The following is a 237,140-nucleotide window of genomic DNA, read 5'->3' on the forward strand; positions in this document are numbered from 1 at the left end:
GAAAGGCAGTGTGGTCCAGTTGAAATCAATAATTGATTTCAACCAAACCACACTGCCTTGATTTCTCTTATTCCTGCATACAATCATATGTTCAATTTGTGATTTGTTCCCTGTTTCTTTCTGTTTGTATTATTTTTGCATTTGATAGTGATAAGTGATAACATAAAGTTATAACAGCATCGTGTAACCTATTTATCATTCATTTTCCTTTTAAATTGCCTTGGCTTTTATAGGAAATAGTGTAGGTTAGGAGACATGGTCTGAACAAAACTAAACCCCTTGTAGTTGTGTTTAGTTTCTGTAATTTAATATATTACCAGTCAGTAACCAAGGTTACCCAAAACTAAATATTTGTTGTTCCCAAATCAAATTATGATGTTGCACTTTGCCTGATTTGGACTGGGTTATGATTTTAATATATTCAGTTGCCGTTAGATATTCTAGATGGCCTTTTTGATCATGTGATTACTGAATTTGGTAGTGGTTCTCAATCGAGCGAAAGGCTAAAATACTTAAAAAATGAGGACTTTCCCCTGTTTTGGTGAAAAAAACAATGTAAGAGATTGTTAAATAAGTTTATTTTTCTTGTAGATTCGAAATATGAGATCACAATTAGCAAATTGCTACCGGAAGTGTCTGTAATTTGATACTATTTAAGGTAGCCCCAAAACAGATTTTTTTTTAAATTTTTTCATCAAATTTTTAGTGTTCACAACGTAACACCACACTTGACCTTGATCTGACCTGTTCAATAATTTTGTCTCCAAAATTTTCAATGAAATCTATCTATGATAGTAAAAACGAGTGAAGGAAAAAACTCCTGAGGTTTTTCTTTGTAAAAATATGCACCTTGGTTTTGAAGTACATATAGATTGATAGATTTTACTGCACTGAAAGAAGAACTTCTTTTGTAGTTAGAAATCTTTGGTATTTTCAAATCGTAGCAGAGCCGCCCTCTAGCAAGAAAAAGTGAGCCTGTACGCAAGCTATTGATTTTTTAATTCTCTGTGTTCGCTGATGAATGCAGCCATCAAATTGGTTAAAAGTGATGGGCTTAGACAGGCTACGTAACATTGTTATGACAAAAAACAAGGAAACCGAGCATAAACATTCACACATTAAACTTACATTTAATGATAAACAGCGTCAGTAGGCCTTCTCTAATTTGGCCTCAAATGAAAATGCCACTTCGTCCAATTTATAGTTTTCTTTCTTTAAACTGTTAGATTGTTCTGGAGTATTCTTAAGTTAAACTAAGTAAATTCAGCCTATTTGTGTCACTGTCTAGCACTAAGTGGTCCTGAAGGTGGTCTGTTTCACAAAAACTCATGTTAAAAAGCCACCTGTTTCTAGCGGAAAGACAATGCTTTGGAGGGATTCTTGGAATGGAAAGGAAAGAACTTTATTTTAACACGATAAAAACATCAGCATTGCTGGTGTGGTCGTAGATACAAAAATTACATGAAAAATAAGGAGTACTGAAAGCAAATGTACACTTAAAAATTAAAAACTGTTAAAAATGTTTGTAACCTATATTAATTTTGATAGAGCAAAGGTTATTTTTTCTGCCATTTGTGGAGACGATGGTGGCCTGTTTCACGTTCATTGATTTCTGTTGCAGTTTAGCATAACATCTCCACATGCAATTTCCTGTTATTTTGTTTATGTTACGGGTCAAATTTGATTTCAGGTTAATTTTGATTGAACCTAGATTGATTCTCAATTTCCTTTGTTTCCTAGCCCTGATTCATGAATAATTAGGGCTCGGAGACAAAGGAAATTGAGAATCAACCTAGGTTAAATCAAAATTAACCTGGAAACAAATTTGACCTGTAACATTTACATTAGCTTTGCTCCCATTGGATAGTATCTTGACACCTCAAAAGGGGCGAAACTCAAAAATCAATAGCCCCTGGGCAGGCTCACTTTTCCTCGCTGGATGGTGGCTCTGCTACCAAATTTTTTCCCCAAATTCACACAATTGAGCCTGCTCGCAGGTTATTGCAGGAGTAGCATGTAGTCAGGCAAATCAAAATATTATTGTCTATTCCGAGCATGCATGTGTGAATCCAATATGGCGTCTCAAAATGGTGCCCCTATTGACAAGAAACCAACACATTACAGAGCCCCGTCCTTTGGAGATTTGTTAATCCCTGTCTAAGCTTTAAATTATCATAAAAAAAGCCAAGGTACATTTTGAGGTTTTAGCCTTTCGTACCACCTTAATAACATGCCTATGGCGTAACTTCATTTCTTTCTTTCTGGATTTTGATCCCCTCTAACTCAGTATGTCCATTATCCTTGTCCTTGAGGTTTGTAGGGATGCTACCACCTGGATTACAGTTATATGTTCATTACTGAAGCAGGAAGTTGTAATAATTATGACACCTGACAGTTTTTCTCATTTTGTTTAAATCACAGGGTCATAAATGTGGGGATTATTGATAATTAGACAAGGATGAATTTTTTGAAACATATCTCTCTGCCCAAACTAACCAAGCCAACACTGAAACCCGAAAGAACAGTAGGTATTCTGTCTTAACCTAGTATTAATAACAACTAAATCTGTAAACAGGACTGCATTCATTTATTCCCTTCTAATTATTGTTATAATATTATTTCAAGGTGTAATCAATCATCAAAAACATAGTTGATAATAATACTCATAGACAATAGTTGTTGATAATTTTGTTGATAAAAGTTGATAAGTGCAAGATTCTCATCTCCTGTGGTGGCAGCGTAGGTGTGTGATTATAGCACTGCTCTTGTAATCCGAGAGGGGGGGTTGGGGGGACCCGGGATTTCAAGTGACAGGGATGATCAAATGAGGGCAAAAAGCAAAACCCTAATAAATTCCTGGACCAAAAATTAACCCTCAAAAATCCCATGCCACATTTCACATTATTATTCACAGAACTACAGCTGTACGTGGCTGGAATACACGGGCATTACCACGAATCTTCAGATTGGTTTGAATACCCCAAATGGTCTCTACTTAAATCAAGTCACCCCCAAAAAACTACTCACCAAATTACAACCCCAAAAAATCCTTTGATCATTCCTGTCACTTGAGATCTGGAGTACCCATCTTGGGCTTGTAATCTGGTGGCCCCGAGTTCCAGTCCTGCCCTGGCCACTTGCTGGATTTATTCTTGGTAGTCTGATTATAAACCCTTGGCGATGTCTTGTAAAATAGCCAACTGGTTTACCTCCTATAAGTTGGGATTCTCTTATAAGCATGTTATGTTCCAGTTGGATTGTTGTTTCATTATCCTTGAAAAGCTCCATGACGAGTGAGAATAATAATATTATTGTGTATTTAATATTTTTAATATTAAATACAAAATAGTATTGTATTGTAATTTAATATTATATTTTGAGCTTAGACAATCAATCAATCAATCAATCAGTAATTTATTTACCCACGTTAACACCTAAGAGCACAAGTGCTCGTTCAAAATGCGCACGTGCATTAAAACTACAGTTATGACAAAAATCTAGTGTTGAAAAAAATAAAAAATAAAAAAATATATATACATACAATCTCTAATCTATGTACACATGAATATAAAAAATTATAAAAATTCCACAAAAAAAAATTAAAAATATAAAAATTACAGCTGAGTCGACGTTAGCTTAGACTTAAAAATATTAACATTATCGGCCAGCCTGACATCCGTCTTTTGGAAGTTTATTCGATAGTTGAGTGCAGTTGTATGTAAAAGAGTTCCTCATAAAATTAAGATTAAATTTGGGAATGCAAAGATTAACACCATTTCCTCTTAAGGTGATTCCCTGGTTTTGCACTGCGCATCTCTTACTGCGCATAGCAAGATGGCCTCTGTAAAAAAGAGCATGTGAAGTAGCATTATTAAAATGAAGTTGACCGAAGAGAAACGCTATTGCAATTTTTGGTTGCGGTTGTTTCTTGCCGAGGTGAGACTCAATTTGGTGGGAATGTGCATAAGGTAAGCAGTACGCGTGTTGCTGAGTTCGACTTCCTCACGGAGAGCCTCGATAGTCATGGATGTTTAATTTGTGCTTATTCACTTTGATTTTCATTTAAACGCTTTCTTTATCACATTGTGTCCTAAATGTGATATCTCGATTTAAATTGTGTAAAAACGTTTTTTTTAATACTTTCTTCCCCCTTTCGCATACATTCTATTTTGAAACTCGCCCCAGTCCTCTCTCAAAAATCAAGGAAAATGCATTTGGTGTACACTTTCTGCAACTCTACCGCAAAAACGAGTACGGTGACCCCCATTTTTTATTTCATGATTTTAATAAGGACTCTATGTTCAGTTTTTTGGCAATTTTACTAAATTGTACGGATATTTGAGCTATCATGTGTCGAATAGCGCGTGTCCAATTTAATTCTACTTTGGAGCGTAAAGAAAAAACAAGGGCATTAAAAAGCATTTTTCTGGTACGTAATTAGATAAACAATACATTAGAGTCAAATTCTGTGCGATACCACATGCATCATTGAAAAATTCTTTCCTTTTTGTCTAGTTTTGGGCTGCGCGTGGTTTTTGTCAAAGGGTCCAAAATAGCCGTATTTGTCAGCATTTTGACGTCAAAACAAGCACGGTGACCCCCACTTTTTATTACCTTTTTATCATCTTCTTGACTTGTTACATCAGTGTACCAAGTTTCATCTACAATCTATGTTAGGTTCTTTTACTATAGAATCACCATACATTGTAAGACGTCTCTCTTATGCTGAAAAATTTTCTAATGTATTTCGGCCCTATATTCCTAATGCATTTAAATAATAGGATCAGAGATTGCTGCTTTTTCCTACACTCTAAAGTGTCCAACTTACATATATTCAAGAGTTCTTGGTAGGACAATGATTTCCCGTGCCCTGTCAGAGTCCTTAATATATAATGATTGGCGTCTTCAAATTTCTTGGCCTGGACTTTCCCCACCCCTAACAGGAGGGAACTACAGTATTCTAGATGTGGTAAAATGAAAGACTTGTATAAATATATAATAGACTATAAATTATTTTTAGCTTATAATTTTTAAGATTATGATAACAGATTATATCTTTTTTAACTTTTAGCCATTAGTTTTTTATTTTATATAATCATCTTATTTTATCATTTTTGTTATCATAATTACTCATTATTATTATTATTGCTATTATTGTTTTTCTTTTCCCCTATGGCACATTTGAATATCAAGATAAATTTTATATAGACATTTGCACCTTATAAGTTTTGAAATTAATAAATATTCAAGTTAACTTTGAGAAATTGTTAACGCTGTTTTGTTCAGCTGAGCTAAAGTGCTCGATGACATTAGGTGTTTAACGTAAAACCAGTTCATAAGGGGTAACTAGAACTAATTTACAAGACAACGAAGAGGTCACCCTGTTAGGGTAACATTCTGACAAGTGATGTGTCTTTGAAACAGCAACATATTACAGGCTCAAAATTATGAGGCACTGTTAGCCAATGCAGCAAAAGATTGACTGCTGGCAACTACATTTAAGACCTGGTCACCAACTGGTGATTCACCTTATGTTTCAGTCAGATAACCCCTTGACTGACATCTCTTACGGTAAAATTATGGGTTTCCAAGCAGTAAAACAAAGTAGTCGCCAGCTGGTACCCGAGGAAAAAAGTTAATTTCAAGCGTTTTAAGACTGGATGAAATGGCAGCAAATGACATAAAGATGGGTTAAATACCAACACGGGCATGGCCTACTCCTCCAAACATTACACACTTGTATTTGAAGTTCAGACTGAAGACTTGCATAGCACCCCATATGGGCTGATTGCCTCGATGAAATGTTAAGGTAGTACCAGTAAGGGGGGGCAAGGGTGGCGCAGTGGTGAGAGCACTTGCCTCCCACCAATGTGGCCTGGATTTGAATCCTGGCATTGATCCCATATGTGGTTTGAATTTGTTGTTGGTTCTTTCTTTGCTTCGAGAAGTTCTTCTCCAGTGAATCTGGTTTTTCCCCCTTCATAAAAACTAACACTTCCAAATTCCGGTTCAATCTGGAATGCACAGACACGTTTCAATTAGTTCTTACAAGCCCTAGGATTTCAAATCCCATGGATAACAATTTTTCAGTTCCAAGCCTAGAGATCATGGGAAACTATCAGTAACAATTTTTTGGTTCTGCGAAAATTCATAGGAACTTTTTATTTCTTTTTATGTACAGTAACACTATCTGTTTTCTGGAAACATGTTAAACATCCTTTAAAATTAAAGAACATCATTGTGTACTAATTAATTGTAAAAAACTTCAATGTCTATTAAAATGACAGAAGATCAATTTAAGTGTTAAACATGTGCACACTTAAGTGTCAAAAACTCCAGACTCCTCTTAGATTCAACTAAAGAAGTTAAGTATACTCACTTGAAATGTTCACTACAGATCTTGTCCCTTCTTTAAGAGACCTGGGCCTCAACGTCAGTTTCAACAATGAAATTGTCACTAAAAGGCTTCATTCCTTTTTTTTTTGTAAACTTTTGGAGTCAGATATTCTTTTTCTTGGCACTGAAAGCCATAACAATCGCTGCTGCTAACTGTAAAACATCTTTCATGCGTGTGTCACCAGTAACACACAATGCACTTTGGGAACGATTCAAGATGGTGGACAATAGAAAAACCGTAGCGTTTTTAAAATTTCATTTATACACAAGCTGAGTCATAAAGAATTGCTGTACTAGTCAAGAATCTGAGTGGAAAAATACTATATTTGTGTATTTGATCCCGCAGTCTGAATATATTAGAACATGTCCCTGGGAAACTATTGTTCAGTGCCATCATTTTAAGATCACGGTAACGACACGTAAAGTACCGGAAACGATTGTTACCATGAAATCCTGGGGCTTTTTCTTAAGAGTCTGAAGTGCTTCGTGGGTAAACAAATTACAATCACAATTAAAAATAAAGCTTGAAGAATCAACAATTATTGTGATAATTTTGAAAATTTAGAAATTATAGATAGACAGTGTTATTAATTTGGTCTAAAAACTATATTATTTTGTACACCCAGCTTTCTGCATGAGTTGCAAAATCCCTTGCTAAGATCTGGACACTTAAGTACAACAGTGTGTTGATCATCATTGAGAATCTCAGTTTCTTAAACTTTTTTTGTGAAAAGCACAGGAGATAGTCGTTGATTTAAATAAATTTTTTCAATATCTCCTTTGTAGACTTCAGCTTCACATCTTCAAGATGATCTTAATGAACTTGACAAGATCTTTCTTCTTCTCGTGGAGAACAACCTCAAAGACTGTTTCAATGTTTTGTGTTATGACTTGCAAGTTCGAACAATTGCTGATTGGCAGAAGCTTGATGAAGGTGCGCTGAAAAGATTTCGACTTCTACCAAACTTTGCAAAGGATCAGCTAAGGACTTTGCCACAAAAAGTAGAGAAAACAGATTTTGTTGCTTTAGCATTGGTAAGTACGGTGTGAATGATCTTTTCATTGGTCTTTTATAGGGAGTTGTACTGGAATGCTTCTTTTTATTTATTGATATTACGTAATAATGATAATAATAATAATAATTTTTTAATAATAAAATAACTTTATTCATAGATTCAAAAAAATAAACTATTTACAGATTCAAGAATATGAATATTAAAATATATACCCTATGTACATTCTTTTTGTGTACGAAAGAGAATTGTCGTAAAATGACTATCTAAAAACTACTAATAACAATTATTATAATGAACCTTCATAATAATAATAATAATAATAATAATAATAATAATAATAGAAATAATTTACAATGGGAACAAAAGCCAGCATAGTGCTTGACTTGTTGTTTTAGGCTTTTTTTGCTTGGCTATGAATTTCTGCAAAAAACAAAAAAAGACTTTGGTCATAAATGTCTTGTAGAAACATGGAAAAGTACCATATAAAGCACAGTTACAGGCTTCTGGAGTGGCATTTATTTCCGTGGAGGATGTAAAAGTTGTGAAGAAAACAGCCACAGGTCCAATTTCAGGATCTGTTTTTGAAGCTATTTGGACAAAACCCAATGGAGAAAAGGTGAGGATTTAACAGGTAAATAAGCTGAGGTGCATAATCATAAATCAGCTGGGAGTGTTGTCAGTAGTTAGATGTATAGCACTCTGATTGGCTGAGAGGTGTGTTTCCATGAGAGTATGTAGACATGCATGATTGCATGTAATTTGCTTGTATTGGGCAATTTGAGAAAATATTCATACCATACCACAGAGAGCTTTTTGGAATTCTTAGAGCAAGGGAGTGCGAGAAGTGGGGGGTGGTCTTTGAACTAGAAATCCAAAGGCATGGGGGCATACTTAGGATTGGAATCCCGAAGGCATGAAGGGGGGAGGGGGTAGATCTTGAATTTCTACAGGAGACAGACAAGAGTGTACTTCTTAAAACATTTATTTTCTGGACTTAATCAATTCACATAAAGCACAAACTGGCAACACTGCTGACAACCGTGGATGCAGAATACAAGACAAGCATCAATCGCTGAGGTATGTTTTTGTGTTCATTTGTAGAAGAAAAGGGACAAAATATGGGTCATAAATAAAGCTCCAGGCAAAGGCCACAAAGTGTACAACCTATAAACAGCATTGTGGTTAGTTACGTTTTAGCTCTTTATAGCCAGACAGTGATCACAAAACGGCTCTACTAGCTTCTGCTCATCTCATGTTATTCCACTCAATGAAACAATCTCTATTATTTTGTCAGATAATATTAGTTATCTTGGCAACTGAGTTCGATACCTGGTTCATTAAGCTCATTATGTCCATGGAGCTCACTCCACAATCAACCTTGGGATCAAGATGGTGATCTCAAAGTACCCTTGTTTGACCTTTAGCTATGTCATGTTTAGATGCCAAAATCTCATTGGTTCCTAAGCATCAATTGTCCATAGTACCTCCAACCTTATTGGCCCATCACCCTTTAAAAAACGTACTAACAGAAAAGATACAAAAATACATATGCTAAGACCACTGACATATGAGCTATTTTTTTGTTTCCTGGTGGAGCACTGTAGCACTAATGCAGGTGGGGGCCATGGGTTCAAATTGTGTTGAAGTCCTGAATTTTTTTTTTGTTGGGGGAGGGGGTTATTTGTAATTGCTTAAATTTCGATGACCACTGCGCTGATCATATCTTCGTTTAAAATTTGTATTTCCGCAATTCACATCATCTTCATACCACTGCTATTGTTAAATGATGTCATAATGATGTCCAATTACATCATTAATAATAATTAAGTCAATCAAGTTATGTCTAGATGTTGGAAATGATCATTCTGTGTTATTTTAGTGGCTGTATCATGAGAGGTTTTGTAGTTAAAGAGGGGGGCCTCCAGTGCCTGCACCACCCAACCCCAACCCCCCCCCCCCCCCTCCTGGTCACAGAAAGCAAATCAAGCCCAGTGTAAATAGCGGATAATGTTCTGTACCAGGCTGGTGCATTGTAAAGCTAATGTAGGTTGCATCTATTAAACAGTGATAACAAGAAAACTTCCATTTGTTAATTTTTATTCCAGAATTTCTGGAGTCATATTAACTCCCATTATAACCAGCTGTGCTGAACAGATGTCGAGTCAGTAAGCCAAATTGGGGATTATTTTGTGAACCCTGCCAGTAATTCCAAAGGGTTTAACAAAAAAAGGAAAATGGAAAGTCCGAGCGGGAGGGGGGTTATCGATTATGGAATTTGCAGGGCATGGAGGATAGCGCATTTTGGAAATTCTGAAGGCAAGGGGGGTTAAAATATGGAAGCCATCTGTATGGTATGAATATTTTCCAGACTTATAGCCCTTTTATTGTCTGTGTCAGGCTATGTAAACACTGGAAAAGGTTTCTATTGCTTAAACATTACTCAGGGTGTGATATATGGAAACGAAACAACTTGATCCAGTTTTGAGACCACTTCTATACGTATAACTTACGAATCAACAATCAAGCTTTCACTTAATCTATTTAAAAACACAAGGCATTTAACTTCACATTAATTTTGGGTATTTTATTGTCTCAAACAATATTTCATTACCTAGTACTAAGCATATTCCATTTTATAGGAAAGTAATACCTAGTAATGCTGCATGAAATCAGTGCAAAATTCAAAAATTTTGTCAGTTAAAGTTTCCTTAATTTTTGTTAATGTTAATTCCTGAACCATTTATTAAGGGGAACATTAAATTTCCACAAGCTTAATATCCATTATTTTGGCTCACTCAGAAATTTGGCGCTCCTTAAATATTACTATAGTCCTTGAGTAATATGTAATGGTGAGCTATGCTGCATTTTACAGATGCGAGTATGTTTAAGATACGATCGATCACAGGGTCAGCGACATCATTTTCTTCATGAGGCTGAAATCTCTGCATCATTGACGCATGAGAGCATCCTTAATCTCCACGGAGTTATTCTACCAGGGCTGTACACAGATTCAGTGGCTCTAGTGAGTGCATTTTAGAGTGTTTTTATTCCTCTGTAGTATACATTAAAGCACAAAAATTAATGTAATTTTGGCAATAAATTTAATGTGAAAATCTTAATGTTCCACTACCCACTTGTATTTCAAGATCCTTGGGGTTTCCCTAGAAATTTAATCCACCAAAATGAAGCCAGCAAACCTCGTGAATGCCCAGCAAAAGGCATGGAGATTTTATTGTAAGAGATACAAACAGGTAGGAGAGAACACATTTTAAAGCTAAATGTCAAGTTGTTACCGTCATTTTTTAGTTGAAAACCTACCTTGAAAATTTGTTCTCTTCACATGCCTTAATATGTCGATACCACATGCCAACCTTAAAAAGTTTGTCCTTCAGTACAGAAATATTTATTGTTGCAAACGTTTTCTCCTTGGTTTTGTGTCATTTCTCGGAAATTACATAAAACAAGAATCGAATTTTAACTGGGCTGCTAAGGGCTATTTTTTGGGGGGCTGTACACACTCAAACCACCACATAACCTTGTCGCTAACCATTATGTGACTTAGCATCTCATGTGAAAGTTAAACATAAACATACAAGCGTCTGGAGAAATTTAAGCACTGTTACGGCCCCCAACATTTGCTAGTAGAATCCGGCCTTTTAAGCTTTAGTTTAAAATTCATACATTTTTTTTCCGAACAGCCGTTTTACGGAAATTATTAGGACTAGTGTATTCGACATTAGATTCTCATACAAACACTGAAATTTCTCATGCGATTGCCTACTCGTCAAATCGTGCAAGATGGCTTTCAAAACCATGACAGGTCTATTTCATGAAGAGTGATGAAGCTTTCTTTATGCGTTAAGTCATCAACAAAAATAGAGCACTTATCCAATTTAAGTGTTTGGGCAGCTAATAAAAAAAAAGAAAAAACTTTGTCATGAAATTTTTACATCACGAAATAGTTTGAGTTAATTTTATCTTCCACTGGCGCTTGACAAAAATTCCAGACACACACAGGGTTTTATGTTTTCTGGGCACCGAGAGTAACTGTAAAGAGGATCTGCGCAACATGAAATTTATGACTGAAGTTTCACTTCTTGGGTGAAGTCATCATCAAATTAGAGTTAAAAAAGTGATCTTCAGCGTTCGTTTCAGGCGTTCCACCGGTTTAAAATTACATCCATTCCAATCCACTGTGCCTTTCTTTCAAATGAAGATCTTATTCATTTATTCAAAATATGACTGCTTCGCCACTGAAAACAACAGGAAGTGTTCGAAAGCTATCATGTATTAGAAAAGGTTTTTTTTTTTTAAAGACCAATTTCTATTCTCCTTCAGGTAATTGTTTTATGTTCGCTTATAATATGCTAAAAAACAATTTCCATTGTCGATCTGAAAAGTTTTGCCAGATTAGTTATTTTAGTTGTGCATGTTGCCAGCTCTTTTTCAAAATAACAAATCAAAAAAAGATACTTTTGCTGGACTTTGACCCACAGGAAATACACATTCCTTTGTGGATTTTTTATAATCTTGTTGCGAGTGTGTCGACTTTTCCTTTCATCATATCTTAAGATCTTTAAACGTTAGTTGTTCACTAACTACTCGCAGTATGTAGTATCTTACGCATGAGTTAGCTTCTGTACATACTAGTTAAGATTTTTACCTCTTTGCTTAAAAGTTGTTGCTTACCGAGTATAATCCCAACACTTTTTTTAAGACTGTTTATTTTAAGCTTGAAAATCTACACAGCTTTTCACGTGAGTATATCACGTGAAAGAAGCTGACTAAAAAAGCCACCATTTAATGAAAGCTAGAGTTACCTATAAAGCAAAAAACTCTGCTAGATTGAATCAAAAGAAACAATTTTGATCCGAATTTTTCCCACAACAGATTTTTCTTACAACGGATACAAATCAAACCAAACATCCACTTGCTGCCTGTCATTAAGGTTTTTATAAGATCTCTGGCCTGAGAAATTTTTCTTCCTGTGAATGGCACTAAATTTTAAACATTTGGCTCCATCCGTCACATTTGTTATTGTTTCCAGTTTTGCTTAGGACGTGGATCCTGCCAAAAAAAAATGCACTGTTTCGATTGGGACGACGATCAGCCAACACGTCAGTAAACAAACATGTTTATCTTCGGAAAATGAAGAAAATTCTACTCAGGAGGTGACAAAAACCAATGTCTATCAGCGACTCATTTGAGGAGGTTTCTATTAGTTTAGTCTGAGAAAATAATAATAATGATAGTAATAATGATGATAAAAAGCGATACATGGTAAAGAATACCTGAAACTAGGTGAGCAAATGTGTGTTTTGCAACGCGTTTGAGCCATAAACTTGGAGGCAACCATTTCGCTTGGCAAAGTTTGTAGGTAAAAGGGAAGACGTTAAGTTGTATGACCAAGTTTTGTTGTTGTTGGAACAATGGTAGGAAAGATGCAAGCAAGTTGTTAGCAATGTACATAAGGGCAAACCAAATCGCACAGTTTTAGAAAAAAGGCAATCAGTCAGAGATTTATTTTGGTGATACATTGCTTATAAGGTGTGCCTAAAAAATAATTTAACAGAATAGCAGCAGTGAATTTAACAGCATTTCTGTAAGGAATACTGTGAATATAAATACATTTAGAATAAGCAGCAGTGAGTTACGATCCCTACCTCTAATAGAAGAAACCTTCAAAATTTCTTATACAGGCAGGCTGCCTGTTTCAGTAATAACAACAACAACAACATCTTTTATTTAAGCACGATAAGTTTACAGCGTAGCTGATGTGGTCAAACAGAATAAAAAGAAATAACGAGAAGTACAAAGGCGTAAATCCAAACTTCGACTTCTTTTCTTTTCGTTCAGCCTGTAAATACTATCGCGCACAACTGGAACTCTCAGTGAGTTATGATACAACTCATATCATTTGAACATTGTAGCCTTTTGAAGACTTTCGTAACAAGAAAAATGAGTAAGTCGGGGCTGTATGGTAACTTTTTAAATTCCACCATCATGAATATAAAAAAAGCAAGTTAGCCATTCTAAGCAGGAAACAATGAGCGTTATTTTCACGCACCCCTCCCCCAATCCCACTGCCCCGCAAACTATAGTGTGACAGTATAACGTGACTAATTTGACCTAACTGGAAATTCCAAAAATTATTGTCATTCTGAAGGTCATATAATGCTGTTAACAAGCAATACATTTCCCAATTCTGGTTCTTAAACTAACAAAGTGAATGAAATTTAAGCTTTGTTTTTGTCTGATATTGCGTTTAAAGCCTTTCTAACTGTCCTAGGGAATACAATATTATTATATACATATTTTTTTGACGTGGTGATTGTTCCCCGGGACATTTCTTTCCTGTAAAGAATGACTGTTCACACCAGTGATGCCAACTCTCCCCCTTTTGGGGGGAGACTTGCGCTTTTTTGCCTCGTCTCCCGCTTTTTACGTCCACTATAAATATTGAATACTTCGTAAAATATAAAACAGACTTAGTTTGTGATTTAGCCCATTTTTAGCTCAAAACCTGAATTTTTCTTATTTGCCGCACGGTTTCTGGGGCATTTTTGCACGTATTTAGTCATTGACAAAGATTATTTCTAGCATCAAAACAATGATTTCGAATTTTGATGGTATGTACATCATGTAAGACGTCATATAATGTCCTAAGTCATTCCCTTTGGGGGCTGGGTCAATTTTTCGGGGGGGGGGGGTGTAGGGGTCGTTGAAATTCCAGTGGGGGTAGTGAAAAAAAGACAGTCTCCCGATTTTAGGTCTCCAGAGGTTGGCATCTTTGTCACACGCATAGCAAGACTCACAATGAGATAAAAACAGACTTTGGCTATCACATTTTGAAGGGTTTAAACTTCAACATAAAGTGAAGAGAAACCTCGAAAACAACCCGTACACTTCCTTACATTTGCCTTATAGGCATTGATCTGAAATAAGTTCTAGAGTCAGGACTTGGAAAGCCAAACAACACAGCCACTACAAATTCCCAGGAATACGCACCCGGATTGATCAGTTCATAATATTTTTATTGATAGCATTCATTTTGTGAACCAAAACTCCCAGTGGGTACTTCCTTACATTTGCCCTATAGGTATTGGTCTGAAATAGAGTCTAGGGTAAGGATTTGCAAAGTCAGATGGCCGATCCCCAGTTTTATGTCAAATCTTGGACATTGCAAAGAATGTCACACATGACAAAACACATCAGTAAAGCTGATAAAGTTGACCCGGGTGACAGGGTAACCCTACCTGTGAAATTTGCTTGTAAACCAGAGCTAATGTTAACACGCTTGCTAAGGTAACCTTAGCACAAGGGTAACCCTTTCTCCTTGTAAACAGACCCTTAGGCCTCACCTCAGAAAGCTGTGTTTATTGTACAACATTGAATGAGCTGGGAGGGGAGGGATATATAACTGAGCAAGACATTACCGAGGATAGTGCAAAGAAAGGGATGTGTAACTTGGTAAAAATGACGTGGAGATCTGGGAACAATTAACCTCACTTCCAGTGAACTATTGTGTTGCGTGTGCACAGTAAGCAAGCACAAAGTCAAAGTAAAGATAACCCACAATTTATTCAAAGCCACGCTGCAAGAAAATTTAGTTTCCAACTTGCATGGGAAGAGAACTGAAGCAAAAGTCCACTGGTGGCAAGCTCTGATCAGCATGGTAGCCACAGATTTGACCATAAAGTGGTTCAAAAGTGTCATTGTTAGGTGCAAAAAGACACATTGTTTTGTTATACAAAACATTGGGTCACAAAAAACTGCCAGGAAAATGGATGTTTTTGAAGAAATGTTTGCCTCCAAGAGCGGTATTCTCCAACAAAAGTCACAATTAGGTAGATTTTCATGTTTTACGAATCTGATAACAGCGATCTCCCAGTTTTACAAGAATTGCATTTGCTTCCAATGTAACTCTCTCACTAACAACTTTCTATTGTCCCTTTCTTTTTAGTGGCATTCGATCTAGTTACACAAGCGTTGATTTAAGAAATACCACAGAGAGGTTCATGATTGGTTTGCTTAACCACTGGGTTAATCTCCAGACATGTTGCGGAAATTTCTGATAGATAAACAACTTAACGATATCATGCAAAATAATAACAACAGTTAATTATTCTCAAAATTATGCAAAATTTGCTGACATGTTTTTGCGAAGTTGTATTTTAATGAGAATTTGCTGATAGGGCAAGTAAAAAGTGTCTGTTGTCCACATTAATAGGTGTCTGTATTAAGCAGGTTGTATTTAGAGAAAATGTATTGGTTTTCCCCAGGGACAAAGAAAACTGTCAATAATAATGAGGTGTCCATATTAAGAGGGTGTTCGTAAAGCTGGGTTCAACTGTATCTTAAATTTTCTTTTTGAACGTGACTGTAAATCTTTTAGGCACCTAGCAGCTGTAACAAGGCCTCACAGTATTAGTTGGGAAAACAATAAATTCATGAATGAATTTAATAATGGAACCTATAGCCTGAAAACAATAGAGCTGCGACATAAAGGAGTTCACTAAAATTAGAGGTTTGGAAGAGGTGTGATGCTACTGAATTTTTCTGTTTTCAGGTGTTGGATTATGCTGAGTGTGGGAACATTCTAGAAGCTATGCCAAAACTTTCAGTTTTCAGTCTGATTCAGATGGTGACACAGTTTGCTTCTGCCTTGGAATATCTTGACAGTAAAAATCTTATCCACTTGAGAATTAACACTTCATCCATTTTTGTGACAAAACCAGGCAAGGTAAGAACAACTTGTATTGATCGGTCACATTAAAAACTAAAGAAAGTCGAGTGCTTGTGAATTCCGTGCTAAAATGTATAATGATGCATGTTTGCTGGGTAATATGCCCTGTACATAAGACTTGATGTGATGTGATTATGTATAAAATCCAAGGTAATGGGTTCATGATAACCGTCACGAATATAGAGACATTAAGTGACCACTAAGCCCACTATGAGAATGTTGATGTAATTGCTGTAGTTACTGTAGTTGTGTGTTGTAGCTGTACTTGGTGTAGTAGCAGTAGTTGGTGTTGTAGCTGTAGTTGGTGTAGTAACTGTAGTTGGTGTAGTAGCTGTAATTGGTGTAGTTAGTGTAGTTGGTGTAGTAGCTGTAGTTGGTGTAGTAGCTGTAGTTGGTGTAGTTAGTGTAGTTGGTGTAGTAGCTGTAGTTGCTGTAGTTGGTGTAGTAGCTATAGTTGGTGTAGTAGCTGTAGTTGATGTAGTAGCTGTAGTTGGTGTAGTTGGTGTAGTTGGTGTAGTTGGTGTAGTAGCTGTAGTTAGTGTAGTAGCTGTAGTTGGTGTAGTTAGTGTAGTTGGTGTAGTAACTGTAGTTGGTGTAGTAGCTGTAGTTGCTGTAGTTAATGTACTTGGTGTAGTTAGTGTAGTTGGTGTAGTAGCTGTAGTTGGTGTAGTAGCTGTAGTTGCTGTAGTTAGTGTAGTTCATGTAGTTGGTGTAGTAGCTGTAGTTAGTGTAGTAGCTGTAGTTGGTGTAGTTGGTGTAGTAGCTGTAGTTGGTGTAGCTGCTGTAGTTGCTGTAGTTGCTGTAGTTGCTGTAGTTGGTGTAGTTAATGTAGTTGGTGTAGTTGGTGTAGTTGGTGTAGTTGGTGTAGTAGCTGTAGTTAGTGTAGTAGCTGTAGTTGGTGTAGATGGTGTAGTAGCTGTAGTTGGTGTAAAAGCTGTAGTTGGTGTAGTTAGTGTAGTTGGTGTAGTAGCTGTAGTTGGTGTAGTAGCTGTAGTTGCTGTAGTTGGTGTAGTTGGTGTAGTTGGTGTAGTAGCTGTAGTTAGTGTAGTAGCTGTAGGTGGTGTCGTTAGTGTAGTTGGTGTAGTAGCTGTAGTTGGTGTAGTAGCTGTAGCTGGTGTAGTTGCTGTAGTTGCTGTAGTTGCTGTAGTTGCTGTAGTTGCTGTAGTTAGTGTAGTTGGTGTAGTTAATGTAGTTGGTGTAGTTGGTGTAGTTGGTGTAGTTAATGTAGTTGGTGTAGTTGGTGTAGTTGCTGTAGTTGCTGTAGTTGGTGTAGTAGATGTAGTTTCTGTAGTTGCTGTAGTTAGTGTAGTTGCTGTAGTTGGTGTAGTTGGTGTAGTTAATGTAGTTGATGTAGTTGGTGTAGTTGGTGTAGTAGCTGTAGTTAGTGTAGTAGCTGTAGTTGGTGTAGTTAGTGTAGTTGGTGTAGTAGCTGTAGTTGGTGTAGTTGCTGTAGTTGCTGTAGTTGGTGTAGTTGCTGTAGTTGCTGTAGTTGCTGTAGTTGCTGTAGTTAATGTAGTTGGTGTAGTAGCTGTAGTTAGTGTAGTAGCTGTAGTTGGTGTAGTTGGTGTAGTTGGTGTAGTAGCTGTAGTTAGTGTAGTAGCTCTAGTTGGTGTAGTTAGTGTAGTTGGTGTAGTAGCTGTAGTTGCTGTAGTTGGTATAGTTGCTGTAGTTGCTGTAGTTGCTATAGTTGGTGTAGTTGCTGTAGTTAATGTAGTTGGTGTAGTTGGTGTAGTGGCTGTAGTTAGTGTAGTAGCTGTAGTTGGTGTAGTTAGTGTAGTTGGTGTAGTAGCTGTAGTTGGTGTAGTTGCTGTAGTTGCTGTAGTTGGTGTAGTTGCTGTAGTTGCTGTACTTGCTGTAGTTGCTGTAGTTAATGTAGTTGGTGTAGTTGGTGTAGTAGCTGTAGTTGGTGTAGTTGCTGTAGTTGGTGTAGTTGCTGTAGTTGCTCTAGTTGCTGTAGTTGCTGTAGTTAATGTAGTTGGTGTAGTAGCTGTAGTTAGTGTAGTAGCTGTAGTTGGTGTAGTTGGTGTAGTTGGTCTAGTAGCTGTAGTTAGTGTAGTAGCTCTAGTTGGTGTAGTTAGTGTAGTTGGTGTAGTAGCTGTAGTTGCTGTAGTTGGTATAGTTGCTGTAGTTGCTGTAGTTGCTGTAGTTGCTGTAGTTGGTGTAGTTAATGTAGTTGGTGTAGTTGGTGTAGTTGGTGTAGTAGCTGTAGTTAGTGTAGTAGCTGTAGTTGGTGTAGTTAGTGTAGCTGGTGTAGTAGCTGTAGTTGGTGTAGTTGCTGTAGTTGCTGTAGTTGCTGTAGTTGCTGTACTTGCTGTAGTTGCTGTAGTTGCTGTAGTTAATGTAGTTGGTGTAGTTGGTGTAGTAGCTGTAGTTAGTGTAGGAGCTGTAGTTGCTGTAGTTAGTGTAGTTGGTGTAGTAGCTGTAGTTGGTGTAGTAGCTGTAGTTGCTGTAGTTTATGTAGTTGGTGTAGTTAGTGTAGTTGGTGTAGTTAGTTTAGTTAGTGTAGCTGGTGTAGTTAATGTAGTTGGTGTAGTAGCTGTAGTTGCTGTAGTTGGTGTAGTAGCTGTAGTTAGTGTAGTAGCTGTAGTTGGTGTAGTTAGTGTAGTTGGTGTAGTAGCTGTAGATGGTGTAGTAGCTGTAGCTGGTGTAGTTGCTGTAGTTGGTGTAGTTGCTGTAGTTGCTGTAGGTTGTGTAGTTAATGTAGTTGCTGTAGTTGCTGTAGTTGCTGTAGTAGCTGTAGTTTCTGTAGTTGCTGTAGTTAGTGTAGTTGCTGTAGTTAGTGTAGTTGGTGTAGGTAATGTAGTTGGTGTAGTAGCTGTAGTTGGTGTAGTAGCCGTTGTTGGTGTAGTTAGTGTAGTTGGTGTAGTAGCTGTAGTTGCTGTAGTTGGTGTAGTAGCTATAGTTGGTGTAGTAGCTGTAGTTGGTGTAGTTAGTGTAGTTGGTGTAGTAGCTGTAGTTGGTGTAGTAGCTGTAGTTGCTGTAGTTGGTGTAGTAGCTATAGTTGGTGTAGTAGCTGTAGTTGGTGTAGTTAGTGTAGTTGGTGTAGTAGCTGTAGTTGGTGTAGTAGCTGTAGTTGCTGTAGTTGGTGTAGTTGGTGTAGTAGCTGTAGTTGGTGTAGTTAGTGTAGTTGGTGTAGTAGCTGTAGTTGGTGTAGTAGCTGTAGCTGGTGTAGTTGCTGTAGTTTCTGTAGTTGCTGTAGTTAGTGTAGTTGCTGTAGTTAGTGTAGTTGGTGTAGTTAATGTAGTTGGTGTAGTAGCTGTAGTTGGTGTAGTAGCTGTTGTTGGTGTAGTTAGTGTAGTTGGTGTAGTAGCTGTAGTTGCTGTAGTTGGTGTAGTAGCTATAGTTGGTGTAGTAGCTGTAGCTGGTGTAGTTAGTGTAGTAGCTGTAGTTGGTGTAGTAGCTGTAGTTGGTGTAGTAGCTATAGTTGGTGTAGTAGCTATAGTTGGTGTAGTAGCTGTAGTTGGTGTAGTTAGTGTAGTTGGTGTAGTAGCTGTAGTTGGTGTAGTAGCTGTAGTTGCTGTAGTTGGTGTAGTTGGTGTAGTAGCTTTAGTTAGTGTAGTAGCTGTAGTTGGTGTAGTTAGTGTAGTTGGTGTAGTAGCTGTAGTTGGTGTAGTAGCTGTAGTTGGTGTAGTAGCTGTAGTTGGTGTAGTAGCTGTAGTTGCTGTAGTTGGTGTAGTTGGTGTAGTAGCTGTAGTTGGTGTAGTTAGTGTAGTTGGTGTAGTAGCTGTAGTTGGTGTAGTAGCTGTAGCTGGTGTAGTTGCTGTAGTTTCTGTAGTTGCTGTAGTTAGTGTAGTTGCTGTAGTTAGTGTAGTTGGTGTAGTTAATGTAGTTGGTGTAGTAGCTGTAGTTGGTGTAGTAGCTGTTGTTGGTGTAGTTAGTGTAGTTGGTGTAGTAGCTGTAGTTGCTGTAGTTGGTGTAGTAGCTATAGTTGGTGTAGTAGCTGTAGCTGGTGTAGTTAGTGTAGTTGGTGTAGTAGCTGTAGTTGGTGTAGTAGCTGTAGTTGCTGTAGTTGGTGTAGTAGCTATAGTTGGTGTAGTAGCTATAGTTGGTGTAGTAGCTGTAGTTGGTGTAGTTAGTGTAGTTGGTGTAGTAGCTGTAGTTGGTGTAGTAGCTGTAGTTGCTGTAGTTGGTGTAGTTGGTGTAGTAGCTTTAGTTAGTGTAGTAGCTGTAGTTGGTGTAGTTAGTGTAGTTGGTGTAGTAGCTGTAGTTGGTGTAGTAGCTGTAGTTGGTGTAGTAGCTGTAGTTGGTGTAGTTGCTGTAGTTGCTGTAGTTGGTGTAATTGCTGTAATTGCTGTAGTTGCTGTAGTTGCTGTAGTTGCTGTAGTTGGTGTAGTTAGTGTAGTTGATGTAGTTGGTGTAATTGCTGTAGTTGGTGTAGTAGCTGTAGTTGGTGTAGTAGCTTTAGTTGGTGTAGTTGGTGTAGTTCCTGTAGTTACTGTAGTTGGTTTAGTTTCTGTAGTTGGTTTAGTTGCTGTAGTTGCTGTAGTAGCTGTAGTTGGTGTAGTTAGTGTTGTTGGTGTAGTAGCTGTAGTTGGTGTAGTAGCTGTAGTTGGTGTAGTTGCTGTAGTTGAACAATTCAACAAACTTGGAATCAAAAATCAACAAAGTATTACCGAAATAGCACGAAATTTGCGACAATTAGTGGTTCAAGAATGGTTAAGTAGCAGCGAGCAATACCAACACTTTGTTCAACCGGGCCTTGACTATTATTCTGAAGCAAAACGATTCCTAGTGCCAGGTCATTTTGCAGCGAGTATTGGCGATGCTATGCCACTTGCCGCAGCCAATATCCTCCGCCTTCCCCTTGTCCTTGTAACGTCAGTAACAGATTGGCCTTTGACAATCGTTACGCCACAAGTTCAGGCTATTTCCAATGTGCCGCTGTATCTCGCATTTACACAAGCGGAAAGTTGTCATTATGATTCATTGATTGAACTTTCAAGACCCCAATTTGTAGGAAAATGCAGGACAATGCGGGAAATCCGAATAAAGTGCCGTTGTGGTGTCAACAACAAAAATGCAAATACTTTAAACTGTTGCCAGGTACCAAAACAAAGTATTGGGAGAAAAAGAAAGTACTCAAGTAGATGTAAATGTTTGAAAGCGGGAATAAAATGTGGGGATAAGTGCAAATGCAAAAGCTGTGGAAACGGAAGAAACTCACCTAAAGCAAAGCAAAGAAAGAACTACAAAAGCAATTTTATTAAAACATCTTTCACTAAAAGAATAACAGAAAAACCATTTTTATTACAAAGGGAAGGCGCGGATTACACACGTAGCAGTTTTTCTGTGTTGGAACTTATGATTTTGGAATTTTGCCTATTGTCGTTGGGAATCAAATCTTGTAAAAAGAAACCAGAAAAAGTCGCAAAGCTCTACAACTCATGTATTGATTTTTATAACCGCTCTACAGCACACAAATTAACTCGGAGGTCGATTATTGAAATAAAAAAGGAAATGAACAAACACAAAAGTAGCAAGAACAACAAAAAATAGTTTTATTTCAAATCTTTACTTACATGTAACAATAAAGTAACAAACAAGGGTTAATCGTGTAAGTCGCAATGGTCATTTAACATATGTGATCCAGGGGCTCTTTATTTATGCGGGCAAAAATAGACGAATACTAAATCGCACTCTCGATTCACCAAAACTTTCACATAATGACAATGCTTTAAAGTATTTACGGTGAGGTCACTATTTGAGGTTTAATGACCATAGATTTTAGGGAAATAGGGAAAACGGCGCTAAAATGAAGATAATACGTAAATTTCAAGTGCTAGATGCAGTCAGACATTGTGTAGCGTAATTACATAAATATTAAGAGAAAGGAAATAAAGGTCAAGACATCATATAATTTCAATGAAATTATATCAAATATCATCATTATATAAGATTAATTACCCGTTAGAGAGAATAAGTTTCAAGAATCACCAGAACGTTTTCGAGATCCTCCCAATTACTAAGTACATAAACAAGTGTCATTTTGGCGAGAAAACTAGTTGGCCGTCGTCAATCTACTACGTTCTTTAGCGAGAACGTAAAAAAAAACTTTAAAAAGGGGGAAAAAAGTGATTGAATGTACATTACAATCTCGTCATCGTATTCCTACAACTATACCAACTAAAAAAAAGTAACTACATCGAAACTACACCAAACTACATCGAACTATAGCAGAGATGCCAAACTCTGGAAATCTGAATTCTGGAGACTCTTTCGTTTGCATTACTCCCCGACTATCAATGATCAACCCCCCCACCCCCCCCCCCTCCCCATAAGCACAATTCCATCCAGTCCCTAATAGGCTTAGGACATTATATAAAGTCTTACACGAGGTACAGACCATCACGATTAGCTTTTATGATTGTTTGTGAGTGATGAAACATGTGCGAAAATACCGCAGAAAAAAAAATTACTAATTATACTACACCAACTACACTTACTACACCAACTACACTAACTACACCAACTACAGCAACTACACCAACTACAGCTACTAAACAAACTACAAAAACTACAGCTACTACACCAACTACACAAACTACACTAACTACACCAACTACAGCAACTACACTAACTACACCAACTACACTAACTACACCAACTACAGCTACTAAAGCAACTACAGCAACTACACCAACTACAGCAACTACACCAACTACACTAACTACACCAACTACACCAACTACACCAACTACAGCTACTACACCAACTACAGCTACTACACCAACTACAGCTACTACACCAACTACAGCAATTACAGAAACTACATCAACTACACCAACTACAGCAACTACAGCAACTACAGCAACTGCAGCAACTACACCAACTACAGCTACTACACCAACTACACTAACTACACCAACTACAGCTACTACATTAACTACAGCTATCACACCAACTACACCAACTAAACCAACTACAGCAACTATAGCTACTACACCAACTACAGCTACTATACCAACTACACTAACTACACCAACTACAGCTACTACACCAACTATAGCTACTACACCAACTACAGCAACTACAGCTACTAAACCAACTACACTAACTACACCTACTACAGCTACTACACCAACTACAGCTACTACACCAACTACAGCTACTACACCAACTACATTAACTACACAAACTTCACCAACTACAGCAACTACACTAACTACACCAACTACAGCTACTACACCAACTACACTAACTACACTAACTACAGCTGCTACACTAACTACAGCTACTACAGCAACTACAGCAACTACAGCAACTACATCAACTACACCAACTACACTAACTACACCAACTACAGCAACTACACTAACTACAGCAACTACAGCAACTACAGCTACTACAGCAACTACACCAACTACAGCAACTACAGCTACTACACCAACTACACTAACTACACCAACTACAGCTACTACATTAACTACAGCTATCACACCAACTACACCAACTAAACCAACTACAGCAACTATAGCTACTACACCAACTACAGCTACTACACCAACTACACTAACTACACCAACTACAGCTACTACACCAACTATAGCTACTGCACCAACTACAGCAACTACAGCTACTACACCAACTACACTAACTACACCAACTACAGCTACTACACCAACTATAGCTACTGCACCAACTACAGCAACTACAGCTACTACACCAACTACAGCAACTACAGCAACTACATCAACTACAGCAACTACACTAACTACACTAACTACAGCAACTACACTAACTACAGCAACTACAGCAACTACAGCTACTACAGCAACTACAGCAACTACAGCAACTACACCAACTACACTAACTACATCAACTACACCAACTACACCAACTACACCAACTACAGCTACTACACCAACTACAGCAATTACAGAAACTACATCAACTACACCAACTACACCAACTACAGCAACTACAGCAACTACACCAACTACACTAACTACACCAACTACAGCTACTACATTAACTACAGCTATCACACCAACTACACCAACTAAACCAACTACAGCAACTATAGCTACTACACTAACTACACCAACTACAGCTACTACACCAACTACAGCAATTACAGCAACTACATCAACTACACCAACTACACCAACTACACCAACTACAGCTACTACACCAACTACAGCTACTACACCATCTACACTAACTACACAAACTACAGCTACTACACTAACTACAGCTACTACACCAACTACACCAACTACACCAACTACAGCTACTACACCAACTACAGCTACTTCACCAACTACATTAACTACACCAACTACAGCTAATACACCAACTATAGCTACTACACCAACTACAGCAACTACAGCTACTACACCAACTACACTAACTACTCCAACTACAGCTACTACACCAACTGCAGCTACTACACCAACTACATTAACTACACCAACTACAGCAACTACACTAACTACAGCAACTACAGAAACTACAGCTACTACACCAACTACAGCAACTACAGCAACTACATCAACTACAGCAACTACAGCAACTACACCAACTACATTAACTACACCAACCACACCAACTACAGCAACTACCGCAACTACACCAACTACACCAACTACAGCAACTACAGCAACTACACCAGCTACACTAACTACACTAACTACACCAACTACACTAACTACACCAACTACATTAACTACAGCAACTACAGCTACTACACCAACTACAGCTACTACACCAACTACAGCTACTACACCAACTACACTAACTACACCAACTACAGCTACTACACTAACTACAGCTACTACACCAACTACACCAACTACATTAACTACAGCAACTACAGCAACTACAGCAACTACAGCAACTACAGCAACTACACCACCTACAGCTACTACACCAACTACAGCTACTACACCAACTACACCAACTACACCAACTACAGCTACTACACTAACTACAGCTACTACACTAACTACAGCTACTACACCAACTACAGCAACTACACCAACTACAGCAACTACACCAACTACACCAACTACATTAACTACACCAACTACACCAACTACACCAACTACATTAACTACACCAACTACAGCAACTACAGCAACTACAGCAACTACACCAGCTACAGCTACTACACCAACTACAGCTACTACACCAACTACACTAACTACAGCTGCTACAGCTACTACACTAACTACAGCTACTACACCAACTACACTAACTACACCAACTACAGCTACTACATTAACTACAGCTATCACACCAACTACACCAACTAAACCAACTACAGCAACTATAGCTACTACACCAACTACAGCTACTATACCAACTACACTAACTACACCAACTACAGCTACTACACCAACTATAGCTACTACACCAACTACAGCAACTACAGCTACTAAACCAACTACACTAACTACACCTACTACAGCTACTACACCAACTACAGCTACTACACCAACTACATTAACTACACAAACTTCACCAACTACAGCAACTACACTAACTACACCAACTACAGCTACTACACCAACTACACTAACTACACTAACTACAGCTGCTACACTAACTACAGCTACTACAGCAACTACAGCAACTACATCAACTACACCAACTACACTAACTACACCAACTACAGCAACTACACTAACTACAGCAACTACAGCAACTACAGCTACTACACCAACTACAGCAACTACACCAACTACAGCAACTACACCAACTACAGCTACTACACCAACTACACTAACTACACCAACTACAGCTACTACATTAACTACAGCTATCACACCAACTACACCAACTAAACCAACTACAGCAACTATAGCTACTACACCAACTACAGCTACTACACCAACTACACTAACTACACCAACTACAGCTACTACACCAACTATAGCTACTGCACCAACTACAGCAACTACAGCTACTACACCAACTACACTAACTACACCTACTACAGCTACTACACCAACTACAGCTACTACACCAACTACAGCAACTACAGCAACTACATCAACTACAGCAACTACACTAACTACACCAACTACAGCAACTACACTAACTACAGCAACTACAGCAACTACAGCTACTACAGCAACTACACCAACTACAGCAACTACACCAACTACACTAACTACATCAACTACACCAACTACACCAACTACACCAACTACAGCTACTACACCAACTACAGCAATTACAGAAACTACATCAACTACACCAACTACAGCAACTACAGCAACTACAGCAACTACACCAACTACACTAACTACACCAACTACAGCTACTACATTAACTACAGCTATCACACCAACTACACCAACTAAACCAACTACAGCAACTATAGCTACTACACTAACTACACCAACTACAGCTACTACACCAACTACAGCAATTACAGCAACTACATCAACTACACCAACTACACCAACTACACCAACTACAGCTACTACACTAACTACAGCTACTACACCATCTACACTAACTACACAAACTACAGCTACTACACTAACTACAGCTACTACACCGACTACACCAACTACACCAACTACAGCTACTACACCAACTACAGCTACTACACCAACTACACTAACTACACCAACTACAGCTAATACACCAACTATAGCTACTACACCAAGTACAGCAACTACATCTACTACACCAACTACACTAACTACTCCAACTATAGCTACTACACCAACTGCAGCTACTACACCAACTACATTAACTACACCAACTACAGCAACTACACTAACTACAGCAACTACAGAAACTACAGCTACTACACCAACTACAGCAACTACAGCAACTACAGCAACTACACCAACTACACCAACTACATTAACTACACCAACCACACCAACTACAGCAACTACCGCAACTACACCAACTACACCAACTACAGCAACTACAGCAACTACACCAGCTACACTAACTACACTAACTACCCAACTACACTAACTACACCAACTACATTAACTACAGCAACTACAGCTACTACACCAACTACAGCTACTACACCAACTACACTAACTACACCAACTACAGCTACTACACTAACTACAGCTACTACACCAACTACACCAACTACATTAACTACAGCAACTACAGCAACTACAGCAACTACACCACCTACAGCTACTACACCAACTACAGCTACTACACCAACTACACCAACTACACCAACTGCAGCTACTACACTAACTACAGCTACTACACCAACTACAGCAACTACACCAACTACAGCAACTACACCAACTACATTAACTACACCAACTACACCAACTACATTAACTACTCCAACTACAGCAACTACAGCAACTACAGCAACTACACCAGCTACTGCTACTACACCAACTACGGCTACTACACCAACTACACTAACTACAGCTGCTACAGCTACTACACTAACTACAGCTACTACACCAACTACACCAACTACAGCAACTACAGCTACTACACCAACCACACAGATACTACACCAACTACACTAACTACAGGTACTACAGCTACTACACCAACTATAGCTACTACACCAACTACAGCAACTACAGCTACTACACCAACTACACTAACTACACCAACTACAGCTACTACACCAACTACAGCTACTACACCAACTACACTAACTACACCAACTACAGCTACTACACCAACTACAGTTACTATACCAACTACAGCTACTACACCAACTACTGCTACTACACCAACTACAGCTACTACACCAACTACAGTAACTACAGCAATTACATCAACATTCTCATAGTGGGCTTAGTGGTAACTTAATGTCTCATAGTGGGCTTAGTGGTCACTTAATGTCTCTATATTTGTGACGGTTATCATGAACCCATTACCAAATCCAAACTAGTCTTTCCCATTGTACCTGACATGAATCTTAACCAACACTTTAAATGAACACACACAAGCAATCTTAGATGCAGAACTGAGTCTGAAAATGGAAGACTACCCACTACATAGGATATGTTCCTTGTAACAAGATTCCCTCAGAGATTAGAGACCTGCCCAAAAATTTTAAATGACTTTGAGACTTAATTGAATGGGCAAGATTATTTTAATACACCATGAATAAAGAGTATAACACCATCAACTGGCGTGATACAACTCAATTTGACTCTGAAGATGACTACCGCACAGGTTGTCGAAATGCCAGTCACTGTCAACAACAACAGTCCTGTTCAGGACTACGTTCACCCCGACGATCAAACTCAACCTACTTTTGAAATGACTCCTGGATTCAAACCTTTCACAGAATAAAGTTTTGTTTTCTATTTTATCATGGTAGGTTATAGATAAGTAGTGCTTCACTGTGTTATGCTTGTTTTTTGTTTTGATAGTTGCAGTTTCAGCTTACTTCTACCATTGCCACAATGACCTAAACAATTTTGTTTTTTGCATGTGCAGCTTAAACTGGGAGGATTTTGGGGATGTTATTGGCAGGACCAGTTGAAAGAAGAGTAAGTTATTTTTAATGTCTACATCATATTTCATATTTCTTTCACCACTCACTATTTCTGACTGGCTCCAATGCCCTGGCTAATCCTTTGTAACCAGCTCATGCTTACCATATTTTGAAGACAGGAGCAATATACATCTATGGTATTTTGCCTAGTAAACCATTGATCAACCTTGTTTTCAGGCGCAGCAGCCTAACTGTGTCATTTTCCCCTATATATTTTTATCACTATTTTAACAGGTCAGTAAAAAACAATGGATATAACATTTACACCAGAAGTGAGGTGGTTTTCTGGTTTGGGCAAATTGCCAAAGAGATGTTTCGTGACTTGGCATTTACACAAAGCAGTACGGCTTTTGTTAGCTCACATCTGAAGGTAAACGTTACGTGCAAACTGTTTTTGTAACAGTGATTAATTTTTAGTTTAGAGGTTTATGTTGACACACAGTTCAGCATTATTATTTTGTAAATGTGTCAACAAATGTTGTAGAGAATTTGTTTGATTGACCACAAATTTTTTAGGGATGTTACTTTACTGCGCTTTTCAAAAACACGCGAACTCTGAAGTTCAAAAGCCAACTGACATTTGCTTTTTTCGCTCTCATCAAATATCTTTGCAGACCTCTTAGGAAACAGAACTTTACTTAAATGAGTTCAAAAGGTCATTGTTTGTGATTTGTGATTGGTGGATTTCGATCCGTTTCATGTGTTTCTGTGTTTCAAGGTTCCTTGCTTGTGATCGTCGTTATGATTGACAGCAGCAAAAAACGCGATTGTGAAGGCGGCTTTTGAGCTTTAGAGTTCGCGTGTATGTGAAAAGCACAGTAATGTGTAAGCAACAAAAACATATCGGGAAAATTTTTGTTCCTTTGAACTTTTTTGTTGAGATTTAGTTTTAGCTTAATTTCCAATTTGCCTGTAACTGTTCATCACATTAGAAATTGGCAAAACTCTGACTTGTTTATTTAGTGCTTTGTCTTCCAAAAGCTACAAATATAGAACAATATTCAAATAAGTAAAAAACAAAAATTGCTTTGATCATCAAGGTTAAGCTTTTGAAAGCTGACTCGGATGCATGAAAAAATCAAAAGGAAATCAACAGGGCAAGTTTTTTTTTTTTAATTATTGTTGGTTTATTCAGGGTGCAAAGAAAGTCAGTTTTACAGCTTGCCATTTGGGCAAGCTGTAGCTAGCATGTACTAGCCCGAAAGTCATTTCAACTAGCCCGAAAAAAATTTGGTGAGCAGGATTGATTACAGTTCTTCTGTAATGTGAATTCCCCCCCAAAAAAATCACTTGCCCATCGGGCAAGTTAATGGCAGAATTCACTAGCCCGACAGCAAAATCCACTAGGTATCCCCAGGCTATCGGACACCACTTTCTTTGCATGCTGTTATTGAGATAGCTAGTTCAATAAGCTTAAATTTGATATAGGATGCACTACTTCATTTACCTGTCAGACACCTCTAAAGGTATCCAGTATAACTTTAAATGAGTGTAAAATATAATGATGGTCCCTCTGTTATGATGGGGTCCAGAACCATGGTGCAAAGAAAGTCAGTTTTACAGCTTGCCATTCAGGCGAGCGGTAACAAAAAACACTAGCCTGATAGCAAAATCCATTAGCCCCGGGCTATCGGACACAACTTTCTTTGAACACTGAGAACCTTAGACAAGCTCGTTTTCATTACAAAAGAGCCGGCTAGCTTATATACATTGCCCTCACTCAAGGACAACAGAAAAAGCACACAACAATCTGAATTTTCTTATGTCTGATCTTTTCTTGTTCTTCCAATAGATAACTAGAAATTTCCTCAGTCCTGATGCTTTGAAGCAACTGTTTGATCAATGCTGTGCAAAAAAACAGGCAAACAGGCCATCATTGTCTGCAGTTACAAAAACTCTTATGGTGAGTTCTAAAAGTGTCAGTCGTTACTAGCCGCGTACGATGCAAATTCCAACAGATTTATTAACCTCGCTTTCGCGAGGAATAAACTTGCTACGCGACGGCCTTAGGTGAGGAATTAACCAGTGCAAGTGCACAACAATCTAAAATTTTTTAATTACTAATAAAACTTAATCATCTTTTCATAACAGGATTTTTCACTTCCCAGACTTCTTGTCACTTCAGACTTCAAAGGCCAAGCACCGTATGAACTTACATGCAAAAAGGGTGAGATCATCTTCCTGATCTCCAAGACAATTCCAGGGTAGGTTAGTTTATTATTCAATGCAATATTATTCATACTGACTTGTAAACTGTTACGGTATTATGTGTGTACCACATACTTTTAATCTTGTGTTTAGTATGGTACAGAATTTATGGCTAGATTTTAGGTTTTATTCATTTCCAACTATTTTAATAACCTTCATGTTTTACTGTAATAAAAGTAGTGGTATGCTATAGGGATTTACTATGGGGTTTTATGTAATTTGAATTCGACCCACCTGATTTAAGAGTCAACTTGGGTGACTGAGACAATGTCAACCCCCCAAGCCTCTGTCCAATTTTATCAAAGTAAGATCTTTTAGGAGAATATTATAACAGCCATCAATTTGTTTTTGACCTTGAACACATTCCATGGCACAATGTTACTGCCCTTGATGTTGCAAGTGAAATGTTGGATCACAACTTCTTGCCCCTATCAAGAGAGTGAGTTTTAAAGGCAGCTTTTACACTGGGTGCCTGGGCATGGTGCCTGAGTACAGTTCTTCCTGGACACAAGAAATTGTTCAGCCATTTGCAAGTGCCTGTAACCCTGGGAGGGGGCGGGGGAGGGGTACTCCGGATTTCAAGTGGCGTCATTGACCGAAGGATTTTTTGGGGGTTTTAAATTCCGTAATTTTTTTGGGCAGGAGACTTTGGCAAGTATTTTTTGGGGTGGTTTGATTTAAGTAGAGGATTTTTAGGGTATTTAAAGCATTCTGAAGATTAGTGGTAGTGCCCGCGTATTCCCGCTGCGTAGTTCAGCGAATAAAGTACAACCAACCTTCTTTTGCTCTCTGGAAATTTTTAAGGCTCGGTAATTCGTAATGGGAAATTTTTGAGATTAATTTTTGGTCCAGGGATTTGTTTTGGTATTTCCAAATGCTCCTTTTATGGAGAAGGGTAAAACGTTGAAATACATCTGCATTCAAGAGCGGCAGAGAGACTGTTAGCCAACCAGTAATACCAGATTATTGAACATTCTGATACATAAGTGTACACTAGTGATAAGATGTGTTGTTACAGTTGTCGTTCTTTTTTATTATCATTGTGTAGGGAAAAGAGAGAAAATGGTGAAGTATGGATTGGCGAAAAGAAAAATGGTTGTCTTGGAATATTTGATTCTTCGAAGACTGAAAGTATTGTTGGTAAGAACTTGGGATATCTTCCATTTTTAAACTTATGAATACAGCCACACTAGTTAAACGAAAGGTGGAATATTTTGTGTCCTTGCACAAACCACCATAACCCAAAGCAACTCTTTCCTCCTGTCTTTGTATAGCTAAAAAGTGAGAAAGCTATTACCTTTCCCTCCCCACAAGAAACAATTGTGTTGAATATTACTTTTTAGAAAATTGTTGCTTAGTGTGCTTTACGCAAGCGTCTTTTGTACAACTGCTTCTTTGAACATAGTAATTCTCTGTGGTTTTTACAGAGGATATGTTCACTATCTTAACCGTGTGAAAATTTAGACTCCAAGCCGTTTAAACATTTGAATGCCAAAATCAAGGTCAAATTTTTAGCTGGCACGGTAGAAAATTCGACCGGTGCGGTGTGCACAATTTTTTGTATGGCAAAGGCGTGGTTCCATGGATGCGTAGCGACTCACCTGGGAGGCGGCATTTTGAATTTGCTAAATCAGCGCTCTGTACACGGGTAGATAATAAAACCACCGACAAAATTTAAAAAAATTAAAGGTTTAAAGGCTTGTTTAATTTATAGTGGAAAGTGCACTTAGCTTATCCAGCTAGTTTACATGCACTTCACTGAAATACTTAGAAACAAATAACTCAAATACAACATAACAGCATTAAAAACCCCAACTAGCAAGAGGAAACCGGTTGGCTATTTACAAGCGTCGCGGAGGATTTGAACTCAGGACGACCGACAACAAATCCAGCAAGTGGCCACAGCGGGATTCGAACCCGGGACCGCCGGATTGCGAGTCCGACGCGCTGACCACTCGGCCACGATGCCTGCTATTAAAATTATTGTGTCAGTTCCGTGTGAACAGAGCGAAAATATTGAGTGATTCCATATGAACGAAGTGTTCGGTCAAATTTTTTAGCCGGTCGGAAATTAGTCCAGTGCCGGGTGAACTTAGCCTGAGAGTGGAGGTCAAGAGAAAATTGTGGTGATCGTCGCCATCCAACTAAAAACTGTTGAAAGGTTCCACTCTCTCGTCATTTTGTCAACATTGAAAACATTACTATTGTGAACTTTGCCTTGGTGTTGTGCTTAGTGGTTATGTTGCACGAAATGGAAAACAAAGCTTTAAGCACTTAAACGAGTCAGTGACGCTGACTATAAAAGGACACAGATTTGTGAAAGGTTTCTATACAAATAAATACATAAACCGTGGAGCCTAATATGCCCAAGCTAACAGCCACACACAGTTCTCCTTGTTACACAAAAATGTGCTCTGTGTTATAATTTGCAATTTTCGTATGACCTTGAAATGAAAACGCGCGAACAAAACAGAAACAACAAGCGAACGGAAATAGAGCGATTTGATTGGTGTATCGAACGGATACAAACGCGCGTGGCTTTTGGTTGGTTAGGCGAACGTTCGGGTAAAAAAACTTCATGACCGAGAACTTTCTAGGAATCAACCGATACTTCGCCTTGACGTCATACTGCAACACGATTGGCCAATGGAACAATGCCTTCTCCATATGAGGGTTTTCTTTGGCAAGAAAACGAAGAGTCCATGTTTCAATCTTTTCATCCATTGGCTAATAACGCAAATAACTATTATCTTTTGTTTCGCTCAATTTGGTGGCGGTGTCCTTTGTTTAAATTTTGATAGATTTCTTGTCACAGCTCCTTTGAGGGACAACTGTTTTATGTCGGTTACACTTGTGATAGTTAGGGTGCGTCACTCTTATAAGACTTCCGCTATCTCTGTGTTTCTGTCATCCATCGAGAGTATCTTATATAGTATATAAAAGTATTCAGTGATTTTATTTGTTCTATGAAGGAGTGGAAGACATAAACTGGCATACAGCAAATACCGAGGCTGAGGAAGAATCTGCTTCTGTGCCCACAGAAGAAGAGCCACAAAAAGATTCAACAGGTAAAAATTCATTCTACTCGATTTTCTATCACTGATTTTAAGGGGAGCGCTGAGTAGGTGGTATTTGTGTTCAACATATCAATTTGAACAAAACAGAAATGATTCTATTATTTGAACTGATAAAGAAACGTGCCAATGAAAAGAGATTCAGCCCTTTTCAGCGCAAAACCTTTCATCATACAAAATGGCTTGCTTGTCTGAGCTGATTAGTCACACAATAATCACTACTGAAATATTTCAGGTGTTCATGGTTTTTCGAGTTTGTTTTTTATAATTTTTTCTGTTTTCTCAAATAGTTCCCCCAGAGATTCAAGCGCGTGGTATCGAGGCAGAGCATGCTTTTCAGCGAGCATTGAAAAAAGGCAAAGTCAGGGTGTATCGCGGGCGCGTTATGTTGATTGGACAAAACAGAGCGGGAAAAACGAGTTTAAAGAAGTCACTTCTAGGAATTTCCTTTGATCCTGGTGAGCCAAGCACCGACGGAATTGAAGTAGATCCATCGAGATTCGAGGTGGACGTGGACAGAGTCATGAACTGGCAGCTTGTTAAGAACGAGAAGTTTACTTCTGAGTTTGCCGATGATATTGCCAGGCTTGTTGTGGGAGAGTTACAAAAGCCTGAGGATCAAGAGGAAAAGCCAGCCTCGAGTACTGTAACAGAGACTATGCAATGTGATGTCACTCAAGGAGCGGCAGCTGCACCACAGGGAAACCAGGTACTAAATGTACCCCTTTGAAATCAAAAAGCTACTTTTTATTCTGTTCTAGATCTTATCCAGTGCCCATAATTTTTGCGGCTTACTCATCCGCTCATTCTTTCTGCCATTTTATCCTGCCTACCAAAACTTGTTGAAAAAAGAACATTACTTGTTGTAGTTCCTTTTTACTTCTTTTTTGACAAAATCCATTCTTTCCCACCATGATATATTTCTGGTTTCCAACTCCAGGTGGTTTCTGTACCCATACCAATGGATGAGCCTGCGGAGTCCTCGACGGATCTACTACCAGATGATATCCCTGATCTACTTCCTGATCCAGAGTTTCATTTAGAAATCGATACCTCAGGGGGTGTCCCAGAGGACGTCAAGGTCCTGGTGGCTAAATACCTACAGAGACAGCAGAGTGTACAAGAGACAAGCGACAGGGAGACTGTGGTGACAATGTGGGACTTCGCGGGCCAACATCTTTACTACGCCTCGCATCCCGTGTTTTTGTCACCCCGAGCAATTTACGTGTTAGTTTATAACATGAGCAAGGACCTAGGCGCTAAAATGGAGCCTTGTGTTCGTCAGGGGGTGCATGACTTTATTCCTTACGCGAGTGGGGACGAAACAAACTTGGACAGCATTCTGTCCTGGCTTGTTTCGGTTCACAATCTAAGCACTAATGGAGAAGTGAAAGATGAGGAAATGCCTTATTTGAGGCCCCCGGTGATCATCGTGGGTACTCATGCAGACAAACCATTTGAGGACCCCCAGCAAATGGAAAGCAAGATCAAAAAGAGTCTGTCTGGAAAAACATATGAACAGCACGTTCGACGACCATTTTACCGCGTGGACAACACCCACGCTGGAGAGGATGAAGGTGTCGCGAAGCTTCGTCAGGAAATAAGAGAGGTAAAGTCAGATTTTGTTATCTACTACTTTTCCTTCATCGGTCATACTCTGTTACAAAAGTTTTTCTCAAAACTTTGGCACTCCCTTATCAGAACTCTCTTGCAGTCCTACAGCGGAAGTAGCTTTGTGGCGCTACGTTCTTTGAGAAAGTATGAGAATTTATAGCTCTAAACTGGCGAACTTGACGACTGGTGTAATCATATGTTGATCTACCGAGCTAACAGAGCACTTGTTATACGAAGTTGTTCGCGTCTCTGGTATTTTGCTTAGTTGGCTTGTTAATACCAGAGGCGCGCAGACCTTCGTACATGCTAAGAACACGCTCTACTAGCAGGGCATAATGCTCACCGGCTGAACTTGTGAACATTGCCTCATGTATTGTGTAAATGTTTCTTACACAACACAATTCACAATGGTGAATGGTTTTTTAAATTTTATCATCTCAGGTTTTGCGACTGGAGCCATACATGGGAGAGGATGTACCCGTTCGCTGGTTCAACTTTGAGAAAGTAGTTGAAGCTCTCGTTCAACAGAAGATGTTCTACTTAAAAGTTTCCCAGCTGTACAACATCGTACGAAAGAAGTGTTACATTGAGGATGAGGCTGAGATGGTCGCCATGTTAGATTTTTATCATGACCTCGGTATAATCATCTGGCATGGTGATACTGTGGTGCTACAGACACAGTGGTTGATTCATTTGTTTAAGAAGCTTATCACTATACGACCTTTCGACGAACAGGTATTGCCTGTCTATACAACCGTGGTGCTGCCATGTTCCCACCAGAGCCTAAGGGTGCTTAGCAGTCGTCAGAACTCGTCCGCGGCCACACCAGGCCATTTGTGAAGAAAATACTTAAATAACAAATCCGAGACCACGTTTTCTGAGACCGCAAGACTGAGCATCCCCATCCAAACCTCTTGTTTTCACTAAAACCGCCGGACGCCAACCTGGTTGAGGTCATTGTTATTTAGGGTCTTCCATTCGTAAAGAGCATTCACTATTATTTAGATCTGTCAAACCAGGTTATTCAACTGCGGAATACTGTGCACAGCAGCGTTGGTTTTTTTTTTAGCAAAAACTGCCGAAAAAATCTAAAGATCACTTTACCAGCCCGTTCTGACTTTCGGTAGGCGTCAAAGTCTCCTACGCACCAGAGAAATTCAACAGCATGAATGGCGATTGAAAAATAAAGCAAATGGGAAGGGAGAAGAATACAGAGGCTGATAATCAAGTCCATATTTCGTATCGCACCCTTACTTACTTCTGTGATATTGCCTACCTGAAACCAAATTTGTAGGAGTAATTTTTTGACAACTTAGCTTAAGAAATGAACTAGTAGATCTCTTATGATATTTCAAGTTGTTCTTGTCAAGCAACGATTTTTAATTTGTATGTTGTTTCTTTTTTTAATTAGAATCCACGCCACGCAGCAGCCTGGAGCGCACTAGAGGAAACTGGCCTTTTGAGCATGCGTTTAGTGGACCACGTGTTTGCAGAGTTCCTGTGCGATGGCCAATCACAGACCGACATTTTATGCATGATGGAAATGTACGGATTGATCGCCAAATTTACCCCTGAAGACTCCAAGAAATCTCCAACGCCATCTGTTAAATACTTTGTGCCTGCACAACTTTGCTCGTGTCCGGTGACCGATCTCGACACCAGTCCCACTGACATCTGTCCCCTGTTCATCAACTTCTCCGATGGTTTTCTCCCTCACGGGCTGTTCCCTCAGCTTGTTTCTCGCTTCATCTCAGCCTGCCCCACACTCGGCTGCAGAGACGAACCAAACTTGTTTCAAAACTTAGTCAGGTTCATTTTGGGCGAGAGTGACTTGTTCTTGATTTGCAAGCAATCATACGTCAAGGTGATTCTTCAGAACAAAGAACAAGACGTCGGCTTGGCCTCGCAAGTCCGAGAGCTCCTGGAGTCAATTTTGCGCAGTTTGTCACGTGACTTTGTGTGCCTGCGTAACATGCGTTACGAGTTTTGCGTGGCATGCCCGTCGTGTTGTGACTCCAACAAAGTGTACACGAAACACAAAGTACAATCCTGCGCATTCATCGACTGCATCCACTTTCTGCCCATTTCAGACGACGGAAAACTGATTTGTAGGAAGACTTTTGGTTCTCGCTCGCGAGTGGAAGTTCATGGCTTGGAGGAGTGGCGTGGTTTTTCCAAAAAGGTAATTGAGCTTATTTTAACGAGTTATAGTCTTTTGTCTCTCCAACTTGGTTCTTTGTCAATGAAGTGCGAAACTTGCCAGTGTGTTTGTGTGTGTTATAACGTTTGGGGTGGTGGAAAAACAACAGTACTCAGTCATCCTTATTTATTGTTAGCCTGATGTATATTAGAAACCCGTCGCAAAATTGTATTTCTATTCCTATTTATAACATTGACTTTGTATTTACCAATGCCCGTCCTGATCGGGTTAAAATTGTTGAAAGAAACTGCATTAGTGAGCTCAAGATAAAGATCTTTTTCCTTGACATAACTGTCTACAAAGGGCTCAGTATTATAATTTCTTTGCGACGTCAAATGTTTCTTTAATGGTTTTTTTTCTGTTTTTTGTTTGTTTTGTCGTTGTTGTTTTTTCTTTCCCTTCAGTTTGCCCGTGATAGCTATTGCTCTTTTTAGGGATAGTTTGTTTTAAATTTTTTTAAAGTTTAAAGTTTTAAATATATTTATTTAAAGAGTGGACTTGATATTCTGTCATTTTTTTGACAAATTCAGGATTTACAGTGACTGCATGTGTGTTAAGTCCTTTTATCAGAGTCCCAACTTTTTAGAATAAAAAAAAACTTTGACTGACTGAACAGTACCTGGAAAGCCAACCGACTAAAAATTAGTTACTATCTTGTGTGATGTCTTTTTGTGACCTTTAAAAAGGAAATTGTTTTATTTGTCTCCCTTAGACCAACGATCTGGATCTTCTAGATGCAGCGAAACCCGAAATAAGTGGAGGTGAGTTTAGTATCAGGTTCACTGACGTTGGAGTTGTTAAAATAAATACACGACGCATAGCTTGAACCTCTACTGAATGGACATGGGGCATAGAGTTTTGTTGTTAATTGCCCTGTCCTCACCCCCCTCCCCCTTCCCTTCCTTTTCGTGTGGTTAATTGGTCCCCGTCTCCACCCTCCCCTGCCGCTGACAATATATGACAACCGCTACAGTTTTCAGTTTCTTAGTGTTGTGGTCTTGATTTTCGAAATCGTCGGTCTTAGTTTTTTGACAATCTTCAGTCCGTGATAACAGTGGATAAAAGTTAAAAGCGCGCCTCGGAACAAAAACTGTCGCAGGATGGGATGCTCATCCATCGCAAATGTGGAAGCTTGGTGGGTGAAGGCTTATCATGTAGTGCTTTGGCCTTGCCATCGCGTTGTTTCTTTCGTCGAGAAACTTTGTTTCTTTTTGTCTCTCTTCATTCAAGTGTATAAATGGGTGCTGCCGACATACTGCAGTTGGTAACCAGCTGTTTGACTAGCATCCCTTCCCTTCAATATTCCCAGCTGTTTTGTACGATTGAGACCGGGTATGCCTCTCCTGTGTGGGCCTCACTGGCTCGTGTCCGCTTGTTACCTTATCTTTTGCGTGGTAAACGACTTAAGCTTTGGTAAAACGGGCAACAAAAACGTGCAACTTGTTTTGCAAAATTGCTTCTGAACAAGTTGAAAAGCGATGTTGAGCGTTTTACCACCGACGTTCAAACCTGTTAACAACCTGATTTGTTGCAAGACAGGTTCGATGTGGGTGATAAAACGCGCAACATCGCTATTCAACTCGTTTTGCAGCGTTGTTTCATGACAAGTTGCACGATTTTTGTTGCCCGTTTTTCCGTACCTTTAGTCCTCTGCCATTGTATGAGAGTTACTCTAAGTGTTTAAATTTTGCGAGGCTACGAACGTTTCCAATCCAGTCAATGTGTGTTTTCTTATGGTTTTCGGCGGCAGGGGAGTAAGTGTGCTCCCCTTACGCAGGCGTTACACACAGCTGGACAAGACATTGCCTTTCCTAGTTCTGGAATAAACCTCTCTAAATAGTCTTTCTCTTTTCCAGAAAAAATGAACATCATATCTGAGCCCACAGTCCGTCCAGAGGTGTTCATCTCGTACCAGTGGGATCATCAGGACACGGTCAAGTTACTGAAGAACAAACTTGAGGAGGCTGGGTTCCATTGCTGGTTGGATATTGGTCGGATGGGTGGAGGGGACTCCATGTACGCGGAGATTGATGCTGGAATCAGAGCTTCAAAGGTAGGGAGTCACCTAGTGAAGAAGTGCACTGAGGTGGCAAGCTGTCTTTGCTACCAATATTTAAGCTGTTAATTGCCGGTGTGCACTTCTATTATTTTTTCATCTATTTACTATTTTAGTCCAATTAAATGCTGAATATTTAGGACGGGGTCGAAAGTCATATGTTATAAAGTCGAAATAAATATATTTCGAAATTAAGCTTCTTTTATGAAATGGAGTCACCCTTCCCATCGTTACCTGAATGGTGTGGATCAATAGGCTTGTTTTATGTAATTATCTTTTGCGATGTCTCATTTTTGCTAATTATAGTTCACACTGGGTCCATGTTTGTGGACCCCTAGGTTAGTCGAACAAGTTTGTAACATGATTTCTTGATTTAATCCATTTGCAGTCAAAAATCTGTACAAAATCGTTCTTTTAGCAGTTAAGTTTAGCTCAGTATACTTACCCACATAAACCACGAGGAGGAGAAGTGCTACTATTTATAACGTTAGAAAATATTTATTTTACAAGAGCACAGATTGTGGTAACATTAGAAACTGACTCAACTGGGTAAATTGCGCATATCTTTTACTACCTTATACTGTTACTATTGATGCTTTTTTACAGGTCGTAATTTGCTGTGTAACAAGACGCTATTGCAAATCTGAAATGTGCCAGAGGGAAGTGACATTGGCTGACAATTTAAAGAAGCCCATCATACCCTTGTTGTTCGAGTTCATCGACTGGCCGCCTGCAGGACAACTGGCGCTAATTTTTACCAAGCTGCTGTATATAGATATGTCCCTTACACCCGGTAACTTTCCAGACAACAAGTTACAAGAGCTGTTTCTTAAAGTTAGAGGTTACGTTGAACCTCGATGATACCAACGAACTGCTTCCTTTGTTACTTTCTGAAAGTTAAACTTCCTCAGTTTTCTCACCTCTTTTCGCCGATGGTATGGTAGTCCGGCTGACTTTAAGCAAGCCTGACTAAAATTGTTTCGGTATAAAAATTACATATAATGGCATGGAGCGAGAAATTGACTAGATTTTGTACTGAACAATGCAGGTTACAGATTCCAGGGCACGTTGTATTTCAGGGGCGGATCCAGGATTGTTTTTAGGAGGGGGTGCACTCGTCTCTTGCTCTACCTCAACACCAATAAACCACATAGTTTTTTTAGCAGAATACCAGTTGTGTTAGAAAACCGCAGGTCATCTCAGGGGGGGGGGGGGGGGGGGCGGGGGCGCACCCTCTGCACCCTCCCCCTACATCCGCCCCTGTATTTGGCCTGCGAGGAAGACCTGGTCAAATGGCAAAGCAGGATGTCGCAGGCTCGACTCCATGAACGTGTCGAGTGCATTGTCGAGAGACTGGTGCTTCTCTGACAGTCTTCGGAGTTAAAATTTCCAAGTGCTTATGTACTGACTCGGCAATGTACGGAGATCACGTTTTATACTTCTTTTCTAAAATAAACAAGTGTTTTTTTTTAACTGGTACTAATTTCTTTCTTTCTGTTTTCAAAAAACCAATATCAATCATTCCCCTTGTGGTTTTATTTGCGTTATTTTCTCCTTAATATATGAACAAGCCTTTCTCTACTACTGCTGTAACTGCTTATCCCATAGGCCGTCGCATCTTTGACCACACAGCGGAAACAGTTTCTATCAATTGCCAATCTTCCTAATTCTGTCAGTGACATCTCGAAAACATTCCGTATGTCCCTTCCCCACTTAAGGAGCGGCGTCTGAATCAATTTAGTGCGGCAGTTTCAGTCAGGTGCGGCAAAAGTTCGACAGAGTCTGTCGAAATTTTGTCGTACTTAACTTTGGCTCGACACACGGTGTGCCGACTGAGTCAGATGTTGCGCCAGTGTCGCTTAAAGTCGAACTTATTCACTTAGTCTGTGAAAGGTTTGAATCCAGGAGTCATGTCAAAAGTAGGTTGAGTTTGATCGTCCGGGTGAAAGTAGTCCTGAATAGGACTGTTGTTGTTGACAGTGACTGACGTTTCGACAACCTGTGCGGTAGTCATCTTCAGAGTCAAAGTGAGTTGTATCACGTCAGTTGGTGGTATTATACTCTGGTTATTGATCTGATTGGTCAATTATGTCGCGATGTTATTGGTCGTCTGTCAGTTAAGGCGTGATGTTGTTGGCTATGAAGACTCGTAATCAGTAATTGGTGCGTTATTCAGTTAGGTTCGGCACATGAAAATACGGCGTCTGAGCCAGGCCTTACTGCGGTCGATCGATTATCATATAGGATAGCGGATGTATCATAGAGAGGAAACAAATGATCCATCTACACGTTTTTGGAATCAATTTCAGATAGTTAGAAATCAAGTAAATCGGGAAATTAACAGCGCCGAACAGGCTTACTATAAAAATGCCTTCATCAATTAATCAGGAGAGCCACACAAATCATGAAAACGTTTAACGAACTGACCTTACGCTCGTCGAGTAAAGCCGTTGTCGATGAAATGGAATCTGACAATGGGCTAAATTCTAAAGACCATAAGCAGGTAAAGCAGAAATGCAAAATTCCGTTTTTTTACGGAAATTGAGTTAAACCCTCGTAGACATGTAATAGAAGTTGATAAATTCTTCGTAGAATGTCTTACTGGAACTGATAAATATTAGTCATGATAAGTCATATTTGAAAAAACAGCACCAGCACACGTTTTTACACTGCTATCAAAACTTTGTAAATCGAAGGCAATTGAATAAGTTGATATTTCAGCGACACGGAATTTTTTTAAACTGATTTTGGTTCTTAGTCAAGTTTAATTAACAATTCTGAACTTGTAAGATGTGTCTCCCAAAAAGTCTAATATTTGCCAGAAGAGCATTAAATAACTTGGCAGCAGAGTCTTGAAAGGTGCCCCTCTCCATTGGTATAATTAATATTGTTGCTGCTCCTGACCGCAAAGATCGCATATGTTTAACTGTATCTAGTGGTACGTAAGACGGCCAGCTGGAGGAGTGCAAAGCCTGGTGAACGAGTTTGAGAACGTGGAAATCTCTTCGCTGTCTTACTGGTAACCACCCTATCTTAACAATGTCGTTAATGTCATTTACATACCTACTAAGGACAAAGCTAGCAGCTACTAGCTGGACACGTTGTAAACGTTTTAGTTGAAATTCCGGCAAAGGGTAATAGACAGTGTCACAATAGTCAAGTTTTGACAGCACCAGTGACTCCACTAAGTGCTTTCTGAGTCTATATGTTCCATAAGAGCTCTTGCACGTTGCTTGCACATTAACGATGCTGGTGGAAATGGACACCAAGAAGCTTACTTACACTTACATATTCTAATGTACTTATCTGAGATTGTAATAGCTGGTCGGTTCCTATCTAAACTATGTACATGTGACATCTGGCTTGTGGATAGCAACATCGTCAAAAAGCTCCCGGTTAAGGTGGCTCGACTGGATTTTTTAGGGGGGATACCTCCCAAGTTTGAGCATTAACTACGTCGGCATAAGTAAAGATATGGGGAAAAGGTTAGCACACCTGTATTATATAAAGATGACAATTTCTTATTGCAATCTGAGTCACCATGGCAACGTAATGACGCCATTACGTTTTTTATTTATCTTAGTGTTTCTCTGATCTGTACTAGGATTTTTTATTTAAGAAATCGCTTAAGGAAGTATGTACCTGCCATAATTGCCTCAGTTAAGGCAAAGTTTGAACAAATTCTATGAGAGCGTTTTGGATTTGTTTTTTTGAAACAAAGTTTTAAGAATCATAAAAACAGTGAAACAGCGTGTTATCCACACAATTAGCTATTATTTTAAGAAAATGATAAGCTTTGTGAACGCGGCTTCATCTCGTAGTAGTTTGATTCCATTGAAAACTGCGTACAAAAAGAGAGGGGAATTGCTCTGGGCTATCGCGAGTTGGAAGAATTTTTTTAGCCTGCATTCAGCTGCTTTTGTTACTTAACAGTTTTTGCCCGTAATTTGGTCCATGCCTACAAATTTCGCATTATTCAAAAAACCGCTTGACAAATTTTTTTAAACAACTGAAAATTCCGAGATCAATCGTAAATAAATATATACCTGGTTTTTTTGAAAACCGGGCTACCAAAAAATGTCAGTCTCTCGCACTGATTGTTAATTTGATGGCCCTTGTTACTTGAAAAGGAAAATCTCACATTAAAAAGAAATTATTGAATACATGAGCTTCCATTTGATAGAATCGTCTGTCTAGAAAGTAACAAAAGTGAAGTTTTCCTCATTAATCTGGAAAATAAGGAATTTTAAGAAGCAATTTATAGTGTCGGTGTAACCGATTGCAAAGCCAATTCCCCAGTTCACCCCATTTTTAATTGAAGCTGGTCTCCCAAAAACAATCTAAGCCAACACTGCTCAACAAAACCAAGTCCTAAAACCAGCAGTTCAACTGCTTGCTGACTAGGAACATTATCAACAGAGTGGGTCATTGCTTGCATGCAGACAGCACAAACAAACTGCATAAGAGTGCAAAAACACATCAAACTTTACAACAACCCCACTCCCCTGGAATTTAACCAGGCTACCCCAAATGGATACCAGACGATAGCCCCGTGTCTGTGCAACAACATGGCACCCAGCCAGACACAACCCCCCCTTAATTTGAGGGAGACATTGAGCTTTGAAAGACAGGGGTAAGCCCAGGCACAAAAACCCGGCGAATCTGCACTCTAGCACAAAGCATAGTCTTTACAACAACCCCACCCCCCTGGAATTTAACCAGGCTACCCCAAATGCATACCAGATGATAGCCCCACGACTGTTTAACAACATGACACTTAGTTTGACGGAAGCCCCCCTCAAAAAATATTATCTGGGCCAACGGGGGCAACAGCCCGTCCCTACGGGACGGGCTGTTGCCCCCCTCGTGCAAATTTTCTGGAATTTGCACTGATTTCTGTCACTTCCAGGAAGTTATTTGGAGCCCATGGTTAAGAGGTGAGGGTGGTTAGTCGTGATGAGCGAGATTGTTATTTTTACACTAAAAGTATCAGGGCTTCAAGCAAATTAAGTTTTGAAAGATTGCCTGCAATGTGCTGGACTTGACTTAAGATTTCAGGCAACCCTGTTTTCAAAACTCCAGGTAGATATACCCTGCAAGTTTCAAGAACATTGGGAAGCCTTTTAATTAGGGCCTCAAGTCAAATATAACCAATTTCCTCCCCAAATTTTGTGTTTACAAGTGAGCGTCCTCATTATTCTCAAGTTTCAAATGCACGTGCACAACAAGCAAAAAAAATAAATTCGCAGAAAAAAGAACTGTCGATAACTTCGATAACTTCCTGAAGAAATATCCAAGAGGGTTTAGAGCGTCTGTGACGCGCTGGGACGCAGGCGTGCTGTTCCATGCATTCGCTGCTGATCTCTTTTCTTTAACAGGGTAGCGAAATGAACATTTTTTTGTCTTAAACAGGGTGACGTTTTGAAGTCTTCTGGCCCTTCTGTAACCTGCGAACAGCAGACGTATTTCAGAAGCGAAGACGAGAAATACGTCTGCGGATCGCAGGCTAGCCCTTCTGCCGCACACCTCTTACTTCCCTTGAGTGGCATGAGTGCCCCCCCGGGGGCCGTACATGGCCTGGTATCTACCCGAAAGTAGCGACCGCACGAAAGTAACAACAGGAAAAGGCTGTTAAGTCCGAAAGTATAAATAGTTAGCGCATAAAAGTTGGTTGTGTACCTTATGGTCCTTATGAGCGATTTTTACTCGTGATCGTTGTTTGTACAGAAAATTGATACTGTTATGCGTAGAGATACCCGTATGACTAAGTACGTGTGTTACCCGTAAGTTATTTTCGTGTAGTCGTGTAGTTTCCGTCCGTGGCTTCAGTCACAGTCCTGAAACCTTTTCTGGTTTCTGAGGCCTGGCCGCAGTGCGAAATGTGGCAGTCTAGCAAGAAAGAGTCGTTAGACAAGGTAAGCCCTCCCATTGTTGTTTGTTTATAAAACTTTGGAAAGGCCATGGCCTTTCTACCTATTTCTCTAGATTTCTCTCTCTCGTCTGAAAGGACTGCAGTTCATGCCAATAGACTCGATTTCACAGCAAATGGAAAGCAAATTACGGAAATGATTGGAACCGGGAAGCTGAAACAAAATATTAACATTGAGATTGATCTTCTAGCGCTTTGGGACCCTTTGGGTGTCTTGAAACCCAATATTATATCGGTAACCTGTGACTTTGGACTTTGAGGGACTGTTTTATTAGTTCATTACCAGGGCTTCAAGTGTCTGGAGTGTTCAGGGCTTCAATCACTTTTTTAAGTTAATTACTTGTGATCCTTCACTCTGTTTTAGGAAGCAAGTTTCTTAATTTCCTTTGGGCTGCCGCCCTCGTTTCACATGTCTGCCATCTTTTAAGATGTTAAAACCACTCAAGCACAATTACGAGCCCACCAACTTTGAAGAAAATCACTAAGAGACTTCTCACAGTCAAGATATAGTTTAACCATTGGATAAAAAAGAGGCCTGGGCCCCGTTGTTCAAAAGCGGGTTAAATCCTAACCTTGGGTTTTTATTGACTAATTAACCTGAGGATAAATTTTAATCACATCGCAGGTTTGTTGTGTTGTTCAAACACCAGTTAGCTCAAATGTCGGGTTAAACAGTGGGTTAAATTGAACCCTGCTAGCTAGGTGGATTAAATAACTAACCTTAGGTTAAAATTAATGATAAGAAAAGTAATGTCAAAACAAAATGACTGACTTGTTGTCACGGTTTACTGACTATAAAAACGACAAGAGAAAAGACTCACAGATAGTTCAGACAATAAAAAATAAAAATTTTACAAACAAAGAACTAAGAGCTGGCTACAGGTTTGGAAGCAGGTCAATCCTTCTCCACTTTTTCTTGTTTCTTTTCTTTTCTGAAAGGTTTGTGAATTCAATAAACATTACACAGGAAATGAAGATTATTCCACTCCCCTCAGACTTCGCCAATTATCTCTTCCTCACTCCTACAGCGTTGTGTCACTGTTGTTGGTGTCCAATGTCTTTGCCTTTGGTTTGTCACTCTGATTGTCAATTTACCTTGCGAAACGTGCAAGTTTTCTTCGATGTTCTCGGTTAAAATAGCAATTTCTGAGGCAGTGAAATTATTTTTCTGGGATCCTCCACAGACGCTGTTACAGGACGTAAACAAACCACGAGGTATTTAATCGGATGCTAACTGCGAGTTAGTCATGGTAAACCCAGGGTTAACTAACCGGTCCTCTAACCACGCTTCGAAAAAGCAATTTTAAAGCCAAGTTATTAGCAAACCTGTGGTTAAGAAATTTAACCTCCAGTTAGGCCTAACCTGAGGTTAATTTAACCCGCCTTTCAAACGCCCTGGTCCTGGAAAGTGGTAGACTTATCGGTTTTTCGTAGATATGTCACACAATTCGACAGGGATCACTGCCAGGTGACTTACCAGTGGCGAATCCAGACCTTCAGATAAAGGGGGGGGGCCCTGTCATCCAGACCCTGAGATAAGGGGGGGTGGTCTTAAAAAAAATTTCTGCCCTTTGGGACTCAGTTTAGTCCAAAAATAAGGGGGGGGGCTTGGGCCCTTCCCTGAATCCACCACTGCTTACTTAAATTTGCTACAAAAAAAAAAAAACAGCTCAAATGCAAGTCAATCCATGAAAAATGTAATCCAGTGCAATCAGAGGTTGAGAGAGGTTTGAAATTATAATGTATTGTTTTTGGAATTCAGGAAAGCGATGAATTAGTACAGGATGCAGGGTATGGGGAAAAAGGAGCGGTATCAGGACCCCCATTCCAGACCCTGTTGGTATAAAGATCTAAATATCTCTACAGTTGTATGCCGTACAAAAAAATAATACACTTGAACATTCCTGCATGTGCAACTACCACTCATAAGCGACCCTACTACTTATTACCACCAATCCAAAAAACCAAACTTTTCCCGGACGAAATGTTACAAATTGGACCCTTTTGTAACCAACTTCTTAAAGTGACCGCAACCATTTTTGGGGGCTTCAGAGGTTTCAATAATTTTCCTTTGGTTTTAACCTTTTGTGAGTGACCACTTGACAAATTGTCTGATCTTGTTGTTTACTGTTTATAGAATATGCTACTCAGAGCATACAAATTTTTTAGTGACAAAATGAAACTAAACATGCTGTAACTTAGAAATTGCATGCAGTTGATTATCCTCCATGGAGCAAAAAGTGTCTGGACCTCTTTTCGGAAGAGAGGTTCGGATGGTGCAGTGGTGAGAGCACTTGTCTCCCACCAATGTGGCCTGGGTTCAAATCCTGGTGGAGACGCCATTTGTGGGTTGAGTTTGTGGTTGGTTCTCTCCTTTGCTCCGAGAGGCTTTTCTCGGCATACTCCGGTTTTCCCCTCTCCTCAAAAACCAACATTTCCAAACTCCAATTTGATCAGGAATCAGGTAAATGAAGAACCACTTTGTGGATGTGCTACCTCCCAATCATTAATTATTTAGAGACCCAATGAGGTTTGATTCTTGTAAGTGGCAATTAACCTCCCAAAAGTGACCAAGTGCTAAGTCTTCACATTTTGGGTGGTCGCTTATGAGAGGTTCAATAATTATTGTATGATAATTGTCTTAATCATGTTTGTTGAAAAAAATCCAAATTTCTCAGATGTCATTCTAGTAAGAAGGACCATGTTCAGTCCTAAATTTAAAATGACTTAAAATTTTAATATCTACTTTTTAGACTTCTGGTTCACATCTTCAAGAAGATGAACTTACTGAACTTGACAAGATTTTTCTTCTTCTTGCGGAAAGCAACCTCAAAGACTGTTTCAATGTTCTGTGTTATGACCTGCAAGTTCGAACAATTGCTGATTGGCAGAAGCTTGATGAAGAGGCACTGAAAAGGTTCAGACTACTACCAAACTTTGCAAAGGAACAGCTAAGGACTTTGCCGCAACAATCAGAGAAAACAGATTTTGTTTCTTTGGCATTGGTAAGTACAGAGAATGATCTTTTCACAGTAAGTTGTACCCCGGGCCACTTGTTATTCGTATAAAATATTTTTGGCTTTTCCTGAAAGGTGAAGCCTAATAAATGCCCAGTAATTACAAGGGGATTACTATCGGAGAAGAAACGTAAGGAAGTAGGGAGATCAGAAGAGAAAGTGAAAGGTTGTAAAAGTCTAGGGGCAGTACTAGTGCATGTCCCTCTTTTGTCTAATCTCAAAAGTTTTCCTTTCTGCACATATATGCTTCAGTTAGTGTTAATGATGTTAATGGGTGGTTTAATTTACTTCTTTTTGTCAAGAAGGTGTGGCTAATTGTCCAGCTTCAGGTAGCATTTTTCAGCAAAATCTGAAAAAGGCAAAAGAGTGAAAGGGTTTTTCTTAAGCTTTTTGTGGTGATTTCAGGAGATTGAATTATGCATGATGATGTATTTCATAAGAAAAGAAAACTTTAAATACCTTAAAGGTATTTTTTTCCTTTGGCCTTAAATTGCTTGGAATTGTGCATGTAATCATCATTTCATGCAAAAAAAAAAATGTTTAATAACATTAAATGTTTTATGTATTGCAGAAACATGGAAAAGTACCATATAAAGCACGGTTACAGGCTTCTGGAGTGGCATTTATTTCCATGGAGGATGTTAAAGTTGTCAAGAAAACTGCCACAGGTCCCGTATCAGGATCTGTTTTTAAAGCTATTTGGACAAAACCCAATGGAGAAAAGGTGAGGTTTCAACCAAGGTACATAAGTTTCATTAAATCAGCTGGCGTGGATATTATTACATGGGGATGCTCCCATTTATCCTATGAATAGCGAATACAGCCAATCAGAATGCTAAAAGCCTGTTGCTTATTCTGCAGTATGTATAACTAACAGGTGGTATTTCAGCAAAAAATCTGGGCAATAGCAACTTTGTAAACAACACTTTAAAACCTGATTTTTAACCATCTATTTGGAGTTCTTAGAAGTCAAAGCTAACAAAGTATTAATACAAAAACAAATCAAATGAACAAAGAAGTTTAGGAATTTGCCAATAAACCAAGAGCAACAAAAACAAACCAGTTAACCAGTGTTTTGAAGACCAAGGTGACGTGGAACAGCCTGCCAAGAGTAAGTTTGATCTGCTCTTCTGTTGCGGTGAAATGAGTTGGCAGTTATTAACTTTGAGTGTTGTGGCACATTGTTTTTACAGATGCAGGTATGTTTAAGATATGATCGCTCAAAAGGTCAGCGAGATCATTTTATTCACGAGGCTGAAATCTCTGCGCCTTTGGCACACCAAAGCATCCTTAATCTCTATGGAGTTATTCTACCAGGGCTGTACACGGATTCTGTAGCTCTAGTGAGTGCAGTTACTTGTTTTATAGTATTTTTAATTCCCCTCTGGTGTAACTAAAAGAGAATTTGAATGGCAATCTTGCTCCCTATTGACCCACCTTTACTTTAAGTTTCAAGTGACCCTCCAGCTCTACCCAAAGCTTTTTTCGCAGAAAGAAATTGGGAAAGGAATGCAAAGAAGCTGGGAGTTGAGGAAGTATAGGGTAGAGCGTTCCTCTTTTTCAGGGCTGTGCTAAAGGAGTTCCCACCCAGTGGCTCCCAGCGCCTAACTTAAACTTGGCTAGCGTGCAATCATGATAATTATGCTGAGCACCCTGGATTTCACAGATTCCTTTAATTCTTCTAAGATCACTGCCTTGTTTTAGTTCAAACCTTCTATATCTTTAATAATGGAATAGGGGCCAAACTGTAAGCTTAAATAAATGGAGTTTCTAGAGTAAAGTTGTCTGAACAACGATGAAATGTCGACATTTATTAAAAATAGATAGAGCTGCATACAAACTTTATGATAAAGATACAACAGAGAAGATAAAAACAGACCTGAAGTTGTGTGATAGAGATGGTGATGACGAAAATCCGTGAAAGAAAAAAACACAAGGAACTGAACAGTCTTCACCTCAAGTTCTTTTAAAAAGTGTCAAGAAAACTCAACACTGTAGACATAACACTTCATTCTCTTTTTGTTAGTAAATAGTTTTTAACCTGGCAAAGATGAGGTTTCAAGTCTTTTGTTTACGAGTAGCTCTTTGAACCTCCTTGCATGAATTTGTAGAAGAGTCTTCTTCTTTCCATCACCATTTGCTCTGCTCAGTTTTCCTACTGGTAGTCTTTTACATAACCGATTACCATTAGAAGTCTCACAATTATTTGTCATTCCATCTCTGTTTTTCTTGCAAATGTTTGAAGCCTTGACGAAGACATTTAAATTTGGAAAAATCGATTTACCAAGTAAACTAGTTTGACAAGTTTTGATTTCTGACCAATCAGCAACAGTGTTGATGAAAGCGCGTGAAACTCGACTCATGTTAGCCTGTCATGCATTCTTGTCATAAGTAGGCTAGGCAAGCATGCACATTTACTGAATTCTATTTTGTACTTCTCGAGTTGAATGATATTACTGGATGGTCTAGGGTGTAGTATTGTGGGATATTTTTACTAGTCTGTTGTATTTTGACACGCCCTACGGGCTCACCAAAATACAGCGTGACTCATAAAAATATCTCATGATACTACACACTAAACCGTCCAATAAGATATATGTATTGTAAGTTTGTAAGTATTGTATTGTAATATGTGAAAGTATTGTTAAAGTAAATAAATAATAAAAAAAAGGAAATTTAAATAAATTAAAAAAACACAAAAACAATTGCATGCAGTCAGGTCCCCTCAAGAAGCCTTATAAAGACCAGTTCATGTAAGACTTACTCGCATAACGTAGGATGGCAGTCATTTTCGCAAAGTGACAAGCTTCCTGGATTTCGCCAAGCAAAACATAAACATCGTTTCATGAATCCAAACCAGCATACTCCACCCCTTCTAGATCTTACGAACATTTGAATATTTTAACTTTAGGTGGACTTTAAAACTCTTTTACCTATGTTTCTGCTTTAATTGTTTACTTTGATGATTAACGTATGCAAATTTTCACCGTCACACGTTTGAGAAAAAGAGTTTTCTTTCAAACTAGATGATTGTTAGGTAATGTTTGTAACCAGCAAGGTTTCAGCCAGAAGGAAAATTAACTTAATCTCTTATGATTTTATGGGAAAACGTGTCCTCTGGACGGCCAGTTTTCAATGTCTGGCTAAAAGCCTGTAACCAACCAATAGAGACGTTTATTTTTTTGGTGCAGTACATTATGACAAGTTTGCAGTTGATCAAAAAGCAAACATTTTTGTCAGCTGTTTTATAAATGAATAGGTTTATGCATGCTTTAAGCTGTGTGTATATTTAGTAATGGATGCTCTCAGTTATGCCTCGAGCAACTCTTATGCTTCTCTCAGTGCTCTCCATGAACCAGTGCTTAATTAATTGACATGACATATAACTGTAAACTCAGTCTTTATCTTCATGATCAGGTGTTGGATTATGCGGAGTGTGGGAACATTATGGAGGCTATGCCAAAACTTTCAGTGTTCAGTCTGATTCAGATGATAACACAGCTTGCTTCTGCCTTGGAATATCTAAACAGTAAAAATCTTATACACTGGAGGATAAGTACTCATTCCATTTATGTGGCAAAACCAGGCAAGGTAAAAATAACTTCAGCCATTTTAAAAACCAAAATTGAGAGTCGTGAAACATTATAGGAAAATAATTTACTGTTTTATTATCTAATAATATTATAGTGCATGCTGTGTGAATAACATGCTTTATAATCAAGGACTAGAGAGAGAGGGAGACCTGTATTGATTCATATCGGGGAAGCCCATTCAGATGCTTAGCCCTGATAATTATAGTTAACAATAAGTTAATGAAAAATTATGATTGCATGCAAGGCTTTTTACAGCTGATTATAATCTTTTTTATGCAAGAAATAGGAGGCAACATTTGATGATTCAATGCCTCTTTATTAAATCTTTTTAAATCTCAAAATTACAGTGACTTTTAAGCAACATACATGAGGTATCTTGGTACCAGAGATTTTTTTCTTGCATACAGCGGGGTATCCTGTATGTTGAAGGCCAAAGACCGAAGCTACGAGGATCAAATTAAAACCAAAAGCAGCTGCGGCAGTCACAATAATGTTATTATATCATCATTACTATTTTTATAACAATGAGTATATATATTTCATCTTCCATACTGGACAAAAATATTTGTTGACTTATTGTCCCGCTTACTTGAATAAAGGCAAGAGAACTAACTCCCTTAATGAGCAAATCTCTTAGCTCTTCACTGAGGCCTGTCAAACAGGTTAGTCAAACTCAAAATATATTTGGAAGCTGATGGGATCTGGACTCCCACAAATCATTGACATCAAAATGTTATCAAGGTGAGGAGTTAAAGCAGAGCTGGTCTGGGAAACAGTCCTTGTTTTGGCTCTTTCCTCCCTCTGTCTTTAAAGTACGACTTTTAAGCAGGGCATCTGAAGTTCGAGTTCCTTGTTAGGCTAGAGCTCCCAACAAGAGCTGGGGGATAACTCACCAAGGTCACTATCATCATCTACAGACAAGTAATTTTCTTAATGTCTGCTATTAGCATTGGGAGTGGATATTGACTTGCAGGAGATTAACTTGATTATATCCTCATCAATGACAATGACGTTGGTTAGGAGATGTGTTTTGCTGCTCTTACTTTGCCAGCCTACTGAGCACGGACTCTAAGGGAGATTGTTAAGCTTGCTGGCCCACAGGCACTCAATGGTGGATTTCTTAGCTCACAATTGCTCAATCACTCGGTCTGGCAAATCTTGCTCAATTTGAATTGCTTCACATAGGGCACTAAAAAGAAACAGGTCAGTAGCAAGAGCCTATTAACCACTGACTCTACAGGGGAGTGCCTGGTAACACTTACTTCAGCCTGCATTTTGGTTTTTTAAGTTCCCTGGTGGCATTGTCTATACATTCGCATTTGCAATTTTAAAGTCACCGTAATACTAGAATTATTTTGAGAAATAAAACGGTGAATAAAGAGGCATTAGTTTTGTTCATGATAGATCCAAACAATTAATATTGATTTGGTTTTTTCATTTGCAGCTCATTCTAGGAGGCTTTTGGGGTTGTCACCAGGACAAGTTGAAAGAAGTGTAGGTCATTCATGTTTCCAACCCATCAACATAACTGCATGTACATCATGCTTTATGTTTCTCCAACCAAAAAAATAAAAACTTGTTGTCATGCATGCACTCACATCCTTAATGCATTACAGCTGTATAGAGCACAATGTTAACTCATCCATTTTTGCTCCGCAAGGAAACACTTTTTAACTGCAAATATTGTCTTTGAGTTACGTACAGTCACAAGGTACTTCCAGTATGTCTTTATTTCTGGTGTGGTCAGTTTGCAAAACTCTAATATGTAACAGAGAAATATTCTTCAATATCAACAAATTTTCCGGCATTTAACCAGATGTGATGGTCACATCAGCAGAAGCAGCAAAGGAGATTAAACATACAGTGAAGAAAGGTACGTCCAGGCCACACTACTTTTTCTGCATGATAAAGATGCCAATTGCTGACTTCAACTGATTCTGTGAGCACCGCCAATGATGCAATTTTATGATGCCACTTGCCACGAGCAAATCAACTCTTGTATGGCCTAGCTCTTGTTCTTTAGAAAGTGTGCACAGAGCTGGTGTGAATCCAGCTCAATTAATACGCAGCAGTTTTAGGATTGAAGGTGAAGGCCCAACCACTTGCAAACGGCCATGATAGTTTGCAAATTAAACTTGTGTTGAGTTGGGAGGTCCTGTGATTATGAAGTCACTGAGATAGTGTATCAGATCTGGTAGATGATTTCTGTTCAGGGGGATCTAGTCCATCATTTCTACAAATGAAGTACAAATAAAGGAGGCAGATCGAATGACGAAAGGAAGGGCTAAATTGACAATATAATTACCTGCCATCTATAATGGCTGCAGGGTGCACTGCATTGCTGCGGTATGCTGCATCAACATCTTATTTAGCCATCAAACCCCCAGGCCCATACTTTGATACCATTCATATAATCTGATTAACAGTTATATACTGCATAGAATAGTCCTCTGCATTTATGAAGAAAGATGGAAAAAAGATGCCATTTTTGGACTGGCCTTTTTTTTAGAACACCAAAACTGCCAACATGAAGATCAGAAAAGGGGATGCAAAGGGACTTGCAACTCAGGGAAAAGCATTCTCCTTTAGCTAAATAATTGTTGATCACAATAGGCTGGTTGTTTACGAGTGGAAAGCCTATGAATATTCTTGAACACCAACCGAAAACTGTGCTGAAGCCTGTTAATAACATACAAGATTGTCTGTGGAATTAAATTGCCCAACAGACTCTGTGCAAATTCCACACCATTCAGGGGACTTTCCAACAAGACGGGATAGAAGGAGGGAGAAACTAAGGGAGAGTTAAGAAAGACAAATACCCAGGCCAGACCAAACAACAAAAGGTTGACTAGCCATGGCCAGAGAAGAAGGTTGAAGCACACTTGCCACCACAGTGCCACATACATTATGAGACGTTCTAGCAAGCGAACTGCCCGCGCTAGATGCGAGGGAAGGAACAGGCATTACAGGGGCAGTGAAGGTTTCAATAAATGATGGAACAGTTAATGGCAGATTCAAGAAGATGAAAACAGGCCTAACTGAAGATGGTTCAGGGCCACAACATAGCAGCCAGTGGAGTAAACAAAGATGGCAGCATCATTGGAATAGGCCCCAATGGCAATAATATTGGAGGTCATTGCAGGTGACAAAGTTTGGCTCATTCCGCTGCCAAGGCAGCTTGGACTGTGGAGAGATTGAAGAACCAGAGGATGGACCAGCCTGCACTAGAAGTAGTGATTCTGTAACAGAGGTCGATTTTTCACCTGACGAAATATGTGAGGTCTCAAACAGCTACGGCATTATCAACTGTTATTTTGTAGAACATGAAGTTGTAATGGGTTGAAAATGAAATTGTGCCTGCACAATGATGACAAAAAAAGTGTTTAGCCACAGCAAAACGGCTAAAATTACTGCTATGGCTCTAAAGATTGCCCCATGCAGGATTAATGATGGAAGTCGCTGGCCAGTATTGTCTCATGTTTAAACATGCCTAAAATTAAATTAGGCCATTTCTGAGTTTCCTCAAGCCCCTGTTTCAAAGCGAAGCTAAATGCGAAGTTTATTGATATAAAAATTGCTATTTTATTCTCATGCAAATAAAACTCATTTTCACAAAAAAGCTTTTGCACATAGCCTCGTTCTGAAAACATATCTTGTTCAACAGATTTTGAGTCTTCCTTGCCATGGACACTCCGTAACCTTTGGTTTTTTATTAGTAAGTAAATAAACCTTTCAGTTGCGTACAGGGATTTTTGTGTTTAATATTACTCATATTTTAAATGTCATTTTTGCAGGTCTGAGAAACCTAACACCAGAAGCAAGGTGGTTTTCTGGTTTGGGCAAATTGCCAAAAAGCTTTTTCATAATTTAGAGTTCACTCAAAAGAATCTAACTCTTGGTACACCTGAGAGGGTATGTACATTGTAACAATCATTAAAGCCTTGTTGCCACTTAAGTTATGCACATTTATTAGCATAAGCCCAAGCACAAGCATGAGGTTGCTTACAGCTTAAATGTATGCAATCCTAAGAAAACGCCAGGGATCAAGTTTTCCCTTGTTATGTACTTTTGTTCATGTTGTGCATGTGAAAACAAAATGCTGCTCAAGTGTATGCAGCGTGTTGGGCGATCTGTTATGCTTGGCCAATTAATATTAGGCCATTAACACCTGAACCACCAGTAACCACCCATGTAGATCCTCATCTGTTGACACACCACTTGTGAGGTAATTATTTTTAGTAGTATAGTAGGGATGAAATTAGCCTTTTTTGCACATGAATCTCATTAATTTGCACAGGGAAGCATTGACGCCAATGACGTCATAGCCTTTTGTGGATAGGTGTGTGAGGATAGGTGGTTTAACTCATTGAAAGAGTCTTCCAGTTATTTTCTTGCTTTTTCATTGGTTGACTAAAAAACAAGAAAAGTATCCATTTGTTATCACCTTGTTTTAGGAATAAGCAATAACTTGCCTGTGACTTAAAATCACTGAGTCGTAACGTAAATTAACGTTGCAAGCAATCCTTTATTAGTAATAATTTCAGTTTCCTAAGTATTGTAGTTCTTTATTGTTAAAACGTTTCTTTGTTCTCACTTTCAAGCAAGCAAGTTCTCTAGAGCTCCTAAGTAAGTGTTTTATCTATAAACAAGTCACCAAAAATTTACAATTGCATGGGTGTATTTAAGAGAGTCCAGACCCCTAAAATCTGTCACTGATTTTCCATATGATGAGGTTCTCCGGTTATTTTATGGCTACACACAACAATATATTCCATTCTGACATGAGATTTCGTAAGGAGTGTCTTTTGCCCATTCTTCGAACAGATAAATGGAAGTGTTCTCTGTCCCGATGCTTTGAAACATTTATTTGATAAATGCTGTGCAAAACTTGCGAAGAAAAGGCCTAAGTTGTCTGATGTTGCCAAAACTCTTGAGGTGAGTGTAGTTCACTTTGGATCATATATTTAGTGGCATTTACCCTTTTCTTTCCTGCCAATCCATTTATTAATTTTGATCAAAGATCGAACGGCTACATGTTTGGTCAGTCATAAAATTGGGCATTGTAATCTTTAAAATAACTCACGTGGTTGCCAATCAGAGACAAAAATGCTATTTGCAATAGACAAGAGAATCAATCGTGTTGCTCCTGATTATGTGATGATATCTCAAACACTGTGCAGGTCTATATGTGAGGTCAACTGGTACGTCTATAAAATAATATCCAATTAATGTGTCTTAAATTCAAAAGAGAAACTTAAGGAGGCAAAACCTTAAAGGTCACTAGTGCAAAATTGTGGAATTGTATTCCTGTAGAAGTAAGGGAATAGAAATTGTTAATTCTTTTAAGACTGTATTTTGCATTAGTTTTTGCACAATTATATGTAAGTGTATTCATCTACATGTAGTTTTCATATTGTTTGGTATTATTTAATATTTAAAGGGAAACCTTTGTAGTATTATGCTGTTTTGTAATGACCTGAGATGTTTGCTAATGAAATTTTAATTATTTTTCGGCAGGATTTTACACTTCCTAAACTTCTTGTTACTTCAGACTTCAAAGGGCAATCTCCATCTCAACTTACCTGCAAAAAGGGTGAAATCATCTTGCTGATCTCCAAGACAGTTCAAGGGTATGTCACTCATGCTAACTATCACTATCTAAATCAAGACTTTGGAGGGTACTCGTTAGTGAGCTATCAAGCCAGCTGGGAGCTGGTCACTTTGTGAGTTCGTGATGTAACCGTAGAAGATGAAGTACGAAAGTGAATAGTAATGTGAAATTTTATCTATTTGAACAGCGGGAAAAAGATTTAACCTGAGAAGGATCATTATAGTTTAGTCAAAAAGCATTTGTGGAAAGAAAGCCCGCAGTTCTACTTCATATAGATAAAATTTGAACTCTTACTGTCTCGTGCACAAGACAAAAGCGAAACATGCAATTGAAACTTAAAATTTAGACAAACACTACTTATTTGAAAGCAATAGTACCTGTTAGTAGGCTGTCTAATGCTGTATGATTTACATCTTTTCTTTTTTGTTGAGCAGGAAAAAGAGGGAAACTGGAAAACTATGGCTTGGAGAAACGAAAAATGGTTACTTTGGTTTATTTGATCCTTTAAATACTGAAAGTTTTGCCGGTGAGAACTTGGAATGTCTTGCGTTCTTTCACTTAGTACAGTAGACTGTAAAAAGTTTTAGGGCCCTCGGACCTTAAACCTCGGACCCGTTTCTCGGAAGGCCTGGTAACCTTTCGGACCCAAAGGCAAATTTCAACTTTTAAAATGAAAAACTCTTGAATAGTAGCACAGTTCCTAGCTCACAAACCAGCCAATTCAGGTTCGTTAATTCAAAATTTTGAATGTTTAATCTTGAATGCAAAATAGCAAACATAAAACAGCTTTCCGGGTCCGAAAAGTTATTGGGACTTTCGAGAAACGGGCCAAACAGGTTGATCCAGGCATGAGTTCGTGAGGTCTGTACTTAACACTAAGTGTCAGTACAAAGGCATCATTACAATGCTGGATTACTTTTACATTTAAATAACTTTAGCTCAGTCTACAGTTGCTTGACACACAAGAAAAATGCTAGCTTTCTTTAACAAAATTGATTGTTTTATTATTCTTTAAATCATGCATGCGTACCTCTATGCCCGGCCTCGATGAAAAGTTTCCGTCTTAAAACATCTGCCTTTTGCTTGACACTTTCAGGATATTCTTCATTTAGCAGTTGTTATCCGTCGAGTGATATTAATTGTCTTTTGTTACTATGATTTTGAGGCAGCAGTTCGGCTATTTCGTCTTCGCATAACATGTGAAATCTTCCGCCATTTTCTGTGTACTGCCAAAACAGCTCAGAGTTACCGGGCTGCTTTTTTGCGTGGTGACTGTGCTTCCCTTTTTCAGTTGATAGCCACGATTAACAGCACATTTCTTCCAACTTTGTCCAATGCTACTTGGTTACGAAGAATTAGCCGTCGAATGTAAGCCAATCAGAAGCGGAGATAAAACAAATGGTCTCACCATCAATCCATGCGCCTTGTACGTGTCATCTTTGTTAGGATTCACCCTTTTCTAATTATCGAAAACTACTGCTGCTGCCTAGTACTACTTCGCCTCCTTAAGACAGGACTTTTAATGCATACGTTCAACAGATTTGTCATTTATTGGTGCGGCTGACTCGCCTGAACGCTCTTCCTTTAGCAATGTTCTAATCATATTTAGCGCTGCCTCCCTCGTCCATCCCACGATTCACCATTTTCACATAGACCATAATGCATCTTGTTCCCACCCCCAAATTTTGCATAACCATTGTTTCCAATTTCTCCGGAGTGTAACAGTCGTCCCAAGAGAAATCGAAGACAATGGTTGTGGAATTTTTTTTTTTTTTTTTTTTGGGGGGGGGGGGGTAAACAAGATGCATTACGGCCTGTGTGAAAATGGTGAATAAGGGAGCTTGCAGAGTGACTAGATACGTTTGAAATAGGCTGCTCCCAACTAAAGACGCTAAAGCCAAATTCATCTTGGTGTATGTGTAGTTACCCTGTCATGGCCGTAACGAGTGTCATTCTTTTACACTCATAAAGTAGAACAGTCATTTCGCCCCTGTAATTAAGGAACTTCCGAGGTCAGTATGTTTGTCCTCCATTGACAGGATCGTGTGTATTTAAATATTCATATGTGATTTTGTTCTATGAAGCTGGAGTAGACGACAACAGCTGGGATACAGCAAATACAGATGAGGAGGAAGAAACTGCCTCTGTGTCAACAGAAACAGAATCAGAACAAGATTCAACAGGTATAAAATCAGCACTTAGACTTTTTACTTAGCAGTTCCTCCATCTTCTCAGGAAAGTGCTGAGTAGAAGGACTAGAAGGTGTTTGAAAATTGAATAATTATTAAGACATAAAAAGTCTGTTCTATCAACTGAACTGATAAAGTAGTTTTACCGTTATCAGGAGATTTGACCCTTTTCAGCGCTTGGCCTGCATCAAAGTTTCAAGCCACAGCTTGGGAATTTTTTATTCTGGTTAATTTGCTATATTCAGTCAGCTGATAAAGCGAAATTTTTGTGTTTTACTTCCCCACCGGTACAACCATGTCGAAACTTCCGCTCTATTGCAACACTAGTAGTATAGTGGGGACCGAATTATCCTTTGTTTTGCGCTGAAATCTCATTAACAAAAAACCCCGGATAGTTCAGGTCCCTAATATACTACTAACACCTTTCTCATTTAACAAATTAGCCATTAAAGACGTCAGTCTTACAAGCCGATCTACTTGATGATTAACGGTAGTACATTACTGGTTTCTGAGGGAATTCGTGGGTTATTGGTGGTTCTCGTCCTCGCTCCGGGAAGTTTCTGTCATGCTACAAAGGTTTTCTCCTCACCTTAGGGATATACTATACCATATATCTTCTGATCAGGTATATGGGAGAAAAAGAGCCACAAAGTGGATCTGCTGCCACTAAATCATTATTGAATTTTTATACTCAACTTTTGAATTAACGTGTCCCCTAAAATGTCCTTTGGATTTTCTCTATTAGTTCCCCCAGAGATTCAAGCTCGTGGTATCGAGGCTGAGCATGCTTTTCAGCGAGCATTGAAAAAAGGCAAAGTCAGGGTGTATCGCGGGCGCGTTATGCTGATTGGACAAAACAGAGCGGGTAAAACGAGTTTAAAGAAGTCACTTCTGGGAATTTCCTTTGATCCCGGTGAGCCAAGCACCGACGGAATAGAAGTAGATCCATCGAGATTCGAGGTGGACGTGGACAGAGTCATGAACTGGCAGCTTGTTAAGAACGAGAAGTTTACTTCTGAGTTTGCCGATGATATTGCCAGGCTTGTTGTGGGAGAATTACAAAAGCCTGAGGATCAAGAGGAAAAACCAGCCTCGAGTACTGTAACAGAGACTATGCAATGTGATGTCACTCAAGGAGCGGCAGCTGCACCACGGGGTAACCAGCAGGTATAGTGTAAGAAAATAGTTGTCGTAGGTTTGATATTAAAATTAAGGTTTGCAAAAGGATCAGATGGGGTATGACTTTCTTGTGGAGTAAGATCTTTTAAAAACATCGGTTTTCATTTGACTTTCCGCAATACCTGAATCCTGCAGTGTCGTGTTAGATAGTACTAAAAGCACGCCAAAACAGGCAACAAAAACGAGGATCTGTCTTAATGTGCAAAACAAGTAGAAAAGCGTTGTTGCGCGTTTCACCACCCAAGAATTAATACTGTCTTGCAGCAAATGAAATTGTTGTGGGTTGCAAAAAGTTGTTGCACAAAGGCTATTACATCCGCCATTTTATCTTGCCCACAGAAACTAGATTAAAAATGAACATTACTTCTCGTAGTTCCTTTTGAGGTCCTCTCTGCCAAAATCCATTCTTTCTCACTCTGATGTATTTTTCGTTTACAACTCCAGATGGTTACTGTACCCATACCAATGGATGAGCCCGCGGAGTCCTCGACGGATGTATTACCAGATGATATCCCTGATCTACTTCCTGATCCAGAGTTTCATTTAGAAATCGATACCTCAGGGGGAGTCCCAGAGGACGTCAAGGTCCTGGTGGCTAAATACCTACAGAGACAGCAGAGTGTACAAGAGACAAGCGACAGGGAGACTGTGGTCTCAATATGGGACTTCGCGGGCCAACATCTTTACTACGCTTCGCACCCGGTGTTTTTGTCACCTCGAGCAATTTACGTGTTAGTTTATAACATGAGTAAGGACCTCAGCGCTAAAATGGAGCCTTGTGTTCGTCAGGGGGTACATGAATTTATTCCTTACTCGAGTGGGGACGAAACAAACTTGGACAGCATTCTGTCCTGGCTTGTTTCGGTTCACAATCTAAGCCCCAATGGAGAAGCGAAAGATGAGGAAATGCCTTATTTGAGGCCCCCGGTGATCATCGTGGGTACACATGCAGACAAACCATTTGAGGACCCCCAGCAAATGGAGAGCAAGATCAAAAGGAGTCTGTCTGGAAAAACATATGAACAGCACGTCCGACGACCTTTTTACTGCGTAGACAACACGCACGCTGCAGAGGATGAAGGTGTTACAAAGCTTCGCCAGGAAATAAGAGAGGTGATCGGGACTTTTTTTATCTACTACTTCTCCTTCATCAGGCTTACTGTGTTACAAAAGAATTACAGAATTCTTTTTTGGCCCTTCAGTCAAAGCTTTGTGGTGCTGCGTTTTTTGAGAAAGTATGATGATTTATTTCTCTAAACTGGCGAACTTGACGACTGGTGTAGGCATATGTTGATCTACTGAGCTAGCGGGGCTTCTTTTTTACGAAGTTGTTCTCGCCCCTGGTATTTCGCTTAGCTGGCTTGTTGATACCAGAGGCACAAACATCCTCGTGCATGCTAAAAACCTAACCAGAAATAAACGCTCTGCTAGGAGGGTAATGTTGAACACGTGAACATTGCCCCAGATATTGTGTAAAGGTTTCCTGCACAACATCAGGCGTACTGATCAGGAAAAATCGAAATTTAAAGGGTTATACGATCACGTAACAGGTCTCGACGTGACAGTATTACTTTGTCACCTTTAGTGGTGGATGGTTTTTCAAATATTTCATTTTATCATCTCAGGTTTTGCGACTGGAGCCATACATGGGAGAGGATGTACCTGTTCGCTGGTTCAACTTTGAGAAAGTCGTTGAAGCTCTCGTTCAACAGAAGATATTTTACTTAAAAGTTTCCCAGCTGTACAACATTGTACGAAAGAAGTGTTACATCGACGATGAGGCTGAGATGGTTGCCATGTTGGATTTTTACCATGACCTTGGTATAATCATCTGGCACGGTGATACTGTGGTGCTACAGACACAGTGGTTGATTCATTTGTTCAAAAAGCTCATCACTATACGACCTTTTGACGAACAGGTATTGCCTGCGAGGTGACATTTGATATCGCTCGTTATTGGTGTCTGATATTGCCTTCACGAAACCAAGTTATTGGGCTTAATTTACTGATTCTTTTTTCTTTTGACTTCAGAAAAGAACTGGTAGCCCTCTTTTGAAGTTTCAAAACGTTCTTTCCAGGCAAAGGTTTTGGTGTCTCCACAACGATCAAGATTTTAATTTATGCATGTATATTGTTTGATGTTTGTTTGTTTTTTTTTGCTTTAGAATCCACGCCACGCAGCAGCCTGGAGCCGACTGGAGGAAACTGGCCTTTTGAGCATGCGTTTAGTAGACCATGTGTTTGCAGAGTTCCTGTGCGATGGCCAATCACAGACCGACATTTTATGCATGATGGAAATGTACGGATTGATCGCAAAATTTATGCCTGAAGACTCCAAGAAATCTCCTACGCCATCTGTGAAATACTTCGTACCAGCACAACTTTGCTCGTGTCCGGTGACCGACCTTGACACCAGTCCCACTGACATTTGTCCCCTGTTCATCAACTTCTCCGATGGTTTTCTCCCTCACGGGCTGTTCCCTCAGCTTGTTTCTCGCTTCATCTCAGTCTGCCCCACACTCGGCTGCAGAGACGAACCAAACTTGTTTCAAAACTTAGTCAGGTTCATTTTGGGCGAGAGTGACCTGTTCTTGATTTGCAAGCAATCATACGTCAAGGTGATTCTTCAGAACAAAGAACAAGATGTTGGTCTGGCCTCGCAGGTTCGAGAGCTTCTGGAATCGATTTTGTGCAGTTTGTCACGTGACTTTGCGTGCCTGCGTAACATGCGTTACGAATTTTGCGTGACATGCCCGTCGTGTTGTAACTTGAACAAAGTGTGCACAAAACACAAAGTACAATCTTGCGCATTCATGCACTGCATTCATTTTCTGCCAATTTCAGACGACGGAAAACTGATTTGTAAAAGGACGTTTGGTGCTCGTTCGCGTGTGACAGTTTCTGGCTTGGAGGAATGGCGTGGTTTTTCCGAAAAGGTAATTGTTTTAATGACATACCAAATAATCTTAGGGAATGCGTCGAAACTGGTGAAGGAAAAATGGAGAAGGGACTAGGGAGAGAGGAAAAGGTACATCTCCTCATTTTTTCATCTTCGCGTTCTTCGCCTCCTATCCTTTCTTATTTTCTTGGCCACGCAGGCAATAAGAAATTGAAATTCAGGGTCCCGTCCGGAAACTTAACAACTCCGTAACGCTATACTAAGACAAAAATAATATACAATATTCTTTTCTGTTCCTGACGAAAATTTGCGATAAGGGTAGGTATTTAAGTCCCTATTGTCTTTGACACCTATCAGTCAGAATTTCATTTCAGAGGTGGGTGACTTTAATAGGCTCCATTTTTTCTTCAGAATTCAAAGGCCTTTCGCGCAAATAGTTCCGGCTAGAATGGAACGCAAGAATTCTGTCTCGTGACCTTTGAAGAGACAATAATATATATTTTATCTGTCTCTCCTAGACAAACGATCTAGATATTCTAGATGCCGCGAAACACGAAAAAAGTGGAGGTGAGTTTAGTATCAGGTTAACTAATATTTCACTTTTTTTGCATCCGCAATGCATGAATCGTCGCTTGATTTTTGTGATAGGAGACCAAAGGGGGTTGCAGAAGTCGGAAACCAGTGATGGCGTCACAAAATGTCGGCTGTGTTCTCACGCTAAAACTTGGAGGTATATCCACCGAATCACATCAGGTTACATGGCTTCCAAAGGGTAAGAGTATGTGGATGTCTCGGATAATGGGTAAAAAATGATTTAGGTAAAAGGTAAAACCTTTTTCATTGTAGAGCTACTGACCGGCCGTCCCTCGTGAGTGTTCCAATGGAAACCCCTCATTAACACAGGTGTCTAGCTTTCCTGTGTACATCCAACGTGTAACCTTTACGATTCGCTTACTGCTCCATAGGAGGTTTTGTGCTCTCTCCTTCCGAGATAATCTTCTCAGCATATTTACATCCCTTCTACAGAAAAGATGAATATCACTTTAGAGCCCGCGGTCCCTCCAGAGGTGTTTATCTCGTACCAATGGGATCATCAGGACACGGTCAAGTTACTGAAGAACAAACTTGAGGAGGCTGGGTTCCATTGCTGGTTGGATATTGGTCGGATGGGTGGAGGGGACTCCTTGTACTCGGAGATTGATGCTGGAATCAGAGCTTCAAAGGTTAGCAGTTGCCTAGTAACTGAATTCGCTTCTTTAGAAAAGAGAAGGGGGCTGGACCGAGTTAACTGTAGCAAAGATTTCTGGGATGTTACTGCCGGTCAGCTATTGGCTAATTTTTTTGCTGCCCCCAGTCCAGCCATCGTTTTTAATTTTAAGCACGAAAGGTTCATCTCTGGGATGTACTTTGCTCTTGAAACTGAACTTGTTGAATTGAGGTAACGAAGATAATTTCACCCCTCCCGTAATTATCTCGATGATGTGGCTCGCTTTAAAATCGGTCATTTAATTCATATATTCATCATTTCATTTCTGGTTATGAGTTACGCTCCAGTATAATGACTAGCTTCCGGTTGGCTCGTTAGCTCAATTGGTTGGAGCGCTCTACCGATATCACCGAAGTCAGGGTTCGAATCCCGGAAAGCTTGAATTTTTTCAGGCTTTCCTTTAGCAACTAAAAAGTTGCATCTCCTTCTCTTCATTTATTTCTTCATCCCTCGGTTCAGTTGTATGAAATTCATTATTATTCGTCATTTCAGTTATATTCATGTCCTATTAATAGCAAAGCTCAGAGGGAATTTAGTTTACAAGGCCCTGATTTGCATATTTCCTGATTTTGCATGTTTACTACTACTTTTGAAATGTTTTTTTTAAACAGGTCGTAATTTGCTGTGTAACAAGACGCTATTGCAAATCTGAAATGTGCCAGAGGGAAGTGACATTAGCTGACAACTTAAGGAAGCCAATCATACCCTTGTTATTCGAGTTCATCGACTGGCCGCCTGCAGGACAACTGGCCCTAATTTTTACCAAGCTGCTGTATATAGATATGTCCCTTACACCCGGTAACTTTCCAGACAGTAAGTTACGAGAGCTGTTTCTTAAAGTTAGAAACTACGTTGAACCTCGATGATTCCAACGAACTGCTGCCTTCGTTACTTTCTAAAAGTGTAACTTTCTCAAAGGTCTCATCTCTTCGCATTTATAGCCCGACTTTGGGAACGCTGTCATAGAACTCTTTTAACTAATATAAAAAATGTATATAAGAATTTAAGAAAAAAATAGAACTAGCCAAACAGCTATTTTTCAGCCGGTATATCAAAGACAAGACAGAAAGAAATTGACAAGACGCGTGCAGCAGGTCAATATAAATTCGATGGGCCCGTTCAAAAGTCACGTTGAGTTTTCAAGCCTTAAGCAACGTTAGCCATACGCCTGGGCCTTCTCAATTTGATTATGTCAGTCATTTTGACTAAGTCAGTTTCTCAAAGAAATAGCCAATCAGTACTTCCTTTACACCACTCGCGTAATGGCCGAGTGGAAATATGCCGTCCATGTTTTCATTTTATATTTTTTGAAAGATGTAGAAATTGTGAAATAGTAAATTTCATACCCTTAAGTGAAAGTAATGCATTGGTGAGCAAATATCCGACAAGTATCCCACAGGTGTCAACTCGCTCGTGCCTGTGAGGCATGCTTGTAAATAAGCCCATAATGAAAAGGATCGGAAGCAAAACTATTCTGTGGTCTCTGTTCATTTTTTGTACCTTATTTGACCAGCCTCCAAATTGACGGACCTTTTTAGAGGGTCGTCTCTTAAGGTCTAGAGACGCGTTTGGTGTTTGCATTATATCCAGAAATGTAACATCACTAGCCCCGCCCTGTTTCAGGCTCTCAGAAAGTGCGAACGGATAAGTAAACAGGGAAAAAAAACGGGGTGTGCGGGGGAAAGACATTTCGCACCCCTCTCCACTATCTAAACGCCATCAACATACCATGTATCGCTGGTACTCATTTACTAGCTAAAGATAGAGAGACAGTGGAGAAGTGTCTTTTCTAAGGAAAAAGGCGCTGGCAAGGTTGCAACTAAGAGTAACAGACCTGAAATACTAGACCACCATGCCTCCGCCCTTGCGGTGAAATAGCAAGTCCATGGGGAAGAAGTGCTACCAGGTCAAGATCCGGCCGTATGGGCCTTATTGGCCCAAAAAGGCGCGCCTAAACTTTTCTCCCTCAATTTTTTGGACTCAGGATTGTTCTGGCCGGTTGTGGTAAAATCCAATCCGGTAATCTCAAAATGAAAAAAACAACAAGACCCTTTCGGATTGGAGAACAAATAAATAAATGGAAATGATACGGGTTTCTGTTGAGGAAATAAGAGGCCACTTACAGAGTGAAAATTATGAAATGAGCCAAAAGAAGACTCATGCCGTATCCCGGGGGGTACTCCCTTCTATAAGCCATATAGGTATGTGCTGCCCCAAAGGGTAGGGTTTTTGTGCCGTTTTGGTCTGAAAACGGGTATAGAATTTGCCCATTTTGGTCTGGAATCGGGTATGGTTTCCGAGGGAATTACGGGAGTTTATGAACATATTTGTCTTATCATTGGAAATGGATTTTAAGAAATCTTTTTATTAGCGTTTTAATCTAAGAAATGATGACTTAATTTCTGCCTATGCCAGGTCTGAAAACGGGTATGGGTTTTAGAGGCGTTGAGCCCGTTTCTCGAAAGGCCCGTAAACTTTTCTGGCCCCAAGGCAAATTTTGAAAGCAAAACCTGTTGAACACAGCGCCGAGCAAACAAACCGGTCAATCTTGCTTCCTTAACTTGTAGTTTTATTGGATCAGTTTACAGAGAAAAAAGCGCTGAACAAATAGCACGAAAAAGACCTCGTTAGATAAAATAAACTTTGCATGTTTCATTTACAATCATTACTCTGATTCTATTATTTATTAGGGACCTTAAGATCCGACGACGGCGACGGCTACGGGAACGCCACAAAAGCAAAAGGTTTAATTAGCAAAACAACAATTTTGCACGTGCACACGCTTCTTTGTACATTTCTTTGCCGTCACTGCACGACTACGACGCGAAAATACTTAATGAGGAAGTACACAAGTGACGACGAGATTTCCTCTCTCTTTCTGAATCTTTCTGAACTTGGATATGGTTCTTAGGAATTCACCTTTAGGAGGGGTCGCTTACATTTGACAAAGTTAGTGACTTGAAGTAATCGCGATGAAAATTGAAAGAACGCGAATTCACTTTTTCAGCGACGTTTTCACTGCCTTCACCGTCCGCGGATCTTAAGGTCCCTAATTATAATATTCCGTGTTGTTGACGGGAGTGAAAACTAGATCCTTATGTATCGGTCAAATCGAAGCTTCAACATCCCCACCCGGGTATACCAGCGGCATTTGACACCTTTGCCGTCCCGGGGAGGAGGGAATTTGATTATCAGAGTCCTCCAGGGGGTGGGGAATTTGATTCCCATGCGTTAGGGGTGGGGAATTTGAACTGCACCCTCGATTCCATGTGAAATCTCTGGCGTGGCGAGCTACCATGGGAGACGTGGTGTTAGAGGATTTTCGTGGAAAAGATTGTGCCTTTGTGGCCAATTGGTTACGAGAAAAGGGCATAAACAAACTTTGTGCCATATTTGAAGGTATTTAAATTTCAATATTTTTAATATTGAATTCGGGCTTTGAATGTATGAATGTATTAAGTTTTGTTTGTATAGGTAATAGCATGATTTGTAGTGATATTTGGCATAAATACCACGAGTGATATTTCAAAATTGTTATACGTAATTTCACGAGCCGTTAGGCGAGTGAAATTTGAGACAATTTTGACATATCACAAGTGGTATATATGGCAAATATCACGTACAAATCATGCTATTATTTGTTTATACTACTACCCACAAAAGATTTGTAATTTTCACATGTAGGTATTTCAAATTAAGCTGAAATACCACTGCTCTAAGCCAATCAAATCGCAGAAATTTCTCATGTAGTAGTATAAACAATGAAATACAATACCTATACCAGCGATTCAATACAACAATATAAAATGAAATAAAATAAAATAACAAGCTCAGGTCAACTACTTTCACCTGCCGCAAGTATGTTGATTAATAAGGTGAGCGATAATGCATGTCCGTGAAATGGTCATGATCAGGAGCCTATCAAATGGAGCCTCCATCTCCATTAATTTCTTGAGTCAACCCTTTCCCGAGTAGATTTATAAATAGAACGGCTTGTTTCCCGCGAAAAGTGTCATATTTCCGTGAGTCTCGTATGACCGTGAAAAAAAATGAAGTTGGATGAAGTCGAACTCATTAGCCCGTCCTTCGACCGTTTTCCTTTTTTACTATACGTCCATTTTTACAATTTTACAGCTGCTGGGATCTGGGTATCATGAAATAAAAGTTAATGAATTACCCGACTGAGACTGAGCATGAAGCGATGGGACAAAGACAGCGAACTGAGGGTCACGGAAAGGTTATCTTTGCGAGTGTTTTTTTGTTTTTTTTTGTTTTTTTTTGCCGCTTTACATCCCACATTTAAGCATGCACCTTGAAAAGAGTCGATGATTAAGCGTTCTGTGGACGATTTGGAACTTTTCAATAATCAGCGCCGCAAAAGTGCCAGGATCGTTTGATTTTTGTCATTACCGTGGAGTGGATTTCGCCAGTTAAGCACCGCATGCAAAAGCGATGACCTAAGTAGCAACTAACGAGGAATGCTTCAGTTCCGAAATTTGAGAAACTGCAGTCTTCCTTTACAACTGACTTGTATCACCATGAGAGTTGCCTGATAAAACTGGCACTTGAAAAGTTGAACAGAAGACAACAGTTGCTCGACCGTAAATAATTTGCTAACGGAGGAATTTGTGACATCGCGCTCCAGTCCAAAGACCCACTTATCTCAAGAAAAGCAAAATGGATTGTATCTGCGCCAAAAGAATTATGACTGACTAACAGGACAATTCTCAGCAGTTAATGCAAAAGTTTAGGCTTAATTCTTTCCTCCAAATTTGCATCTGTGGATCACTTTTTTGCGAGAAAACAATGGCTGGGCCCGGCGTTACAAAACATAGCAGGGAATCATCACACTAGCTGACGGACAAAAACAACCACAAGGACTACAAGTATTTATTCAGATAAACGCATTTCGGAAAAAAAAGCCTTGAAAAACTAGAAATTTGATTAATACTGAGTCATTTAGCCGAAATAAGAACCTTATCGCTCAAAAAAAGTGGCTAAAGAAAACGAATCCTGCCAGAACTACAGACTGCAGGTAGTAGTTAATCATTACGCATGTAACTGACCATCTTCATGGCCTCTAACTGTGAGACAAGCAACCAAAATGAAGATCAACATAGTCAGAGTGTAAAACTCTCCACAGTATAATCTACCCACTACAAAGAGAAGAAAGAAAATCTCTGACGGATGAAAACGCTAAAGTCAAGTTTCACTAGCTTATGATCGTGTTTGGCCTGTCAACACCGAATTTCCTGCTGTTCGATGAAGTACAATAGCAGTGTCATTTCGTTGTTGTGATTGGCTCTTCCTACCGTCGGCGCGCGAAGTCTCCCCTGGGAACAGTTCTAATTATAAATCTACTCGGGAAAGGGTTGACTCCAAGGGCTTGTATGGGAGATGGAGGCTCCATTTGATAGGCTCCTGTCATGATGTAGTTAGACTGCGAGCAGTCTCTCTTTTTCTTCAGATTTAGTGAGAGCAATGCACGCGCGCGGGAGCGGCGAAGCCGCGAGGCGCGCGAAACGAGGGCGGCAGCCCGAGAAGAAAAAAGAGCCTCGTGCCTCTCCCGTCTCGCGCCATCAGTCACGCGCGTGGCCATTTGCGTGTCTCGCGTTTTGCTCACAGAAAAAAGAGAGACTGCTCGAAGTCTATGATGTAGTAATCTCAATAGGTGGGATATTTTTTTTTATAGAACGCTTTGTATGTTGCATGACACACGAAGAAAAGCTGAGCATTCAGTGACCTTGTAGCAGCCATTTCCGCCGTTTTGCACGAGACTTTTGTTCGTAGTAAATACGCTAACAGTGTTTCTCAGTTTTTGTTCGAATTATTTGCTGTATTTATAAAGATTTTGGTCGACAACTTTCGGCGTTTGCGCCGTCCTTCTGTCATTTTTGTGCCTGTGAAATGTCCCCGGGGTGGGGGCATTTGATCACCTGAATGGACCCTAGTGTGGGGCATTTGAACGGCATTTTGGCCCGGGTAGGGGGGAATTTGAACAATAATTTTCAAAAGAGTCAAATGCCCGGGGGTTGCCCGGGGGGATGTTGAAGCTTCGATTTAACCGATACATTAGTCTAGAGTAAAAAAACCTTATTTATTAAGAAATTTTATTTTTTTTTATTTGGCCAAAAAGTGGGGGGCAGAGCCCCCCTTGTGGGATTAGCCCTTAATCCTCTTACTTAGCAACCGCGCTCGACTTATATATCCTGATATATGATTGTACAATAGTTCAGTTGACCTTAGGCCTTGCTCATGTAATCTCCTTTAACAATTAAATTGTATAACCTTGAATATATACTTGGCCTCCACTCTTCCTTTCGCCTCCGATAATCGCACACCCCTGGCCCCTCCCCCTCCGCGGACGTCAAGCTAAAACAGAAATGCGAAAGTTCGCAATGTTTACCACCGCTGTTTGTATTTCTAATTAAACAAGGATGGCCCAAGTGCAAAAGTCTTTAAGTTACCGGGACTTTCGAGAATCAGGCCCCTGGTCTGATAACGGGTGTGGAAAATGGCCGTTTTTTGTGGAGGGGTCAGGATTTTGAGAACCGGGCGGCACAACCCCACCAAAAATTCCCAGGAGTTCCCCGCTAACCCCTACCCGGTGCTGTATACATTTACCCCCTAACATGAGATCCCTGTGCACATTCTCGGCCCAGTTTTTTCTCGACCCAAGTGTAGCATGCGGGTCTTCTGCTTCAGATTGCATCAGCTGAAGTTCTTACCGACAGTCTTTAGGTTTCCAAGGTATTTCTCCGTCTCTCCTCTCAAAATGGTGCTTGATCTGGACTTATACAGGGCTGATAAAGGTGGTATCCCGGAAAAAATCCGAGAAAACCAGAGCAAACGCTACAAGGATACAACACTAGTCGACCAAATTGTTGAAGCAGATACGAAATGGAGAAAGTGTGAGTTAGGACTACAATGTAGAACTTATTTAGTTTGTCTGTGGATGTTAATTTACTTACTGAACCATATAATTTTGCCTTTCATCAGTGAGGTTCTCGGCGGATAACTGGAACAAATTAAAGAATTTATGCAGTAAACAGATTGGCGAAAAAATGAAGGTATTACTTCGCTCTCTTTTCTAGAACTCATTCTCCAAATGGGTTGTATGGGCTATCCACGTGTGAAGTTTAAACTGGTCAATCAAATAGCAGATAGTGATTTCTTCCATCTTTGACAGTTTAAAGCTTCAATGGCCTTATTTGAAACTTGCGTCATCTCACTATGAGGATCAGTGATTATTTGTTGGTAGAATTACATTCATCAGCTGTGGCAGCCACACAAAATAGTTGTTGTTTTTAATGAGTACAATCGTACATGAAGTAGTTTACTAAATGCATTTTTTTCCTTTACAGTGAGAATGCATTGTCTTAATTTTATCCGTTTTGCCTGTCTCTGATTATGTTCAGGTTAATTATTTAATCTTGTTCCAGAAACATCTCCTGACATTGCGTTTTTTGTTTCATGTAAAATGGTGAATTGTACTGATTGTAGGGTGCTAAATCTGGTAATAACTAAGTTTGAAAGGAGGTTATTATCCATTTTCTAAAAACGTATGGGTATTTCAGTCTTTCTTTCCCATTTCACAGATCTTGTAGACTATTTTTCTTCTAATAGCTTGGACTCTCTTGTTTAAAGATTGAACATGTTAGTTGTTTTGGGGTGAGGGGAGGTGTTTTAGCAGACAAGTAGTTATCATTTTCGTTGTTTATTATTGTTTGCAGCGTAAAGAACCAGTTGGTGACAGTGAAGAATTGCCTGAAAATGTGGTCAATGGCTTGGAGGAACTTACCCCAGATATATTACAGGTACAGCCCTCAAGGTGCATATTGCATGCTTCATGTACACTCACGTGAAAAACTGTCTGGACCAGCAGAAAGGGTGCTATAAAACTGATCCCTAGTCTCCCAAGAAAAACATGTCTTTGGCACTTACTGCATGTCTAGCAATTTAAATGTCAACAGTCATGACTGATACTTTACAGGATACCGTAAAATTCCGAAATAAGCCCTGGGGCTCATATTCTTCAAAGGCCCTTTTTGAGGGGCTTATATTTGGGGGGGCTTATCTTTGGAGGGAAATTACTATTTCAAAATCGATTGAGCTAGCCTTATAGTTGGAAGGAAATTTACCTTTTTTGCTTTGTTTTACTTTGTATTTGAGGGCAATTTCCAAGTACAAGCCCCAGTAGGGCTTATATTTGGAGGGGCAATTTAGCAGAGGGTTTTTTTTGTGTTATGAGTTTGGGGGCTTACATTTGGAGGGGCTTATTTTCGGAGTTTTATGGTAGATTCTGTCCTCTCAAATTCCATTGGTAACCTTGAGTTTTTATACTAATATTTGGCAAATTGCAGGCTTGAGGTTCTTAATCTGTGTTGTTTTTTTATACACAGTAGAACCCTAAACCCCATAACTCGAACTAGGTCCAATATCCCTTGGATTTCACCCCGCTTTTCAGACATTTTTTCTTGGTTAACTTGAACTCGGATAAGTCAAATTCCCCACTAACTTGAATGAAATCTCCTTTCCTTTCCCTTTCAGTAGTCAACACTACAGCAATTTGATTATAATTCGTGAAGCTAACAGATCACATTTTATCACTAAAACTGGTTAATCATTTTACCGTTTCTCATGAAATAAGTTATATTCGCTCTGCCCTATACACTGATGTGCTGAAAAATCAGTAACTATCAATTATTTTTACATGGCAAATTAAAGTTTGCAGTCAAACCCAATAACTCTGTATCTTTGTGCTTGATAAAAAGCTAGTCTGAAATGCCAGTTGTCTCCTCCCCCTAACCTGTGGAGGGCGCGGGGAAGAGAGACGTTTGAATTCCGGGCATTACAATGTTATCTTGTGAAAGGTATTTTCTGATTGGCCATTACATTTTCGAAATAGAAAACCTTTTAATTATTGGCTGAACCCACTGAGAAAAAAATCAGGTTTGAAATAGTATTAACAGACTTAACATGACTCATAATAAATTGCTCATGATAGTGTGAAATGTGACCTTAGAATTAGCCTCTCTTCACTAAGTAAAGACTTTACCATAGTAGCAACTGACGAGGAACACTTTCATTCCAATGCACTCCCAGTACAGTCATAGAGACTATTAAGCTAAAACAAAAGTAATTGCCAACAGAGGAACTGTAGGACATTGCTCTCCAGTCCAAAGACTCAGCTGAAAGACTCGCTTCTCTAAAGAAAAACAAAATAGACCGTATGAGTGCCTAAAGAATGATCTTGACAGGCTCACAGTACAATTCTCCTTAGTTAGTGTAGCTCCAGTTCATTTAGCTACAAAGATCTGAGGTTCACTTACCCGTAAGAATTAAACTTAAGAGCTTGGTCTAGCATCAGAACACTGTAGCAGAATATTATCATCACATTTATGAAAAAAAAACTACTTGCTTTCAGCTTTTCAGGTACTTTGGGGAAAACCAACTAAACTAAAATCTTATGTAGTTGCAATAAAAAGCTTAAGACTTCAACAGAGGTTAAAGAAAATCAGTACTAAACTACATCTGCGATCAAATCCTGTCAGAACCACAGGAAATATATGCATGAAACTGTGAGACCAGCTTTATAACCTCTAAATGTTAGACTCAAAGCAGCAAAAGTAAGATTTGTTCAGTTAGAGTTCGGAATACTCCATGTACTGTATAACCTAAGTGAAAGAAAGAAAAAGGGAAAACCTCTGAAGTTCAAGCAAACTCTAAGGTCACATTTGTAACTATCATGAGCTTATGAGTCGTGTTTATCCAGCTGTAAACACTTCATTTTAAACTTGAAAATTTAACCGCCTCTTTTCATTTATTCTGGAGGCAAGCATTATAATGCTTGCAAGTCAGGTATTCCCCCCCCCCCCCCCACGCCCCTCATGGGTTAGTTGGGGGAGACAACTGACATTTCAGACTAATAAAAAGCCAAAATTCTGCAAATTTCAAAATTCGCTTCAATATTCCAAAAATGTAACAAAAAACAACAAAATTTTGTTGTTCTAATTTACATAAATGATACCCTGATGCGGGGGGGACTGTGCACAGCTCCCCCAAAATAACTATAAGGATATGTGCTGCTCAAGGGGATCTTGATTTAGGGTCACCTTCTGATTTAGCTATTTTAGTTGATTAGTAGCCTTGTAACTGAAAAACCCTTAGCCTGTTCCAAGCGTTCAGATAATGGAGAGCGGTGCAGAGTAAAGAAAGCGATGAAAAGTAGAGGGGGACTGGGGAGAGAGGTGCCGGAACGCTTGTAAGAATTTTTAACAAAAGTGTGTTCCGGTATACCAGATCCTGGTATACCCTCTGATTGGTTGATTTTGCCAGTTTTTGTCAACAGTGGAGCGTCTTGGATCACAGCGAGAAATGCGATATGGCCGTTATGACGGACTCTACATGCCGTCACGCAGAATTCAAACTCGCAACAAACACAGCGCTGAGTGACTTTCCAAACGTGGAGGCTAAAAGCGAAGAGCAAAGAAACTGTTTAAAACACGTAGTCGGTAGGATAGATGTCTTAGCAATTTCTCATTGACTGGCTTTGGAAAAATTCTTATTTTCCAGCTTTTTACTCGAATAAAGCGTGCGTTGGAATGAAGGCAGGATAGAATGCCATTTACGATTGTTGTGGTAACTCCGTTGATTACCATCATGGAAGACCAAGTGGAATATTTGAACAAAATCGGAGTAGCGGCGGCAATGATGGGAGAAGATATGGGTGAAACCGTTAAAAGTGGAAGCTGTGAAATTGTTTACTGAAGTGCCAAATCGTGGTTGTCTAATGAATGGACAAAAGGACTTCAAAAAGGAAAGCTTGGAAAGCAAGTTGCAGCTATCGCTATTGACGAGGTCCACTCAATCAGCGAATAGTAAATTTTCCCTTCAATTGTTGTGTATTTTCGTTGCCTGAGTTAACGATCTGTATTGAAACGGCTTTCTATCGAAATGAGCGATATTTGTTTGTCACTTGATTCATAATTTTTTGTCACGTACACGCTGAAATCATGTTTTAAAGCCGTAAATAAATTCATTATACATGAATACTTCTCCCGTCTTCTATTGTCTGAAAGTCTTACATTGGGTTTTTAGTAAGATTATGTAGATATAATATTAATTTTTTGATCTGACAAACTTCGATTTATTCGCAAGAAAAATAATAAATGCATCGGGCTGTAACACCAGTCTTGATTGACAAGACCACCTACAGCTGATGCGGTCTGACTGGGCGGAAGAGTCTATTTAAAACAAATCTAACAGGCGTTCCCTCTCTCACCTCTCCTCCTCCCTCGCTTTTATTTTTTCTCGCTCCTTTTTACTTCGCACCGTTCCCCACTATCTGATAGCCTGGAACAGGCTAAAAAACCCTTTTAGGGAGTTGCAATAAAGTATGTATGTATTGAACACTTTTCCTAGATAAGGATATACAAAACCTTTAGAAGAGGAATTGCTGAGAACAGGTTAAAATTGGCCTTTTTCTTCAGTGGATTCTAAAGGTCATGACTGTAGGTTGGAACTGGTCGACCTATTTTGCTTGTTTTGCTTCATTGTAATAATTATGATTGATGGAAGGAAAAAAAGTAACCTTTCACTATAAACAACAAAATCAAGGCTTCATGACCAGCAGTTCAATTTCCAAGCATTTTAAGTTACAACCTCAGATTACATGGTCTAGTGATAAATTATGCTTTCTTGGAAACTTTTTTTTTTTTTAATTTTGTGCTTTGAGCAGCTTGTAGGTCTGCTAAAACCTGCTAATTGGCTCAGACAACATTCTGAGAAGGTATTGTTAGTTTCCTGTAATCCAGTTGGTTACTTTTGTTTACATGGCCCTCAGGTTACAATAATAATATTGTCACCTTGTAACAACCAAATATTGAATGAATTCTTATCAAACAGGGTCTCACTGTGACTCAAATCAAACATATCCGAACACTGATTGATGGAAATATAGCAAAGTGTAATGAGGAAGTCATACAAGTGGAACAGCTTAGAAATGAGAGGCTATTTGAGGTTGGAAACCTTCTTCATGAGTCTGTTCCTGTCAGCAATGATGAGGTATTTTAGGGCTATGCTAGGAAATGTATAATTGTGCATTAATTTTGTTTGTTTGGAAAGAAGGAAACAGTGTCACCTTGTGTCCTTAAATAAACTTGCAACCTGGGCTAAATAATGAAAGAATTAAGATAGAACAATCTTTATGAAAATACTTTGTTCAAATTTGTTTGGATTGATTTTACAGAGTTTTATTTAGGTAGATTTAGCATGATTTGTCATTCACTGGGTTAAAACTTGAAGAGTTTGAGGTTTTTTACTAATAGAACAAAAAAAAATTAAAAATTAAAAAATTAAAAAAAAATTAAAGGAAAGTAGGGTTTATGTGGCATGGCTAAAGTGGTTGTTGCAGGAGATTGCTCAATTTGCATGCATTGTTTGTACTCAACTCTTAGCAGATGACTGCAGATCTTTTTATGTAACTCCTTGTTTCTACCTTGCTGCACTCAGTCCCAATCTTTTTGGATCAACCTTTGCTTTATGCATGTTAATAATAAATTACATGTAGTTTGCTCACTAGTTTCCTTTGCAGCCGCTCAGGCTAGAGTCACACAATGCTCCCTGGTGCCACGTGGCTGCTTCCTTTCCCAGAATAGAGCCAATCAAACTGCGGCTTTCATTTTCCTGTGGATTCTCACACCAGAAATGCCCTCCAATCACTTTGATCCTTTTATTTGACCAGATGGTGGTGTCTTTAGCAGATTTCTACTCTTTTAGCATGGAAATTTGGTATACAGGCTTTTAATTCACATCAGAAATTAGCAATTGCATAATTAATTGAAAGAAAAAAAATGACATTTTCATTAATTTTGCCAACTGGCTCTGAAAATCTCTTATTTTCAAGCATTTCTGCAAATTATCAACCACACATCATATCGTATCCTGCAAACAACACTTGGAGCTGGACCTAGTGTCAAAACATAGCAGGCAATCTTTACATCCACGGATAAAAAAACTATACGTATGTAGGTATTCTGTTCTAAGCATTTCGGAGAAAACCTAAGAAACTAAAATCTTTAATGAAAGGCTATTTAGCCACAATAAGACTAAAAGCTCAAGGCTTTAAGACAGGTCAAAGAAAATCAGTGCTAAACTGCAACTGAGATCAAATCCTGTCAGAAAAAATCCACAGAAACATAAACCACAGGGACGAAACTGACCAGCTTCATGACCTCTATTAAAATGTCAGTGAGACTCAGAGTGACCAAGGTTAGATTTTCTCAGTCAAATTTTTATCATAAATCTCCATGCACTCCATTACCTACATGCTGGAAAGAAAACAATCAGAGAATGAAAACCCTCTGTTATTTTAATTAGCAAACCATCCAAGGTCATCTTTTACTCTATCTTGAGCTTAAGAGTCATGTTTAGCCTGTCAACATAACTAAACGAGGCGCTCATTGGTCTGAGTAGACTAAACTACAAAACAGTGGGAAAGGAAAGTACATTAGTTTGAAGCAGCCATGTGGGGGCGTGGAGCATTGCATGACTCTGGCCCAAGCAGCTGGGAAGGAAACTGTTTGCTCAGAAGTTAACTCAGAAATCTTATGACAAAACTTGGGCTTGTTGCCCATCTAGAATAGCTCCGTTAATTGTGGGTAACATAGACCTAACTCATTTGACAATTGAATAAACTGTTGCTGTTGCTGTTGCTGTTGATATTAGAGGATAGAAAATGGGATGATCGGTGGCAGATCAGTAGCCTGACTGCTCGCAGGGTAATCTTTAATGTGCCATGTCTTACTCCACTGGTGGAACTACCACTAGGCTAAAGCGTGGTAAGAACACTGGTTGTGATTAGCTAGATCATATCACAGTACTGAATAAAAAGGAAGTTCTTTATTTGTACTCATTGGCATTAAGAATCATTGTTAGAATTTTACTGACATTTTCATGTTTTCTTACGTAATCTTTTCATGACTCTCATAATATGACATTTTTGCTACAGGAGGATAACAGAGTAGAGAGAACTTGGGGTGACAGTTCAGTGAGAAAGAAGTATTCACATGTTGATCTGGCTTACATGGTGGACGGAGTTGATACAGAGCGTGGTGCCAATGTAGCTGGTAGCAGAGGATACTTTCTCAAAGTAAGTTTTACAATAATTATTCTTTTGCCATGAAACTTAATGTAAAAAAAAAAGAACAACATTTTGACCATCCAATGGTCATTGTCAAGTTCAGAAGTAGAAGTTTAGCTTGTGTAATTTGTGAAAGGGTTTATGAGATACTGACTAAAGAACTCTGAAATATTTACATAGAAGCAATGCAAGAAAATTACAGCGTGAATGATAATGGAACGCTAAAACGATGAAAGATATATAAAAGTGAAATAATTAAATAATAATTACTAATAATAAAATTATATTTAAATTTAATTATTGTTAAATATAATTATCATTAAATATTTAATAATTTAAATTTCCCTTTTAAATATCTTTTATCATTTTTATCATTTTAGAGCACTGGAATATTACTGATAAAGTCCAGGGTTCAGGGTTGACATATTCACTGATCAGAACACTGATAGTTTTTCACATTTGTCCTTTGCTGTGATTCTTTTGAATTTGTGATTTTATCAAAAGCAAATATTTGTTGTTTCTGTGATAGTGATAAAAAATTGCCAGCACAAACATGCATGCCTCATACCAGTGAGCATAGTCTTGGCAACTTAGCTAAGGGAATGATTTTCTTGGGGATCACAGGGTTTGATTCACAGTCTCATCATGTCCAATTATTGTCTTGTGGTGATACTTGTATCAGTGGTGGTTAAATAATCATTTAGTTGTGACTTTTCAAATAAAAGATATGGCAGTACATTTTAAAAGTCTGATTCATATTACAGACTGTGAATGAAATCCTGAAGTTTTCAAAGGAAGCTGATGTGAGCAGCACTTGTCTATGATCTGTTTGTGCTGTAGCTTGGGAACAAAATTCTTTGGTGTTGTTACTGGCTTTGTGGAACCTCTGTGTTACAGGGTTCGTACAGGTCATGGAAAGCCTGGAAAGTCACGAAATTTAAGAATTTCATTTTCGAGGCATTGAAAGTCGTGGAATGTAATTATCGGTCCTTGAAAGTCATGCAGATGGCAAAGCAAGGATAATGCAAGATAAAGAGGAGTAGTTAAACAGCATGAACAGCACACATTTTGGTGGATAGCAGAGTTTGTTTCTGTTGAACTGTTCAAGGTAAAAAATATATGCTAAAACAAGTAAAGTTTTGAAAATTTTCGAAAATGACATCTAAACCTAAGGTGGTGGAAAACTAAAAATGTCATGGAAAAAGTCATGGAAAGCTATGAAATTTGAAGAACTTAAAAGAGTAAAAACCATGTGTTACCTCAACACAAAATAATCAGTGTTATTGATTTTTTCCTTTAGGGGCCACTTGTCTTCCTTGAACATGCTCTGATCCAGTTGGCAACACGCATGTTGCACAAGAAAGGATTTGTTCCTCTTTATACGCCATTTTTCATGAGGAAGGAAGCCATGCAAGAAGTTGCTCAGCTTAGTCAGTTTGATGAGGAGTTGTACAAGGTCTGTATCAGATAACTAGAATAATCATTTTGTTTCTGTAGCTAGAGTCTGGCATGTAGGAATGTATGCACTGTCCCCATTACTTTCAAATTTTTGGAAAAAAAATTAGATGTATTCACTTAAGATGCAGTCAACACACTATGAATAAAAATACTGCATTAACCTGCACAGCTGGTCTATAAAACTGCAGTGTGGGTTTGAGACAGGCAAACAACACAGACATGTTTTGCACTTTTGAATGGTATGCATGTATGTTTTTTGTTTTTTTCTTGAAGAACACACTCAAAAGTCCTAGCAGATGTATTTTCTTTGTTACTTGGCCATTGTCATAATTTAAAGGTTTTTTTTTTATAATCAAAGAACATCACTGCCCATCACATATGATTAAATTTAAGGTTCTCAGTGATTAAATTAGAAGCCTATCAATAGTTTATTTTTCTTGTCTTGGATTAGGGTAATGTTTCTGGAACAACAAAAACAACAACAACAACAGGAAATTGGTCAAGTTGAACCAGTAGATTTACCAAAAAAACATGGTTACCTGCACTTACCTTTAGTTATTCCATGGTTAATTCAACTTAATCTTGAGTCCTTTTGTTAAGGGATCAGTACAATGTGCTTTCAGGTGATAGGCAAAGGTGCTGACGAGGCTGGTTATGAAGAAAGATATCTCATTGCTACTAGTGAACAACCAATTGCAGCATTTCATCGTGATGAGTGGTTAGCTGCTAATGAGCTGCCCAAGAAATATGCAGGCTTCTCAACATGTTTCAGACAGGAAGCAGGCTCACATGGACGAGACACTCGTGGTATTTTTAGGGTTCACCAGTTTGAAAAGGTTGGTCAGGTTTTGTGTAATACAGTAGAACCTCTCATAAGCGACCACCCAAAATGCCAAGGCTCAGCTAGCTTTAAAAGGTGGTTATTAGCAAAATGTCCGGGAGTAAATGGGTTTCAGCAGTAACCTACTCTTAGGCCTGGTTCAGACACGAAACTTTTCATGAGCTGAACAGCCTAATTCGAATAAAGGCCAACCCAAATTATAAAGACCGGCTGAATTGATTTAGACGCTGATCTTAATTGCAGCTGAACTAAGATCAAAAGGCGACAAATGCTCATTTTGGTCAAACTGCTTACAAAATACGTTATAATAATTTATGCATTAGGTTCAGTACATGAAAAGTTTGGTGCCTGAATCAAAGCCGTTCCAAAGTCACTCCAAGGGCGAAATTCCTAGCCGGACTAGGTGAAAAGAACGGCTGAGCAGTTCCAAATTGAAACAGGCATCCCTAATTGATTCAGACACCAAACTTTTCACGTTCCTAATTCAATGTATTAGGTTCGGCTCATGAAAAGTTTGGCGTCTAAACCGGGCCTTAGATTCATTTGTATTACTTCCAATGATAGACAATAAATACTAGATTGTTTTTTTAAATTGACACTTGCTGCCAGCTGGTTGCTGCACATTAATGTCTTTAATTCAGCTGCTCCATATTTAAGAGAAATATTTTGTAACTGTGGATTGTCTTCTTATAGATAGAGCAGTTTGTGATCTGTTCTCCTCATGACAACACTTCCTGGCAGCTTTTCCATGAGATGATTGCCAATGCTGAAGAGTTCAACCAAGCACTTGGGCTTCCATACAGAATAGTTAATATTGTGTCTGGTGAGTCACATCAAAGAAATCTTTTATGATCCAGCAAATTAATAAATAAATATATGTGCTCATAGTGATATGTATTTTGGGCAAATCACTTTGTCTTCATCATCCTGTTGTGGGGCTGGTAAGGGGACTAGTAAGCCCTGTTATGGTAAAATTTTGAACCAGTGACATGGCTTTTAAACATTGTCAAAAGACAGATGAAATGCCAGTAAGCGACATGGACATTCACAAATTCAATAGTAAAATACCAACAGGGACATACATACAGACATGGCCTCCTCCTCAATACCCGGGGAGGAGACTTCCATATGAAAGGGGCAGGGATGCTCGTCAGGAATTTTGAATTAAGCCCCTAAAGGAGACCAATTTATGTGTGGCCCAACCTTTTTTTTGACCCCTAAAAGAGATCATTTTAAACGAGTTGAAAATACATAACTTTTTTATATTTCTTCACATGCAACGCCAAAAGAGACCTTTACTGCTAAATATAATGGTGTTTTGAACAGAGCACCCTAAGTGAGACCAAAATCCTAAACTTACACCCCTAAGCCAATAGGGTGATCAAAGGGGGTTAAAGAATGCGGATTTATCAAATAAATGTTAGTCCCTGAAAACTGTAATTTGTTCTTGAAAAATCCTTGGAAAGTTCCTGAAACTTGTTTGTCTGAAGCTGTACCATGTACTAACCCGCATTTCATTACTGCTAATATGTATCCAAAGTGTGGAATTAAGTGTTAATTTTGCGACAATATCTTTAAGGATGATCTGGAATTCTTTATTGGTATAATCTTGGATAAGGGTTGTTATCATTATTGTTCCTGTACCCTCTTTTAAATCATGCTTTTACATCGTATAAGTGTCTATTGTTATTACACTGTTTTGTAGACATTATTAGGAAGTTGATTACATCTATAAATAATGGTGGTTACATTTGACTGACAGGTGAACTCAACAATGCAGCAGCAATGAAGTATGATCTGGAGGCGTGGTTTCCTGGAAGTGGGGCTTTCCGTGAGTTGGTGTCCTGTTCAAATTGCACAGATTACCAAGCGAGGAGACTAAAAGTTCGCTTTGGTCAGACAAAGAAGATGGGAGAGGGGGTATGGCATTAATTTCTTTTCTTTGCTTCCTTGACGATTCCTTCATAAAATAATTAGCATGTTTCTCTCAAATTCCATCTTCCCAGAAACCAATACTATTGTCACTTCAGCTTCAGTTTTTTTGTTTGGTACATTTGTTACCTTTTAGATAATGCTAAAACAGATATCTGTCTTAGTAGCGAAAGGTGTAAATGGCAGGTTGCAGTTTACAGGTTGGAGGTTGCAGGTCCGAATTTCAGACAAGATTACGCAAAAACCTGAAGTGGCTATAAAAGGGCTCACATACCTTTGTAATCCCAGACCACCCCCAAGCCCCTGAAATGATAGAAAAAAAGACTTAACCGTACTTTAAAGACCACCACAGATGAGGTCCCCTAGGTGTTGGCATGAAAAAAAAAACAACAACAACAAAACAAAACGGAAATGTCACGTACAAAAACTCCCAAAAAAACTCCCAGAAGTACCTTAAAAGAGCACCCCGTGAAATTTATATAAACCAACCCATCAATGCCGAGAAGACCGTCATCCGTTGTCTGCGATCGTATTTCGGGATGTGCCCTTTATAGTTCCATTTCAGGGGTTCAGGGAACGCCTAAGAACAAATTCTAGGGCTCGAGAAGGCATAAAAGCACTATTTTGGCCAACCGCGTTCCCAGGGTTCTCTCCTACCCGTCTCTCTCGCTCCGTAGGGACGAGTAGGAAAGAGAACCTGGGAACGAGGTTGTATTTTGGCCCACTTCAAGTTCTTATGGACACTTCCGGTCTCGGTGTGACCTTGTGAAACGCGGATATTGTGATCTGCAACCTGTAACCCACAACCTAAGCTGCGATCAGGTTTTTTTCCTTCTTCGTTTTACAAGAAAGAGAGTATAGGGAGAGCATGATCGCAGAGTACCCGTAACCTGCAAACTGCAATTTACACCCTCCGTCTAAGTAGCTTATGTCGAAAAAATCAGCAGTTTCTTATTTCGGAACAAGATTCATAGCGTTTTGGTTCACAGTGTCAAAAGGATTAGTCGCAGTTTTATTAGGAGTCATCTGTGTTGTTCCGGGCCAAAAACCAACTCAGTTACCCTTTCACTTCGATTTCTTTTCTTTTCCTTTCTTACAGACGGAATATGTTCACATGTTAAACGCTACAATGTGTGCTGTGTCAAGAACCATTTGTGCGCTCCTCGAGAATTACCAAACAGAAGAAGGAATAGCTCTTCCTTCTGTCCTTAAACCACTTCTTCCCGAGGGTTTGGATTTTCTTAAATTTGTCAAATCCGCACCGATTGAGGAAAAACCAGAAGCTAAGAAGCAAAAAAAGAAGACAAAGAACAAACAAGGCGCTCAAAGTGATACATGTTTAGAAGCTAAAATGGAAACTATGGATGTCAGCAAAGAATGAATCAAGACCAGACTCGTACTTGTTAATTGAATCTGTGATCGGTGTGATCCGATACGTTATGAGAATAAATTCGTTGTCGCTGTAGCTTTGATTATAAAAATAGTCGAAGTAAAAAGTTATAAATAGCACTCTATTAAGCCTCTTTAAGCTTTTGAGTAGGAGAAAGGAAACGCGTAATCTTCGTCGCCGAAGCTTGCGCCCTTCTAAAAGGAACTGTTCTCCGCGTTCGCGTGTTTTTCTTCTTTCAGAGCAAAATGACTTGACTGTTTTAGTTCTATAGACAACTGTATTTACCGTGATATGGTATAATTTTCGTGGCTATAAGTATATAGGTAAATATGAGGAGCTAAACGATGAAGTGAACCACGGTGAGAGAGGTAGGAGTCAATTAGAGAATGCGTGCGTACTTTTCGCTTACGTTTGGTGTTGCTTGGCCCGCAACACGGGGCATCGTATCTAGAAATTGTTGTCTTGATCTATCAACTTTCACCAGGACAAACGAATTGTCCCAAGTTTCCGTTTCTCATGAGTAGAAGTCTGAATAAAGTAGCACAGCACTCTCTCAAGTCTTGTTTGACTTTAAAACAAGAAACGCGCGAGACTTTTGTTCTCAGTTATGCGGTTTACTTTACGGTTTATCATATTAATGCATTGAGCAGACTAAACCATTAGTGGAGCCTTGACTTGGAAATCACTACATTAGAGGGTGATGTAGGGTGGCTGCTGAATAGAGGCTCGTCAGAAGTTAGCGGCATAACCTTTAGCCAAAACTTCACTTCACTTTATGGAGCTTCTCACAACTTTCGCACAAAAGATAGCGGCTCAACAAAATATCACGGATATCACTCAACAAAACTACTAGAGTATATCCTAACAAACAAGCAAATTCTCCTCAAAATGTCGTGGTGAGGTTTTGCCAACTTTGCCCAAACAATACTTCTGTTTATACTATGGCGTAAACTTGATAATGCATCGGACTAAGGCGGCGATGTCTGTAATAGCCTATGCCAGGCTCTCAGATAGTATAGTGCGGACGTATTAAAACGAGCAAAGCAAGCGCGACCTTGGAAAGGGGGCGGTGGCGGCGAGAAAAATGGGAGAGAGACGCCCTGTCCCCCCCCAGCTCCCGCGCGTTTTTCGCATTTCTTTTTACTGAACGACTTTTCACCACTATCTCGGAGCCTGGAACAGGCTATGTCTGTAACTGAAACGTCGTTACATTACAGGTCCACAATCTGTCATCACCCATTATGACTATTTTCCTTCAACGTATTTTCAACACAGAGCCAGACTACAGGTGTATCGTATATCGAACGTTAGGTGGCCGCTCTATAGAGGTGGTCAGGATGGCCAAAAGGTGGCCGCGGCCGCTTAATAGTAGCCTGCGAACTGAAGACTTTCTCCTCGCTCATCGCCGCTGAGGGGCGTTTCCCCCTCGCGAAACGTCCCTCTACGGCGATGAGCGAGGAGAAACGTCTGCCGTTCGCAGGCTAGCTTAATAGAGGTGATCGCTTCATGGAGGTTTAACTAACAATTCTATTCTCCTCTTCTCATAGTAGGGACCTGTGTATACCGCTTTCTTCTATTTCAGCATCATGTAACTAATCTTTTGTATGTGGACGTAATCCCAATAATTAGGCTCTAGAATCGATGCCTTTACAAAGGCTTCGCAACGATAGGAAGAGCTGATGTCAACCGTGAAGAAAAGTTATACCCGCGGATGCAATAGGCCACTTCCGAGTTCCTGAAACCGTCAATTTCAACATGAGGTCAAGTGCGCAACCTTTCTTGTGAAAATGAGTTTTATTTGCATGAGAATAAAAAAACATTTTCGTACCAAAAGCTGAGCTAGACTGCGTAACAAGCGTTTCCGTGCTGTTTCAAGAGTCAAAGAGCGCGCGAAAAATGGCTCTCGTTATTTCTCGCGTAGCCAAAACCGAGAATCCCGTTCCCCGGTCTTTCTTTGCTCTGAAACATCACGGAGACGCGTGCTACGCAGGCTAAGGCTGAGCACTTAACCTCGTTTTGATACAGAAGCCCAGGGAAACTCGGAAATAGCCTATTGATAAGTGGCCTGTTTTAACCAATTATTGATCTATTTATTTGTCAAGAAAGCGTTCGATTTTGTACACTTAGCTAACGAAATAACTTGCGATAAGAAATTGTTTGAAATGTGCTACTGAGGTCAGCAAAATCAATGGTTGAAGTCAGGCAAGAGCCCTCCAATTCTCTCTCAGGCCACTTCGTTTCCTATTTTAATCTGGCTCATCTAAATCCCTTCCATTGAAAATGTGCCTTTCGCTTTCCTTGGGAGTGGAATCCAGGAGTCCTCAGGCAGCCGCTGCTTTCATAAGTTTATGATACTAAAACAATTATTGGTTTCGCCTTGCATACGATCGGAGAATTATGCAGATCAAGGAGGTTGTTACTCGCCGAGCCGGATGTGTTCATACGTGCTCGCTCATGTTTTCGTGGGAGGTTTTACAATGAAGTCCCACCATGGTGCACTTGAAGATTCAAAGAATGACAACAGAGGGTAAGACTCAAAGACAGTTCAAAGAGTGTGCCTGATATCAGTACAGTTATTTCAATTAACGTAGCTTGCGAGCAGGCTAACTCGTGCAAGTTCGAGGAACATTTTTGGCGGCGGAGCCGCCATCACACGAGAAGAATGTGCCGAGGAAAAGTGATTTTCCTTGGCTGGCTTGATCCCCGAAGCCTGCTCACAGGCTACAATTAACGTTTCACCTCGTTACCAGGGTTCTCTCCTATTCGTCGCTCCATAGGGACGAGTAGGAGAAAACCCTGGGAACGACGTTGATAATGTTGTATTGACCACTACAGAAAATACTATAACACACCACAATGCTCTTTGTTTGTCATCCCAAAATTTTGCATAAACATTGTTTTCGTTTATCTTGTAGCCTGCGTAACTGGCGGTATTGTGTGGGTTCGAGATTAACGTTTTGGCGGCGGAGCCGTGTTCCAAAAAAAAGGGAGTAGGAACGAGGCGATTGACTATTACAACGATCGACTATATTACAACGTCTCCGCCGCCAAATCTCACTCGACTACTGCACAATACCGCCAGCTACGCAGGCTATTTCTCTTGGGGCCATTTTAACTCTCAAGAGAAACTCAAAACAATGCTTACGCAAAATTTTGGGGTGTCAAACAAAGAGCATTATGGTATGTTATGTTATTTTCTGGAGTGGTCAAGCCTGCGAGACAGACCGCAAAGTCATATGGGTAGCTGTAAATCCCTTACTTCACGGTTGTCAGTGCCTTAGTATGGTATTAAGCTTCACAAACATTTACCTTTGTCGTTTAATGACAGAGGAATATCGCTTCATGGCGGCTAAGTTTAAGATTTTTTTAATGAAATTTCCCGTATTGCTTCGCGGTCTCGTCGTTTAGCCTATCCAATAACATTAATTGAAATAGCTGTGTTCCGTAGCATTTTAGTTCAAGTCCCTGCAGAAGCCTGTCAATCGGTTTAAGTAAAGGCCAACTAAGCTTTAATATGTGTCACGAAAAGTGAGTGATCCACTTCCAGCTGGAATAGGTTTGTTTAACAAATGCAGATTATGTGACGTTCCTGAGCGAAAGGTCTCAGTTTCCAAATCATCAATAGGCTCTTTTTCAAAGCTATTTCTGGTGCACAACCTTTCATGTAAAATAAATAGCATTGAAATTCAAATTTGTAAACTCATTTTCACATGAGTAGTTGTGAACCAGACCACGCGTCACCAATTATGAGTACATACATATAGACTAGTCCCCATTTTTCCTCAGGGATAGTCGAGCGAGCGAAAAGCGAGCGCGCGTGAAAATCACCCCACGCGAGAAAGGCGAGACGACTCTCCCCGCCGCGTCTCGCCTTTCTCGCGTGGGTTTTTTTCACGCGCGCTTGTGTTTCGCTCGCTTTACTATCCCTGAGGAAAAATGGGGACTACTCGTCGTCTAACAGACATACGCAGACGAAGACTAACATCACGTGGTATGCCATGGGATAAAAACCAGCCAAACTAATTGGGTCGGTCTGCTTTAGTCTATCATTTAGGACCTTTATATATGATAATTGATCTAAATTTGCCTTAATTAAGAAAAATTAAGAAATAAAGAAGAGAAAAAAGAAATAGAACACATAGGACGAGTACAATCTCCAACCTTTTTTAAACTTTCTCTTGTCAATACTAATTTCAGGGTGCTTTCGAAAGAGAATTTGATCTTTTGCTGCGCTATGTCTTAGCTGGATGCAGGGGCTGGCTGGCTGGATGGATGTCACGAATGTCTTGTATGTTTCTTACAAGCCGTCTTTAAAACCTGTCGAAAGTTTCTGTTTCTTATGGCATAAACAATTGGGTCCAATACAGTTTCTAATACAAGTACGTTCACTCGTATGATACCCGCAAGATGTGAAGTTGGCTGACCAGTGATGGCGTTGATAAAAACAGCAACTACAGTAGGACTCCAGCAAATCCCAAAAATAACCACAAATAGAAACAAAGTTACGGCAACCTGAATGTCCTCCCCTCTTGATTCTCGAGGGTAGATTCCAAATCCTGATTGCATGTTTGTTATTGTTCTCTGTTCAGGAAAGCGAACTCGTTGTTTGTGAGCCTTAATGGCACAGAAAACTCTTACATAACAGAAGATGACAATCACCGCCGCGGTGAAGACGAAGATGCCTCCGACCGTTATCTGGATGACGCTGGAAGAGACTTGCAGCGCGCACATGTAATCGCGCGCGTTGTTCAATGTGAATGTACCATACCCGATCAAGGGAAGGATGTTGCCTAAAATCGACAAAATCCAAGAGGTCGCTATCATAACTGAAGTGCTTCTTTGGGTGAAAATGAAAGGATACTTCACTGGTTTTAGAACCCTGACATAACGATTGATGCTTATTAGAATCATTGTGGTCACTATTTCCGTGCTTAATGTGTAGCCTAGGTAAGCCTGACATTTGCACACTGAGGAACTGAATTTCCACTTGCCACATCCCGTTGCGATCACAAAGATTAAGTAGGGAACAAGCAGAACCATAAGATGGCACACCGATAAATTTAAAACAAATATGTAGGGCACTTTTCTGAGCATTTTTTCCCTGTAAGCGGCGAGAAGTACAAGAAAGTTTCCACTTACGCCGAGGAGAATCACAGATCCGCTAAAACAAAGTTGTATAACTTGAAAAACATCCATTTGGTTGTTTACTGTCCCTGAATCAAGTTTCACTTCAACAAATCTGCCATAGGTTTTCGATCCACTAGAATTATTCTAGGACGCCAGTCATCTTACTTAGTGAACAATGAAGGAAACATCACCGTAAACGCTTAATGGATTATCGTGCGATTGGTAAACATAGCAAACAACGATCACAACAGAAATCAAAATTGCCGTGGCTGACACAAAACACTAATGTATCGACTCTACTAGTTAATTTATTTTTCTCCAATGGTGCGAAACAAACTGATCCAAAAATATGTTAATTTCTAATAACTTTTTTTTTTTGATCTTTTTTCTTTCTCCTGTGATTGTGATCAGCCTAAAACATTGTAAGTGTTTCTGATTGGTCCATTCTCTGGAAACACTTCACCCGTGGGGCAGCCAGAGTAATCTACAACTTGCCCCGCGACATGCCTGCTGATGAAGTATACCGACATTCGAAATGGAATACTTTAACCTTCTATTATAAACTTCGATTAATTAAACTACTCCATAGCGTGTTTATAGGTGAAGCACTTGCGGCTCCATCTTTAATACTTGACAAATAAACCTTGCACGGCGTACAACTTCAGAAGGAGTACGTAATAACATAATCCTTCCTCGTTTTAACCCGTACTTTGTTAAAAACGCAATTTTATGGAACGCTGTCTCGACTCGTTTTACGGTTCAATTCACTGATTTTTACCTTAAATTGTAGAAGGACTTTTAATTTAAGGAACTTGAATTTAGCACAGAGCCTGTCCAGTCGCTGCCTAGGCACTACCACGATTTTAAACGTTTTTTTAAAACTATTTTATGTTTTAAAATGCTGGAGTCAATTACTTACAGGTAACTAATGTAACTAATTTATTTTAATTTTTTACATATTGTATCTTTTTAGAATCTTATCGTATCTTTTAAGAGTTTTTATTGTAGTTGTATATTGTAAGTAATTTTATCCTTATTTTTATCACAGTTCTATGTTGTAATTATTTTTTAGACGACCCCACAAGCATTGAGCTTTAAATCTTATCGTGTTTAAATAAAGGATATAATGATGATGAGATGATGAACTCAGAGCCAATTGTTTTCAAAACACTCTCGTTCAGCAGGTTATTTGGGACAAGTGCTTTTCAAGTGGATTTACTCACGAAAATAATCGGAACAATATCTATATAAACTCGATCAAGCTGAGCAGCTAAAATTTACATTTCCGCAAATAGAAACGTCTGGTAAATCAGCTAACACTACTACCTCGTTCCCGGGTTATTTTTAAAAATTTTTAAAACTAAACTAGTGAGCAGCACTCTGCGAACTGTTGCTGTAAAACTTGTTTATTCTCCTACGCGTTTCGTCTAACTAACGTAGACTTCTTCAGGGAGTTTTACAATCAAATACTAAACGCCTGTATTTAAGCCATAATATGACTAAAAATAATGATGGTCGCAAGCATTGAAGGTTTGGCCGGATTTACGAAAAGGAACAGGCGCAGCTGTGAAATTTTTTACGCAAGGCGTAAGAATACTTTGGGGCCACGGTTTTAGCTAAAACCGTGGCCCCAAAGTAATGTTAAGCGATAGCAGCCATTAAATGAAGATGTGTTTGAAGTTAGCGTACTGTGCTTTTTCATCGTCTCCTTCAAAAGATTCTACGATGAGTACCTTGTGGGGTTTTTTACTTCAGTATTTGTTGAAGTTAAAACCCTTGGATGATTTTCCCTTCCTAAACGTGATTGCAAATCTCTGTGTGTTTGTGACTAGAGTGTGTGTGTGTACACCCGCACCCGTTGAATAAAGATTTCTCTCAAGCTGTCATTGGCACTTTTTATCAGTACTATTTTCCACTGATTTTCAAACGATGGTAGGATGGGTCGCTTTTAAGTTTTTTTTCTTTATGTTGAAGTTTAAATTGTTTAAAATGTGCCGGCCATTGTCTCTTTTTATCTTATTGCGATTCTTGCTCAGCGTGTGTAAAGTCATTCCTTACAGGAAAGGAATGTCCTGTGGAATGTGCTCATTGAAGATCACCACGTCCAAAAGAATATTATATATATTCACTAGGACAGTTAGAAAGGCTTTATGACACAATATCAGACAAAAACAAAACTTAAGACGGAATCCACTAGGAAGTTCAGTAATTTTAATTTTCAGTGGACAAAAACCTTGTACCAGAATAATTTAAAAAATATTGCATTCTTTTTTACTTTTTTCAAGGGCTAAAGATGTAATAAATCATCTGTAGTAACACCAAAGAAAATTTCTCATAATGAATGTCAAATTTCGCACGTGAGATGCTACGTTACGCAATAGTCAGCAACAAGCCTGGTGGTCCTAGTTTGCAGCCACCCCCTCCCCCAGGAAAATTGGCAGCCCAGTTAAAATCGCCTTTTGGCGATTCTTGTTTTTCTTGTTACGAAAGTCTTCCAAAAGTGTACAATGTTCAAATGAGCTTATGTTTCACTCTCACATGAGATTCTATGTCATGCAAGGCTTTATGGTAGCCTGAGTGCGTACAGCCACCCCCTCCCCTCGGAAAAAAATCGCCCCTAGGCAGCCCAGTTCAAATTCCTTTCGACGATTCTTGTTTTCTAATCAAAACAGTGTCGCATGTTAAAGGACTTTGGTAACTTGAAATTGAACACTTGGATCTACACATTTTTCATGTTCATTAAAAATAATCGTTTTCAGTTCTGAAAGGTAACAAAGGCGCCCATAGCAAATTTATCGTAGAGGCAGCTCGTAGACCGTTCCAGGTTACTTTTTTTCAATAGCTAGCCAGCTGACAGACCCAGTTGAGTGGTATCTACAGATAAAAAATCTCTCTTATAAATTCCTGAAGGACTCCTACATGCGGGTGAATGTAAATCAGGCTCTGTCAGGCTGTGGCTTCCTAAAATTTTTTTCAATAACTTATGTAATTCTTTCAGTGCAGCGCGTGGCGCTTGGTCGACCCCGAAAAAGAGGAACCGGTGCAAGGGGAGGGGGGGAGGCACCTAAGGAGAGTTTGAGTAGGGGTGTGTCGCCGATGTCTTTACTTACTGACCAAATCCTTTCATTTCGCTTTCATGACCCGAAAACATTTCATTTTACCCACATAAATAATTATTTAAAAACTGAAGTTATAGAATTAGGAATAATTTTAACGATAAGATAAAAGAAAAGAAAAGAAACAAAATGACAAAATAAAATAAACCACTCATAGTGCAGCGTTCGCACACCGTTCAAATCTCCTGGTTTAGAAAGATACCGTGTTCATGAAGTTCATGCAGTCATCTTTATAACCTAAGCAGTGATTAGCCTGTGTACAGACACCCACTTCCCCTCAGAAATTTAGGGGGAAACTATCATTTTTAGGGCAGTCGTATTTCCCCCCTTCTCACACCCAATTGAGCGGCACATTCCCGAGGAGCACCCCCCGGATTCACTTATGCAAGTTTGAAAAAAAGGACAAAAACGGCCAGAATACGTAGTTTTATTAATCTTGTTCATGTTACGATTGACTTAAGTTTGTTAAGTAAAAAGAATTCTTGAAAATATCCTAAATTTTGCGCTATGCCACTAATTCAGTATTCACGCCTCACCTCACGTTTTTCAAAGGAATTAGGTAGTCAGAGTCAAACAGATCACATTTTCACGATCTAGTCTTCATCCAATCCAAAGCATTCTTTTTGTGGTTCAAGATCCATTGACCAATCATAGCACTCGTTCTATGTGAACCCTCGTCAGTGCTCTTTCACGTGTTGTGTGCACGTTTGCTGTTGTGTAAAAACATTGCCTGTACATTGAGATGTACGAAGATTCAAAGCATTTCCTCGCTGTGAACCTTTCACCCAAGGATGAACGTCGACGGAACTCATTGATAGCGTTATTTTTTACCTGCAAGAACACTTGAAGTGTAAAGGAAAGGATAAGTACAAAATAATACGTTAATCTTATATCTGACAGCAAACAAGGACTGCGTTTACGCGATGGCTGCAGAAGTGAACTCAATTCACTGGTTCCGTAAGGGCCTGCGTTTGCACGACAACCCTTCTCTTCGTCAAGCGATAGAGGGCAGTTCTACGTTTAGAGGAGTATTTTTCCTCGATGTGGATTCTTTGAACGAGATGAACATTTCAAGAAACAAATGGCGTTTCCTTCTAGATTGCCTGAACGATTTGGATTCGAGACTGCGAAAGTTGGGCTCTCGGCTTTTTATCGTGAGGGGACAACCCATTGACGTTTTTCCGAAACTAATTAAAAAGTGGAGTATATCGAGGGTTACGTTTGAATACGACGGGGAACCATTTCCTCACAGGCGAGATGAATCCGTGAGGCGCTTGCTGGAATCTGAAGGGGTGGAAGTTTTGGTCTCCTCGTCGCACACTCTATACGACGTCGACGAGTAAGATATTTTATATTGCCACTTAAATTTACAACTTAGGTTTTGTGTAGAACGGTTGACAACTAATTGTACTTCTTTTATTGAATTTCTTCGCCATATTCTTTAGGTGGATCGTTATTAATATATATCGTCCTAAATTATAATTGTCTATAATTTTTCCCTCTAATATTGGTTGCCAGACATACTGCCACAAACTAAGTCATTTCATTACTTGTTACTAAATACTTAACGACTTTTTGTCTATCCCATTGCTTTTTATTAGACAGAAATACCTAAGTATATATACCCATTTAAAGGAGTCAGAGCGACTCGGTTGCAAAACAAATTACTCAAATTCGCGACGTTCGAGTTGCTACCTACATATTCACCTCGCTGCCTATTGGCAAAGTCCAAAACTTGCACCCTTGGAGGGGCAAGCTTAAAAGAACGAGAAATGTGTCAAAAGATTTTTTATTTCTAGAGCGATTAAGTGGTTTACAGAAAGTAATATGCGTCGAATTTGTTGCGAACTAGGACGTAGCGAATTCGACAAGTAGCGAAACCGGTTGTTACCTGTGATTGTTTACACGTGAGTTTTGTAATGCACCTGCGAAAAAAGACATCGTGCTTTAGAGCTTTCGAGATTGACTGTTAAGAGGATATGTCTTCGAGACTGGTATAAAAAGATTGGTATGGAAAAGATGGCAAGTGTATACATGTTATAATGGAACATGCGGGTGCTGAACCAGGTTTTATCCATTTCATTTTAAAAGAGGACTATACGCGCCAATGGACTTTCTTGGTACAGAATAGGTCAAGTACCTTTTACACTTCAAGTTTTATGGGAGCCGTTGGTGTTTTTAGTTAGGCCATTCATTTTTTTTGGCTTCTGTAAAACGGGAATGGGCCATGAAAAAAAAAATGGCTGGGCGGCAACACTACATTCCTTTAATTTTAAGGTTAAATAGCCCTCTTTGCTGTGATTGCTCTTTGAGAATTCAAAATAAATGTTTCCTTTAAATGAGGCATCAAGGGCCAGTTATCATAAAGACCAAAAAAAAGGAATATTTGCAGCCATTTTTGAATAAGGCGTATTCAGGTATATTTTAAGGACGGGCAAAAGCAGCTTGTTATGGTCGTATTGCTGTGGCGACTACTTTGGTAGGGCAGAGAAAGGCTGGAGGGAAGAAAATATGCCCACCTGAGTTCATTGTCCCTTTTGGAAACTTTGTACATAGACAAACTGATCCTCCGATTGGTTTGGCATAAAATGTACAGATTGATGCCTGTCGTCAGATCGCTTACTTCTGTTTGAGATGAGGTGATGGACAGCAGAATAGCTTTCCATTTTGCTGTTGGTCGGTGTTATTTTGTGTTTAGGATTGCTTCTTATTTCCTGCTAATGGAAGCAAGGATGTAATAATGCTAATTAGAATGTACATGAGAAGAAAGAGTCACTTAAACTTAAATCCTGCTACCACAATCTTGAGAGAAAAGAGATCTGTATTGTACATACCATTGATTTTAAATTGGGTATATAAGATAAGTAATGGGCACCCAACGTCAATTTTCGGAAAATATCTGTTCGGAAGACGATTTGAGATCTAGAATTTTTGGAACATTTTTTGTAAAATTTCTTGCTTGACTGCCTCTCCTAGGATTTTCGAACATCTAAAAAATGGCGTATTCGCCCATTTTTGATGGAATTTTACCCTACAAAGGTCACCTAGAGTTTTCGGGAGCCTTTCTTCTAGCTTAAATTTTCAAAAAGGTAAGTTTTGATCCCTATAATTTTCGGATCACTAGACTTTCAGCTAGGAAATCCGAACAGATGAAAAATTTTTAGGGGATAAAAATATGCCTATATCTACCGTTAAATACTAAAATACATTGAAAAATGCTATTTTTAAGTGGTTTTTAACTATATTCTCGTTGGGTGCCCCTGATAAGTAGGAAGCATTGCATGTTTTATCATCACTTGATTATTTTTACATTTATTCTTTCTTTCTTTCTTCTTCTTTTTTAGGGTCATTGAGGGAAATCATGGAAACATTCCAGTTACATTTAAACAGTTTGAGAGCGTCATAAGTCGTCTTGAGAGTCCAAGAAGCTGTGTCCCTGAAGTTGATCAAGAATTATTTGGAAGTTGCATAACTCCCAGTAGTGATACTGATGATGATGTGTATGATGTTCCTTGTTATGACACTATTGTTCTGGATGAAGAAGATCATGGAGTTAGTGAATGGATCGGTGGAGAAACAGAGGCACTGAGGAGACTGAAGGTTTTGGAAAAAGAAGTGAGTGTGGCAGAATTTCATAAGTGTTGATGTTGTGTTTGAAGTTCATCCCTGGTTTCAATTCGATTCATACATTAACATACCCAAGAACAAAAGAAAATAATGTTGATTCCAAGGATGCAACTAAACCTTAACATAAGCAAAATGATGATAATGTGGTTCAATTTTATCCTTGGGTTAAATGTTATTTTCCTTTGGTCCAAACCTGTACATGCACATTACCATGCCCCCAAAAAAGGAAATTAAAATTTAAACCAAGGATAGAATTGAACCGCATCACATACTGAGGACAGAACAACACAGGCAGTCAGTCGTACATAGTAAAAACTGTCAAGTTGAGCCAACATGGCTGTCAGCAAAGAAGATTGTTTGGAGGATGAAGTACTCTATTTGTTCAGTACTTCGGTCATTGAGGGTGGCTTTAACCACATAAACCGTTTTGCCTGAAAACTCCAGTGAAGACTGAGTTGACAAAGAGGGAGGCAAACAATGAATGAATACATGGAACTTTAATAGATATTTTTAGCAGCAACAATTTGCTGTGTTTCCCCTTTGAATTTGATATCCTTTTTTAGTCAATCAATGTCTGTTGTTATACAATCTAGGATTCTTATATAGTCAAAATTCTCCTTGCGACGGCTCTCGAAAGTGATCACCTCTAGTAACGACAACATTTGTGAAATCTTGTTTGAATTGTGACTTAAACTTTTTAATGAAAAGTTCTTGTTTGCGATCGCTTCTGTAAGTGACCACGACCACTTTTGGGATTACCCAACTGGACTTTTCCTTTCTTTGTAAGCTCTCGTAAGCCACCACTCAGGATTCTTATTTTTATAAATCAACAATTTATTATTTTTTAATGAAACTGCACAAGGCGCTAATGGTTCGAGTTTCGAGATGTTTGGACTGAGTCTCGAGTCTCATTTTTTGATGATCGAGGATCCAGAAGCAAGGTCTTCGTGTGAAAATATTTTTGTTTTCCGAAAGAACTATGTTGTACAGTCACATACCCGTTCAGAAATTCGCACCATTGATCAGTGCTTGCGCATGCGGTGCGGCGTTCTGTAACTGGTTGAATTGATCCTCTAAACGCAAGACTCCATCCTCAAAAGTTGTGGGAATCGAGTCTTGATGCTTGATCCACTCGAGTGACTGTTAAGTTACTTTTGAGCGGTACTGTAAATTGACCTTAGGAGTGAACAAATTCTTGTTCTTGGAACATGATGGTTTTAAAATCTATTCTCTCTAGACCATGCCTTTATTTAACAGCCTTGTACAGTAAGAATGAGTACTCTCAAGAGTACTGGTGTAGTACTCGGCTAGCTACCTTTGTTTCCCAAACTTGGTTATTTTGATAGTGTGGGCTGCATTTTTAAAAATTCCTGAATTCCCTTGGGGAAATTGTAATGTGAACTTCCATCATGTCACATCCTGCAATTCCTAAGAGACATGCAACATAATGAGATTAGCTTTTCTCAGGGCTAGTCATTCGGTGATGAGCCAAAACTCTAACTTTGAACTTCAGATGTTAGCTCATAATCACAAAGGGTGATCTAAAACATAAAATGCCAAAAAGCCAACCCAAAGGTTACAGTTAAAAATAAGAATTTTGCACCAGAAGATAGAAGTGATGATTTAAAAGTTTTCATTATTAAATGTACATCCAAAACAAATGCAAGACACACAAAAAAATTATGTATTAACCAATGTCATTTTGCTGTTTCTGAACCCCGACTGCATAAACGAGGGATTTGTGCTTCTCTGCGTTATTTGGTAGTATAAAGTGTGTATATGTTGTGGTAAGGAATGTAAGCTGAAAGTTATGTAACTACTACATTTTAAGGTGTGGAAACTAGATATCTCGTGTTATGCAATCATAACAACACGTGTAAGATTCTTATTCTACAAGGTTTTGATTTAGGGTTGAAAGAGTGTGTCTCCTTGATGTGTAGGGCAAGTTGGAGTAATTTACAGTAGGAGTAATTTGATACTAATATCCGAATAAGAAGATGAGTAGCAGTGGACTCACAAAACAACTTTGCTAAGTTTGTGTCATTTGTGTTTCTAAATTTAGGTTGCAGACCCTAAAGCAGAGAGCACACAATGGAGAAAAGACTCACCATTTCCAAAGTCTTCCAAGTTGAGTCCTTATCTCAGATTTGGTTGTCTGTCAGTGAGGCATCTCTTTCATACAATGAACAAGGTTTATGAGGAGGTCAGTGTGAAGAAATTTCTGGAAGATGTTTGTATTTGACTTAAAAAAAACAAGACATCAAATAAATGTAACATTACAACTTCACGCCGATTTAAGTGTGTATTTCAGAAATGGGCATAACCGCTGGATTTTGTACCCTGAAGGCTCAATTTATTCCTCCGGACTTTCCCTTCGAGAGTGCTCGTTTTGACTCTGTTCAAAGAAGGTGAGATTTTATGGCGGAAGACTCAGAAGCGAATTCAAAGGAATTGAACAATGGCTTAATTAAGCTGCCCAGGGCCGCGAAGTTTTAAAGGTATCCTATTGTTCTAAGTGTGTCAATAAAACTACAGAGAATTATCACACATATTGCGGTAGAAGTTTATGGATTTAAGTCTTTCGCAAAACTTCTTCTTCTTGGACCCGTATTTTTCAAAAAGGAGAATTTTGAGAGCTTCAAAAAGAGGTCTTGAACGAGAAATTTCGACCACTGTGGACCGAGATTGGATTTTTTTTCTTGCCGAGGTTTCGAAGTACAAAGCAAGCCGCTGAAGCATTTTTTCTCGCCTATCGCTAAATAAAATCCGGCCGAGAGTTTATATCCATTCATTCAGTCATAACAGTTATTCATTTCTCCAGAGCAATGAAACTATACAAATGCAAAATTATTTCGAGGAATTATGAACTCTGCAAGTTTTGATCTGTCGATTACAGCTCTTGTTTTGATTTTAGATATTTCCCGTATCACTCGACTACTCCGCGAATCAAGTTGTCATGCAAATCGGTGAACTGACAATACGCGGTTATTTCGGGCCCTTCAGTCACGTAACTGAAACGCCAGGTTTTGTTCAACAAAAAAAACTGAAAGGCAAGCGAAAACGTCCAAAAAAGTGAAATTACACTCTAATAAAACTGTGTCATCCCGTTAAATGCATTCACCGCTTGCGTTGTTTACATTTTGAAAAGAGTTGTTCGCTCTTGATTGCAGAGCTACTGAATGAATAAAACGTTCTAATAAATAACTTCCGCAGCAATTCTTTAAACGCCAAATTATTTTCAAGGCAAGAGAGTATTTAATAAAAAAAATACTATTGGAGACCAGGTATTTATAAGTTTTAATCAACTTCAAATTTATCAGGCTTGTTTCCTTTGTAATACGGTGCGTGACCGAAAATATGTTATGCAACCAGAGTTGTCCGCCACGCTCAAAAGACTTGTAAGCGTTCCCACAGACTGCAGCAAATTTAACGGGCAAGTCCGAGTATATTAATGGATAAATTTAATACTCATCAGGTAACAATGGGGATTAAAAAGCCAATTAAGCAACAAAATTCGAAACAAAAGAGACATATCGCACCTAAATCAAAGGAATTCCGCTCGTGGATTCTTCGGAAGGTAATCGACAATGGCAAGAACAATAGCCTGAATATATGAATACCTGATAACCCCAAAATTTGGGGTACACACTTAAATCGGCGTGAAGTTGTAATGTGTAAAGTGGTTAGGTAGTGGATGAAATAAAAATATAGTTCTGATACATTGCTTTTATGGGATGTTCTTCTATAATCAGTTATTTATATATTTTGTGGTCATTGCTCTGAAAAGGTGTGGTTGCTGTATGCCCTCAAGTTATTCATTGCTCAACGGTTAGGTTTCCTCTACGAAAAAAAGTTGATGACTACTACTATTATTATTGTTATAAATTCTCCCCATATAGTTCTTGTAGAAAAGCCCACACATATTGGTTGGTCTGATTCTGAACTCAATCTTCATAAAGTCTTGATAGCCAAAGATTTTTTTTGAATCCTGAGGCATGGACAAAAACCGTTCTCTGCATAACTCCGGCAACATCAACAATAGACTTGCTCCTATTTGGTGTACCATCTCACCGGGAACACCGACTTTGTGTCAACTGAAGATTTTTTACCTTCTAAAAAAGGAGGGTTTATTATGGCGTACAGTGGACAATAAAGTGACTGCATTAGTGAGGTTGACTTTATATGTGAATTTGTTTATTTGACAAGAAAATTGTACGTTGTCTGCATTAACCAGTGTTCGTATTAAGTAGGTTGAATTTAGAGGAAATGTAAGGGTTTTCCCCAGAGACAAAGAAAACTGTCTGTGAAATTGAGATGTCTGTATTAAGCGGGTGTCCATAAAGCAGGGTTCGACTGTAGTATGAATTTTCTTTTAAATTTTATTCAAATGGGTACTTAAGATGACAGTTACATTTTCTGGGACTCTCCTGTTATCAGGTTGACATAACTTCAATTAATGGCATTTGATTTGAACCTGAAATTCAAATGCCATGGTACTCACGATTATGATCCTTTGACGTATTTTAGGCACATAGAAAGCCTGCTCCACTCACAGTTCACATTCCCCTTTTGTGGCGAGAGTTCTTCTTTGTGGTGGCTAGCAGACATCCTAATTTTGACAAGATGAAAGACAACTCCCTCTGCTTGCAATTCCCATGGGAAGAGCAATCAGACAAACTGGAGCGGTATAAACAGGTGAAAGTTGAAGCTTATTCCTAGGGTTTCATACCTTTTAAAGGACTTGAGGTGTGCAGCCCTATTAGAGATTGAAATTACATTGAAAAAAGAAAAGAAAAATCAGTACTTGTCCTTTGAGTGATTGAGTGTTGTTAGTTCATATTGCATTTAGAATGGCAGCCTTAAGAGGGAAAAAGGAAAAAACCTTGTCAGAACTTATGCCATGAGGGAGTCAATATCATTCTTGAGCAGGGCTCAAAATAACGGTCAGTCAACAGACAATGTCCAGACTGATTGGGGAGTTGACTGGTCAACCTCTTGTCTTGCCGGTCATGTTGACCAGTCACATTCAATTGTATTGAAACTGAAATAAATTAAAATTGCCTTGCTGTTCAGTTGTTTCAGTTGTTATCAGTATGTAGAGAGTAGCTGTGTATTGCATAACTTTTTTCACAGCTTCTGTTAAGATATAAAACAGGTTAAAATTTAGTCACTGTTTTTGGAATGGTAATGCTTTAAAAATAACAATGCAATAACGAGTCCTACAGTGGTGTTAGGCAGCAAAAGTCCAATTAGCACACTTTTTTGGAGTTTCTTTCAAAATACTTTCATGGTTTGATAGGCCACTCACATTTCATCTGATGCTTTTCAGGGTAAGACTGGTTTTCCATGGATTGATGCCATGATGCGGCAACTGTTCAAGGAGGGGTGGATTCCTCATGTTGCGCGTCAGGCTGTGGGCTGTTTCTTGACCAGGGGAGCTCTCTGGATATGTTGGGAGGAAGGATTTAAAGTGAGTGTGATCATTATTTTATTTTTTAGGTCAATGACATGGGCTTTTAACAGCTTCCAGGCTGCGCTGTTGGAGTGAACCCATAACCAAATTATTATTGTGGCTTTATGTTTTCAGTAAGACTCATTGCTCTTTACACTTGCTCGTAAAATGGTCATTATTGTCTCTCATGTCGTGATGTATCCCCCTCAAAATTTTCATCTCTTGGAAATGTCTGTAAGTATCCCTCTTTAATACAAGTGTGAAGAGCATTGATTTAATTGGTTATTGGTTATTGTTATTTTTAATTGGTTTTGGAAAATCATAGTCCTGTTCAGTAGCATATGGTGTTGGCCACAGCTATTGCATTATTACACTGGGGTTTTAAGAGTGTTAACATAACACACAAGATGACAAAAAAAGTATATGCAATGATGTGTGTAATAAAAGGAAAACACAGGGCTCAAAATTGCAACTGTTACAGTCTCCAATGCAACTAGCATTTTCTCCTTGGTGACTAAAAATTCTGGTTTAGTCATATATTTGGTAAGATTTCTAGTGAATTTTGCGGTATTTTGTATGTTTTTGTGAATTTTGTGGGATTTTGCGGGTTTACTTGAATTTCGTGGCTCTGCGACCACGCTAAATATCAGAAGCTGATACTATGAGCTGTGTCATTTACATTATACTATTTGGCAACTAACAATTTGCATCTGGCGACCACATTTCTCCAGTTGGTCGCCAAAAGGCGACCTGAGGATTTTTTTAATTTCGAGCCCTGAAAACAGGCAAAAATACAGGAGAAAATACATGTAGATAGTCAGAAACTAACAGTAAAATTTAACTGGCAAGAGAGCTTGTAGTTTGTGTGTATAGGGTAAGTTTCATTGGTGGTGGATATCTGGTGGTCTCTTATTCTTTATGTGTGGATCATATTTTGAAAAAAAAAAACCGATTGACCTTATTAATGAATTGGGATTGCAGCAGTTTTACATTAATATTGTATGGGTAAGAAGGAGTGCTGTCTTTTTTGAGTAAACCAAAGCCATTCACAGAAGAAAATGAAGCCCATGCCTGGTTAATCATATATATCCTTGAAAAAAGGGTTGATCTGGGTTGTGTGTCGTTTTTACAAGCAATGGACCAATATTCATTGATTTTGTTACACTCTCTAGACTAATATTTTGGGTTTTGTCTTGCCTGGAGCATTGCCCATTTTGCAGCAGGAAAACCTACTTGCCCCAGGTGCACTTGGTCCTAGCCCTGTGATTATAAAAAGAAAAGTGAAAATAAATAACCATTAAAGTACTACAAAAAAAAAGTCAAAGTATATTTGATATAATTTCAGATATTTGAGAAGTACCAGCTGGATGCTGAATGGAGTTTAAATGCTGGATGCTGGATGTGGCTGTCTTGCAGTGCTTTTTTTGCTAAGCACCCCCAGTGGATGTGCCCGGTTGGTCTTGGAGAGCACATGGATCCGCAGGGAAAATATGTGAGGTAAAGACATGTGTAAATCTAGGAAATATGAAGATCTCTTTTACTGGCAAATTTTCAGTTTGGCCGTAGTAACTAGGGTCATCCAGACAAATTTGACCAAGGAAACTAACAATTCATTCTGAGAAAGTAGTTTTTTCGAGCCAATCAGCAGCTCATAGGAAACAATAAGTACCCAAAGTGCAAAAGTTAAATATTGATATCCATTGTCAATTATCCACCTACGGTATGTACTAGGAAGTACTATGGCCTATACATGAAAGGTGGAAGGCAGCAATGGAAAATGTGATTATTTGCAATTTACATCAAGGTATTGCAATGCGAGGTGAGAAAGGCAGGGCCTAAATGCTAATTGAAGGGATTCTGATGGTTTTGCTTTGCCCTGAGTTTTAAATGATCTTGCCAGTGGCTTGCTTTACTGCTGTTTATCCCCATGCTAAGTGTTAACATTAGCGTTTTTGGTTCTTTGAAGGAAATATGTTCCTGAGTTAAAAGATTTTCCTGACAAATACATTTATCAACCTTGGACAGCACCTCTGGAATTGCAAAAGGCAGCAAATTGTATTGTAGGTACTGACTATCCTCAACCTATGATCAACCATCAAGATGCCAGGCGGGACTGTATTGGTAAACTGAGAGGGGTTTATCAGACCCTAGTTTGCAAGGGTAAGTCTTTTTGATGTTACTTTAAAACATACCAGCTTCGTGAAGGTTATTTTAAAAGTTGTCATACCGCCTCTACAGTGAGTTGTTTAATATGAAATTGTTCCGGAGAAGTTGTGTTGATTAGAAGTAGCAGGTGTGGAAATATTCCTAATGGTATTTTTGGAGCGAACAAGAAATTGGGGGGAAGGAAACTTGTTGTTGCTGGGGTACTGTTGGCAAAAATTTTGAACTTTCTTTTGCATAACTTCGGGAAAGACACTAAAGATTAAAACATGGGTGATAAAGAAGAGTTCGTAATCGTTTTTCTGTTATTCCCGTCAAAGATGTTTTGTCTCCCCAACCCCCACGCTCCACCCCCCCCCCCCCCCCCCTTGTATGTCCGAGGGTTAAGAATGGGAGTTTGTGAACTAGTAGAAGGGTGAAAGGGACCAGGTAAATCTCCTCTGTCCACCTCTTATCTTAACTTCAGTCTCATTCTGTGTGCCCTTTATTGCAGTGTCCTCAAATGTGGGGCTAGGCCATAATTCCATGCATTGGTTCAGGAAGGATTTAAGGCTTCATGATAATCCTTCACTTCGTGAATCCCTTATGAACTGTAGAACTTTCCGTGCTGTGTACATACTTGACCCGGTCAGTGCCAAAGCAGCCAGTGTTTCTGCTAACCGCTGGAAATTTCTCTTGGACTGTTTAATTGACCTGGACAAGAGTCTGCGCAAGTGTGGGTCAAGACTGCATGTTATTCGAGGCCAGCCAACTTATGTTTTGCCAAAGCTCTTTCAAGAATGGAATATTTCAAAGCTGACTTAGGAATGTGAGACTGAGCCATTTGGGCAGCGACGAGATGTTGCTGTAGCTGTTCTTGGTGAAGAGCATGGAGTGGAAGTCATTTCCAAACCATCCCATACCTTATATGACCCTGAAAAAACCATTGCCTTCAACAATGGAGAGGCACCTCTCTTGATCAAGACTTTTGAGAATGTACTAAGGCAGATGGGTCCTCCAGAAAAGCCTGTTGAAGCAGTTAACAGGGAGATGTTTAAGGGTTGTATCTGTCCTGTAACAGCAGATCACACTGGGAGATTTGGTGTCCCAGAACTAGGTGAGCTGGGATTCAATGATGATGACATCACAGTAGGTGACCTCTGGGTGGGTGGAGAACAGGAGGCCCTCAGGAGACTGGCAGAACTTGAAGAAAAGGTGAGTCCCAAAAAGATTTTATTTGAAGAACTTAAAGTGCAACTAAACCCATAAAATATTTTCGTTTATCAAAATCTCGCTATTGTTCTGACTTGCGTAGAACAGTCTTTGTCATAGGGCCTTTCCTTTTATTTGAAATAAATTTTCAAAGTTTCATATTTTGGCAGTTCTTGTGGCTGCGAAGAATGGGTCCGAGCTTACTGTGATATCAGTGAAGGAGATTAAGATGGAATCCATCAGGAAACTGATAAATTGAAATTTTCAGTGGATAAAAACCTTGAACCAGAATATTTTAATCCATATCGCATTCTTTTTGAACACTTTTCAAGGGCTATAGATATCATTAGTTACCTGCAATAACAACAAAGACAGTTTCTAATGGGAGCCCGAGACAATAAATTTCAAAGTTCACAGGAATTGAGAAAGCAAAGGTAAAATTGGGTGCAGTATGCTTGAAATTATTCTGTCACAAGGTTCTTGTCCACTGAAAATTACAGTTTCTCAATTTCCGGCGAGCAAAACAAACTTCACTTGAATTGTATGCATGTCTGTATTGTGTTTGGTTGTAATAATACGGCCAATCCCCAAAGAGGTTTCAGGCTCCATAAAATCCGATTCCAAGGTGATGCACTTGCTGAGTGTATCAAGAGAAGAAAGATGTTGCTCAGATAGAACACTTTTTTCTCTTTTTTGCCTGCCAGCCACGCACTTCTGAATACGAACTGCTCCACAAAAGGTTGGCAATGGGACATAAGAGACGAAACTTAAAACAGCCGTGGAAACGCGGGGACTTAATAATTTTTGGTACTCAAAACATTTTTGGGGGTTACTTGCACTTAGACAACATCTCAGGTACCTCCAAAGACACTTCACAGGTGTTTCCCCACATAGTGAATTGATACTATGAAATTAATAGGTGAGCATGTATTTACTGTTTTATTGTTAAGGTTCTCTTTGGAAGTAAACCAAAAGAAGGGATAGATGCTCTGCTGCCCTCTAACACACAGCTTAGTCCTTACCTTCGCTTTGGATGTCTGTCTCCACGGCTTTTTCACATGCGGCTGACCAAAGCGTACATTCAGGTAGGTTTCATAGCTGTCATATACTTGAATTATTACTTTACGCACTACATGCAGTTAAAGCTCAGTCCCTGGGTGGATACCTTTTGTAGAAGTTGTGTGTCTGTAACTTGAGCATGCGGCTTATTGGAATGATCCTTGCAAGCAGCAGCTATTAGCAGCATAAGTGATAGGTGAACTTTTATGGGGGCATGTGCTGCTCACAGTTAACACTGTTCTTGCCAGTAAAAGAATACCACTGTTTCATGCTAAATCATTGTTTTATTGTTGTTTTTTTTCCAAGGCAGCTGCAAGTAGGGCTGTCATAATGCAAGAGTGTCTGTTAGTAGACTGCTTTGTTTGTATATATAAAATCAGGATTTAACTCATCCTAACAGGATCATTTCTTTCTGGTAGAGATCTGTACAGTTATTGCTAGCCTAAACCTAAACAAAGAAAATGGTACACACCCCTTGCCTGCCTTGAGTACTATGAGTGTGTCTTATACTTGCGTGTGTGGAGTTATAATGGTGCGAAACAGACCACTGGCTTATGGGAAAGCAAAACCAATTGATGGTGTGATTGCATTGTGTTTTACAGGTGAAATGCCAGCCACCACCACTGTCTCTCTACAGACAGTTGGTGTGGAGAGAATTTTTCTTCACTCTTGCTACTCAGAATCCACATATGGATCGAACAGTTAACAACCCTCTTGCACTCAATATTAATTGGGAAGAAAATGAGGAAGCACTTGATGCTTGGAAAAAGGTATTAAAGGCCTTTTAAATGGCTGAATTTTAACTGTGCAATTCCAAGAAACCTGTGAACATAGAGACCTTTTTTTCTAAGATGAGTTGGGAAAATGTGGTAGCCGTCGTCATTTTACTACGTTTTAGTGTGAATGTCGTGTGGCAAAAACAAGATATCAAATGTTAGAAGTTTTATCATTTTGAGGTCGGGAGAGTGTTTAATTAACTCATTGTCTTCAGCTAATTATTTTAATGTATTTTGCCATGTAACTTTAAAAAATCATATCTCTGGTGTTATTTACAGTTCAATATCAAGCTATACCTCATTGGAAAGGGAAAAGAATACCCTTTCAAAAAAAAAATATTTCGGTCATAGGAAACCCATAATATTCCGCCACAAAAAAATTAAAAAAGCATATTTTGCATAAAAAATTTTTAAAATTTTAAAGACTGTCATTTAGCTAGGAAACTTCTTTATTTTGGGTGATATGGTAGTAAGAAATTTTTTTCATCAATATGTAAGTAAAAAAACCGAAAATCGTTCTAAAATATGGAGCTACTAGAAATTTTCTACAAATTTTTTTCTGCACGCTGTCATGATTATGCTAATTGGATTATCATAATTAGCATAATCCTTTGGCGTCACCTCGTGACTCCATGTTTACTTCACTGAGATGCTTTGTTTCCTCGATTCCCAAAAAAATATCGAGCTTGAGACAAGCAGACATGAATTTGCTGATAGAATTCATCAAAATAAGCAAGAATTTGACAGCGAAAAGTGAAGCGAAGGCAAAACAGAAAGGAAATCGTCGCCATTTCAAGAACATGTGGCACAGAGTGGGTGATCGGCGATTTGCATGCACAGATTCTAATTGTTTCCTAACCTCGATTTTCGCGTTTATTTTGCTTGTTATCCTCCAAAATCCTTCAGAATAGTTTGTTTGACTTGTATTTGGTGGACATTCGTCGATACAAGCTTTCATTATTCGCAAAACCGGCTCACAAAAATTCCCCGCGACTCGACATAAAATTCAAAATTTTCGAAAGCTCGGTGTGTGACGGTCAAAAGTCCACAGGGGCTGGAACTAGGCAGGTGATTGGCTAAATCTATTAACTTCCTGTGTGCCAAATTTGGGAGCAATCGGAAGTAACACAATTTTTTGCGAAATTTCTTTGGTCACAGTTCCTCAAGCTCCGATTTCGGCTACCCCTGAAGACATTGAGTTTTAACCTTCTTCACTTAAGATAACAGTGCTAACTTTTCTAAAGGAAAATGGTAAAATGAAGCTTTCCAGGAAGACTGTATTTTGAGAATACGCGAAAAAACGTTAAGTCAAATCTGGTACTCGTAGTCCTCCTCGTCCTCGAATCTAAAGGTCTCTAATAAGGTTCAGGACACACAAGCTGTTTGTGGTTTAGTCTTCTCATGCATGTTTGACGTTGTTGTTGCAACACAATAACATTCCGGTTGCCAGGTATACACAGATAGTAAGTGGGGAATTGAACACTGCTACATGTAGAAGGATTTTTATTTTGGTTCTATTTTCCTTTTGTCTCCCATGAAAGTAGCTGCGGGTCCTGCTCATAGCAACCAAGGGAAAAATCCCTGGTCCCTCAATGGGGTGTAATATCAGGTATTATTTTATTATGTTTTAGGGGCAAACTGGCTTTCCATGGATTGATGCTGTGATGAGGCAACTTCGAACTGAAGGGTGGATTCACCATGTGGCTCAGCAGGTAGTGGGCTGTTTCTTGACCAGAGGATGTCTGTGGTTGAGCTGGGAAGAAGGTTTCAAAGTAAGTGCATGTAATAAACTCTTTCTAAAGTGAACACCCTTACTAAACAGTTAAATTATCCATTCATACAGATTTCCACAAGTCAGAGCAATCTTCTCTGTATCCTAGGAAAGATGTGACTAATCACTTGACTTTTGTTTGTTTGTTTTTTGGTAATTGAAGTGTCTTCAAAATTTTCTGTGTTTCAGTGTTTTCATTGAGCTCACAGACTAAGTACACCTTGATAGTAGGTTGGGGGTGCATATTTTTTGTAAGGCTCCTGGGACTGAACATAAGAGTTGCAACTGTTACATTATGGTGTTGCAAATTCTCTGACACAGAATATTTGGGAAGAGCAGTTAGCACTTAATTCAGTTTCATTTAAGAAAACCTGATACTTAGGTCAAAATTTCTGGAATCGAGCATTTTAAGCTTATTGTTGTTAAAACCCATAAAGTGGCTTAAAAGGTTTTAACTTTTAACTACATCGTTCTTGGTTAAGACAATGGAGAATTATCTACTGGCCATCATAACAATACCTTAGACAGGCAATGTACATGTGGGGTCAACTTAAGGTTTTTGAGAGTGATAATAGCTCAGGGCTGTTAGAGATATTTTCCTGATTGAACTTGAATGCATAGAAATTTACCCAGACTTATTTATTGTTGTGATACTGTAATATTGAAGTTTGTGAAACATATTGACTGTGTGACTCACCCGTATGTTGTCTTGCTTTAGTTGTTTGAGGAGCTACAGTTGGACTCGGAGTGGAGCTTAAATGCTGGCAATTGGTTGTGGGTGTCTTGCTGTGCATTTTGTCATGGGCAAATTCCATGGTACTGTCCAGTTAATGTTGGAAGAAAGGTGGACCCATCAGGAAATTTCATCAGGTACTTCAACTAGCAGCATTTTCAATATTATATGTAAGGCCCTCTTAAACAAGGGAATTTTTCATGTAGCTCATGGCACAATTTTGGTATGACACAAGGTGCTTAAAGAATTGCACAGTCCTAAAAAATGAACATGGACTTCTCCCAATGTTTCTGGTACCGCAGCAGGCGTTGCACAAACTAGACGTAAAATTTGTGTTTAATAAGAGTTCTTTTTCAACTATTATTTCAGGCGATATGTTCCCGAGCTGAATGCCATGCCCACGAAGTACATCCATGAGCCGTGGCTTGCGCCCATAGCAATACAGAAGGCTAGTAATTGTGTTGTTGGTCAAGATTACCCTGAACGCCTTTGTGATCACACTGAGAGACGCAAAATCTGTCTTGAAAGGCTTAAAGAAGTGTGCCAGCAGATGAAGGGAGCAAAGCAATCTCCCAACAGAATTGCTTTAGATTAATGATATTTTTATTGTGAAGATGGAGTTACCACACAAGACCTAATATTCCATTGGGTGATAAATACCACACTAATCCCAGGACTATCCATCCCACCGGGGGATGGGATAGAATTTTCATGCAAAAATCCATAGTATTGTCGAATGCAAGACAACAGATGGTAGTGTAACTGATTTGTGCAACATACAGTCAACTCCTAGAATGAAACGCGACTGAAGAAAGCAGCAGGTTGTGTTTCTGTGTCCCAGAGGTGTGTGTGTATCTCCTCTATTTATATATACTAACCAATAATCTTCAGACAGCCACAAAACTAAGCTAGCCAGGGACTCATCAACAGCGCAGTTGTGGAGTTTCTAAGGTTATTGCAGATGTTTTTCTTTTCTTTTTTCATTTCTTCGCTTTATCTGTTTACTTATCGTTAATTTTTACCTACTGTTATCGCAGCTTAGGAGGTCTTCTTTTGGAGACGGTCTCTGTTCCCGTCTTTGAGTACAGAGCTAGTTTCATATCATAAATCTATGTTAAGTGCCAGGCCATGTGCCAGTAATCAGCAAGTTGTTATCTTAACGTTGTAAGGTAGCCTAATCTGTTTCCGTCCTTAAGAAAAGGTATTATTCATCAAGGGCAAAAAATATGTATATATATTATGTCGGAGTATTAGGAGTGGGTATACTAGTAAACTACAGTAAACACCCGCTAATAAGAACCTACTTTTTTTTAAGTCTGGCAAAATAAGTTCCTATATTTTGGGGCACTTACTGGCAGTTTAGGCTAAGCAGGTTTGTAATTTTTATGAAGGCGATAATAGATTGTTGATTACCAGAAAAATAAGAAAACTTTTTATTTATTCACAATTTTATTATTATAACCCTAACAAAACTGATTACCACGTTTATATACTGTTTAGTACAGTATGTTCTTGTTATACTTAAATTTACAACTCAAAGTTACACTCCTTGGTTAAATTGTTCATCATAATAACCCACATATAAGAGCCTGCTTGATCTTGGGTATGAAAGTGGCAAGTTTCTACCAGGATAACTATAGGACAATATATATTTCCTTTCAAGGAAGTAGAGAGCGTGACATGTGACGCTTCGTTTCTTGAGGAAAACTAACCTTATTTATCCTAGCTTAGGTAAAGTTACCGTTTGTGATAGGCTTTTGCTGGCGACTTGGTTTCTGGAACAGTGGGAGGACAGTCGGTTGTAAATAAAAAAATGACGGTTACCCTAAGTCAGCTTACCAGACTCAACAGATGGATGACCCCTGTGGAAATGTCTTTCTTAAGACTGCAAGCAGGCTCTTTTTTTTGTTTAAAGTCAAAGGTTGAGCAAAAAAAAAGTGTATTGTGGGCGAGCGCTATCACAGTGAGTGCCAATTCCGATCCGGAAAATATGCTTTCTTAGGCTGGCTCTCTGATTGCTGTTTTCTTTTCGCGCTCCACTGTCGCCTGTGCTATCCACTTACCTTCAAAGAAAAATAAGAGACTGGTGGCGGTGTAAATTCATTGAGGGTATTATAGGCATTTTGTCGCCGTTAGACCTAAGATGTGTCTAATTCGCAAAACACGAGAATCGAGGATACCTCTCTTGGATATGGAAGTTGTAGTATAGCTGTAAATAGTCAACGTGTAGCAAGTTCGAAATTTTTTTCTGGAGTTGTCAGTATCGTTTCCTAACCAAAAGGAATGTAGTACAAGGGCGGGTTTTAGACGGAGTTGTAGATAGTAATTTAAAAGTACATTAATAAGAGAGACAGTGACACACAAGCTTTGGTGTCAATCGGTTAAGCAACACTTATTTATCCATCAATACCCAAGAGCAATGAATATTATGGAAACAGTATCTTGTACTTTGTGCCGTTTTCATGGAAATAAAAGAAAGAAAGTAATGTGTTAGTCTGCTTAAGTGATACAAACTTCGTAGGCTTTCATTTCGTTGGGAACAGGGTTGTGGATGGAGAAATCTCTCGCCGTTAATATCGAAGAAGAAACCAAACAATTAATTGATTTAACAATTAGGTGATCTCGAAGACATGAAATTGAAAAGTTAATGGTTCAAGCGCTACCCTTGTCAATCTTTCTCGGCGATTGGGGGACAGTTAATAACAAGGGAATACTTATGTCACTTATGGGACCAAGCTGTTCACAGATTCTCTCTTGTTGTTCTTGTAAGCTTTGCAATGATTAAGTTAAGTGATTGCAACGATCATATGGAGAAGCCCGATCGTGGCTATTGTAGCACCATCGTTTGCGCGAAGTTCGCTTGAATGCCTTGATCGTTAACCAGCGATCAGGCGGTCCTTCTTCCCTTATCTTTTCTTTTGGGGCACCGTCCGCCGACCAGAAGGAAAAGAAACGCTAGATCTAAGGTCAACGATAGTGCATCAGTCAATTCCAGCTGCGCCCACCCACCCGCCTCCCCCGTGCAACTGCAGTTATAAGCTTCTGCCAGAAACTCATAAGGGTTCAATCTGCCATAACATAATTACACTATGCGCCGATTGCTACAGACACTACAGTGTCTACTATAAAACTTAAACTTGTGAACAGGCTCTCCGTTTGGGAGAAGGGGGCAAAAAGGCGGGGTAAAACTGAATGGAAAAGGGGAAGTGCGGAAAAAAGGGGGATCTATGCCCGCCTAAGGAGCCTGGTTTCATCCTATGTGCGTTAAGCTCAACTAGCTACCGCGACCTTGTACATGAAAAGCAGACTTCTTGTCTGAATTGAAGGGTTAAGTCTAAAAAATCTCTAACCGATTCTTCCTTAGTCTTCCTCATGTCTAGCCTCCCACGCTAGCGTTTTTAGGGGAGCTCGTATTTCGTTCCTTCCCACAGAATAGGAGCTCCCCTTAAAAAAAAAAGTTTGTCTTGGTGTCGTCACGCAACGGGGGAGGAGCGTTATTCTAGTTCACAGAACGCTCTTGCGCTAATTGGCCATTGCTGCCCCTAAAAGGAATTGCTACCCTCAAGTTAAGGCTGGTTCCCACCGATTGCCATCTGATCCCTAAAAAAGAAGTTAAACGATTGCGACGATCATATGGAAAAACCCGCACGTACCAATTGCAGCACTAGCGAAGTTCGCTTCAATGCCACGATCGTTAACCAGCGATTAGGCGGCCCTTTCCCCCTTATCTTATCTTTTCTTTGGGGCACTGTCCGCCGACCAGAAGAAAAAGAAACGCTAGATCTCAGGTCAACGATAAGCGATCCTTTCTGTTATATAAGAAATGTTATATAATAATACATGCCCTGCCTAAACACAGCTCCGCACTCGCAGAGACGAAAAAGTATTATGTAGGATCTGAACAGGGTTTTTTTTCGGCGGTGCGAGTCTTAGTGTTTCGGATTGGTGCGATAACCAAATGACGTAATGCAAATGACTGAAACTTAAACTGACTTAACCGACCCTACAACTGCTACGAAGGTTTTGGCGACACCAGGAGACAGTCGTGTTCATCAGTTAGGTGGGTGATTTACCTAGACTGTAAACCAAGTGGTAGGCCGAGTGGATGAGGAACTGTACTTTCAAGTCATTCTTTGGAATATCCGAGAGGGTACGAGAGGCCCCATCACACACAACAAGTCTCTTGTGGTAGAACAGCATCAAAAAGGCCTCTGAAATCAATAGACCTTTCCACGGTTTTTTTCAACTTTCGACATGTAGATGTTAGGGAAAATCCGTCGACACCATTGCAAAGAGCGTGTTAAAATTAGTACAATTGCCAAGTTTGGGAGTAATTTGTTGAAAGCTAACGGAGATAGAGCTCCTGAGTTGCGAAATTTTTCAGACGTTTTGTCGGGATGGTTACTGATGGTTGGGGGGCAAGTTTAAGGGGACAGTTTTCGCAGCCCTTGCGGAGCTATATCTTTAGTTTAGGTTTAGCAACACTTATTTATCCATCAATACCCAAGAGCAATGAATATTATGGAAACAATATCTTGTACTTTGTGCCGTTTTCATGGAAATAAAAGAAGGAAAGTAATGTGTCGGTCTGCTTAAGTGATACAAACTTCGTAGGCTTGCACTTCGTTGGGAACAAGGTTGTGGATGGAGAAATCTCTCGCCGTTAACATCGAAAAAGAAACAAAAAACTTAATTGATTTAACAATTAGGTGATCTCGAAGACACGAAATTGAAAAGCAGTAATGGTTCAAGCGCTACCCTTGTCAATCTTTCTTGGCGATCGAGGGACAGTATAAATACTTATGTCACTTATCAGGAGCATCCAACGACAATATAGTTCAAAACCACTTAAACATAGCATTGTTGAACGTATTTTAGTATTTAAACGGTAGATATAGGCATATTTTTATCCCCTAAAAATTTTTCATCTGTTCGGATTTCCTAGCCTGAAAGTCTAGTGATCCGAAAATTATAGGGATCAAAACTTACCTTTTCGAAAATTTCAGCCAGAAAAAAGGCTCCCAAAAATTCTATGTGACCTTTTTAGGGTAAAAATCCGTTAAAAATGGGCAATTATATCATTTTTTTTTTTTTTTTGGAGGGGGGGGGGGGGGGGGGGGGGTCGGAAATCCTGGGAGAGGCGGGCAAGCAAGAAATTTAAAAACAAATGTTCCGAAAATTCTATATCTCAAATCGTCTTCCGAACAGATATTTTCCAAAAGTTGTCGTTGGGTGCCCCTGACTTATGGAACCAAGTTGCCCACGGTTTGTGTCTCGTTTTCTTGTAAGCTTTGCAACGATTTTCTTCGATATCTCCTGGCGCAATAAAAAGCTGCCACTAGGACTCCCAATGACGGCCACTTCATCGTTTCGATGATACTACTTAAACGGCACTTGCTAGTACACCAACTGCAGTAACTACGCCAGCTGTAACTTGATCACTAACTACAACCAGAAACCCATAAGGGCTCAATCCGCCACAACATAATTAAACTACACTACAACCAACTATACGCCGATTACTACAGACACTACAATGTCTACTACGAAACTTAAACGTAGCCTGTGAACAGGCTCTCCATTTGGGGGAAGGGGGCAAGAAGGCGGGGTACAACTGAATGGAAAAGAGGAAGTACGGAAAAGAGGGGGATCTACCGATCTTTTTCCTGTCACTCGACTTTCCTTGCCCGCCGAAGGAGCCTGGTTTCATCCTATGTACGTTAAGCTCAACTAACTACCGCGACCTTGTACATAAAAAACAGACTTCTTGTCTGAATTGAAGGGTTAAGTCTAAAAATCTCTAACCGATTCTTCCTGAGTTTTTCCCATGTTTAGCCCCTTAAAAAAAAGCCTGTCTTGGTGTCGTCACGCAACGGGGGAGGAGCGTTATTCTAGTTCACAGAACGCTCTTTCTTGCGCTACTTGGCCATTGCTGCCCCTAAAAGGAATTGCTACCCTCAAGTTAAGGCTGGTTCCCACCGGTTCCCATCTGATCGCTAAAAAAGAAGTTAAGCGATTGCGACGATCATATGGAAAAACCCGAACGTAACGATTGCAGCACCATTGTTGCAGCGAAGTTCGCTTCAATAGGTCTAGCATGTCTTCAGGCTCGTGATGTTATATAAGAAATGTTATATAATAATACAACAAGTGTTATTTAACTAAGGTGCAATCTATGCCCTGCCTAAACACAGCTCAGCACTCGCACGGACGAAAACTATTGTGTAGGATCTGAACAGGGGGTTTTTTCGTCGGCAGTGTCTTAGTGTTTCGGATTCGTGCGATAACCAAATGACGTAATGCAAAAGACTGAGAAGAACAACACAACAACTGCTACAAAGGTTTTGGCAACAGCAAGGGACAGTCGTGTTCATCAGTAAGGTGAGTGATTTACTTAGACTGTAAACAAGGTTTTTTCAAGTCATTCTTTGGAAAATCCGAGAGAGTCCGAGAGGCCCCATCACACACAACGAGTTCTTGTGGTAGAACAGCATCAAAAAGGCCTCTGAAATCAATAGACCTTTCCACGGTTTTTTTCAACTTTTGACATGTGCAAGTTGGGGAAAATCCGTCGACGCCATTGGAAAGAGCGTCTTAAAATTACTAAAATTGCTAAGTTTGAAAGTAATTTGTTGAAAGCTAACGTAGATAGAGCTCCTCGAAGTTGCGAAATTTTTCAGACGTTTTGTCGGGATGGTCACTGATGTTGGGGGGCAAGTTTGGGGGCACAATTTTCGCAAATTTGCGGAGCCATATATATCCTGGCTCGCGTAAGACGTATACAAAGTACGTGTCACTTACAGCACTTATATTTGGCAATGTTACCAATTTGAATGCGCTTTTTCCATTATGGTGTCGACCGATTTTCCCTAACTGGTCCGTGTCAAAAATTGAAAAAAACCGTGTTCAGACAGCGAACATCGCGCTCTACTATCTGAACGCCTGGGACAGGCTATGGAAGGGTCGATTGAAACAGGTCATGATATCCTTCCCTGCTTAGCCTGCGTGGCAGTTCGACGCCTGCTACGCAGGGAAAAGATATTCAGATACAGTTTTCAATATAGGTTCAGATTTGCCAGTCGACTAGTGCGATGCATCAACTGGTATTTTAATTCATTTTTAGCTCATGGATGACGTAGAGGCGGTCGAATGGCACTCGATCACTCGCTGTCATTAATTTATTCATTAAACTCGGGGTTAAAGATTCGACTCCTACCTCCCCTACTATGTATTGCTTTTGTTCCAAGTGCTTTTTGCGCATATGTTTTTGGCAGACTCTAGCGAGTACTAGAAAGGCTTACATTTTTGCGCAATAACATAGAGTGGATGATGGGTTTTCGTACAATGGAAAGTTTAAAAGGCAAAAGAACACTGACAATAGCCTGAAATGTCATATGTCTCCACCCTCTACCCCGTAGGGGGTCCGGGGGAGAGAGACTATCGCGTAATCGCGGCTTGAAGATGTGATTTCTTTCTGTAGTCTTTCAGTGAAAAGCTAATAAGCCAAAGAATCCTAGCTGTGGAAAATGGATCGCGAATTGTTGAAGCCACGTTAAGTAATATCTGTTATTGCCAACGAGCAAGCAAGCCGAGCGAAGAGGGTCGGCTTGCGTGGCGGCCAGTTTAATGCCACGCGGAAGTATTGCAGCAGGCAAAAAAATTTTCGACCGTGCTAGCGTTAGATTTCACGTGTAGTTTTCACGTGACTTTTGATGACCTCACGCGAAGGCAGAAAAATTCTCGATCGTGCTGTGAAAAGTGTATGGAGATGTTAGTAGCGTTAAATTTCACGTGTAGTTTCACGTGACTTTTGATGACCTTTGTTATAATTATAAACAAACCTTCAAAGTTCGGACATTGTTCTCTGTCTAGCCTAGACTGTAAGCAGTCTCTCTTTTTCTTCAGATTTAGTGAGGGGAGTTAGCGCGAGCGCGAGCGTCGAGCGACGAAGCCGCGACGCCCGCGAGAGGCGAGAAACGAGGGCGGCTGCCTCTCCAATCTCGCGTCTTTAGTCAGGCCCGTGGTAATTTGCGTATCTCGCACGTTTTGCTCGACGGACCAAGAAAAAAGGCAGACTGCTCGTAGTCTATGCCTAGCCTGTTCACAGACCCTCTATTTTCTCTTTAAAGTCCGGCGAGCGTTGCGCAAAGTTCTGTTTAGGACGTTAAGGAAAAGTAGACGCTCTCCAAATATTAGTAAGTGGTGGCAAATAAAAAGCCTATCTTTCCTTCCTTCGAACAGACTTCAGCCGAGATCTCAGTTCACATTTGGCGGAATTCAAACAGGGTACCTCCAGTGACACTGAGAAATTTACAAACAGCTTTGTTTTTCGGTACGAGGGCTATATGTAGTTTACCCAGGGGGGGGGGGGGGGAGGGGGGGGGCGGGAGGGGGTACTTCCTTATAAGAGGCTAATGGGGATGTGCCGCTGAATGGGATAGCATTTTCACGACTGGACTGACTATAATGGGGTCGCACATTTTCTGATTTTTGGGGTAAGACAGTTCTTCATATTTACGGTTAGCAAACGTATCAGAATGTTTGTACTGTAGGTGAAAAGTTTAGTGTTAGGTAGATACATTTTAGAAAGTGACTAAGTTGGGATCGCAAAAATTACGTTTTTGCCCAAAAGTGACTAAGATGGGGTCTATAATTGGCCACAGAATAGACTATTATGGTGTAGGGGCTCCGAGAGGCGCCAGCGGCACATACCCAGCAAAAATTAACCCAAGTACCCCCCGGGGTAGTTCATATATAGAGGATACATGATACATGGCTGCGAGGAGATTTTTCTTCTCGTGTTGAAAAATGTTTCACTCGTTCGCTGGTTTTTCAACACGAGAAGAGAATTTCGTATCTCCAAGCGGCCATGTAATGTTCTATTTATCATATAAACACCAATGAAATGCCAAACCATTTTACTTGAATATTTTTTTGCTGCCGAAAGGCGCTATATATTATGTACCTATAGGAGGGGGACATTGGGGGTACCCAGTACCGCGCGCAGTGCCGTGAAAAATTGGCAAATACCGAAATACCATGCCAAAAATGGATGAAATACCGAATACTGCGATTATAATCGGTCACGTTTACTTACAGCTGTATCCGTCTCGCGTGTTTGTTTACCTCAAGCATGTAGGCCCCATGTAGGCACCAAAAATCAAACTCAGACATTGGGAGAAAACGTGAGAAGGCCTGGATCGGTAGAACGATTGAAATGCCCGGTTATTGGATGCCCTTCCAATTTCTTTATAGATTGTGTAAACATTTACCATTAAGTCTAAAGTCTCGACGAACTTGCGCGGAAACGCTTTCTACACTAGCCTGCGAAAACATCCGTTTCTCCTCGCTCTTCGTCGCTGGGGATACACAGGCTCGGCTCTGAGGAACAAAGGACGACCGCGTGCGGTCTATTTTTTCACATGTGAAAATAACATGATATTTTCTGAAATTTTCACGTGTAAAGATATCATGTTTTCGCGTGAAAGCTCACCTGGTATTTCATTGGTATTTATATAATAAATGTTATTCAATTTATATTAAAACCAATGGCCGATTTGAAATAAGAGAGGATCCCTGACCCCCTACTCTCTGCTTTTAATACTAGGCGAGGATTTGAGCTACTCACAGTCTCACAGGAGTAAAGCAACAGCGTCAAGTTGCATTAAAACCCATATCATGTAAATTCTTCATTCCAATACAAAAATAGAGAGCGTCAGGAGTGATCGGCTCCTGAAGGCATATATAACGCAGGTTGATTTCCCCCTAGGCCTGGTATCACACATTACACGTGAGAAGTTCGCGTTTTACGCGTGTCCCTGTCTTCCCTTTTCAACACGATAAATATATTTGAAAACCGAAAAATACTGTGTGAATGTGAGAAAGTTCAAGATAAAGGTAAAACAGGATTTTTGGACTAGCATCCCCGTCTGATATTCATATGGAAGTAACGCCCTCAACCCCCACCCCCCCCCCCCCCCCCCCGCTACTTGGGAGGAACGCTTTGTTTTTTTTACTGGCGCTGCGTGATTTTGAACTCACGTTTTTTAGCTCGGTGCGCATTCTGGGTACAAAAGCGAGACAAGCGGCGGTGGTTCATATGACGAAGTTTTTCAGCCTGTTCTAAGCGTAAATTCGTGGGGATTACGGTAAGTTCGATTCTAGATATTTTTATAAGATACCTGCTACTTAAGAATGATGAATACGCAAGATCAAGAGAAAGAGAGAGAGAGAGAGAGAGAGAGTGAATAGAGGGAACTTCTCTGTGAGCGACGATAGCAGACATGGCGACAATATTAAAATTTAAGTTTTGTGTAAACCACACGGCAAGAGTTCTATTTTTTCTCTAAATTTCTATACATGTTTACCATACGAGACACCATATCTTAAAATTGCAGGAATTGGCTAAAAATATCAGTGTTGGTTCGTGTATATTCGCACGACGTAGCTTGCATGCATGACCTGACCTCTAATTAATAATTATTCAGTTCGCTATTAAGCTTATATAAGCTTAAAAGTGAGCCTACCGTTGTGTTGCCTGTTTGAAATTTTCATATTCAAATAGCCAGCTTGAGAACATTGTAAGGTGAAGAAAATTTAACTTCGACTTGATTGATAGCAGATCGTTCACACAGGCTTTGCCTCCGTTTTGTCGCCACGAAGTGTAACAAAGAAATGTTATTTAGTTTCACTGCAGTTTTCGTTTGACGAAGGCTGGCTAGTACGTGCTCATATAGGAAAACAGAACAGAAAGCTACAAACAGGACTATTAATTTTGATTGCTTTACATAATTTCTGTATGATATTTTTGCTTGTATATTTAAACGTCAGGTAATGAAAAAACGAAAAAATAATATAAAATATTTCCAAATCTCCTGAATTATCTAGCAGAGGATAATGGGAAATTAGGGTATTGGCTGTGGGTATTTGAATAAACAATTTTGCAGCTGTGGCCTTTGGGTGGACATGAGGCTGAGGTTAACCTTGTTTTGATACATCTTTCTTTTTTGCTGCCGGGCATCAGCCGGCAGCAGACCATATTCTTGAGCGATTTGAGATTTTTGGTTCGATGGTTCAATGGTTCCATGGTTCAATCAGCAAGTGCTTAGCTGCCGCGCCTGTTTTTCTCTTCAGCGCAATCCCCCATTTTGTTTTGTTCTCATGTGAGTTTAAGATCTGTGCAGAAGTTGTAGTACATCGGATGTTTGCTGTCTTTTTAAACAGCCTAAACGGTAAGAACAGTTCAAGAACTATTGTACGGGACATTTTTTCGTTTTTTTTAATGCTAGGTTTCAAGATTAGTTATAGTGAGTATTTTTTGTCACACAGATTGTTATCTCGGGAATCAGGATTGTAAGTTGTGATCAGCGTGTACTGTACGTCTACCTGACCCATGAATAAACAAGTTTTGGCCTTTACGTTATTTTTTTCGCAACTCTTCTCGTCATGTACACGATGATTGTTCGCTGAAGAAACAGTCTATCAGCACTGCTGTTGTTAAAATGAATTACAAAATCATGTTGAAACTTTGGCGAGTCAGTATCTGAACGTAAGCATATTTGTCATTGTGATCGGTTCATTTTTTGTATTTTACTCTGAGTGCATCATAATTCTATGTTATTGACTTTAAGAAAAAAATTCATATGTTCAACTGTTCTACATACTGTCTTTGTCCTATTCGCATCACAACTCACGGCAGCACTTCCCTTCTCAATGAGAACTTCTAGTATTATGCTTAAAAAATACGTAGTGAGCATAAGAAAGATATTGACTTAATAAAGCAGGAAGGGTTGTATTAAGGTCAACTTCAACATGTAAAATGGGCTATTTCACTGAGGATATTCTAAAGCAGTCTCCCAGAGAAGTTAGCAAACTTCACATGTGATGTCATTTAAATTTAAAGCCATTGATATCTGGTGCAACAAATCTGAGCCACCATTTTTGTATTTGGTCTGTTTGACTGTTAATACTACAGTCAACTCCTGATAACTAGTTTGAGTTATGGGGAGCTCGAAGAAAATAACCGAGAGTTAGGTGAAAAACAGTTTTTACTGCACAGTGAACATTTTAATCACATTTAATTGTAGAAATGGCAAGTGAAAATTAAAAGATACTTCTAGAAATTGTAAATCAGAATGTAATGTAACAAAACATAGCCTAAAGAGTGCATGCGTTTTACTGTTTTGAGAAGTAAAGCTGCTTCACGTTAGCAGGTGACAATCAACATCAGCCTCCATTAGTAAACTATACTCCTACAACACGTTAATAGGAAATCCAAAATTCAATGTTTTGGACGCCAGTAGACGGCTTTTTTCCCGACTTTTTAAGGGCTCAAAACGTGGTTCGAGTTATCGAGTGTAAAATTATATAGAAAATGACGTGAGGGGAAACGAAAATTGGTTCGAGTTAGCGGGAGTTCGAGTTATCGAGGGTTCGAGTTACCGAGGGTAAAATTACAGTAAATGTATGACGGAAATCCAGGGGAAATCAATTTTGGTTCGAGTTAGCGCAAGGTTCGAGTTAGAGAGGGTTCGAGTTATCGGGAGTCTACTGTAATGATATGACAAGCGGTACTAGTGACGAGGATCTGCACAGGTGGTTCAGGGGTGAATGGGGCGTAAAATGAGGGAGAGGTTGGAGTCATGTCTCAGGAATTTGAATTCTGCCCTCAGTGCCCCCTCTGCCTCCTCACCGATTGAGCTGTCAAGTTTTGGTCAGTTGGCTTGGAGTGGAAATGAGTGTCAACTGTAAACAAACACTTGGTAGCTAGAAAAAGTGCATTGGAGATAAATTTCCCTCAAGCAAACGAGCCCTGAAAGTACAGTTGCTGAGAAATAATTTCTCAGTGACTGTACTTTAGTATTAACTAACCCTAAATTAAAGGCAGTTCAGCAGTGTCTTAAGGCATGTTTATTCAATAATATGCTAACTGACAAATGGGCAAGAAACTTTTTTTGTTGACATCACAGCTACATGACAAACATTCCCACACATCAATTTTTAATTAAATTAACATCAGCAAGTCTTTAATGTCTTCTGTTTTAGGATGTGCACATCAGCAGCTCCTCTTTGCTACCTTGTGTACAGCTTTTGAGTGCTAGTTCTAACGAATCAAGTTAATAAGTTAATAACTTTGACATCGAAGTTATCTTGCTTTGTGAGTTTAGCCCATTTGTCCCTGGAGAGTTTGCTGAAAAACGCGTTTGAAGCTAGTAGAGTGGTTTTCGGGTCACTGTTGTGCTATAAAGAGCTAAAACTTACCACAAAGCTGTTTGCAGGTTGTACACTTTGTGGTCTTCTGATCCAGATGCAAAATATTAGCTTGCGAAGTTCGGGCATGCGCAGAAAGCAAAATTGCGAGATAGTTTTTGGGTTTAAAAGTGACACAGCAAACTTGACTTTTACTTTTGGCTTCCTCTCCTCCCCTCTTTTTTCGCTTTTCTTGCCTCATTTTTTTTTCTATTGCTGGGCATTACTTTAGTAGGCTTCATTTTGGTGCGAAGGGTTTTTAGGAAAGCTTTTAGGATCTTAGGATTAGGTGAAAGGAAAGGTAGGTGGGTAGTGGAACAAGATTTTCATGGCAATTTTCAGGTCAATGTTACATGGTTTTTTGCCTTTTTCTCCGGTGTCCTTGACTAAATTGTTCTCATTCTGGTATGGTTTGAAAGATCTCTTCACTCTGCACACAACAGCGGACAAAGTTGTCCTTGAACGTTAAAACTGGTGATGTCACAAGCGGTAGAAGGGACGTGGACCTGCATGGGTGGTTATGGGTGGCTCAGGGGTGAATGGGTTAAGGAGGTGGTTAGATGTTGCTAAAACTATGTAGGTGTCCAGGTGTAATTATATTGCAAGTACAGCTGCATATGTTACAGGTCAAAATTATATCCAGGTTAAAATTATTTAACCTAGGTCGATTCTCAGTTTCCTTTGTCTTCTAGCCCTATAATTATTCATGAGTAAGGGCAGGAGACAAGGAAATTGAGAGTCAACCTAGGTTACAAAATTTTAACCTGAATTTAATTTTGACCTGTAATACATACAAAGGGCATTCATTAAAAACTAGACATTGCAGATGCCATCTTAAATAAAGCCATTAATTTTATATTCTCAAAAATCTGATGGATCTTATGTCTACGTTTTATTTATTTATCTATTATATTTCTTGCAATTATGTTTCTTGCAATTGTTTTACTATGTTGGCCTTTTTGTTTTCATTTTTGCAGTTTTGTGATATGGCTATGGAGAAGAAACCTACAGCACTTCATTGGTTCCGTAAAAATCTTCGCTTACATGATAACCCTGCGTTATGTGAAGCATTAAAAGGCTGTGACAATCTCTTTGCTTTGTACATCCTTCCACCTTTCATCCCAGATGCAAATATTTCTGCAAACCGCTGGAATTTTCTGATTGAATGCTTAGAAGACTTGGACAGTAGTCTAAAAAGCCTTGGTTCACAACTTCTTGTAGTACAAGGCTACCCAGCCCAAGTTATTCCAAGCCTGTTGAAGAATTTACATGTCACCAAGTTAACATTTGAAAGGGAAAGTGAGCCATTTGGTAAACAGCGAGATGCTGTCATAACACATCTTGCTGAAAGTGTTGGTGTGGAAGTAGTTTCATGTACCTCTCACACACTGTACAATGTTGATCAAGTTACAGAGCTAAATGGCAATGAGACACCAGTGCAGTTTCATGAATTCCTTGATGTTATCTCTAAAATTGGACCCCCAGAACACCCGGTGGCGACAGTGAACCATGGCATGCTTGCATCTCTTTCAACTAAAGGAGTCCCATTCCAGGACCAAAACATTCCTTCTGTAGAAGATCTTGGGATTGATAAATCCAAGGTTACATGTAAGGAAGTATGGCATGGTGGAGAGGAAGAGGCATTGAGAAAACTTGATTCTTTGCTGAAAGAGGTTTGTAACCAAAGGTGTAATAATTATATTAATTTTATAGTAATAATTTTAGTCAACTCATACACTGCACTTTGGCTCTTTTCATAGAAATTGCTATATTTTATTTCACGTATTTAATTATAGACAACTGCATGGCTTAGAAAGGGGGTGGTACAGTGGAACCTTAGGGGTTACTATTGACAAACACTTAAGCTTTGATGTACACGTTGAGGAACTGTGCAAGAAGTTATCCCAGAGAATAGCGGTTCTTAGAAAGATAAGGAGATTCATCCCTATTGAACAGCGCATACTTTACTAAAATGCTATGATCAAACAAGTAATGTTGTATGGATCAACTATTTGGTCAAACTGCTCAGCCGATAACTTGATGAGAATCCTCAAGCTGCAAAAACATGCTGCCCGAGTAATTTTAGGAGCTGACACAAGATCAAATAGCGTAAATCTCTTTAATAAATTAGGGTGGCTCCCATTTTATGACGAAGCTAAAGTCAAAAAGTGTTCGCTAGTCCTTAAGCGTCTTCAAGGAAACTGCCCCAGCTACATGTATGACCTTCTTAAATGCAATGCAGATTTACACACACGCAGTGGGCGGTACAGTGCCTTAAACCTCGTCTGCCCCAGATATAATTGCAAATCTGAGTGAGGGAGAACTTTTAGCATGTACACGAACAGGCTCTGGAACTCTCTGCCCATTGACCTTAAGAAAGGAACATGTGTAACCTCATTTAGAAAGGCTATTTATAGTCATTTTTTAACGAGATACAATGACGTTGATCATTTTTGCTTTAGTGAAACTTAATTTTATTTTCTTAGTTTTATGCTAATCTGGTATTTCACAACCTTCCTTTCGCTTGACCCATCCTAGCTGTATTCTTATTGTAATTATAGTTTGTAGATATTCATTGTAAGGATATTTTATAATTGTAATATAGTTTTTTACTCTTCTTAGTCTTATCCATACATATATTTATAGTTTTTTTCGTTAACGATATGTATTTTGTTACTTAATTTTTGTCTTAGAATGTTAGTTTGAGGGCCACTAGTTATTCAGTTGAAGTACTGTCCCGTGTTACCCTCGTTAAATAAAAGTTGATTATTATTATTATTATTATTTATGAAGTGCCCCAGGACTGGGGAAATTTGTTTGTTACATCGAGGATTCGTTATATCAAAAACCTCAATTAAACAAATTTTAGGGAAAACAAACAAAATGTTATGGTATCTTGGAGCTGTGCCATCTCTAATAATTCTTTCGTTTACCCTTTAATTTGCAGATAGTTTACAGCAACTTTCACAGTGATGGTGGAGCAAGCAAGCTGAGCCCTTATCTTAGGTTTGGTTGCCTCTCTCCACGAACTTTGTACCATTCTTTGTCAGAAACTTACCTGAAAGTATGTCACTTTATTATTTTCTGACAATGTTATTTGATCTTATTAATTTTGTAATGCTTTTTGTTGTATGTTCTGTGGGTGCCAATAGGTATGATTTATATGTGTTGATGAATAAGCACTGTAAGGTGGCTGATAACAAGTTGACTTAGATCAAAATGTAATTTCACTGTTCCATTGAGAATACCCACATGCATGAGCAATAAAGAACACATAGAGTAACTAAAGAAATGACCATTATACTCACTGGGCATTAATATGGGAGACACCACTTGTTGATTGGCATTGGTGGTGGCTTTCATTATGTAACCATTTAAAGACCTTTCTTCTCCTGACACTAGGAGGTAAAGCTCAGGCCAACATCAAGGACTCAACACAGCAATGCACTGCAGTGGCAGAACACTTTGGCCAGCCACGTGCCACCCTGAGAAGAGTATTGGCAGGTCACAAGAAAACTAGAAAGGGGCACCCAATGACGGTTTCCCCTTAAATACATTGAAAACACTTTTCAGAGTAGTTTTAGATCTCTAGAAATGCATTCTAGGCGAAGCTTTAAATTTGTATCTGTTTGGTCATCCGAAGGGAACTTGCGCCTTTTCAAGGCACATGTTTTTGAGTTAAGAAGGGTATAGTCCTTGTGGTAGATTATTGTATGTCAGTGCCTTTTTGTGTCGTTGTGATCTGCAAAGTGGAACTTTGAGAAAGCATTTGCATGTAAAAAGTAGTTATTCTCCATAGCAATATCCTTTTTCTAAATCATGTTGTTATTTTTCCTTTTACTGTTGATCTTTAGGTCAAGCATCAGGCTCCTCCCTTATCACTTTTCAACTCGCTGCTGCAGAGAGATTTCTATTTTACTCTTGGCAGCAACAATCCCACCTTACACCAGATGGCGAACAATCCAGTCTGCCTACAAATCAAGTGGAAAGATGATTCCATGGCTGTGGAAAAATGGAAAATGGTATGTAAATGTTTACTGTGATTATGAATGGATTATAGTCAATGCCTTTTTGCATTTGTCAGGCATTTCTCAAGTCATGGTGTTCCCATGTTTGCAAACTTGTCATCAACTGCTGGGATGTGGAATTTGTCATTGTTAAATTTTGTATTTTCTATGATAACATGGTGTCTAAAAGGTACATAAGCTTGGAATTGGCTAAACTATAACTAGCAATTTTTCTTTTAGCTAAAAATTAACTTATAATTTAAATAATGCATGTATCTTGACTTGATTTTTCATCATGTTGTCCTGATAGGGTAAAACAGGGTTTCCATTCATTGATGCCATAATGCGTCAGTTGCGGCTGGAGGGATGGATTTCAGACATTGCTCGTCATGTTGTTGGTTCTTTTCTTACAAGAGGGTGTATGTGGCTGAGCTGGGAGGAAGGCTTCAAGGTAAAACTGGCATAGAGCTAAAAATAAGACTTGTGCTCGGTTAATAACAAGAGGCAGTCATGTATGTTATTTAAGCACTGGGGGCACAATGTTGCATCAGGAGTTCTATAGAATTTGAGCAAAGAGTCGTGGTATGATTCTGGTATTGATTAGAAGTAATTTGATCATGTACAGCTGGCCAAGTTCATTAAGATCTGTTATAAACCTTAACTAACAGAAGTAATAAAGTTTTATTTGAATACTACGTGCTGGGAAATGGGAACCCAATGAAGTTTAACTACATGTAGAACTATGGCCTAATGATAATTATTTATAATTATGATCAAATTTATAAGTACCAGGTACCAAACAAGCTGCTGTATTTTGTAATATAGTTTAAGTTTACACTGAGCTGATATTATCAGGTAATCCATAAAAGAGAGATCCAGTTGCTGTTATCTAATTTAGAATTTGTAAACAAGTTCATCGTCAGATGAAAAAGTTTAAATAGGCTTAAACAAGTTCCTCAGATAACAGACTAACAATTTGCAGAGATGTTTTATTGCATAGTCAATTAGGGCCTAATGTTTATCTAGGTTTATGTCAAGACTTGTAGCCTTCTGATTTGGGTGTTCTTTAATTTCCAGTGTTCACATAATAAAGTCTAGAGGAAAGCCAGTTTGAGAATTTCAGGCCCATTTACATACATGTGCAAAAAATTTGGAACAGCACAGTTTAAGTAGAATTTTACATGTAAAGTGTACTTGACCATTCTAATTTCACTTATTCCATTCCAAAAATGTCATAAGGGAGATATGGTCCTCTTTTTTAGTGTAACTTATAAAAATCAGTTCCTGCTTTGTTTCCTTTTCAGTGTGTGAACACTTGCCCTTTTCTTGGTACCGATCATTCAATATGTATTAAAGTATGGTCCTTTATCCTGGTGTCAAGAAAACTGTAATTTTCAGTCAGTTGTCACCACACTCACCACGTTCTGTTAGCAGTCAGGTGTGCATATGCACTGGGTAGATCAGACATGTGGCTCTTAATCAATCAGATTGCTAATTATATTATCGATAACATGAACAGATCTTTGCCAATATGTTACAATTTTATTGTGTTTCTAGGTGTTTGGAGAAATGCATCTAGATGCAGAGTGGAGTCTCGATGCTGGAAGCTGGCTGTCATTTTCTGGAAGCATTTTTGACCAACAAAATTTGACTATTCTCTGTCCTGTAGAGAGTGGGAAAGTGATAGATCCAACAGGAAATTATACAAGGTAAATGGCTTATGAATTACAATAAGTGATCTAATTGACGCCTCCTCTCAATGAAACGCCTCGTGTGTAATAAACGCTCCCCACAACAATTGCTTAAAAATACTAAGAAATAGTCAAACAGGAAAATCATTCAATTTCTTCATTTTCTTCATTGATCACGCATACAAAGGGTTTGCTCATTGCGTCTTGTTCAGTATCAAGTTTGGAGTAAGGATACGATAATGATGACAACACAATGATCATGAAGGAGAATTCTGTCATTGGAGATGAGATTTGACTGAGAGCGATAAGGAATCCTCCAGACAGCAGCCTAGATGTTTCAATGAGTTGACTAGATATTCTCCTATTTGTCAACTCTCTTGGTATTTTCCCTGAAGGAGTATTATTAATTTTGTTTCAGCTTGTTGCAGTTATGAGAATAAATGCCTCCTATCTATTAAATGTCCCCTCTTGGACCCCTTAATAATTTTAAATAAACGCCTTGGCATCTATTAGATCATTCACGGTATGTAAACTTTCATTGTCAGCTTTTGGGGGAATGTCAGTTTCTTTTAGACATATCATTTATCCCACAGAGAAGAAGATGCATAAAAAAATTTTAATTTTCAGCTTGGTAAAAGACATGGTAAATTGAAAATAGAAAAAATCGGAACGAATAACCAGTATCTCAAAGCCTATTATAGTGACCTCAAACAACTGTCTTTTAGGAAATATGTGCCCGAAGTAAGGGGCCTACCAAATGAGTATGTATTTGAGCCCTGGAAAGCCCCGCAGTCAGTGCAGAAAGCTGCGGCATGTTTGGTCGGCAAGGATTATCCATTACCACTGGCAGATCACAGAGAGCAAAGGAGAGTATGTGTGCAGAGGCTGAAAAAGCTTGCAAAGACAATTGGCACCGGCAGAGCAGGTAAATTAAAATGGTCAAGCAGCGTGCAAAGAAAATACTGTCCGACAGCCCGGGGCTAGTGGATTTTGCTATCGGGCTAGTGAATTCTGTTTTTAACTTGCCCGACGGGCTAGTGATGTTTTATGAGGAATTTGAATAACAGAAGAACAAAACGTTTTTGGGGCTAGTTGAAATGACGTCTGGGCTAGTAAATGCTAGCTTCAGCTTGCCCGAATGGCAAGCTGTAAAAATGATTTTCTTTGCACCCTGGTCAAGTTGTTTGCACTCCTAGTAAAAAGGTTGTACTACAATGCCAAGACACAAGCCCTTCCGATCGGTCCCTGCAAGTATAATTTTGACTTAACTTTGAATGGTTCTGGCGTTACTAAACTTCCCTCTATCAGAATCTTGGGCGTGGAACTTGATAGCATGTTAAATTTTATGGAGCATATTTCTAGTCAGCTAAAAAAGACGTATGTGAAGACCGGCGCACTTAGGAGAATTAGGCATTTTGTACCTATGGACGTTTCTACCACATCTAGAACACTGTAGTCCCCTCCTGTTAGGGGTGGGGAAAGTCTAGGCCAATAAAATTGAAGACGCCAATCATTATATATAAAGGACTCTGACAGGGCACGGGAAATCATTGTCCTACCAAGAACTCTTAAATATATGTAAGTTGGACACTTTAGAGTGAAGGAAAAAACCGCAATCTCTGATCCTATTATTTAAATGCATTAGGATTATAGGGCTGAAATACATTAAAGACTTTTTTAGCATAAGAGAGACGTCTTACAATTTAAGAGGAAATGGTGTTAATCTTTTCGTTCCCAAATTTAATCTTAATTTTATGAGGAACTCTTTCACATACAAGTGCGCTCAACTATATATGGAACAAAATTCCAAAAGATGTCAAGCTGGCCGATAATATTAATATTTTTAAGTCTAAGCTAAGGTCAACTCAGCTGTAATTTTTTATATTTTTAATTAATTTTTTTTGGAATTTTTATAATTTTTTATATTCATGTGTACATAGATTATAGATTGTATGTATATATATTTTCATTATTATTATTATTTTTTAACACTAGATTTTTATTATAACTGTAGTTTTAATGCACGTGCGTATTTTGAACGAGCACTTGTGCTCTTAGGCGTTTACATGGGTAAATAAATTATTGATTGATATTGATTAATAGATTGGTCTTGTGTTGTAGGGGTAACATTTCTGGCAGGTAAACTTTGGTGAGGAAAATAACACAGATTTGTGATGTAAGTGTTCATACCAAATAGTTTAACGACAACACGTGTCTTGTTTTCTGCAGTAGACGCAAGAGGACACACAAGTGTGCACTTGTTTCGGAAAGACCTCCGGCTTCATGACAACCCAACCTTACGTTCATGTCTGGAGGGAAGTGGCACGTTTTACCCAGTGTATATATTGGATACTGAGGCAGCTAGGCGGAGTAAGATTTCCGCCAATCGTTGGAACTTCTTGCTGGAATGCCTGCATGATCTGGATTGTCAGCTAACACGGCTTGGATCCCGTCTGTTTGTAGTGCGTGGCAGGGATGTGGAGGTGCTTCCAAAGTTGCTTTCCGAGTGGGGAGTATCGCGCCTCAGTTTTGAAACTGACAGTGAGCCTTTTGGTACTCAGCGAGATGCTGTTGTACGGAAAATAGCAGAGGGTGCTGGAATTGAAGTTTTGAGCAAAACATCACACACACTGTATGAGCCAGGCCAGATTTTACATGCCAACGAGGGAGTTGTGCCCATGTTGTTTGAGGATTTTGTGAGAGTTGTGGAAGACAGTGAAATCAATGTACCTGGACCAGTGGAAACAGTGGATAAACAATTGATGGGTTCTTGTGTGACACCAGTAGGTATTGATCACCACGTGAAATTCGGAGTACCTGGATTGAGCGAACTGGGAGTGAAGGACAGCCGTTTAGTAACAAGTTCAGGTGTGTGGAAAGGAGGAGAGCAGGAGGCACTGAGAAGACTTGCCCTGTTGGAAGGAGAGGTATGATAAATAATAAATATTATTTTCTTCGCACTGATAGGCAAAGCTAACTTGTTGTTGGTTAGCTTTGGTTGGTAAGGCTTAAGGTAACAATTTGGTGTGGTTTTCTTTTATCCAGCTGGTGAAGAATGACTTTGAAGAAGTGCCGTTAAATGCAGGATCTATGGCATCTTCTGGCACCCATCTGAGCCCTTTTCTGCGATTTGGATGTTTGTCACCCAGAGTGATGTGGCAACGACTTACAGAAACGTTTGGAAAGGTAGGTTGCAGCCTAGGTTGCTATTTGCACATAACTTGTAGTAACAGCTACTACATAATATTTTATTGATTTATTTATCTATCTATTTATTTATTTAATCGCTTTCACCATGATTACAATGCTAAAATAACACTAGGAAAAATTATACATTTGAAGAAGTCACAAGAACGAGAGGCGAAGGTGCGGGACACACAACGGAGCGAGGCTCCAAATTAAGTGTGCCCTTTAAGAAAATACACAAATACTAAATATGTTAACATTAAAATATTCTCCGTAAAAATCCTGTTTCCAAAAACGATAAGAACGAATCACTCCCGCAGCCGATATAAAAAGTCTCAGTAGCAGCAGTTGCCTGCTAATAGACGATTACGTGACCTACTGCATTTTGCCGCAGATCGTGTTCCACGAAAAGCAGCAGAATAGGCCCTTTGCAGGTTTCCATTCACGTGGTACGAAACCGGCATATTGGGATGCAAACTTCGCACTGGGACAAGACAAACAGAGGGAATTACCATTTAGAATTATGCATGCCATTTGTTGGTCTTGCCCCAATGTGATTTTTGCGTCCCAATATGCCGGTTTTGTACCACGTGGATGGAAACCTGCAAAGGGCAAATGATAGCGTTGGAGTACGTGAGATTTACACTGATTAAGAGAAGTAAGCGTACAAGTGGATTCAGGTAACGTATTCCGGAGATTAGCAATACGGATAAAGTAACTAAATTGAGAGAGCTTTGTGCGGCACTTGGGAATTAGTACGTTTTGATCAGAGCTGTGGCGAGTGAGACGAGTGCCATTAGGCTTGACGTAATCATCTATGGGTAATGTGTAGTGGCCAGCGCGACACTTGAAATAAAAAATTAAGTCTTTCACTTCATGCCAGCTGGACAATAATCAGAGAATTTGTTGCTAGGAATGATCCTTGTCACTTGTCTGTATTGTTGTGAACCTTAGATTGTGTATGGAATGTTGCGGCGATACCTGAAGAGTTGCTACCAAGCACTAACACTTTTCTTGTTTTTTTTCCCCCTTTTTTCAACAGGTAGAAAGAAAAATGCCTCCTACGTCGTTTTATCAATCCCTGCTTCTCCGAGATTTCTTCTTTTTGATGGCTGCTAGCAATCCTGGCTTGCATAAGATGGAGAACAACCCTCTCAGTGTTCAATTTCCGTGGGAAGAAAATGCTGAAGGGCTGGAGAGATGGAAACAGGTGCGATTCATTTGGTTTACATTCCTATCGCTGGATTTTTAGGTGGAAAAGATTTTGCAAGTGAAGGATAATTATCAATGATATGTATTGTTGTTATATTGCTCATCAGGGTTGTACTGGATTTCCTTGGATTGATGCAGTAATGCGGCAGCTTCGTGTAGAAGGATGGATTCCTCATGTGGCACGTCTAGCCGTTGGATGTTTTTTGACAAGGGGATGTCTGTGGATCAACTGGGAGGAGGGATATAAGGTATGGAAAGAAGAAGAGCAAGTCACGCTGTTAAAGTTTAAAAGGTCTTGGTGTGTCTAAGGAAGCTTGAAGGACTACTGAACCAGTTCTTTCTTTCACGTAGCTTAGACGCCTTTGGGAGTAGTTATGGCTTTGTATTGCCCACCTACGGCCGGGAAAAATTATATTTAAGGGACTGTAAAAAGTGCAATACTGGCACATTTTTTTACTTGCTTTTAGGGTTTTTTTTGTCATATGATTTTTTTAACAAACTATTGATTTATCATCGATTTGTTGCCCTCTTAAAACTCTATTTTGTTTGAGTAGAGTGACTCAACGGCGATTTTTGCCCGCTGCAGGAGCCTATGGAGAACCCTGACTAACGTTTTGCATGTCATCTACAGGTGTTTGACGAACTTCAACTGGATGCAGAATGGAGTCTTAACGTAGGCAATTGGCTTTGGCTTTCAGGAAGTACATTTGTTAAGGAGCATATTCCATGGTTCTGTCCAGTGGAAGTTGGGAAGAAGATTGATCCTTCTGGAGAATACGTCAGGTAAAGTAGAGTAACATGTTTCCAGTGGTTTTGTTTCTTTTCCGAGAAGAAAGGTTAATTTTATGAAAACCTTGATTCTCTTTTCAGGAAATACGTGCCTGAAGTGAGTGGTCTTCCAACTGAGTACGTTTTTGAGCCTTGGAAAGCCCCAGAGTCGGTACAAAAAGCGGCGGCATGTTTGGTGGGCAAGGATTATCCATTACCAATAGTTGACCACCGAGAACAGAGGAGAGTATGCGTGCAGAGGTTGAAAGAGCTTGCTGAGATGGTTGGCACTAGCAGATCAGGTAAAAAGACAGCTAGTTTGTTCTGGTAGTGGGACTTTTGTGAGGCGGTGTTGTATTGTAGGTATAACATTTGCTGAAGATTAATTCTGTGAGGTAGATACAGTGTAATACAGCAGTTGGTTCTCGTAAGAATTGATGTCTGCTTCCCACCTTAACAAAACTACTAACTCATCGCGAGTGTCTTGTTTTCTATAGTGGACGTAAGAGGACACACAAGTGTGCATTTGTTCCGAAAAGACCTCCGGCTCCATGACAACCCAACCTTACTTTCATGTCTGGAGGGAAGCGGCACGTTTTACCCAGTGTATATATTGGATACTGAGGCAGCTAGGCAGAGCAATATTTCCGCCAACCGTTGGAACTTCTTGCTGGAATGCCTGCATGATCTGGATTGTCAGCTAACACGGCTTGGATCTCGTCTGTTCGTAGTGCGCGGCAGGGATGTGAAGGTGCTTCCAAAGTTGCTTTCCGAGTGGGGAGTATCGCGCCTCAGTTTTGAAACTGACAGCGAGCCTTTTGGTACTCAGCGAGATGCTGTTGTACGGAAAATAGCAGAGGATGCTGGAATTGAAGTTTTGAGCAAAACATCACACACACTGTATGAGCCAGGCCAGATTTTACATGCCAACGAGGGAGTTGTGCCCATGTTGTTTGAGGATTTTGTGAGAGTTGTGGAAGACAGTGAAATCAATGTACCTGGACCAGTGGAAACAGTGGATAAACAATTGATGGGTTCTTGTGTGACACCAGTAGGTATTGATCACCACGTGAAATTCGGAGTACCTGGATTGAGCGAACTGGGAGTGAAGGACAGCCGTTTAGTAACAAGTTCAGGTGTGTGGAAAGGAGGAGAGCAGGAGGCACTGAGAAGACTTGCCCTGTTGGAAGGAGAGGTATGATAAATAATAAATATTATTTTCTTCGCACTGATAGGCAAAGCTAACTTGTTGTTGGTTAGCTTTGGTTGGTAAGGCTTAAGGTAACAATTTGGTGTGGTTTTCTTTTATCCAGCTGGTGAAGAATGACTTTGAAGAAGTGCCGTTAAATGCAGGATCTATGGCATCTTCTGGCACCCATCTGAGCCCTTTTCTGCGATTTGGATGTTTGTCACCCAGAGTGATGTGGCAACGACTTACAGAAACGTTTGGAAAGGTAGGTTGCAGCCTAGGTTGCTATTTGCACATAACTTGTAGTAACAGCTACTACATAATATTTTATTGATTTATTTATCTATCTATCTATTTATTTATTTAATCGCTTTCACCATGATTACAATGCTAAAATAACACTAGGAAAAATTATACATTTGAAGAAGTCACAAGAACGAGAGGCGAAGGTGCGGGACACACAACGGGGCGAGGCTCCAAATTAAGTGTGCCCTTTAAGGTGACTCGACCCAGTTTTTTTGGGGGGGTACCATCCTACTTTGAAGCTCTCTGGTATCCCCACCTTTACTTTTATCGTAAGTCTAACACATAGAATGGATAACATATAGATCAATCTACAATATAACATAAAATTTTTGGCGATCGGAGTAAATGTCACGTGGTTATAATGCCACGCCCCTTTGAGGTCTGAGTCGAAAATCTGCTGTTGCCGGCATTTTTTCGTGAAAATCTCTCGGCTACACATAGTGCGCATTAGTGCCTTGCGCTGAACAGAGTTTCACCAAAATCGCAAAGACCCAATTCGAGAAATTCAGCGGTTTCCAAATTTAGGTCATAATTTATGCGAAAATGATAAGCAAACTTTACACGGATTATATCTAATAAACTATGAGATTCATCTCTTTATTTTGGGCATCGTTATAACAGATGGGTCCTTGCAAGTCAGCAAAACGCTTTAGGGCCTTGTAAATGCGCGCGATTTCCAGCAAAGCAAACATATAGAAATTATAGTTTTCGCTATTTGTTGACGTTTGTCAGCGTTTAAGAGTCCTTCTCACGAAAAAAGCATTTTCTTAAAAATTCGTAGTTTTTTTTCCTTCAAATTTTTTCAGGGCCACAATTGATTAACTAACTACCCGGACTCTGAATTTCATGGTCATTGAAAAACTGTGACATTATCTTCTATAAGCCCAAACTTGAGTAAACATTGAAGATTTTTAGCGTTTTGGCTGAGTTTGTGCTTTGGGAGTTGTCTATTGTTTCTAGTCTGTCATTATACAGCATTCTTGTTCAGCGCGCGTGCAATGACCACGCTTGGCTGACTTCCGAATGCTCACCGAGATATTCCCGTCACGACTTGGTTTAATTATTGGCTTGCATTAAACCTATGAAAAAATGATATTTTTTAATAGTAAGTAGATTTAGTGTGTAGCACTTCTTGAGTTTTTTGCAAAGGCACAAGAAGCACGAGAATTGATTAAAAATTGTGACTTAAACCTCTATGTATCACGCGATGGCCTGTCTCACTGTACCAAAATTATTATACCTCGGTGAGCATTCGGAAGTCAGCCAAGCGCGGTCTTTGCACGCGTGCTGAACAAGAATGCTGTATAATGACAGACTAGAAACAATAGACAACTCCCAAAGCACAAACTCAGCCAAAACGCTAAAAATCTTCAATGTTTACTCAAGTTTGGGCTTATAGAAGATAATGTCACAGTTTTTCAATGACCATGAAATTCAGAGTCCGGGTAGTTAGTTAATCAATTGTGGCCCTGAAAAAATTTGAAGGAAAAAAAACTACGAATTTTTAAGAAAATGCTTTTTTCGTGAGAAGGACTCTTAAACGCTGACAAACGTCAACAAATAGCGAAAACTATAATTTCTATATGTTTGCTTTGCTGGAAATCGCGCGCATTTACAAGGCACTAAAGCGTTTTGCTGACTTGCAAGGACCCATCTGTTATAACGATGCCCAAAATAAAGAGATGAATCTCATAGTTTATTAGATATAATCCGTGTAAAGTTTGCTTATCATTTTCGCATAAATTATGACCTAAATTTGGAAACCGCTGAATGTCTCGAATTGGGTCTTTGCGATTTTGGTGAAACTCTGTTCAGCGCAAGGCACTAATGCGCACTATGTGTAGCCGAGAGATTTTCACGAAAAAATGCCGGCAACAGCAGATTTTCGACTCAGACCTCAAAGGGGCGTGGCATTATAACCACGTGACATTTACTCCGATCGCCAAAAATTTTATGTTATATTGTAGATTGATATATATGTTATCCATTCTATGTGTTAGACTTACGATAAAAGTAAAGGTGGGGATACCAGAGAGCTTCAAAGTAGGGTGGTACCCCCCCAAAAAAACTGGGTCGAGTCACCTTAAGAAAATACACAAATACTAAATATGTTAACATTAAAATATTCTCCGTAAAAATCCTGTTTCCAAAAACGATAAGAGCGAATCACTCCCGCAGCCGATATAAAAAGTCTCAGTAGCAGCAGTTGCCTGCTAATAGACGATAACGTGACCTACTGCATTTTGCCGCAGATCGTGTTCCACGAAAAGCAGCAGAATAGGCCCTTTGCAGGTTTCCATTCACGTGGTACGAAACCGGCATATTGGGATGCAAACTTCGCACTGGGACAAGACAAACAGAGGGAATTACCATTTAGAATTATGCATGCCATTTGTTGGTCTTGCCCCAATGTGATTTTTGCGTCCCAATATGCCGGTTTTGTACCACGTGGATGGAAACCTGCAAAGGGCAAATGATAGCGTTGGAGTACGTGAGATTTACACTGATTAAGAGAAGTAAGCGTACAAGTGGATTCAGGTAACGTATTCCGGAGATTAGCAATACGGATAAAGTAACTAAATTGAGAGAGCTTTGTGCGGCACTTGGGAATTAGTACGTTTTGATCAGAGCTGTGGCGAGTGAGACGAGTGCCGTTAGGCTTGACGTAATCATCTATGGGTAATGTGTAGTGGCCAGCGCGACACTTGAAATAAAAAATTAAGTCTTTCACTTCATGCCAGCTGGACAATAATCAGAGAATTTGTTGCTAGGAATGATCCTTGTCACTTGTCTGTATTGTTGTGAACCTTAGATTGTGTATGGAATGTTGCGGCGATACCTGAAGAGTTGCTACCAAGCACTAACACTTTTCTTGTTTTTTTTCCCCCTTTTTTCAACAGGTAGAAAGAAAAATGCCTCCTACGTCGTTTTATCAATCCCTGCTTCTCCGAGATTTCTTCTTTTTGATGGCTGCTAGCAATCCTGGCTTGCATAAGATGGGGAACAACCCTCTCAGTGTTCAATTTCCGTGGGAAGAAAATGCTGAAGGGCTGGAGAGATGGAAACAGGTGCGATTCATTTGGTTTACATTCCTATCGCTGGATTTTTAGGTGGAAAAGATTTGCAAGTGAAGGATAATTATCAATGATATGTATTGTTGTTATATTGCCCATCAGGGTTGTACTGGATTTCCTTGGATTGATGCAGTAATGCGGCAGCTTCGTGTAGAAGGATGGATTCCTCATGTGGCACGTCTAGCCGTTGGATGTTTTTTGACAAGGGGATGTCTGTGGATCAACTGGGAGGAGGGATATAAGGTATGGAAAGAAGAAGAGCAAGTCACGCTGTTAAAGTTTAAAAGGTCTTGGTGTGTCTAAGGGAGCTTGAAGGACTACTGAACCAGTTCTTTCTTTCACGTAGCTTAGACGCCTTTGGGAGTAGTTATGGCTTTGTATTGCCCACCTACGGCCGGGAAAAATTATATTTTAAGGGACTGTAAAAAGTGCAATACTGGCACATTTTTTTACTTGCTTTTAGGGTTTTTTTTGTCATATGATTTTTTTAACAAACTATTGATTTATCATCGATTTGTTGCCCTCTTAAAACTCTATTTTGTTTGAGTAGAGTGACTCAACGGCGATTTTTGCCCGCTGCAGGAGCCTATGGAGAACCCTGACTAACGTTTTGCATGTCATCTACAGGTGTTTGACGAACTTCAACTGGATGCAGAATGGAGTCTTAACGTAGGCAATTGGCTTTGGCTTTCAGGAAGTACATTTGTTAAGGAGCATATTCCATGGTTCTGTCCAGTGGAAGTTGGGAAGAAGATTGATCCTTCTGGAGAATACGTCAGGTAAAGTAGAGCAACATGTTTCCAGTGGTTTTGTTTCTTTTCCGAGAAGAAAGGTTAATTTTATGAAAACCTTGATTCTCTTTTCAGGAAATACGTGCCTGAAGTGAGTGGTCTTCCAACTGAGTACGTTTTTGAGCCTTGGAAAGCCCCAGAGTCGGTACAAAAAGCGGCGGCATGTTTGGTGGGCAAGGATTATCCATTACCAATAGTTGACCACCGAGAACAGAGGAGAGTATGCGTGCAGAGGTTGAAAGAGCTGGCTGAGATGGTTGGCACTAGCAGATCAGGTAAAAAGACAGATAGTTTGTTCTGGTAGTGGGACTTTTGTGAGGCGGTGTTGTATTGTAGGTATAACATTTGCTGAAGATTAATTCTGTGAGGTAGATACAGTGTAATACAGCAGTTGGTTCTCGTAAGAATTGATGTCTGCTTCCCACCTTAACAAAACTACTAACTCATCGCACGTGTCTTGTTTTCTATAGTGGACGTAAGAGGACACACAAGGGTGCATTTGTTCCGAAAAGACCTCCGGCTCCATGACAACCCAACCTTACTTTCATGTCTGGAGGGAAGCGGCACGTTTTACCCAGTGTATATATTGGATACTGAGGCAGCTAGGCAGAGCAATATTTCCGCCAACCGTTGGAACTTCTTGCTGGAATGCCTGCATGATCTGGATTGTCAGCTAACACGGCTTGGATCTCGTCTGTTCGTAGTGCGCGGCAGGGATGTGGAGGTGCTTCCAAAGTTGCTTTCCGAGTGGGGAGTATCGCGCCTCAGTTTTGAAACTGACAGCGAGCCTTTTGGTACTCAGCGAGATGCTGTTGTACGGAAAATAGCAGAGGATGCTGGAATTGAAGTTTTGAGCAAAACATCACACACCCTGTATGAGCCAGGCCAGATTTTACATGCCAACGAGGGAGTTGTGCCCATGTTGTTTGAGGATTTTGTGAGAGTTGTGGAAGACAGTGAAATCAATGTACCCGGGCCAGTGGAAACAGTGGATAAACAATTGATGGGTTCTTGTGTGACACCAGTAGGTATTGATCACCATGTGAAATTCGGAGTACCTGGATTGAGCGAACTGGGAGTGAAGGACAGCCATTTAGTAACAAGTTCAGGTGTGTGGAAAGGAGGAGAACAGGAGGCACTGAGAAGACTTGTCCTGTTGGAAGGGGAGGTATCTATATTATTTTCTTCAGATTAAAAGAGAAAGCTAAGTCGTTGTTGGTTGGTAAGGCGTAAGCTAACAATTTGGTGTGTTTTTTTATCCAGCTGGTGAAGAATGACTTTGAAGAAGTGCCGCTAAATGCAGCATATATGGCATCGTCTGGTACCCATCTAAGCCCTTTTCTGCGATTTGGATGTTTGTCACCCAGAGTGATGTGGCAACGACTTACAGAAACGTATGGAAAGGTAGGTTGCAGCCTAGGTTGCTATTTGCACATAATCGATCTCAACAGGTACAGTAAAATGCCGCGACTAAGAACGCAGATTTTAGGAACCTGTTGGGCTAAAATTTGGGCGTTAGGTCCCCTCTAAACAAAAGCCTGTTTAGCCTAAAATTTGAAACAGGTTCTTGTGTTGTAAAATGTATCAAAAAAATTCTTTATACTTAGGCAAATAAGATAAGGTAAAATTCGGGATCCTCTTTGGAGACACTAGTGCCGTATTACTCGAACTGCAATTAAAATGGTATGCAGGTTTTACCTGACAGGGTGCAAAGAAAATCATTTTTACAGCTTGCCATTCGGGCAAGCTGAAGCTAGCATTTACTAGCCCAGACGTCATTTCAACTAGCCCCAAAACGTTTTTGTTCTTCTGTCATCCAAACTCCTCATAAAACATCACTTGCCCGTCGGGCAAGTTAAAAACAGAATTCACTAGCCCGATAGCAAAATCCACTAGCCCCGGGCTATCGGACACTACTTTCTTTGCACGCTGCCTGAGGAAAGCGCTAAATACCCCTAAGTACTCTTAGGTACAATTTACTTTTTCTTTACCCACTTTTTTTTGGGGGGGGGGGGGGGGGGTACCATCCTACTTTGAAGCTCTCTGGTATCCCCACCTTTACTTTTATCGTAAGTCTAACACATAGAATGAATAACATATAGATCAATCTACAATATAACATAAAATTTTTGGCGATCGGAGTAAATGTCACGTGGTTGTAATGCCACACCCCTTTGAGGTCTGAGTCGAAAATCTGCTGTTGCGGGCATTTTTTCGTAAAAATCTCTCGGCTACACATAGTGCGCATTAGTGCCTTGCACCGAACAGAGTTTTACCAAAATCGCAAAGACACAATTCGAGACATTCAGCGGTTTCCAAATTTAGGTCATAATTTATGCGAAAATGATAAGCAAACTTTACACGGATTATATCTAATAAACTATGAGATTCATGTCTTTAGTTTGGGCATCCTTATAACAGATGGGTCCTTGCAAGTCAGCAAAACGCTTTAGGGCCTTGTTAATGCGCGTGATTTGGAGCAAAGCAAACATATAGAAATTATAGTTTTCGCTATTTGTTGACGTTTGTCAGCGTTTAAGAGTCCTTCTCACGAAAAAAGCATTTTCTTAAAAATTCGTAGTTTTTTTTTCCTTCAAATTTTTTCAGGGCGACAATTGATTAACTAACTACCCGGAATCTGAATTTTATGGTCATTGAAAAACTGTGACATTATCTTCTATAAGCCCAAACTTGAGTAAACATTGAAGATATTTAGCTTTTTGGCTTAGTTTGTGCTTTGGGAGTTGTCTATTGTTTCTAGTCTGTCATTTTACAGCATTCTTGTTCAGCACGCGTGCAATGACCACGCTGCGCTGTCTTCCGAATGCTGACCGAGATATTCCCGTCACAAGTTGGTTTAGTTATTGCCTTGCATTAAACCTGTGAAAAAATGATGAATTTAGCGCGATCATTACACGCGTGCTGAACAGAATGCTGTATAATGACAGACTAGAAACAATAGACAACTCCCAAAGCACAAACTCAGCCAAAACGCTAAAAATCTTCAATGTTTACTCAAGTTTGGGCTTATAGAAGATAATGTCAACCACGTGACATTTACTCCGATCGCCAAAAATTTATGTTATATTGTAGATTGATCTATAGGTTATCCATTGTATGTGTTAGACTTACAATAAAAGTAAAGGTGGGGATACCAGAGAGCTTCATAGTAGGATGGTACCCCCCCAAAAAAACTGGGTCGAGTCACCTTAAAGAACCTAAATAACCATAATTTCTGCTAATAAGACAAAGTGTTTATGTAAGAAACTATGTACGCTAACTTGTGAAAGTGCAGTTTTTTTGTCGCAGGTTTTGACTGTATTTTGAAGTAGCTGATAGAGTAGTCAGAGAATTCATTGCTAGTAATGATCGTTGTCTCTCAGATGTCTTAAATAAAAGGTTTTAGACGTTTGCCTTATCTGCATTGATGTCAAATTGAGAATGTGTATGGTATGCTTCATGACCTGAAGAATTACTGTCGGGCACTAACTCTTTGTTTGTTTGTTTGTTTGTTTTTTTAACAGGTAAAGTGGAAAATGCCTCCAATGTCGTTTTACCAATCCCTGCTTCTCCGAGAGTTCTTCTTTTTGATGGCTGCTAGCAATCCTGGCTTGCATAAGATGGAGAACAACCCTCTCAGTGTTCAATTTCCGTGGGAAGAAAATGCTGAAGGGCTGGAGAGATGGAAGCAGGTAGGATTCATTTGTTTTACATTCCCATCGCTGGATTTTTAGGTGAGAAAAATTCTGGAAGTGAGGTATATTTATTATGAATATGTGTTGTTGTTATATTGCCCATCAGGGTTGTACTGGATTTCCTTGGATTGATGCAGTAATGCGGCAGCTTCGTGTAGAAGGATGGATTCCTCATGTGGCACGTCTAGCCGTTGGATGTTTTTTGACAAGGGGATGTCTATGGATCAACTGGGAGGAGGGATATAAGGTATGGAAAGACGAGGAACAACTCAAGGTTTAGAATTAATGTCTTGGTGTGTTTGAGGGAGCTTGAAGGACTACTGAACCAGTTCTCCCTTTCATGTAGCTGAGGCATTTTTGGGAGTAGTTGTAGCTTGGTATTGCCCGCCAACGTCCGGGAAAAGTATATTTAAGGGACTCTAAAAAGTGCAATTAAGTGCGTTTTAGCGAGTAGTAACAGTTTTGATAGTGGTACCTCCATTTACTTTCATTTGGGTTATGTTTTTATCATATGGTTACCGTAAAATTTCGTGAATATGCCCCGGAACTTATATTTTTCAAAGGCATTTTTGAGGGGCTTATCTATTTTTGGAAGGGCTTATATTCGTAGGGGCTTATCTACGAATGGAAATTTGCGTTTCAAAATCGATTGGGCTAGCCTTATAGTTGGAAGTAAATTTACCGTTTTTGCTTTGTTTTCCTTTGTATTTTAGGGCAATTTTCCAAGTACAAGCCCCCGCGGGGCGTATATTTGGAGGGGGGATTTAACGGACGGGTTTTTGCTTTACCGGTTTGGGGGGGGCTTATTTTCGGAATTTTACGGTATTTGTATTGACCAAAAGTGATGAGAAAAGAAATACCGTCGATTTATTGCCCTCTTAGAACATTATCTTGTCTGAGTAGCTTGCACGTGCTGAGTGACTATACGGCGATTTTTGCCTCTTCTGGGGCTTCGGGAGAACATTAAGTAACCTTTTTAATGTCATCTTCAGGTGTTTGACGAACTTCAACTGGATGCAGAATGGAGTCTTAACGTAGGCAATTGGCTGTGGCTTTCAGGAAGTACATTTGTTAAGGAGCATATTCCATGGTTCTGTCCAGTGGAAGTTGGAAAGAAGATTGATCCTTCTGGAGAATACGTCAGGTAAAGTAGAGCAACATGTTTCCAATGGTTTTGTTTCGTTTGCGAGAGAAGGAAGAGAGGTTGATTTTATGAAAACCTTGATTGCCTTTTCAGAAAATACGTGCCTGAAGTGAGTGGTCTTCCCACTGAGTATGTTTTTGAGCCTTGGAAAGCCCCAGAGTCGGTGCAAAAAGCGGCGGCATGTTTGGTGGGCAAGGATTATCCATTACCAATAGTTGACCACCGAGAACAGAGGAGAGTATGCGTGCAGAGGTTGAAAGACCTGGCTGAGATGGCTGGCACCACCGGATCAGGTAAATGGGCAGTTAGTTTGCTTTGGTAGTGGGACGGTTGTGAGGTGGTGTTGTGTTGTAGGGGTAATATTTGCTGAAGATCAATTCTGTGAGGTAGATGCATTTTAATACAGAAGTTGGTTTTCGAAAGAATTGATGCCTGATTCCCACCTCATCAAAAATACTAACTCATCGCACTTGTCTTGTTTTCTACAGTGGACGTAAGAGGACACACAAGTGTGCATTTGTTCCGAAAAGACCTCCGGCTCCATGACAATCCAACCTTACTTTCATGTCTGGAGGGAAGCGGCACGTTTTACCCAGTGTATATATTGGATACTGAGGCAGCTAGGCAGAGCAATATTTCTGCCAACCGTTGGAACTTCTTGCTGGAATGCCTGCATGATCTGGATAGTCAGCTTAGACGGCTTGGATCTCGTCTGTTCGTAGTGCGCGGCAGGGATGTGGAGCTTCTCCCAAAGCTGCTTTCCGAATGGGGAGTATCGCGCCTCAGTTTTGAAACTGACAGCGAGCCTTTTGGTGCTCAGCGAGATGCTGTTGTACGGAAAATAGCAGAGGATGCTGGAATTGAAGTTTTGAGCAAAACATCACACACACTGTATGAGCCAGGCCAGATTTTACATGCCAACGAGGGAGTTGTGCCCATGCTGTTTGAGGATTTTGTGAGAGTTGTGGAAGACAGTGAAATCAATGTACCCGGGCCAGTGGAAACAGTGGATAAACAATTGATGGGTTCTTGTGTGACACCAGTAGGTATTGATCACCATGTGAAATTCGGAGTACCTGGATTGAGCGAACTTGGAGTGAAGGACAGCCATTTGGTAACAAGTTCAGGTCTGTGGAAAGGAGGAGAGCAGGAGGCACTGAGAAGACTTGTCCTGTTGGAAGGGGAGGTATAGATATTATTTTCTTCAGAGTAAAAGGCAAGGCTAAGTTGTTGTTGGTTGGTAAGGCGTAAGCTAACAATTTGGTGTGTGTGTGTGTGTGTTTTTTTTTTATCCAGCTGGTGAAGAATGACTATGAAGAAGTGCCGTTAAATGCAGCATCTATGGCATCGTCTGCCATCCATCTAAGCCCTTTTCTGCGATTTGGATGTTTGTCACCCAGAGTGATATGGCAACGACTTACAGAAACGTATGGAAAGGTAGGTTGCAGCCTAGGGTTCTATTTGCACATAATTGGTCGCAACAGGTACAGTAAAATCCGGCGACTTATAACGTGGATTTTAAGAACCTGTTAAGCTAAAATTTGCGAGTGAGCCCCCCTCTACAAAAGGACCTGTTTAGCCTAAAATTTGGAAACAGGGTCTTCTTTTGTAAAATCTGTAAAAAAAATTCGGTACATTTAGGCGACTAAGGTAAGCTAAAATTCAGGACCCTCTTTGGAGATTTTAGTGCTGTATTACTCCCACTGCAATTGCAATGGCATGCAATGGCATTTACATACATAAAGAACGCGCTAAATACCTCTAAATACTCTCTGCTACAATGTATTTTTCTTCAAAAAATAAGAACCTATTTAAGAACCTAAACAAGAATCGCCGAAAGGCGATTTTTAACTGGGCTGCCAAGGGGCTATTTTTTCTGAGGGAAGGGGGCGGCTATACACATTCAGGCTACCATAAAACCTTGTCGCCAACCATTGCATGCGACAGAACCTCATGTGAAACTGAAACATAAACTCATTCAGAACATTGTACCCTTCTGAAAGACTTTCGTAACCAAAAAAAAGAGTACCATTTTTAAGTGGGGGCTGTACAATAACTTTTAAATTCCACCATTATGAATAAAAATAGACAAGTTAGCCATTAATTCTAAGCAGGAAACAATTTGCATTATTTCCACGTACCCCTCCCCTAATCCCTCTGTGCCCCAAAATATAGCGTGACAGTATAACGTGAACTAATTTGACGTAACTAGAAATTCCAAAAATGGTTGTCGTTCTACGAGTATAATGAGCTGATTTACACTAGACAGAAATATTGTATTGTATGAAAACCAGAAGTATACTAAAACAGACAGTTAACTGCCCGTTGATCCCGCCTGATCCAGGGGCCTCACTGACTGCACGGAGACTTTACTGCGCTTTTCACAAACATGCGAACTCTAAAGTTCAAAAGCCACCTTCACAACTGTGTTTAGTGTATGGCAAGCCAAACATGACAAAAGTGGTATGAGTTTTAAATCATCTATCGAGTTTCAGTAATCTATGTATGAGGTTGGGAAATCACTATAAGAGAATTAGAAATCATAATTCGAGAATGAAAAGGCACTATACGAGAATGAGAAATCACCATTCGAGAATGTAATCGATTTGTGAGATCAGGAAATTACTATACGAGAATGAGAAATCACCATTCGAAAAAGAGCGATGCAGCAACATGAAAGCCAAACATGACAAAAGTGGTATGAGTTCAAACCAACCTTTGGAGCTTCTGTAATCAATGTGTGAGAATTTTAATCACCGTTTGAGATTATCGATTAGGTTTTCTCGAGCCAGCGAGTAAGTACCGCTCAGCGGTTCACGTTCTGCGTTGATCAAACAAAATGGCCGACAGGATGGCCGATCAGTTAAGCTTGGACGATGTAAGAGAGTTTCTGATTTCTCTAAGCAACACCATCGGTAGAACTGTTACAGTTTATAATGCTTCTGACCTAGTAGGATTAGAAATCTGTGAAAGAAGGCTTGATGAACATACAAGGGTACTTGTCGCTATATCGCTGTCACAAAGTGTTGCAGGTGATTCATCATTGGGAGATTTGTTTGGAGTTTTGGTAGATTCCTTAGCTGTATTATTGAGACATCTCTCTAACATTCTGATTACGTCAAGCTCCCGTGAAAGGGAGGAGAGGTCTGTCACATATTGCACAAGTACAGGAGGAAGACCAGCCTATAACATTACGAAGGAGCTGATAGAGCAGCTTCGTGAGACTGGAATGAACTGGCGAAGCATAGCAACGTGTTTAGGAGTCTCTGAGCAAACACTTTACCGACGAAGGGTACAATTCGTTTTACGCTGTTTTACGCTGGTGATAAGCTGGCGAACAATGTCAGTCGTTTGTCTCGAATCCTGCTCGGCCATTTTGTTTGACCAATGCAGGGTAGGTACTTCATTTATGACTGCTGTAGTGTATCGGGATATAGATTCTTATAGTGTACCGATATGAAGTACCTTCCCAACGCAGAACGTGAACCGCTGAGCGGTACTTACTCGCTGGCTCGAGAAAACCTAATCGATAATCTCAAACGGTGATTAAAATTCTCACACATTGATTACAGAAGCTCCAAAGGTTGGTTTGAACTCATACCACTTTTGTCATGGTTGGCTTTCATGTTGCTGCATCGCTCTTTTTCGAATGGTGATTTCTCATTCTCGTATAGTAATTTCCTGATCTCACAAATCGATTACATTCTCGAATGGTGATATCTCATTCTCGTATAGTGCCTTTTCATTCTCGAATTATGATTTCTAATTCTCTTATAGTGATTTCCCAACCTCATACATAGATTACTGAAACTCGATAGATGATTTAAAACTCATACCACTTTTGTCATGTTTGGCTTGCCATAGTTTATCGCTGCCGTCAATCATATTTACGATCACAAGCAACGAACCTTGAAACAGAGAAACACACAAAACGGATCGAAATCCACAAATCACAAACCATGACCTTTTGAACCCGTGAAGTAAAGTTTTGTTTCCTAAGAGGTCCGTTACGATGATTGACAGCAGCGAAAACGCAATCGTCGGTTGGCTTCTGAACTTCAGAATTCGCATGTTTGCGGTCCACAGTCTACAAGAAACCGCACTATTTTTTCCACAAGAAGAAAAATATTCAGTTTTAAGATTTTCCTCACGGTATTTTTCTCTAACTTAAAGGAATAAAATCCTTTGCATTTTGAGACCTAAAAAAGTTTAAAGATTTCTCGCTCGCATGTTGCGTTCACCAGCACGCACTTCAAACAATGTAAATAGATGAAACGATCGATAACATATTTTTTACCTGATACCGATGCGAGTTAAAAATTCGCTCCAGTTCTGTTTGTCTCACCCAAGACGAACTTTTCTTCATGGAAGATAACTATGCCGCTTTATAACTCGTCCGAAGTTTTTGTGCCAGCTAAACAATATGGAAACACTATTCACAGTGACTCCTTGGATATTAAAAAGACTGAACGTGACGCACTATTATGCCTTTGTTTACTTCTGATCACATCTTCAAGCGAAGTCTCTCTTTTCAAGCGATTCATCTTAATGCACAATAATTGACCCTTATATTAGTTAAAACCCTATGGTTCATTTATGTTAATGCTGTTTTTGCCCCTCACATTGACTGTGTTCGTATTCAAAACACCTTTACGAAAATAAAGGTCGTATCAGTCATGTGTCTTATGTTTCGAGATAAATGGATTATACGCTTTTTTAAGTTTCCATTTTGCGGTGACTTCAGTTAACATCTTCATAAAATGGCAAAAGAAATATCAAGAAACATCACGAGAGCTGAAAACTTTCAAAGGCATGTTTCTGAAACTCGCTAATGCTGACATCAATATAGCGTGCTTGCTGAATGGGCGAAAACACAGAATTGTGATCACAAGATCATGTACAAATTTAATGATAAAAGCTTAGCAAGATACAAATACAAACAAAAGCAAACCCCCTGAAACCTCGACGTGGGCTACACTTGTATGCTCCACTCAGTCACCAAACCTTGTCAGTAATAGCTCCTATTTTCTTCAAGTCGCTCTCTGTGAAGCTCCCGGATGGGATGTCCCGGTGAAGCTTTAAACTTGTGTGCGAAATTCTCAGAGTCCCTATTTTTGTCCGTGTCTTCTTTATCCTCAGTACCCGAAATTTAGACCTCCAAAGTGGCGTGTGTTGCATTAAATAGAAGGAAATATTTAAAGGAAAAGCCAGTCTTCTGACATGGCAAAGTTGTCACGTCCCTCGCTCATGGACGTGCGTAGTGCCATTCATCGGCAACTAAGTTGTTCGCTTCACTGACTACGAAGGCTTACAATCAAGTCTTCAGCCATAGTGTCGTCAACTGGTGAAATACCTTGCTCATAAATTGTGCTTCTTAATTGCTCATGTACTACATCGATCGATAATTCTCTCTTTGAGTTCACGAAGCGGCCACGGCGTTCCAAACCTGACGCTCACAGTCATCTTTTAGTGTGAACCTACCGTGATCAGCGTGTCGGTTTGAATGCAACGCGAGCATTTCTCTGAGTTTCCCAGCGCCAACATAATCTAACTGACTTAAACTCGAACAATAAAAAAATTATAGAGTGACTTCCATGATCGAATCGCTTCGAACAACGCAAATAGCCTTCTTCAGGTTCGCAACGCTTTGTGGGTTTTTCAGGGGGAGCGCAGACGAGGTACAAAAAGTATCCGTGCAAGGCTCGGTGCAAGAGAAACTCATATGAAACCATTTGTGAGAACATCGTTTCTCGGTACCAGACCCTCGTGTCTCCCCTCCCCCGGGAGGCCGTTTTTCGCCGCAGACGACCGAAAGCCCATTTTATGACTGGGCGCACAGGCAGCCCAGTAATAGCCAAAATCTGTGCTAATTACCATTTATGTAAGAACCTGGTAAGGCGGCTAACTTGGGAGAATACAGGTTGTTTGTCGCGGGTGTTGACTGTATTACATAATATCTGGTAGGTGGTCAGAGAATTCATTGCTAGTAATGATTCTTGTGACTCAGATGCCCAAAATAAAAGGTTCTAGACGTTTGCATTGCGTTCATTGTTGTGAACTTGAGATTGTTAATGGAATGTTGCGACGAAACCTGAAGAGATGCTGTCAAACACTCACCCTTTGTTTGTTTTTTAATAGGTAAAGGGAAAAATGCCTCCAACGTCATTTTATCGACCCCTGCTTCTCCGAGAGTTCTTCTTTTTGATGGCTGCTAGGAATCCTGGCTTGCATAAGATGGAGAACAACCCACTCAGTGTTCAGTTTCCGTGGGAAGAAAATGCTGAAGGGCTGGAGAGATGGAAGCAGGTAGGATTCATTTGGTTTACATTCCTATCGCTGGATTTTTAGGTAAAAAAAGATTATGCGACTGAAGGATAATTATCAATGATATGTGTTGTTGTTATATTGCTTATCAGGGTTGTACTGGATTTCCTTGGATTGATGCAGTAATGCGGCAGCTTCGTATAGAAGGATGGATTCCTCATGTGGCACGTCTAGCCGTTGGATGTTTTTTGACAAGGGGATGTCTGTGGATCAACTGGGAGGAGGGATATAAGGTATGGAAAGAAGAAGAGCAAGTCAAGGTGTTAGAGTTTTAAAAAGTCTTGGTATGTTTCAGGGAGCTTGAAGAACTATTGAACCAGTTCTTTCTTTCACGTAGCTTAGACGCCTTTGCGAGTAGTTATGGCTTGGTATTGCCTACCAACGTCCGGGAAAAATTATATTTAAGGGACTCTACACAGTGCAATTAAGTGCGTTTTAGCGAGTTGTAACACTTTTGATAGTGGCACCTTCATTTACTTGCATTTGGTTAATTTTTTTATCATATGATTATTTGTATTGACCAAAAGTGATGAGAAAACAAATATCATCGATTTATTACCCTCTTAGAACATTATTTTGTTTGAGTAGCTGGCGCGTCCTGAGTGACCATACGGCGATTTTTGCCTCTTCTGGGGCTTCAGGAGAACCCTGACTAACGTTTTGCATGTCATTTGCAGGTGTTTGACGAATTTCAACTGGATGCAGAATGGAGTCTTAATGTTGGCAATTGGCTTTGGCTTTCAGGAAGTACATTTGTTAAGGAGCATATTCCATGGTTCTGTCCAGTGGAAGTTGGAAAGAAGATTGATCCTTCTGGAGAATACGTCAGGTAAAGTAGAGCAACGTGTTTCCAATGGTTTTGTTTCGTTTGCGAGAGAAGGAAGAGATGTTGATTTTATGATAACCTTGATTGCCTTTTCAGAAAATACGTGCCTGAAGTGAGTGGTCTTCCCACTGAGTATGTTTTTGAGCCTTGGAAAGCCCCAGAGTCGGTGCAAAAAGCGGCGGCATGTTTGGTGGGCAAGGATTATCCATTACCAATAGTTGACCACCGAGAACAGAGGAGAGTATGCGTGCAGAGGTTGAAAGAGCTGGCTGAGATGGTTGGCACTAGCAGATCAGGTAAAAAGACAGATAGTTTGTTCTCGTAGTGGAAGCCTTGTGAGGTGGTGTTGTATTGTAGGGGTAACATTTGCTGAAGATCAATTCTGTGAGGCAGATACATTTTAATACAGAACTTGGACCTCCTAAAAATTGATGCCTGGTCTCCACCTCATCAAAAGTACTAACTCATCTCACGTGTCTTGTTTTCTGCAGTGGAGGTAAGAGGACACACAAGTGTGCATTTGTTCCGAAAAGACCTCCGGCTCCATGACAACCCAACCTTACGTTCATGTCTGGAGGGAAGCGGCACGTTTTACCCAGTGTATATATTGGATACTGAGGCAGCTAGGCAGAGCAATATTTCTGCCAACCGTTGGAACTTCTTGCTGGAATGCCTGCATGATCTGGATAGTCAGCTTAGACGGCTTGGATCTCGTCTGTTCGTAGTGCGCGGCAGGGATGTGGAGCTTCTCCCAAAGCTGCTTTCCGAATGGGGAGTATCGCGCCTCAGTTTTGAAACTGACAGCGAGCCTTTTGGTGCTCAGCGAGATGCTGTTGTACGGAAAATAGCAGAGGATGCTGGAATTGAAGTTTTGAGCAAAACATCACACACACTGTATGAGCCAGGCCAGATTTTACATGCCAACGAGGGAGTTGTGCCCATGCTGTTTGAGGATTTTGTGAGAGTTGTGGAAGACTGTGAAATCAATGTACCTGGACCAGTGGAAGCCCTGGATAAACAATTGATGGGTTCTTGTGTGACACCAGTAGGTATTGATCACCATGTGAAATTCGGAGTACCTGGATTGAGCGAACTGGGAGTGAAGGACAGCCGTTTAGTAACAAGTTCAGGTCTGTGGAAAGGAGGAGAGCAGGAGGCACTGACAAGACTTGTCCTGTTGGAAGGAGAGGTATAATAAATAATAAATATTATTTTCTTCACACTGATAGGCAAAGCTAACACCTTGTTCGTTGGTAATGCGCAAGGTAACAATTTGGTGTTTTTTTTTTTTATCCAGCTGGTGAAGAATGACTTTGAAGAAGTGCCGTTAAATGCAGCATCTATGGCATCGTCTGGCACCCATCTAAGCCCTTTTCTGCGATTTGGATGTTTGTCACCCAGAGTGATGTGGCAACGACTTACAGAAACGTATGGAAAGGTAGGTTGCAGCCTAGGTTGCTATTTGCGCATAACCGATCGCAACAGGTACAGTAAAATCCCGCGACTAAGAATTAAGCTAAAATTTGCGAGTGAGCTCCCCTCTACGAAAGGACCTGTTTAGCCTAAAATTTGAAACAGGTTCTTGTTTTGTAAAATCTATCAAAAAAAAAAAATGTAGACTTGCGCAAATAAGATAAGCGAAAATTGAGGATCCTCTTTGGAAACACTAGTGCCGCATTACTCGAACTGCAATTAAAGTGATATGCAGGTTTACCCGAGGAATGCGCTGAATACCACTAAATACTCTTTGGTACAATGTATCTTTTCTTCAAATAATAAGAACCTATTTAAGAACCTACATAGCCAAAATTTGTGCTAATTCCCATTTATTTAAGAACCTGGTAAGGCTAACTTAGAAGAATACAGGTTCTTTGTCGCGGGTGTTGACTGTATTACATAATATCTGGTAGGTGGTCAGAGAATTCATTGCTAGTAATGATTCTTGTGACTCAGATGCCTAAAATAAAAGGTTCTAGACGTTTGCCTTGCCTTCATTGTTGTGAACTTTAGATTGTGTATGGAATGTTGCGACTTGACCTGAAGAGATGCTGTCAAACACTAACCGTTTGTTTGTTTGTTTGTTTTTTTTTTTAACAGATAAAGGGGAAAATGCCTCCTACGTCATTTTATCAATCCCTGCTTCTCCGAGAGTTCTTCTTTTTGATGGCTGCTAACAATCCTAACTTGCATAAGATGGAGAACAACCCTCTCAGTGTTCAATTTCCGTGGGAAGAAAATGCTGAAGGGCTGGAGAAATGGAAGCAGGTAGGATTCATTTGTTTTACGTTCCCATCGCTGGATTTTAAGGTGGGGAAAATTCTGCAAGTGAAGCGTAGTTATTTATAATATGTGTTGTTGTTATATTGCTTATCAGGGTCGTACTGGATTTCCTTGGATTGATGCAGTAATGCGGCAGCTTCGTGTAGAAGGATGGATTCCTCATGTGGCACGTCTAGCCGTTGGATGTTTTTTGACAAGGGGATGTCTGTGGATCAACTGGGAGGAGGGATATAAGGTATGGAAAGACGAGGAACAACTGAAGCTTTTAGAGTCAAGACAGAATCTGTCAGGAAATTGAGTAATTTCAATTTTCAGTGGGCAAAAACCCTTTACCAGGATAATTTAAGGAATTATTGCATTTTTTTTTTACACTTTTCAAGGGCTAAAGATGTAATTAGTCATCTGTAGTAACACCAAAGAAATTCTTATCAGGGCCGGCCAGGGTTTTTGGGTATACAGTATATTTGCCTGTCCCAGACTCTCAGATAGTATAGTGGGAACGTATTAAAACGAGCAAAGCGAAAACTCCCCAGCCCCCGCGCGGTTTTCGCATTTCTTATTACTGAACGACTTTCCACCACCATCTCGGAGCCTGGAACAGGCTAACAGTATATGGGGTATTTAATTTTAGATGTACGTTATTTTTATGCTTAAAATTGGGTATAAAGTATTCACTCACGACTAATTTTGGGTAAAAAGTATATCGTGGTTTTCTTAATTTTGGTATTTTACACGATTTTTAGTATAATGTTTGGTATATTGGAAGGTTTATTTCGGGTATTTTGGTATTCCACTACCCACCTTGGCCGACCCTGTCTTATGGAAGTCCGAGAAAATAATATTAAATTTCACAAGAACTGTGAAAACACAGGTAAAATTCTGAAAATTTTATCGGTGTAAGGTGTCATTTTGTGAAAATTTGACATTTATTTTCTCGGGCTCCCATAGGAAATTTTCTTTGGTGTTATTACAGATGACTAATTACATCTATAGCCCTTGAAAAATGTCAAAAAGAATGCGATATGCTTTAAAATAATATGGTTCAAGGTTTTTGTCCACTGAAAATTAAAATTACTCAATTTCCTGACGGATTCTGTCTTAAGGTCTTGGTGTGTTTGAGGGAGCTTGAAGGACTACTCAACCAGTTCTTTCTTTCACGTAGCTTAGACGCCTTTGGGAGTAGTGATGGCTTGGTATTGCCCACCTTTGTCCGGGAAAAATTATATTTAAGGGACTCTAAAAAGTGTAATTAAGTGTGTTTTAGCGAGTAGTAACAGTTTTGATAGTGGCACCTACATTTACTTGCATTTGGTTTTTTTTTTTATCATATGATTATTTGTATTGACCAAAAGTGACGAGAAAACAAATATCGATTTATTGCCCTCTTAGAACATTATTTTTTTTAGTGGCTGGCGCGTCTTGAGTGATTATACGGCGTTTTTTGTCTCTTCTGGGGCTTCGTAAAAACCCCAACTAACGTTTTGAATGTCATCTGCAGGTGTTTGACGAACTTCAACTGGATGCAGAATGGAGTCTTAACGTTGGCAATTGGCTTTGGCTTTCAGGAAGTACATTTGTTAAGGAGCATATTCCATGGTTCTGTCCAGTGGAAGTTGGAAAGAAGATTGATCCTTCTGGAGAATACGTCAGGTAAAGTAGAGCAACGTGTTTCCAATGGTTTTGTTTCTTTTGGAAGAGAAGGAAGAGAGGTTGATTTTATGAAAACCTTGATTGCCTTTTCAGGAAATACGTGCCTGAAGTGAGTGGTCTTCCCACTGAGTACGTTTTTGAGCCTTGGAAAGCCCCAGAGTCGGTGCAAAAAGCGGCGGCATGTATGGTGGGCAAGGATTATCCATTACCAATAGTTGACCACCGAGAACAGAGGAGAGTATGCGTGCAGAGGTTGAAAGAGCTGGCTGAGATGGTTGGCACTAGCAGATCAGGTAAAAAGACAGATAGTTTGTTCTCGTAGTGGAAGCCTTGTGAGGTGGTGTTGTGTTGTAGGGGTAACATTTGCTGAAGATCAATTCTGTGAGGTAGATACGGTTTAATACAGAAGTTGGTTCTCGTAAGAGTTGATGTGTGCTTCCCACCTCATCGAAAATACTAACTCATCTCACGTGTCTTGTTTTCTGCAGTGGACGTAAGAGGACACACAAGTGTGCATTTGTTTCGAAAAGACCTCCGGCTCCATGACAACCCAACCTTACGTTCATGTCTGGAGGGAAGCGGCACGTTTTACCCAGTGTATATATTGGATACTGAGGCAGCTAGGCGGAGTAAGATTTCTGCCAACCGTTGGAACTTCTTGCTGGAATGCCTGCATGATCTGGATAGTCAGCTGAGACGGCTTGGATCTCGTCTGTTCGTAGTGCGCGGCAGGGATGTGGAGGTGCTTCCAAAGTTGCTTTCTAAGTGGGGAGTATCGCGCCTTAGTTTTGAAACTGACTGCGAGCCTTTTGGTGCTCAGAGAGATGCTGTTGTACAGAAAATAGCAGAGGATGCTGGTATTGAAGTTTTGAGCAAAACATCACACACACTGTATGAGCCAGGCCAGATTTTACATGCTAACCAGGGAGTTGTGCCCATGCTGTTTGAGGATTTTGTGAGAGTTGTGGAGGACAGTGAATTGACCGTTCCTTTTCCAGTCGGTGATGTTGGGAAACAAGGGATGGGTGGTGTTGTTACACCAGTAGCTATTGATCACCATTCAGAATTTGGAGTCCCTGAATTGAATGAACTGGGAATGAAAGACAGCCGACTGGTAACTTGTACAGGCGTGTGGAAAGGAGGAGAACAAGAAGCTTTGAAAAAAGTTTTTACTTTAGAAGGAGCGGTAAGGAATATTTGTGTTTTTGCCAAGTAATAAAAGCGTGTAGTGCGCGTTTAGTGATTTAGGGTATTTACAGTTTGCCTAGACCCTATTAAAATATTTTGACTCTGATTTTGGTAATAGAATGTATGGGATGAAACAAATGACGTCCTAGTTCTTTCTTTTGAACAGAATTCGTTATAAGACAAGTTGCCTTGTCCGTGTTTTTGTTGTTTTTTACTCTCTGTTGACCTGTGGCGCCCCTACGAACGGTCGTTTTGTCGAGTTTTCGATGTCGATGTTTATTTCAAAAAAGATTTTAAAGCTTCGTACCTTCCAGAAAAATGGTGTTCGAACTCGTCAAATTGGCCGTAATGGAATTTGTCCGATTTGTCTTTCGGTGCAATGCTTTTTGAGTTTCAGGTTTGATTATTAACAACAGCAACAAGAAATGAATTCATCAAGGTCGTATTTCTTTTCTGTTGGTGAAAGCAACTTAGGGGTCCTTGAAATATTTTGCTTTTACGCAGGCTCTGAAGCGACGGTTGATTTTTTTCTCGTCCAAGGTATATAGTTCTGGAGAAACGAGAAATTGCGGAGCCTTCTTAAAGGTAGCGCTTTGCGAGCGGTTATGAAAAAATTCGAAACTCAAGAAGCACCGAAAGACACATAATGGCAACTTGGCGACTTCGGATGATCAGCTCAATAGTCGTCAGCTTTTTCGTTTTGGAATTACAACTCGAAATCTTAGACTCGCCCAAACAGCCTTAGACGGGCGCCGGAAAAAAAAACGGCCTGTTAAAAATACAACACAAACACAACGTAAATTAAGTTAGGACATTTTATTTATTCCCATACATTCTCTTATGAAATTCAAAGGTTGCGTGTCGGCTGTTTATTTTTACATTTATTTACTCATGTATTTATCGACCCTCTCTGCTTATATTTAGCTGAAAAAGAACGATTTCGAGAAAATACCGTTAAATTCAGGATCCATTCTATCGTCTGGCACCCACTTAAGCCCTTACCTGCGATTTGGATGTTTGTCGCCTAGAGTGTTGTGGCACTTTTTTACAGAAACCTACGAAAAGGTAAGTGACGATCGTTGGAAAGTAAAGAAAGAGTCGTTCAGTATGTTTTTATGGATAGTGCGTGCTCACGGTAATTGCAAACAGGTTGCTGGTGTATCAGAAATCGAGCGAGTGAGTCGAACTAGTGAATATATTTGTTACATTCATGCTGAGACGTTTATCGTTGTTCTATGCTTAACCGTTTTTTCAAAAAATCTGAAATGACTTTGCCTTTGCAAGACGTAAACTTTTAAAATTTATAACTATTTTGAGGATATAAGATAATCTTGGAATTAAAAGCAATCTTAACTGTTCCGCCAGTTGTTCTGAATATTGTTGAAAAGCGGTGCAAAAGCAGTTGTAATTTAATTGAAATGGCCGTTTTGAACAACATAAGACAAAGTAACTCCCATTAAAAAAACGCATAAACTTACGTCTCGTTCGTTGTTGTTGTTTTATGCCCTTCTACTGTTGTTCTGCAGGCCCTCTACAATGTTTGCCTGACACAGTGCCATACACGAAGCTAATATTCATCTATTTCAATTTTCGAACTGTTCATTTTTTATGAGAAAAACTTATTTCTTTTCGTTTTTATTGGTCAATCCAAATTTACATTTTTATTTTCTCACTACCCACAAATAGCAAAGGCTAGTCTACGTGGGCAGTGTCTCTAAAGAACAAAATACGCACTCCTAATGGTATTCAATTCGCAAGTAAACGAAACTAATTTAGAAGAAAACTTTAAGTTAAAACAATACTGAGGGTAACTAGAATACAGAATGTAAATCAGAAACTTACCGGATCAATTTAGGCTTCTGGGGAAGTGACCACCTACCCCTCCCCTAAGCCAACATTTAGCCCTAAGTGAGAAGTAAGTGATGATAATGGCTTAGGGGAGGGGTAGGTGGTCAGCTTTCCAGAGACCTAAGTTGATCCAACCTACCAATACAATTAATACGACGATTCCAAAGATAATAAGTTGGTGAGTTATGGACGACTCTCCTCAAGTCTCAACAATTTTCCTGCTTGAATGACCGCGAGTCACTCCGCGAAGCGAGGGCGCTGCAAGCACCTATAAAAGGCGCGAAATTCAAGCACCGCTGAGGCTTTCAGTTTTGACAAGGTGAACTGTTTTTGTCGCACATAAGAAAACATCGCTTGAGATTCTGATTGGACGAACTATTTTGTTAAATGTGAAAAACATTGTCCGCTTATCTGATTGGCGAGAACTCTTTTGCGAATGAAATGTTACGACAGAGCTTTTCAGTGACTATATTTGAGTATGTACATAATACTATTTGTTCCTTCAACCTGTGTTATTAATATTGTAGAAATTATATTTGGAGGATTGCTATGTGTCCTTAACTAAAAGTTGCATATCATGAACCATGTATTTAGACGATACTCTTTTAATGCACTGCTTGCAGGCAAAAGGGAAAAGCCCACCTACGTCATTTTACCAACCCCTGCTTCTCCGAGAGTTCTTCTTTTTGATGGCTGCTAGCAATCCTGGCTTGCATAAGATGGAGAACAACCCTCTCAGTGTTCAGTTTCCGTGGGAAGAAAATCCTGAAGGCCTACGGAGGTGGAAACTGGTTAGTTTCGTAAAAAAATTATATCACTGAATTGTTGCTTGACAGAATTCTGTAAGTAAGGTTAAAATGGTTTGCCTTATTGTTTGTGTTGCATGTACTAGGGTACCACTGGATTTCCTTGGATTGATGCAGTAATGCGGCAGCTTCGTATAGAAGGATGGATTCCTCATGTGGCACGTCTAGCCGTTGGATGTTTTTTGACAAGGGGATGTCTGTGGATCAACTGGGAGGAGGGATATAAGGTACGGAAAGAAGAAGAGCAAGTCAAGCTTTTAGAATTACGGTCTTGCTGAGTTTAAGGGAGCTTAGCAGACTAACATTTTGAATGTCATCTGTAGGTGTTTGATGAACTTCAACTGGATGCAGAATGGAGTCTTAACGTAGGCAATTGGCTTTGGCTTTCAGGAAGTACATTTGTTAAGGAGCATATTCCATGGCTCTGTCCAGTGGAAGTTGGAAAGAAGATTGATCCTTCCGGAGAATACGTCAGGTAGGAGAGGGCAACACTTTCGATGCCCTACTATTCAGTATCCACAGTAGTTGAGTTATAAGGATGAAAAGCAGGTTATCTAAACTCTTAAACCGTCAAGGCGCCTTTGTCAAGCCACAGTGATAATGTGACTTGTTAGCTTGCATTAATTGAGGCGATTTCTTGAGAATCTTAAGCTACCATGTAGAACCCTGTTCTTTTTTATTTTTGGCTCTTGGAAAGGTTCACGTCAGTACGTTGATTTACATCTGAGATTTTTTCCCCTTTTCATGAATGTTTGTAGGAAGTATGTACCCGAGGTGAGGCGATTACCTTTGAATTACTTGTTCGAACCATGGAAAGCACCAATGGGAGTTCAAAAGAGAGCTCGGTGTATTGTGGGTGAGGATTATCCTGAACCAGTGGTTGATCACATCGAACAGCGGAGAATCTGTGTTGAGCGCTTGAACGATATGTGCATTTCGTTGGATATTTCAGGTATGTCTGTAGATTTAGCTACGAAACGTTTTGAGTAGGGATCTGTTTAACATCCTCGGTGAAGATTGTATCGACCATGGTGAGCCTTCAGCAAGACCTTATAGTTCTAGATTGTTAGACGATATTGAGCGTTGCAATTTATTTTGTGTAGTTCCTGCTGCGTCACAAATTACCAAGTACTGAACGGTTTCTTTTGTTGATAGATAAGCGAAGTACAGGTTCAGTTGTCTAGCGTAGAATAAAAATTTTGTATTTCATCATTGGCCATGCCTATCAGTAAATGCCTTGACTCGAGTTTTCATGTAGGAGTACAAACATAATCGTTGAGGCTATTTTCATATACTTATTCGGTAAGCTATAGATACATGTAAAATAGACTGCTTGTAGTCCGCCTTTTCTGTTAAAATCCGTCCAGTTTTCATCCCAGCCAGCGTGTCTGCAAAAAATGACGTTGCAATGTGCATGGGTTACGTGTGGAGCTACTTTGAAAAGAAAAATATGAGACCGCTTACCGTCTATTTGTAATCCAACTGGGAATTTGTGGCTTTTATCTCGCAGGTCACAGGAGCCTTCACTGGTTCAGAAAGGACCTCAGACTTCACGACAATCCCAGCCTTATAGGGTGTCTTGCCAACAGTAAAGTGTTCTACGGGGTGTACGTCCTAGAGTGTAGTTCTGAAGGAGGGATGAATGTCAGCCCAAACCGATGGGAATTTCTTCTGCAGTCCCTTCGAGACCTTGACAACAGTCTAGTTCAATTGGGCTCACGCCTTTTCGTTATCAAGGGAAGACCTGTTGACATCTTGCCTTCTCTTTTCAAGGAGTGGGATATCACCCGCTTGTCGTTTGAGCCTGACTGTGAGCCTGACTGTAAGGCCCGGGATATGGTGATCACGAACCTTGCCCAACAAGCTGGAATTGAAGTTATCAATCGTGTCTCACACACTCTTTATGATCCTGAAACGTTGTTGATGTCAGCGGGTGGCAGGGTACCACTTCAAATCGATGAGTTTAAGGAGCTCGTGTTGTTGCAAGGGCGACCAGAGATGCCCGTTGCAACAGTTGACAGAAAACGGTTTAGCTCTTGCACGACTCCTGTAGGCGAAGACCATAACAAGAGGTTTGGAGTCCCAACACTGGAGGAGATCGTTTTGCACAAGCCACTTACTGTGTCCTCTCGGTTTTACGGAGGTGGGGAGAGAGAAGCCTTATTAAGACTGGAAAAAGCGCTGCAGGAGGTAAATGGCTTAGCTTACTGCCTCTAGCTTATTACCTAACAATCGGTTTAAGTTTAATTCCAGTTTAATTCTTTCACAACGGTGAATTTTCGGATCTCAGAAGAAGGCAAAACCTTCGTCTCGATCTTTTTAAGACCTTGACTGATGGTCCGGCCGAGCCTGCCTCTTCTCGTGCACAACCAAATGAGCAAACAGAATGGCGTTCAGCTTTATTAGTTGAGTAGTAAGACAAACGCATTCGATCAGGTTGATGTAGAATACTTAAAAGATCATTAAAATAATCACGCCCCATCATCCCGGCTGCGGTCAATTTTAGTTCAGCGTAGTTTGGAAAAAGTAGTTCCGTACTTGACACTTTGTTTTGTCAGTTATTTTACTGAAATACGCCGGTGTTTTGAAATCAAATTCTTAAGATTGATGACTTAGAAACTGAAGTAAACGCCTCGCAGCAATGTTTTGTGTCGGTTTCTACTTGCAGATGATAATTAATGACTTCTGTGAGCCACACTTGACTGCCAGCTCCTTAATGCCATCGGAGATCCATTTGAGTCCTTACTTGAGGTTAGGCTGCTTGTCTCCTAGGCTGTTTTACCAGCAAATAACCCAAGAATATATCAAGGTATGTCATCCCTTGCGTTATATTAAGAATATATCTGTAATTATCCTTAGTGATCCTTAAAAACCTTCAGTGTTCCAGTCTGTTTCCATTGTAGCTTTAGTGACCCAAGTTGATCAATTACTGCATGAAGGTGATTTGCCATGTTTCCCAATGTTTCTAAACTACTACTCAGAGCGCAGTTACTAATCGTTATAATTACGCGCTTAAATTCTTCTTTTTTTGAAATACTAATGTTGTTATCAGTGGGTAAGTAATGTAGCAAACAAATATACTGATATATTGTTGTTGCAGAAGTTGGTAGAAATAGCTGACACTTAATGACTGGTGTAGCTTGAGAAAACAGCCGACTTTTGGCGACGCCACCACTTGTTTCCTCGCGAAATGACGTCTGAGAAACGATCGCGGAAATTCCATACTGATGATGCGTCACTATCCAACTCTCGTTTGTGTTTTTTATTGGTTGAAGTAAGTTTCCCTCGCGGCATTACCAATCAGAAACACTACCCAGATGCGGTATTCACACGTCATCAGTATGGAATTTCTGCGCTCGTTTCTCAGACGTCATTTCGCGGGGAAACCAGTGGCGGCGTCGCCAAATGTCGGCTATTTTCCTCAGGCTATGACTGGTCCAGCGTAGACAAAAGTTGATATTTTTTAAGATTTAAGAGAAAAAAAAATTATGTCACGGTTACCTTTGGACTTCAGATATTTTGCATATGAAACCTCGAAGTAGCCAAAAAGCTCCCGCTGCTGTGGATGCGAAATTCCAGTCATACAAAAAATTATATATTTTTTTTAAATCCACAGGCCAAGACGTCAAACCCACCGCAGAAGATATTTAACAAGCTGTTATGGCGCGAGTTCTTCTTTACAGTTGGAAGCCAGCTACCGGAATCGCCTGAAATGGTCAACAACCCTCTGAGTCTCCAGATACCTTGGGAAGAGTCTGCCGAGTATCTTGAGCGCTGGAAACAGGTCAGTGATGTGAGGCGACAGTGTTACTGTGTTGACCTGTGTTCATCATGATAGTGTGAGAGTGCCGCTCCAGTCACTTATCAGACCTCTCAAGGTGTTACTTCCCTCTTGGGAGAGGAGCTTTGAAAACTTGAAAAGCAATGGTTGTCGAGATAAAATGGGACTTCTTTCCTTTAAATAAATGGAAATTATAGGACTTCTTTTTGCAAATTTAGCTTTTTTGAAAAAAACAGTACTGAAATGGGGCTTTTTCGCTACACTATAATGTATAGACTGTGATGCATGCCACAGCATTTTTTGGCAAACGTGCTTTTGCTTTAAAAGCATTCTCAAACTTTATGTAAGTAACTCAATGTTGGAGTCGTTTGGAAACCATAACATTTTTTGTGAAGAGGGTATATCAGCAGGATGTGATATGAAACACTTCTCGTGTTGTATGTACTAGTCAGCATTTTACTTTCATTATACACGTCCTTTGGAATTCACTTTTCGTTGTGGTATTTTCTCCATGAACCTAAACTAATGCATTGTAGCGTTATCTTTTAGGGTATGACTGGGTTCCCATGGATCGACGCCATTATGAGACAACTCCGCTCCGAAGGCTGGATCCATGACGTTGCTCGTAGGGCTGTTGGTTCTTTCTTGACACGTGGTTGTCTGTGGATTAACTGGGAAGAAGGATTCAAGGTATAACGACTGAAAATAATCTTACTAACTGTTGGTAATGGCTTGACACCACTTCGCATTAGCCGGGCGCGTTTTCAACGTAGGCTAACTTATAAGGTCCTCGTCGTCTGTAGCAGACTTCATACAGTGAACTCTCTAGGAGTGAGAGGCATCCGCCTATAGAGTCAAAGAAAGAGACTAAACAACAGCAGGGTCCAACTCAAGGCGTCCAGAAAGAGAGAGTTAACTTTAAACCAAAAGGTTGCTTCCTCTTAACGGGCACCTTAAATGGACATCTCCAGTTGGCCCCTACCTATAAGGCGAGCCCCTCTTTAAGAAGAACAGTTAGTATCGGTCCCAATGATGTCCGTTGTGTTTTAATGTATGTCACTGGTCCTCGTGCTGTTAAAACCACGTTACAATATATACGATCTGTACAACCAACCGCCCAATCCGTACGGACCTTTTAGAGTGTTTTTGGTCCGTATACGGTCCGAAAACACTTACTAAGGTAATTCGAACGCTGTCTTTGACGTTGCTGAGAATCGTGGATGGCTTTGTCGTTTGTTGATGTATTCCTTGTTACTTCAGAGCTTCTGAGATCAGGAGTTGGTTTATTAAACGTGGAGCCATCGAACTTTTTCATTGGTGCATTTTTTACTAGGTTTTTGACGAGTTTCAATTGGATGCCGAAAGGAGCCTGAACTCTGGCAATTGGCTGTGGCTGTCAGGGAGTACATATGTTAGAGAGCATATTCCATGGATGTGTCCAGTAGAAGTTGGAAAGAAGATTGACCCAACTGGAGAGTATGTTAGGTGTGTTGGTAAAATGTTTCTTTTGTCTACACTCAAGACTGGAGGGGCTAAGTTTATGTTAAGGCTCTTATGGCTTCGGTTTGTTGATTAAGCGTTCCAGGGGTCACCTCAGGGGTCATTAGAAGTCACGCTAGTCCTTAAGTGATTGTCACTATTGATTCCATCGGTGACCCGCTTTCGATGTAACCTATCAAGGGCTAACGATGGTGATACCTTTCCACTTCCTCGCTTTTAATCCTGGGCGGTATCTTGTGCGAGAGGCGGAAAGCCAATTATTTTGAAGCTATTCAATTTGCATCTCGGTTCTCCGTACGACTGCTTTCTCAACAGTTGGGCTAAAACGCGCCAAGAATTGTCCTGTCAATATGTTCTAAAAATGTTCACTTAATAAACCCAAAGATATCCAATACTACCCTTCCTATGTGGAACTTAAATGTCAATATTTTTGCCACTTTTTTAGGCGTTATGTCCCGGAGGTAAGAAACCTTCCTACAGAGTACGTCTTTGAGCCGTGGCTGGCACCACGTGATTTGCAGATGTCTTGCTGTTGTGTGATTGGTCAAGATTACCCTTCCCCAATTGTGGATCACGTGCAGCAACGAGCTATTTGTGTCCAGCGCCTTCGTGACCTGGCCTTCAGTTTAACTGCTGCTGATAAATTTATTTAACTTAAACCTCGGGGACGGTAGATTGATCCTATTTTAGAGGAAAACTGCTACTTCACGAATATTTTGCGACATTTTTTAAGCCAGCGTAGATGATGTGTTAACAACTGGCTTCATCGAACACAATGTATATGTAAAATGTAAATGCTTTGTTCGTATTGGCAGTGCACGCAAGTAACTGCTCCTTCTAGTTTTAAAGCACTCGACTCAGATAATTAGAAAAAAGGAATCCAAATAGTACATAACAGTATTGAAGAGCCCAACTGGCGATTTAACAAGCAAGGCTGAGGGGTTGAGTTAGCGAGTCACTGCGCATCTAACGCCCTTACCACTCGACCTCGTGTATTTTTTCTCTATTTTGCTATATCAACGGCATGTTTCTTTCTTAAAGGGGTAGAACTAATGGAGTAATATTAACCAAGAATTTCTCAGTTTTTTAAGTTATTATAAGTTGTTTGGATGAATAGGAAGAAAATGATCGTAACGTCCATATATAATCAAATTTTTCTCATCTGTTCTTATTGCTATTCGAAATTAAAAACGTGCTTTGTGCTGCTGTCAAGTAAAACTATTAGATGAAAAGTTATAGGAGAGACGTCGTAGAAAACTTGCATTGTAAGGAAAATGAAAAGGTGGTCTTGGAATAGTTTTGCGTTTATTAAGAGTCATTGTATGTTTGCCAAAAGATAAGTTATATCATAAAAATACGCTACAATTTGCTTGTTAAATGTTAAACGGTAAAGTGATTAAAAAAATTTTGCAAAAGGCAATAAAAGTTGTAAGTGGAATTGTTGTTAAAGAAGGAAGCTCGATTTCCAACGGCTGTCCGGGAAATGAGCCCACGCTCCTCCCCGAAAAGACTGCTCACTGATAGCGCATTTAGCCAATGAGATGCGTGTGTAAAATGTTCTCGTTCACCACGCAACATATTCTTTTTAGGGGCCGACCATACGACTTTTGAGGGGGTTGGGGTGGGGGGTGGGGGTATGTGTGATTTCAGAAAAAAATATCCTGCAGACTGATTTCGACCAAAAAACATTGCAAGGAGATACCTGTCAAACAATGGCTTTGTATGTCAGGGTAAAAAACTATCACCAGAGGTTTGGGAAAAAAAATCTTACGCAAACCAAATCACCCATACCCCGCCACAAAAGCCAAATGGTGGGTCTCTTATCTTAATTATTTTGAAACGCGTCCACCGATAAATCGAGTGGTTAATAGCCTGTGGTGGAAGGGTCAGATGCGCCCCCCCCCCCCCCCCCCTGCTTCTAAACACAGTTTAGTTCCAAAACATACTGATTCCTCGTCTGATTATTCATCAGACTGAAACGTTTTTATACACCGCCTGTTCGTGTTGATATTGGACCTGGATGAACCTAATAATTAACAATTATTGAATGAAACTGAGTATCATATGGAGACATTGAACCTGACCTCCTCGTAGCCTCTCTTCAAAACATTTGCCTGTTTCTCGGCACCCGGTTTCAGGATATAAACAGATGTTATTATGTAACGGATTCTCCTTAGAAAGTAGATGACATCCATCGAGCAATATTTTTGGCGCTTTCTTGCATTTTTTCAGTTGGGTTTTAATTGGAAATTCGTCAATGTTGTCTTTAGAGACCCGTCTTCAGTTTTTCGCCATTTTTTAAACATTTACTCATACATAAACAGCTAGGCTACTGCGTCTCTGCCTGGGAACGAAGTTGCGATTATACTTTGGGCAATATATCATCGCATCGATTGCATTTGTTTACGTCTTCCAAATATGGTAAGCGCTAGGTGGTTTTGAAGAATAAGCTGGGGGATTTGAATGAATAATAATTCTAATTAACCAGTAATCAACAAGGAAATCAAGAATGATTGTATAACGTTTTCTTTATTAACACGTCACTTATCAGGAGACGAAATAATACAGTCACTTACAATTATTTTATTATAGCAAATGAATGAGACTTCTAAGATTATAGTCCTAAGTATTTTACAGTGTGGGATAAATGATTTTCAATTTTATACATTCATAAAATGCTCGAAGAGATGCGCGCCAGGAAGGATCGGTCAGAGTGTTATATCTTCTGATGAGTATGTGTGTTATCGAGTGATCAATTGTTGTATCATAATAACAACTCTAAGCCTGCGAGATGCACTTGTCTTTTGTTCCGTTGTTTCTCTAAGTCCTCCAGTTCCAAGGTGATTCTTGAACAGAATCAGAAAACAGCCAAACAGATTTTAGCAGGGTTTTAACCTGAGATCAGATTCTACTTTCGTTTCGCGTGGGCTGGCAAATAATATTCCGGCGAGCAACCACGTTAGCGAGAATGTATGACAACTATTAAAATGATCTCAAGTTTCAAAGTTTTAGTATCCATAGCACCGCGCCTTTTTTCTCCAAAGTTCAGGATAAGAATTCTAGGTCTCTTGATGCAAAGGCATCTTAGCAAGTCATTATTTTTCACATCTATAACTACTTCTACTTTCCAGATATGTTGAATTTCGTTTTGAAATTACCACTTCCATGCCAACAACATGGTGACAAGCGTGTCTCAATGGCAGGCCAATAAAATGTTCATAAAAGAAGGTATTTCAGTCAATCCTCTTAAGTTGCAACAATTTTACAAGCTTCTAAGAGACTAGCCTTAAAGCTACAAAGTGAGTCATTAAGACTAATCTCTATAGAAACCTAGCCTGCGAACAAGTTCGCGAGGCTGCCGAGGATACTCCCAGGTTACTAGAAGAAACCTTGAAAGTTGATAAATCCTCGAACGGAATATCATATTGTCATGTATGTACATTTAATATTATAGGTTCACTCGTGTTAGCTACGTTAATCTAAATCATTTTGAATGGAAATGAAACGGAACTAAACAGGGAAGCGCAGTAAACAATCGGCTGCAGTTTGGCCAGCTTGCTCAAGTGCCTACCACACTCTGCAGCGCTTTGTAGGATTCAACTTGCTCTCTTTTGGACAGTTGAAGGCCTTTGTAAACTCCTCCATGTTGGATAAAACACCGTTTACCCTGAAAAATTAGGTGGCAAATGAATGGTGGTGTAGAGAAATTTCAAGCGTAGCACACACATTCACGGTTTCCAAGTGGATATCTGGGGATTTGCAGGAAGGGATGACCGATCCCGCCAAAAAAAACCACCAGGGTCAGATGAAGTGAAGTATACTTACCTGTAAATTGGTAATGCGTGTGTGTCGGTCTTAGATCTTCTAAAGATCTGCGTAGGAGTAAACGTACTACACCACATCTGAGAGAAGAGATGACAACGAAGTTAACAGATCTCTGCTAGTAATTTTTAGACAGGGCATCGATTTTTATGCGTTTGCCCTTTAATTAAACATTTGGGAACCACGATACATGTACCAGGTGAGCTGTGACTTGTTGGATGAACAAAGCGAAGTGCGAAAATTAAAGTTAAGACAAATAAAAGCAAAAAAGGTTTCAGACTCAAGTGCCATGAGACGAGAGTACGAGCGGGGATATTTATGAATTATCAGATAATATCTGCTGTTAAAACATACTAAACTATTAGTTAGTAAACTATAATTCCAGAGTAATCGCTGTGTATTACTCCGTATTGTAGATAATCTCAAGAAAATGTGTCAATCACTTCTTTAGTACCTGTGCATAACTCAAGAAGAACAACTGTTCGCTGGACCTTTTCAATCCGGGCATCAGCTCTTCAGTGCCGTATCTACTAACCCAGTTTTGGTAAGCCTGTATGGAAGAATTTGAAAAGTTAGCTCATTTCACTCCACTGAAGAAAAATATACGGCGCTTCTAAATGGAAAAAAAAAAAAAAAAAAAAAAGGTAAACGTCTGTGTTAACCTCGGTATGTACGTATCACACACACTCCAGCCTAACGAATGAAATTTCCATGTTAAAACTGAATGTCGTTTCCTACCCTTAATACTGAATCCGTTTACCCCCCTTTAAAGTGGATAAAAAGGCAAAGGACGTTATTAGTAGCTCTTCATAATGGCGTTAGAAAAAACGCAGTTATTGGCCTAGCTACTTTGCAACAGCTTTGGCCAAACTGAGGGAAATTGATAGTTTCAACGTTGTAGGACTTTACCAATGCTGGTTACAAAACATATCAGGAGCTGAAAACATACAGGCGAACCTCTACTAAGTGACTACCCTAAATGCAAAGACTGGCTGGTTTACAAGAATCGAACCACAGGAGGCCTCTTCCGAGAAGGGGTATAGGCACATCTACTTTATGGAAGATAATTTATTGCATGCAATGTGTTACGACATGTGTAGTTCCATATTGTCACGAAAGTTACTCGTATGTTCCAAGTAGCATAAAGCACACAGCGAACATAGAGATCAGAGAATGCGTCAAGTGGTCGCTTACAGGAGGTGAAAACAATGGAAAATCATTAACCCGTCAGGCCCAAAAAGTGGTCGTGGTCGCTTACGGGAGGCGGTCGTTTACTAGAGGTTCCAGCTGTAAGGCTTTGATTGAGAAAGTTTTGGTGGTTTGGATTGGCGGTCGTTTATGGGAGGTGGTCGCTTACGAGAGGTGTTCGCACATAGAGCCTCGACTGTATTTGGATTCCCACTCAGATTTCATTTCTGCCCCGCATCATCTCTGCGTAAAATCTTTGATACAGGACCTAATAATACCCCTTTTTTCAACGGAACAAAAGCATTTGTAGACTCACCCTAAAAGCAATATGAAGAGCTCCGTTGTCTGCAATATTCTCAGATAAGGTAAGTTTACCGTCAACCTGTAGAATGATAAAAGAAAGGTGACTCGGAAGGAATGGATAATTAAGGGCCTGTTTACATGGAGGTGGGGGACCCCAGGTAGGTGAGGTAACCCGCTTGATCTCTCATTTTAATTTGATCACGTTTACATGATAGGTGGGGTGACCCACCACATGTTACCTCACCTTCCTGGGGTCCCCCACCTCCATGTAAACAGGCCCTAATTCTCTAGAGATGCTTATTCCCAAGGGCCGCGAATTATTTAAGGTTGAATTCTAAAATATGGAAATTGTCAATTCATGTGGAGTAGTCAAACATGGTCAAACAGTAGTTTTACCAGAAAGAATTGATTAACTGAGAGGAAAAAGTATTCTTAACGTTAAGGCAGAGCTTAGGCAGAGCAGTTTTGAAAACTCTTTCGGACCTTCCACGGAGACAGATTTTTGTGTCAGTCGTCCGACGAGTCACATTGCAAACCAGGATGTTCGCAGGTAGACGATGGAGATGTTATGTCAAATTTCTTTAAAAGTGACGCGGCCGTTGATTCGAATTTCTAGTTCGAAGGACATTGCTTTATGACTGACAACAGCCGACGAAGAAAATGAAGTCCAAGAAAATGTAGTAAGTTCATTAAATCGAAATCCAAAATACTGACTTGTGTTGTTTTATTTGGATGTTTAAACACGTTGAGGGGAATATAAGCGAGGGAGGTATATATTGAATAGTTTGGTTATTATCAGCTATTGTCTTCCCCGCACTCCCCTGTTACAATCAAAGCCTCCACCAACTTTCCAGACAGTCAATAATAATAAAGGGTTATGTTATATATTCCCCTAAAAAGAACAAAGGAAACCGAGCAAAGTGAAAAATAAAATAATCTAGAGAAAAAATCTGATACATACAAACATTTGTAAACCATCGATATCTAGTGGGTATTGACTGTATTGGTCCACAAGACACTGAGATTTCTCATTGAAACCAGTAAGAGTAAAATTGCTCCACCATGGGTCACTAATCTCACCGTATTTGTTGAATTGGCGACCTGTGTAGGTAAAGACAGGAAAAAAAAAATCAGTGAAGTGAATTTTGAGGAAAGAGCCAAATGGAGAGCAAAGAATGTGAATGCGTAAAGGGAAAAAATCTCCTCACTTGCGCTTTTTTGTTTTGGTCTTTCAAGTTATCAGAGAGAAATGTACTTTGCTGTTTTCATAGGCTATTCTATACAAGTGCCAATTCAGGAGACGAAAATGGATACTCCACCAAATTTTTGGACAAATATTTACTAGCTTAAGGATCTCTTTCTTAAAAAGCGTTTTCTTAGATTCTGTAAACTTGGTGAAAACAACGTTGCCGCGACACGATTAAAATTTCAATTTATGGGCTAACAAATGTAGTATGTAGTATGTTTGGCTAAAATCGGAGGCCTGAAATCTGTTAAAATCATCCGATAGTGGAGAAAATGGGCCGAGATTTCAACTGAGAGAAAGAGAATCATGGAAAATGAAACAGCGTGCTTGATATATTGCATAGCATCCTCATTGGACTGTCACTATGTTGTGTTTGATTAATAATGGTAATCGATCTGAGTGGAGTGCCATTTGGTTTGAAATCATACGCGTGTTTTTTAAATCGGACAAGCGCAGCGCGAGTTCGGTTTGAAATCACAAGTATGATTTAAGACCCAAATTGCACGACACGAAGTACCACTTTATTACAGCCATTATGAAATTGCAGAATTCAGTTTATTTCAGTAACAAACTTATACTGATCTGGTCGTCGGTTTGCTAAAAAGTGGAAACAAGAAGGCTTTTTACATCTCATTTTGTATCCGAAACAGCAATGATGCGATGTGGAGCAAAAATGGTGCAATTTAAAACAGAAATGATGCGATTTAGAGCAGTTGTGATAAAAAGCAAAAAAATAGTGCTATTCGTGAATAAATCACACTGCTCAGAGCTAATCAGATTGCAGGGATCACCAGTGATTTCAAAATGGATGTAATAAAAGAAACCCAATAAGATAGCTGTGATAAGAAATAGAACAACAATTAAGTGATATCGGGTCTTCTGAATACATAATCAGGGATAACTGACAAGATTCTGAACACCTTACCGACGCTATCGAATCCGTGTGTGAGCTCGTGAGCCAGGACTATTCCTATACCACCAAAATTAGCGGCCCTGCCGGGAACCCAGACAAACAGCACGTTTAATGGTCCCATTACTGATCCACATGTTTGTATTTTATCCTTGGTTTAAATTTTATTTTCCTTTGTTTTTTAGGATGGTAAGATAATAAGACACAAACAAGAGGAAAATAAAATGTAAACCAAGTACTACATTAGTAGTTTAGTTCATCGCTCTGTTGAAATGTTCGGTGTGAGTGGAGGGGGGGGGGGGGGGGATGGAGGGGGTTGGGGAGGATGGGATGCAAGCTGGTCCTACCGCCAGTATTGCCAAAGCAAAATTGCTATCCTAAGGCTGAAACAAGTGCTCTCTTTTTGCCTCGTGTTTACAAGACAGCTGCCTTGCAAGTTAAAACTGATCCTAGCAGGTGAAACAATCTGATCTTAAGTTATTATTTGTTTTAGGATGGGGACACCTTAGTTTCCTTTGAGTTACCACAAACTAGTAACACAGGAATAGATACAGGTGTATACAAATACACATGAGCAACTTGCCTTTAACATCTGGGTACGTAGATACGATTAGTAATTCTTGCTTCTTCATTTTATTGTGTAGTTGCCCAGGTAGTTTCCCAATCGTTGCATATAAAACAATTTTGGTCCTTCTCAAATTCGTTCCCTGAGTCCTTTTTTTCTTTAACTGCATAAACGTAGTTAAAGAAAAGGAATCTGGTCGGCTGGAAGTGGCTATCATCCTCAAGTTCAGCGCCGCGAAATTTAAGAGCAAAATAAGGCGATGTTCAAATCTTACATTTAGATCACTAAAAGTTTCTTTTACCTTTTTAATTTTCAGGCCATTTCCCAGTTCCAGAAACTCTACTTATCAAAACGAAACTAAGTGTAAAAGCTTTCTTTTGAAAATGAGTTTTATTTGCATGAGAATAAAAAACCATTTTCATATTAATAGCTTCGCTTTTAGCCTCGCTTTGAAACTGAGGCTTGAGGCAACTTACATCAATTTTAGACTGAATTCGCTTTTTATTGTAGAGACGGGCTTCTTTAATTTAAAGAAACAATAATCCGTCCTTACCATGGTGCCAAGCGGCCATGGTAAAATGGCGGCTGAAGTATTCCTGCGAGGATATCTGAAATGCAAAAAATGAAAGAAGGTGTTTTCTTTGTATTTTTTCAAGAGTGCTAGTTGATTTAGACCGCCGTGCTGTTCGAATCCCACTCAGTTCCTAAGCTGTTTGGCTGTAAACACTGAGGACAGATTTGCACTAACGAGCCTTTGAGCATCTCGGCTGGTCTAGCCCATTAACGAGGATACAAGTAAATAATAATGTGAAAAAAAAAGACATCATGACGGATTTGTAACTCACTTATCTCGTTTTTCTCCCATTGGTAGTACGCGTTAACAGATTGTGGTCCATTAAACCATCTGAAATTGAATGCAGTGGTTAAAAGTGTATTATTTGTAAAGGAAAAGTGGCTTCCGCCCCTGTAAAATCCCACAGCTAAATTGCCAACATATGTCCGGCCAGTTTATGAGATAAAAGATCACCTTTGTCCCTAGAAGTGTTGAAAAACAATATCGATAGGGAATGGCTGAGAAGTTATCAGATTTTTTTATACACGGTCTCCAGGTAGACTGCTTACAGTCCGCCTTTTCTCTTAAAATCTGTCCAGTTCTTATCCCAGCCAGTGATTGCAAACAACGATGTTGCAATAAGGGATACGCTCTCGTTTACCGCGGCTCGTGACTTCGTCGCTGGCGCGGTGCATGGGTTATGCGTGGAAAAATTTTGCAAAGAAAAATAATAAACTTCTTGCAGTCTAGCCAACGGGTCCTCTTTGATATCGATAATTCTTAAAAGTCAACCAAAGTGCCGTACTTACTGTCCTCGTGTTGACGGTTTTCTGAGTTTTCCGAGAGATTGGGATGAGTACCATTTGCTCACGTTTACTTCGTTAAGCAGAAATCGCTTATCATCCACTTCCAGCTAAAAAAAGTTGCAAATGAAAGCAGTTACACAACAATCGATTTTTCGATATTAACTTGCTAAGACATACAACTAAGACAATGTTGTATTGCTCGTTTGATACTCACCCCTTTGTAGTACTCCTCAAGTAATGTCTTGTTTACGCACATTTCAGGATAACCGATCTTCTCAACAATTGCCTCTTCCTGCGTGGAAAATAGCAAGTGTAGATTAGCTCAAAACAAAACTTTATTTTACTGGGCTCCTTTTGTTGTTTATCTCACAGACTCGGGAATCGAGTGTAACTACTCTTTCTCTGATAAATTGAGTACATCACATTCAGTTATTCGTTAACTTGGACACGTAAAAACCTGTTCCCCCGCGGTTTTATACTGTGTTTATTTTGTTTTACTGTATAACCAAGAACTCGATGTCTGTTCCCTTCTGGAGGGTTCATTTACGATTGCCCAACAATTACCTTTTCGTAGACTTTAGGTCTTGTTGTATCATCAATCCAAGTCAAATTGGACACTTCCTCTCGAAATGCTTGTCTAATGTTATCCATCATTTCCTTCACCTGCAGTAAGAACTTTAATATAAGTTTCGTTGTTTTTTAGTGGGATGTTTGTAGTGCAGCGGATTAGTCAAAGTGGTATAGGATGATGGTCCGCAAAGAGGAAAATTTGAACAGTTCTTAGTTATAATTTGAATGGTTAAAGTTTTTTTTTTCATTTCCGCGTGTTAACTGTTTAAACCTCCTTAAGTACTACTCAGTATAATTTTCTATGCGATGGTCAGGATTTCTTTGACAGACTCAAATGCAACAAAATTCAAAGTTCAAATATTGAAAAACAAGAGTTACAGTTAAATGGACTCGAACAAAATTGTGTTTAGCACAAACCAATGGAATCATCTTCTTGTCAAATGCTTTTTCGATGTACAGGCTTCCAGTTGCAAATGTGAGCCCGCGGTGGTAGTTGGTTGTCGTGATGCATGTCAGCCATCTTGCCGGCTCTGCTTTGATGTGAGAAGTAAGTCTTTTATATTTGGTCTCTGCTTCTCGGAAGGGCCTGGACAAGAATGGCACTAATCTCCTTAGAACAGTCCAGATGAAGTAATCTGATAGGGTTCTGCAACAACCAATCAGAATTGAAGAAAAGCTAGTTCTTTCTGCTTTAATTCAGTTTACCGAGTGTGGAGAATTCAACGTAGCCTCCGTAACTTGTGGAACTGTTTTTGCAGGTGTGAAAGTTTTGGTGGCGAAGCCACCCTGCCGTGAGAAGCCAGCGCCGAAGACTCTACATTCTCCGCACTGCTTCGATTCGCAGCTCCTCTGACAAAACTTTGCTAGCGCTAACAATCGCAATAACGATGTCGCCCTTTACGCGGGCTAAATTCAGCGAATTTAGGTACTTGACTATACTATAGACCCTACAGTAAGAAGCCAATGCAGATTTAAGTACTTACGTCTTATTGGTTGCAAGTACAACTTCAGACATGTTTCGGAGGTAATCGGGCGCAGGTACCAAGATATTTTCCGAAGTGTTCAGTGTTGCATTATGTTCTGTGAACAAGGTGTTCAAGTGAGCCAACCACTGAAACTAGTGAGACAAAAGGAACAGCGTAAAGATGGTGGAACTGATAAGAGAGAGAGAGAGAGAGGGGGGGGCATGAGGTAGGGTGACCTTGCAGCTCTCGGATTAAACCTCAATGGATTGGTTGGGAAAACAATGAACAAACAAAGTTAACAATGGAAACCATCACGAAACCAAAAGAGCTGCAACCCATAGGGGTCCAATTAAATCAGAGGTTCTGAAGAGCTGCAAGGCTCTTGATGAGTACGGAGCTGCTTCCACTGATTTACGACCAGCGGTTTCGTTGGCTTAATTTGAGTTCCAGGTCAATCCGCCGTTTAGTGTAACGTTTGTTACCGTTTTTGGAGGATCGCTTGTATACCGTTATCGTCGTTCAATGTTCGTATATATCTTCACCGTCAGGTGTGTGTGTGTGTTTCTTTTGATTTCCTTTAGTTTACTTCTTTAGTTTTTCTCGGTGTACCTTTCTTTGTTTTGTATTTGAGTATTATTCGGTTCGATTATCTATAACTTACTTTCGGTTTAATTATTGCCATTAGAAACCTCTCTACGAGTAAACAATAAACTGGAGTAAAGAAGATCGTTTGTTCAGAGCGTGATTTACAAGAGCCTTTGAATTACAAGCTTACTTCTCTAAACAGGCTGTAAGTATTATGTTTCAGACTAGGAGCCATTCCCACTTGTCAGAAGTGGCCTGCCAGACCTTTCCCATCGTAATGGGAAATTCACTTTTAACCAAAATGGTCCAGCCAGATCAGTCAATTCGTAATTTTAAATAATATGTATGGGGTTGTTGGGTATTTAGCGAGAACTCGATCTTAGAAAACCCTATTTCATTTTCTAAATGACCGGTTCGTGCGGACAGCTCTGAGTTTGAGAAAGTGCCTTAATTAAGTTAGACTAAGATCAGATGAATTGAATTTTATCAATATACAGTCCAGTTCTAATGGCGGTGCCTCACGAAGCCATCCAAAGCTACCTATTTCATAGTAGCAACAGGCCACTGTTGAGAAATTCTACTTAGTTAAAAAATGGTCCTGAGTCCTGCCCAAGGGGACTTGCAGTTTATAGCTGAGTTCCATTTATTAGGACACATATAAACTAGAACTGTTGAAGCTGTGGATTTTGTCAACCTATTAAGAGAATTGGAACTTACAAATGAAGGTACTTCAGACTGAACACTCATTGATGAAGTTGGCTCTCTGCTAAAATTCAAGGTATAATTTTTTTTTGTTTTGTACATCTAGAATTGGTGGTTAACATGTGATAACCTCGATCTCATTCTTTCCGTAGTAAATCTGCGAGTTTTATAAGCAACTTTAACTTAAACTCTTCTTCGCAATCTCGTCCTTGGGGACATTTTTTATGTGACTGATAAGCATTCAATGAAGTAAATCCACTTACAAATATTTATGTAGCTGGTAACTCGATGTTAGTCAGAATCACGTAATATGCTAAACATTTGTACAAGTAACAAGATAAATTAAGAATAAGCATGAATCATGTTACTAACGCGAGGAACGTGTTTCTGGAGTTCCTCCATTGTCATACTTTTATGGGTGTTCTCGTAAAGGTCAGCTTTAGAAGGCATGTTCTGTGTAAAAAAGAAAAAAAATGGCACGTTAAGAACAGAATACATTAGAAACATTGGAAATGTGTGATAAATCAACCGTCTTACTTTATATTATATTATTTGCTGGTATGGACTTGTAATAGAGTAGTAAACTTTGGCAAATTTAGATGACATTGGTAATAAAGTTCGTTGTAGATTTGAGGCTTACATGTCGAAAAGTAGTAAAAATCACAGGACACAAATACACAAGCTTACTACAAATACAATGTCAACTAATAATGTAAAGAGGGTGGTATTGTCCTTTCGTTCGCGACATTTCCTATTATTCAGTTTCATTCCGAAGGGGTACCGTTTGGCGGCGTTTTACGGTGACAAAAATGAAATTCGAGTCTCGCAAGTCGATATCATTTCTGGCTCTTTGCGGAGTACTAAAAAACAAAATCAAATCAAGGAAAAACAAAATGCGTGCTCTAACACGTTACTTTATTAATCCCTGGAATGGTGGTTGTCATTTGAAATTGGAAATGCAAAACTCTCAGTTTTAACTCGAATTCTTAGTTAAGAAACTGAATTTTATATTAACATAGTTACCCTCGCAAGTTTCTCTTCAAACTCCAGGATTCTTCGCATGTGTTGTTCCGTGGTAGCCTTTTGACCTCCAAGAAGTATGCCCACAGTTGTCATGTATTCTAAGTAGGCGCGCTTCTTCTATATTTGCAACAGTAAAAGTAATAAATATCATACGCAACTGAAAAGAAACATTTAATTCAACAGAAGTTTCCATTTTTTTTATGCGATGGATTATTAACGAGGTTAGGCTCTTACGAAATTGTTTTGATGTGAAGATGAAGTGAGCAATGAGAAATACTAACTTTGTCATCACGATAGACGTAGTTTTCTCCAATCCATGGTTTTCCTCGGTGTAATATCCTGTGAAGATTTCTTTGTCTTTAACTTATATTTTTCTAGGCTCTATTATTTTAAATTAATTCTTTATCTGTTTTGGTGAAGGTTAATCGTCAGTGAATTTGAAGGTTGAACACTAAGGGTGAGCCCCAAATCAAACATTTTGAATCTGATTATTTTTCGATACAATGAGTAGGAAAATTGATCCGTTGTTTTGCAGCAGTTTGGAAAATAATACTTTAAATTTGCCGGTTGATTGGCCCTGTTACCACAAAAGTTGTCAAATTTCGTTGAAACACCACACGAAAACTGAGCATTTTGCATGTCAGACCTACTCAACCGACTTTTCTAACTTTTCCCTGTGTGTAATTCTTCTCTTCTTCCTCAGTGTTGAAACAGAAGAGTAATACTTGAATCAACATTGGAGGTGAGAGCTTAACGAGGCAAGTGTTTCAACAAATGTGACGAGTATTGTAGCCTAGAAGAAAAAGTCTCTTGACTTTGGAGGGGTAAGTGTATTTCGTTGATCGGAAAGTGTAGAGTACGGGTAGTGTAAAGAGGCTTATGCGGCGATGAAAGAATTATTTTATGAACAACAGTGGCCGTCAAGATAGTCAGTGCTCGTGTAAACCGGTTGATAGCTTTTCAAACATGATCCAACAATGCCAAACACCGTCCAACAAGGTGATTAAACTGACAACACATACTGCAGCCAAAGACATAATTGCATAAAGTTGGACTAACATGATTGATATGTTTAAACTGACCCCGGCTTAGTATATTATGGAAGACATATCTTGACTGCGTAGCCGGCGGTTTTGGTGGGGCGCGGTGAGACCTGTGTTTACGCTACTAGTGTACCCGATAGCTTTTGCGCCGGCGCGAAGACCATACCGAATAGGGCTTCTGTTCACACATAAGAACCGTGATTTCAGTGCGATTTCTGTAACGAAACGAAGCTGCGCCGCGCCGACCTTTTAAGTGGTGCGTCACATATCGGATAAGTTCTGTGTCATCATTAGTGTGAACAGCTATTCGGACCGTAGCGGAAGTGAATAAATAGGGGCGAGGACTGGAATCCACTGAAACGGAAGTTAAATATTCTGGAGTGAGGACTGGGATTACTTCACCAGACCCTCTCGGCCAACCGCGGCTCCAGCACGATGTTCGATGTGTGTGAACGGCTTGTTCTAGTTCTCCGCCGTTGCTGTTACGAAAGCTATCCGATATAGCTTAACAAAACACGATGACGACGGCAACGGAGACGTCCAAAATGCTATTAGTTTGATAACCATAATGATCACGCTTTTTTGTACATTTCTTCTCTGACCGTCACTGCACAAATGCAACGGGAGACTTTTTTTCTCTCTTTTCAACTTTGATGAGCTCCCTAAAAATTCAACTCTGCTGACATCTCGGTTTCATTTAACCAATTTACCCAGTTGAGATAACCGCCATATATTTTAAAAGAACGATAATGCACTGACGTTTTCGTTACCGTCGCCGTTCTAGTTGCTTACACCCCCTACTACTTTAGATTTCAGGCCTCACCCTGAAGGAATTTCATTTCAGTGTCAGCAGGATAAGCCACGAAGTCAAAAATTTTTCGGTAATGTTTATCAGTAGATGTATATCGCAAAAAAAAAAAAAAAAAAAAAAAACAGCAGCGTAGAACATGAGAAGCAAAGTGCTATCAGTACAATTTAAATCCTTGTTTTGTTTAGTGCCGATTGAGATTTACAAAAATGCAAGTTACTTTGAAGTTATCTACTTTGATGTCATATGCGAGAATTTACCTTTGTCACTTTGCTGCTGTTTGCAAGATACTCTTCCCGGATAAAACTCAACTCTGGGACATTGAGCTGCAAGAAAAATAGGGAAAAAATTATTGACAAGGTCAAAACACAGTTAAAAGGCAATGCAGCCTTGCTTTTGGGAAACCAAAGAAGATATAGTAAAACTGCGAAAGTAGATGCTGGGTCAAAGGTCTTTTTGAGTGGCTTATGTACCCCCTGGCCGAAAAAACTCGGTTTGTAACTTCAGTAAGGCCCTCGAATTGGGTTCACGGTGAGAGGTATTTGTGACAGGGCTTACCTTAACAATATGCTTTGTGGATTGTCTAGGATCTGTTAACACATCGATAGTAAAGAGAGGCGAAGAATGCAAAAATGTTTTTTGAATCGTGACAAGGGCAGCCTTCCAATTCCACTTTGTTCCATTCCATGTGTCATTGTCCAAAGCCCACGATCCAAGGCTTGCTATAAGCTCTTGCATTTGCTTTTTGGTCGTTCTCTCAACTTCATCTTCATTCATACAGGAACGATAGAATCGCTTGGCTTTCATTATTGGGTCACTGTAATTACCAGTGGCGTCCTCGAGCAAGTTTCGAAGCTTTACGTTGTTAGCTTGAATCTTTTTTATGAAAGTGATGAACTCGTTTTCTGATGGTGGAATCGGATTGTCCCTTATCCAGCCGTCGCATGCAAAATGAAAAAAGTCCTCGCACGGATCTACTGACTCATTCATGTTTCTCGCAAATCTCGCAGCTATTTCCAAACATGCTGCGGTGTTACAGACTGTCGGCTCCAATGCTCGAGAGGTAGGTTCTGGTACTGAAGTTGGTCGGCCATTTGTAAAATGCGTTGGCGACTTTGTCTCATCTTCACTATGCTCAGCAAGTTCCATCGCAAACAAAATAGCTAACACGACACAAATCAAGAGAAGTATTCCACATAAGACAAGCAAACAAATTTCTAATCTTTTCCGACCTTTGCGAAAAGTGATCTTCCCTTGAGTTGAGTAAACTCCAAGACTTTGTGTACTTTGTGCGTTGCATAGTTCTATTCCAGCACAATTCCGGTTTTTGTGTGTCCCCATCTGTATCTCTTTCGGTAACTCCCTCAGATAGTTGCTGTTAAGAGCGAAACAAACAGTTTTCACATTAGATTCCACCTTGACTGAAAAGAACTAACACATTTTTCAAGAAGAAACTTTCCACAAGACTCTAGGAGGTCTTTGCTGATTTTGTTTTATTGATTTAGCAAAGGAAACCGTAAAAAAAATAAAATTAAATATTAAAACAATAACTGTTGAGGTTAAGTTGACAAAATCGATAAAAGATTGCATTTAAAGAAGATTAACATTGCTAGACAGAGAGGCTAGTGTCTTAGTCAACCAGCTTTGTGTCTGCGCTATCAGCGCGGCACGGACGATAAAAGGAAATTAACTTGAAGCCAAATAGTAGAAATTATTTTGCCAGTGACTTAAGGATTAGCAGGTCTAATACGCATTTAACTGCAAAATTCTGTAACGGCTATATGATGTATAGCCACGCGTGTCATCGTCGAAAGGATTTGTTTAAGAATGAGATTGTGCTGATACTCGTCAATATTTGCACACCATCAGAAAAAGCGTATTATTCAGCTAACAAATCCGCAGAAGATATTTCCCTACCCTTCTTCTCCAAAATAACCAAAAAGCGGAAATAATACAGTACTGCCTTTTCACTCAAAACAGTATCACATTGGCAAAAGTAGTTTTGGAAAATAATGTTTTTAGGAGGGGGGGTATTAAAAACATGACCAAATGCTCTTTGAAATGAACACAATTTACCACTGAGTTTACGCCAGACTAAAGGTGATACGGTGTTTTTAAGAAAACTTTCTCTGTAAGTGCGTGATACATTCATTTTTCTCTCAAAGGAGGTGTGTCTTGAATGTTGTCCAAATAAGTCAGACAGAGAGAAAGGCTTGGGGAACTAATTGAGTGAATGATAAAAATAATCGCCTTCAACCGTTGACGGAAGGTCAAAGACTAACATAGCAAAAGCAAGAGAAAGCACGGATGACAAGAGGAAAAAATTTGATAGATGTCAACGGAAGTTTTGAACACTATTCAGCCTAGCAGGTTTTCAAAGTTCATATCTGTTGTTTGTATCTTCAGTATGATACTTGGGACCTTAGAAGACAATTTTTCATAAACAAAAAAAAAAAAAATTTTATCATTAAAAGGGATTTTCTCAAAGTAACCTGAGATCAGGCTCTATTTTCGTTTCGCTTTGCGAGAATGAATGAGAACCTCTCCAATTGGGCCTGATCTGAGGCTATCATAGCAAGTAGGGGCTAGTAATTGGCACGCATCGTCAGAAAATCTTAACCTTCGGCTTTGTTCGAGACTTTTTTGGCTCCTGTGATTTGTTGTATTATTTTTGAGGTTTCTAATTCAAGGTCAGACAGCACCTCTAACATTTTAAGCTTTCGTCAAAGTTGAGCCATGGAAGAAAATTCATTTTAATGACTCATGGAAGATTCCTGAAAAGACGAAACCCATTTTATGTTTCTCATCGAAGGCATTTTACAATTTTTACCAGACTTGAATTGGAAACCAGATCATTAAATTCAATTTTGGGCATCAGAAACAGTAGATATTTGAACGAAGATTTAGAAACTTAATCTCAATATCAGAAAATACAGTGATCTACGTGCTTAAATTGTTTCTAGACGGTACATTGAATTGGTTTGGTAAATTTAGCGAGATAATCTTAATTCTTTAAAGGAACGAGGACATTTAGTTAAAGCGAAAGACAGAAACACACAAATGTTTTAAGGAAGACTCAGTGTTGCGGAAATTCTTATAAGCAAGCAGATTTTGTTTTGCCTAAGAAACATTGCCAACAACAAAAGGATGTATTATAATCTTTAAAGCTTCAACTACACTTGACTGCTAGCGGTCCCTCAGGATTGTCTCTTTTGAGAATACGCGTAAAATCTTTCAGTCATATCACGGACTCGTAGTCGTTCTCGTCATCTAAAGGTCTCTGTTGGAAGGGGAAGAAACACTTAAAGGACGCGCTCCCCATGGGTGCCCCCACTATGTACTAGGTACTTGCGCGCTTAATCATTACCCTTCCCCCCTCAAACACCTGCCACACCGGCTATAGCCTGCAGAACAGGCGCTATTTTTTCCAGTTTTTCTGGCGCGCGAAGGCAAGCGAGAAGTGAACGAGGAGCTGCGCCTTCCCCTGTCGTGCGTGCCTAGGACTTCGCTTGCCTTTTGCTTGTTTTACAGCCCCCTGACCCAGAGTTAAGTATTTAACTGCTCCTGCTGCAGCCCCGGGGGGTGCTCCTGGGAATTCTTGGTGGGGGTGTGCCGCCCGGTTCTCAAAATCCTGACCCAAAAAATGTCATTTCGGCCTCTCCCGTTTTCAGACCACACCTCCAAAATCCATACCCGTTTTCAGACCTGGCCTTTAGGCATAAATTATGTCATCATTACTTAGATTAGAGCGCAAACAAAAGAATTCTTCAAATGTATTTCCAATTCGCATATTTCCATTTCGCTCTATTCATTTGGAATTGAAACAATAACTACGTTCATACACTCCCGTGGTTCCCTCGAAAGCTATACCCGTTTTCAGACCAAAACGGCGCAAAGCCCTACCCGATGGGGCAGCACATACCTATATAGCTTATATAAGGGGGTATCCCCCCCCGGGGCCGCAGCATAGCAAGAGGTTTTAGGAAACCCTCATGTTATCGTGAATTTTACTTTAAATTAAACAGAGAATTGCAGTTGTAAAACTTAGTAAAGGAAAATAGACTACGGATACACCCTTTATCAACTTTATCGGATGCGGCATGGTTTGCGTTGTAACAGACGGTCGTCGAATAGTAGCTACTGTAGCCTGTCGGCAAGCTCTCCTCATCAATAGCTATTAGTCGCTTTGAAACGATAAACACAGGCAAATTGAGCACGTGCGGTGAAGGTGCTTACGACAAAATTATAGTGTTGAAAAAATATATATATATATATCAGAGAAAGACAAATTTGTTTGATAAATGAATGTGAGCCGTGAGAAAAACAAACGAAGTACGGACAAAGCCATTTCTTCTCAAATCTTAATAGAGTCTATATAATTAACCACAATAACTCTGTTTATTTTAACTTTCCTTATTAGGTCTCTTAGTTTGATTTCTTACCTCAGCTCTAAGAGTTTCGCTTATAATCTTGCATCCGGCTATATTCGCTATATTATGAACAGGCTTTTTGGCTGTGGGTCTCGCTTGTCCATGTGGCTCATCGGCCGGTTTGTGTACAAAGTGTGTTAAAATTTTGTTCTTTATCTTTCAACGCCAAATAAAGAGGATCTTATAAAGAAACTGTATTTATTGACTACATGATTTGAGTTTTTGTTCGGAATCATTTGTATGGTGTTATTTTATTCTGATAAGGAAAATTCTAATTCACTTGTTAGCCACAAAACCGCAAAATTTTATCATCAAGGACTCACAAGTAAACTTTTCCCCGTTCCTCGAACCCTATCCTGCGTATTGCATTGACTTCTTATTTCTCGGTAGGTGGTAGTTCTCGCCAAGAATACACCATTTTCCCGCTGTGACCACAGGGGCACCAAATATGGGGTGGGGTGTGGTTTATATCAGTCACTTTATAATGCATCAGTCAATTCCAGCTGCGCCCAGCACCCCCTGCCCCCGGGCTCATCCCCGGAAATTAGCCTTTTTTTTCGCCTTGGATGGCAAATTCCCGGGGTGGGGACTCTCGAGCTGTCAAATCCTCCGGGGTGGGGACGAAAAAAGAGGGCAAATGCCCTGTCCTCCGTCAACACTCCAACATTTTTCATTGATCGCACAGTCGAGTCGTGCCATTTTAAGCATTTTAATGTGCGATTTTTTGTTTCAATTAAAGCTAATTAACTATTCTAATTAAGACTTCACGCCGTCAGCTGACGCCGTGACGACACCAGTTTATGGTTTCAGTATGAAAGGATGTTCTTCAAATAATATCAAGGGAAACTTGATTCAATAACCAAAGAGACGTTGATTTACGTCGATAGCTCCCGAGTTTCGCTCGTGTGTAATTCTGGCTTGATAAGCAATGAAGAAATGCATGCATAAAATCGAGAACATGCCTTTACAATCCTCTTCAATTCCCGTCCTTGACAAATGAGCCAATCGTCTTGTTTTTCCAGTAAAATCGTCTGCGTGTCAAAACCTTGGGGTTGGCACATGCCCGTCCCCCGGGCAGCACAAAATTTGCAAATGCCCCACCCCCGGGACTGACAAGGCGGGCCAATGCCCCGCAGTAGCCCGGGGGAGGGGAAGTGGGCGCAGCTGGAATTGACTGATGGATAAGATCTCGCGGTGTGTCTCGTCAATTAAAATTCAATGTGAGTGCATTCCCTTATAAAATATTCTTTTACGGTATAGTAAAACCCCCGGCCGATTCCTCAAACCTCTCGAAACAAAATTGACTTCCTGTCGTCAGTCTGCTCCTAGTGTTTCAGTAACACACTGTAATTTTACCCACGAATTTTCGAACCTCCCGATGATTCGAACCGATTTCCTTCTCCCAACGAGACGCAAAAAACTTGGATCCCACTGTATGTAATAAAAACTTTACGACCAGGAAGGGAAATTACGTTTAACTTCTTCCTGCAGCTTTTCGGTAGGATGATTTTGCGCATAAAGTGCTAAAAAAAGCGAGAAAAGAGTGGGCGGTAGAGGGCCAGAAAATTTGCGTGTCAGCACAAAAATAGACACAATGAACTGAATGAAAGATTCCTGGTTGGGATTGAGAAGGATATTCACTTACAAATTCAAACAAGAGAAATTATAATGAGCATAATCTTGTCGCATACGCTATTTTCTACCACCTTTTGCGTATAAACATGGCAAATTTGGAGATTATATGATTTATTACCTGCGCTTTATATGCTTCATTGTCTTAGTGTATATATGGGTGCGAGTCTTACTGCCAGTAGAACATATAGACTTATTTAAAGACTGTGGAAATAGATGATCTCATTGAGCTAAAAAAAAAAAAAAATACTGAAACAGAATGAACGCCTCTTTTGAAATAGCAAGATTAAATTTTTTTTTTTTATAGTGCTTTCATGAAAATTTGTTTGGTAGAGAAAATGAAATCAAGAGTTTAGAAACAACTAAATTTCCTGTTTTTTCGTAACGTCAGTCAGATTAAAGCAGCAAAAAAGGCAATTTATGAGGGTATCTTTTTTTCATTAGCATTCAACGTGTTTCCGCTTAAACTTTTCACACTTTTCTCATATTTTAGACCTGAATTTAATTAGCAGAGAGTGATATCTAAGAGTGATTTTCGAGTGTTCTGTTCAAAAGATCTTGGCAATTGTCTTATTTCTTAAAATGACGCCCCCTATTAACTGAGACATAAGCATTTGCACTCAATGGATATAGATCTAAAAAAAATAGATAAAGAGATTTTTTAAAAAAGACGTCGCAGAGTTGCACGCAATGGTGATGCAAAAACTATAAAAATCTCTCCCTGAACAAAAATTTGCAGCCTAAAGGGCGCTTATTCTTTAAAATGCATGGTAACTGGATAAAAACTGGTTACGGGTCTCCACGCAGCATTCTTTAACCTCGAGGGAAAGTATGCATGCTTACTGCATGGAATACGAGAAAAGCTCAAGAAGTTTCTTTTTCGATAAAAGGTAAACACACGGGGATGCCCAGTACCTCTTCCCGGCAGTATTTTTGTATCATGGAGTCACCAATTTCACTTTTTCTTTAAAAAATAGATTAACACTGTTAGGTTTTTGGCGAGTCGAGATCGTTTGAAATATACTAGTACATACTTTCGAATGCCGTGTTTTTTTTCCTAGGTAACAATGTAGGTTGTAAGAAAATCATGTTATAAAATTTTGTGAACGGAAACTCAAAAAGTAGGTTAAAATTGCTCCACGCTTTTAATTCGTAAGCATTAAGTTAAACTTTTCCCACGCATTGCCTTACCTTGATCCGTTAATGCGTTTTGGAAGTCTTCATCTTGGATGTGCAGTCTCAACCGCTCCCCAAGGTTGCGTATTATAATTTGCGGCTATTAAGAATTTTCTGTTAAAAAGAACTTAAGTACAACAATAAACATTTCCTTTTCTGTTTGAATAAAAGGTGTTCCATGCCCGCGCAATTAGGAAATTAAACATTTGTTTTTTCCCCTTCTTTAGGTCAACATCACTAATACAAAAGCTGTGCGAGTTTTCTTGCTATTCAAGACCGGAATTAAGATCAACACGAAACAGGAGCTCATCATGGATGCACACAGCGATGTGTTAAAATTGTTTTCTGCAAAATTGTTACATAACCACCTAACTAATGAATCACCTTGACCGATAAAACTGCGGCAGTCCGAGCAAAATCCAGCAACGACGGTGGCGATTGAATACAACAATGGGATCTCTTTTCGGAAGTGAAGTTGAAGAAACTGAAGCTCGACAAAATGGCCGTTTTCGATGTTTTGCATAAAAATGCAAAAGAAAGACAATGCGTCGCAAACAAACTTGGACGAAACTGTTTGGAAATGGATCATTTTGCACCCAACTTTTAGTAATCAGTTCTTATCCGAACAAGTTTTAAAATACCAGTGGACCGTTGCATAAAAAAGGTACATTGCACATAACAGCCAACGTCTGGCGTTTGCAACTACACCCGGGCGGATTGAAGAATTTCAGGAAAAGAGGGCCGAATCAGTAGTGTAGAGCGCGCAGCCAATCACAAACTACATTGTGAATCATGTTCATTTGGTGGGAGTAAATATGTAAGAAACAGGGTACTATTGGTAGTAGGACATAAATAACACCTGCAGAATTAAATTGGTAGAGAACTTCACGTCTGGGCTTTGAAAAGAAGGAATATAGGAGAGGAAGAATTTTTGGGCGATTTACTACTACTATTATTATTATTATTTATTACCACGGCATGTACATTATAATCCAATATCATTCTTCAACTTCCATCAGCTACACCTGCTGGAGTGCAGGTGTTCTTTAAAAACAAATCCTCTTTTAAAGTTGAGGGGAGGGGTGGGTAGGAGAACTAAAAACCGATTGAAATGCTGTTCTATGGCTGTTTTTTGGACCAGCAATAAACTTCGTCAAACTTCCTTTATTTTGCTACCAAGTCTGGGGCCTGGGTAACCTGTGATCTCATAATAAGAATACTTCCTGCCATCCAAAGGTTCCAAAATTCTCTTATATGTAGAATATTCTTGGCTTTTGTCACTATAGTCACAATCAACAGACATATATGCATTTCTCCTCTAAAACTGCCCTTATCTTAAATAAAATTTACAATGATGGATGCAAATTAGTTGTAGTTCCTATGACTTTATTCCCCTGAATTCTAAATTCTAATTCCTCTGAATTCTAAACTGCTGCTGTAACTTACACTTAACTGTAAACTAGCTGCTAACTTGTGCATTTACCTCTGCTTTGACTAGTACATTGTTGCCCAAAATGTTGTTTGAGCTGTGTATCTTCATCACCATGAGCACCCTACTTTGTGTGGAGTACTGGTGTCACAAACTTTTGGTAAGTAGTAGAGATGACTAGTCAATTGGTGCATAAATCAAAAATGGATCATCAAAATACTTCATTCCTTCATTTCTGCACCACCACATTTTTCAGAGAATTCTTTTTTACCAGCTTTTCTTCGTTTGGCATTAACGGCCTCCAGCTTGGACTCAAAACTGTCATGCAATGCTCTCTTCATCAGTGGCCTGTGAGTTTTCACAGCTACCTGCAGGGGAACCAATGGAATCAGTTGATAATAATGTGGAGGCTTAATATCACACCACTTAACTAGATGCTTGTCATTCTCATCGATTCCATTCAACTGTGCGCTGTCTTCACCACTAATTTCTGCGAGGATGGGCGCTTCCTCTAACTTGTCAATCAAGTTTGTAAGTACTGCAGCTTTAATAGCATGAGCTGACCACTGGGCTTGAAAATCCTTCAACAGAGCATTCAAAACACCAGGTTCATGTTTCCATGACAACTCTTCAAAAGCACAATCATATAGCACCAGCGGAATTTCTGATGCCATGTTGTACTGTGGTCGCTGAGGACACTGTTCAATATCAAGCATCCAGTCAATAACTTCAGGATTTTCTAGCTTCTGACCAATCATGAGCAGCACAGCAACCATGCAGCGTACCTGATGCCATAAAAATGCAGATCCACAAATGATCATCTCACACATGTCATAGCCACTGCAGCTTTGTGAATCACTATTACTTCTGTACACTGTGAATGACAGTAAATTTCTTCTGAAAGTCACCACTCCACTTGCAACATCCATTTTACAGAAATTTCTGAAGTCATGTTCCCCAACAAACTTCTGTGCTGCTTGATTCATAACACTTATATCAACATTTGCTGCTGGGAAGTAGTATTTGTATGTCCGCTGTAAACAGCTAAATCGTGCATCAAAGTCTTGACTCACTGGAGTCCAGGCAATAATTCTGATTTCTGGTGGAAGCAGTTTGTTAAGAACACGAGGATAAGGGATTTCTTCAGTTACTTTGGATGTCTCTGTCAATAGAACAAAAATCAATGATCACCATACTTAAATCTAATGATGCAAATAGATGAGAAGCCTGATAGGAGTCACCCTGATCTGTATGGTCTATGCTGTCATCACATGAATAACCTTGTCAACTTTGACACAAATGACAATGTGATCGTCATTTTAATCTCTGAGATCATTGTTTCATTAAAAGTGACTGCTACAACTTTGATTTTATTGGAAATACCCATACATAGTCAAAGACCTAAGCCACTTCACCTGGATGGTTGAAATCAAAGCGATCTTTAGTACAAGGGGAGTACAGTAGTCAAAATCCCAACAGTTGATGGATCACTGTGTTCATTCTGAACGTTTCAACTCACAAAGCTAACTCCAAAACTGGAGGGTGGGGTTGGGGTAGGGGGGGGGGGTGTGTAAACTTGCATTGGGTTACTGGGTTGAAAAGGTAAGTTTTCTTACCAATTCTTTGTTGAACTTTTTCTTGGTTTCCACTCATAATGACACCAAGACCTTCCATGAGATTTGACCGGACATCAAGGGACACGACTTGTGCAAAAGCACTTACTCCCTTATCTGTCCTTCCACATCTCGAGTAATTACAATCAGCTCTACTTTCTATCAGACAAGCTTTGGACAGAGCTGCAAAGAAGTGACTTTCAATAGTGTTTTCTGTGCTCTCTTGACTAGCAAAGCCGTGATAGTCCCATCCCAGATAGGCCACCTTTAGAGCTACATGTCGTTTATGATAGCGACTAAAGTCAAACGGTTTCTGCCCGCTAGAAACTCCTCTTGCAGCCTTTTTCATTTTAGGATTAGTATCAAGTCCCTTGCAAGAGGGTGAATGACACTCAGAAGAGTTTAAAGTCAGATCTTCTTCCATTTTGCTGACTGCGTAGGCTCCAAGCTTCACCATCAACTCTTTCTTATCTCTGTTAAGTGTTATAATCCTTTTGATCAGATCATCTTTGGAAAGTAATTGTAACTCTGACAATTCGAATTCGTTTAGGTCTCCAACATTGTCGACTGTTTCCATGTTGTCAGATTTTGTACAAGGGCCAAAAAGTGGCAGTAAATAATTGCTGTACAGCAAAAGAAGGAAAAAAATTAGCGACAACAAATCAACTCTACGAACACCGGCAAGCAATAGAAAAAATATAACATACATGAAGATATTGTTTCTAAATACTGCTAACCGCTGAGCGGAATGTGAGACTGCGTGACATAACAAAGCAACATGGCGGCCCACTGTGTGGCTCTGTTGCGCTCTTCAAAACGACTTTGTGGGCTCAGTTTTTCAAGAACCTCCCGGCAGTTATTACCACTGATCTTTAGAAAGGTAAGTTTGAAGATAGATGTCGTTTTAACATGTTTCCCGGGGTGGTTTGCGTAAATGTCGATGCTTCTTCATGCATGTCATCGGGCATATATAAGCTAAAATAAATCCCCGCATGTCATATAAATGTTCTACAGGTACGTGAGTTTCTGTTCAGAACAAACGGTTTATTATTTTTATTTTTCGTAGAGCATTTCCTTTTTTAAAACCACACATAGCCGTGGTCACATTACACAGTATTATCCTGAAAAAGGAAATTTAAGAGCAATTTATTTATCTCAGGTTTTTAAGCTTACATTCCCCAAGTGACCAAAAAAAAAAACAAATATTCGGAAAGTTACATTCTTTAAACGGAAATTTTTTGGTGGATCAAAGAGAGAAGGTATGGTGCCTGCAAAATTAAGCCTAAGAAAGAGAGCACTGAAATTTCAAAGTTTACTGATTAGTCAAGCTTGCTTTAGCAGTGAAACTCTAAAAATGCAAGGGTTTCTTTCGTTTTTTTTTTTCTTCGTGTGTGCGTGCTTTGCGTGCTTATAGTGAGTCATGGTCCCAGGCATTCCTAGCGGAGATCATGGAAACTGGGGATAAGCATCGCAATGTGACTGATAGCCTGCTGCATTGCAGGCTACGTGACTGACAACATATAAGAGTTTTTCAGACAGAGATGCATTTTTGTCGAAGAAAGCTTCGGACAGATTAATGCTAAAGATGTCAAACTTTTCCAGAATGGGTTGGTCCACGAGTTCTATCACTCGAAAGCACTGATTACTTTGGAAGAAGTAAATACTTCAGTCATCGAAATAAAGAATGATCTTTATGAGCAAAACTGTGATGGGGAGGCAAACCGGTCTGGTGTTGCTAACTTTTGTTGTATGCAAATGAGTCTTGTGATGAGCATGAGGTTTATTTTCAGCGATGATTGAAGTGACACGCCATGTTAATCACATTTCTGCTCTTTTCCTCTTGAATCGAGGCCCTTGCATTGATTTTCGTGTATTACATGCTTGCTCAATCAATTCAGAAACAAGTTGTCGAATACAATATAAAAAGTAAATATCCTGAAGGAGACTCAACCGTCGATAAAGTAGGATGTGAAAAGCTTTTAGTGAGGAAATCCTGTCTCATGTAGAATTGATTGCTTCCTCATTTCTTATCTAATCTTAGTGCTGGAAATTAACTTTTGGGTCTGGTCTTCCCCAGGACCAGTAGGATTAAAATTTACTGGTCAATCAGCAAAACTACTGATCACTCTTATCATTTCCAATATTTTTCGTTCCGATCCACTCAGTTCGACATATTTTGGCTCACATTTTAATTCACCAAAGGAAAATAGATACAGACCTTCGAAACGAAATTACAAAAGCCGTCATCTTGTATCCCACAGTAGACTTTGTTTCAAGTACATGTAGAACCCAGACTTTTATTTGGCAAGAGAATGCATACCACTTTTTTGCCTGTTCGTTTTTGAAAGGTTTGCTTTTAGCATTTTTTTGTTTGTCTCAAGGTTTTTACAACTTTTTGGTATGATACAAAAAAAAATTCTTTTTTAAATGTATTTCTCAGAGAGTGATAATGTCACTTGTCCAGAGGACTAGTGGGAAAGAAAACTACCTGTTTTCAGATTTTTTTAATTGTTTTGGATGAGTGGACAACCATTAAGTTTGAGCACTGAATCACCAAGCAAGCTTGACTGATCAATGCTTATAATAGCGTTCTTGTTAACTTTCACTCTACTTCTGACCTTTTTTGAAACTTGAGAGCTCCACAAACAATCACCAACACGTACATGTAGGGAAGGCATTTGAACTATTAAATCTTAACTCAAACATCTTGTTACAGTTAACAAGGCCTTCAACTGTCTCACCAGAAATGCATATCACATAATTATGAATTTGGTCTTTCAAGGTATTAATTTTGCACCCTGCTCCGTGTCATTTTACTGGTACACTGTTAAGGTCTAAAATTTTCTTTTTATCAGAACAAGGGTTCAAAGCATGAAATTCTCAAACTAGAACTGCTGCTGGAAGGTGTTGACTAGGGTACTTGTTGAGATGGAAGTACTTTTTATAGTTAGTAGAAGAATGGAAAGAAATATTCTTGCTTGGGAACCTGGAAACTGGAAAAAAAGTAATCCCGCAGCCTGCATAGCTAGCAGAATTATTATAATGATTGTGGAGTGCTTTTTTTAGCAGTGGAGCAGCCACATGTATGCATAGCACATGGTAAAACCAGACGGTCAATTCAATTTGACTTATCCCTATTCCTCGCAAGGCTCCCCTGCTTTGAAACCAAAAGCACTTGTGAATAATGCACGAACGTACACTACATGTACCATAAATCCCACCAGTTACTAAAAGTGTATATGTACATACAAGAATGTGCACTGTACATGTAGTGTGACCATGGTTATTCACACCGGTTAGAAAGACTCTACTGCTTAAACATTTTCTTGTCTTATGTTTTTGAGAAAATGCAAGGACAGTACCATAAATTTTTTTATCTGAAATTTTCCAGAATTCCTTTTACCAAGTTCATGATGTTCCACCACATGCCAAGTATGGTGGGCGGAATACTGTGACATTGATTCCAGGCGATGGTGTTGGTCCAGAAATGGTCACAGCAGTGCAGGACATATTTAGGTACAAATTGTGATATTGTATGTAGTGTAGTAATCACCAGATGTTAGTTTATGTACAATGTACATAAATCAACACAATTCCTGTACAAAATTGCAAATGTTTGACTACCCATGATTGCTTTTGCTGTCAAGTATGGCTGTGTTGTTTCTTCAGTAATCCTAATTTGCTACCCCTTTACACTCACTGCATTGAAGTTTAAGCTGAAAAGCCAACCTCTGAAGATTTAAAATCTATATTATCCGCTTTGCACCCATCATTCACTCTCCCATAGGTGCCAATTAAGAGCCACGAGTCAAGAATAGTCCCAGATCTCATTTTGATGACACATTCTTATTTTGAACAAGTTTTCTAGTTCCTCGAAGTAACATGTCAAAATAAATGATTGATTGATTGATTGACTGATTTTAAAATTAGCACTGAAAAGGATACAATACCATGCATGTATTGTCTTAGATGTTTCATTTGAATGGCCACACCATCAAATTTGGTCCACAAACTCAAAAGTTAGAACAATGTTACACCTGTTTCCGTAATAGTTAGACGGTGAATTAGACACTGTCTGAGTTAGGGGGATAAGCGTCAATTATACAATAAAAATATGGTCAGAAACAATAGAATAAATTATAAATACTAATAGTAGGTACAGTGGTCGTAGATGTAAATTAAATAATGGTTAAACTGGGTGTTTCTTGATGCTGAAAAACTATTGTTTTTAGCTGTTTTTTGGTGATGTGGGTGGCTCTACATCATTTGGTCTTTGCACTATGCACAAGTCCAAGAAACTGCCAGTGAAATAATTAATGTTGTTATCTTTATGTTCAGGTACATTGGAGCGCCAGTTGACTTTGAAGAGCTTAAATTAAGGTACAGATGCAGTACATTGTTTAATAGGATTTGTTCGCTCATATCACATACAGCTGAAGCTTAACCACTTGTTGCATACATAGACCTATGTAATTTTGGTAGGTACATGTAGGATAAGTCTGCATGTGAACCAAGTGGTTTTGTAGGAACATCTGCATGCTCATGTAAGAAATTCACTCTCATACTTCTGGCCTTATGTGGGAGGTGTTAGTGTAGCGTGATGCCTGAGCCTGAGTTGGGTTGGACATGTGTAGTATTGTAGACTTGTGTTGCTCGTGTTCTTGTTAGTAAATTGAATCAAGTGTTAGTTACATGTATGTTGTTCATGTTCAACTCCCCCTAAATAATGTGGGACATAACCATTGCTACAATGTGCATGTACATGTATTTTTCTCCTCAGAGGGGAAAGGAAATTTAGTGGGGGAGGCCAAAGCGAAATTAAATGTGTTATAGAGGAGGATGAAGCTAAACCTCGATTTCCCAAGAAATGGGGAGAGGGGCTTTATACATGTACATGTAAGAAACTTACTTTGGGGGAGATACATCTAGATGTGTTGGAAATTTCTATGGAATTAACACAACAAGCAAAAACCTGGAATCATACATATTGTTCTCTCCAGTTTGTGTAATGTACTGTACATTTGAAATTTAGGTTTAAATGCTTTCAAACTAGTTTGATTCTCAGGTTTCTTTGTTTCCAGACTGTAATTTTTATTCATGATCTCAGTGAATAATTTTTACTGGGGCTAGGAGACAAAGAAAATTGAGAATCAAACCAGGTTGTATGTTAAAACCATTTAACCTGAATCTTGTTTTGACCTAAAACAGTACTCAGTCAAAGAGTCAACCATCTCATTAATAATACAACTTAAGATAATAATAGATGTAAAATATGCATTGAGCATGTTTGTCTCTATTTTATTAGTGGTAAAGATCTGGAAGATGAGGACACATTTTGTGACAAACTGGAAGATGTAGTGACATCAGTAAAGAGAAATGGAGTGGCAATCAAGGGTAAAGTACACTTGAAATGAGTATTTATAGTGCAGGACATGCATTACCAAAAGTCCACAGAAACAGCTGCAGGAAGGAAAATTAAACTTTGAAAAGACATGACTTAACATTTGAGTTTCAGAGAGATGTGTTGGAATTGTTAACAGAATGTTAACAAAATGGTGGCAATACTTCTATATCAAGTGGGGTGACACAGAGTGCTCTCTTTATAGTGAGAGAAAAGTAACTAGACATAATAATTAATATATTGTTGTTAATACAACACACAAATATTACTTAATACTTGCTGTGAATACAACACAAATTCAGAATGAAAATGACATCAGAAAAAAGTAGAAGAAAAAAAAAACAATTAAAAAAATTGAAATAAAAAATTAAAGTAAAAGTGTTAAGTTAACATGTTTGAGCTTTTTATTCAGGGTGGGTCATTCTCATTCAATTTGAATGGCTTCTTTGATCTTAAGTTGGAAAAGAGTGGGAGTATAATCAAGGATGGAAAAACAAGCCCCAGAACACAGATTCTTCCATGAAACTCTGGAAGTGTTATAAATATGGGAATTACATGTACAAGCCTAAAATAAAATGCTTGTGAAGCCTTGAGCTACTGTCATTCTATTATACAATGTTGCAAAGTTTCATGTTCAGAGAGCTGTTACTTGGAGAGTACAGATGTTGTTTTGAACTCAAATTGCTCCCTACTTCATCTATATTTTCATTATTTTATTGCTTAATAATTGCGAGTTTTTATCTTAAACTGTTGCTTCCTTCTGCAAGTTTTGACTTCAACTTATCCATAATTATTATTGAAGCACCTGACGTTGTCTTATTCATCCTTAAAATGGGTCTTATTTCTTACTTTAATTGTTACTGACCTATTACTATTTTCTTTCTAGGAAACATTTTTACTCCATTAGATAAGCCAACTTTCAAGTCTCTAAATGTGGAATTACGGTTTGTATTACAAAAGAGAAAATAACTTTTATGTCAGTTAAACATTATTACAGACTGTACATGTCTTTAAATGAAAATTTAAATTAAAACCTTGTTACTTACCACTCATTAACCGAGAGTGAGGTCATTACAGGAAATCTCAAACCTCGTCCTTGATGGAACTGAACTGTAATGACTGAACAGATGAGGTTAATAATTTATCTATTATAATTATGACCTTTTTAGCGCCATTCTTAAAAATTAATGAATACAATAAAAACACCCAAAGTAATATTTTTAACATCTGCATACAAGAGGTCATTCGAGGTCGTGTTAACTGAATGGAAACAAACCTGGCGATTCAATGGAAACCACAAAACACAGTTTTTTTGATGATGAGAAAAGTTGGACCTGAGCCTGTGATCAATTAAACCAATAACTGGTCTATGGATACCCTTTTGACAGCTGTCAATTGACCATAACATGGATGTCCACTATCAAGTGAAGCACAGAATGTATATGCCTTGGACAACTAGCTAGTAATGCGCGGTCATTACAAGGAAATCTTGCCCGCTTAGCAGCCAATCAGAGTGCGCATACTATTATGTCCATATATAGAGGATATTACACGGTGGCGCGAAGATATGAATTTTATTTTCGAGTGACAAAACAATATTTTACGAATGAGCGCGGCGATTGAGTAAAATGTTTTTTTTGCCACGAGAAAATAAAATTCATATCTTCAAGCCGCCGTGTAATGTTCTTTTTATGATATAGACAAAATGACATCAATGAAATAATAGAGCGAAATTACCAAAATTACGTCATCAATATCGTGTGAGATTACCAAAAATAAACCACTCGGGTCCCGGATGTAGTTTTTATGAATTTTACGAGTGGTATATTTTCCAGTAAAAGACTCGTGTCTATATAATAAAATAATTGTAAATAGTGCATGTGACAAGGATGACATTCAGCAGGCTGGAAAGTCATGTTTAATAATTTATTCTGTGGCTTCCCTGGAGTTGTATCCGTTAATGTACAGTAACTGTTAACTAAGATGTCTGTTGAAATTATGTGAGCAAAATAATTACAGCCGAAAAAACTTTTTATTGGTAGTCTTCTCCTGTTGTCTTCAATTTCATCTTTCAGTCCTGTCACAGATTCCTGTAATTATTATTGATGATAATTTTTATAGTAGCTTACAACTATAGGTTGAATTTTAAACGCTTACCTTAGCTCATCTGTATAGCAAACTATCATTGCTGTTTCTCAACAGACTGCATTTGGATCTGTTTGCCAATGTTGTAAGGTGCAAGTCTATTCCAGGAATAGATGTAAGGTAAGTACAATACCTTTCTAAATCTTTAGACACATTTTATGATGATTAAACTTTTTAAATGGTGAATAGTTCTTTGAATCTCATATACTGGCACCACGGTATGAAGAAATAAATGCAAAGAAGATCATTGCAGGTAAATACATGACTTAAGCAGTTGCAAAAAGAAAGCCAAAAAAAATTCTAGCCTGCCGGTATTCGAACCCTGTCCTCTGTGAAACCAGTACTGCACTCTAACCAACTGAGACAGCAAGAAAACTGCTGGGAGCTGGTCATTAAATTGGTTAGTGATATATCCGGCTATTATTATGAACCAATTTAATTTTCAGAATTTGAACCCGGGCAACATCACCAGGAGGCAAGTGCTTTACCACTCGCCACTCTCACTCCCCAAATCATCATCCGCATCCATTTTTGTGCTCAGTGTAGCATTTGATTTTTTTTATTTAATCACTTCCACCATATGGTGCGGAACACACAACAGAGCGGGGTTCCAATTTAAGCGTGTCCTTACAGATAACCCCACCAGCCAAGGAAAGATTGGCCACACCACTAGGGTCTACGTCCTCTACTCTTTTCGAATATTGGTGTGGGTTCTTTTACCTCCCACAAGAACCAGATAAGTTAAAGTGCTGTGAGATGGGACCTACGCTTTTTTGTTGTTATCCAAGGAGACTTGAAAGTCTAACTGTTTGCAGAAGTCATTGCAAAGACATTTCTTTCTCATCAGTTATTTAAAGACCCTGAGTGTTGGTCCGGCTGGAGTTTGAACCCGCGACCCTCCACTCAGCAGACAGGTGCTCTCCCAACTGAACTAAACAGGCTGCAGTATTAATAAGATGGTAACGGTGGTGATACAGTGTAATGTGAATATATGCTAGCTTTTGGCTTTGTATCATTAACTGATCAACAAATGTTTTTCTTCTTGTTATTTTTAGACATAAAGATGTGGATCTTGTGATTATCAGAGAGAACACGGAAGGGGAGTACAGCCACATTGAACACGAGGTATGCAAAATATTGAAATTATTTGACAAGTTACTTTTGTCAATATTTACAGTCAACTCCATCTAAGAAGAACACCTTTAATGGGACTGGTACTATGTGTTCATCTTAGGGCGCTTTCCATTTGTCAGAACTGACTGGCCAGACAATTCTCGTCGTAATGAGAATTTCACTTTTAAGCAAAAGTCTCCAACCAGATCAGTCATCAGTATGCAGGAAGGAGATGGTTTTTCAGTAAAAACCCTTTGGAAAAAGCCGATTTCATTTGCTAACTGACTGGTCCGGTAATGGTCCGGCCGGCCAGTTCTGACATGTCCATCTTATAGAGATTCAGCTGAAAGGGGTAAATGAAGACAGGGACTAAATCTAAGTGTCAGTTATTTGAACAAAGTCTAACTTAGGCCACGGTTTAGCAGATCTTTGGACCTCCAGATCTCATCCTTAGTAGATTACTTTAAGAAGATAAAATGCTTTTCTGTGTCATGAAAGACGTTAATCAAAGTAGATAATTTGTATAAGGGTTTAGTTTATTGTTTGTGTCATGATTGTCACTTTGATATTGATTGCGACCTTTTGACCACACACTGCAGATCTTCATCAGGCGGTAGTGTCGATTTACTGAGTCGGACTATTTGTATTACCGTGGTTGTTAGTGATAGGTGTATCACGAACCTCGCTCATGGTTGGTGGGTTTCAATCCCACAACGGTCCGTTGTGGTAGCGATCGGTTGTTATGTTGCCTGATTGTAGGCATCCACGCTTCAGGAATCCCTAGTCTACGCCCTATACCTTCAAGTAACTTTTCACAATAAATGGTGGTAAAAAAAATCGTTAGGCAAACTGAAAATGGCTTAGAATGCGGTTTTGTTAACTGGTTTAACTCCATTTAAAAAACTGGCCCTAAGTGTCCATTTTAGAAAAATGTCTGTCTTATAGAGGGTCAACTGAAAGGAATAAAAAAAATGCAGGGACCAACTCCAGGCGTCTGTTTTAGGGAGGTGTCTGCAAACATGAATGCACATCTGTCTAACATCTCTACACTCTACACATACACGGACTATCATATTAATGGGTGGATTTCGTTTTGGCACCTGTCTGTTTAGTTATACAGTCAAATCAGTGTACAACGGTCACTCTTAGGAAATGGCAAGGTGACCTCTATATACAGGGTGACCGCGGTATATACAGGTCAACTTTGCAGAAAATATAAGGTAACTGAACATTTTGGGAAGTTGTCCAGTGACCGTAATATACAGGGTGACCGCTATATACAGGGCTGTTATATACAGGTTTGACTGTAGATCTCAGATGGTGTCAAATGTGGTAAGATCCGGTAAAAAAGGGCTAGTTGGTTAGTCCTTTTATCAGGACTTATATTGTTGCTTGTGCATTTCTCTTTTAGAATGTTCCTGGAGTTGTTGAAAGTTTTAAGATAATGACAGAGGAGAAGTGTACCTTGATTGCAAAATATGCATTTGATTTTGCCGTGAGGCATGGAAGGAAAAAAGTGACAGCTGTTCACAAGGCTAACATCATGTAAGATTCAAATTTTCAGCTCTTACAATGTACATTTATTTGAACTGCACCTTCCCCTGTTTTAATTTCAAATTCAGTTTTTTAAGAATATAAAATAATGCAATAAATATAAAGAATAGATACGACACTGTACACTGTAGATATAAATCCATCACACAAAAGTCATTGTTGCATGGATATACATGCACAGTTATTATCTTCCTTAGTGTAGCTTATAATTAATATGAGAGAAATGTTTTGGTCTCTGAACAACTGACTCACTGTCTTATTTAGTTCCGGTGGATTTTAGTTTTGATACAACCTGAAGGTTTTCAAGATTGCTATTTGAATGTCTATGTCACCCACTAAAACTGGAGACAGATTCTTCTTCTTGTTCAATAGCAAGCCTTTCCTCATTTTTGGTAGTGTCCCGTCTTAAATTACTGAAGTTCTCATGCCAAATAACTTACAAAACGTAAACATCATACGGTAGCTCTGACTTATCTCTGTTACATTTATTCTAGAATCTACGGCACCTGTTATAGCTGTCTGTATCTAAGAAGACGGTTTAGTACGTAGTATCGTGGGATATTTTTACAAGTCACGGTCTATTTTGGCAAACCTGTAGGGGCGAGTCAAAATACGAGAGGCGGGTAAAAATATCCCACGATACTACACACTGAACCGTCCAAAAGAAATTTATTATTCAACTCGAGAAGTGTAAAGTGGAACTCAGTACAAAGTGTGCACGGTTGCCTACTAATAACGACAATGCGTCGTGACAGACTAACGTAAGTCGAGTTTTCGCGCTTTCATCAACGCTTTTTTCAAGTTTTCGTCGGCGCTCCGAGGTCTATCTTTCAAACATTTGCTAGAAAAACAGAGATGGAATGAAAAATAATCGTGGGGGTTATGATGGTCTTTCGGTTACGTAAAACGGACTGCAAGTAGGAAAACTGAGCAGAGCAAATTGCGATGGAAAGACGAAAACTCTCCCACAAATTCAAAGAGTTTCAAAGAGCTACTCGTTAAAGGACTTGAAACCTTTTCTTCGCCGGGTTGTACTAACAAAACGAAGAGAACGTCTAAAGTCTACCCTGTCGAGTTTCCTCACATTTTAAAAGATCCAGAGGTGAAGACTGTTCAATTCCTCGGCGGGGATTGTATTTAATGGACGTTGTTTCTTTCACGGACTTTTCGCCATCACCATCTCTATCACACAACTTCAGGTCTGTTTTCATCTTCTCTGTTGTATATTGAGCTTATAAAGTTTGTATGTTCTATCGATTTTTAATAATTGTCGACATTTCAATGTTATTCAGCCGAAGTCTAGACACTAGGTTTTATTTAGGCTTACAAGTCGGCTCCTATTCCGTTATTTTCTCCGGAAAACAATGCATTTTCTGCCATGTGCGACGTGTGTAGATTAAAACCGGTCAAACAAATTTTCTGCATTGTTGCCTGCTCAGAGATTTTGACGGAAAACAGTTTCATTGTAAGATGTTATGTGGCCTCGAAGTAACCAATGAGACCGCGCGCTGTTGGGAAAAAATTTCAAGCTCTACAACAGTTGTACTTGTTGCGGGTGTTATTTGTACTCTACTGAGTGAAGTTGAATAATAAATTGTAGTACATGTATTTTTGTAACAATAACGATGATCCCTTTATTCGAAGCTAATAGCTTGCTTTATGTCACCACATGGTTCGTGTGGCTATTTCGTGGTTCAATTTTTCCTTGGTTTAAGTTTTATTTTTCTTTGTCTTTGGGAATAATAATGTATGATAATGCGGTTAAAACAAAGGAAAGTAAACTTTAAACCAAGATAAAAATGAAACTACAACAGCTGCACCTTGTGCTTTATTTTTGTCAAGGACTGTATTGTTTTTTGAATTGTCGCATTATTCTTCATAATTTCCATGTTAATATTTCACGACAGGAAGCTTGGGGATGGCCTGTTCTTGAGATGCTGTGGCGAGGTCGCTAAGGAATACCCTGATATTGAATATAATTCGATGATTATTGACAACTGCTGCATGCAACTGGTGTCCAATCCCCAGCAGTTTGACGTGATGGTCATGCCTAACTTGTATGGCAATATTGTCAGCAACATTGGGGCATCACTGGTGGGAGGACCGGGGGTTGTGCCTGGTGAAAATATCGGAGGCGACTATGCTGTGTTTGAGTCGGTAAGAGCTTAAAAAATAAAATAATAATGATATATCATCACACCTTCAATCCTTCAATTAAAAAATTTCCCACTTGAAAGGCTGCTCCCTCCTCTTACGCTCTAGCCTGCGAGCAAGCTCTCCGGGGCGCTCTGGCGGCGGGGCGGGAAAAGGAAGGAGAGCTTTCGATTGTAAATATCTTATTATCCACTCCCCACAGGGCTTTTCAGTGATAATTTACAACACTGGTTGGGGGACTTTGCCAGACTGCTTAAGGTGCAGTTTACAAGTACTGAAGGAATGAGTGATGATGCCCCCATACATGAGTTTGAAAGTGAGATAGACCACTACACCGGACACTACGTGCCCTACTCTTTACGAAGAGTGTGTGGGTTCTTTAACGTCCCACAGATTTATTACATGTGCAAGGGCTTGTGAGACGGGGCCTACGCTTTATCGTCCTTATCCGAGAAGACTAGAAAGTCTAACCATTTGCAGATGTTATTACAAAGGCAGCACTTTCTCCTCAGTTATTTAAAGACCCTGAGTGTTGGTCCGGCCGGGGTTTGAACCTACGGCCTCCCGCTCAGCAGACCGGCGCTCTCCCAACTGAGCTAACCGGGCGGCGGTAGCTTTCAACTACGTCTCTGAAAATTGAATATCAAAAAATCGATGCGAAATGCTGATTGGCGGAGATGACATTAGTAATGACGTCATTACCCTTGGCGCGTGCTTTCACGTGTTTTTCAATGTTTGTTTACGTTCGCGCTCGTCTTCGCTTCGCGCTGATTGGCGGAAATTTGCAGCCTAGTCGACGGGGAGCCACCGGGGAATTGGAGGCGTAATTAATATTCCAGAGACATAGTTGCAAGCTGTCCCTCCTTTTCCCGCCCCATCGCCAGCGCGCCCTGGAGAGCTTGTTCGCAGGCTACTTAAGCTCAATTTAAAGGGGTTATGTCACACTATTTGCTATTCTTTTTAAAAAGCTAAATTTTTTTCGGCATCAGTTGAATTCCAAAAAAAATGGTCCAGTTTTGTCTTTTAAGACTGTATTGTAGGCATTGAAACTGGATGGCAAGGACGAACAAGAATTGAAACTGTAAAAAAGTAGGCCAACTTTTCGTCTTTGATTACTGTGTCTGCAAAAATCACCCAAAAATTTATTATGTTCAGTGCTCTCTGATGAAATCTGCGGTTTGACATCTTCATAATTCTACGGGAGCATTTGTGTATGGGTAAAGGCCCTAAGTGATGACTTCAGCACAGCATTGACGTAAAGCAGCAATATCCTCTTATCATAGCCTCTTTAAAGTAGTGTCTCCTCCCCACAGCCCTTCTAGCTCCTTTTACCATTTTTCGTACCTACTTTTGTCTATAGAGAAATCAATTAACCTCTGAAATTTTGTAACAATCCGCGAAGAATTATTCAACACATAGCACCAAGAACAAACGATTTTGACTCGTTGACTTGCCGAAAGGTACCCTTAGTACCATTAAGTAAAAGTACTTGGCGAGACAAATTGAAAAAACAAAGCCTTTTGAAAAACGACGGTTACTCGTGGACGAGGCCTCAATAGTCCCAGTGAGGCTTCAATAGGAAAAGCCCTAACGCGCTTCAAGAAAGCAAAACCCTGAAGCGTTCTGCTAGTTATAGTTAAATGACATCATGTGTATTGTATAGTGTATTGGTGGTTCTTATGTCAGGCCTCGTCCACACGTATCCGGACATTTTTGACAGCGGAGAGTTTTTCTCCGTTTTGGCCTTCCGTTCAAGTGTAGACTGCGTTTTCGGGTTCGAAAAACGCAGGTTTTCGAAAACGGTCGCCAGAGTGGAGTTTCTGAAAACGCTGGCTTAACGTGTTCGTGTGGGCAGACGAGAACGGAGGTGTTCGAATATGATGACGTCATACATCATATAGCGCATGCTCTGTGGGGGATGCTATCGTATTTCCATCATTTTAACGTTTTTATGTGGACAGGCTAAAACAATTCGAATACGCTACGTGTGGACATGTATTTTTTGGAAACGGATTAAAAAATGTTCCGTTTTCAAAAATTTCTGCATACTTGTTGACGAGGCCTTAGTTCCTTATGGGCTTAAGTTTTCCTTCATCGTGTAAATGAGAGAATTTGACAAGTTTTTTTTATCTTGACAAGGAAAAATCTTTTCATTTTTTCATTTACAATACACAGGCAACGAAAATTACTCGCATGCTCGTTTTACCACTTCTACTACTACCACCACCACCACCACCACCATTCATTTCATTTTTATTTTCATATTTAAAGTTGGCAATCCCAGTGAGGTTTAAAATAGCAAAAGACCTAATTTGCCAAGACAGCGAAACACCGAAGCATTTTGGCTGCAATAGTAAAATTACGTCACCATGCAGCAAATGGCCTACTTTTATATTATAATTTATATATTTTTATGTCATAACCTCTTTTGCTCACAGGGTGCGCGCCATACTGGTGGAGATATTCAAGGAAAGAACATTGCCAACCCTATGAGTCTGCTGTTTGCAAGTACACTGATGCTGGAGCATCTAGGGTAAGGTTTGTGTAATGCTTGAAATTGCGCTGGTTTGCTGAAAGAGTGTTGTTGTTGTTGTTGTCTATCTTTCCAGTTAACGCCCCCGCGAGACTGAAATTATTAGATAGGCGACATCAACCCTCAACCAGGAAAAAAAATAACTGAGTATACATTCTAAAAGTAGAAAAGTGGGATTTCAATACCAGGAGGTAGAGGACCTCACAGACTTTCGAGAGAGTCCTTCGTTCTATTTAATAGGGTGTGGGACGAGTCCTCTCGCGATTTTGTCCCTAGCACGGCCGCTTTGCACCCTCAAAAGTTGGCTGGGCTCGCTTTACGGCTTCTTCTGCTGTGAAACTCGTGAGGACGACTTGTGGCCAGTCTGGGGGCCTTAGAGAATCAGGAATTAAGGTGGACCACACAGAGATATGTGATTCCTATTAGAGATACGTTCAAGTTCACTATTGTAGAGTGTACTTACTGGGAAAAAGGAAAATGTCATTTTGAGACCGAAATTGAAAAGGGCGAAAGTAAGCGCCCCCATCTCGACTCAGAAAGTTAAACGAGCGCCCCGATAGCCTGCTTGCAAGTGTGTACTGTTTACTTTCCCTCACACAGACTTAACAGCGAAGGGGGGGGGGGGGGGGGGGAGGAGGGTAAGGCTAGGGAGGCGAAGGAGAGGGCTCTCCCTCTTACGCTCCGCTTCTCATTTCGCGCCACTCCCTACTACGCCTGTAACATGCTAGCCGGGTTTTGTTTTCTTGGGGATAACCATTACCCATACAGTATTTTGTGTTGATATTGCAGATGGAATGCTTATAGTGATCTGATACACAGTGCTATTCTAAGAGTTGTGGATAAAGGAATGGTGAGTATTTTGTCCTTTGCGCTTCATATTCTGGTATTCTGATGTAGTGTTGGACTTGTTAGAGTGTTGTTTCATCAGGTTATGTAACCACCGATAAAAGACTGAACGTGTTTGTATAATTCATGAAACACTCTTTGTTATGTAATGTTTGTGATCGTCAATGATTCTTCAGTTTCTTTAATGAGATCGAGAAATGTGCCGGTAATGGAGTGAATAATCATTGTCTGTCAAGTCTTGAGTCAATCACACACGTGCTTCTCAGAATGTCGTCAATGCCATTTTTAAGGATGTACTTAAAAAAATTTTTTAAACTCTGATTAAAAGTGTTTCTGTAAGAAACAAAGAAATGCACAATCCTACAATGGGTGACCTGAGTCGTTTCCCGAACTTTAAACGCTAATTCAACTTTGGCTTAACGATTTTAAATTGTACTTTTTCGTCTTAGTACATGATTTATAGCAGAGCATACATTACGTCTAACATGAGGTACCGGCTGTTCAAATGTCTCTGGCTTTCTTGAGTTAACGCCGCTGTGCCATTGCGCAGGGCCATACAAAATGGTTGGTGTATGTAAATATGTTGTTTTTTTTCGCGACATAAGAAGTTTCTCTCCTTTAAAGTGCTTTCCGCTCGACTGAAAATTTTGAAAATGACGTCACAAATCCGCACTTGGGCGTTTGCCTACACTAAGGTTACGTTCACACGGCACTGGACGGACGAATTTATACCGGCTGGAAATCAGGGGCACCCAACGATGGTTTCTTCCTAAATACATCGAAAACTCTTTTTAGGCTATCCAGAGTACTTTTAGATCTCCAGAGATGCATTCTTAGCGGCGCTATAAAGCTGGTATCTGTTCGGTCATCCTAGGGCAACTTCAGTCTTTTCGAAATTACAGGGGCTTCAGTATTATTTTCCCGAAGATTTTAGATACAATTTAAAGTTTTTCGAAATTTCGAATTTTTCTGATTTTTTTTCTCCATCGCATTTTCTAATCCTAAAATTTCACGTCTTCTTTTTCTACGAAAAACAGCTTAACTTGGGGAGTGTTGTGCTAAAAATTAAACTTCAAAAAATCGTAAGGAATTTGTTAGATATAAAGCTTCGAAAATTGGCAAGAATGGAATATCATCTAGAAATTTTTAGCCGTCCTCCAGCTATAGAAAATTCTTGGCAATATTTGCTTCTCCGAACAGATATTTTACAGAAACAGTCGTTTGGTGTCCCTCGGAAATTAGTGCGTTTTATAGGTGTTCGTTCACACGGAACCACTTTAACCGTGTGAAAATTTAGATGCCTATCCGTACAAGTTCCGCGGTGTGAACAAAGCGAAAATTTTGAAGGGTGCCGTGTGAACCGCGAAGTGTCAGTTCAAATTTTTCAGCTGCCTTGTAAACGCCGTAGCCTTAGAACTAACTTACCACAGTTCCGGCATAGAGATTTAGTAAGTTAACAACAGCACTGATTTTTACATGAATGATCAAGCGATCGCCTATAATTGGCTAAGTTCCTGTCTCAGTTTAATCGTTGGTGAATTTGTTTCAGAAAACAACCGATATTGGAGGCTGGCATTCCACAACCGAGTTTCTTGACTGCTTAAAGGAAGAGATTGGACAGGTTACAAGATTCACTGGTAACACATAGGTAACACCTGATTATAAAACGCCGGCGATGTTGCTCAGTTTGAACATTTTTTTTATAAGATGACTGGTGTTGTGAGTTGCGCGAGAAAGACATTGTAAATTATATCATAGCGCATTGTAAATTTATAATTGTGCGCTCTATATTCAATTGATGTATTGAAAGTTAATTGCAGATTAGGTTGCCATTTACTTGGTAAATCACGCAGAAAGAGAAATTAAAGTGATTTGTCATTTTGCTGTTATACACGAACCTTATAATCGTGGTTCCAATAGCCTACGTAGGGCGCAATTAAGAGCGGGCCACGAGGCAGGAGGACGCGCGCCTCGCTTGTCTCGCGCACCATATTTTGTACGCGCCTGCTAATTAGACTTTGGTCCCAGCCACATATGAACCATTTTTACCCTCACTCAGGTGAACACCTCTTTTATCGCAAGACTGTTTTTAAGACTAAAGGTAATGGAATAAGACCCCCTTTTCGTGTACTTAACTGCACCAACAATAGTTTACGCAACACCAAGATCCAGTACCACTTGACGGTTTGTCGTTGTTGCGTTGGTGCCATTGATATTTTGAACTCTAAATTTAACCTGTTCCAGGCGTTCAGATATAAGTAGAAAGTATGGCGCGAAAAGGAGGGGGGAAAAAACAAAACAAAACAAAACAAACAAAAAAAGAAAGAAAGAAAAGAAAAGAAGAGAAAAAAGAAACTCCCCAACCTCCACCCCCGCTGATTTTTTCCCTACTCACTTTTCTTCGCGTCAGCCCCGCTAACTGGGTGCCTGGAACAGGCTACTCAAAATTACCCTTCAGCGTAGGGCTACAGTCCCCGTACCATTCGTAACGTTGTCTTTTTGGACTACAGAGAGAATTGTTTTCTATGCATGTCTTACACCAGAAAAATGTTTGCCAATTTGGAAGAAAAATTTGTGATTGTTTTATTGCATTTGGTATGACGGCGGCCAGAAAACAACAGCCTTCTTGCTTTGCTGCCACGCGACGTGGAGGAAGTAAGGGACTACAGTCAGGCTACAATTACAGGCATGGTCAAAAGCAGAGGCAAAAATGTTCATTCCACGTTCCGGTACGGTTACATAATTCGAGGCCCCGGAAGACGCTTTTTTTTTTTTACTCTTAGGGCAAACTTCGCCTGTAAAATGTGTTTAAGTAAATTCAGGGTTCGCAATTACGCCTTATTATTATTATTGTTAGTAATGTGTTTACATGTAGAAGAAAAATTACGATAAAGATCACCCGAACGATGATTAGAGTCTTTCGTGGTCAGCGGACTCTCATACGAGGCCTTAGCTAGCTCATGTTTCCAGCATGATAGCGTATACATGCCAGAACCATCTCTTGTACGCTGAAATGGCATCCTCGTCGAAAAGGTTTTCCAAAACTGTCAAAGAATTTGTTTCATTATTTTAACTCTTGTTTAAGCAATATCACATTGTTTGTTTCTTTGTGTTACTTGACTCTAAGTATTCCAAAATAACTCCAAAATTTGTGAAGCAGAATTCACACCGACTTCACCCATCCGAATAAAATTTGCAAACGCTTCTCTAAATTGAAAGGATTTGACAAGAATTATTTTGGTTGAACGTATCAAGTTTTAGTCAAATCCTTTCGAAAAGTCAGAAGTGTTTGGAAGGTTTTACCCTTCATGATTTTCTCTTCCCCTCGGGGTTGTAATAAAACGGACCCTTTGAAAGCATATTTTGTCTGAATGTTTGTTTTTCGTCATAATTATTTTATCTCGTGTTATTTTAAGAATATATTGTAGCATTATGTTTTTTTGCAATAGTATTAAGTGGCATGTATTATTGTAAATTTGCGGCACACAACACTAATTAGTTGGTTCTTTAGCATGTGTACTCTTTGAGAAGCGATGGTAGAATGATATTCCAGCATTGAGAAGCTGCAGTTAATGTACGTTGAGAGAAAGTCGATAAGTTGAGGAACTAATACTTATGATTTTTCAACCTTCCAAACCACTTCTGCCCATGATTGCAGCGCTGTAGTTCCTGGAGAGAAACGAACATTAACCTTCCACGTTCTCCTTAAACCCTTGATTTTAATGATTTGTCAACATTTGACGTGGTGGAACGGCATAAAGTGCATGTAAAGCGAACAGTGAGAAGCATGTACATTGGTGTAAGGGGTCGATTAAACTTCTCCGGTTCTAAAGTTTGCGTCCGGGTGTTCTCCGTAGTAAATTTTGATAAGTCCTTCCGGTTAGGCACAAATCCAAGTCGCTTGCTAAGAGGCGGGCAAAGTCAAGATCAGTTGTAAGTATAATTTGTATTCCTTATTTTAGGAAAGTGAGCTTATTGTTTCGTTATGGTAGCTGAGGCGAAAATAGGATCATGAGTTAATGGAACTGACGAGGGGATAGATCAGCGATAGCCAATTAAAGTTGGCTGGTTTCCGAGGATATTTTCTCTCCTGGGAAATATCTAGTCCTGAATTAATCATCAGGAGTTCCATTTGTATTTTTGAAGGACAGTTTGAAGCTAGTAAGTTTACTTTCATCAGTTTGTAACAAATATTTCCTTGACTGTTCGTTTGTTCGTTCGTTTTCATTTCTCGGCAGTTAAAGTATTTTAGTGATACTTTCCGAACCCCCATGAAACAATACATTTCTCTGAAAGGAGAGAATTCCCAACGCTTAGAAGCCCTACTTTGCATGCCACAAAGAATTATGAAAAAGTGGCGAGTGCCAAACACGGAATCCTCTGTAAGTGCATGAACTACTGAATTGAATGGATAATTCATGCGCCTCTGTTTGTCTAAAGCCTTGAGGAACTTGAAGCAAGGTTGAAATGAATGTTGACGTGTTTTTGTATAAAAAGTACTGATACCTGAGTATGTCGAAAATTGTCCGTAATAACTACACAAGGCCGATTTCAGTAAAACCTATCTATCACGTTTATGACGTTTTCCGCTAAAGATACTTGTAAGAAACGACTATTTCATTTAGTTAGCAAGTTTTCCGAATCAGCATGCATCAATAAACACCTTCTTTTTTGGCCCTGTGACAGTCTCCTGTTTACGAAGAGCCGCTGAAACCTAGAGAATCCTATTTTGAAAATGGACTTAAGTATATGTCATTGCATGGTGTATGTTACTGGAGAAGCGGACTAGACTGGAGGAAGAATTCTGCTGAGTACACGCACAAAAAGAATTTCAATTAATGGTAAAACGTGACTACCGTGTCATTAATATAATGCTGGCGAGAGTTGAATCGAACTTCTTGACTTTTGAAGTGTTGCTGAAATCACTGCCAACATGACCTTACAGCTCCTACCAGACACTTTCAAGTGTTCCCGTCATTTTCAATTGTATTATCTGTCATTCATCCGCAGCTGACCAGTGACCCACGTATATCTTGATATATCTTGCGTGTCTATAGTTAGTATTCGTCTTTTGGAGGAATTTATAACCCAGATGGCGTGCTTCCAAGTGACGTAAAGCGCCAAAGGGGAGGGGTTTACTGCCTTGAAGAAGGTAGGTACGGGTTCATTAAGGTTTTTGGGCGTGTTGATCTGGATTAGAAGATTAGAAGATAGTAAATCAGGGGTATTACATCATAAAGAGAAGTTGGATCGTCTCTTTCAAGTCTCCTGCATGGCTGTTTGATGTTTTGAATTGAATATACTGAAAGCGTAATGAAATGTCAAAGAACTATTGGTTTAAATACTGAAAAAAGACTCTAAAGTCCTCCGTAATAGCCTGAGATTAACCTTTCTATTTACGGCATTCAGACCGAGGCATAGTCAACTGTTTGGACACCACTGGCCCCGGAGGGGGGGGGGGGGGGGGGTTACTTGGGTAAATTTTTGCTGGGTATGTGCCGCTGGTCTCTCAGAGCCCCTACCTCATTATAGTCTATTCTGTGATCAATTAAAGACCCCTTCTTTGTCACTTTTGGGCAAAAACGAAATTTTCGCGATCCCAACTTAGTCACTTTCTATTTTTATGAATTGACCCATTTTTTAAACAGAACAAAGAACACTTTACTTTTCATCTGCAGTACAAACATTCTGGTACGTTTGCTAACTGTAAATGTGAAGAAATGTCTTACACCAAAAAATCCGAAAATGTGTGGCCCCATTCTAGATATTCTATTGAGAATGCGATCCCATTATAGTCAACCCAGTCGTGAAAATGCGCATCCTCATTAGCCTGTTATAAGGAAGTCCCCCTCCACCGAACCACTGGTTGATTTAAAAAGAGTTTTGTACTATTATCAGATGAAGTTGCGCCTCGATACTCGCTGATCATAAGGCGGAATTTGTATTTTGATTCCATATTTACTTGTGGACGTAGTTTCACTTCCTCACTCACTTTCTTTGGTAATTTAAAGCTTCTCGGTTACAAAATAAAAAAAGAGCAAGGATTATTTTCGCGACTCAACGCCTTTTCTTTGCTTCGAACACGCAACTTTTCCGTTGCGGAATATAATTCTTTGCCGCGAACACGTCCTTGTTCAGGTGACCGCGTAAAGCAATTTACTCTGATGTTTCTAAGGGATTCATGTTATACAGAAGAGTAGAGCTAACAAACATCACGCAAAACATTTTCTTACGTGGGAGATTTTTTCCTTTGAGAAAGTAAATAAACACAGAAGATCGTGTCTTTTATAAGGCGTCAAGCAGTCTCAAAATCATTCTTCAGTTTGGCTGAAACAAGTTCATCAGAGGTGTCTCTATATATGGACTCTTCCGTCCCAACCAGTTACGCGAACGTTGAAAGTTTTTTTTTTCAAAAATATATGAATCTCAAATTTTATATTGGGCTCCCAAAGTTTGTCTGCAAAAAACATCATTGCCATAACTGTTTGTACAGTATATAAGATAGAACAACTTAAAAGTTGTTTCAGCTTTTCTTAGTCAAAGCGGACATATCTTGTGAGAGTATGGAAACAAAACAATGTCTACAGAAAAGAACTGAGTTTTGAGATCTTGAAAGTGAGAAGTAGAGAAGTTTAAAACAGTCAACAGTCAACTCCCTTTTTTGCAGTCACCCCACAAGGGTGGATTTAGGGTTGGGCCCAGGGAGCACTGCCCCGCCTCTTTTGTCCAAGAATTCTTTTTCTTTTGTAAACGTGTTACTTAAATATGCATGTATTTCTTTAATAAACATTGTTAATAACTGAAAGAATCTGTGTTCGAAGCCTAGTTCATTTTTTGTCGCAAATGACCAAAGCTACCAGGATGCATGCAGTTAATATCCGTCTCAAACAAACTGGATTTGACGATTTTTCAGGGAGACAATGTTGCCGCCTTTGCCGGGAGGTTGTGCTCTCGCCGCAATCGCTTTGGCCCCTGCTGGCGTCATAAAGTGTTAATCAGTACTTGTTTGACCACAACCACACCTGTGGTTTATTAAATATTTCAGCGTTACATGTTGAATATGAATCCAGGCATTTGCTAAATTTGAGCGTCCAGAATGCAGTAGATTGCCTCTCAGAGAACTTCAATCTCAAAAAGTTTTGTGGAGAAGCATGCACCCAAAACGCCCTAGAAAAGTGCGCCGTTCGTAGTCCTGATGGGCGCTATCGCACCCATATTGCCACTGTATACTTTATCTTTAGGCCCCCTCTATCACAAAATCCTCCGTCCGCCCCTCCCTGGGGTCCGCGAGTTAGTGCTCTTAATAGCGAATATCCGCGGAATTAAAACCAAAACGGCAAAGAAGCACACACTGCCACACTCCGCGCTAGGCTGCTGGTTTGTAGATTGCATCAACACACGCAAAAAATGATGACATGAAATTTACAAAAATATAAACAATAATAATTATTATTATTTATATAAAAATAATAATAATTTATTCACATGTTTCTTTTTCAATAAAAATAATAGAAGGAAAAATAAGATAAAAATAGTACAGAGAAGTATCAAGACTTGACAAGAGAGATAAAGAGTTTGTAGAATACAAGAACCAGAGTTGTGTCAATGGTAGTGAGGGCATTGGGATCAGTTTCAAAGGCGTTGACATGAGGAGCAGTTGCGGAATAATGCTTAACTCGGCACGTATTCTTAGAAAGAGGATGGGAGTCTGAGGTCTCAGGTCAAGACTTGACTGGACTTTGTTCCCCAACTCTGTGTTTTATTGGATGGTAATAATGATATTATGATGATGGTGATGATGATGTTAATAATAATAAAATGATAATCAGTGATAATTTTAATGATAAAATAACAGGTGAGGGTTTTGCTTTTCTGCTAAGCACGTTTTTTTTTTGTTGGACAAACTGATATATCCAGGTTAATTACTGAATATTATTTTGCACCATATTTCTTCTTGATATTTTTAATCTTCTTAGCTGATTAAGTATATTAGTAACGACATTTTCTTCGGTCTTTTAAACTTAAAATTATGTTGAGAAGGGCAAACTATGTGTCGCTGCTCGCTTTGTGATGTGGAGAACCGGTTGTATCTTAGCTGTACGGACTGAAGGAAAAAGCGAAAACTGGTAAGCTATTAAGCTTTTCAAAAGGCAGAGAATGTTGGTCAGTCTTATTTATTGATTATCCACCTGCTCGCTTGGTAAAGATCACTTTTTCCTTTGTTGATTAGCGTCAATGTTAGTATTATATATGCAAATTTCGTCCCCTATTATATCATTTTCAGAAAAGACCCCTTGATAACATGCTTAATAGTCCTAATCTCGGAATGTTTTAAATTCCTTTCTTTCTAAGTTTCATCCAATCACTCATACTGCAAGAACTGAGAAAATATTTATACAGGAAGTCGAAGGAAGAGAAGAGTAAAAATGAGTAAAATTCACCGGCGTTGTTGTAGGGATTACTCGTTCCACGCTCTTCCGATCGGTGGATTACTGAGAAGACACGTTTAAACTACAGTGTTGTCTTTTTTTGTAACGTTAGGAAAATTCCTTGTAAAGTGAGAGAAGATTAGACATATCTCTTTTAATATTCAAGTATTTTTATCTCACTCAAAGTTCAATAATTGAACATAGTACAGAAAACCACGTCCGCCAAACAAACGAGTTCAGCGGTGGAATCTCTAACAGAAATTAGGATCAGTAAAGTGGCTATTCGTTAAAAACAGAGCGTCAAATCCATTCTTATTGCTTACTACTCCTTACTGGTGGTGCAGATCAAGAAGACATAACAGGATAAAATAGAATAAAAGAAGGTTAAAAAAATCATCCTCCGATCAGTGAAAAAAAAAAAAAAGAAACAAAAAAAAAAACGATAAGGTTGTGTTTCAAACTGAAATGTCAGAAGCCAAGAACCAGAATGCATAACATCATTGGCTTAAATTTTATTCTGTGGTGATCTTTTTCTGATTGCCGCATTATCAGTTTGCGGCTCTTTTGCTTTCATTATAATAATATCAGCATTTTTTTCTAAAAAAAAAAAAAACAACAAAAAACAACATGAACAAAACGAAAACAAAGTGTTCCGATAAACTACTCCTTTTTGCGTTAGCTCCGACTAGTTTGATTTGTGCTGCATGCTTTCAGGTCTTAAAAAATCACAATCTCAATTTTTAACTTTTAAGGCAAGAGCTCTCTTCTCCATGAAGTTTCCGTGGGAACGGGCTTTCTACATTTGTTTGAGATAAGGTTGAGAAGGCGAAACTTCTTTCTGTCACTTTGGATGTCCTTAGTTACAGCAACTCGAGCCTGGGCACCATCTGAAAAAAGCACTGTATAATTTCAATCTTGACCATCAGTTCTAGGCATGGCAAAAGCTTTGTCTTTAACTTTAATTTTTTGGACTGAAACGTTTTCGGAGCACTGATGCGGCCAATACCTTTCGCTTTGACGCCCTTTAACCTAGGATCCGGCGTTTCGGGGAAAGCAGAAGAGTTGCCTCCCAAACTAAAAGGGAAGACTGATGGCCCGCCTGATCGCAGGTTCCTTTAAAGAGGGTAGCACGCCTGCGTTGGAGGCTTCCGCGGTTGCGTGCGAGCTAGCCGAACAAATTCAAGAATTCTTAATCTAAAAAGATGTTTAAATCGACATTTCTTTTCGCAGTTTTTCAGCTTGTTAGTTCAAGCCGGGCCGTGGTTTCATCACTTTTCGTGGATGTTACAAATGACCGGAACGTGCTCAGACAAACAAGGAAGCTTTGTTTGATTTTCAGTTTTTCAAGAAACCGCAAATTGCTATATCTTTCCTTATCAACAAAATTCACTGCATGATCTGCACTTCAAAGCTTATTAAAACACTTTCCGGCTTTTAACTATTTTAAGCTTCTCTCTCTTTGACTGGTTGTTTATATTACGTGTTAGTGGTTCTACGGAAAGGGTTAACGAAGAAAAATAAATTTAAAAAAGTTCAATCTGGCGCCACAAAAAAGAGAATGACAGCGGACCGATAAACTCTAGCACAAAGATATCTCTTAAAAGGATAATGCTTTGTAGACATAATTATGTCCAGCTTTCTCTTCTTTAGTTACAGGATGGAAACATGTTTTTTGGATAAATATTCGTTGCAAAAACAATTTGTTTAAGCTTTTTTGCTCTTGAGTGACACCCAAAATAAATTTTTTCAGTGGCTTAGACTAAGAGGTAATTTGCTCCGCGGCATTGATTTTGAATTAAACGTATGATAAGTCTTAAAACGCGGAAAGCTTCATTATTGCATTACATCCATGGATAGAGCATACGTGACATTTTACTGAAGTGTTATCCTGCATAATCTTTAAACTCCTTTTGCCTTAACTGATAAATGAGACAAGGTTCTGATTTTGAGAGCGACACGAAACAGTACGAAAGAAAACACGGAAAGTGGCCGTTCATGAACTTTAGCAAGGAAAATCAAGATAACCTAAAAAGCGAAGAAACTCAGCACCGTACTTGCCCGGGAAACTTTAGCAACAACCGAAGCCGGTCAACAGGGACTACGTAAGTGAAGAAAACCAGTAAAACCAGAAATTAAAGGGGAGGTTCAAAGGGGGAAGATATCACTCAATGAGTTTACACGGAACCGTGCAAATTCTGTTACAGATTGCAGTACGTGTGTACGAGTCCATACAGCACTTTACCGTCCAAACATTTACACGGTTCCGCGGGTGCCGTGTAAACGAAAGGCGGATCCGTGCAAGTTTTTGTCCGTTTAAAATTTGTCCGGCTTCGTTTACAGAAAGCCGGAGCTCAGATGTGTAAAGAACTCAGATCTACACGGTTTACTGTTTGGCAGTTTCTCCCATGGGATGCCGGAATCTTTGCGGCACGTCAAAGTAATGAGTGGACTTCCGAACACTTTTTGTTTTGGATTAGTTAAATATATCTTTTGTAGTATTGAAAGTGAGGCCAGGCTGGAACCTCTCTCTCTTTAATTATTGCCTATACAGTAAAGAAGAGGAAGGAATACAGTATTAGCTCACACTTATCAGTGGATCATATCACAATCAATGCATGATTATAGTCAAAAAAGCCCACAACCATGTTAAAACCACTGATAAAATCTTGAGGGGTATTCAATGAGTTTGTTTAGACCTACAATTAGCCTGTTCCAGGTCCCAGATAGTAAAGTGAAGAGATAGCAGAATCGGCCCCCGGTAGATATCGCGACCGCCACTAGTCTCTTCCCCTGATCACGTGAGTCTTGTTTTCGCTTGGCTTGTTCTAAAGTTCGCTTGCGGGTCGCGATGTTTTTACTATGAGCCGGACACGGGCTACTGAGTTGAGACCATAATACTTGTATGTCTTATGCACGGAGTTTATTTAGTCACAGTTGAAAGGGGCATTTCTCTTCATTTTTTCCTCTTGACCTGTGCCATGATTTCCCTCTCTGATATCGTTATGTAGTTGTTGACCGTTCTTATATAGTAGGCTTGCTCTCAGATAACGCTCTGTTTTCAACTCTGTTTTCTTTCGGCCTCGGGGTTACAATGAAGTTCAAAGGCTTCGACGAGGATCAACTTGCGAATACTTTTATCCGTGCTGTTAGGAACGTCATTGAATTAGTAAACTTGCCACGTGAGAAAGTGATGCGTCTGAACCGAGTAAAGATATAGCTTCAGGAGGGGGCGAAATTTAACAGCTGTTGGTATTATGGGGTGCACAATACCCTCACCATAGAAACGCCACTCTGTACAATGTTACGTCTTTGCAGAGCTGTGTTTTCATTAGCTAGCTTTAGCTTTCAACAAGTCTCTCTCAAACTAAACTTAACTTATTACAACACGTCTTTTTCAGCGGCGTCGAAAAATTTTTGCTAACTGCTCCATGTCACAAGTTGAAAAAAGTGTAGTTACTATATCCACTGAAAACCGGTCAAGTGACCCTATATTGTACTATAAAGCGACTTTAAAGAAAATCAGGAAAGTTGTATTACAGCATAACAAACAAACTGAGCATGGACACCTCATCACGGACAACTCATGGGCCCGTACTAAGTGTCTGCAGTCTGAGAGAGTTGTCCACCTGAAGAACGGCAGACACTAACTGCAAGCGTTCAGGGAGTTGTCCATCGTTTCGTAGCCTCCCACGCAGACGTTCTTTTGGGTCGTCACGCACCCCTAAGTACGTCTGCGTGGGAGGTTAGTTGTGTCGAGGCTTCCTTAAGAGAGAGATGAATGTAACTTTTTCTGTGAAGATAACGAACACATCTCTCTATATGTGCACACATATTACCATGCTTTACTAGTGAATCATGTAGAATAATTTTGTGAGCTCACTGGACTGGACAAATGGGTTTATTGATAAATCACTGTCACTTATTTACAAACCGAGACTCAAGTGCTTCTCGAACGGGCATCGTCGTCGTCGGGCTAACTTTTCAGTTCTCTGAGTGAAAACAACTGTGTACTCCATTTTCTGAATTCTGAAACACTCATTATTTTTCATATTTCAATCAATTCTAACTGACTAGATATTAATTTCTAAAATTGCCTTAACGTGCGTGATCTCTCCCTTCTAGGACTAGAATTTTAATTAACAACCGCCGTAAATGGAAAGGGATCAATCAATTAACGAATCAACGTAATCGCAAGAGTAAGTTTTCTCAGATTATCACCATAAGAAGGAATTGCATGCAGCTAAAGTATTATGGATAATCTGAAACAGCTCCCAAAAAATGAGCCAAAATAAACTGCTCGTTATGATTTGTTATGTTAACGGATTCTTGAGATAACAGCGCAACAGGAATGCTAACAGCAGAAATGTAAGACTTTACTCAGTTGAAAGTGAAATTAAAAGCCGCTGACTTCCTTCCCCTTGCAAGACAAGTTGACCTGTGAATCACTTTGTTAAACAATCACTTAACACTTATGCCAGTAGAAAATCCCATTTGTCCAATTATGCCAAGGTCAATATTCTAGTCCCAAAAAAGGCAATAAAGAGGTTAACAAAACCATCTAAGAATTTAATTTAATTTCTTTACTTATGCTTTGCACTTAATAAATCTCTTTTGTAAAATAAGTTATATGAAATCAATTTTTGAAAGGAATGGTTGAAAGAAACCTTTGAAAAGTGTATGTATTGCAAAGAAATGCCGCAAATGTACATAAAGCTTTTTCAAAATTATTGGGATTTTCATACTGGGCACAGATCGGAAAGGGCAGGCAAGTTTCCCTCGCCCCGAAATCAAGGCTAAAGCCACGCAAAGGCCAAAACGCTCCATTTTCCCATCCTTGATTTGGGTTGTGTGGGGGTTCTTAATGTCCCGTTGTCCAAGGATTTTATAAACTTGCTAGATAAAGACTAAGGAACATATCTCCAATCCAAATCCAGTAAATCAGTCAATTTAAATGTGGCAAGGCTCTTGTGCCAAGCTGCTAGTTCGTCCGGTCGCCGAGCCTCGTTTCTACACTCCAACTAGTGTACCAAACGGCTCTTTCACCTGCCAGCTGACTTGGAGAACGCATAAGATGTCTTTTTAAGCTAAGGTTTAATATGGAGAAACGAGTAACGGCAAAACATAGGTGAGTTCTTAAAAATTGAGAAAGGCTTATTTTCTCTTTTCTTTTACTCTGCACGCGGATTCTTTAACGAATTCTGCTCTGATGATCCAAGGTCGCTAGCCCTAATTAAGGAGCCGGGAGTCAGGGCGAGCGATAATAATTTTTTTTGAATAACTCAATTAACTTAACGTTATATCGTCATGGCAGATTGACGTCATGGTTTGCCTTCGCTGATTCCGTTCGCTTCCTGTCCAGTCAACATTAATAACTACAATCAATAAAAAAGTGACCTTTTAGGGTAACAAAATTATTGGTAAGCCAGTAGTTTTCATTGTGGTCCACGATGTTAAGATTCCCAACTGGCCAGAGTCAGCAGTTAAAGGACTCGGGACGAACAGAGAACAACTCCTGCTGGCGCAGCCTCGTACCCAGGCCAGTTGGCGCTATTTAAGTGACCAGAGGAAGCTTAGAACCGAGTGCGATAGCGGCGAATTTGATAGATGACGTCACATCCGAAATGGCCGAGGACAACGGGAACTAGGCTGCAGGGAGGGCTAGGGGATTGATCTCGGGACCTCAGATTACAATATTCCAGCGCTACATACCGCTCATTCACGCTGCCTCTTGCTGGCCGATACTAACAATGCAATACAACTAGCTGTAAGTACTTCACTTATTCGAGCCTACGAACTCCTAAGAAGTTTCCTTGTGTTCGGGGACAATCAAATGTCCAAAGAATACCAAATTGAATCTCTTTAGAAGGTTAAGAAGAGCGTTTAAGAAGGCCCTACCAATCATTGAAATGGTTGTTTTCCTGCGGATTTCATTATGTCAGTAAATTGAGCCTCTTTTCAAGTTTCGACAACCCCGCTGAACACTTGTAAAATGCGTTATTGACTAAGGTTTTTTGGGTCAAGATGTCTTGATTTTGTCCAAGTTGCTTTCTGCATTTATAACCTGGAGGTCTTTAACATACTGAAAAAAAGACGAGGCTAATCAAGCCATCTTGATCGAACAAACTTGGTCAATAAAGGATTCAAGATTGTATGGCCAAAAAGGGAACTTTTTCTTAAATGAAAGAAGATCATCGCAATTATAGACGAAACTTTTGCAGTTGCGAAAAGAAAACCTGAAATAATTCAGGCTTGTAAGAGGTCCAAAGAAAAGGACACTAGAACCAAGTGTACGTTTTAGAGAGGTGTCCGGTGAAGGTGTTCTTTGGAGAAAACTGACTAGCTGTTCTGCCATTTAATCTTTATTTCCCCCAACCTGAGATGACCACCCTGAAAATCAATGGCTACTCATTTTGACGGAAAATGAGCAGCCTTCCGGTTTGGGTGTGAGATCAAACCTATTTTCGAAACACTTCAGAAACGGATGATGCGATCGTTTGCTTGCAGTAGCTGGAGTAACTAAGCATCAGTTATCTTCATTCTCAATTTGTACAACCTTTTCTCACTTTCTTATCCATGGCTTTTTGCCGACTGTTGTTCAGAATTATTCTTTCTTCCTTCGTAAAGTTGGTTTATTTTAAGGTCTATTAAAACTCTGAAGATGACCACACCTACCTTAATAACGAACGGTCAATTCTAGGAACCAGGGACAACCATTACTAAAAAACAAAAATAATTTTTGGGAAGCCCAACCTAATTTGCGTTGGACATTCCGGAAGATATCCTCTTGTTAGTAGCTGTTGAAGGTGATTGAGGTCAGGCTAATCTACTGATTAGACCAGTTGCTCATTCCGTCACGACTAAGGAAACATTCTCGAGGTTTAAACTTGTTTATTTTGGGTATGAAACTGTTTTCTCTGTCTGCACGAGCTGCTACTGTAATTCTGCTTATGACTTTGCGTGGGAAAAAATGTTAAGTGTATTCAACAGGAATTTCAGTAGTTTCCAGTTGTTCTGTTCGTGGTCAGGCAAGAACTAGATGAAATTTGTTGCGAATGGGTGGCATGGAAATCGCCACAGTGCTTAAACTCATAGGATTGCGGTCGATGACGGTTTGGAATAGCAATGAGGCCTCATGCAGGGAATTGCAGATTGAATAACGTATCGTCCTTTTCATTAAGGTCATAAAGAACTAACCTTTCTCAATAGCCTACATTTAAAATCTAGTTCGCAGCGAGGCTCCTCGGGTCCAGAAGTTAGGAGCACTAAGATTGCGTGCGATATGAAAAAAAATAATTAGCCGTAATACCCTCATACAAAACTATTATTGTTTATCATAGGTCAGTGGCCGTTATCAACGTGTTTATGATGTGTGAGGCAAAATCAAAGGTTTGCCGACTTCCTGTGAAGTGTAGTTTACCAATGACAGACGCTATTTCCTCTAAATTGCTCAATAGCGAGCTTTCCGCTTCTCGGGCGTCTCTACGTCAGTTTTCTTATTCGATGTAAGGAAGTTGTAGGAGCTTAGCTTAAGCGGGCGAGGCATCTATCTGCGGATTTATCTGTGTTCACTATTTTTTTAGCGTGCGCGTGCAGAAGGGGTGATTTTAAAGATAACCTCTGTTCTCAAAACAACTGCTATTTCCATCGGATTGCTTTCCCTATTGACAGACTGCAGACATTTATCAAGCACTTCCTCGCGGACAAGGTAAAAGAAAAACGCTACTCGAAGAGAAAATATTTGATTTTCAATGGCATTTGATAAGTTTAATAGGTTGTACAGGGCGGTGCAATTAAAATTGCGGATCGCGTGCACTTTGATTTATTCTTGTTGTTTTACTTTCTTTTTCATATGAATTTTGTTTTTTCTAACGAAAAGTGGCACTTGGTAAACATGTAATGTAAACTAGATGTCTATAAAAAAGCTTTTTCTGGTCACCTTATAACTAAGCTGACAGATACGAACTCACAGTAGTTAAGCTGAGGCCCGTCTGTCACAGAGCCCTGAACCTTATACATTTCCTGGTAGGCCTTTACAGCTACACTGTAGCCATTATTAAATTTACGCTGTCAGGTATATGGGATAATCTGGAAGAAATTTTCTCTGTTTGTCTTCAATTGATAATTTGAATCACAGCGGGTCACAGAAATTTGAGAAGTGTCAGTTTTGCGCCTACACTTTTAGTGCAGTTGCGTACTGGACGTCTTATGACTCACTTTGATTATTTTATCCACGCAGGGCATTAACAGAGTAACTAACAGAGTCTTTAAGCGTATTTCAACAAGAAGGATTCAACAATCAAGACGTTAAGACAGTGAATAACGTTTGAAGTGTGGTACGTGAGTCATGTATCAGCGAGTGAAGTTTGTGGGTGCCCTTTTGTGTGCAGTCGGTGCGTTAATGCTTGTTTTGCAACCCTGCAAAGCAAAAACAAAACGAGTTCGCCTCACCATTCTCAAGACTTTGCTTATTGTTGATTCGCAAGGAATGGACGTGATCGAAAACGCGGTTGAATTGACGAAAAAGGCCGAGACAAAGGCTTCCAAGCGTGTTTTCATGGAAGACAACCACTTCATCAAACGAGTCGCAATGGTTGAAACCTCACTGAACAGGTCGTCAAAGGTTGGAGGCCTCTGGAATGTTGACCACTGCGCGTTCAAAACGTCACAGAGCAAACGCAAAGAGAACAAACGGCTTGCAACTTTGCTAAAAACAGTGCGGCGTACGTTTGGAGTGGCATGGGCCAAAGTAAGATATAGTGATTTAAGGAGACCTTTGTATTCGGTTCTCGCCGCACGGATCATTTTGGAGATGACTGAACGTTCCGTTCCCCGTGGTTTAAGAAACCAGGCGAAGTTCTGGCTGGAAACATACCACGCTTGCGCGCAAAAATCTACGCAACAACAAGAAGAAATGAAGAGCAAATTCATCAGAGGTACCTTTCTATTTATTATATTTAATTGGCTTTATTGCAGGTTCATGACAGTAAGCCAAGATAAACTATAATGCGGAGCGACCTGATGCTGGCTACAGGTCAGTACGGTAAGTGTGAGGTTTGTGAGAAACAACGAAGGTTTAGCCAGCACTGTGGAATGAAGACCTGGGTTGTTGACCGGAAACGCAGTGGTGGGTTCCGGTTTGCCCGACTTTGTTGCTATTCACCAAAACTTAGAATAACTGACTTTAACAAATCCTCCACAAGAGGAAAGGTCGAAGGCGATCATGTAAACTATATTTAAGCAATTTGTAGTGATTTTAAATGATTATTTTCTTGTAGTTTGCAGTCATTTCGCCGTCGTGCATGTGGACTCGTGCTTGTGGACTGTGTCAGAGTTGCCCTGTTTATTATTTACCCAGATTTGGTTTATGACATGACTTTTTCGGCATTAAAACCAAATAAAAAAGAAAGGCAACTCGGATGTGAAAACAGAAACTTCTTTGACAGTCATTTAGATTTCTTTTTACTTTCGCAAGGCGGGTTTTCTAGAAAAGACAGTAAAGCTTGTTTTTGGGTAAAGTATTTGCTGTCATTTGACGCGCGCACGGGTGGTTTTGTGTCGGAGTTTGATCAGTTCACCAACAGCGATAATTCATTGCGCTTGAACGATTGCAAGGCGGTCGAACTTTTTAAAAAAGAGATGATGTTGGAAAGCCTGGCTCGACTGCCTTTCCGTGGGTTATCTTTTTAAAACATGGAAGCTCCTCATAAAAAATACCGGCAGAACTTCCTTGGAGCAATTTACCGCGCTGTTCCCGCGATCACACATCTCTGCAAAAAACTTCGTAGCGGCTAATCGGAGAGATATGGTTCTCACATTTCGCGGGCAAAATACCGTCATTAACGTTTCAATTATTTTCAGCTGATAGCTAAATGAAATCATCAGTAACGTTTCTTCGTGAAGGATAACTTGTCGTTATTTTCACGTCTGCTTAAGTGTTAGCAAAAGTGTAAAAAGCGGCGTTCTTTTGGAAGAGCACTTCGTGGTATAAGTAAAAGCGCTGGAAAATGCGGTTTTCCTTTTAACCATTACAAACGTCACCGCTGATTAAACCTGTAGCAAGCTGTTTCTAATTTTCTCCCTAAAGCAAGTCTATTTAAGTTCCGTCTTTTTGCTAAAGAAAGAAATTTCCACTGAAAGAACTTAATGATCAATCTTTGCTTGGTTTATTCGCTGAAGAGGAAACCGTACTTGGTCGTGATAAACCTTTCTGAGGTCAAGAAGCAACTTTAAAGTTAAATGGATTGATTTAATTAGGCGATAAGACTTATAGAGTCAAGCGACAAGTGTGTTGGCAGTTATTTTAGAAGTCTGCGACATTCAGTCAAGCGCGTTGTATAACGTTTGTATACCTGTTTTCTAAATGAAAACCATTTAAGTGCAAATAAGTCATAAGATGAAGAAAACAAAAGCCACACACAAAGTTTATTGAAATTCAATTGGTGATACTCGTGGCCTAAGATCTGACATAACTTGTGAAAAATGATTTAAACAGGTGTGAAACAGACGACTGTAAAATTGGTTTAAGAACTCTACCTTACATTTATGTAAGAACCACCCAAGAAATAAGTGTAGATTTGTTGGTCTTGCAAGGCAAGCATATACGGTATTTGTTAACTCAGGTACAAAGACCGCTTTTTCACAGGAGTATTCTCTAAATTCTCATTTAAATTTGCGGGTCACCTTAGGTTTAATTACTTCACGGGGAAAAATTCCTTCCAGGCTATTCGGCCTGTTTTAATACGAATAAAATACTACTGTATTTTGATACCATTTCAGACATTGTTGAAATGGTGTCCGGACTAGATATTAGGCTATCTCAGTGATAATGATAAAAACAGTGTACGTTTTGACTTGAAACAGGGTTTGATCCCCTTTTGAAGTACAGATTGAACTGTGCTGTAGTTTTTCCACCCCTACTGGACAATTGACATGCTACATTTTCAAGAAATGTTAAGTAGCTTTGAAAACAAGAAATAGCTAAGAAATTTGTTTTGAAAACTCTTTCATTCTTCCGTCTCTCTAAGTGTTCTGTTATCAAAACTATGTTTAACCATGGGGTCAACGCTCCAGCAACTATCTCAGATTAAATAAATTTACAGCAGATATGTAAACAGGATTTGAAGAAAATCCTTAATGTAAACATCTTCAAGAAGGGTGATTCGCAGTGTTCGTGTTCAGTTTTACGTTCATGAAAAATTGCGAAGAAATGTTTCGTCTACTCAAGCACGGTATATACACTTGTGCGAGTTTCGCGAAAAAGTTAGACAGTACTGTATAAATAAATTTGTGCGAACAACTTTACTCAGTAAAAACATTATCTTATTTGAAAATAGCACATATATACTAGTAAAAAAATTTGGGCGTAGAACTCTACGCGAAAGCAATGATTCTGTAAAACACTATATATATACTATTAAAAAAAATTGGGTGAGGAGCGCAACGCGAGCTCAAGCACGTAATTGCAAATTTGATTTAAATTAATCACGTTGTTAAAATTTACTTATTAAAACATAAACAAATGCTTTGAAAAAGATTTCGACCGCAAAAGTGCTAAATTGTTTCCTGTATTCCACCCCTTCGATTTAAAATACAACAGAATGGTTTCCAGTTAAGGAAATAAATTTGTTTCGTAATAGTTTTGACTTCAATTTGACCTCCAATTTCGTTTCCTTTTAAATAATTTTGGTATAAATATAACCGTCTAGATTCGAATGTAGTTAACACTTAAACGTCAAGGAATTGAGCAGATAATATCGGTATATTAATTAACTGAGTTCTTAAAATAGATAGAAATGGTATAGATGAATTAAAGTTTTTTGATCTTCTTTTTAAATCTGGCACACACAGCATGAAAACTGCGGCGTGCGCTTTGTAGGAGAAAGATCGCGCTTCGACCTGCCATGGATTGAAGTGGAGTGTGTATTGTGAAATCAGTTGGGTGTAACTGTACATTACTACATCTACATGCATGCCTGCTATCTAACATAGAAGTCATTTTAATAGACAAATTGGAGTATGGTTTGCGTAGATAAGATATTCCGGGACGACCACTTTAATCAATTGCAGACCAGTACGTGACAGTTCGGATGTATAATGGGTACGAACTCAATAATAGCTCAGAAACTTTTGCTAAAATTAGGTGGGAAAGAGAGAGCTTTCGTGACTTAAAAAGAGCACTTGAACTATCCGACGACAATGGTGGTCCAATTCTAATAAAAAACACGTTTCTTAACTTTTCCTTTTCTCCCCTATATGCTGTTACCGGATTTATTTCTCGCTCGTGGTTTCTAGTGGAATTGTCCAGCTAGGAAGCTAGTCGTGAAGTTGAAATGAAAGAGATTTAGCTTTATATCATTGTCGTGTACCTAACATAAAGAACTTGAGATTATCTTACAGTAAGCGGATAAAACTATTTTTTTTTACTTAAACTGAAACTGAGCTGACAAAAAGGAAAGATGATCTGCTTTAGAAGCTAGAGCAAACTGGAGTTAAACTGAGTTTCATTCGTCAACGTTCTTGTGACGTGAGAGTAAGATCATTTCATTATTGACTGGGGTCGACTCTTTATCACTACATGCCCTATAAGTAATACAGAACATTACGTTACTGGTATCTTTCTGGTGGCTTGGCATTTCGCGCGATTCTTCTACATGTTCCCATTTGATTTTAATGGCTATTTCATGGCTTTATCAGCCAGGGTGTGGTACTCATAAGTGTTCCTTTGTCATAACAAACTGTTTTGTGTTGATTAACTAACAAGAGCCATATGTGTTTTAATAACGTGACTACTTGCTTGCCTGCAAACACGTTAAGTATCACCCTGTTTTCATCGCAGCACTTTGCAAGAACGCCCCTTTCCTCTTGTAGATGTTAGCTGCGAGACAAAGTCATTGAAAGAATACGGCATGTTGACTAAGAGGTCATGTTCTACGAGCAGAGAGCTATTTATTGGGACTACAAAGTCGTTTAGTAGTTAAACTTGTTCTCTGCATTTTTGTTCGGTGATAAATTGCAAATGACACTGGCGGAGAAATTGAATCCATGTATTTTAACATTTGTTTCTTTTCTGTTACGTGTCCAGAAGAGAAGTTAACGCCTCAAAGGGGAAGTTCTTTAAGTCATGAAATTTTTTGTGGTTTTTACATTGATTATTAAAACAACACGAAGTTTGGTTTCCTAGTTAAAGTCACGGTTTCTAGAAACTTCTACAATCGCATTCCACAGATAAGAGCCTGTTTTCACTTCTTATTAGTCCTACAGAGCCATGAAAAACGTTATGTTGTAAAAGGCAAGCAAACCACGGTTAAGCATTCTAAAAAGCGTTCGCAAAGCTGAAATCGGTTTCCTTTGAACTTTTCATTTTATCTCAGTTTCTAAACTTTTTCCCGTTCTGATCACGCATTAGAGCTAAAAATAAATTCTTTGATCCTCTTTTGCAACTGTATAAAACAGCATTATAGACTGGATGGCGAGAAATGAGAGACTTCCAGGAAAATGAAACATTTCTGGGTTTCGGTAACACCCCACGCACGCACGCAACCTGTAAATGAGATAGCTAAATATAGCATATATGTATTCCATATTATTATCCGGATAGAACTCGGCAAAACAATAACTGGCTAAATCGTTAAAGTAATAATCAGAAAACTGAAGAGCACTTTTTACAGTCTCTGGAAGTCGTTGCAGGGAATCCCAGCATGTGCTGTGATGCAGCCGTGCTCGTTGTTGGAAATCTTGATACCAGCCAGATTTGTAAAAAATTGTGCTGATCCAACGCTAATTGCCTATGGCTCCAAATTTCAGCCGCCGTGAGCAAAGTTGAGGGCGAAAGGGAATACATTTTGTGTTACAAAACGCTAAAACCATTAGTTCAAGTAAAGAAGCGTTTTATTGTTTTATTTTGAAAATAAACTTTTGGTCATGTCAGTCCGGTTTGTTTAGTATAATTGCCAATAACTTGTTCTTAGTTTACTCGCTGTGGAAAGTTCACGTAAGCGAAGAAATTATTCGTATAAATCACATAATCACCGATTATGACAAGCAAATATTTAAAGCCGGTCATAAAGAACTTAGATGAACTTAGAAAAACAAAGTCTGTTTTCAAAGACCCCTGCTTTCTTATGCATTTGCCGTATTTTTTAATTAAACGTCAAAGTTTGGCTAAAATTCTCGACACAACTTTATGTTTTAACCTTTTGTAAAGCTGTGACAAGAAAGCATATAGAGCCCCTTAATACGCTCTTGGTGGTGATTATGACAAAGTGGCTGGGAAATTTTGCTGCTGCTTTCAATGTTCTTGTCTTCACACGTGGTAAAGCAAATACCACTAATCTTAGATAAGAGCATAAAGGAGAAAAAGTTACATCAGTTGGCGCGTGTTTGATAAAGTTTGACGCGGAACGAAAAATTTGTGGAAAATGAAGCAATCTTGCGCTTAGTGTTTACATTGCTTTGTTTATTGAACCTAAACCCCCGATAATTCTACCAGCATATCTAAAAAAGTGTAGAGGCTTTTATCAAGACAGGGTATCATGAAACTTTTACTGGCGGAAACCCTATTGACCGTCATGCGATTTCATTGTCACTGGTGTATGAATTTTTATTTCTAGTAAGTAGAAACCAAAATGAAGTTCCCAGAGGTAACTTTTTGGAAGTGCTATTCCCTTCACTTGAATTCACTGGTGTGGTTTAAATTTTTTTATATCTATATTTTGGTGTGCACTAGTGTATCAGTAATTGTTCTGTTCTGTCCTCGTTCCGCGAGAACTCATTTATCATAGAGTTTACAGTTCAACTGTTCTCAGTGGTTGTCTTGCAAAGTTTTAATCTCCTACGGATGGATAACAGGATAATCGGCTCAGACAACACCTTTGTGAGAGAGATAAATTAAAGACAAACGTTCCCCCGTACTGAAAAAACAAGATCAAAAACAGTTCTCTAGGAACACGTCTGACTCAAAGATTTACGCAAAAATGAATAAATAGTCCAGACTATTGTTTTATCTGGAATCACTACAATTGTCAAAGCTACAGTAGAACGAAAACAGTATAAAAAATTAACTAGTTGCAAATTTTAGTTAAAAAGGTTATCTACCGTACTTCAGTGATTCAGAATCGTAAAAAGGCGATGCTTGACTCTGCTAACCCATCTTAAAAGAATAAAAGATCAATAAAACAGCAAACACAGCAGTAGCAACAATTACTGTAATAGAAACTAAAACAAAAACACCATAAGCCCTGCAATTTGAATCCGCTAAAGCCACAGTTTCGTTGATGCACAGTCAGTGGTCAAACTCGACCTGTCCACCACTTTTCCTCATTGTAGTAAAAGTTTTCACGCACGTAACCAACCTAATTTACTTCCTTCTTCAATGCAATATTATTGAAGGATAATAAGCTGATAAAACTACCCCCAGCCGGCAATTCAATCTAAATTAGTTATGCTCTATTTTAATACTCTTTTTCAAGTATCGTAGAATGGCGGACTTGTACAGTTTGTTGTGCGATTCGAGGAAAGTCGGCAGTTTTGGCGTAATTAGATCTGTTATTTTGTTTCCGGTGTTTCACACTACATTAAATGCCCTAGGCAATGGATATGAAGGTATATCACGACAAACATGAAAGCCTGAAATAACTGCCTCATTTAGTTGTCTCAAGCGATATTGAGATTAACTGTGATAAATCAACATGCTTTACTGAATGTATGCCGCAAACAAGAAGCCTTTTCCTCGACTTTCAGAGGTCAGGAGTAGGACTATAATTTAGGCTCATTAACTAACTGATGACAGAAGTTTGAGAAACGTTCGAAGAGTAGCCGCCTTGTTTTGAATTTTTATCTTTTTGATGGGTGTCGATTTCTTTGTCATCATGTAACTAGCTTAATTCAAAAGGGCCTAAAAAAGTAAGGGATTATGTTGAGTTTTGTTGCCTGATTCCTTAACTAACTTTCAACCTCGAATAAGTTGACGTTTCAACTAACTGCTGAGTACTGTGGACAAAGTTTTAGCGGATGTGATCTCGTTGACTGCGGTGAACAGCTTTACAAATTTTCGATCAATTTTCAATTCATGGCACGCTTGATGCTTTCAGCGTTTTTAATAGGATTTCTTCTCTTTGATTTTCAGTTTAGCAGCCTGTGTTGGGAATGATGAATGATGTAAAAACCATCAATATCGTCAGTTAACTGTTAACTGTTCGTGCTTATTTCCCGCATACTTTCGTTTTCTAATGCGCCTTTCAGCAGGAATTTATTTAGCTTGAAATCTTCTAGTGCTTCAACCCTTCCGTTTTTGACATAGTTCCTTGTTCATTTCTTCCATCTACGTAGTCCATAGTCCTTTTCATTTCTTTTGAAATTTTGAGCAATTAAAAGTAAAAATTGTCAGCCAAGATAGGTCTTTCTAAAACTAGCCCTCGAGCCTCGAGCAGGGCGCTAAGGTGCAAATCCTCTAAGTCAGCTTGAAGGTGGAGTAATGTTTCACCCCCTTACGTGATGAATTTGGGTAAGCGCGATGCTTACTCTTTACCCCCAACTCGGAATTTGAAAAGCGATTCATACACTTGAGTTGAGACAAAAGCCTTAAAGCTGTCTCAAATGTTCATTTAATATTTGGACAGGAAGAGGACGATCAAAAACTTTTTTCTAATCTTAACCAGGGTAGTATTTTTTGGCTGCCTTCGCCCAAGCTTTACCCTTTATCTTTTGCCTTGCTGCTTTGAAAACCCGTTTGCACAGGTCGTTTTTCGTGTGATTTTTCCCTAAAAATTTTGTTGTGATTTTGTGTCCTTTTCTTGGCGATTTCATTGTAATTTTTCAGTCTTTATGAATAATCCATGGCGCTAACCATGGCTCAGTCGCGTCCCCAGAGCTGTCATTCTTTAGGCCAGCGTCACGAATCAATCCATGGATCCATGATGGCGCTGACCAAAAGAGTCGCAACATTTGGGACGGGAATAATGGTTTTGTTTCTGCACAACGCATGCGTTATGAACACTAAGCCACAACGGTATTTTTTTGCAAGATAACCGAGATAACTAAGCGGGTTACCATCCTTAGCAACAAAGCAGTTTTCGTTTGAGATTTGTCAGTAATTTCGCATTTTCTTTAACAGGCAATCATGAATGTGATCTTGTTACAAGTGCTTTTTCACCATTTACATTAATGCATTTTCTTCAATTCTGTTTGTTTCCTTCGCTTAGTGTTTCGCGTCTGTTAATAGGATAGAGAAACGACCGTAGTTGTTCCTGAAAAGGCTTTGGTAATCAGGTGTCTGTCTCGCCGTAATCAGTAAAATGTGTGGTTGTATGTTTAAGCTCTGCTTTTCGATTTTCAACAGTGATCAACCTATACTGATACGCCCCTCTTGAAATCAGCTCAATTAACCCGTAATGTTCTTACTGATTCTCCTGTATTTTTTTTCCTTTTCTCTATATGCAGTCGTTAAAAGGTCCTGCCACAGTGAACTGCTTAAGTGTGAACACTTCTGTCGTGAGCCGGCCAATGAAAAGGCTGAATGTGGGTGCAAGGATGGCTATGTTCTCCAAAGTGATGGCACATCTTGTGCAGGTAAAACTTAAAAAAGCTCAAACCCCATCATGTCTTGGAGCCCTCGAAAAAGCTCAGCCACGAACTATAAGATACCAGGCTTTACACAAGTCGATCCTTCTTCCTCGATAAAAGCGATATAGTCTGTGCTTGTAAACGGCACAGATTTAATAACATACGATTGCTTAACATATGCGACAGCGACTGTCGATAACAAAGTACAGTAGTACAGTTCTCCTTCATCTTTATCTTTTATCTTAAATTGTAATGGCCGTCAATTGAAACTTAACCGACGATATATTATTTAAAACTGTTTTTTGATGGTTTTATGTAAAAACACCCCGTTTTCATTTGGCAAATGGCAAGTGGCATTCGACTGTCGATAGCAAAGTCAATAGTAAAGTTCTCATTCACCTTTATCTTTCATCTTTAATTGTAATAATTGCCAACAGAAACTAATTGGGCGATATATTCTTAAAATTTGTTTTTCATGTTCTTCATGTAAGTTAACACCCTTCTTCATATGACAAATGACAAGCGGCAACGGCAATCGAAATAAACGGCGGGAAAATCTTATAGTCATCATTGCCGCAACGTGAGCAACCGTTCCTGCATTTATGGAAACACTTCTCTGTCCTTTTTTGATCATTTTGTAGCCAGTATATAATAGTAATCCAAGAAAATTAATTTTGCAATTGCTTTCTACGACAGTTACCTCAAATGTTTCTTGAAAAACGACACTTTCTTTTCAGCTGGGTCTTCTCGATCACCACCTGGTACCAAGCCCGCTGAGCCTCAGTCGACTGAGACCGGGTGTGGGAATGGGCTCAAGTGTGAACACAAGTGTATAAAGTACGGTGGCAAGTCACAGTGCACGTGCAATAACGGCTATCAGCTGCACATGAATGGCTTTAGTTGTGTTGGTAAGTTTTCTCACTACACAACTCAATTTCTTACGTGACCAACAAGGGGTACTTACCATTTTTATACATGGGAAAACCGTAAATTCTGGTTGGAAAATCAAATGGTTCGCGGAATTCCGTTTGGGAAGCTTAGAGAACATGGGCTGTAACTTGGTGTGTGCCAATTTTTGTACTCCTTTCAGTCTGTTAAGCTGATTTGGACATAATTTGTGACGGGTCGTTCTCCCACCTCGTCAAATTTTATAGTTTTTTTTTTATGAAGCAAGCTCTCCTACAGGTTACGGTTTGTCAGCGGGTATGAGTTGTCTCGGGATGAGAATGTATATAATATGATTGCTTGAAACGAGGTACTTTGAAGGCAAACTTACCACCAAAATCACCTACTTCTCTGTGCAAGGAAGCTGAACGAGGGCCAAAAAATAATAATACGGCTTCCTGGGGAGACTGGGATCTACAGTAAAGGGTATGAAAAAACAAATCTTCCCGATGTATGGTCATAACCCACTCTTGTAGAACAATGCCAAATCTTGTTCACATATTTATCAAACAATGCCTTGTTTGCATGTTTTAAAAGTAGAAGTTATCTTACATGGAAGGTTTTGAGGTGAAAGTTGTAAAACAAAGTTCAGTAATAGTTTGAACGAAGAATGTTAGCCTTGACTTCACAATTATAGGCTCAAATCAAGGGAGGACTGCATCTCCATAGCGTATTGCTCAAATTACAAAAGTATTCATCTCTGATATATTCTTTGTTTCCAGACATAAACGAATGTCGGCAGTCACCATGCTCACAGCTTTGCACAAACTCTCCGGGATCATTTTCTTGTTCTTGTAAATCCGGATTCGAACTGCAATCGGATAAAACCACTTGCAAAGGTAAAAGCAAACTGCAGACTGACAGGTCTGTGGAAGGACAGTCTAGTCTTGATAGCAGGGCAAAACAGTCCCATAGTCGGGCTCAGTAGCTATCGATAGATTGCTTCATCGCTCAGTGAGTGTGTGCCACGGTATAGATACTTAGTTTGGTACCTCTCTGGTCCCACATGTGGTGGAGTCTTGCTAATCCTCGTAAATGCTCACACTGACCTTTCAGATTTCTCTACGCTGTGCAGTAACGTGTGTCTGAAGTCAGGAACAACAAGGAGACAGCGTGGCCAAGCGGTTAGAGAGCAGGATTTTTAATTCAGCGGCTCACATCTTCGGCGACGCTTGTAATGTAGCCAGCTAGTTCGCGTTCTACCAGCTGGGATTCTTAACCATGTTATGTTACATTTGAATTTTTGTTTCTTTATCCCTGAAAAACCCCATGAGAGGAGAGAATATTTAAGTAATTACATTTAAATTCAGTTTAAAATCCCCGGAAAATGTGACCGAACGTTATGTGTATATTTCAATTCTATCCACAGAAAAGAAGATTAACTGTTCACCGAACGATATCGCTTGCATCGAGAAATGTTCCCAGTCTGGGAACTGTTCATGCCCACCAGGAAGCGTGATGTCCCCGGATGGAGAGACATGTGTTGGTGAGTGTTTCAACCCTGCCTATTCCATCCAATCTCTTGCCATTTCTATGATCAGTCGTTAATTATAAGCCTCCGGTCGACACTTGTGTCTCCGCTGAACAATAGAAACGGTTCTCTTCATCGCCTTTGAGGAGTTGCGCGCTCCCAGGAAGTCTGTAGTAAACCGTTCATATGCGCACATGTTTTTTGTCGAGAACTCGATCACAGTCTCGCAACTTGATACCGTAAGAGAAAGACTGGTACGGAGAAGAGACCCGCTCACTAACATTATTACAGCTCATGTAGAACCGTAAAATTTTAATTTTGTTTTAACGCGCTATTTTGAGTTCTGTTTTACCCGATTACGATTAATGCCGGCCAGCTTACGCAAGATTAAGAGGTACCATTGCCAATAATTGGTGCTTCTTGAAATCTAATCGAAGTGTCTGTAACAGTGGAAATTTCCTAGGAACGGTCTGGTCTTGCTAGGTTTTTATAATAGAACATGTAAACTGTGTTTTATGGCAAGGACGGATCGGGAAAATATCTGAGAGAAAAACTTGAACGAAACGTCGAGTCGGTGATGTGATGGTATTCGGGAATATTTAGTTCTATGGCTTGCCCACTCGTTAGAGAATGAGTCTTGCCTGGTCTCTCAAAAGTCAATGGCTAAATTGTACCCCAGCGGGTAAACTTTCCTACTTGTGCTGTTGTGTAGTTTCGGCGAAAAACTTTGGGAGTTCCTCCGTAGGACAAAAGATCTTAAACTGGTTTTAGATCGTGCGTTTAAATTAACATAGCTCATTTTCACGTCAGTTTTTTATTATAATCGAGAACCATCAAGCAAACAAACAAAGAGAAGTTCTAGAGTTTAGCAACTAATTTTTGGTGCTTTTGTGATGTTCGCTTTGAGGGCGTTAGAGGTCATTCGATTATTTTACTTTTCTATCTAAACATTTCGAGCGTATTACCGTTTGTAGTGTAATCCAAAATAGTAGCAATTTAATGGAAAAACGTTACTCAGTCGCTTCTTTCATCTTAGGCAAAATATAGGAATTCTCATTTGGGGCTTGTAACTGCTTTACCTTCTGTGCATCATTAAATTTGATATTGATAAACCCAGGAACAAAGACAGGAAATAATGGCATTTGTGAATAGACAAATTTAGAAGTTCATAGTTGACCTCTGCATGTACCTGTAGACACCAAGTCTGGGGTCTAAATTGCTCTTTTGACACAGTTCACTTTACAAATTTCAAATAGTATTTCCGGCAAGTGAAAGGAAAGATTAAAAACCAAAATAATTATTAAAAAACCCTTTTTTTTCTCCCGCATCGGAGCATGTTTTAGAGAACTTTTACGAAGCGCTCTTAAACATAATTTAAATAATTTTAGCAGTGGCTGATTCAATTTGGACACGGTTAATTTCCACTACATTGCGTTCATTAATTAACGCCGGGTAATGGCAAAAGCTGGAGCCTGTGCCGTGTAGATGTCGAGTGTTTGCTTAGCTCGGATAAGGGAGTGCACTGACACAGGCTAAACATACAGCAGTTTTAGAGAAACCAAAACGTGTCGTTGGTTTACAAGCCAATCTGTCAGATCATCGGTTGCTCTTTGCATTTCAATAAACAATTTGCACGTCAGCATCGTTCGGCCACTTCCACCATCACTCTTCAACGTTTCATTTCTTTAAGTGTTGTTTTGTTCAGATTGTTACGGTCGCCTAGTTACTATACATTCCTGTTCAAGCTAAGCTCCTATTTTCGCCAGTAACTCTGGCAGGAACGATCGCCACGTAGGATATTTAAGTAATTGTTTTTTAATAGTATTTGAATGCCATTAGTTCTAAGACGACTAAAGTCAATACAGACACCGAAATGAAATCGTCTTGGAAATGTCCTTTAAGATCACGGGCAGTCGAAAGTTTAGCTTTGTGCTGCTTATTCCGTCCGTACAAATGAAGATAATGAATTTGGTAGAGCAATGGCTTTCTTGGGGTGACAATTGTTTTGTGGCATTAGGATAGAAAAAGTTTAAAAACCTTTAAATTCTTGGTGATTTCTTTCATCACAATGGGTATTATGGAGAAATGTTTTGCTCCAGATACAGTTCACAAGTTTCAAGGTCTTATCTATCTGTCTTTATTGTCTCTATGTCTCATCACATTAACGTTTCAAATTCAAACGAACATTTTATTAAAAGCTTAAACGCAATTGCTTTGTCACCGACTGACTTGATAACTACATGCCCTCACACTTTGTAGTCCCTCTTCTTTTAACGCTGTTAACCAGCTAAGTTTTCGTTTTTTTCATATTACTTTTAGAGGTAAACGAGTGTAGCTTGTTCAGAGGAGTTTGCCATCAGAACTGTGTGAACACACCCAGAGGATATCGCTGTTCCTGCAGTCAGGGATATGAGCTGGATAACAATGGAATTTCCTGCACAGGTGAGTTATGGGATGGGGAGGTGAACACATGTCGACGAATTTCTCTTTCTAAACTCCGATACAGTCCTTTAGAACTCAGCTTCAGAAAAATTCACCAACATTTGACAAATTAAACGAGATGGATTAAGAGTGACGTAGTGTGAAACAGCGCGAATTCGCTTTTCAAGGCGACGTCCCAGACTTGCGTTTGTCCCAGTAGAGATGAGATGCGTGACGTCACTTTACCATGGTAGCAAAATTTCTGGATGGCAAAAATAGTGAGCCTATGTAACGACGACGACGCAGTGAGAGCGGCAAAAAAACAATAGGCTTATATTAGTAAAACATCAACTTTACATGTGCATCACCCTTTTTTGAACATTTCCTAACCGTCTTTGCATGACTGCAACATGAAACGTCCTAATTTCACGCGCCCGCTTTATGGAGTAGGTG

General features: G+C 39.5%; 10 protein-coding genes across 18 annotated transcripts; 8 read left to right on the forward strand and 2 right to left on the reverse strand.

Annotated features, from left to right (window-relative positions):
* The first annotated feature begins 2,385 nt into the window (after nucleotides 1–2,385).
* Nucleotides 2,386–40,957, forward strand: LOC140947362 (uncharacterized). 2 transcript variants are annotated; one of them, XM_073396437.1, is made up of 18 exons: nucleotides 2,386–2,524; nucleotides 7,183–7,431; nucleotides 7,876–8,028; nucleotides 10,285–10,434; nucleotides 15,982–16,155; nucleotides 28,561–28,613; nucleotides 28,853–28,988; nucleotides 30,411–30,521; nucleotides 30,710–30,822; nucleotides 31,875–31,966; nucleotides 33,799–33,894; nucleotides 34,191–34,609; nucleotides 34,841–35,509; nucleotides 35,956–36,249; nucleotides 36,926–37,696; nucleotides 38,427–38,475; nucleotides 39,571–39,767; nucleotides 40,377–40,957. In XM_073396437.1, exons 1-18 carry the CDS (start codon nucleotides 2,459–2,461, stop codon nucleotides 40,629–40,631), a joined length of 4,047 nt encoding a protein of 1,348 aa, XP_073252538.1. In that variant the 5' UTR covers nucleotides 2,386–2,458; the 3' UTR covers nucleotides 40,632–40,957. The 2 variants fall into 2 exon arrangements, with proteins under 2 accessions (XP_073252538.1, XP_073252539.1); XM_073396438.1 differs by lacking the exons at nucleotides 2,386–2,524; nucleotides 7,183–7,431 and adding an exon at nucleotides 8,426–8,489 and having other exon boundaries at nucleotides 7,937–8,028; nucleotides 40,377–40,955.
* A 4,625-nt stretch (nucleotides 40,958–45,582) lies between these two features.
* On the forward strand, nucleotides 45,583–66,940 carry LOC140947363 (uncharacterized). The gene is made up of 18 exons (XM_073396440.1): nucleotides 45,583–45,685; nucleotides 48,453–48,704; nucleotides 49,288–49,440; nucleotides 49,910–50,059; nucleotides 52,134–52,307; nucleotides 53,754–53,803; nucleotides 56,104–56,221; nucleotides 57,134–57,244; nucleotides 57,827–57,939; nucleotides 58,355–58,446; nucleotides 60,005–60,103; nucleotides 60,855–61,276; nucleotides 61,733–62,401; nucleotides 62,914–63,207; nucleotides 63,454–64,224; nucleotides 64,706–64,754; nucleotides 65,214–65,410; nucleotides 66,066–66,940. Exons 1-18 carry the CDS (start codon nucleotides 45,650–45,652, stop codon nucleotides 66,318–66,320), a joined length of 4,005 nt encoding a protein of 1,334 aa, XP_073252541.1. The 5' UTR covers nucleotides 45,583–45,649; the 3' UTR covers nucleotides 66,321–66,940.
* A 5,198-nt stretch (nucleotides 66,941–72,138) lies between these two features.
* LOC140947373 (serine--tRNA ligase, cytoplasmic-like) lies at nucleotides 72,139–85,771 on the forward strand. The gene is made up of 10 exons (XM_073396451.1): nucleotides 72,139–72,365; nucleotides 72,454–72,524; nucleotides 73,188–73,271; nucleotides 77,362–77,520; nucleotides 79,466–79,606; nucleotides 80,898–81,053; nucleotides 81,679–81,891; nucleotides 82,590–82,719; nucleotides 83,659–83,816; nucleotides 84,928–85,771. Exons 1-10 carry the CDS (start codon nucleotides 72,140–72,142, stop codon nucleotides 85,207–85,209), a joined length of 1,620 nt encoding a protein of 539 aa, XP_073252552.1. The 5' UTR covers nucleotide 72,139; the 3' UTR covers nucleotides 85,210–85,771.
* An 8,456-nt stretch (nucleotides 85,772–94,227) lies between these two features.
* LOC140947369 (cryptochrome-1-like) lies at nucleotides 94,228–112,719 on the forward strand. 2 transcript variants are annotated; one of them, XM_073396446.1, is made up of 13 exons: nucleotides 94,231–94,800; nucleotides 96,806–97,076; nucleotides 99,151–99,291; nucleotides 101,616–101,783; nucleotides 102,418–102,558; nucleotides 103,886–104,037; nucleotides 104,507–104,700; nucleotides 105,197–105,897; nucleotides 106,845–106,979; nucleotides 107,556–107,723; nucleotides 109,361–109,501; nucleotides 110,219–110,370; nucleotides 110,603–112,719. In XM_073396446.1, the coding sequence occupies exons 1-8, from the start codon at nucleotides 94,385–94,387 to the stop codon at nucleotides 105,505–105,507; spliced, it is 1,794 nt and encodes a 597-aa protein (XP_073252547.1). In that variant the 5' UTR covers nucleotides 94,231–94,384; the 3' UTR covers nucleotides 105,508–105,897; nucleotides 106,845–106,979; nucleotides 107,556–107,723; nucleotides 109,361–109,501; nucleotides 110,219–110,370; nucleotides 110,603–112,719. The 2 variants fall into 2 exon arrangements, with proteins under 2 accessions (XP_073252548.1, XP_073252547.1); XM_073396447.1 differs by lacking the exon at nucleotides 101,616–101,783 and having other exon boundaries at nucleotides 94,228–94,800.
* LOC140948918 (cryptochrome-1-like) lies at nucleotides 105,691–110,828 on the forward strand. Its single transcript, XM_073398184.1, has 6 exons — nucleotides 105,691–105,897; nucleotides 106,845–106,979; nucleotides 107,556–107,723; nucleotides 109,361–109,501; nucleotides 110,219–110,370; nucleotides 110,603–110,828. Exons 1-6 carry the CDS (start codon nucleotides 105,691–105,693, stop codon nucleotides 110,826–110,828), a joined length of 1,029 nt encoding a protein of 342 aa, XP_073254285.1.
* A 3,767-nt stretch (nucleotides 112,720–116,486) lies between the features above and the next one.
* On the forward strand, nucleotides 116,487–166,172 carry LOC140947361 (uncharacterized). 2 transcript variants are annotated; one of them, XM_073396435.1, is made up of 50 exons: nucleotides 116,487–116,614; nucleotides 124,459–125,154; nucleotides 126,429–126,545; nucleotides 127,336–127,503; nucleotides 127,799–127,939; nucleotides 129,046–129,197; nucleotides 129,905–130,104; nucleotides 131,301–131,318; nucleotides 131,409–132,106; nucleotides 132,225–132,365; nucleotides 133,408–133,575; nucleotides 133,685–133,825; nucleotides 134,209–134,360; nucleotides 134,448–134,647; nucleotides 134,843–135,540; nucleotides 135,659–135,799; nucleotides 138,741–138,908; nucleotides 139,017–139,157; nucleotides 139,542–139,693; nucleotides 139,781–139,980; nucleotides 140,176–140,873; nucleotides 140,969–141,109; nucleotides 143,230–143,397; nucleotides 143,507–143,647; nucleotides 144,393–144,544; nucleotides 144,638–144,837; nucleotides 145,033–145,730; nucleotides 145,841–145,981; nucleotides 150,683–150,850; nucleotides 150,961–151,101; nucleotides 151,546–151,697; nucleotides 151,791–151,990; nucleotides 152,186–152,883; nucleotides 152,992–153,132; nucleotides 153,792–153,959; nucleotides 154,069–154,209; nucleotides 155,473–155,624; nucleotides 155,718–155,917; nucleotides 156,113–156,810; nucleotides 157,737–157,877; nucleotides 159,284–159,451; nucleotides 159,553–159,693; nucleotides 159,790–159,941; nucleotides 160,225–160,418; nucleotides 160,977–161,656; nucleotides 162,135–162,275; nucleotides 163,083–163,250; nucleotides 163,797–163,937; nucleotides 164,581–164,732; nucleotides 165,193–166,172. In XM_073396435.1, exons 2-50 carry the CDS (start codon nucleotides 124,468–124,470, stop codon nucleotides 165,398–165,400), a joined length of 11,967 nt encoding a protein of 3,988 aa, XP_073252536.1. In that variant the 5' UTR covers nucleotides 116,487–116,614; nucleotides 124,459–124,467; the 3' UTR covers nucleotides 165,401–166,172. The 2 variants fall into 2 exon arrangements, with proteins under 2 accessions (XP_073252536.1, XP_073252537.1); XM_073396436.1 differs by lacking the exons at nucleotides 116,487–116,614; nucleotides 131,301–131,318 and adding an exon at nucleotides 120,321–120,381.
* Nucleotides 166,173–167,244: 1,072 nt separating this feature from the next.
* On the reverse strand, nucleotides 167,245–181,224 carry LOC140947366 (endothelin-converting enzyme homolog). Its single transcript, XM_073396443.1, has 17 exons — nucleotides 180,395–181,224; nucleotides 180,097–180,162; nucleotides 177,986–178,102; nucleotides 177,335–177,415; nucleotides 175,694–175,827; nucleotides 175,128–175,356; nucleotides 174,705–174,803; nucleotides 174,355–174,432; nucleotides 174,144–174,247; nucleotides 173,627–173,685; nucleotides 173,335–173,389; nucleotides 172,232–172,299; nucleotides 171,022–171,161; nucleotides 170,074–170,139; nucleotides 169,024–169,119; nucleotides 168,573–168,649; nucleotides 167,245–168,414 (listed from the first exon to the last, which is right to left on the reverse strand). The coding sequence occupies exons 1-17, from the start codon at nucleotides 181,175–181,177 to the stop codon at nucleotides 168,315–168,317; spliced, it is 2,352 nt and encodes a 783-aa protein (XP_073252544.1). The 5' UTR covers nucleotides 181,178–181,224; the 3' UTR covers nucleotides 167,245–168,314.
* A 6,829-nt stretch (nucleotides 181,225–188,053) lies between these two features.
* On the reverse strand, nucleotides 188,054–190,788 carry LOC140947375 (tRNA pseudouridine(38/39) synthase-like). The gene is made up of 2 exons (XM_073396453.1): nucleotides 190,120–190,788; nucleotides 188,054–189,665 (listed from the first exon to the last, which is right to left on the reverse strand). Exons 1-2 carry the CDS (start codon nucleotides 190,691–190,693, stop codon nucleotides 188,725–188,727), a joined length of 1,515 nt encoding a protein of 504 aa, XP_073252554.1. The 5' UTR covers nucleotides 190,694–190,788; the 3' UTR covers nucleotides 188,054–188,724.
* Nucleotides 190,789–190,866: 78 nt separating this feature from the next.
* LOC140947381 (isocitrate dehydrogenase [NAD] subunit gamma, mitochondrial-like) lies at nucleotides 190,867–207,751 on the forward strand. The gene is made up of 12 exons (XM_073396464.1): nucleotides 190,867–190,996; nucleotides 193,508–193,632; nucleotides 194,455–194,496; nucleotides 195,422–195,510; nucleotides 196,404–196,461; nucleotides 197,720–197,782; nucleotides 198,718–198,787; nucleotides 200,187–200,320; nucleotides 202,237–202,486; nucleotides 204,922–205,016; nucleotides 205,806–205,866; nucleotides 207,412–207,751. The coding sequence occupies exons 1-12, from the start codon at nucleotides 190,895–190,897 to the stop codon at nucleotides 207,508–207,510; spliced, it is 1,188 nt and encodes a 395-aa protein (XP_073252565.1). The 5' UTR covers nucleotides 190,867–190,894; the 3' UTR covers nucleotides 207,511–207,751.
* A 6,137-nt stretch (nucleotides 207,752–213,888) lies between these two features.
* LOC140947379 (uncharacterized) lies at nucleotides 213,889–236,836 on the forward strand. 6 transcript variants are annotated; one of them, XM_073396460.1, is made up of 8 exons: nucleotides 221,150–221,469; nucleotides 221,960–221,996; nucleotides 222,528–223,224; nucleotides 231,728–231,856; nucleotides 232,588–232,758; nucleotides 233,518–233,634; nucleotides 234,165–234,281; nucleotides 236,586–236,836. In XM_073396460.1, exons 3-8 carry the CDS (start codon nucleotides 222,636–222,638, stop codon nucleotides 236,819–236,821), a joined length of 1,359 nt encoding a protein of 452 aa, XP_073252561.1. In that variant the 5' UTR covers nucleotides 221,150–221,469; nucleotides 221,960–221,996; nucleotides 222,528–222,635; the 3' UTR covers nucleotides 236,822–236,836. The 6 variants fall into 6 exon arrangements, with proteins under 6 accessions (XP_073252560.1, XP_073252562.1, XP_073252561.1 ...); XM_073396459.1 differs by lacking the exons at nucleotides 221,150–221,469; nucleotides 221,960–221,996 and adding an exon at nucleotides 213,889–213,988; XM_073396461.1 differs by lacking the exons at nucleotides 221,150–221,469; nucleotides 221,960–221,996 and adding an exon at nucleotides 216,241–216,393.
* The last annotated feature ends 304 nt before the right edge of the window (nucleotides 236,837–237,140 follow it).

Source organism: Porites lutea, chromosome 9, assembly GCF_958299795.1.
Source record: "Porites lutea chromosome 9, jaPorLute2.1, whole genome shotgun sequence".
Taxonomy (NCBI): domain Eukaryota; kingdom Metazoa; phylum Cnidaria; class Anthozoa; order Scleractinia; family Poritidae; genus Porites; species Porites lutea.

What these genes read in the sequence shown, in the direction of transcription:
- LOC140947362 (XM_073396437.1), top strand. Translation starts at nt 2,459, where the DNA reads ATGAATTTTTTGAAACATATCTCTCTGCCCAAACTAACCAAGCCAACA. An exon ending in TACGACCTTTCGACGAACAG is followed by an intron (nt 36,250 to 36,925) that starts GTATTGCCTGTC and finishes TTTTTTAATTAG; the next exon opens with AATCCACGCCACGCAGCAGC. An exon ending in GAAACCCGAAATAAGTGGAG is followed by an intron (nt 38,476 to 39,570) that starts GTGAGTTTAGTA and finishes TCTCTTTTCCAG; the next exon opens with AAAAAATGAACATCATATCT.
- LOC140947363 (XM_073396440.1), top strand. Translation starts at nt 45,650, where the DNA reads ATGTGGCAGTCTAGCAAGAAAGAGTCGTTAGACAAG. An exon ending in AGAAAGAGTCGTTAGACAAG is followed by an intron (nt 45,686 to 48,452) that starts GTAAGCCCTCCC and finishes TCTACTTTTTAG; the next exon opens with ACTTCTGGTTCACATCTTCA. An exon ending in CAGGACAAGTTGAAAGAAGT is followed by an intron (nt 53,804 to 56,103) that starts GTAGGTCATTCA and finishes TCATTTTTGCAG; the next exon opens with GTCTGAGAAACCTAACACCA.
- LOC140947373 (XM_073396451.1), top strand. Translation starts at nt 72,140, where the DNA reads ATGCGGGTCTTCTGCTTCAGATTGCATCAGCTGAAGTTCTTACCGACA. An exon ending in AGATACGAAATGGAGAAAGT is followed by an intron (nt 72,366 to 72,453) that starts GTGAGTTAGGAC and finishes GCCTTTCATCAG; the next exon opens with TGAGGTTCTCGGCGGATAAC. An exon ending in CAAAGAAGATGGGAGAGGGG is followed by an intron (nt 83,817 to 84,927) that starts GTATGGCATTAA and finishes CCTTTCTTACAG; the next exon opens with ACGGAATATGTTCACATGTT.
- LOC140947369 (XM_073396446.1), top strand. Translation starts at nt 94,385, where the DNA reads ATGGCTGCAGAAGTGAACTCAATTCACTGGTTCCGTAAGGGCCTGCGT. An exon ending in GTTGGGAGGAAGGATTTAAA is followed by an intron (nt 102,559 to 103,885) that starts GTGAGTGTGATC and finishes ATATAATTTCAG; the next exon opens with ATATTTGAGAAGTACCAGCT. An exon ending in TCAGACCCTAGTTTGCAAGG is followed by an intron (nt 104,701 to 105,196) that starts GTAAGTCTTTTT and finishes CCTTTATTGCAG; the next exon opens with TGTCCTCAAATGTGGGGCTA.
- LOC140948918 (XM_073398184.1), top strand. Translation starts at nt 105,691, where the DNA reads ATGGGTCCTCCAGAAAAGCCTGTTGAAGCAGTTAACAGGGAGATGTTT. An exon ending in TGGCAGAACTTGAAGAAAAG is followed by an intron (nt 105,898 to 106,844) that starts GTGAGTCCCAAA and finishes TTTATTGTTAAG; the next exon opens with GTTCTCTTTGGAAGTAAACC. An exon ending in CACTTGATGCTTGGAAAAAG is followed by an intron (nt 107,724 to 109,360) that starts GTATTAAAGGCC and finishes ATTATGTTTTAG; the next exon opens with GGGCAAACTGGCTTTCCATG.
- LOC140947361 (XM_073396435.1), top strand. Translation starts at nt 124,468, where the DNA reads ATGGCTATGGAGAAGAAACCTACAGCACTTCATTGGTTCCGTAAAAAT. An exon ending in TTACAGAAACGTTTGGAAAG is followed by an intron (nt 135,800 to 138,740) that starts GTAGGTTGCAGC and finishes TTTTTTCAACAG; the next exon opens with GTAGAAAGAAAAATGCCTCC. An exon ending in TTGTCCTGTTGGAAGGGGAG is followed by an intron (nt 145,731 to 145,840) that starts GTATAGATATTA and finishes TTTTTTATCCAG; the next exon opens with CTGGTGAAGAATGACTATGA.
- LOC140947366 (XM_073396443.1), bottom strand. Translation starts at nt 181,177, where the DNA reads ATGGGGACACACAAAAACCGGAATTGTGCTGGAATAGAACTATGCAAC. An exon ending in TCGATGGTTTACAAATGTTT is followed by an intron (nt 170,140 to 171,021) that starts GTATGTATCAGA and finishes ATCATTCTACAG; the next exon opens with GTTGACGGTAAACTTACCTT. An exon ending in CACGCATTACCAATTTACAG is followed by an intron (nt 168,415 to 168,572) that starts GTAAGTATACTT and finishes CTAATTTTTCAG; the next exon opens with GGTAAACGGTGTTTTATCCA.
- LOC140947375 (XM_073396453.1), bottom strand. Translation starts at nt 190,693, where the DNA reads ATGGAAACAGTCGACAATGTTGGAGACCTAAACGAATTCGAATTGTCA. An exon ending in AAAAGTTCAACAAAGAATTG is followed by an intron (nt 189,666 to 190,119) that starts GTAAGAAAACTT and finishes TTCTATTGACAG; the next exon opens with AGACATCCAAAGTAACTGAA.
- LOC140947381 (XM_073396464.1), top strand. Translation starts at nt 190,895, where the DNA reads ATGGCGGCCCACTGTGTGGCTCTGTTGCGCTCTTCAAAACGACTTTGT. An exon ending in GTTCACAAGGCTAACATCAT is followed by an intron (nt 200,321 to 202,236) that starts GTAAGATTCAAA and finishes ATTTCACGACAG; the next exon opens with GAAGCTTGGGGATGGCCTGT. An exon ending in CTGATGCTGGAGCATCTAGG is followed by an intron (nt 205,017 to 205,805) that starts GTAAGGTTTGTG and finishes TTGATATTGCAG; the next exon opens with ATGGAATGCTTATAGTGATC.
- LOC140947379 (XM_073396459.1), top strand. Translation starts at nt 222,636, where the DNA reads ATGTATCAGCGAGTGAAGTTTGTGGGTGCCCTTTTGTGTGCAGTCGGT. An exon ending in TGATGGCACATCTTGTGCAG is followed by an intron (nt 231,857 to 232,587) that starts GTAAAACTTAAA and finishes CTTTCTTTTCAG; the next exon opens with CTGGGTCTTCTCGATCACCA. An exon ending in GAATGGCTTTAGTTGTGTTG is followed by an intron (nt 232,759 to 233,517) that starts GTAAGTTTTCTC and finishes CTTTGTTTCCAG; the next exon opens with ACATAAACGAATGTCGGCAG.